At 38.7% G+C, this 261388-nt stretch overlaps 1 protein-coding gene and 2 long non-coding RNA genes across 12 annotated transcripts; 2 read left to right on the top strand and 1 right to left on the bottom strand.

Moving 5' to 3' along the window:
- Nucleotides 1-18531: 18531 nt before the first annotated feature.
- AGTR1 (angiotensin II receptor type 1) lies at nucleotides 18532-39022 on the bottom strand. The gene is made up of 3 exons (XM_040074782.2): nucleotides 38928-39022; nucleotides 34325-34442; nucleotides 18532-20215 (listed from the first exon to the last, which is right to left on the bottom strand). Exon 3 carries the CDS (start codon nucleotides 20160-20162, stop codon nucleotides 19083-19085), a length of 1080 nt encoding a protein of 359 aa, XP_039930716.1. The 5' UTR covers nucleotides 20163-20215; nucleotides 34325-34442; nucleotides 38928-39022; the 3' UTR covers nucleotides 18532-19082.
- On the top strand, nucleotides 29681-180048 carry LOC120757144 (uncharacterized). Of its 10 annotated transcripts, none has more exons than XR_009208191.1 (9): nucleotides 29686-29749; nucleotides 99277-99372; nucleotides 123732-123896; nucleotides 130359-130504; nucleotides 139667-139806; nucleotides 140192-140453; nucleotides 168740-168895; nucleotides 178421-178593; nucleotides 179863-180048. It is a non-coding gene; the product is annotated as an uncharacterized LOC120757144 (long non-coding RNA). The 10 variants fall into 10 exon arrangements; XR_005702378.2 differs by lacking the exon at nucleotides 179863-180048 and adding an exon at nucleotides 113688-113734 and having other exon boundaries at nucleotides 99290-99372; nucleotides 178421-179217; XR_009208193.1 differs by lacking the exon at nucleotides 179863-180048 and adding an exon at nucleotides 113688-113734 and having other exon boundaries at nucleotides 178421-179217.
- A 62491-nt stretch (nucleotides 180049-242539) lies between these two features.
- LOC120757328 (uncharacterized) lies at nucleotides 242540-247134 on the top strand. The gene is made up of 3 exons (XR_005702464.2): nucleotides 242540-242678; nucleotides 244014-244101; nucleotides 246945-247134. It is a non-coding gene; the product is annotated as an uncharacterized LOC120757328 (long non-coding RNA).
- The last annotated feature ends 14254 nt before the right edge of the window (nucleotides 247135-261388 follow it).

Below are 261388 nucleotides of genomic sequence, written 5' to 3'. Positions count from 1 at the left end.
AACTGTATAGCATAAATGTTTAATACTTGTATGATAAGGGAGCAGCATATGAATAAAGAAAATAGCAAATCAGTTTTGGTTAAGCCATCTGTTCTTTTTAGTATCTGATTACAAGCCAGCATCATCAGTTGGCCATGGTTGAGTAAACCTTGGCCTATCACAGAGAGCAGAGCATTACCTATATCTCTGAATAGATTCAGAAGGAAAAAATATTTTTTTTTGTAATCAAGGAAGTAACAAAATCCAAAAGGAGAATATGTTGTAATTTGTGATAATTTCCTTCAGGACAAGCGTTTTGTATTATACTTAACATAACTGAAGCTAAAATCAGTGTCAGCATTTGCAATTTTCTTGTAGTTGTTTGCTTTTTAGATGATAAAAATACAGCCTCCTATGATGCTGTCACTTACAAAGAATATTCCCTGTAAATAACTGGCTACATTCCAGCTGAAATTTATCTTTCTAGTAATTTCTTATTTCAGTTTTTGGAATAGAATTACTCTGATATTCCACTTTGAAAAGTGTATGAAGGCTAACCACAGACTGATAAAAGGAAAAAATACACATCAATGTTAGCATTTCAGAAGCATCCTTTATCCTAGGAAGCCTTTCATCCCATTTGTTATCAAACTGTGTCCAAAAGTCTGAGGATAAATAAGGTCTGTTTTCATAGAAGTTTCAGTAGATAGAGGTTTCCTGAATCTGATAGTTTGTTGATCTACATTTTTAAAAAGTCCACAATCTTTCAGTCACAAAATATTGTCAGTTCTTACGATCCCTGATAGACAAATTTATCTTCTTAATATTGTTTAATATTTATTATGTTCCAAAAGATCAGCAATGTGCATATCTTAACAGTGCTTATGTATGTTATATAGCAAAGTCCTAGCACGTGCCCCAGACCAGGCACATGTATTTGATGTATGGGCACCCTCTTAGGATAATTTATTTGTTAAGGTAATATATTCTAACCTTAGTTTTGAAGAGTAATACTATTGAATATGTTCTGAAGACCTTTGAGAGTACTTTGAAGAGGCCAGGAGCAGCAGAATCTGCTATCCAGCATATGATCCGAGCTTTCTTGGTGCTTTCTCTTTATTTATATATTATTAATATTGCATCTTTTAATTCATCAAAGGCTTTTTCAACTTTAGGGCACTGGGACATGGTCATATCCTTCTGTTTTGGAAGCTGTGTATAGGTATCTTCTCTTTTGATTTTTTTTTGTCCACATTTGAGGTGCTAATTAATAGGTGAACAGGTACTGGATAAGAAGATAAAAGAATGGAAGTGATGAGATCAAGGATATGGAGCAAATAAAGAGGGAGCTCTCCTGACTTTGGGATCTGCTTGTACTTTAATTATTGACTCATCAGGTGAGAAACAGCAGAACCTGTAGCTTGTTCTTTTTTAGAGTCAGTGAAATAACTATAATATTTTTTATTATTGACTTCTAGGAATCAGGATTGACTGTAGTATTGCAGCTTCATTGTATGATCCATGCACAGCTTGCTTGGGGCTTAGAAAGTATTTTATTATCATAGCTTGAAGTTGAATATATAATATGCATTCAAATTCATATGTGTTTGAAAAAAGGTATGAAATATACTAAAATAGAAGCAGTGAATAAAGATATTTGCAGTACCAGAATTCCCAGAAACCAAGCGGTGAGAATCTTTTTAGTGCCAAACAGAACAAAGTTGTTTAATGAAGCAATGAGGCATGACTTCACACCCATTGGTTATGGACATCTGTTTAATTAGCTGGTCCTTGGGCTGAGCTTTCTGTCACCTACGAGACTGTGGCCAGTTCTCGTACTCGAGCCTATGCCATGATCTCTGTGAGGTTGGCAGGGTCATGGCAGGACTCAGTGACGGCTCAAAGACACAAAAGCATAGGGCTCTTGCCCTTACAAGCTTAAGACACTGAAGTAAGATCATAACTACAGCAAGAAATTCCTACTCCAGAAAAGTGCAGCAGTAAGTAGACACTCAGTGCTCTTACTAATAGAAACCAGTTTCAATTTCCATCTTTGGTCAGGTTCTATCTGATGGGTCTAGGAGTTTCTCTTCTTGGGGGGGATCAGCACATCATTCACACCTATAAATATCTCCAACAATGCCAGAACCAGATGCTGCTGAGGTGGTGCTAGAAATATTCTGTAACAAGACACAGGAGTGTCTGCCCACTGCTGAGGCCTCTCCAGAGCATGTGATTCAGATTGTTAGCATGTTGTCTTCCTCGGTATTCCCCTAATTCCCATCCTGGGCCCTGCAGGGCTGAAGGTAAAACAGACTGTCAGTGTGCTCTCATCCAGCTCCAGTTTTAACAGAAGGATTTAGACAGATAGATGGTTCTCCATTTCATCCCACTAAATATGATCCAGATAGTGATGCTCTGCTGGTGTTAACTGAGCACAGCAGGATCACCACGAGTGGGAGCAGAGGCAGATGACAGTAAACAGGAGAGGCCAGGATGCATGAAAAAACATCAACAGGAAAGGTTCAAGGAAGGGAGTGGACAGAGCAGCTTGATTCCACCCTTAGGTCTGACTGAAATTTCTTTTTACAGATTGTTGGGTAATTTACTGTTCTGTTTTGCTTTTTGTCTGTGATGGCCTTCATGGATGATGGAAATGATGAACATTTTTCCCCTGCATAGCTTGTTTTTCATCTGCAAGCTTGATAAATCTGAAGCCTAGTGCTTAGATAGTTTCCTTCAGCTCTGGATGATTTTGAAATCTGGTCCCTTTGCTGAGAGAGGGGTTATATCAACTGGTGTTATACCTGAGCAAAGGTCAGGGAGTTCTACCATTTCAGAAAAACAAGACTATTTCGAAATTAATAAAGTTTTCTGTTCACATCTACAGAAATAACCCAAATTCACAAGCTACAGATGAAAGTAGAACTCTACTATAATCAAATAAAACTTTGCCTAATTCTCTGGCTTCCTTCCCAACAAAACATACATGAAAAGATCAATAAAATTAGTTCCCTTCTTACTTTCTAGAGGAGCATGGAGTTAGACTTCAAAAAATATACTGGGGGGGGAAAAAAAAAGAAAAAGAAAAAGAAAAAGAAAAAGAAAAAGAAAAAGAAAAAGAAAAAGAAAAAGAAAAAGAAAAAGAAAAAGAAAAAGAAAAAGAAAAAAGCGCGCATGTGAAAAATACCAAACAGAAAAAGTTCAAATAGATTCTGCATATCAATTTTTTTATTTAAAAATATATTCCTTCTTAAACAGACTGACAGTTATTGATCACAAGTATTCATAAAATTCTTCTCAAAGCAATTAATTGGACTAATAATTTCTACTTGGACAGCCTTATTAAAACACATTAATTGCAAAAACCAGTGAGAGCTCATTATTCATTACAAGAGTATGGGGTAGCAGATTGAGTGACTTAATCTTGGTACTCTTTGTTCCTCTGTGAACATGTAAATAAAAAACTCAAACCAAGCAGAGAACCTCTCTAACTTAAACAAGGGTATTAGTTATTTGTGAGATATGGGGAAAAAACAAACAACAAATAAAATGCATGTTACTGAAGGGTGTGGAACCAAATCTGACTGTGGTATGGATTTTTTTCTAGGTTCCTTTTATTCAAAGGAGTTCAACTACAAAAGATAAAAGTGGACTTTTCAAAAAACTAATAATTTGCCGTTTTTAATAAACACTAGGTTTCATGCAACAAAGGAAAACACAGAGTGCATCTTTAATCTTGTTACCATAGTCAAATCTCATTTCCATGAATTTATCTGAAAAATTCAGTTGGAGAAATGTCTGAAAAACTTGGATGGAAAGGGCCTCAATGAAGTAAAGGAGAAGCAAGCTTCAGAGCATAAAGTACCCCATACTTGGAAAATACTTCTGCCTGCACATATGGAAATATTAGGCATCACAGATGAGATAGCTGTTCAGTATCCATATTCTGTATCACACCCAGGCAACTCCAGATGTTTAAATTATTTCCTTTTTTTTGCTTGGTAAAGCACAATCGAGAGAAAATATTCCTTATACCATGTTGATTGGAAACAGTTTGTAAAACTAACTTGCAATACACAAATGCTGGCACTGAGCAGGTCCAGTTTTAGACACAGGCTTTTTGCTACTAATTTATCTCTGTTTCTTAGTTCTGTTTTGGTGCACTCCTCAGCTTCCAACCCTGAAATCAGATCTACTAGGAAGGGGTGAAGGAGGAGTAAAGAGAGAGATCATGCTTTGATCCACTGCCTTCTGAAACATCACAGCTTCCTGAAATCCTTACATTTTCTGTGAATTATTTAAAACATTTTCTGAAAAAAAAACAAAACAAAACAAAAAAAACACCAAACGTATTTTGATGTGGAAACGTTACTGTAGTAGTACTTCATAGAAAAGGTAGAAAAGGCATCCCATGGCCCAGTGCTCTATTCTGCATCCAGTATGTCATACCCATGATGGTCTGTGACTAAGGACTCCAACCATGGAGCAGTTCAGCTGCTGGTTGTGTGCAAATATCATCAGGAAATCTGGTTCAAGAGCCTGGCCAGATAAAATAATAATTAAAATATGGAATAGAGAATGTTTAGATATAGATATAAAAATACTATTTTCTCCCCCATAAAGCTCCATAATACTCCCACCTTACCTTGAGAAATTTCATAGTGAAAGGTGATGTTCCTTTCCTGCTGTGATTAGCTCATTTTTACTACTATGCAGCTTCTAGAAGGGTTGAGGAATCTTTTCCTCTTGGTTGGCTGCCATAGATTTTCCTACCTAAGCAAAGCCGCTTCTTTGTTTATTCAGTATGTTGCTCACATTTGGCTTTGTTTTCTCGCTGGAAGGGTTACAACAGAGTATGTGAAGTTTGGGATTTTGCTTGGGCTTGATTCATACAATTTAAAATATTTAAATATTTAAATATTTTGCTTCCTTAATGCTGCTTTTGTCCCAATGTATTTTCTGAATTAGGTAAATTGCTGAAACTTCTCTCATGTTTGAAGAAACTGGTAATTATTATCCAATGAGGAAAATGAGAAAGTCATGATGTTAAATACCTCCCTGTCACTGAATGACAAGCTTCTGGAACATGAACTAAGAGATTTTGTCATGAAACAAAAATGGCTACTTTGGCTTACTCTGAAAATAATTCTTGATTAAGTTAAGGATTTATACAAAATAAAAGGTGAGAGAATGCTTTCTTCATCAACTTTCTCCTTCATTATGCTCTAAGTTGTGACCCTAACATCCACAATAGTGAGATTTGTGGTCCATCTAACTTACATTTCACGAAATTCTGGTGGCTTGAGTGATAGGTGGGTGGAAGGTGGATCACTTTGCTCAAGGCAGATTTTTCATATTTTGCATGGGAATTGCTTGGAAGAAAAACATTAATTTTAAACCATTTTGTGTCACTTCTCCTTTGAAGTTCTTTCTTATCTCTTCATAGGCATGAAAGAAAGGAAGCACCTTCTTGTACCTTCTCCTCACACACCTACTAAGAAAGCAAATCCTGCTTTAGTCATCAATGCAACTTAAATCACTTTGCTGTAGTTGCACAGGAATGTGTAGTGAAGCCTTCCACTTAAATGGATGTTTTACTTCTACTGCTCCTTTGGGACCAAAGAGCCACAGGAAACAATTGGAATGCAGACTGGAAGTCAGAGGCATTCCAGACCTACTAACAAGAAACAGCATAATGAGAACTGAAGACCTTGAATGAAAATAAAATAACTGAGTTGGTAAAAACTCAACTGATGGAGCTCTCATGTGGAATATAATTGTGTCTATGTTACAGGTCGTTTCCTTTGCCTTTCTCTATAAACATGCTTTCCAAATTGGTTTCAAGTTGGTCCAGCTGCTTCAAGCCCAGTATAGTGAAAGCATATTCATATGACAGAAAACTAGCAGCTGTTGTTGGAAAATGGACAAAGCAAAGGGTAGGTGTTTCTTGGGAGGATGAGCTTGTGCTTCAAGGCAACACATCTTCCTCAATACTTTGCTCCTCTATGAGTTTTTCATTGCAAAGGCTGGGCCAGTGATGCTAAGAGGCCTCTTTTTTTTCTAGATACAACTCTAGGAAATGTAGCAAAGAAAGAAGAAAAGAGATCCTGGTTTACTCATTGGTCAATGCACTGAATGACAGAGAAAACCTGTTTCTAATCTCTCTGGAATTGTTCTCTCTGTTAAAGAAGATCCTGTCGTTTGTTAATCCTGACTCTGATATGTTCTTACCCATAGAAGTACTTTGTGTTGATGATTGGGCAATGGTGCATGTGGCAATACACATATCTCTGTTCCGGAGGCAATCTAATCCGTTTAACTGTGTCCTGTCTCCTATCTCTTCGATTCAGACTTTTTTTGCAACTTTTTTTCCCCTTCAAACACAGTTTACTTAAAATACAGGAAAGCTATGCTTTTAACGACTAAAAGAAATATAATTTTCCTTTCTTTTGATTCTTGTCTAAAACATTCCATGCTTGTCCTGAGGAGAGACCAGTTGTGGTTGAGCGGGCTTTGACACGACAGAATCACAACGAGCTCCCCGTGCTTGTGGCAGTGGATAAATGAAGTGAGCAGACGCTCTTCCTTCATGTTCTGCTGGTCAGTGTCCTGGTGAGAAGCAAACATGAGCTCTGTGAGCTGCACACCAGCAGGGAACGTGAGCGCTGCCAGCAGGGAAGTTACGCTGTGGCTGGGTTTGTCTGTGCATCTGTAAGAATTTATATAGCAAGGATTGTGCTTGTTGGGCCGGGAAATCACAGATGTGGCCAAATCCTGATCTCAATTGCACGTGCACAGCTCCCAAGGCAGCAAGGCTTCATCGTGGCTCAGCACTTGGCCTAATGAGGGCTTGCATGATTGCAAATAATGTGCGAGGCACACTGGAGAGTGAGCAAACAACTGTTCCCTGTGCTGCTGTGCTCTGCTCTGCAGCATCTGTTTTGCTTCATCATTTTTTAAGAGAAAACCACAAATATTTTTCACTAGGGAGCTGATAAATAACAGTGCTTACATTAAAAAAAAAATAAATTAGTGGGGATAAAAGTAAATCTTCTAGTGTATAAAATCCTTATGCTTTGATTTGAGTATTAATTCACAGATTGTCTTTTATTATGTTGTTCCTAGCTCAGTAATCCTCTGGGGTTTTCTCCCTCAGGAAATCACATGGGGTGATGTCTTAGTGTGATTTATTTTTATTTGTATGTCTAGGTTTGCACAGAATTGTCTTTCACAGCAGCATTTTTACATGAAAATTTGTATTCCTTGGAAAATTTGGCAGACTGGGGAGTATTCAATAATTTGTCAATGAAACTTTAAATGAAATTTGTTGCAACTTTGTGAGTACACATGATGAGTGTGATGTGGTAAACTAATCAGCTATTTTAAAGGGATGTGTTCAAAAGATTATATAACATTTTTTTCATTCTTTAACAACTTTCTGGGAGGAAATGTGTTCTAGAAAATGGCAGACTACACGTATGAACAGAAGCAGGGCTAGCCTAAAATCTAGTTTTAGTATTTCTCTAATGCTTTGTTGTCTTTCTTGTCTGCATAACATTTTATTTTAAGATCAGATATAATGAGGAGGTCAACAACAAAACAAGGGAAACAGTGTACACCTGTGAAAGGGAACAGAGAAGTCTGAGCTCTCTGCTATGGAAGGGTTCCCTCTCTGTCAACTCTGTGCTCTCACTTGGAAAAGCAGAACAGGTAAACCCGTCTTCTACAAGCTGGTGGCATAACCACAGGAAGATGTTCACTTCTTCTGGAGAGAGGAAATGGTCTGTAATAATTGCAGGTTTGATAGATGCATCTGCTTGCTTGGTTGGGATGGTGACTGCCATATTATAACCTTCTTTTATGGTTACAAGCTGATGGTGAGCTCTGCACTGGTGTGTGGAGTGAGCTGTTGTGTGCCTAAAGTTTGAGCCTTTTTTTTGAGTTATAGGGTAAGGAATGAGCCTTTCCAAGTTTACTGAAATAATGTGATTAGGTCAAAGACAATATTCAAATAACATTAGAGAACACCAAGAAATAGAACCTTGTTTGGGAAAAAAAAAGGAAGCAAAATAGAAAGGGCTATACCTAAATGAAGAGTATGTGAAATGAAGAAGAAAAACAGAAAAATTGTAGTAAATGCACCCCCTACATGCACAACCACTGCCCCAAACCCCCAAACCAAACAGACATGCAAAAATCAACAGAACACACAGACAACACATTCCCCTCCTACCATTTCACTGACAATTTCTCTATCTCTGTTCTGCATTAAGCAGTTAAGGCAGTATTGCAATGTAGTTGCTGCAGGGATATTTTCTTTGAACAGGTGACCGAAGAAGAACGTAACGTGGTCCCTGCTATGGAGAATTGTAGTTCTCTATTCCATCCAAACCTTGTTGTATGAACATGATAATGAAAACCATTTTGCATTTCATGACAGTGTAGAAGTAATTTAGAAGTAATTTTTAGCTACTAAGATAAAGGTGCACTGTGATACAAATATTGTTGAAGTGCCTGAATGACTTTGTGCAGGCGTGACTTTATTGTGATACTGATTTTTCTTTTTATAACATACATCTCTCTGACATTAATTCTTACTGAATTTACTAAAAATGTTTAACAGTAATTTATCTCCAATAATTCCTTCACTACATTTGATTGTATATTTTCTATTGTTGCACAGCATGATCTAAGTACCAGGTACTGAAGTGCATATTGCTACCTTAAAAACTCTGATTGGATGACAAGAATGAATCACAATTATAAATTAGTTCATAAATCTCCTCTTTGATAGTGGGAGCTTCAGCAAAATGCTGACACTGGGCGACTAGCTGATGTTAACCTATGTATTCAGTTTTGGATTGTCTAAAGTAGATTTGATGCTTCATTTCCTGAAATAAACAAAAGCAGCTTCTGAACTGTCAGAAAATAACAGTAGTTCTCAAGGGCTAATTACAGATCTTTGTCATGGGGTTGTTGTTGCTCCATGAATTCTGCTTCAATCAGGGAAAATACTCTTAAGTGCCAATAAAAGGTTTTATGCTGCTAGGGTTTTCTCCTGCCTCCCTCCTCTCAATTTATTACTTGATTCCACTGTCTCTGTTATTAAGTGACACGTTTCATGGTTTCAATGCAAATTACTTCAAACTCTGTTAGTGAAGCAGAATCACATCAGGTTAATATCCTGATTAGTATATGCTACAAAGAAGTACTAGGTACTGCACAAACCAAAGATGGCTAGGAAGCTGCTTCACAGCATAAGGAAATAGAGTGTTTAATTTTTTAGTGTTTTTTAGATTGGCTTGTCTGTGTTTAAAGCAGCCTTTCCAAGCAGATGGATCCAATGCTTGGCTCCATCATTTTGCCCTGCTCTGTTCTGTATTCATCCTCTCAGATGACAGCACAATGCATGTTATATTTTCATATCTGTCTTAGAGGAGATAAAATGATTTTTCGAATGCTGTTCTTTATCCATTTCTAGAGTGAACAGTATCGTGTGATATGTTTTAGAATATAATGTTGTCTCTTCATTGAAGCCAGTAACTAAGTTCCATCTGACACCAGTGTGAACAGGATTCAGTGTGTGTTTTGTGCTCATTTGACAAATTTCTTTTCCACACCAGCGCCACTCTGCATATTCTTAGAACTCTTCAATATTGTGCCCTAGAGATGATTACATAGTTTTCTCTTATCTTCCCATAATCTTAAAAATGCAAAGTCTCATTTACCAGACTAACAGTTAGAGTTTTGTCCATAGAGCAATACCATTTTAGGTGGGAATAAAACAGATTTTGGCACTGCCCAACAGAAACCTTACGAAGGATATTTAGACTGCACACAGGAACAGCTGTGACAGGTTTATGGCCAATGATTACAGACCTGTTTTGACTTCTCTACATCAATGTCAATGCTTGCTATTACAAGGTGAAATTTGAAGGTTGAAATGTAGAGTACCAAGGGGTTTAAAGTATACTTAAATGCATGTTTGCAACTTCAATTCCTATAATTCCTGAAGATTTATATCTTTACAAGAGCCTGAAATAATACTGAGCCTTCAGACCCCTTCTGCCTTCTAGAGAGGCTCTTAGTTTGAAATCATACCTTTTTCAATGTAATGAAATTAATAGTGGGTAATGCAGCTCTAGGAACCACAGCTGCATTTGACCTGTCTTCCAATATTGATTGTTCAGTGTATATTTTAATTTTTACCTTCTGTTAAAAGAATATTTTATGTCCTGTTACTCAGAGGCCCTCTGAAGGAGAGAGAGATACTGGAATGACTGCCAGCAAAGTCCTGTCAAATGTGCAGTCAGCAGTTTACATCTAAAATGCTGTCTGAATTGTGATTCAAAGCTTATGCAAAAGAATGTTTGTTGGTTTTCAAATTTGTTAGAGACCTCCAGGGAGTTGCTCTGTGCTTTCAGGAAATCAAATATTTCCCAAATTAAAAACATATAGGGAAAGTCCTAGATTCCTTTGTTTTCTGTGAAAACACATATTTAAAACAATGTGGGATTAACACAATGTGTGTTGCAGCAAATTGTTAGTATTGCCCATGTGTTTTTCTCCACTGTTACAGTGAACTTAACCCTGAGAGAGTATTTCATGCATAGCTGTTAGGGGAAAAACATAGAGTGGAAAGCCCAAAATTTAAGTGTAGACATGATCAATTAAATGCAAGGCTTTGCCAAACGAAAACAAGCCTTAGTGTTCGTTCTAGTCCGTACTTCCAGTGCAGCAGTGGCGTGTGCATGGTACGTGCTGGCGGGCCGTTATCAGTACATGAAATATTGTAGGCATTGAAGGTATTGCAGGGTAGGTGAAATTCAGGGATATCTCTACCCACGATAATTTTTGTTCAGGATGTCATTGCTTCCATGGCTGTATGGGAGTAAATTTTATTTTGCAATAAGTGAAACTGGATTCCACTGCTGTGCTCCATGCATACCAATCTTCTGTGCAAGTTTGAGTGCTGGGGTGACAATCTCCTTGTAGCTGGAAGTTCTGGAGGTTTGCAGTGTCAGTCAGCTTTTCTTGTGGTATAACCAGATCATCAATCAAATGATATGTCAGGAGAGATAAAGGCATGTTTTGTCATGGAATAACCTTGTCAAAATAATTGAACTAACTTGGCAGAAAATTTAGCCTTTGAACAGCTCCAAGATAAGCAGTGAAGTGTAAGGAAAATTTTATCTTGCATGAAAAGTTTGCAGTTGACTTTTGGGCTGGAACTGAGATAAAAATTGGAATATGCCTTTAGCTTTGGTGTTGGTTTTGGGTTTTGTTTGTTTGTTTGTTTTAATGTAGTGTGAACTTTTCTAGTGTCTTGACAATATTGTGATTCAGTTCAACATCTAAATCAAATGCATATTTCTGGGTCACAGTACTGAATATTGACATTTTGGTACTGATCTGTCCGCTCTTAAAACATATTTGATGTGCACATTAGTGGTAAACCCCTCACGAAAATAATTGTAGCAGCACATCCCTCGGTAGAATTATTAGTATTGGTTATCTAAGCTTAAGCAGTAAGTACAATGTATTTTTCCAATAGATGTTAAAAGTCTTCTTTAAAGAACAGGATATTGAATCACAAACATTGCTGATAAAAAAAACCAAAAATGATGAGCAACTTTAGAATTTCCAGGGTATAAGCTGTAAAGATAATGAACAATTTCTAGAATCAAGTGTTCGTGTCAGACTCTGTACATGGTTCTCCTCCATGTTGCTGAGTTGAAGACAAAAACAGAGTTACTTGTAGGGTTAATGAGAATAAAAACTTGAGAGAAACAGTCTAAACATATGGTGTGAAGAATAAGTTAAACTGACACTTAAAGTTATTTTATATTGTTTTAATATTTTCAGTATTTCAAAATCTAGCCAGTCTGATGTAGATGCCTCTGTGGAAAAGATTACTGGTTTTGCAGTTGTGTTACACAGAAAGCCATTGAAAATATGTTTTTTTTTTTTTTTTTTTTAAACAGAACAATGCATATTTGCTATGTACCCTCATGTAAAAATTACAGGTGACAGTAAAAAGAGCCATCATAGAGAAGCAGAGAAAATAAAAAATACCAGAAATATAATTCTTCAGATTTTAATGTGTAAAAATGTATAGTACAGTCTAGTGTGTAGAGTATGCCTTTCTACGGCTTCTTTCCATTTGTATCTAGAAAAATCGAATCACAAAAATCAGGTTCAACATTAGCAATGCCCTGGCAGGTGACATTACATCTCATGTGTAATTATTTATGTCCTGCCTTTGAAAGGCATCCAGCAAATCACACAAATGGCCTCACTTTATAGGTGCTGCTGTACGGAAAGAGGGCTTCGGATCTGGAATCTTGCTTCTCATGCTTGGAGATCTTTTTACAGTGCAAAACATAATCCTTATAAAAGCTTAAAAATTAGTCAGATGAATATAAAATTGTTAAAACAAAGTTATTTTAGATCCTTTAGTGTTTTATAGGTGATTTAAAGATTAAATATGCATAGCACTACTGTAATACATACTTTCACAAAATTAATTTATTTCTGTTTTGTTTTCCTTTTTAAAAAAGTTTTGGGGTATTTTTTGTTGTTTTGGGTGTTTTTTTGTTTTTGGGGGGGTGTTTGTTTTGGGTTTTTTGTTTGTTTGTTTGTTTAGGGGTTTTTTGTTTGTTTTTTGGGGTTTTTGTGTGTGCATGTGTACGATGTGATAAACTAAGCAGGAGGAGGATTCAGGATAGGTATGCAAAGCTCATTTCGACCCATAAGCTGTACATTGTTTCTCTTTCCTGGGCATATATTGAAATCTGATGGATTTCAAGTGCATAACTCAACTTTTTTCTGAAAGAAATGCCAGTAGTAGCAAAGTGGCTGCTAGTATCTTACACACATCTGTTAACTTCAACTTTTCCATTTATGCATTCAGTTTTACAGAAATGGCCAGGTTTGCATTTGTTTGAGAATATGAGTTGGAGATGCTTGAAATTCTCTGTAATTCTAAGTGGAACTGAAATTCTCTTTCAGCATTTTCTATTCTTTTTGCTTTATTATTTTTAATTATTTGGCTGACTTTGGTTAAAAAAAAAAATCAAAATTTTATTCAATAGGAGGGTTAATTATCTTTACAAATTTGTATTTCTTCAGCAACTGTCTTTGTTTCCACACTATTCTAAGAATTCTTCACCTCTGAATATGCTCCAAGGGGTGGCTCTGTCTCTCCTCCTGCCCCAGGGCCTTTGCTTAATTGTAGCCTAACAACACTACCAGTACATAAATCTGCCAATAGACAAAGCTGAGGAATAACTAATACACATGGAAATAAGTTATGCAGTAGATAAGCTATAAAAATGTTACAGACCCAACCTGTAACTGTTTTTCACTTTTTTCCAGTATGTGACACTGTAAGACACAGTATGAGGTGGGGTTTACTATGCAAGACTAAATTCTATTTTATTTTCATAAAAATTGGAAATGGCAAAATTCAATCTACTGTTCTTTTCACTGTCAGCCCCTCCTCCCTCCCCAATCCCTTTCCTTACTATGCTGGAACCTGATGCTGTTTCCACTGCCACCACAGTACAATGTGGCACTGCTTATAATCTAAGTGGATATATTTACATTGAACACTCAGCTACAGGCAGCACGAGTCTGGCTGTTCAAGGCCATTATTTATAATGTAATGTGATCCTGTATTTAACACAGTGTTATAAATAAATCTGTGAATAAAATTAAATTTTGTTTCTAAAAGGTTAAGCCTAAATTTGGCTTAAAACTCCAGGAAAATTACATAGGAAAATTAGCAATTTGCTAAGTCTCCACTCCAAGTAAAGTTTATTAGCTTAGTCTGTTCTGGGATACAGAAATGAATTACTGAACTGCTGTTCTACATGTGATTTTGGAGCTAACTGGGTATCCTCTCCAACATGAATTGCAGCCACAACCTGTTCATCTCAAAGATTTAAGGGAGAGCTGGGTTAGGATAGGGGTTAAAAAGTGATGAGGAATATTGATATAAAATGTTACAGCATTACACAGAAATACTTTAAGGATGATCTTGCCTAAGATATATATATATATGTGAGTAATTATACAGATAACAGTATAGTACTTACAGCAATACAGAAACAGATCTCTTTGCTTTGAGTGCTTAACACAGAAGTGAAGATGACTTTCACAAAGACATTTATTGATGACCTGTATGTTTTTGGCAATACTTCACACAATAAAAGTTGTTATGTAATCAAAGTAAACTACAATATAAAACTATCTCTATTGAAATAGAAAATATTTAACGTCCTCAAGTCACAAATTACAACTGCACTGAAATATTGAAAAGAAAATAACACCCAGTTTTTGTCATCTAACTTGCCAACTATAAAGCTGCAGCCCATGGCACCAGTCCACTGAAAAGATCACACAGAGTGCTGTTCTCAGACATGGTCTGATCTGTCCTCATCCCTTGAGCGTCCTGTCACCTCTGCAGAGCTCGCTGGCAACAATGAGCTTGACGGCTGGGCTGTAACACGGAGGATTTGTTAGTTCAGCCTTGGCTGGGAGGTCGCTGCTGTGGTGCGCTCAGTGATTGATAGAACAGCCCTCACTTTGCACCATGGTGGGATGAGGGTCTGGCCAAGCCTACAAGGCAATGCGGAAGAGCCCTGACCTTGGGAGTGGTGCAGGAACGGTTTGGCATGTTCCAAACTGAGCAGGATGTTTTTAAGGAACTTAAGAGTCCCTCAAAACCTTCTGGAAGATTTTACTAAGATGAAAGATTTATTCCTGTTTTGTGTATGTGTGTTTTTCCCCCCAGCCTGTTGCAAAACTAAAAGTAAATATCTACATTTAACCGTTAATATTTCCAAATTCAGCAAGTCCCTGTTTTAGGCCTTCAACCACCCTCTCCCAAGGATGTGTTTCTCCTTTCAGTGGAAAATATTTCCCTGGGAATATCTGCACTTTAGTGTACTTAAAAAGGAGGTCAGATTTATCAAAACAAACCTTTGCTGAAGCTATTAAAGCAAAACTAAACCAAACCTAGAAAACTTACTGTATTCTCTGCTGCTGTCACAGTTTCAAGTAGACAACGGAAACTATCACCTAAATCGTAATGCTGGTAAAATGAAGGACTTTTGGTCTTGTGCTTGCTCTGCAACTTCTTGATCAACAATGTAAACATGAGGAAATTGTTAGGCCAAGAAGCCAGATTAATCTCCACTGTATCTGTAATGGTTTTGTTGGAATTTGGGCTAACCAGTGTAGATTATACAGTATGATTTAGGATGGTCTTACAATGGGCAAACAAGTAGGGAGTAGAGCACAAAACATGAGTCATATAAGGTACTCTTGCACAATAAATAGAAATAAATATTATCCGAGTACATGTCAAATACGTAATTCAATAATTATTCAGCAGAAAACGTGTTCATTCAAATAGATGAAATTGCAGTGGAAGAGCAGTTATAATGCCTGTATTTGGGGTTATATGCTGTTCCCATTAGTACTGACTTGGGTTCCTCACAACAGGAGAGTACAAGGACAGACTGAAAGTTTGCAGTATTTTACTTTGATCATCACACGCATGAAAAGCTGTGTGAATACTGCTTTTAAAAATGACTGCATACTGTCACATACTAATTAACTTTGTGTCCTTTAAGGTAGTGGGAGTATGTTCTTAAACATCTACAGCCAGTTTCGTTTTGATATTAAGAGGGCTCAACCCAAAGTTCCCCAAAGATGGCAAAGTCATAGAAAGCCAAATCTTACGGCCTCCTTTGTTGGCACTGGGTAGGCCCTTGTACCAAACAATATTCTGGCCATCTCCAACCTGTCCCTCAGTAGGGTCCACACGGCCAAGGGTCCCCAGCAAAGGCCAGACTGTCCCCTCTGCCTCGTCTGTGCCCTGCCTGCCCCTTGCACAGGTCTCCAGCCTGCAGGTGGCCAGGGGAGTGTAAGGCTCAGCAATAACGTGGTATCTCGGCACCTGCCCTGGTTGCAGATACGTGATGGAAGTGGTGAGGGTGTCCCTGCTGTGGGCTCTTAGCTGTCAGTTTGGGGTGTTGTGAAACTGCAGAATCTGGCTGTACACAGTAACTGTGCTCCAAAAAGTTTACTTTCCGCTGCTACCTGGTTAGAGTTGCTGGAGCATTTTATCTCTAGACTCTTCTCAGTATCTGCCGATTTGCTGGGATTTTTTTTTTTTTTAATTGTTGTTGTTGTTGTTGTGGGGTTTTGGTTTTTTTTTGGTGTGGTGGTGTGTTGTTGTTGTTTTTTGTGTGTGTGTGTGTGTGTGTGTGTGTGTGTGTGTGTGTGGTTTTTTTGTTTTGTTTTCTTTTAAGGAGCTAGCATATTTGGCAGTTGATGATTGTTTTCTTACTCCTTAGGAAAACAAAAACTTCCCTGCATTATTTAGGAAAGCTTTCCCCTCCACTTTCTTTTCCTATCGATTCAAGATCAGTGCTTCCCTCAGAGCACACCAGGTGCAATCCCTCCCTACCTTTCCTCCGGTAACACAGCTAAATGTCCACGCTCCTGCTTTTTCACATGGCACAGACAGATGCAGGTGGCACCAGCAGCTCAGGATACACAGCCTTTTAAAACTGCAGGATCTAGCATGAAATGATCGAGATCAGTTACCAATGGTTTTGATTTTTATGTCCTCTCTTTGAGACGGCTCTTGTAGAAATGCAATCAATGTTTTGCAAATGAGCTCCCTATTGTGGTCACTGGGGACACTGGATTTCAGTGACCAAAGGGATGAGCAGGTGATGAAGAAATGTTTGCTTAGACCCTGCCAAGGAAGTTACTGGCCTCCCAGATGGACAAGTTTGTGTTTTATTCATACAGTTTTGCCACGGGTGAGGATCTCCAGATCCCTCAGGTGGCAGGGAAGAGTTGCTGTTTCTTCCTGTAACAACTTTTGAGATGTAAAGCAAATTTGTGGCTGCATCCAGCAGGTGGCAAGCACAGCACGCAGAATTATGGCTGGACAGCGATGCTTCTGCCAGGGGAAACGCTTGAGGCTGCTCAGCATGTGCATGTGTGTCCATGAACAAAAACACAGTTAAACAGCAATCTCTGCAGTCCTTTGTCAGCTTAGAGAGTGCTGGGGCACTGGTCCTGTTCTGGGTGGTATTGATAATGAAAGGGGTTATTGCCATGTTCAATTTAAGCAAATGGCTGTCTCACATGTAAGGATGTAAGCTAAATAGAAAGTATTCCATATAACAATTTAAATATGTCTTTAAAGGACATAATCAAATGACATTCAGGCTTCAAATGTCAAGATACTAGGTTGCAATTAAATTAACGTTTTAATGAAGGAGCTTTTTTTTAACATACAGCTTTAGAAGTTGTGACTTGTCATGGCGCCTTGCAATGTATATGAGTAGACACATTGTTCCCATTTTTGCAGCTGGAAGAACAAAGGCAAAACTAAAAAGAACTTTCCTTATTGTAAGTGAATGAAAGAGTAGGAAGATTTCTAGACCTGGTTGTTGACCCATTTTTTCCTTAAAAAGTATTGAACTACAGAAATAATTGTTTTGTTGTGTTTTGATTTTGATCATTAGAAAATATGGATAATCCATCCACTCACTACTTGAGAAAAAGACACATTATCGGTATGATTTTGAAGATTATAAATTCTCAAGGGGCATGTAATTTTCTACATGATATATGTTAAGTTTTGGGTTTTTTCTTAAGTTTTGTAATGTCAAAAATACTTATGAACTCATTTATCTTTGAGGACAATAAATGGGTGTGAATCAGACATAAATATTATCTGTAGCTCATTTTTAGGTAAAAAGGACACATATGAGGATAACATTGGTGGAAACTTCCCACAGTGCTTATCACCTTTCCTCTTGATTTGTGTTGAGAGTTTGAGCCAGACTTTAGTTCTGATTTATGCTAGTATAAATCTGAATTTGTTCCATATACACAAAAATACTCTACAGGGAGCAACTACCCTGGGCATAACTTTCTATAAATGGAGAGAAATTCCGTAAAAGCCAAGAGTGAAGTTTGATCTCGGATATTTTGTGATGAGACCAAAATTATTAGTTAAACTGATACATAAGCATTGTCACATTTTTTGCTTATCAGTATATGAGTTTACTAAATGTGCAGGAATTTGAAAAACTAAGTGGATTTGATTAGTTGGTAACTTCTCTCACTTAGTGCCCTGGTTATAACCAAAAAATAGTTTGAAGTTTTCTGATCATCTCTTTCCCAGAACTCATGTTTTGAAATACAAAATTTTACTTTTAGTCAGAAAGAGTATGGAGTCGATTCCCCCTGTATGTAAAATTTTTCAGAGTCAGGGTGGCTTATCATGAGGAAAGGCTGAATGAACCCCATTTCTGTGTGCCCGTATATGGTTATTTTTTTTTAACTAGTATAAAAATACCCACTGGGATATAAATGTACATTTCTGAAGCAATGTTTGAAATGTATGAGTAGGACTATAAATCTAAAAATATATATATTCTATATTTAATAAATAAATCTGCATTTTATTGCATATATTATGAAAAATTGCCATTAAAAAAAATAGTAGCATAAATCAGAATAAAACCAATTTCAAGGACCTTAATTTCCATTTGAGTTTAAAATTGGGCCCCTCTACATAGCATATATTTGAAAATATATTATAAATATGACTATAGGACATTTATGTAATTAAAAAAAACCAAAACAACAAAACAATAAACAAAGCTCCACTCCTCCAACAGAATAGCTCTCATATATGCAAATCAGGTTGGTTGTACTTCATGTTATTTATACAAGCTTTTCCTTTTGAAACACCTGTGAACTTAACTTAGAAGAGTTTTCTCTCCCCTTTTTGTAGCTCCAAGCAAACAGTGGGATGCTGGCAGGAACTCTGACACGCCTGTCCAACACTTACTCTGCTTTCAGTAAAGAAAAACAAAATAAGAATGAAGCAGTCCTCTTTGCAATGTAAGATGAAAGGCCACTGCTGACTCTCTACAGTATGATTTCTCTGAGGTGATCCAGTGTTGCTGTAATGAGCTGTGATGATCAGGACCGCAGATGAATCTTCTTGTTCTTGCTGCTTCGCCCTGCTGTTCAAAAGAAGAACTTTGCCAAACTCCTCAATCGGTATCGAAAGGCCCGGCAGTCTTTTTAGTGTGCAAGCGGATATTTTCTGGCGGCCGATAGGAGAGGGAGCTCATTTTGGTTGTTAGGCTTGGATGTGTGCTGACGTTTGGTGGGATGTATTTTATTAGCTGAAGGAAGTATTTTTTAAAGTTTTTTCCAAAAAAAACATAAAAAAAAGGATTCAGACAGTTATTAAAGTAAGCGATACAGATGGTGAAGGGCATAGCTGTATCCACAATATCGGTGATTTTGCAATCTGTTATCACATGCAATTGAATCAACACATCCAGAAAAGTGAACACTTGATGAGGAATCCAGGAAAAGAAAAAGAAAAAAACAATTGCCACAATCATCTTAAAAATATCATCGTTTCTAGTCTTATTTTTTTGAATTTGATATGCCTTCTTCAGAGTCTTCCAAATTAAGGTGTAGCTCGTTAATATGATCAGAAAAGGGATTAAAAAGCCCAGCAAATTTTTGGATAAACCTAACCCGACCCGGAGCGTGGTGTTATTGCTTTCGTAGCGAAACCCGCAGACCGTCATGTTCAAGTTCTCGGCAAAGAATATGTTGCGGTGGATGATGACGGGCAGGCTGGCCACGCCGGCCAGGAGCCAGATGGCGATGCAGGTGAGCCGGGCTACGAACATGGTGCGGCGGATGCGCGACTGCACCGGGTGCACGATGGCCAGGTAGCGGTCGATGCTCAGGCAGGTGAGCAGGAACACGCTGGCGTACAGGTTGAAGCTTATCCCCGCCGAGGCCAGCTTGCACAAACAGTTGCCAAAAGGCCACTGGTACTCCATGGCTGTGTAGGCTGCCCAGAGGGGCAGAGTTATCAGAAAACACAAGTCAGCCAGTGCCAGGTTGAGAAGAAAGATGCTGGCTACTGTTTTTAGTTTCATGTAGCAGTAAATGACAATAACCACCAGGCTGTTCCCGAATATGCCTATGATAAAGATGATGCTGTAAACGGTTGGGACCATAATGTAGATGTAGCTGTGCCTCCCTGACACAGGACAGTCCACGTGGATTCTTTTCACAGTTTCTTCAGTGGAGTAATTCGGAATCATCTTGAACTCTTTGGCTGTAACCTAGTTTCAGGGAGAAAATACGAAGCTCACACCTAGGAGGAGAAAAGAGGAAGAAAATAGTATTTGTGATAGGGATTTAATTTTTAACATTTCCCAACTAAATGTCAAATTTTTGTCAAGTCTAACACAATGTGTCGATGTCTTTGAATTGTAAAATCAGCCATCTACAAGTGTTTTATCAACCAATTCCTATTTTAATACAGACTTTGCAGAGTGAAACAAAGGTAAGAATGTTAGGAGTTGGCTGGACACTTTTAGATTCTTTTTAACATAAATGAAATATAAAAAGCCTCTCTCAATTAACAAAGTTCCAATTAAAAATAATACTTGTTAGTGAACATATGTCAAAAATAATAAGAGAGACTGAAAATAGCAGATAACTATAAATTCAGGGGAGTCTTTAGATTATTTTCTTTCCATAAATAGGTGACATATTTAATGAGGTAAGTTATAAAGATATCTCAGAAACTAAAGTACTCTGAATACTAATTAAGTATTTAAATACAAACTGTAATGAATTAAGAAAATAAGAGACTTTAGATTAGGTACTCATTTGTATCTCTGAGATTAATCACTAGAATTTTTTTCTATGCATTAAACTTAATTCTTTGAAAAAATGTTTACATCACAGACAAAGATGAAAACTCACAACCTAGTTTTCTGTTCTACCAAAAATACCTTAAATATTCAGAGGTTACTTAGCTCCCCATTTGGCTTGGAACTATGGTATTTAACTGCTAGTGAGGGAAGAAGAATCTGTGAAAAACCAGACACATCCTGAACTGTTGCACATTAATAACTCTACAAAGAGTTTTAGAAGGGTGCGAGGGGGAACATGTTACTTTTCCAGTTGCTGACAAAATTTATGTATCCAAGAATTGAAGTTGTATTTCTGGATCATATTAAATGTTCAGCAAGGGCATGAAATCTCCTTTAAAATGGCACCTCTTTGGTTTGGTTTGCCAGGACCTGTGTGTTCTGCAAGAATCATTTCCTTATTAATGACTGATTACTTAAAAAGCAGGTAATACAGTGTAAGAGACTCTGATACTCCTTACTTTACAGAGTCTAAAAACAGATAGTCTTCACTGAAAAATAATGGATGTTTTAAAAAAATAAATTATAGTTATTATTGCAGAGTAGTATTTATTGCTGTTTGCAGGACCCTGACAGCTATAAGCCAAACCCAACTTGTTCTGCTTAAAACAAAGATTAACTGAAATACTTTGGCTTCAAAAGCAAAACAAAGCAGACCCCAAACAGCAAAGAAACCCTTTAGAAATGTAAGACCCCACCCTAAGATCCCGGGCAGTAGAGATGCCCTCAGAAAGCAGATGCCCTTCACTACAGACGCACCAGCTCTGTTGTCACAGATGTGGCTGCTCGTTATTTGAGTGGTTCAGCACTGATGCTCCTTTTAAGTGTGGAACGCCAATGAGTTCAGTGCTTGACTTACTCTTGTTGGAAGACAAATCTTTTTACAAATTACTTTGTTTTAATAGGGAAGTAAGGCACGGATTTGTCTCAGCAAAGCCCACACAGGAAGTCTGAAGGAGCCAGGAACTGAACCCAGAATACAGGTTGCAGGCAGCATCTCGTGAGCAAGGACACCCTCTGGCTCTTAGTGTTTTGAAGACGTGTTATTTCTCTTTCTTAGCTCATGTTTGCATTAACAACATGATTCATTTCTACAAAGCTAGCAAGGTAATGTCAGGATTTAGGTTCTTGATAATTCTATCAAGTTTAGAGTATCTAGGAAAATGCATCTAATGGACACTTTGTCAAAATGTGTCATGCAACACTTCCCAGTCTCTTCAATTCAATCTGTGTATTAGTCCTGTTGCTTCAGTTGTATAGATGTCTCAAAATGACATCAGCCATTTTCGCCATGTTTCAGAAATAAAGAAGTCAAGCTAACAGAGGTAACACAAAGAAAGGTTCACCATTCTGATCACGTGTGGCACTCCAGTACATCCTGAGAAAACCTGGCTTTCAAACTGTGCCAAATCTCAAATACAAGGTGTTTGGCTCTGTGGAAGGTCAGCTCACCCTGGGACAGGGAAATCACAATAAAAATATTTCAAGATAAATCCTTTTATCTCATCCCTCGGTTATGAAAGTAACTTTGACAGTAACTGATATGTTCTGCAACATCAAGGTCTGGCAACATTTGCCCTGTCCCAGCTACAGGCTGGTGCTGCATGGTCACTTACAGTCTTTGCTCCCTTTTGTACCCACTAAAATCAGAGCCCAGAACTTTGCAGTAGGACTCTGTAGTGAAGTTTCTGTTCAGGAGATCACCTGTGCAAGTTTGACTGGCAATAATGCGCATCAGGCCTGGCTAAGGTGGGGCAAGCCCTTTCTCAGTGACAAGATTAACCAGCCCCTGGTACAATTTGGCTCTGTGTGTACTGAGTGACAGATTCAGTGTCAAAGGCAAATGCAGCTTAGGGAGAATATTCCCTTTTGGTGGGGTTGATTCTGGTAGATGCCAAGGCAATTTTCCCATGGTCTCCTCACACACTCCTTCAGTGTACTGTGTTGTGTTGTTTTGCTTCCAATTTCCCTTTTCTACCCACATGGTGACCTGTACTGTTTCATGTCAGTAGTAGCTTTAGCTGATGCTAATTAATAGCACATGTTCTTTCAAGAAAGAGTAACAGTGATTCTATTATGTTTTCAGAAATGTGTTAAAATAAAAAATAATTCAGTTGGGAATAATTGTCTGGTACTCTGAGGTATTGAATTCCCTGAGCATATTATGGAGTGCTTGGGAAATAAAAAAAGGCAGAACAATTCCCATGAAGAATCAGGAATTTTGGCAAGAAATAGTATTATACTTCAATCTACCTCTGTAGAACTGTGTAATCCTTCTGGATTTGAAAGGTTTTGGCGTGACACTGAAGTCAGTGGAATTGTGCAAATGATGTGTCTGGTATGCCATCAGCTTTGAATGATACTAAGGAATTACATCAATAAATAAATCCATCAATATTTTCAGTAAATGACAAGGAAGCAGAAATATGTATTGTGGTTGCTTTTGGATAAACACATATGGATTGCCATCTGGTTATCTGAAAACAGTTTGAATGTTGCTGTGAGAATGAACCTCATAGGAGCTGTACATATGAAGCACACTAAGGAAAACACTTCTAATCCCAAATGGAATTTTTAAATTTCCTGGAAATCCTAAAGTTTCAGAGCTAGCCTCAGGTGGATCTGCTTCCTTGAGCACAACTGTAACTTCATAGCATTAGGAAAAGCTTCAAAATTGGAGAAGGTAATTTTTTTTTTGAAGACATGAGCCCATGACTGTGCTGAGTAGTGAGAGAGGGCCACTGAAGCCATGTGAATTCCTTACAGGCAGTGATTTCTTTCCCATACAACCTTCGGCTTTTCCTGTTTTTCTCACTTGCCACAGTTCATCTGCTTGTCCCAGGATCAAGGCTGTACACATTCAAAGCAGATACTTCTACACAGGAGTAACTGCAGATTCTTTTAAAACACTACAGAAATAGATGGCAGATACAGGTTTATGCTGCCAGAATTCAACAAAGCAGGTAAAACCACTGGCCAGTTAAATGCAGCTATTGAAGTTGAGCACATTGACAATTCCATGTAAAGCATCTCAAATTATCTGTGCTAACAAAATGGTAATTGGATCATTTTAAGGCTTTTTCTAACAGGATTGAATTGTGACTGTGAATGCTGTGGTGGCATCAATCTCAAACAAATTATCTGGTGAGAAGCAAGCCCTTGTTCTGAGGTACTGTCCTGTTTGACCTTTTATCTTTTTTAATTACAATGATTACAATAAGTCACTGATAATGAAATGCTTCAGACTGCTCAACCAACTATTATTTACCACTCCATTCATTGCTTCTGTTGGGTGAACATGCATCCTAATTAAACTGCCTGTGGAAACAAGGAATGCTGGGCTCATGCAAGGTAAACAGCACTTTGCCTACTGAAAGATCAGATAGCAGTGGCTGTGGCTTTCTGTGAGAACTTCATCAGCTAAAAATAGGTAAGCAGGTGTCACAAGTCAGATTTTGAACAAAAATGTACTTAATATTTGCTTTGACAAAGACTAAATAAACTCAGGCTGACGAATCCTGCCACAGCTTAGCCACCTTATCACTAGGTAATGTGCACTTTCCTTCTTCTGACAGCGGGAAGGTTATTTGCTTTTCTTACAAATGAGAAGACAGTTCCATGTTTAAGAGGATACTGCATTCTACTTTTATGTAAAATTTTTGCACAGGGAGGAAAGAGAATGAAAACTGTTTGGAACAGTATGTTCAGTACAGCTATATTTATTTATTTATGGTGGCATAAACTTCCCTTTATCTTAAGAGTTTAGCCCCCCCTTTCTTAATTTATTCTAACTTCTGAGAAAGTAATAACACTTACACATGCTTTATTGCAAAGGCTTTTAGGTTTTTTTTCTATCTAACACAGTAACCATCCTCATGGCCTTAATGAACAGATCTACTTATATCTCACACACACACACTTCAGCACCTTCTCTGCTTTCCTGAAGTTCCTGAGCAGTACCATTGTGAACCTATAGATTTACCTTTCTCCTAGCTCTTATTCCTTCAGCTAGTTCTCACAGTCTGCATTTCCCACTGATGGCTTTCTTAAATATCTTTAATCCAGAGTTGATAGATGAATTGTGAAGGGAAAGAGAAATACAAACAAGGGTCCATAATACAAACTGTGGTGCCATTACAGTGGGCTCTTGTCATCACAGACATCAGCATCTGACTGTGGTAAATGACAATAAATCCAAAAAATACTGAAAAGGAACTGTGATAGGTAGTACAGCACCAGACACTGTACATCAGCTCACGAACACCAAGAACACCCTCAGCAGACCTGTGTTTGGCAGCTGTCAAGCTGGCTGTTGCTCTGCAATTTTGGATCAGGAGATAGTCTGGTATCTGAACAAGCAGAACTTGAAGGACCTTGTTCTGGCCTTTGCATTTTCTTTTAACTGAGGCAACTGCTACTCTATGGAAATGGCTATTAATTTTTTGATGTTTGCTTTATTTACTTAAAAGTATGTATCTTTTTAATGCTCTAACCTATATGTGGTTTCTTTGTGCCTTCCCCTTGCAAAAGCTCAAGCTGGTCTGCTTCACTTCTGCTGGCTCTATATAGCTGGAAAAAAAAACTGCCTGTGATCCTTTCAGGATCTATAACATCAAAACCTAAATTGATTATTACTTTTTTTTTTGTGCCACCAGAACAGTTCCAGTTACTTTGCAAATGTGAACTGTTTATGTTCTCTGACCTTCTCTGTAAGAACTTCTCTGTATTTATTTCCTCTGGCACACTTCAAAAGAGTCTGTCCTTCTGCAGAATGGCTTTATAGCTTATTCTGAGAAGAATTAACATCTATCTTCTGTTTGTTCTCATGGACTACTCTCATTAATTTTCTCTTCACTTCCCAAGTATCTTTCAACTACTCAGTTTCAGTCATAGAATTTATGTGAAAAAGGACAGATGAAGGGGCTTTTTTCCTCTGGGAAGAATTGATGGTTGTGGAATGTCTGAACAGTGGAACTGGGAGTGTGTATGATTTTGAATGATTATGGGGGAAGAAAATGCAATAGAAAGTAACACAGTTAAGCATAGTGACATTTAAATTGCTTTGATGTTTAACTCATATAGTATAGATTTTGACCACTAGAGGTCTGTATTTCCTATTTTAAAATAAGAGAATTGTTTTAGACTCAAGTGCTGTAACTTTCAAAATATCCCCTTTGTTCAAGGTAATTTAATATGAAAATATAAAGCAAAATATCTATCATTGTACCTGCACTTATTTAAATCTAACACACCAGAGGTAAGTACTTTCACTTTATTTTAGCATCTACCAGCGTCTATCTAATTTCCTGTATTCTGGCACATTCCTGCCTTTGCTAACCTTCAGTCCAGTTCTTGCATTTTTGAGACTTAGAATATCCGATATTTTATTTTTTCAAAGTCATATGCAGCTTAAACTCTCTGTGACCCAAATTTTGAAGGATATTTTAAAGAAACTTTACTTTAGCAATGCAGATGGAAAAATAGTGACACCTACTCATTCAACTAAGATTATTTTAGATCTAACTAGGCACATTATTAATCCCACAGCTCTTTTCCAAGTATCAGCCAATTTGGAAGGAAGATATTTTTACTGTTGAAAATGGCACTTCATAACTACCCTTTTTTTCTTTTTCAAGCAACTTACGGGACTTTTACAAATTGAAAGGTAACAAAAGTCTACACAGTGTTATCCAAATTGTGTGTACATTTTATTAATTTAAAGCAATTTAGTAATTTGAAAATAGAAATATATTTAGCACTTTTTACACCACCACCGCCACCAACCCCCAGTTTTACTAATACACTTGGACTTGTCATTATCTCTTTGGACAGTGTCAGTGCATGATGCTGCTATTCTGTTCCAACTACGTGTTTACCTGAATAGTTCCCTAAAGCTGGTAAGGGCAAACAGCTTTTCATTCAGATGAAGCAGAAGGGTTGTTGGTGTCACAATGAGATTTATTTTATTGAAAATAGTAGATGGGCAAGCTAGAACCAAAAAAATGCCATAAACTATACTGTCCTGTGCCAGATGAGTTGGAGTCATCAGTATCTTGTCCTGTATTTAAGTCCAATGGGTTATACAGTGTCAGTGTATCTCTGTGCACTTAAGGGATGTTTGGGTACAAGCATACAATGTTTATATCTCTAAGCTGCTAAAAATAGGAGCATTTAGTGAGAACAGAAGTGATATATAGAGATGGAAAACCAACAAGCAGTTGGCTAGATTTAAAGTGAAAAATAAAGAAATCCAATCTATTATTTACATACTTATACTTTGTGTTAGAAATCAATGTGGCAAAAATACGCACATGTGAAGGGCCATTTCCAAACACAACTTATGGGGCAGTGGAATGATGAATAAAACCTTTCAAGTATCTTTTTTGGACATTAAATGCTAATATACTACTATGTAAGATGTGACAGTTTTTCTGCTCTTTTTAGCAGTCTACAGCGTAATGATGTCACAGTTATAATGAGAGCAGCTGCAGTAGCAGGGAAAGTTTGGACTGTTGTTTGCATATACTCTCACTGTGCATACAGAGTCCAGAAACACTGGAAATATCTCTTCCTACTACATAGCTCTTTGGACAAAATTAACTGTCAATCCCCAACTCGTGTATATGTTTTTTGGGTTTTTTCCCCAGAATCTGGGAAGCCCTGATGTACATACTTCTATAAAATTTTACTTGTAGAAGTTAATGCCAAGAAAGGATTGCTCAACTTCACAAGTTTCTCAACCTCACCAGAACTTAGCGGTTCAGTGAGTGCTATCACAGCAAAGATTATGGGGATTTTTTTGTACAAAACTTGTTAACTGACAGATCAATAGGGCACTCATTAGAGCTAGCCAAAAGTTTTTCAGTTAAGAGTAAGTCTAATTCTTTTAGTTTATAGGTTTCATTTTTAGGATTCTCTATGTTTAAGTTTCAAAGTAAACACCGATTTCCTCTTATACACACATAATTTTGTTTTCTCTGCTGTTAAGGGTAAGGAAAACATTCTTGGGTTCAATCCATGTCGAACTGGACTCCAAAATACTGAAAGATTAACCACTGCCAACATGCTGTGTGTTTAATCTCTTGTGGAGGATCAGTGAGCTGGTGGTTTTAGACACTGCTGGCTCTGGCTTGACAGTGTATGCCAGATATTTTAGACTTTTCTACCTAATTTTCTGGACCTTTTTTCCCCATTTAACCATCAGAACAATCTCTGTTTTCTTTCTTTCACCAAGGCTGCATGAATGTGTTGCAAACTCTCTGGTGTTTAATATGTCTTAGGTATCATATAAAGGTAAGGATATGAATATAAAATTATCCCCAGAGCTGTAACTTAAAACTGAAAAGATAATTAAATAAAGTAAAATATATTTCTAAATTAATAGTTGTATTTCAGTACTTCTGAAACTAAATATCACAATGCTAAGCTTCAGAAAAGATGATGTTTGAAGGGGGGTTCTCATGGTGTCCTGTCACCTTGGTTGGTCTGTCTTGACAGAAATGAGGATCATCTTTTCTTTAACTAGGTTATTAAACCTATAGCCAAATTAGTTTTTAAATATGAAAATTAGTTGTTAAAGCAGAAAGCAATCACTGCTCTTGTTTATAACACAAGGTAAAGAATTGTCTCTTTCTGTAGAAGAGGCTTAAGACACTTAGGCATATCAAGACTTTGAAACGAGTGCATTAACAACCATCATCATTCCAGCATGGGTTTTTGTACCTCTGCTCTGGCCATTAGCTTTACCAAAAAGGAAGACTGGCACCCTTCTGGGAGATAAAAATGATCAATAATCAGCAGGCTAACCTAATGTCTGCTTCTCAGGATCATGTCATCTCCTCATACTGCTAACAATGTCATTTACTGCACGTTAGATGAAAGTAAATGAAAGACAAAATAAAGGTATTTTGGAACAATGTAAGACTAGAATTTCTAGGGTTTTCAGCACTGACATGAAAAGTTTTTTGAATAGCAGCACAATATAATATTTCAGCATGAATACACATTTTATTGCAGGTTTATAATTTCAAATTTGATGCTGGGTTATGAAGTATCTTCAGGGTATTTGGAAGTACCTGAAAGAATCAATAATTAACCAGAATTAAGCCATCAATCCCAGAAGGAATAAAAATTAGATTAGTTTGAGCTGTGAAAGGTTACATGCTGCATGGTTACTTTCTCTGAGTGATAGTAAATGAATGAATGAACACATTTCCTTTATTGCAGCTGGAATTGCCTATATAAAATATAGTGTGCCCCATGTGATTGTTTTTAATAAAAGACAGAAATCGAATTCAGGTTTGTTAAGCGCAAGTGAAATAATTTGATGAATTTTAAGTTTCTTTTCTGATAGCTTTGTTCCATGGAATATGAAGGTGTTTGGGTTTTTATTTGTTTGGTTTTTGTTTGTTTGTTTGTTTTGTGTTTAATTACATTGCATGGCACATCCTACACAAATGTAGTTTCTGGATACCTAACCCCACACCTGAAATTTCTCCATTGCTTCCATGTGTAATGCATCATAAGATTCCATTGTGAACACCTCTAATCTGAGAAATACGGGAATTTACATTAATTCTGGCCTTGAGCCAGATTTATATTTCAGTCCTATATTAAAAATGCTGTGGAGGGCAAGAGAGAACAAAACATACTTAAATAAAAAGCACTGCTGTGAGCACACTTTATTATGGCCAGTTCTAACAGCAGAGATCAGGTACAAGGAGTGAGGCATCTCAGCTCCTTTCAGACTGTAGGTGAAGGGAATGCAGGTGCCCTTGCCCCTGCTCAGTAACAGCTGTGTTAATTACCCAACACAGCCTCAGCCCTGATGAGTTACAGCTGTGGCCAGTAAAGGTGAGTGTGATAAAAGGGAGTGGGTTTGGTACCAAGGGGGAATCATGGAGGAGGGATCCTGAGGAAGAGGAGGCTCATGAAGAAGAATTCTGAGGAGAGAGAATCACTGCTCTGAGGTCAGTCTGGGTGTGCAGGTAGAGCTTGTTGTTGGAACCTGCGGTCACAGTCTAGCTGGGTAAAAGCCTGCAGTCAGAGGCTGCAAAGGAAAACTACAGCAGGAGCTTGCTACAGCCAGGGTCAGTGGTGAATGGCTGGAGTCAGGATGGCTGAGCTGCAAAGAGGAATAAGCCAGGACCCTTATCATGCTGTGATAAATGAGAAATCTGTGTCTTGGCTCATTTCTACTCTCTAACAAGAGGGCTGAGGAAGCATTAGATCATATACAATTCACAATTTGCTTACTGGGTGTTCCATACACCTATGAATCTGTCCTAAATTACATGGTCCTCTTCACTGAAGATTGAGGGTTCCTTCTTCAATATGCAAAAAAATAATAGTAACAACTCTTCTTCCTGCCCAGCTTGTAGGAGAAATGCTATTATGTTACTGTGATTTCAAGCAAGTAGAGATTAAGAAGGGGTTACAATACATTTTATGCGCTATTTTGAGTATCACGGGTCTCTGATCTCGCTTATTCTTGCTGGAAGGAATGTTAACTGGAATGCATCCAACACAGAAAGTGTTTTAAGTTTCATTGTCCAGGTCTTAGTCTGTGGTTGCACTTGTCCAGAAGAAGGGAGCTATCACAAGGAAAGTGGCCTTTTGTGGGATGGGGGGGAAGGCTACTTCCATAAACTGCTATAATTGCAAGACAGCTTGCTTACCAGCCTCTAGGTAAAAATAAGTGAGTTTTATGTAAGCTTAAACTGTTAATGGCTGTTAATAATTTAGCAGAAAAAGGTACTTTGTGCATCTAAATTAGAAGTGATAATTTCATAAAATGGTTTTTGCATGAGTGATATGCCTACAGCAATATGCAATCACTGGCAGAACCTTTTCTGTTGCTGGTAGAGATTCCAACAGAAAATGGAATGGAAAGGCCAAAACTTCAACTATTTCCTCAAGAACTAAATCCCCTAATTTTGGGAGAAAAGGATTTTTCTCCATCTTTGCTCTTTTTCCGTGTTACAGCTTTATTGTGAAAGACACAACTCAGTCAGTGGTGCTACTAGTATAAATGTACCAAAATTAATGTTTTAATTAGGTTTCTTTTGCTCCCTCTAGGCAAGGATGTTTCTAGGAAGAAGGGCAGGGGACACAGCTAATAATTTTGTAGACAAAGTTGGGAGGTGATAGCACTTTGTGGATTTTCCAGTTAGTTCAGATAGAGGCTACCCTGTTTTTTCCAGTAGTTTATTTTATTCAGAGACCACACTGTCACTTGCCCCTCTCCCGGAGTTGTGTAACTCTTCTGCTGAGCCAGGAGACACAGAGGCAAAAATGAACATTATGTATGCAGTTTGTTTATACTCCTGAACAACTTTCCTTAGTTAAAGGTGAGATACTAATGCAATCAGCAACAAACTCTCAAAAATAACTTTGCTTCTTCTTTTCTGGTACAAAGAACTGTCTTTCTGTATCTTCCTGTAAAACAGTAGACAGGTGCTACCAGAGAGCTTACAAAGATTTGCTTCAAGTTGTAAAGTAAATCAGTAACCTTCTGACATGCATGGCAACATGATGTGTGTTGAACCCTGACCTAGTATGCTAATCCTCAAAAAAACCCCATTCTCCTGCCATTGAGCTAAATCACCAGGCTGTGGCCATGATGCACCTGAGCTTTCCAGGCTCAGTATGCAGTCCCTTCTGCAGGATGGGCTTTTTATTTTTACATCCCTCTCCCCACCCACCCAAACCCCCTGCTTCCCCATCTAATATAGAAGGCAGATGTAAATTAATGAATAACTTCAGAAATGCATTGAGCAGAGCAATTACCTTCATCTGCAATGATGGCTAATCAGAAAGCAGGAGAGAAGAGAAACACTGAAAATTCTCTGCTTCCACTCCAGGAGTGGAGAGACCTCCTTCATACAGAGGTGTTCTGCTTTCTAATCTAATGGAAATGAATGAGTTGACTGAGAGTCGCTCGTGTTGTTACCTAAAAAGAATTTCCTTCTCTTAAGCCCTCTAATGAATCCCATTCCCGTTACCATTCACCAATGTGGTTCAAGTTAGTGACAGAATCTTTTGCTTTGAGTAATGAAGACATGAACTGAAATACAAACATGTGCAGATGCAGTACATGGACACAGACAAACCAGTATCACTAAAGTGTCTGCCATGGTAATGAAACCAGCTAATCTGAAAGCTTTATCACTACATTTCCAGTGTCATGGCTAGTGATTTCCATATAACTTCCCACCAGTCAGCGCTACATCTCTGAGGAGAGCAAACCTTGCATTGAACACATTTTTCTTTTGACTTTGTGCTGAAAAATAGTGTTTGTCTTATTGAAGAAGCAAAGGCAATGTATTGTGGATTTCTGGGCAAGGAAATGGATGTTAGACTTCAACACCTTAGTTCAGAGGAAGCTTTGTCTTGTAATTCAGCAATCTGTAATAGGATTTGGTTCACTGTGTCTGACTGAGACACTTGATTAGTTTTCCTATTATATAATTAATTTAGATGTCCTTACAGTGGGAAAATATCACACCACAGCAATACCCCTCAGAAGAGACTTTTCTTCCCTAAATGAGAATGTTAGGAACAGCCTGGAGGGAAAAGTTAAAAGATTAAAAGCAAAAGATCAGCATGGAGGCTTCTTAATGAATCGCTCATTAGGGTCAGAAAAGGGGAACGAAAGGCAGAAAGGAAAGAAAACAGTATGAGTAACTGGCAAAGTACAAGAGTTTATTCAGACAAAAAAAAATCTTTTAAAATGGTAATGTAGGTAAGCCCAAGAGAAGTTAGTATCCTTGTAGCTGTTGGTAGGTATAGCACTGAAAGCGTAGAGGCCCAATTGTGCTTTCAGTTGTACAAAACTCCTGTTAAAGGCAGATCATTATGAGGACTAGAAGAAAATTTGAGACTATATGAGTCAATTGAACTCGTGAGTTTCTAAGGGGTTAATCAAAGAGAAGGAAAGGTCAAACATAGACACCTTAATCCACGTCAGTGTGAAAGGCATTATCACCCATGGAAAAACAAGTTACTATGATCCTTAGTGCTTTGTCTGGAAGGCAGCACACTTAATAGAATGATCCCAAAATAGATGTTCTGCCAAATTTGTACAGCTTGTTTCCTGTTTTTTTTCCCCCAAAGTAAAATTTATTGCTCTATTTTGAAAATAAAATTAATTGGTGAACTCTTTGCTGTCCTGAGATGTTCCTTGTGGGTACTGAGGACCAGCCAGAGGTAGCAAAACAAAGGCAGCTGTTACAGCTGGAGTGAGCTAATCTATGATACTGTGAATCAGTGCATCCTCAAGCAGGTGCAGTCTCGGTTCTCAAGCAAACAGAAGTGCATAGAAGCCCAGAAGGGATAATGCTGTGCCTTCCCAGAGATGCTGAATGAGCTTCCCTTTAGTGCTAGGAAAATTACTGTGCAATTCCTTGGATGTGTGGCTGTCCTTCACTGACATAGCTGCCTTTTTTTTTTTTTCCTCCCTAATGGTATGTTCAAGAATATGGAAGCGCATCATAAAGCGTATTTGAAGGTAAAATGATTTTGAGTGCTTTTTCTTTGAAGCACTTGTTAGGAAGACCATGTGAAAAGAAATATTTTTACCTTATTTCAGAAAAACTGTAATTGTCTAATCATGGCAAGCTGCTAATAACAAAAGCAAGAGGAAAACAATAAAGACAGCACAACTAGAGGCCCAGTTTGATAACACATGTTGATTCTTGCCCCATGCTTTCCATTTCTGACTGTTGTACACCAAGTAGAGAGCCTGAGGATGGAGAAAACCAACCCTGAGCAACTCCAGTGGTAGCAGGCTTACCCTTTGGTATGGGAAGGAAGTAAAACTGTATAAGCATTTAGGCTTGGGCAACAAGAATGAGTGGAGAAAGGAGAAAAGATGAAAACCAATAGGAGTTTATAAAGAAAAAGATGAAAAGGCAATATCCATCCTGTAAATGTCAACTGGAAAGGGTGTGGATGGTTTCTCAATGAACAAGCTCAGGCTGCATCTTTGTACATCATGTGCTGCCTGCTTTGAGGAAAGGCTCTGGCCAGGCTGTGCTGATGTTAAAGCAGAGTTAAATGGAGGCCAGCTGCCAACTGAACATTTTTTAGAGAAGTCAACTTGTGCATTTTTCTCCTTGCGTAAGCCCCCCATCATGAAAGTACAGCTGTTCAGTGGTTTTCTGGAATGTTTTACTTATTTGCATGTGTCCCTCTCAGCTAGAAATGCTGAGGCATAGCACTCCTCTGTAGAGTCTCCTCTCAGTTTTCTGAAAACTGAGTGGATTCAGGGTTCCACGGAATTTTAATTTCTATTTCTGTTCCTATACTTAATCTACTGATTATTAGATCTTAACTAGCCAAGGATCTATCAGTAGCTCACAAAGTTGAATGACCTGGAAGTAAAGAAAGGAATAGGTGAATTAGCTGAAATTAGGAGTTTACTTAAATAATTCTTTGTTCTGGCTGTAACCCTAATTATAGCTTTCACCTCAAGCAGTGAAGTACTGTCTAAATATTGTCCTTGCCCAAATCCAGTACTAGTTTCTTTAGATATTGCCAGTTACCTTTTGCTGTAGCCTGCTTTTTGTCTTGTCTTCAATCATGCCACTCACTGCTGCATTGCCAATCTGATCTCACTTTCCTGCTGTGAGGCCGTCTTTGGTTATTACCCGTTTTCTGTGCCTACAAGAGAAATGCTATTCAGCTACAATAAAAGGAGATAAACACCACAAATCGTAACCAAGCATTCTAGCTAGCCTTGTTATACAGCGAATACCTGGACAGTTTTGCTATCAAACAAAACACAAATGGAATAAAAATTGTAAAAGACACCTGACCAAAGGCCAAAATCTGTAGTTCTTTCACATGATGGTGCAGCAGAGAAAACTAACAGCCTGTCATTTGGAACACTATTTTCCTATCCTTTGTTGCAATTCACTTGAAAGCTCAGAGTAATTTTAGTATAATCCATCATTTATCTGAAGAAAAGACCTAAAAATTATTAGGCCAGCAATTTTGTTTCATATGAGTTTTGTCTCAAACAATCACAGCTGTTAGGACTTAGAGTCAAGATAACCTCTCTTCATTTGTTACAGCTGAGGTAAAAAAATGTTAAGTATGAGTATCATAACTCCCCTTGTTTGTCAAATTTGTTAAATTCCCCAAAATGTTCCAAAGTGACAAAGATTCTTCCAGGGTACATCTGGCAATTTTAGGGGGGGGGGGGGTGGGGGTGTTTTCTTTTGTTGGCAAATGATACATTTTAGAAAATGATACGGAACACAGAATGAGTGCTCTGAGTAGAATGACTATTTGTGAAAGTGATCTTAAGAGACAAATTTGTTGATGGAAAGGGAATGGAAAGAAGTACTGTCATTAGCAAAAGATTACTGGCTTACTCTTTGCTGTAAGGGTGCTTGGGAGCAGAAGGAAGAGGCAAAAAATGACACTGTGATTAGTAACTTTCTTACATCCACAATACCACTGAAATATGGAGCCTTTTTGTTCTTCAGGCTGCAGTGTTTCAGCTTCATGACTGAGCTCCATGCATCTTGAAACTCAAAGCATACATAAGATCGCCAGCTACTCCAACTCTCCAACGCATTTGAACTCACCTTGTGCTTACATGCAGAAGTTTTAACTTTTATGCAAAGTTAGTTCCATGTAAGTAGGTGAGGTTCAACACTTAGCAATAGCAACCTCTTTATTCGTGTTGAGGAAACTAATCCTACAATAGTGAAAAGAATGATGTAATTCCTCCATCTATTTTCCTCTCTCTTCAAAAGTGATCCACATTTTTTATTCTGTTTTCAGAATTCTGTGAGATTTCTAAAAATGTTTCTTTTTTACATTCTGCCAATTTACCTTGTCAAATCTGATCCTAAAATGCAGAGGCTGACTTCTTAAAAACACCATAGTCAACTTTAGGACTAACTGTCCAAAAAATGTGAACTGCCATCTAAGAATACTGAAAAATTCCTAATTATTTTTTCAGAGGAACACGTGGTAAAACACAACATCTGTGTCCCTGCATTTCTGATGGAATTGTTGTACAGCTGAAAGCCAGAGGAACAAACAGCAGCAATAAACTAGATAAGGCTTGAAAACTGAGCCAGGATTACCCAAAGGCTAGAGATTTAGCTAAACGTGCAATAGAGCCTACAAGACAAGCGGGCTGCTGTGGGCCTGCAGTGGCCAGGCTTTACCCAATCCTCCCAATCTCACCATGCTTGCAGCTCTGAAAAGATCCTAAGTTTATGCCTCTCCTTCTGGAGAGAGATGATGGTGGCTGTGCTGCCAGCGTTACTATCAGAAATAGGTGAGGGGAATACTTTGCTGTCCACCATCCTTCCTGACCTGGCCATTTGTCCTCTTTTTTCATGTATCCAATATAAAGCCCAAGCAGATCTATTTGTAGATAAATCTTGCTAATCCAACTCCTCAGCTCAGCTTTAGATACGACATATCCAAATTCAATTTTAGTTGATCTTTCCTCTCATTGAGGAGGTCTCCTAGAAGATAACCACTAAATTCAGTTTAAAAATGCACAAGATTAACCACGTAATTTAAGTCAGATGTAGTATTTGATAAAGTAATGCATAAATATCCATGTTCTGTACCCGCATCAAGATGAATATCACCTTTTATGAAGTTACCAAGGTAGACTAGGATACTGAAGGTGCAGAGAACATGCCAACCACTCAAACAATTGCATGCTTCTTAGAATGAGATGAAGACCCTGAAAATCTGGGCAGTGATAGCCACAGGTAAGCCTATGAATACTACTGGTGACACTAATAACTTCTGGAACACAAGAAGTTCCAGAAAAAAAAAGAGGTAGTGAGCAAATAGGAGTAATTTGTGACTGCTTAAAATTATTTAAACTAATACTATGCCTTTGCATAAACAATATTTTAACTAGAACGGTGTAATGAGAGTTTGTAATTTATGTAACTTTAAATTAACATTAATGACTGTGCTCAATGATAGGCAATGCCAGGGAAAAACTACCTAAATATGCTCCTCTAACAAACATGGAGGATAAAATTATCACAAAGGAGAAAACTTAGTAGAAAAATGCAGTCAGTGCCCATTATGCAAAATATATATTTTTTTAAATGGGCATTAACACTACACTTATTTCCATGTCAGTCCATACATTTCTATAAAGTATAAATAAATCACCATGTTTACATGCTGCATCTGCCTCTGTTTTTATAGCATGACAGAGTGAAATTGAATATATTTTCCAATATTTAATACAATTAAAGATAATATTATTCAGGAAACACAAATACCATCATTCATCGTGCATCTTCTTGTTCCAAGAGGGCTGTAAAAAGCAGGTTGTTGAGTTGTGATATTTGAAAGTTAAAGGCAGCACTCTCCTCACTTCTGCAGCGCTGTGGGTACTGACACTTCAGGCTGGTATTTGCTGCCTTTTCAACAGTAACTTCCAGCTGCAGTTTGCACATGCTGTCCAGCCCAAGTGATAATGTCTCAAAGCAGGAAGGCAGGACACCTTACACCATAGCAAATGAGCACACTTCTGCTCTCCCCCAGTGCAGAATTCATCTGTTTCCATCTATTACTATGACAAAAGTAAGGGAAGAATGAAACCAGCTATATTCAAATGTAATGATCAATGTGACTTCTTTTAATGGTACAGGGCCACTGCTTTCTCAGTGCAACAACACAAACTAGGAAGCATGCAATGATCACAACTGATTTTTCTCTGCTTTGTAGTTCAAGTTTTAGAGAGGAAAATTGTGCAGCAATACCATGCTCCTGCTGGAAAGGCATATTTTTTACAACTCTTAATACATGAGCAAAAGCTGAATTTGTAGGCACTTAATATTTTTGAAAGATGTTGCAATTTAAAAGATTATAGTGGCAACAAGCAAAATGGACTGCCATAGTCAGGAGTACGAAACATTTGTCTGACACTAAAACAGACCTAGAAAAGCCTTTCTACATCATCATGGTAATCACCTGCTTCAGGCCATACTTAATCCTCCTATTCAGGCAAAAATCTAATCATGTTACTGCTGTGGGTTCATGCAAGTGACAAGAGGCTTCACTATGCAAAAAAAATCCTTCTTGATACCCTTATCCTGTGATTTTACTGAGCCAATTTACTACCTTGTCCCATGCTATGCAACACAATCCAAATGAGTGCTGCTACTTTTGGAAGTGATGGAAATTTACAGTGAACTGTAGCATGCTCTGGGCAGAATCCTGCTGTCCCTTGTTGCCATACATCTCATTATTTCTAGGGGTTTTGCAGAAGTGTAGAAATAGGTGTAACTGGATACTGCAATTTTACTGCTTGTATGCATCATGACCTAACTGACTTAATTATGATACACCAGATGACTTAGAATATAGGGCTTGGACTTGTAAGTAACTGGTAAAATTGTTTTGATGCATAGAAAGGAGAAGAACAGTAATTATATTACAGGACTTCATCTGAACTTGAGGAACTCTGGTTGGTCCAGTGAGAGTTTAAGAGAAGTTTAGAAACTGGCTGGGAAGAAAAAAAGGCATTTTAACTTTATAATTAAAATTAACCTCTGATTGTAGATCACTCCAATTCTTGCTCTGTAGAAAAAGGATAGATCGGGTCAATGGAGAGTGTATGCTACCAAATTCTGATTAAACCAATACTTGCTGCTGACTGGTGGAAGTTGCACTGCCTGCCAGACTGAGAAACTGAACTGTTTGCACAACTCCCAGAAATCATGAGCATCCCTTTTGGAGTTTGATTAATTTCTATCGTGAGCTTAGCACAGCGATTAAAATTAAATTGCTCATCTGACGGTGAGCAGAGGTGATGAGGCTGCATCTTGCAGGCTGTTGGGATGAGCCCCGAGTGCTGTGTCTCCCGCCCAAGGGTGCCCTCGCTTTCTCTTCAAACTGTTGACAAGACTCGAGAGCTCCAGCGCGGCAGGGCTGGAGTCTATGGGGCACTAAGTCCTCTCTAAAATATTTATGTGGAGCGGGCCTCGAGGGGCAAGCGCGGGGGATTAAGTGACCGCGCTTCGTCCAGGACTGAGCCCTCCTGTGCCAGCTCCGTCTAAGCCAAGTATAAATTCCGTACGAGGCTGTATCGCGCTCGCAAACGCTCTGGCTGTCCCTGGCCGAAGGTGCCCGCCGGGACGCGCTTACCTGGCTCCGGGCGGGGGTGGCCGAGCCCCGGCGGCGCTCGGAGCGGGCTGAGCCGGGCTGGACTAAGCCGGGCCGAGCCGGGCCGGGCTCCGGGCGCGCTCCTTGCCGGCAGCGCCGCTCCTCCCGCTCCGTGCGCGGCCCCTCCGTTTATAGCGAGGGGCGTTGCGGCACAGCCCAGCTCGCCCGCCGCCTCTCCCCACCCATCTCCCGGGACGGACCCCGCTGACCCGGCTCCCTCCCCCTTCCCTCCAGCCGCGGCTGCGGAGCCGGCCGGGCAGCACCGGGGTGCCCCGGGGAGCGGGCAATGGGCAGGGCAGCGCCGCGGAGTCGGGATCGCTGCGGGAAGTGCGGGCGCAGGCTGCGCCGTGGGGCGAGGGGTGCGCTTGAGGGGCTCCTTCCCTGCCTTTGCTGCCAGGGGAAGGGGCCGCGAGTGATGTACAAACATTCCCAGTTTCTCTGAGACTACCCCGGGACTCCGGGGAGCACAACTCCGATCGTCACGTTGAGTGTATACTTGCCATAGTAAATCTGGCAAACTATTCTCCGGGAGCAGAGGGGTGCAGAGGGAACCCCCCTTGGAATACATGTTCTAGGAGGACTTCTCCTGTCACCGGTAACTCATTTAAAGAAAGGATTTTGTGTATGAGGGATTTTGCTTATTTGCATCTCTCTCGTTTTGCTAAACAGGACAGGGAACGACTTTTCAGGCAGAATTTGTGACACTGTCATGCTCATTTCAGGATTTCAGAAGTTATGTTTCGTATTAGGGCCATAACACCATAGTTATGGAAAGAGCTGAAGATTCCAATGGGAGCTGCGCAACTTGGATTGCTTACTAACCTTTTTTTTTTAATACACCTAGTGTGTCTTTGGAGGCTCTCTAAAGAAACACGTGATCTAGGATGGCAATATCCTTTAAAGGTTGGCAGTATAACTTTATGGTTGCTAAGAATAATTACAGTCTATTTAGTCATAGTAACAGGAGAGGCAAATCAAGAGGAAACATTTGGATTCTGCAGTAATAACAACTGGTTTTTCAGTATCTGTACACGTACAATCAGTAATATCTTGTCTGGCTATAATTTGGTTTTGAAAATCTGCTAGCAAAATCAGAGATTCAGATAGAAATACAGAACTGCAGTGCCTTGCATAAATTCAGTTGTTCCAGTCTGTGTCTGATGGGCCGTGAGTGTGTTACATGGAAGCACTAATCCACCTGTGACATAATCTTTTGCCCTGATCTTATTTATGTTGCAACAAGAAAAATCATCTGCATTTTCATCATAACAGCAGCCAGGACTGAAGCAGTCTATACTGGCAGCACACTGCCCTCCTGGCACTTGGGGAGTTTTTAATTGGCTTCCTCTCTAAAGAGATTGTGCGGAGACCTTCTAATGATGAACCATGTGCATGTCCACAGATTTATCGTGACAGGGACTAGAAACCACTTGCTATAGGTACTATTCAGGTGTGTACAACACCTAAAGCTGGCTACAGCAGTGGGCTGTGTTATCCCCATTTATGTCTGTTTTATTATACAGAGCTATTGACATATGGGACATATTTTTTATATCCAAACCATTCTTTGTACTCTTTGTACAGACACTTTGTGATTCCCAAACTCTATTGAGTGACAATATATTTGGCAGCTATTTCCCACTTCTGCCTCAGTGTTCTGTGGTAGAACCCGCTGGGTGGAACTGGTGGGCAGGAGATCTCCATGGGGTGACATTTGCAGGGCTTTCTGTTCCCACAGAGCTGAAATCAAATCCTCGTGCCAGCATCAAACACTGGCTGCTTACAATGTCTCTGTATGTGTGAATTGCTGCCTAGGATCAGTTGTGCCCTTTATTGCATTCCATCATCTCTTCTCTTCAGGAAATGATGAAGAAAGTAGATGATAACTGCATTTTAAACCAGAATAAAATGAAAAAACCCCACAACTTCATTTTCAATTGGAGTCTTTCTTAAAAGATGCATGTAAAATTGAATTGTCTTCATCTGTGTCCCTGCATTTCTGATGGAATTGTTGTACAGCTGAAAGCCAGAGGAACAAACAGCAGTAATAAACTAGATAAGGCTTGAAAACTGAGCCAGGATTACCCAAAGGCTAGAGATTTAGCTAAACATGCAATAGAGCCTACAAGACAAGCGGGCTGCTTGTGGGCCCAGCAGTTTTGTGTCTGGAACCCAAATAACAGAATTGTAATGTGATGAGCGCTGTGACATGCACTCGCTATAGAAATGTGATTTACAGGAACATCCAGTGAATAATAGACTGGATGACTAGAATTGTTTTCATTGAGCTGCTGTAAATAAAAAGGCTTCTTCCCACCAGAAGTGATTGAGGTGTCTGTAATGTGTAAAGCGTTTCAGGGAGCAGGTTTCATTCTATTGCTTGTGTTAGAGCAAAGAGCTGTCATTAGGAAGGTGACTGGACTAGGCAATTTGATTGCTATGAAATTGAATAAATAGCTCTTCTAATAGCAATATTTATTAAAATTGCTAGTGGTCTAGTGAGAATAAATACTTTAAAACAAATTCTTTATTGGGAACTGAAAATAACATTGCCTTTAAAACCCCTTATTTTTCAGTAATGTGTTTGGAATGATTCACATCTGAACGTTCTGGCTGTAGGTTTTTTACATTTTCAGGACATTTTATTTCCTTTTGCTGAAACAAAAAGTACAGAGTTATTTTCTTTGTTGAAAGCTGATGCTTCTTACATAGATTCTCATGCTTCTGCATGTCAAGAGCCAGCCTTGAGGTAAATACCACAGGTTGTGAGATTTGTGGCATTCTGGTTCTCTTTTAATTTCTTTCTCTATTCTTTTAATTTCTGATGAATTTTCCCACTGTTGATACTTTCAGGAAATAGACTGGCCTGTTACACATAGATTCTATCTGTGGGTTTGCTTAGAAGCAACTGAGTAATTCAGGTGTAGAATTACTGGAAACCTGGATATGTCCTGGTTTGATGTGAGCAAAGCTGATGATTTTCCTGAAAATAAGACAACTTACAAAAGTTATTTTTTGAGAACACTTCTTGTCAAAATACTCCCCTGCTGCCATAAGGAGTATTTCAGTTCTATCCTGTTTATATATCCGTAAATGTTTTCTGAGAAAAGGGACCTAGAATCGATCCCAGGCCAATGCATCTGTGATTTAGAATTTTTAATCCACTTTCATCTATGATGAACTGTGGTTTTAGAGTGTGTTCCCTTCTGACAGGTCTACTAAAAACTGAAAGTTACTGGAAAATATTAAGGGAAGAAAATTTCAAAAAAAAAGATAATGTAATTCTCATTGTCTCTCTCTAGATCCCAAATCTTTTCAGTTGCAGGAAAAATGTTAGCCTCTGCTGTAGGAATAGGAATGTAAATTACTGTTGTCATCCACTTCTGTGTGAGACCAGAACATTCTGCTTGGGCCAGCAGAGTAATCTGTGTTTGTGTGTGAGAGAGGAGAAGAGAGCAGGAGAGGGTGAAATGTTGTTTGGAGCAAGTGAGGGAGGTAATTTGCAGACATTTGAGCAGCAGTGGTGCTAATGTCCACAAGGTCTGCCTCTCCAGAGTGATGAAAATTTACATTATTATTTTTTTCTGATGAGGTCTGTGAACAATTAGGGTGTTTAATTTCTTTCCAGGAAGCTATATGCTTTAACTTCTAGTCTTCCTTAAGTGGTGTGCTTTAACTGTATCCCTCATAATCATTGCACCATACAGCAAAAGGGAGGCTGGAAAATGTGAAGATTCCAAGGAAGCCAATGTTTCAAATATCAGCATTTTCGTAACTATGAAGCTTAACTGGTTTGATTTTGATAGATAAATAGCAGATTTTGTTGTTGTTGTTTGACTTCTGTGAATGCTGAGCTGAATGAGAAGTGTGTGACATCATTTACTGAAGTTTATAAAATAGAGCAATTATGTAGTTATTTTTATATGTAGACTTGCTTGTGCTTGATCATTAACAACACCTTATTTAACAACAAGTGGGTTGGGTTTGAGGTTTGGGCTGTTGGATTCAGTGGCACATATAACACATGTCAGGGGCTTGGAGTGCAGGAGGCAGCAAGGAGAGCCTGGTCTGGGCAGTGGGTGCACAATGAGCGCCCTGAACCCAGCCCAGTGTGGGCAGCTGCCTTTGCTAAGGGGGAGGTAAAATTGATGGTTCTGTGGGCAGGGGAGGGATGGAGATTTAGACTTTTATCTGTGGAGTAAATCCCTGCTTGGTGAAACTGTCCTGTCACCATTTAAATGCAGACCCCTGGCCCCTCTCCCAGAGCTCTTTCTGTGACAGATACCAGCCTGGTTTTGAGGCAGGGGTCTCCACAGCAGCAAGTGCTGGGTGTTGCACTGCTGGGAAGCGAGACCAGAGGCAGCCCAGGCACTGGCAAGGCAGCACCCAGGGGCTGGGCTGGGCTCCCTAAACTGTGTCCACACTGCTCTGCAGTCCACAGGGTCAGGGAATGATAGCTCTACTGAAAATAACTGGAAAGAAGTATAATTTGGGAGATATTTCCTCTTCTTCTGAAGACTTCCTAGGGCTTTTCAAACAAATGAGCTTAATGTCATGAACTCTTAGAAAAGTCTTTAAAAGAAGAGGCTGTATTTGCTGCACATGTGCTACCCCATCTGCATAGTTGCAGGAGCTGCTTCTGCACTGGCAATTCCAAAAAACAAATATCTCTGCTCCTGTGTAAGCAAAATCTGTGTCCAAACTGGATGCAAAGTAGACCCTGTTTTGCTGCACTCACTGTTCAGTTTACTATTATAGCAGGCAGCAACAGGGTTTCTTTTAACTACATGAGGTATTTCCTTCTAGTGTATCCTTCCTTTTCTTTACCTTCCTCATTTCTCTGTTGTACTTCTGTCAAAAAACTGCTGTTTTTTAAGTGAATGAAGGGCCTTCTTGATAAAGAACTTTTTACTCTGCTCATGATGCCCTTCCTCAGACTGGAGCAGGGAGAGCCAAGAAGAGCCATCTTTTGAATACTTCCAAGAAATGTCAGGCTGGGGTAAAAGTCTGCCACTTGTAAGCAGGCAGGTGTTTGAGGTCCTTTATTCATCAAACGTGTTGCTGTGCTTTTGAAAATCAGCCCTTTCGCCTCAGACTTAGATGCTTTACTTTCTCATAGTTTTGTTTTATCCCAGACACAGATACCAATTCACTTGGGTATGCCACTTAAATCTGACCTGTGAATCTTCACCCCTGCTGCATGATCATGGCCATGTTCCTTCTGGGAACTGGCAACAAAATTATATATTTAAAATGTGTTTTCTGAAATTATGCATGCCATTAAATATAATATTACACAGATTGTGCCATTCAAAAGATTATTTTTATGAAGTTCAGCACAGAACAGTGAGCGTGGTCATGATTCAGTCTGTGATGTTTGGCTCTCATTCCTAGCACTGACAGTCAGACTGTTTGAGATTCAGCTCTGATCTCCACACAATGCCAAACAAGTAGCATAATTTACGTTTCAGGTTTTATGAAAACAGAACTTAAACCAACAAATTATTCTTGTGGAAGGAATAGTGTTTAAATTCCTTGGAGCTGGAAGTAGTGATGATGACAGTGAGGTACATTTGGATAGGCTGTGTGATTTGTTCTCAATATGTGATGCTGTGTGTGAACTGAGTGCTGTTAGTGGGGAACACATTGTCGCCCTTCATTTACCCTTCCTTTGAGTAAATCCAGCTCAGTTGAAGCAACTTTTATGTAAAAACTATGTTCAAAGTAGAATTGAGTTAAAATTTGAAAGGAACCTGTTAAATACTGAAATAGAGAAATCTAAGTTATAAAATTTATGACTATTTTTATGTGGTTCTTTTATTGTGCAGCAGAAAAGGATAGTTTAGACACTTCCTCTTGACATGTTATTGATGTAAGGCTCTCATAGGTCAAAAGAACCATCCCATTTAATTTTTAATTGATCATAAAATTATCAGTTTCTGGGAAAGGCTGCAGTTATGGTAAAGTAAGATATTTGCATTGCTTAGTCACCTCAAAATGGGTGTGGACTAATGTGTAATTAGTAGTTTTTGAAATGTCTTTCTTCAAAACAACAAATAAGACTTCCCATTGTGGTAAACTTAAATACAGTATGTATTCATAAACCCACATTTATAATTTGGAAAAAGAAGAAAAGAAGAGAAACAGAAATTGGTGTTTGAGCTGGCCTCTATTTCTTGTTGACCCTAGTCGTTTTGATTAAAATTTGATGGAGAGTGTATTGTGCTATCAGTGATAATTACTATGTGAAAAACTCTCTTCTCCAGCCTAACCATGGAAAGATTTAGAGGTCAGTTTTTACCTCTGGAATTCTGTAAGTTTACCAAGAATTACAGCTAGAAGATCCTCCTGACAGCATTTACTGTGTTCTTTGAGCTAAATGAATGAGAAGCACGAATAAATGGGTTTTCCTCTCTGCAGATTGTTTGGAGAAAACACTGTTTTCTGTTTAGCAGGGAGTTTTTCTGTTTCTGAAAAAGAAATGTCAGGAACAGGAGAGTAAAATATGGTGTTTTTAACACAGAGTTACTGAGCAGCATCCTTTGATTCTCTACACAAAAACATAGTTTCTACCCCTTCTCATCAGAGCACTTCAGAGTGGAGATGAGAATTATTGGAACAATATGTACAATTATTGGAATAATAACACCCAGTGGTTCCGGGCACATATTGCTCATCAGCCTAGTCCTGCCCAATTGCTGTGGGATGAACAGACAGCACACAAGTATTATCATAACCTTACAGGGGAATTAGGCTGTTTAATCACGCAGTAACTTGATGGAGATGTTCAGAATGCTTATGGTAGAGTGAAAATTCAGTCTCCTTACTCCCTCAGCCCCACAGCAGTTCTATCTGCAAAGCACTGTGGTCTGAGAACCAGCACTTTCTAATTATTATAAATAGAGCAAGCATTTATACAGTAAGAGAAAAAGCAGCTAAATTCCAATACTCATCAGGCTGATAATGTTAAAAACAGGTGCAAGTTTCCAATATGGAGTATCTGACCTACGGGAGATGTAACTCTTCCTTGAAAATCTGTTACTTCCATCAAAAACTAATCAAAGTGCCCAGTATGTTCCTGAAAATGTGTGTGTGAGCTGCAGAACCAAAGAGCTCGAATCTTCATTGTCTTATGTCACCACTCACACTTCTAATGCAGATGAAGTGTAATATCCTGGCAGAGGAAAAATTGGAGGCAATTAATACCTAATGCAAACATGTATTAATAGCTAGAAGATGGGGGCTACTATTTTTCAGGAATTCCTCACATTTCAACATGTGTTTGTCCTGAACTGGAGCAAATAGTTGGCCTCTCTTGTGAAAGGGCAAGTTTGGAAAAGATGTGTCTAAGAATGACTGGGTTGATTTGAAAGGTGATAGTTTAAGTCTTATACGTGTGGTAAGTGTAATATATGTGTTTATGCGTGCTATGTTATTAGGACACCATGAAAACAAAGGAATGCGTTATAAAGACATCATTGCACAATTGAAGCGGCTTACCTGATCAGAATGATTCTATCATTGCATGAATAAAATTAATGAGGATTTCTCTTTCAACGTTCCCGTGCATGTGAAATATTTGTTTAAATAGAAGATGACTGGCATAAAAACGTGAACTTTTAATAATCACCTTGGATCTATAAAACTCTTTTTGAAGGTGTTTGTTCACTCTCCTGACTCCTATGGATAGCTTAACAGATATCTGTGCTCTATCACCATCTGAAATACAAAAGCCTAATTCCCAGTATGTAAGGCTGGTGTTTACAATTTTTTCCAAAGCTCTGAGTCTAGATTAGTTTGCAGTTTTCAGACACCACCAGTTTGGAGTGTTTGCATTGGAACCAGAACTTTGGTTTTGATCCAAATTTCATACATATAATCCCCCGGAGGCTGACAGTTTCACACATGGAGTGTGCCTTTGGAAGTCCCTCCACTGTGGAGCTGCTGGATAAATAGGCTGTGGCAGGAGCTGCCAGCTCGGTGCTGGCCCACACTTTAGTTCCCCTCACCTGCCAGAGCTCTGGGTTGCTGTGACTGGGTGAAATGATGCTTGTGGCTGCCCTTTTTCTCTCTGCCCCTCCACTCACTACGTGTCACAAAGGGTGGAGGGCTGAGAGAAACGTTGGGACTGCGTAAGAAACACGGGGAAAGCTGCTGGGGCAGGGTGGGGGGATGGCACTGATTAGTGGTGCTAACTGCCTGGTTGGAGTTGTTGTCTTTCACAATTAATGAATGCCTTGAAAGCCTAGTTATTTTTGCTTATTTTGGTTTCAATGGTGCTAAGGACATCTCTCTCCAATTACGTATGGTTTAGCAGTCTAATTTCAGTGGCTGGTATTTTGTTTAAATCTTGGCCAGCCCATGCTGTCATCCCTACTTGTAAGCCATTATCTCAGTGCTCTCAGGCAGCCTGGCCGGGCCAGGGTGTGCCTTTGGCCCTCTGCTTCGTAGCTTTCAGATGTTATCCGTTTTCACTGCTCATATTGGGCGCTGAATTGTTTATCCAGACATTGGCTGTTTTTCAAAAAAGTAAAAGTAGTTCCTAGGCAACCTTATTAACGGTAAGAACACGTTAGTTTGCTCATAATTGAGATGACTTTAGCTTGTTTACTGTGATGTTTGGTTTATTGCAAGGGGCTGGCTTAGCTTATTGACAGTGAACTGTGTAAATGTGAGGATAAGAACAACAGACCACCAGGGGTTCACATAAGGGTTATCAGGATTTGTTTTTAATCACTTCAAGTTTTTTTATTGAATAGGTTTATACTGTGAAGCTTTTAACACCAAAGAGTAACATTTAGAACGCTTTTCTCTTTAGAAAATATGAATTACATAAGGTGAATAACAGTTTCATAAAACCTTTCTTAGTGCAGCTACAAAGAAACAGAAAAATGTATAGATATGTTAATATATCCATATAAACTTACCTGGATTCTCTGTACACTTACATAAAAATTTCTAAAAAAAGCCGTGTTGTGTATTATAACTGCCATTCAATTCTTTTTTTCCTCTGAACTACAGTTTTGCATTTTTGCGGTGATCCTTTATTAGCAGGAGCTTGGACTGCTAGGCTTATGGGGGAAACACTAGTCATAATAACTGATGTTTTTGATTTTTTCCACTCTGAAAGGGTCAGGATCACTCTGTCAGATGGTGCAGTCAGCGGCCATTATATATTGAAGTCATCTAATGCATGATGGCAATGTGTTAAAATGTTACTAAAATAAAAAAAAACCTAGCAGGGACATATAAATCCTTTCAGAAAAGTATGAATTAAATACATGGGCTTCCTTCAGATAACCAGGGAGTGAGGCTTTATTTATGAACACAATCAGTAAACTTATTTTTTGTAAGAATCTGGGAAACAGAGTATGTTTCTGCCATTCCCAGTTTATATTCATTCCACAGTATGTTCTCCTGACCTATCTGCAAGTATGTGCATGCATTTTCTGAAGGCAGAGCTGACACAGCCCAGCTGGAACAGTGCTATAGCACTGAAGGAATGTAGAGTGCTTTGAATAATTGGTGAGGAACATACTTATTACCTCCCTGTTGTGGCATGTTAACTCTAAAACATAAGCACATATAAATCTTAGGGAGTAGACACTACCTTATAAACCTCTCTTTGGAAGTGCCAGGTACATGTCTTTGTTCATATTTCAACAAATTGTTTATAGGCATCAAGATTCCATGTGCTTTTCAAGAACTGTTATTTTTTTTTGCAGTATTTTAGTCTTTGTGCACAGGGCTATAACCACGAGAGATTTACTCCAGCATTAGGGCAAGTCGACTGGAAACCATGTCTGTTCTGGTTTAATTATGTTAAGCCAAAAAAAGAAAATCCATACAGGAAAGTGTAGCTATGTGAGATAATAACTCTTTATCAATTCACAGAATCAGCAACATTCTTGGTAATTTGCCTTGTATCTGAGCAACGTGCAATGGTAAACTATACTTTGTTCTGATTTTTTTTTTTTTTTAGTTAGAACTCAACATTCTTTCTCTCACAGAACTTACATTGTTTTCTAGTTTTCCTATTTATTTCTATAGGCCTGTTAAAAACAAACAAACAAAAAAAAGGGCAGTTCTAATTTGGATTCAAGTGGTACTTAGGAGGAAAAACTAGGCTTTTGCTTACCTGGAAGTTCCAACTGTAGTGAGGTCTCCGGAACTGCATGTGGAGAAACTGGCAGGACAAGGGTTATCTGACACATCTGGCAGGTCTCACTTTCACTGCAAGCTTGGATGGTTCACAGGATCCAGGATATAAGAAAGTCACGGAGATGGGAGGAGGAAGGTTTTTTGCCTTACTGGGTAGATTGTGTATAATGGGTTTCAAACGATGAAGTGGTGCTTTGCAATCCAAGGATGGAGTCTGCTTCAGTATACCAGAGCAGTAGCACACAAAGAGAGGTCTTTGTGGCTGGGGAAGGAATCTTGTCACATTCCCTGTGTTCATTGTGCTGTGTCTGAAGCAGGAATGGTAGTGCTTGGCTGTAGGTTGCTCCAGGAGCTGGAATCTTGTAGCGGTCAGCTGCTGGATGTTAGGACAACATTGCTCCTGGGCAAAGCAGGACCTGGTTGTGCATTCCTTAAACTTTTATCCCTAGGCATTGATTAGGAGATCTTCTGCAAGCAGCTGACCACTTTGTCTTTTCAAAGGGATTTTTCCACCTTTTAGCAGTGATCCCATCTGTTACCTGTGTTTGTCTGCTTTTTTTTTCTCATGATGCTGCTGCCTTTGCACCTGTGATCCTTTCTTCACTAAGGGAGTTCTTAGAGGATTTGTCTATTTCTGTGTTGTTTTGGTATCTCTCCTGCTTGTGTGCTCTGGATAAAGCAAAACATAGGGTTGGTTTATGTGTTTGTTTTTAAGAGCTATTTGGAAAGATCATTAGCATCCTAGAAAAGCCTACAATAATCAGGAAATGAAGGAGAAGGAAGAACAGCAATTTACAAGCAGGTATTTTTCCTGATCTTTTGCATTCTCAAGTTAAAAAGCCTCTTAATTTTATTTTATTATAATAGTGCCCCAGCATCCTAAAGCAGCATTAAGGTCTGTGACTCTTAAATTACTTTTTAAAGTGTTCAGCATTTTCTTCTGTATTGTTGGTGAGAAAAGAACGTAGCTTAATATAGGGTGGTTCAGGCTGAAAATTGGTAGTAAATACCAGTGTCAGCTATTTGTCTCCAGTTGTATTAAATTAAGATAAAACAAAATGGCTTGGTGTGTTTTAGCTTGGTGGCAATGTCCTTTCTTGGAGATACAGTCTCTTTACTATAAAGATGTCACTGAGGTAGCATTTGTAAAAATAAAGTGACAAATGTATTATTGGGCATTTTTCTTTCTGGCTTTAGTGATAAGCGTCTATAGCTTGTAGTAGGGAAACTCATAGTAAAAGCAAGAGTTCATTGAAGTAGAGTAGGATGTTATACTAGGAGCTCATAATTAAGAGTTTGGGATATCTTTTTGCTCATTGAGACAAAACAAACAGTTCTGATCCACAGGTTCAGCAAATCAGAAATTGTTATGATGTTTTTTTCTCCCCTTGACCATTTTTTCTTTTAACTTTGCTGGAATCTCGATGCTTACAATAGTCCAGCCCCATGATCTGAGGTTAATTTTGAGTCTTTCTTGGAAGTGTTTGGGATTTGTTCATTTATTTGATTTTGTTTGATTTTTTATTTTGGTGGAGTTGTGTAGTTTTGTTTTTTAAATTATGTTCCTTTATCACCCAAAATATGGCTTAGAAGAAAATCTGCTTTGAGGGAAGCCCTTAATTCTGTTTAGGTTAAGGGAAGGTGGTATGATGAGAGTTAATTTGCCTTACTACTGAAAGTTATAAGTCAATATTGAAGTGCTGCTGCAGGCAAAACTGAATTCAGTAGAACAAAATTGGCAGAGAAAAATAACAGGATTTTAAGTAAAAACATTATTTTATTAAAGAAGTGGTGGAATTGGTCAAGAATAAAATATAAATGTAAAAAGAATTAATCATAAAATATTGCTAGAAAGAATAATTGCATGTTCAGACACCCGAGTTCTGTCAATGTGTAATTCTCATGCTTTTAAATGCAAAGGTTATATGAAAATGTATATGCCCTGTTCCTTTTTCTTATGACGTGACCCCATGGAAAAAAGGTGTGGACTGCTATCTGATGTATTTCATGTTTTGTCTTTGGGATGACAGAACTACTTCCCAGAGCTCATGGATTTTAACATTTGTTTTTGTTCATTATAAATGCTGCTTTATGGAGGATGTGGGATGTTCCTGAAGTGTGATTTGTTGTTGTTCTTTGTTTGTTTGTTTTTTGTGTTCAGCTTACCAGTTTGCAGGTAACCATTTGGATTAGAGATCCATTATGCTAGAAACACACATTTAGCCCAATGGGGTAAGAGTGAACAAAGAACTGAGATGGTTCAATTACCACATCCAAAAGGGAATTAATATCTTAGTTTTGTCTGAAGATTTTCACAAGGTGAATTAATGCTTCCAAATCTAGAGTTCTGCTCAAATACAATGAGAGGACATAGAGATGGCCACTGAGGAACAAGAGTGCTTGAAATGTATGATATGAAAGGTTACAGGAAGGGTTTGGAAGATGTTCCCTAGAGGGAATCAACACCCTGCCCTTGGAGAGGACAGACTCACACTTCCAACCCCATGATTGTTGAGTAGACAAACAAAACCCAACAGTTTCCGAGATCCACGAGCAGGACTTGTCTGGTTTTTGAATCTGACTACTGGAACTCTCACCTGGGGGAGGTGAATGTGAAAGTTCTGTCATTGATTAGCTTGGATTGAGGTGTTTGTGAGGTCTGGTGAGCCGTGCCATGCTGCATGAAGAGTCCCAGCTGGTGGAACGTCTGGATGGATGGTTTTCTTTTGCAAGTGATAAAAGAGCATGTTCTGGAAGCTTAAAATGTAGCAGAGAAAATTGGTTCATGTTGTTTTGTTGAATAAGGAAGGGAAATCATAAGTTCCAGTGAGGTACTTCACATATGTAGCTGTAGAAAGGTGCGAGCTAAGTTGCAACGATCTCTCCAAGGGGCATCAAGAGGCCTCACTTTAGGAGAAAGACAGAAAGGAAAACAAGGGAGGAACTTGGTGGAGGCCTATTCTGATAGTGAAAATAAGAGGAAGTAGCAGTTAGTCATGACTAGGATTCATTAAAGAGAGTAACTTATCTGCAAAAAAATGGAAGGACCACTTCAGGGTTAAATTCTCTGGCTCATGAGTGGATTGAATGAGTGGAAATCCAGCTGGATGATTAGGAGATACAGCTGCAGAACTTGGGTATAGAGAGAAGCAATGGCTTGGAGGTCAAGCAGTTGAAGAGAAACAGGCTTTATAAGAGGCGAGGATGAAAAGCCTGTTCAAGAGTGGGGGAATAAATAAGTTAAGAAGTTAGGTGGCTGATGGAAATATAAACATGTATCTCACTTTAAAGAATTTTGATACGGCTTGTAGGATGTGTGAAAAATCATTCCCTCAGCAAGGCACACAGTCATTGAATTTTGTGGCTGACTTGCAGAAATGTAATGAAACTCTTTCCTTAAATACAATCAATAGAAGAGAAGCTCTCCCATGATGCACAAGCACTTGGAGAAAAAAATGGTGGTGATCCAGCTAAGAAATGTGGAAATTAATGTAATCTATAATAGTTACTACACTGTTTGTGTTTTTGAAGTAATTGCTGTAATAATTTTATGTGCCTGGAAACTTAAAATGTAGCTAGTGATAAAGAATATAAATTGCAGTTGTATTTCAAAATAGTGGCATAAAATAAGTGGCAAAAGCCGATTTGCTATGGCAATTTGCAAATTGATATGCATTTGAAAGAGAGTGATGTCAGGAAAATGACTGGTAACTTGTCAGGAGCGCTGAGAATGCGCTAGGTAGGTGATAAATTTTCCTATCAGCCCTATTAGACAGCTTGCACTGTACTTGTGCAGTGTTAACCAGGTGAGGTCTTGAGATGTGGGATTGTAGGAAGTGCAACTTGATAGCAAGTCCAGACCCTGCTATCAGAGGCAGCAGAGTTGTGTGTTTTTTACACAAACTAATTGTACTAGTTTGTAAAGGTCTGGAGGAATTGCCATACTGATGATTTGTGTTGGAAAATGCTTTCATAGAATGGTTTGGTTTGGAAGGAACCCTAAAGACCACCTAGTTCCACCCCCACCAGCCATGGACAGGGGCACCTTTCACTGGACCAGGTTGCTCAGAGTTCCCATGGAACCTGACCTCGAGCACTTCCAGAGATGGGGCATCCACAACTTCTCTGGGCAACTTGTTCTAGTGCTTTCTGCAGTGGCATTCTTCCCTGCAGAAATACCAGCTAGTGGTCTGTGTTTGGAATTTAGAAGAGAGGCCTGGGTCAGCATTTTTAGGTTTGTACTCTCTGTCTGGATTTAGGAGCTGTAGAAAGCTGCTGTGCTCTCTATGTGCTGAAGGTGGTTGCTGCCTGCTTGGAACGAAATATAAGCATTGCTGCTATAGCAGAGTCACTATCCCTTCAACTGCTGTCTGATTCTGCTTCCTAAAATTTATCAACTATTTGGACAGGTCCAGGAGTTGCCTCCTCCTGTTTTTAATATTTTCACCTGTTTTAGAGCCTGCTTTTCCCTGTATAGTAATGGCAGTCATCCACATTCAGATGGATATGAGTGTGGATCACAATGTTCAGCTGGTCTTTGGTTTGTCAGGATCCCTTATGTGCTACAAACAGCTCTTAAAGTAAGCCAGAGCTGATACATTATGCTTTCTTTCTAAACAAGTCTGCTCTATAGTGACTACTGGAAAGCCCTGAACAGGTCAGGGTTTGGTCAACAGAATTTTTTCCAAAACATTTATGATGTGAAGCTTGCTATAAGCCAGAAACTCCCGCAACTGGTGACCTCATTGCATTTTAAACGCAGTTGTTTTGCTAATTAACATTTACACAGTCAAGTTTATCTTCCTTGTATTCTCTCTCATTGATTATTGTTATGTAATCACCTATGCTTTTCTTGCTTGCCTCCCTGTTTCCCTTCATATACACACGGAACGAAATGTGTCTTCTGGTCTTCAGACTGTCTTTTTTTTTCACTTTAGTTAAAACAAAACCCAAAACCCAAAGGTTTAACATTTCTTTAATTAAAATTCTGTAGTTATCTGCGCAGGAGCTTGAGCTTGGTTTTGCATCCCTAGATGACATGATTATGATACTGATCCTGAAACCTTTCTGAGTTCCCCTTTTTAATTTTGTACATGAGAGCTTGGTAACCTCTGTCTCAAGACATCCAAGGTGTATTATTTTTTGTGAGGTCTTATCCACTGACATTAAAAAAAATGTTTCCTTCAGTTTTGGATTACATAAATCCTTGTGTCCTGAAAGGAAACATAAATAATTATAATGGATACAGCAATGGCTTGCAGAAATCATGTGAACTAATGTGAAAAGGGATTTTAACTACGATTAGCTACTGGGATCTGTGTTATCAGCCATTATTTCAGCAATGGGAAGTGGCAGATTAAAATCTCAGTGGAATTTTCCTTTCTTCTCAGGCAGCACTTGCAGCATGTTTGTCCCCTTTTTAAATGGTTTATTTCAGTGAATATGTCACAGCTCTTGGCAACAAAATGCTTATATTTTCAGATTTTATGCTATGTAATGTTTCTATTAGAAGGGAATGTGGAAAGAAATTGGTACAAGAAACCCCCTCCTATTCTTCCTAACAAAATCTACAATCAGTGATAAAAACCCCTTTCCTACTCTTACTTTGTCTGTGTCTTAGATATTGGAGCATTTTGCAGATGGTACTTAGGCTTCAAGACAGACCAGAAAGTAAGGAAAAACTGGTTTATTCAAAAACATTAGGTTCTGAGTGGAAAAACAATATCTGTTTTAATGCTAATTGTGATGCTATGAAATAATCTGAGGGAGGAAATCGCACATACAGTGACAGTCAAAATGTTTGATAAAATTAGGAAGGAAAGCAGTAATTAATTGGAAAAAAATTGCTGGGAGCCTGGAGCTAACGAATCTAAATTTCAGAGAAAGTACCACAAATTTCATAATGATTATGTGCAGAACTAGCCTTCCAAATTTTTCCTTGTACCAGTAACAATTTTGATGTGCTAAAAAATTGTTTTCTAGATTGAGTCTGAGATGTAATTATAAATGCGGTATCCAGCAACAGCAACCTGATGTTGCCTTATAGCGCTTTTGAAAGCAAACAACTGCCACATTCAAAAAACAGGAGCAAGATTAATCTATGCTGTTCCTACAAAGTCAAACGTTCTGTTGGCTTAAGGCAAAACCTTTTCCGTCCTTGCGCATCGCGCTGGTGGCTGATGGGGAGGTGCAGGAGCTGGGGGTTAGATGTTACACATTGCACACTTTAATGCTAATCCTAAAAGAAACAATCAATGCACCATCTGCTTTCGCCTCAGCATCTGTTTCCTCTCTTTGGGGCCGCAGCCGAGGTGGTGAGAGTTGGGAGAGGTGAGGGGCTCACACCTCCCTGCAGCAGTGGGAGTGCAGGACAGGGCGCACTCCCCAGCGGGGCCCCAGGTCACTCTCAGCCTCATCCTCACTGTGCAATCAGTGCATTAGTTTTACTTTCTAGGAGTCACGGGAGAGGTCTCCAGTGTTCAAAATGTTAGCTGAGTTTTGCCTTTAATTTTTAATATATTGAGGTACATTAAAATGTTATTACCTTCCCTGCGAATTAGATTTTATTTCCAAAAGGTGCTAATCCTTGCTGGAAGCTTTCTGGAATAACACTATTGGTTGAATGTTAATGGTACTTAAAATCCATGCAATTAATATACTTATGGACTTAGAATGATAGATATTGTCCATAAAATCTGAAATTGTGGGAGGGTTAGATACACTTTAGTCAGTGTTTAACTGCATGCATTTTAATAAGATTTTAAATGTCTAATTTGTGTTTTTATTTCAAATAGCAATAACATAACAATTGCATACAAAGGGGATTTATAAACTTTAAAAAAAGCCCAACCCACATAAATTTGATGATCTGCACTAATGCTTATTATCCTAATTACAGTGGTCCCTTTTGAGGCAAGCTTTGGTGTAAAATAATTAATTTTGATGCCTGCAGCTTAACATGTGTAAGTTGCTTCCGACAGTTGTTTTATTGTAGAGCCCACAAGGGTGCAAACGGATACTTAAGTATATTTTGTTATTCTAATCAGTCTTTTCATAGATTTATAAGCCTTATCTGCCTTAGGGGTATCAGAGCATACAGCGTTATTCAAGATTAATATGTTCCCAGGTAAAAAGAAGCATAGGAGTTCCCTAAAGCATACAGGAATACAGAATTGTATTAATTTTGCATCAAGTTGGCTGGCAGGTTTGCATTTGAGTGCATGGCTATCTTCTTTCCCCAAGCTGGAGTTGCTGGTGTTACATTTGGCTAATTTTGCACATTTGTTCTAACACAGGTTAGAAGTCAATCTTGGAAAGACATTATCAGTTTGAAAAGGACTCCAAGGCACTCCCCAGTGATTGTGATTGATGGGGAGAGCAGATGATTAAAACTGCTTGAATATTGGAAGCAGCTTTTAAATAATGAGAGCCCGCTGGGGGTTAGTGAGGTGCTATGAGCGCTGGTAGCTTCTGCCTGCCCTGCATTTGTAGAAAATGCCAAGCACTGGAGGTGGAGGTTTAACTGGGAAGGGGTGAGACAGACCAATTCGGTAGGCTTCCTTTTCCTGGTGTGGTGATTCATTTGGTTTCAGATCATTTGATTCCCAGTGACATAGGAGATTATGAATGGGTACAGGTTCAGTACTGGGACCCTTTCAGCATGCTGATAGGCTGAGAATTAAATTAAAGCAGCTTGCAGAAATGTTGGTATTGACCAACTACTTTGTTGAGGCAGTTCCCCAGTCCTTGGTACCTCCAGCCAGAAATCTGACTGACAACCTGTTGTCCAAGACTTTTAAACAGCAGAAAAGAGGCTCTGCCCCTCCTTAGTGAGGGAACGTGGCCCACTGTGATTAACCTTGCCTTAGGGAGCTCACACTTAGCTCAGCGCTGGCAAGTAGGAGAAAATAACATTGTCTAACACTGGCAGGAAAAGCAGCAAAACAAGGGAGCAAAAATAAAATCGAGAGATTATGTTTGAACCATTCATAGAAATGAATTTGAAGGAGATAATGCTGGGCACATATAAATTCTTCTTAATACAGTTTCTGTCAGAAAGCTGTGTATGGTTTTTCTGCTTTTTAGTAAGAAAATAGGCATTGTGACTTTAAAAAAACATTTCTATAATTTGATTTGGCTTATCTGTAAAGATGGACATCCATTCTAAATTATTCTTTGTCCAAGAGTGGATAGAGAAATGGGGATCTCTTTCTCAGAATATGTCCTTTGTCTTACACCTTTACACTTTATGAAACTTGGACCGAATAAGAGCTGGTGTATGTATCTGGGATGACAGATACTTTAGACTTGTTTTCATTTATTGTCCTTTTAGTTTCTTTTTTTTTCATTCTTAGTGAGTGCAATGTTACAGGAAAATCCCAATCTCATTTACCAAGACCAGCCGAACCCTAAATCTCTGTGAGATTACTGATGTGTATAAAATCAGATTACTCAGGAGGAAAAGCTACGAAAGCTAAGAGAGTTTAAAGGGAAGGTGGTGTTTATTTGTAACTTTGATGTCAGACTTGGGTAAGAATTCTGGCTCTTTGGAGAATTTTTTCTCTTTTGTATGCTTAAGAGCCATGTGGTAGCAAGCTGTAGAATTTCAGATGTTCTGCTTGAGGACCTCACCTCACTGGTGCCTCCTGAGTATAGTCACTGTTGATTCTGCAGAGGCAATAGCTAACTTTGACCTGAAGTGAAGCAATTCATTTCTTATTGCACACTTATTTGCACCCGTGAAAAGATATGAAGTGAAATTCCTTTTTCTTGTACTCTAAAGCAAAATGTGAAAGTTTTTATTCTAAAATTCCAAAGTAGTTAGCAGAGTCAGATGAGTCAGCTATCTGGAAGACCACCAACCCTTTGGCGCTTTCATGTGGCTAATAGAGAAATAATGCTTTTTCTCCCAATACTACTAAATGCTAATAGAATAATGCTATTGAAATGTCAGTTAAAGGTAGGGGTTTTTTCATTGTTTAGTGTAACATCTATATTGTATTAATGTCTTTATATGAACAGCTGGGTACTGAAGTTGCTGGCTTTGACTGTTCCTCCCAAAATTAAAGTCTCAGATTAGATAATGCAAAAAGACACTTTCCATTAATAGAAGGTGATATTTCTAATAGAAATGTCACTTATCTAACACCTTCAAGTTGTTTCTCTGTTGCTGGCACACACTTGACTTTGGGTGAGCAGCTTTTTATCTAATGTTGCTCATCAGTGAAGGCTGTAAAATTGAAAACAGAACTGCAGATGCCCATATGGCCACCTCTTCCAAAGCATGTGCGTAAATGGCCCCTGAACAGAATTAAGCACAAGGTCTGGTACTTTCTGTCACTTTTTGTTATAACTGAGAAATTGAGCAAGATATGATATCATGCAGGAGAGGGAGAGAAAGGATTTACTGCAGTGGTGAAAGCACAAACCCAATAACTACTTCATCCTTTTAGTAAATTCTGAAGTACTAGGAATGTGGGATGCTTAATGAAAATCTTGTCCCCAGTTGCCCTGTGATCAGTTTTCAGTGTTTCTGTCAAAGTGAACTTCATATATGTATCAAGAAAATGCTCATCTGTTTTGCTTAACACTTTGAAGAGATTTGAGGCAGGTTGGGGTATGGTCTTGCCATGTGTTTTTTTGTCCGTGAAAAAAACTCAGATATGGCAAAGTGCACACTTTTGTATTTTACAGCAAGTAATAAAATTCCTTGTCAGTATCTTTCTTGTTTATGACCTCCTACATATTTGTCAATTTGTTAATTAAAGTGAGTAAAAGGCACAAAGATATCTGGTTTTAATTCTGGTGTTTATTGGATAATATGTAGCAGATTCCTCTTATTCACAAGTGTTCTGTCAAAACAAGTGTTGCATTTTTCTCTGACTCTTAAAGTAGTGCAGTGGTCACATTGGCCACAGTATCAGATGTGTTTGCCAAAGTGGTCAGTGGCCGCACCAAAAAGAGTTAAGGGCAAAATAAGGGATCCACTTCTACAGATACTGCCAAATTCAGAGGGAGTAATGCTGATAAGGGAGAACTTGACTAAAGATTGGAAATGCACAGTGGCTGCTGTATTCTGTTCTTCAGCCTCAGAAAATGAATACTTCCCCTCAGTAAGTGAATGAATGTGATTCTTTACAGTGAATCTGTCTCCTGTGCAGAATGTGGGCTTGGATGCACACGTGGATGTGAAACTGAATCACTTCTGTGTAAAGGGGAATTTCACAGGCTATTGCTAAATCTTTTGCTGATGAGTCCTGATGGAATGATGAAATCAGTTTTAGGCAAAAATACTTCTCACTTATGGAACAAATTTTTGGAAGATGCACCTTTCACAATGTTCTCTTGAAAATCTGTTCCATATGGACTTTCTCAATATTTCGTTATTCTGCAACCCCTTGCACAGACAACATCTTGCAATTTATTAATGTTCTCCTGTGTTAGCCACCATGCATGGGTGTTAACTTTGGATACATACATATGTATTTTTTAATTCTGTCTTTTTTGTAGCTGCTGTGATGATTCATTCTTATCTGATGGCTTATTGGTTTTGATAATAAGTTCTCTGCAAATAGAAGACAAAATGTTTTTAAAATATAGGGCTGAGTACATGGTGTTAGCAAACAGCCACGTGTTCATTGCCTTGTAAAAAGTGAAAACTTCACTCCAGGTCACCTGAGTTCTTCTGAGCCTCGCAATTTCAGTGTTTTGTTGAAGGTCCCTCCCTCTGGACTCCCTTCTGCTCTCCAGCTGCAGTCTGTGCAATGTGACTCCCTTGATTAATTACCTGCCTGTCCTACCTTGTCTCGTTGTGACTTTACACCAAACCATGGTCTTCCTCCTTCAGTGCCAATGCAATCTCATTCTTTATGCCAGTGGGCCTTCAACTTGTGTGGTTCAAAAATAGACACACAAAACACAAACAGACCTCTGTGAGTCCTGACTTTGCCTGAGCTAACGTGGCTTGGGCAGCCTTACAATCCTTGGAGTCAAGGTAGAATTTGCTACTAAGTTTAGCATTAAGGTGGCTGCAGGAAAATGTATAGGCTTGGTTTCTGAAAGAACTGCATAACAGAGATGCTCCCACTGCAGATCTCTTTGACTTTGGCTTTTAATCCATTTTACACAGAGAGTTAGAGTCTCTTATATTCAGCAATCATAGAAATATACATTAAGTAGAATTTAGCTACATTTAATTCTTTCTCTTGTGATGCCTTTGTCCTGTTTCTCTGTCTGTTTTTTATTGTTTCTATTTGCATCAATAAATGCTGTCATATCTCTAGGCTAGGACTGTGCAGTGTTTACTGTTCTACATAGAGAAGGGCCTGACCTGAAAAGACATTTAATTTTCTTTGGCTGTGCTTGCTGTTAGGAATTAGCCTTCAGAAAATCAGTGTGTTGCGTGAGTTTCTAGAAAAATAAAATGTGCCTTCCTGACTGAATCTTGCCACATCCTGTGTGCTATATAATATTTTGTTTGTTTTTGTTAGCCTATACACATTTTTCTGCATTGACTGAGGGATGGTTCTCCTGAAGAATAAATGATGTAAATGTAACACAATGCACATACAAGTACTGTTGATAAATTCCACTTTTACTAGGTATTATTTTTATAGGTTGTTGAAATATGGCACTTGGCTTCAAAATGAAACAGGCTGACTGTGGGCAAACTGTTTATAAGATTACATATCCTTCAAAAAATATTTTAAACACTCTCTCCCTCATAAAATAATCAGCCTTTCAGCATTCTCTATCTTTTTCCTTCTTCCCATGCACATCCTCAAGCGTGTGTGCTGGAGACAACTTGCATCACTAACATCTGTTCCTTTCTTAAGAATCCATTCAGTCTCTCTGAAATGTCATGGCTGGCAGTTTATTTTTCCCTGTTGTTGGAGAAGCATAAAGCTGACATTTCCTAGCTAAAGAATAGGAAGTCCAAATTTTCAAAGAATGATTCTTACCTAAATTCTCATGACCATAAGAATAATTGAAATATCTTAATACCATGTAGATATCGTATAGGTACCCCAAAATCTCAAAAAGTCATCATGTTGCCTCATGAAAACTGTTTTTGGAAAGTAGAAAAAGTGCTTTAAAAAAGATATAAATTATTTTTGTCTGCCATTTAACCATGGCCTGGTTAAACACACAGTTGTTTTTTCTCCATCTTTTATTAATGTTACTGTTGAAGAGTGCATGACATTTTTACTATTAGAATAATTCTGGGTATTAATTTATTATTTTTGTGAGTGAGGAATGTGGGACTTGGTCTATGTGTAGTCCAATATGGACTTTGCATGAAATTCAGAATGTGTGCATGGCTAATAAGAAAAATATCTTGGCAATGCTGACCCTTCAGATACCTCTAGGTTGTTTATCTGCTGATAACTATGCATCATTCTGTTATTTTTTGTTTCCTGTGCTTCCAACTGAAAGTAAAACATTGTGAGCTGACAAATATCCTCCCCTGAGTTATGCAGGACAAACACCATTTTCTGTTTCAAACGCAAGCTCTGTTATTATTGATGTTTTCCTTCAAGTTATGTGTTATTGTACATTAAAGAATAGGTGATGATACAGAGCTGTAACCAACTCCCCAGTGGTTTTCCTAGGCAATGTGAATCACATGTATTTTGGTGCACTGTGTGCTCCACCTCTGGCACCTTGTGCATCATTTCCCCTCTCACAAGAGCAGAGACTCAGTGGCAGCTGAGTAAAGAGTCCTTGAAAAGGAGGCACAGCCCCTTCAGTGAGCGGTCCCTGTGGTGCCACGCACTGACAGAAGGGCCGTATGAAGCTCATACCCAAACTGAGCAGGGCTGCACATCCCCTGTTGCGTACCAGGCTGTGTCCTGGTGTGATGAACCATCCTGGTGCCTGTCCTGCTCTGACTGGTGTTCGTTTCCACAGAGCCTGTCCCGAGGAAAGCGTGCCTCCTCCTAAGAGAGCATTGTTACTTCTGTGGATTAATATTTCTTTATAGTGTCTCTTGGATTGTTTGCAGAAGAAGTTTGTCAGAGAGAAGGAACATAGAAATTTTAAAAAAAGGTTTCTTGACATTTGTTCCCCTACTGTGCTGGATGTGTCTTTTGGGTTTTCTGGCAATAGGTTCTATACATATGTCTTCTTCTCTCAGGCTCCCCTAGAAGATCTTAGTGGAATCTCTGCTGTAGATATCCCAGCTTTGTTGTGCTGCTCTGTTCCCTTGTCAGCAATGACAGCACCTTCTAGCTCATAAAAGAAAAAAGTTCTATTTTAATTTTTTTTTGTTTATTTACTTGCTAAAATATAGTCAATTATGCTGTTGCTCTAAAGGAGACAAGAAAGAGCTTCAGACCTCCATTTTAGTACCTAGGAGCAATGAGGAATAATATATCACTGCATCAGCTCTAGTGATTGGTCATGCTATTCTGGTAGTGATACAGATCAATACTGCTTCTCCACCTGGGTGTGGAAATTGCTGTTGCTGGCTGGAATTCCTGCTCCCTGGTTTCCTGCAGCCCAAAGTGATGCATCTCATGCACGCGGTGTCTGTCCTGGGGCTCGCGGAGCCGTGACGCATTTCTGCGCTCGTCGGGAAATGAGTCTCATTACCTCTGAGGACACTGTGTTGTCACTGCTGTCACATACACGTGCTGTACTGCCAAACAGCTGTTAGGAATGGGAGATTCATGTTCTGCTACATTTATTTCACACTTCACACATTTGTTCTCGCCTCTAAAGTATTACATGGTGCTGTGTCTAATCATATTTTCATTTGCAGAGCATCTCAGTGTGAATGGTTTACAGTAGCAATAAAACAATTTGGTATATTTGAGGAGGCTGATAAAGCAGATTCATGCTATACTAACAGACTTAATCCTGAATCAATAGATTCATACCTCTTGACAATCTGTTGAAAAATAACTGCTAATGAAAATGTTTAAGTGAGTTGTGTATATATTTGATTTTATACAGCCCTATATAAAGCCTTCTTATATGCCTTTGACAAACTGATTTTGAATGTGACCTGACAGCTACTGTTTGCATAAACAGCTGCTATGTATATAAATGAGACTAAAATAATAAAAGATCCGAAAGATAATTGGGAAAAGCCTGTTTACTTTCAATTGCAAAGCATTGTAAATACCAGTGACTAGAGTCTATTCTACTACATGCTGTGCTAGAATCTGATTTGTCTGATTTATTTAATGAATTGCTGAATAATTCAATTCTAAAACATGAGACATTGTACCAGTAATGCTTCAGAAAGCAAAAGATTTTAAATACATTGTAGTACAGCAGCATTAAACATATTGCGAAATAGATCCCAAACAGCAAAATCTTGTAATTGGACATTATTTAGGGGTGTAACTGGACACTTTTATTGTGTAATCTGCCTTTATCTGTGTGAACATATCTACTGGTAAATTAGGATTTAACTTCATTTAACACCCATAAAAATACTTATTGCTTCAAAGCTGAGCAAATTAATTCTTTTCCAGTGTGGTAAAAGAGGAAATTGGTTTTAGTTCTTTTTTCTTATTGCAGTGGACTCAAAGTACACCTTCCTCTTAATCAGAGTTGGATAGCAAAAGGAAAGTAATGGAGAGAGACTAAGAGGCTCCAAAATGGATTAAATGAACTTCCTTTGAAAATTAAAGAAGAGTCTTCTGTGGTTCTCCATGTTTTCCAGCATGGAGGGTGTGAGAGAGCAGCAGATGAGGGGATTTCTTCCTTCCTGAGTGCCCCCCCTGGAGCTCTCCTGGCTGCTCCCACTGGCAGTGTGGCTCTGCCTTTCCAAGGGCACAGCTGCTGCAGGGATGGAGCTATAAAACGCTGCCAAATCTCACACTGCAGGTCACGTTTTTCCTGCTTTATTTATTGTTTCTGTGGAGCGATATCATGGGACCTGTATTTGACCCTGTTGTGCTGTGCATGAGCTGCTGTCCAAGTTAACCTTAGGTGGTACAAGTGTGGCCAAAGTCAGAATGTAAGAACTGACCTGCCTGTGGTAGGTACTCACTGTGTGAGCAGCTGTAGAGACAGTGCTAGAATTCTTTTTTTAACAGAACCACATGGGGTTTGCAAAAGTGACCTGTACTTTCTCCCATACTAGCCAAATAAAGAGTATGAGAATATAGTAACAGTTGGCTTGCATCACTTTCTACACTAATGCCAACATCTCATTCCTGAGATTTCACGGACTGAAAGAAAAGTTTTCTAAGTTTTCTAGACACAGCAAACCTGATTTATTCCTTCAACTGCGCATCCTAATCACTTAGTGGAGGAAAGGAATGACTATTTTATTAAATTCCTTATTTACCAAGTCTAATAATAAAAGTTAGACCTAAGTCTAATAATAAAACAATAATTGCCTGCTATCGCTCTGAATATAATTCTCAGTTATAACAAGAACAACCCTGTGGATTTCCCTTTATCCATTTTTTCCACTCAGTTACCAGATATTTCTTAACCCGTCTGTTTTGTGAGCACAGTGCCCTGACTGGCTCTCAGAACACGTGGGGAGGGAACTCTGCATGACTGTGTGAGTAGACAAGAGGGCAGGAGATAAAGCTTCAGGGAGGGCAGCACAGGTAATACCAGCATGATTTTGGACTTGGGGCTGGCAGTTAAAACTCGGGAAAGAAGTCATTAAGCCATCATTTACAGTTCCCTAAAGTTGCTGTGTCAGTGTGTGGTGGTCAGAAAGCCAACAAAATATTGGACAGCCTCAAGAATATTATTGAGAGGGAGGCAGAGGCTACTCCCTGCATCTGCTCGGATGTTAAAGGGGAGAGGCAGAGGTGTGTCCTCTGGCATTCCTGATGGAGGTAAATCATGGATACTGGGCAAAGCAGAGGAGTTCTAGAGTGTGCTTATGTGCTCTTCCCAAGAGTTTCTCTCAGTGCTGCCATGTGGAATATGTTTGCAGTGTATGCACAGGGGCCTGGTTCCATTCCTCACACAATCAGTTTAACTCTTACTTTTTTCTTGAGTGTACATATTGGAGCAATCCCTCAGCTGTCAGGTAGAATAATTTTGGAGCTGTATGTCAACATTTGAAGATAAAAGTTCATACAAACAAACCAAGGTTAATATGTTGGCTTTTAGCGTATTTCCCACCATAAGACGGAAGCATATACTTAAGAGGAGATGCTTTTTATATTTAAGGAAAAATGGTTAACTTTTCTGTATCATCGTTAACATTCCTCTTGGATGAAATCCAGTGATGAACAACTTCCTCATGAAGGAGGTCAAGGCTTTTCCCTCTCCCATAAGTATTAAATGTCAGTAACATGTTTGAGAGTAATGATGCAGATAAAGATTTAGAGTTATGGGGCCGGGGGCATTAAGAGTAATGTAAATTGTCTGCTTTTAAAAGTGGTACAAAGCATGTTTATTATTAGGAGCAGGGGAAGAAATGAAAAATCTTTCAATTTCTCTTTGTACCTACATGGCAGACTTTCTACCCATGTATGGGAATGTGTTAGTGGAATTCTGTTTGTGCTTTGTAACTGGGCAGAACAGTGGCATATCAGACACAAGATGTTAAGGGGAAAAGAAAGCCTTTAGCAATTTCCAGGTTATTTGAAAGCTGTAGAAGTGTAGTCAATTTAAAGTCCTTGTGAATGTCCCATACTGATGGGTGGGATCTGTGTGGTGGCTATCAAGACCCTGCAGCTAGTGTCTGAGCGCTGCCTTACACACATAATGTGTTAATATAATCACAGAATTTTTAACCTTCCTCATATTCCACACTCTTCTTTCCAGAAGTATTCTTCACTTCAGTTACAGTGTGAATGGACATTTTAATTTAGATAAAGAAGTCATTTATTTTTGTGATTGTATAGTAAAGCAAAGTACTTGTTTTTGGCATTGGTCACCCAAAAAAAGTGTTTTCTGATTTTTTTTTTCTTGGTTGATATCAGGGAACTTTGATTCATTGAGGGAAAGCTGTTAATTCATACACTGAAGACAGCCTGATAGGATCTTTTTTCTTGCATTATTACTGGAAACACTGTCAGCATTTAATTAAGAGTTTAAACTAAAAAAAAAAAAAATCTAAATGAAACTTTAATAAAAGCCTTTAAAGGGAACACTTTGGTCTCAGAAACACCATAAAATTAAAGTGATGCTTTTTAGTTTGACAATCCATCTGACTTGTGTGGTCATTTCCTCTTGGTGTTGTGAGATTTAAGTCTAAATGTGTGAAAAATGAAGAAACGGATGGATGAGTCAGGACTCTTAATACCTTTGTCTGGGGCAGAAGGAAAATAGCTTTCAAGAAAAGTATTTGGATCAATTATTAAACTCAGTAAGGGAGATGAGATTTTATTTCAGAAAGTGTCCAAATTCAATTCAGAAGCTGATGTTTTAAGGCTTTCTTCTCTCCCCCACAACACAATAAAGCTGGTGTTTCCAGGGAAATCCACTTAGCTCCTGAATGGCGATATGGGGCAAATTTTTCTTATTTCATGTGATTAATATCAGGCATTTAGGAGAAACATAAATTTGTCCTACTGATGGATAGTAAAAGGCACATTTGGAATGTTCAAACCCTTTTTAGCAGAATATCCCCAAGCTAAACTGGGGCTAGAGAGCTACAGAAGAGCAGAGACTTGGGATTTGCACTACTGACTTGAACAGGATCAAGATTTTGGTCCAGTTAACTGCAAGTACCAAATGAATTATTAGAGAGCTGGAGCTGTGGGCTGCTCTCGAGTGTTGTGGAGTACAGAGCAGGAGCTGGATGTTTGTTTCCTGGGGCTCTTTCAGGTGGTTGCAGCTTTGCCATATTTTGGTGTGCTCTAGTGTGTCACTGTTTTCCATGATGGTTGCCTGTCTGAAACGGAAAAATCATGGAAGATTTTAACTAGAATTTTGTATTGAATTCTGAGGGAATCTGTTTTCATAATATTATTTTAAGAAAGGAAGATGTATTTTAGGGAACTTTTATGTTAGAGACCCTGTGATTTGGAGCAGGAGCTTCCTGTGTCTTAGTCATGGCCCATGGTCTTGGTCAATTTTTGCATGTGCTGTTTTGTGGAAAAAGGAAGAAGCGACTTCTACTTTCCTATGCCTGACACCTGGCCTTTCTGTGTTAGGCCTGAAGGCAGGGTGTGTGTGCTCCAATGTCTTGTTAGGACAGCAGGGAAGCCATGGATGCCATCAGCCAGCAGTGTGAGTGGTGGGGATTTCAGTATAGATCTGCAAATTCTAAGTCTTGTCTCTGTGAATTTTGTGTTCTCTATTCTGTGATGCAGGAGCTGATTTTTCTCCTACTTACAAATGCATCTGCAGGCTGGTGATGCCTATTAAAAAAACCCCCAAAATTGATGTATTTTCTGGGAAAAAGTTGTGGAAAGCTGTTGCTAGCAAATGTTGTTTAAAAAAAATGGCTCCAACTACTTTTATCTGTTATTTTGCTTGGTTTTTGTAAAGTCAGCCAAATGAATGCCTGGAAGAAGAGAGGCAGTTAAGTGCTTTACCTTCACTTCAACTAGTGTAAGACATGGCTTAAAGTTTCCCCTCTTTCTTTGTGGGAATATACACAGAAATAAAACTTCTCAAATGCTCAGTTCTGTAAGCATTCCGTTGGCCACAATCCATGTAACTAAAGGACTGCCCTAGCTGTACTCCTATTTGGAAGGCAAAGTGGTTTACACATGCAAAAGTGCATTCCAGCCCTGGAAACACGAGATCCTACTCAGGGTACAAGAAGGTGCTCTCTGTTCTGCAGTCCTGTGGTCTCATGATCTGCCCTCAATAGTGAGCAGCCAATGTAATTTCCTGGCTAAGAGGCCTTTTAAGAGGTGTTTGCATGTGCTAAAATAGTTTCTACAAGGCTTCAAACAGAGCTTAATTGTGGAGAGGCCTTTGACATACGTGTCTGACTTTATCAGTGCTGAATCATTAGAGCTCCTTGCCATGATGCATATCTTCATGTAGTGATCTGCCTTTTTTACTAGACTGTTCTAAACTAAAGACAATGTGGAAATGGTATAAAAGGATATATTTGGCCTTTTATGAAAGGGCTCTTGCTTCACATGTAGTCCTTGTTGCTGTGCAATAAAATCAACCAGTAAATTCTAAAATCAATAAAGTCAACTGAAACGTTTTAAAAGATGGAATTGCATCTGGTTCTCCTAGGCTTTGTGCTTTACTATCTTGTATTACCAACAAAATGTGTTTGTGCAAGTTTTGCTTTTAGTGGCAGAACTATAAAATAACCTAGGAGTTCTCCGTGGAAGTGTCATAAAGAGTTTATGATGTTCATAAGGAGACTGCCACTGCCACCCCATCTCTCATTTAAGAACAGCCTGCTTTGCAGACTGATGGAGTAGAGCACAGCAATCCCAAAAGGGTCTTCAAGATGGAGTTCTTATGGAGTCACGTGGCATGGATGTAATTTTGATGCCCTGCCAGCTCCTCTACTGAGCATGGAAGTAGGAGGGGATTTGGCACTGAACTGCTTGGGCCTCTTCAAGTGCTTCTTCCAGAAGTTTGTGAAATTATTTAGAACAGGATCTCCTAACTGTTAAGGAATACCTGATTTTTATAGTGAAGTTGTAACACTTGGAGAAAGGGAGAGACATAAACTTTTTTTAAAAAAGGAGGCAACCAATAGAAATTACACAGAAAATACATGACTTTTTTTTTTTTTTTCCCATTGCAAAATTTATCTGAAATAAATATACCAAAATATGTAAAGGGGATGGAAATATTTCATTATTTCTACACAGCCTATATATTTCCAAATGTGAATTCCATTGACCTGGCCAACTTTGAAATAATGTATTTTCCTTCTTGGCACAAGAGGATCTCTTAGTTATTTAGAAAAGATATTCTTGGTGAGTTACATTCTCTGAATTAATATAGCCAGTGTTTTTCTTTTTATGATGAGTTAATGGTGGCCTTCTATGACCACTGCTAGTTTTTTCAGGTAATTTCTTTTTTCTCTATGGGCAACTTCTACAGATTTTGTGCCATTTAGATGATCTGCTTTCATGGAAGAGATTGTGCCCATCCAGGAATATTGCAGGGCAGTAATCTTGAATCACAGGATGAGAGACTCAGCCTGAAGCAGGAGCTCCCAGAGTGAGGTACAAATCCTTGCATGGTTACAGCTGGTATCACTTGTGAAGACATTGTTTTCTTCTATGACATCATGTGCAAACCAAAATGCATTTGTTAATGTGTAGTGTTAGTCATATGTTAGTTAAAAGTGTTAGTCAATGGGCTCATGAACTCTTTTGTCTTATGATATCATGAAAACTTATTTTTGGACAAAATTTAGCAAATTCTAACCAAATTAATGATTTAGTTTCAGTTCCCATTAATTTTTCTCTTTTTTATTTGGTATAATAATTGTCTAATGTAAAATATGCCATGGCTGAGTGGTTTCTATGGAGTGTGTTTGGTCTGAGCACAAAAGATTGTTCTCTTCTACATGCATTTGGATGTGTCTGAGCACAAAAGATTGTTCTCTTCTATATGCATTTGGATGTTTTAGTGCCCAGCATTCACCCAGACTCTGTGAGATATAAATCTGCCTTTCTTTGAAGTAATAGAAAGTCTCCCTCCTCACTTCAAAAACTGGAGGAACTTAAAGAGTTAATGATTTAGCTCCTTACTTGAATTCAGTCAGAATGCTTTAGTTCCAGTATAGTTGTTTGTTTGTCTTCGTATCTTTAGCAAAGTGAAATAGACTTTGTTTCTTTCACTGGAAAGCTTCGCTATCCTCACTGCTTGGGGTAAATGCATGCTGGTTACTTCAGATGTAAAAATATTAGGAGACTGCAATGTCTGTGCCAATACTTTTATCTCTGGTCATTTAGCAAACATGCAGATTTCAACTAACCTAAAACCTGCGAGTTGTTGAGTTGTTCTGTCTTCCTTCTTAGATTTAAGGTCTTAATTTTTGCTTCTTAGAGAGCATATGTAATATCCTGTTCAGCTCCATGGAGCTTTAAGTATGCTTTGCCAATCTTAATCTGATTCAACCCTTATATTTATTGGTTTAAATCAGGAAAGTCAGGATGTGTTTCATCAGATGGAGTGATGTGAAAGGATGGCTGGACTCTCAGGTGCACTGCTGTACCATTAAATAAAAAACCCTTTTAGACCATGAAGGACAAAAATTGATATTTGGTTCCTTTATATGTTTAGAATAATGGAGACTTTATAGACCAGTTGCAGCTTCTAACCCCTCTCAAGGCTGGCTAAAATAAAATCATAAGCATTGATTCATGAAGGGAAAATGTAATATGGAAAAAAATCAGCTCTGCCAGCAGTCTTGCTGGCTCCTGGCAACATGGAAACATGAATGGTGGCAGGCATGTATGCCTTTGTAGACATTGAGCTCTATATACTCTCTATATAGTTCATCAATTTTCTGTTCTTGGGTCAGTTTCTAGTGTAATGCCCATTTTCATTGTTGTAAGAACTGAGTAAATACTTTAAAGGAAAAGAAATTGTTTACCACCAGCCATCCTTCCCTGCTTCATTATAAACAATAAAAGCCTGAAATGTGCATGATATCTCTTTTGTGGATTCTCTTCTGCATCTGAGCACCTTCTGAGCAATAAAACTGATGAAGCTTGGCCTCCCTCCATTATCTGTACGTTTCTGCCCCTGGACAGGAGGACACACCAGAGCTGTCCATGTGAAGTCTGACCTGCTGGTTTCTCCAGGCTTGCTGCTTTTTTGATGGCTTACAAAGTTTTGGGAAGCCCTGGCTCTCAGCTGCTGCGCATGACAGTTGTGTGAATGAATGAAGGAACATGAATATTTTCCTTCTGTAATGCCAATGAATTTTAGAGAAACTCACATGAAGGAACAGACAGTGACAGAAACAAAAGTAGAGCATGGATTTTCCAGTTTCCAGTGCTCTGCCTGCTAAGTCATGGATAATCATACCATCAGTGGAGCTGGTAAAGCTGGAACAAAGACAGGCTTTAACATTCAATGGAACCTCATTCTTCAGTTAAAAGGCATTCTATAAAACCTAAGCAAAAAATTGGTTCCTACTAGCTCAATTTATAATAGCTAAAAGAATTAAAATCCAGAAAAAGGAACAAGCCTTTATGCTCAATCTGTAGGCAAAAAATAGTAAATACTCCCTTCTTAAAATTTTAAAATATTTTTCTATTAATGGAATGTCTTTATTTTGGAAGTGCCTTTTTTTTTCTCTCCCAGGAGATTTCTTTTAACATGGGAAAAATTTAAAAAAAATCCTTTAAACAAAATACATGATAATTTCAAAGGATTCATGTCAAGGCAGTAAAAATAAATGGGGAGTTACAATTTAGATTTATTATAGAGTTGTGGAGGGGGAAGCCATCTGTGTTATCTGATTTAAACATAAACACAGCAAGCACTTCTTAAATACAAGATATATAAACAGTTCTCAGTATGCTAAATATTGTTGTGGTTTAGTGCATATAAACAGAAAATCCTATAGGAAAGTCAAGACATGGTTTAAAAATGTTACAATCTGTAACAAAGGGGTTGAACTCTTCCTTCACTGTGGATTGATCATGAATGGTACCAGGCACAAATTGCTTCTCTATTCATTTAGTTATTATTTTTTCTGTGCAACCAGGATAAAATTTCAAACAAAGCAAATATGAAACTAAGATATAGTTAGTATGAAGGAGTCAAACAGAAATAGATTTCATTGTAAACGCCAACGTCCTTACTAAACTTCAAATTGCACTGGATTTGGTCACAGTGAAAACCTTGAGGCCTCAAAGAGGAGTGAAACTTGCCCAAAGCAGATCTTCATATAGGAAAAGCATGACAGTAAAGCTGTATAGAGAAAATCCAAGTGTAGGTGTTAAGAAATAAGGATTTACAGGTCAAGTTTTTGCTAGCTGTTTTGTGGAAACATCTTCAGTACCAGCTTATTTGGAAGTAAGTAAATAAAGCTTTATTTAGTAGCCACTTTTCAAAGACATATACTACAACAGAATCAAATGGAAACCAAGATGGGGATCAGAATAAAAGATTTTTAAGACTTAAATTAAAAAAAAAAAATCCTAGCTGGAGGCATTAGTATCTCAGTAGGTAGGGAAAAAAAAAAAAAAAGATATTAAAGATTGTGCAGGTACATTTATGTTCTGATTCATATTTGAATATTTTTAAGGGGTAATAACCATTGTTTTTCCTTTGTGTCTGTGGAAGCCATGTGACATGTGAATACTTGGTTGTCATGCATTTGGTATTTAAAGTTTGTATCCTGCTGGGTGCTCTGAATCCCATATGGAAGAAAGTTCCTGTATACGATAAAATTGTTCCAACACCCTCACTCTTAATATTGATGCTTTTGAAGAAAAAAGGCATTCTTTCTTATGACTCTTATTCTCTCACCATTTTTATTTACATGTGGTATTTCCAACTTCTAGTGCATGTAGGCAGCTCATATCCCTGCACAGGGCTAGAAACCCACATTAAATATATTCACCTTCAGAAAGGTAATTGTCTGGTTTGGGTTTCTTTTAATAAAGTCAGATTGAGTGTTTGGAATCAGAAGAAGGGCATTGCCAGTATCTCTTAAGTTTTCATCTGGGAGGGATTTGAACTGAGGAAGATGAAATCCAGCCATGCTATTGCTTTGCTTAGAGTTGTGACATCACATATGCTTTATATACAGCTGAGTGAATAGAATTTTGGAACAGTGCTGGGATACTGAATTATGTTTCTAGATCTGCTACTGACTTGCTGTGGAATATGATTATATGCTCTAATTTCTTTCCTTGATTTCTCTACCTGCAGAAGTATTTTATTATAATATTATGATGATTTTTGCATAAAAGAAACTCTCTTGGTGGGAAGATATAATTCTTACTAGCTAGCAGTAAAATATCATCTGTTCCTCTTGCATAATTTTATTTTACAAAGATAAAAATATTGGATGGTGCTGGGGCAATATCAGTTCTATTAATTCTGATGTGCCACTTGTGGGTATGTTTGGATACTAAAATACAAAGGATGTAAATAGGCATACATGGACCACTGACTGCTGTTCTGGCTGTTTATGGAGTGAATGGATGCAGGAAGGGTGTTCATGTCTTCTGCTCAGGACTGACTAAAGTAACAGGCAGATTATTTCAGTCAGAGGTTGACCACAGCAATCTGAAGTGTCCTGCCAAAATCCACTCCAAACTTGTGAATGAAATCACAGTTTTTCATCAAGTTTGTTCCCTTGGAAGTAACTGAGAACATTACAGTAGCCAAGTGGTAAGCTCAGGGTAAAGTAAGCAATCACACAGCTTCCCGTTGTTCCAATTTCTGTTTAGTAAGTATTAATGATATAAGGCAGCCCACAGTTGAGTTCTTAAAATGTTTTGTTCAGCACATTTTTTTTCTTTCATGTGCAGTTGACAGTAGAAATGTTCTTGTTAACGTCTCTGCAGTACAGTTCACACAGTTGCTTCTAAATCCAGATGTGGAATTGTGGTCACTGCACTAATGAACTCCATATTTAAGCCAAATTGAGGGTATCTGTGAACTCTGACATACAATATAGAGAGATATGCCTTTTCATAAATATGTCTTGGAATATGCAATGCCTTTTCCTTGATGTGGGACAAAGTAATATCTCCCTTTCCTGTACCTTGCATTCTTTGGGAAGTGGCCACTAAAATTACTTATATGAAGCAGTATCTCCCTATGATAGAACAGTCTAGAAACAGTGTAAAAAGTTAATGTTCAGAATGTTACTTGTGCCATTAGGTGGTGCTTTCAAGCTTCTCTGGCATGAAGAAAAACAAAGGAGGGGGCTTTGTGTAGGGTGTGTTTTCACAGGGCTGAGGAGGGTGCAGTAATGAAGCCCAGCTGTGTTGGAACGGGATGCAGCCCAGGGGTTGTGGGAGAAGGAGGTGGGTGAGGCTGAGATTTGGCTTGTGAAAGGTTTGATGGAGGAAGTCACGTGTGGTCTGCGTGCTGTAAGCCTAGAAGATGATTCTGAGCCAAAGAAGTTAATGAAGATAGGGCTGGTTTGTATTAACTGAAGGTCTGGCTGATTGCTCGTTGACTTTGGATGTGCCCTGATGTCTTTAGCTCTCTCAGTTTGCTGTAGATTTCCTGCTATGCTGCCATGTTTGTTTAGAATGAGGTTAAGCCCTTTTCCCCAAGTCGCACTCGCTTCTGGTTTTAAGGAAGGATTTTTAAGTGTGTCCGGGCTTTAGTGGAATGGGTAGGAGTTTTCTGGGGACCAGTTTTACTGGGATTGGTCTTAATAAGGCCTATTTCCACCTCCTCAGAAGCTTTTTGCACTTGAGGAAAATAAATAAAATGTTGAATCTGAGCCTGTAAGTGCAGTTGGATGGTTGATATTTACTGGGTCACTCTCCCAAGAGCATTACTTGAGCATTATTGAGGACTGAGGGTAACTTACACAGGTTGCATATGATGTACTTAACGCTTGATCATTGTGTTAAAGGATGGGCTGCACGAATGATTTAGGTGCTTGGGTGGTCCAGATATGAGTATGAAGATGTCTTTGAGCTCCTTACTAAGGTGGTGTCCTTCTGCTCTGTAGGTCATCTGAGGTACCTGCTTAAGAACTCTTTCTATTGCTGCACCTACGATACACAAATGATGTGTTGTTGGAGCAAGCAGCCCCCGGCATGAAATAGGGGCCAAAGCCTCCTCTCATGGGTCTCTTACCTTTTGTGTTAACCATGTGGATGGAGGATGTGTGCAGTGATGAAAATGTTCTTGGGGCACATCTTCGGTTGTGGTGAAAATACAGCTATTGGAATCTAAGTTAAAATATGTTTGGGCAGAGTAATATATACTTGCAAATTTTGGGGATTATAGCTGCCTCTGGAGAATTGCTTGAAATCACTGTCAGGGCAAGAACATTTGTGTTGTTGAGTTACAGCTGCAGCCCAATATGGCAGGTCCAATTTTATGTAATAATGTTACTTTTATGTTATCTAGATCTCATCCTTGCCAGTCTGTGATTTGAGTTATTTTACACTAATTTTGTGGGTAAAATTTACTACTAATTGATTCCTTTTTCTGCTGTTGACCTTCACATATTTTTGTTTTCATTAATGTTCTAACTTTCAGAATAGCTAGTGGCCCTGTTAAGCACCAGCTCCTTAGTTTACAGAGATCTTGTGCTGACAAAATCCCACAATATTACAATGACCAGTACTCACATGTAACATCTACTGCCATGAGTTTCTTTCTCTACAGAAGTCTGTGCTTCTGCACCTTTCATTTTCTTTTTCAGTTTTTGTGAAAATCTTACCACTGGTATTTCTCTAATGGCTTTTGTGTGCTACTGATACTAGTTTTCTTTTCATGGTGAGATCTGACTTATGTGGCTAACACCACAGGATAAAGCAATATTATTCTTAAATCTAAGTTTAAATAAGACTGCTATTCATTTGTTCTGGGTTATTTTTAATCTGATATCCAACTTTCTATTTCTGTGGTTGCTTCTCAAACTGTTTTCCTGGTATTTTTGGCTGGGATCCCAGGGGATATACAAGAAGTCATTTCACTTACAGTACTTTATTAAGTGCTTAAGCTATTTTTTTTTGTTACATTTTTGCACCACCATTTATACTAAAATAGTGCTGAAATACTATATCCAACACTGAAATCCTTTTCTACAAGATACTGTAAATGTGTAGCTGGAGAGAGACGCTGTGGAACTCCTCAGAAATACACCCCATTGTGGGAATTACACCTACAGAGAACACGAGTGATAAAGTCCAGCTCCAGTGTTATAGATGAAGAAATAAAACAGAAGAAGTCTTGAGTATAAGAAAGCATGAGTGATCTAAAAATATTTATGTAATTTCATCATGAGTTGATGAGATTTTCTTACTTAATATGTGCATTAAATTTTAATGAGATTTCATTTGTAGACAAAGTCCACTGTGGTGTACAGTATTCTAGAAAGCTGGATAAGAGCAATAGCTTCCCAGTATTTTTTTAAATTGTGAAACCGTGACATTTGGAGCTGTAGTTTTATTAATAGCAAGAGAACTTATAAAAAGGAATTTTAGAAGGTCTTTGAAAGTGAATATAGAGGGTATAAGCTTTGGTAAGGGAAGTGAACGTGCTTCCTGGTGATGGGAGAGCCAAGGTAGTTTTGTGATAAAGGGAACAGTGGACCCCCGTCATTCCTGAGCAGGAATGGATTCCCATGGAAAGGCTATGTAGAAGGTTTGGTTTTTTTCTTTTTTTTTCTTGGGGCAGGGATGAACCTCTTTGAAAGACGCTTCACCCAGCTTCATACAGGGTGCTACTTTATATGAGCTAAATGTTTGTTTAGGAGTTTTTTCAAAGAGAATTCCTAAATGAAACATAGAAAAACAAAATTGCTCTCTGGATTTTATGCTGATAAAGTTTCAAAAATAAATTGAGAATATATAAATAGAACTGGCCATGGTAAGGTTTCATTAAGAACCTGTTTCAGACCCACTGACATTAAGAAATTGTTAATCGAAAATGGTATATTATGATTTTTAGGTCTCAGTAGTATATGTGGAGAAACCTAAGACTTAGTTCAGTATGATTTGACAAAAACACCTCCCCTTGTCAGAATATCCCAGCTGTGGTCAGCTCTCCTGGTATTTTTGGCACATTACTATCCAGGTTTGCATGGCTGCTAGGACTCGGGTCTAGAAGAGAAAGGAAAACAAAATGTTCATTTAGATTAGGAAACCGGGTAATTTCTGCCTTTTTTTTTTTTTTTTTTTTTCTTTTTTTTTTTTTTTTTTTTTTCCCTATTTATTCACTGCTGGCAATGCTTCAGTAGCTTGTGAATTTCAAAACACTTCCAAAATTTAGAGTGGTAAATGCACAGTGCTCCATGCATCGTGTTACATGTGTCAGTGGCATGGTGTTTATGCAAATTTCTATGCAGAAGAATTCTCTTTAGCAAAAGAATGTGACAGAATGTTTGTGTAGAATTTTAAAATGAGATTTTAATCACAGTACTAATAAGCAGCATACAGAAGACATTTTGAAGACTGTTTCAGTTTTCCTTGACATATTAAGATCACTTTCTGTCTGGGAAACCGTAGAGTCAAGAACCCAAATCAATGCAACTTGAGTTATCTAGGCAGCCTGTGTATTTCAAACTGGAGTCATGAAGTTTGAAACCATTCCATCCAGCTCAGAGGGGCACTCTGCCTTTCCTTTCCCAGCTCCCCCAGGAGAAACCATCCCCTTCAAACTGTGCAGCCTTAACATTGATATGTTTTAATTTCTTGGGAATCTCACTGTTGGGATGATATTTATGCCTTTTAGTTGAATGGGAATTTAACTGCCTTTGAAAGACCTTGGACTGGAGCTGTAAACCTGAAGTTTTTGATCATATTAATAACTATTCTTTGTGTCATTGAGGTATTTTGGCTTTATGGTTTCATTTTTCCTATGATCACTTCTTTTTTAACTGGGGACTGATAAGACATCAGGCTTCATTTTGTCAGCTGAGGAACTTCTAAGTATGTTATTGAGGAATGCATAGAGTAAAAAAATAAATAAACTTTGCAGGTAAGATAAGGTTCAGTTTTGTAGTCTGTGCTGTGGGCAGTAACATCTGCCTATCAGAAAGGGCAATACCAGCAGCTTACATAGCTGCAAGGTGTTATTCCAGGGCAGATCAGAAATGTCTTTCCCAAGATAAAATAAATGTTATAACCATTAACACCTAAACAGGGAGTTCAACCTCAGAACCAGCAACATCATGTTCTCTTTCTGGTACCACAGTGCTGATCTCTACCAGCAGCAATGCGTTGCAGACTCACATGGAAAGGTTATTATATTCTGACTTAGATTTCAGATGTGACCCTTGATAGGTTTTTCAGTTTCCTCTGCTTTGTTATTACTATGAGCCCATATTTCTATGTAATTTGATCAGTATTAATCTTAAACATATGTACCATTCTTCTTTTCCCATGGTTCATATAACAGATACAAGCTCTGTTTCTGCTCTATGCAGCATTATTTTACTATATTGTTGGAAACTACAAATGTCATGAAGATTTAATTTTTATGCAAATGGATATGGGGCCAGAAAATTACCATTTACAATTAGGTTGTTCCTTTGAAATTAGAAAACAATATATACTTGTTTTCTGTGCACATCAATATATAAGTAGAGAGTGCTGTGCACTGAACACATACAATTTGTGTGCCCTACAGAAGAATTACCAAGCAGAAAAAAAATCTCCTGCTATTTCATTGTGGAAAAGCAATAATTGCATTTGCTGTACTATTATTTCCTCTTAAATGCATCCTCATCTTTGCTGGATGATACACTCGTGGGACTGCAGGGCTGACTGCCCACTCCATACCATTTTCCATGCACAATCAAAAGGAAAGAGAATTGTTAGACAAAATTTTCTAGCTTGGATATCAATGGGTCCTATTTTTAGTAGGACTTCAATACTGCCAAATTAGTGCTATGTGCCTACAAAGTGAGATTAATGACAACTGTAGGAGATAATTCTCCTCAACATAAAACTCTTGTAGGAAAAATTCAGTCTGAATTTTATTTAAAATCAAGGAAGGTTTTGTTATCAATATACTTTCTGTACTTGTTAAGACATACATTTGTTTCACAAATAAGGGGTATATATGTTTTCGCCTCTTGAGGGTTAATTGTTGTGAATATAATAGACTTGTTTTCCTAAGACTGTATTGAAAATAAGGATTCAATTACTTTGTCTTCCTCTTCTTTTGTAAATATACAGTATAACAAGTTGCAATGTCACTGTGAGTGAAGCATTTCTGGCTTGTATTTGCCCTTTATCTCATTATAATGATGCCAGATATCCAATGTAAATATCCTTCTGTCCTGTCCAGCAACCCATACTTTAATTTGGTGTAATCAGAAAATAATAACCTCTGTAAAACAGCCTGTCGGGGAGAAATAATAGGGCTGTTAGACATTTGGCAAAACTCCATTGCATACTGCAGAAGTACAATATCCCAGTTTTACAGGACATTTGTCAAGACACTTGGTTGCTGTAATGTGCTGGGATGGTCTTCCTATCATCAGATAGTACCTGACAGAAGACCATGAACAGCCAACTCTTCACAATTTAATGAGCAAATCTGGAGCAGTAATCCTATCAGGAAGGGCATGCAGTGTACGTCTTATTACTGTATGTGCCACCAGTGCTGTGCTTACAGTTTTCATATGGTTTCCTTTTTCTCTTTTCCCTCTCAAGACATTATTTTTCATGGCAGTAACTGTGAATTAACTAGGCTCTGTGGAGAAAAAAAAAAAGTTTAAAGCATATCTAGATCTTTCAGCAATCTTTTTTTAAAATTTAAAAAGTATAATGTTTATTTTTTTGAGCAGGTTTTTTCTTCTTTATTTGCCATACTTCAGGAACACCGAATTGTCTTTTAAGTGGTTGTTGGAAGAGGGTAAAGATTTCTTTTAGCCATGCTGTAGTGACTGGCAGCAGTTCAGTTTGTTGCAGGCAGAGGACTCTTAGTACATCCAATATATGGACACGTGTAAAGTCTTGCATATGGAACACCATGTGTTGAGAAATGTACCACTGCCTTCTGTGCACTCCTGAACACAGCGTTCAGTTCTATAGGACTTAGAAATAAAAACTGGAGGGGAAAGGGAAGTCTATTCTAAACATTCAATAGAAGAAAGACAACTGAAGGAAAAAAAACCCGAAATATAAATATGTAAACAAAAGACATTCATTTAGGTTTACACAAGGGGCAAATTAAGGAAAAATGGGATGATGTTTTTCAAAACATAGTTCAAGACCACTTTTGTAAACTTCTTTTTCAGTGAAAAGCTGTTTGAGTTGCAAACTTTCCCAAATGGAACAAGTGTTGACATTTGGGGAGAAAGGATAAAAGGCAAACTTGTTTTTTGACTTGGAGGGAAAACATTCTTCATAGCATGCATAATATTGAGAGTTCTGTGAATGAAAAGGAGATCTGTGCTATTAGATATGGCTTTCTGCATTTTTTCCTCCAAAGTACATCCTATAATAAGTCCATATGTGCTGTCGTGGAACATTTGAACCACCAAATATAGGAGGTTTTTATGTTTTCTTTAAAAATTTTTATTTCTAGAGTAGTCAAGAAATTCAGCTGATTTAAAATTGGGATGGTTTGTAACTCAGTTGTGTACTCTGTGCTGTTGAAGATCTGTCTCATGGAGTGGGATCTGGGGAAATGTTGCTTTTTCTGCTTGTGGCAGGAGAGCAAGAAAAATCAATTCTATCCATCTCTTTCATCCTGTGCTGAGAACAGCACAGTGTGAGCTCTCTAACCTTACAGCACTGAACTCAGTCAGTCCTTGTCTGCTTGCCCAAAGGACTCCACTGTTGGTTGCAGAAAGGTAAACTCTACTTGGTGCTGTTATTTTGGACATCAGCACTGACTAATTTCCCCAATTTATGAAAGAGCTGTAATTGCTCTTGGGCTGGAGGTTAAGTTTCAGCTCTCTGGATGTTTGGCATATGAAGAAAACTCAACCTTCGCGTTCTTGAGTAGCATTTTTGAGAGTGGTGTGTAGTAGAAATTAACACAGATTTTGAGGACTGTAAGAGGTGTGAAAGAAGGCAGGAGTGGTCAGTGTGTGGACACTCATGCTGAGATGAAATCTAGGTCTTGCAATTTCTCTTGGGAAAAGCAAGCTGGAGCACAGGATGGGTCCCATGGTGCTTACAGCTTCCTTTACTTCATGCAGTTACAGGCATCTCTCTTTCTTTTCATTGGCTTGTTTGACTTTAGAGTGATCCTATGAACAACATGCCCCCCATTCTTATCTGTGCTAGAAGGGAGGTAATTGCCTTTGCCATATTGGGGGAGCATTGATCCCACACAGTCTGCGTTCTCCTCCAGCTCTGCAGTGTCTGTGTGTTGTCTGGGGTTGACCTGTGTGTGATAGACTCTGGAGATGCTTGTTAGTTCAGTCAGCCCTCACTGGTAAGGGCAAAGTTGATCAGAGAATTGATTCTGTCTGATCCAGACAGAAAATTTAATTCCAAGGAAAATGTGAAAGAAATATTAAAAGCTTGTCAATGCTATGGCAGCTCTGTTGGTTTTCTCAGCTTGTCCTTTTTATTAATTTAAAGGTATTTGAATTTTCTATCTATAATTTATTTCATTAGCAGAAAGGTTTTTTGCTGGTTGTGTGTACTTAATGTAAAAATCAGGATACAGGATTTTCCTTGTAGTGCTTACAGAAGTCATTCAATTGGAGAAGGTAAATGGATTGAATTTTCCAATCAGAGAAAGTAATGCATGTTCCTGTTTATAGATGCATATACGTAGATATAGATGTATGAAATGAGTTATTAGCATTATTAAGAATGTATATTGTTGGAATTTTTCAACTTAGTTATTAGTTACTACATGCTTATGGACTGTTTTGAACAAAAGAAATGCATCTAGGGAAAAGAATTGTGAAGTATCCATTTAGATTTACTTACAGTAATACCATCCTTCTACAGAGTCACCTTACAAAGAATAAATACAATTTTTTTTATCTCATTCATTTGGGGAATTAAATAAACACTGGCTGTGGAGTAACATATACTATGTGTTATATTAATATCTGTTTTGTTAAAATTACCAATAATTTATAACAAGGACAATTTAATTTGCTTCAAATGTAGATGCATTATTTATTACTTTATCAATCTGCAGATCCTATGACTTGTTCTCTCCCTGGTATTTTGCCCTTGCATTGTTGCTGCCCCATCATGCCTTATTTACTGGAGTTATTAGAATAATGTACTTTATTTCCATGGTTAGAACTGCCTTCTTGCTTAGTTACAGGCAGCTTGTGCAAGCAGCTTTCCCACCTGGCTTGTAAATCTCAGTCAACTGTGAAAAGTTCAGTAACCTTTGGGTATAAAAGGGAAGTATGATCTAGTAAAAACCCTGAAGATGATACCTTGAAGGGGTAATAGAAGTTATGATGTTTGGAAAATGGCAAAATTACCAACTATATTTTTTTGCAAATGAAGATAAAGTATTTAACTGAAAAAAGATTATTTGTATATTGAGTTTTTCATTCTGCTGCATCTGAAACTAGACTTTATTATAAAACCAGAGTTAAAAAACCATATGTGAAATATATAATTCACTTGAAAATTTTCCTTGATCTGAAGACCAGCTCTCACTGATTTTGAAAGACTGATTCTCTGATGTGGATTCACTTCTTCATGAGTACTTTTGATAAAATCAAGTTCTTTTACTATGGCTATTAATGTTCTTGTTCAAATAAAATAAAATAGATGAACTTTTTTTTTTTTTTCAGAATCCTATAAATAACTTACTGTATTTAATGTTCAGTTGTCATCTATATAATGCTTACAAATGTGAGGCCTCTGCTATTACAATGCCAAAGTCTGGATCTGTGCCCTCCTTGGGTACATTACTCTAACGTTTTGATAATTGATTCTGAGAGAATTTGAACTGAAGGACCTTTGCCAAAATGTCATTTGCCTTTCTTAGTTAAGAGAAGATGAATAAAAGAAAATGGCAGATCTTGATAAGACTAAAGCCCATCAGCCAGGTTTTATCCTCTATCAATTACCAAATATTAAAATTGTCCTTTATAATAAAAAATATATGGGCAAAAATACATAAACATATATAACAAAATTTATAATATTCAATGTTTTCTCAAGTTAGGAGTGAAGATGGCAATCACTTACAAGGAAAAGTGGGTGGAAAAAATAGGTGCATTTGTGTTGTCTAGCTAAAGCAAGATGCTCTCCAGCTTCAATTTTCTGTATCTGAAAGATTGAAAACCTCCTGTAAACTTTCTAGTACATTTGTGGTTGCCTTGGCTGCTTTTAAACTGAACTGTGAGATATTTTGTATAGCAGGACAGCACTGTGTGTGTGTTAAATCAGGTGATCATGTGAGATAAGGAGATAGGAAATGAGTGACTCCTGCATGAGGCTTTTCTGAGAGTGAGGTCCCGCTGGGAGATACAAAGGTTTTACAGTTTGGTCACTGCCTCTCCTGCAGAACAACCCCAGGCAAGTGGTAGTGAATTCCTCCTACTGCTGACTGATCTAAGAACTTTTTGAGCCCTTTAAAGAAGTAAAAGGAAAGGAAAAAAAATGCTGGCGCTCCTTTTCTTCCTTTAGACTTATAAATCAAAACTTTTTGCAAAAGAACCGCTATGTGAAGGTTTCTGGTGTCTGTTAAGTGTAACATCTTAGGGAGCTTTTTGGATACTTCCTATGGTGGCAGGATGAAGTTCATCTTAATGTTTGCCTGTGATAGGTGAGTTGTTATTAAATGCACTTCTCAGAACTGGAGATTCATCTGTGCACGCGGGCACTTTGAACTTCTCAAATACTTCTCACATTGTTTTCCCAGCCTTGTTCTCTGAAAACATTGGATGAAAGTGTTGAGTATGTTTTAGGATTATTGTATCCAAAAACTGAAGTGAAAAACTTTGTCAAGAGCATGATGCTATGTTATAGCCATCCTTTGCTGGACCCGTGCACATACACACTGCCAAAACAGCCCCACCACACCCATAATATTTCTTAGTAAAGCAAGGGATTTTCTTAGCCATTTGTTTCTATTATTTTTTTCAGGCTTTCACAATAGCCAGATGGTTGAGCTTTGTAGAAGATAAATTATCTTTCAGAAATTCATGCACCAAGTAAATAAGATTATTAATTTAAAAATATTTGTTGTGAAGGGTTTACATTCTTAAAAAAAAATAAATAGTGGTGCACATACATACCAGGTTCAGCACGTTTTTGCTCTTTGTTTAAGAGCAAGGACAGCTTTTATTCCAGAAAAATCTTTGGAGTGAGAGTCTTTGAATCTGTAGAATACTTAAAAAATAAGACAAAACTTGTTTCTATAATATCATCAGTGGGGTGAAGTTCCATGGAAGAAGGGATATTTTGGCTGTATCTTTATGAACTTGTCACAATTAAAGTAGTAAATAAAGTTGTTATTTTTGAATCCTTTGTAATAACTCATTGGGGATTTAGATTACCTTATAGAAGGAAATGGGTTCCTGGAAGCTGGTTTTCTTTGAAAAAAGAGTCATACTACTGTAGGTGCATGTATTATTTTATTAAAAATATCCAAATAATAACTAAAGAGGTAAACTGTGTACTGATGCTTGTAAAACCCCATTGTGAGGAATTTTACTAGCTGTGAATTACTACCTCACTTCATGGCTTGATTAACACTTCTAACTGTAGATTAATTAAAATGTCGATCAGCTCTGAAAAGAAGCAAAATTGCTTCTTTACTTGATTTATTGCTGGGAAGGATAAATGATGGAGCACATCAGACAGCCAGGGTTCGGCATGACTGGAGTGCAGCCTACCCAAAACTTCACAGAAATGCTTGTAGGTGGAGAATGGCCTGTCTCTGATGGGTTGGCATGTGCTGAGCTCATCTTGAACTAAAAAAAACCAACAAGATTGGGGGTTGTGGGGGACAGTTTCTCTACAAGGAATGGACTGGCTTAGAAGGCTTTAGCCATGCTTTGTGCATGAAGTTGTGTACTATGACTTGGCATAGTGAAATATTGCTGCTTTTTTTCACGCTAGGCCCAAACTGTAGAGATTTGAAAGTAGTGGGGAGAGTAGGCCTTGAAAGAAAGGCTATTTCTTTAATTTTTTTTTTCCACATTTTTGATTACTTTTTTTTTTTTTTTTTGTGAATAAAATTTAGGTTGCAGTCCAAACACTAAGTTATGTTACTTCAACAAAACCTCAAATTCTGGTAACTTCATGATCTCAGATTTTTGAAATGAGTTCTGAAAATAGTTCCTGATACTTTTTTCATCTGTTTGAAATTGATTATTAGTAAAACAGTTTGCTTTTCCTAAATACTTTTATATATTTTTATTCTGTCTATCCATTCCTTGCATTGACTGATCATATAAATGAAAAGAGAGCTCTGACTTATGGGGCAGTGCTGGTCCCAGCTGTGAACAAGGGTTTTTAAAGCCAGATGCATGGATGGGCAGATTTTATTACCGCTGAGAGATGCAATGTTCTTTGTTATTCTTAGCCTGTGACCATTGCTAAAGCTGAATGTTGTCCACAGTTGTCTGTTGTTTATCCTTTGAGTTGTGGAATCTGCTGTGCCTCTAGGGTACCAGGCAAGGGCTGGTAAATTTATGGGACTTCGTGTGAATGTCCTGTTCTCTTCTTGAGGACCATTTTGAGATTACATGTCTGCACATATTGGATTTTTATTCTGTAGCAAGATGTTCCTATAGCTTTCTAAAAAGTAATTTATGACACGAAGAACTTTGGTCTTGAACAAGTCCTTTTTTTTAAAAGTATGTCTTATATATTATAGCACTGTTATAATTCGGATCAACTAATTTGATTTTTGTTCTGTTTGTCTTTAAGTCTAGAGCTGAGTTCATTGCATACAGTAATATTTTTATGTAACTGACTGATATATTAATTTATTTTTAAAAACTTTGTTTGAAAATCCTAGATATTACCAGACACTGAAAGCGATCGCATCTGCTCGGGTAAATGTCTTCTCTCTGTACTATAGAGATGTATAGAGAAACTACATTCTGTAGTTTCTTAGCATTACACTGCAGACAGCATCCTCTTGGATGAACAAGAACGCAGATGTCATAGAGTCTAAACTTACCCGTTTCCTGGAAGTGATACATAGTACTGATTTGTTCCTCCTGAAGTTTGCTGTGTAGCAGATGTAACTGAGCATTTTTCAAATGGGTACTTGATACAGGGAAAGTAGTAAGATAGATTGTATTATGATTTTGTATTTGAATTAGCTAAAAATGAACATGACTTGTCTTCTTGAAACAAGGATATCCATGAGTTATGTGATTTGTTCAGACCTACTCCCCCCCAAATGCAAAGGAGACATGTCTTTCAGTGTTGTCCTCTCAAACAAGTCACTGGGATTGCCTGGCACTAATCTCATAACTTGCTTTGTTTTGAATTTAATAGCTGACTTGAAAAACAACATAATAAATTCCATACGCCTATCTATTTCACATTTCCAAACGTCAGCATAGCGGCCCAGTATTAGAAGTAGGTTGTCAGTGTGAAATGTGAGCATTTATGACATTATTTGATGCATCTAATTTTGTAAGTGCATAGAAGTGGCCATATAGGCCCATTCCACTGTCTGCCTAGTGCTGAAATGCTGTCCCTGTGGCCAGGAGAGGAGGCTTTGGCAGACAAGGGTGAACATGGTTTGTGTATGCTGACTGCCAGCTTCTTGCTGGTTTGGATGCCTCATTATCCAACCAAATGAAACTTTTGCCTCACAAGGTACAGCTCAGATGGGCTATCACTTAAAAAGTTCCCATCAGTTATGGGTATAATTTCAAGTCATTCCCATCATTTAAATGTTAACAAAAGGCCTGAATAAATAATGACTGTATGTAGTCAGATAAAACCATTAAAAAAAAAAAAATCTGCATTTTTAATCATTATGATTGTCATTAAAAAAATCAGGTGGAAATTAGGGCAGGACTGACTGCATAAGTTGTTCATATTTGATGTTTAAATGACCCTTGTTGGCCTTTTTGATGTTAAATAGTCTTTGTTTCAAAATTTATGTGGTCATCACTCATGTTCTGGGAAGACAGCATCTTTGTGCCAAGACTGTAATTCAGACTTCTCCAAAATTTATATGAATTATGTAAGGCAAGTGAAAAGAGTAATGCAGGAAAAAATAAAGGTCATGTTTCAATATACATTTCAAGAACAGTGTTTCCAAAAAATTTTATGCTTAATGCTAACAAGATTGAAGATTTGCGTGCTTCACGTGTGGAAGCATATTTCAATATTTTTCTTTATTCAGCTCTTCAAATGTAATGTTTTGCCTTTGTGAGTAAGTGGAATGAAGGAAATACTTGTAATTATTAATGTTACATAGGTTTAGGGTTTTTTTTTTATTATAAATTATGCTCAGACATGTCAGGGATTACTGGACTCTGCTGTGCTAGAAAAACGGAACATGCTGTGTTATTTGGATGTAGATTAAGTGTTTATTTAATTGCACTGTGATAATAGATGCCTGCTATAGCTTGTAGCTCTGTACAACAGAACTGGATTCTGTAGTGCCATAGACAATTATATCCAACTTAACTGAAGTTTTCATGTGACAAAAGGGAAGAATAAACATCCTGTGTTTAAATTGAGAGTGAATTATGAGTCAATACTTTTCTGCCAAAGGGTTGGCTGACAGAGTAAGCAATTAAGCCTTATGATTGTTGAACTAAACTTCACAGAAAAAGATTGGTGGGGTACAAGTGGTTGTGTTGCCTCAACTCTTATTTTGGTGCAAATAAAAAATTGCTTTTGAGAAGAGGGATTCAAGTAATAATAAGTATTTAGATCTGTATCTCTTAGTACTGTACCTCTGGGTTAAAATTGTCAAAAGATGAAGAACTGGACAATGTCTGCAGAAGACCTGGAAGGATTTGTGGGCTAGTGAAATGTATTGAGGGCTGTCAGAGTCAATTCAATTTTTTTATAGGACAATGATACAAAGAGGTGAATTTTTAATAGATAAAAGCAACATCAAAAGTCTTTGTAAATCACATGGAGAAGTTCAGAGCAGTGCTTGGAAGCTGGATCCTGAAAAATTCAATGGCGAGTAACGGAAGAGGGTCTTTTCTGAAACAAACGAGAGAACACTGCGGTGTTCATCGAAACCAGGAGGCGGTGAGAACGGTGTGCTCTTGCTTTGTCGTCAGACAGTGTGTATTGCATTGAGAGATGCACCAGCAGCTAACAAACAACGGGAGCAGGACAATAGGATAAAACGCACAACGTCACAGAGACTCTCGGGGGCCTCATTGCCTGAGAAGATTGGTGGGAGTTCGTTAGTGCTCGGTGCTGGGAATAAGCAGTGACTCGGAGGGAGTGTCGCCCTGGGGAGCAGATGACTTCCATTGCCTGTGGATTGCAGCTTTTGCCTCTGCATTTGGTTTGAGTTGATGTGCTTGTAAAAGGTACATATTTACCCTGGTAATTAGGTAGAAGAGAGCAGGCTCTTTGGAAGGGAACATGGTGTTTTCAGTCTTAAATGGAAAACCTCCATCCGTAAGATTACTCCAGATCCAGGAAGGCTTTCAGACAGGCATTTCTGAGATTTTTTTGCACAAGTTTGCAATGGCACTGCTCTTTTGTTGGTTCCATATGATGAAGTTTAGACTTCTGTTTTCACAGATGCGAATTTGAGAATATTTTCTTCTGTCAGGTCACATAACCGAAGTAGAAGCAGGAAGATGCTATTTCACACCTTTTTAATAAGATACTCCAATCCTTAGTTGATTGTACATGGAAATGGAGTGAGTCTGTTCCTGTTGAAGGTTAGTTAAAAAATACTGGCAAAACGCGGATCATTAATTTTTAAAGACGAATTATATTCATGAGATAAGGGGGAAAAAAGAGAAGAGCAAACTCTGGAAGTACTTAGAACCCTAGAGAATTTGACTTTGACTTTATATAAATGTAAGTAGGATTTGTGAAGAGAATGTTGACTATTTCCTCCCTTTTTCAATTATTTCAATTAATCTACAAGAATATGCAGTGGTTAAAACCCTTCTCTAGCTAGGAAATAGTGAGGAGCTCAGACGTCAGGCTGAAAATAGGCCAAATTTGTGATCAGGCAGGGGGAGACAGGTATAATTAGTAGTGAAACCTGTGGCAGCAAAGCACAACATCATGTTTGCAGTGAATTGCCAGGGTAGAAATGAAATTCTTCAGCAAAAGTACCCAAGTCTGATATCTAATTATACAAGTTTTATGTTAATGAGGGGAAAACTAATGATTCCTACAGCAAAATCAAGTGTTGTAGGAGGATTAGCATCTCCAAGGTGCTTTTACCTCCTGTCAGGACAAACAGAGAAAGAGGAGGAGACATCACAGTGTTCCTTACTCTCAAAGAATGAAACAGGTTTTGATGAGATTATCCCTATGTCATTTTCCCTGTGTTGTTTCTCTTGGTGTGAGGTTGTTTTGATGACGATGATGGCTAAAGATACAGAATATCAAACTGAATCTGAATTATTCATATAATTATTGAATTATATGGTTCCAACCTTGGAACCTACCTTAAGCCCTTGGTTTGAAAGGCTGAAAAAAGGTGTATTTCCCCAGAGATAAGTGGTTAGGAGTTCCTGTTGCTTGACTTACTGTTTCTCTCATTTCACCTGTTCCGGTCACACACAACATAAAACTTTTTTTCAGAGTTTTATAGCTCAGGTCCTAACCCTTATACAAGAATTGGACAGCAATGGCTTGAACAGCAAAAGAAGAAAAATATTAAGGGTAACACTGTGGATTTTAAAAATAAATAGTATCAGGAGTGCTCTGAGCAGTGTCAGCTGTCATGCCTTTATCAGAATTGCAAGCAAATACCTAATTTCTGTAAATACAACATAATCAATTGTAATTCTCAGTGTAGCCTCCTTATCTTAATACCTTTACACTGATGTTATCAGGATCATTTTGCATTTAGTTATCACTCTAGTAACATCATATTTTATTGGTGTGGGAAGGGGGTGTTTTGTGGGTATTTTTGGTTTGTTTGGGGGTTTTCTTGAGTGTGCACAAATGCTTTTTTACTTCAGGTTACAGTGTCATGACAGACTGTGATACTTTTAATCTTGGCACATAACAATGTTTTGAAAGACAATTCCTTAGAGAAAGACTCAAACACAGCACTGTGAAACACATACATTTGTGGCTTCAGCCATTTACTGTAAGGGACTGTGTGAAGCCTGTCCTCTTCTAGAAGATCAGAGACTTAGTTTTCTGTATAAGGAACACCTAAATAACAGAAAACCTAAAACTAAATAATGAAAATATTTCCGAGTCAAATTCTCCATTAACAGGAATGTTCTTCATCTGCTTTTACACTTAGCTCTTTTCTTGTAATAAATTAATGTACATTTTAGTAAGAAGGTTTTCAGAACTGTTTTATGTGGCAGTATTCCTGATGTCTAATGATAATTATTCATGGTCCTCTAGCAAAAGTACTCTGTTGAGTAAAAGAGTTCTAAAACGTTCCTTCCCTTCAAAGGATTGTGTTTGTGTAGTCTTGTTTTAAGTAGTTCTAGCTTTGTATTCATCAGAGCCCTATAAACATAACTGGAATTCACATTTGCGTAGGGCCAATCCACAAGCCTGCTACTTCTGCCAAAATTACTTTCAGTGAGAAGTAGTTATGTGCTCTAGAGACGTAAATGGTTGTCGCAAATATGTAATAGGAAACAGCTCAGCATTTGCATTCAATTCCTTGTCAAAATTTAGAGACATGAAGGGAAATAAAAAAAAAAAAAGAAAATGTTAACTGTATTACATATGATTTTCAAAATGTGATGAGGTAAACTTTCTGAAATCCAATTTTCATCATGGTATATTCTGCCCTTGAACAATTTAATGTAAGCAAAAAATACCTACTAATCAATGTAAAAAGCAGCAGTCATGCATGAAACCACTTACTGTATAATTGAAAATATATGTTTGGCAAAGGCTCTCATGTGAATTTGAAAGTTCATTTGGAGTTTCTGTTAGGGGTAATTTAGTTACCTTTAAGTATGATGGCAGTGAAATGAAATGTCTGCCCTAAATTAAAAAAGAAGTTTTTGGGTGTGGAAGGAGAGTTACTAGCTTGCCTAAACTTCTATGTGCAATTCTTGTATAAGGGTTAGGACCTTAGCTATAAAACTCTGAAAAAAAAAAATGCACTTGGGTTATAGAACAGGTAATTAATGGTTACAGGTAACACTGAGCCTGTTCAATCTGTAATTAGAGCAAATCAGACAGAAACACAATTATCAGCTGTGATATGCTATTGTACTACTTCATTTCTCCTTTTACACTTGAGATGGGACCTGACACCTTAATTGAATACATCTTGATGTTACTGTCCAATTTTAAAGCAGATACAAGTCTGTCTTCCTCCTACCAGATAGCGGTGAAGAGTTTCAGAGGAGGTGACACCATCCCCCAGTGAGGGAGAAGCTCACACAGACTGTGCTGCCCAGGGCATTGATTGGCATCACAGGTTAAGGCTGCTGCTGGTCAATATCCTTGTGAGACCTTCATTGGTCAGGCTTTTTTTGAGGTTTGTTAGCAGCTCTTGGCATTATGGGATATCAAATATTCACGGTGGCAGATCTTGGAGTCTGTCTGCAGCTGTCAACCCTTTTCACAGGCAGGCTCTTGAGAATGCTGCTGCCCTGTGAACTAGGAGCTGTCACACACAGTCTCCTCTTTCATCCTGGTTGGTCTGTGAAGCAGGAAGGGTGAGGGGTGGAGAGAGAAAAGGGCTGGGCTGCAGTGCTAGAAATGACATGAAATGGTACAGATACACCAAAATGTCTTTGTTTGGAAGACATGGCATATATTTTAGCATTGTGCTCAAATTTGATTCACAGGAGCTGGGGAAGAGATTAGTATGCTAGGCTACTGTCCTATATCCATGTTATCTCATTAGAAATAAATAATTTTCTACCATCAGTCTGAAAATGTCTTTCATCTTAATGCCACTTGGGGCAGCAACAATAAATGTGTTATAGTGCAAGTAATCTACAACATCACTGATTTTTATATCAAAGCTGTTCAAGTTTACCAAAACAGGTTTCAAACTGGCATGATTTTTTGTGTGTGTGTCTGTGTTTTGTCCAAATTATTTTTTTATAAAAGTTTGTATAAAAATTGGCAGGTAGTGTCTTGCAATGTGTTGAATTCTGCATTTGAAGGTATTTGCTGGCTGCTATTTTAGTCTAGTGCTGGATTTTCCCACAGCAACAAAATCCTTATATGTCTAAATTATAACATTTAATTACTTTCATGACTCTTCTGTTTGCAGTGGTCAATTACCATGCCAACAGCGTGGAGCAGAATGATAAAATGTGTGTACATGCCTCTGGGACATGCTTTGACCTGCTGAGTCAGAAGTGAAAACTGGTTTGGCTTAGGAGCCCTTGCCTTCTCTGTACCAAGCTCAAAATTCTGAAATTCTAGCCCAGATGTTTAATGTGCAGGGAAAGAGCCAAGTGTGTAAGCAGGGAACCTTCATTAGAGAAGGAGCTTCATGTTTCACTAAGCAATATCAGAAAAAAATAAGAGAAAAGTGGAAACTCCTTACCTTTTCCTAAGGCAGTTGGAAAAGAGACACTTCATCATGATCTGCCAACAAAGGGACATGCAAAAAAAAAAAAAAAAGGCTGTTTTCCGGGCTTTGTGGGTTTGCTTGTTTTGTAATGTAACCAGTTTTTTAAAACCAAGTAATGACAAAAAGGAATTGAATTATTCAGTACAGCAATTGTTGAAAAGTAACCACTGCAGGAACTTGACAACACCTGTCTAGTCAGAAATACTCTTTGTAAGCTGGTCCTGAAAATCAAGGAAAGGCCAGGGGAAAAACTGAAAAGGTGTGGGCTTGGAATGGGTCTGATCTATGAAATTTCCTATGATGCTATCTTCCACCATTGCATCAAGGATAAACCTAAGCTGATCAACTGAAGTGTTTAAAACACAAGGTGTTGCTAGCAACAAACAAAGATGAATAAATACATCCAGTGTGAGCTCTTTCTGTGGTTTGTTGCAGAAAGAGTCTTGCAGCAGCAGTTCCAATACTTCAGTATCACATGGCAAAATCCCTGAAATTAGAGGAAACAACCCTATGTTGGTCGTGCTGTGTGAAGATAAGGTGGGTATTTTTGAGGAATAGAAATATGCCATCCTATTTTTGTGAGATCCCTCAAGACCTCTCAGTTTGGTTTGATTTTTCAGACAGAACACACAATGTTTCTGCATTACAGTACTTCAGAATAGCCATTCCTTCTACAAAGAGCTGCAGGGTCTTAGAGAGAAGCAGTAGTTTCTCTTTGAAATACTGCCAGTAGAGAAATGCTATTGGTAACCTTTCAAAAAGAGATTAATTCCTCTTCAAGGCTAGCTATGTTATTCCTCAGCAATGATAGAAGAGAATACTTGGAAAATAATGGAGATCACCGGCAGAGGTGTTGCTCACCAGGTTATAAATGCTATTTATTAATTGTGGAGTAGGAAACCTGTGATAGAAACACCATCTAAGATCAGAGCCATGTTGTGCTAATTGATGATGAAATAGGCTCTGGTTCAGAGCCTTCTACTAGAGGAGTCTGGGTTTTTCCCAGTCTTATGGAAATAGTTTGGGTATGTCTGTTCCTGACCTTCAGTACCTAGCAATGTAAATAGCATTGCCTGAGTGTGTTCTCCTGGCAGAATGCAGTTTCTTTTTTGAACATTAGCATGCAGTTACAGTTACTTATTTAAACTCAAAATAGACAGTGAAGCATTTTTTATAATCACTTTTAAGATCCTGGACTATGCATGGGCCCTTATATCTTTCAGATGAATAACAAAAATATCAATCTTAGTGGAAAAAATATTTTCATCCCAGATCCTGTGAATATCTATGTAGCATCTTTAAAGCTTTTCTGATATTTGAGAAGTTTGATTATTTAATATTTGATTTTGTTATCACACATACTGTTAAATATTAACTTTGATTTGTATCTTCAAGCCAGGGGACATACAGGGTATTGACTTTTTTTTTCTTGAAGGAAAATGCTACTAAAACTTAAAGGAAAAAAATTTGAGAATTTATTTTTCTGCCTATTTCTAGAATGAGTAGGAATCTGTCACATATAACAATGAGCTCCCAGCAATCAGTTATTAATTGTTGTGGTTTAAGGTTCACTGTGTTCCAGTCAGGGTTCCACTGGGATACACCTGCTTCAGTTTGTAACCAAGGAGTTTCCCCAGCACAACTACACATATAATCATAAAATTTTTTACAGTAGAGTGTAGGGCAGAGGGAATGCGGCATACAAGAGAGTTAAAACATCCTAGTGCTTCCCTCCAGTCTGGATGTGCTCAAGTACATGGTGCTTAATTTGATGTGTTTCTTCCAATACAATGCTCCTGCCAAGTTACTAATAACCAAATCCACTGCGTGTGCTGGGGCTTGTTGCAGCACAGATGATGGATTTTCCCCATCACTTTTCTTGGGGAATGGCTGCTTGTCAACTCTTCATGCCTATTCTTCAAACCATTTCAAGGTGAATGTACAGGGAAAGGTGAATCCCCTCTCCAGTGGAGCTCATACCAAGATATTGTCATCTTTTGAAATTCCAAATCCAATTTGCCAGTGGTGAGTGTGAATGGACACTGGGAGTCAGAGTGCCTCATCTGTGTGGTTTAACAGGAAGGTTACTGTCCCCTTGGTCTGGCAGTGGCTTTCTTGCTTCTGTCACTTTCTGCTCTTGGAGAGAAACTCCCTGAATGCACCAGTCATTATTCTCTTGTTCTGCACAAAGCCTCCTGGTCTTAGAAGTCCCTTTTTACTAGGAGAAGAAAAGAGTGGCAAAAAAATTACTAAAAGCATTAACAAAAATGTGCATAGATATTGGGGTCAGTATTCATGAGGTTTATATTTTTAAGTGTTTTTTGGTGGTTAGACAAAAAACCAACCGTAGTGGAAATAAGATTGCTGTGTTCCTTATTTTTGAAAAGCTTCTTTCTTTCTTTTTCTACTCCTGTGAAAGAAACAATAAATCACTTTTTTTTTTATTATTATTATTATTTTTAAATTGAAACATGTAAAGAGATCATTGCTTATTTCATATATTTTTTGAGGGCATAACAGTTCTTTAGCAAGTAGTAGGGTACTTTTGAAGATAGTTCTTTTTACTGATGCTGGTCAGCAAAACAAGCTTGTGAATATTTTACTCCATTTTGAGAACCTTTGTGAGCGTGTACAGCTTGGTTATCTATCTATGTATCATCTATTTATCTGTAAGTTTTTTATTTAAATTTCACACAGATATCAAAAGAATCATAACGGTGGGTCTGCCTTCTTTCTGTCAGTATAGTCCTTTGCAAGTTGTATTGTGTAATGAGTTTTTAAGCAGAACTCCCCTCAGGATTAGTGGGGTATTCTACTTAAAATCAATGTCACAGGATAATTCTATGTATTTGCATACATTAATTATATAATTGAATTGTGAATCTTAATAATTATATGATTACATGCCTTAGATGTGTAATTACAACTACTTATGCTAAGTGCGTGACCAAAAGCATTGAATTAGAGGGTGTAATTACAGTATATACAGTATTTTAACTAGTGGCTTTTATTTAGCTTTATATATTTAACTTTTATTTAGCTTTATATTTATTTAGCTAAATATAAATTAAAAATAAATAACAAGTTCCACACTTTATATAATATTCTCTCTAAAGATTATTAGGAGGAAGCTGATAACAAAAAAGCCAAAAAAATGCTTCACTTTTTTGTTTATGTGGAACATGTGTCTTGACTTCTACCCTGAATACTCTGCCAAGGCAAAACTTGGTATCTGCTGTAAGACAGTGACCCCAAAGAGTGATCTTACATAAAGCAGTCATGTAAAATTAATGATAAATCTCTCGTGATCTTCACATAGTTTTTAAAATAATGAATTTTTGTGTCTATTTGTCATATGTTCTGATGCTGGAAGTTGGAGTGCTGGGATCATATGAAATAACAGTAGCATCAAGGTAAAATGAATCTTCTCATTGCAGATGAGTTGAAACTAATTGTGCAGATCAAATAAAGCTGGTATTTCCTACCCTTATATCTTAGGTAGAAGCTAAGATAGACTCCTTAAACCCATCTTCTGCTGCACAGTCACACCAAAGTAATGTGATATCTGCCCTGATGATTTAGAGATGCTGGAGGTCATGCCTTACAATTCCCTTAAGCCTCTAGTGACAATAAATTTTTTTTCAGACAGGGTTTCATTTGTAAGAATCTCATTTCCATCCTCTGCCTTCCCCATTTCAGACTGAGATACTGGTGTATTCACAGATTCGAGTCTCCAGAAAGCACTTTACATGCTGTGGCTTTACTGCCATGGAGCAAGTTGAAGCTGTAGAAGAGTTTTTTCCAGGAATTTTTGTACAGGAAGCTCAGTAATAAAGTCTAGCCTTGCTACCTGTCTGACCTATTGCAAGATGGCTGTCTGATTCTTCAGCTTGGTTTAAGTATTTTAAGGTGAAGACATAGAAAAGTGTGACAACTGGGTTGTTTTGTGGATCGATCAACTTTTTTGGAACTGAAAATTTTCTGGGGATTTTGTAAAAGTAAGCTTTTTTCTGTTTCTAAAGACTTTTTTTTTTTTTTCCTCCAAATACCGAATGTGTCTTCTGGACTATGAACTTTTTGTTACCTTGAGCTACTTTATTTTTCAATGCCTCAAGTTTTGATGTGCACAAAGATAGAATATGCTTTGCTGCAATGCGGGAGTGTTGTAAGGACACTGGAGACTGCATAGCTCAGTAGGAGCTGTGTGAATAACTTTTATAGGTAGGGTTGAAATAGGGGAGATTGCTGAGGGTGAAACAAGTGTTCCCTCTCTTTCCTCACACAATCGGAAGTGGCTGCCGTTCCTGCATGAAGCAGTAATAGGTTGATGTATTCTCTCTTCAGGCAGCTGCCACCAGCCTTACCTCCTGCTGTTGACCAAGAGAGCCACTCACAGCAGGGACAGACCTTCCCAGGGAGAAAGGAACAGGTCTGGAGCCCCCAGATGGCAAAAATCAGTTAAACGAAAAAGACTCAAATTGGTCATTTGTTCACCAGGGCCATTGCTTTGCTGCAAGGAAAAGGTCACCAGGAAAATGGTGCCTGCTGTGCTTTAGATCTGATATGTTCCTTCATTTCTCAGCCCTGTGTGAGTGGATCTATTTGTGTCTGCTGCCTTCTGATCGTGAGAATTGTTTCTTAAGAGTTATATAACAAACTTTCTGGTTTTCTCCAAACCCAAGATGATAACTGAGTAGCAAACAGCAGAGCCACTCCAAATCCCCCATCTTCAGAACTCAGTGATGTGGTTTATGTATCATGGTGAGCTTAGACACCAAAATTACTACAGAACAGATTGTGCCATATGTAGAAAGGCGACTGCTTAACTCCAAATAGAACTTTGGATTAAAAGATCTTTGGGTTGAAGATTCCTGATGATTTTTTCTCATTGTTGTCCTGAGAACTGATGTTTGCAGAGATGTGGTCTCCTGAATAGATGTTCTGATGGCATCTGCTATAATTCCTTGGCAACCCCAGGGAATGGTAAGCATGAGTTTTCTGAAAGAGTTCATAAGATGTTTCGCCAGTATTCCTGTGTTCGCTGTGCTTTAGAGGCAGGAAAACAGAAGCACAGGCAGCAGGGATGTCTAAAGTATCATAGGGAGCAAGGATTATGAATTTCTTAGACTTGATGAATTTTTATTTTGAGAAATTTGAATTTTTCCATTTGGAAAAATGGTTTTCCTCAAGTATTATAGTGGGGCTTGGGAAAACTAGGGTTGTTTTTTTTTTTTTTTTTTTAACTTTATAGAAAAAGTGTTGTTGGATGAAAATGTGGAGCTACTGTAAAACATCACTGGTCTTGTCACCACCCATGTATGTTTCAGGAGATTTTTTGCAAGTTCCATAGTCACATTTCATTTTCCGATAATCTCCACCAAGCTTCTCCTAAAACTCATCACATACATGGAAATAATGTGCCTTTGCAGTTTTTGAAACCTTGTTTAAGAGACTTTTAGTTAAAGGCTGTGCTTGTTTTGAGTTGGCAAAAATAAGGCCATATTGGGTTGGGGTTTTTCTGTTTAAAGAAAGCAGATTATCTAATCATCCTCAAACTTTAAAAGAAAAATGCTCTACATGGATTAATGGCCACATGTGGAAGACTTCTCATAAGCTGGAAATTTTTTCAACAAGGCCTGTGCCTTGAAAACAGGTGCCAGGGTTATAAAAGGAAACTGTTTTATAAAAGGAAACTTAGTTGCTTCACAGTTCCACTTTTCAATAATACACTTCCAGGAGCTTGTTCTTTGTTCCTATTTTGAGTTCTAAAAACATTTGCATATGAGTGTCAGTTAGCAGCTTCCTGACAAACATGCACAGAAGCTTTTTTTTTTCTCCTTCTGCATTTTTGTAAATATTTCCATGGTGATATTTAAATTCTCTCCATTATTATTCCTGTCATTCTTATGTTTACAAATAACTAGTAAACATTTTGAGGGGACTATGCTACACTCTCCTGGCACAGAATTTCTCCTTCTGCGGGTTCCCAGGATTGTTTACATACTTGATGGATAAAACCCCCACTGAAATGTAGGTGACATAGGCTCATAAGAGAATCTCTGCTTCATTTACACTGTAATTTTGTAGGAGACCATTAAGTCCTTTCCCATCCACAGTGAAGCTGACTTGTGACTAAAGTTACAAAATATGAAAAATTTAATATAAAAAGTAAGACATAAATGAAAACAAGAGCAATAAGCCAAACAAGAAGACTGGAAAATGTACTTCCCATATGCTAAGCCTTGCAGAAGGTATCTGAGTGGATTAAGACACTTCTAATTGCTCGACACTGGAAATCTCCAACTCAGCTTTATGGAAAAAAAAAAAAAAGAAAAGAAGATTTGGAAATTTTTATAACATTGAATTTATGCATTAATTAGGGTGTGAGCCATGTGGTGTAGTAGTTAAAGCCAAGGGCTTGGCTATAAGAAGATCAGGGTGTTCTAATTACGCAGTTTGGATAATTTTCCATTGTCGTTTAATTTATGTTTGATTTACTTGCACGTATGCAGTGGATGGCCTAAAATGTGAAAATCAGATTTAAACTTTGAGCTATATTTCCACATGCAAACTTTCTATGGAGAACTTGAGTAAATTTTGTTTGTATTTTTCATGATCCCATTTTGGGTGGGTTTAGCCCTCACCTACTCTGGTATTTCAATTATAATGGACACAATTGAGACTTCTGTCCTCAACCAAAGAGAGCTGATCTCTGTGTATATACAGAAAGAAATGTTCTTTCCTCTGATGGTTCTGAATTTCTGTTAAGATAAAGCATAAAGATTATTCTGATTTCTGTTGAAAGAAAAATTGATATTAGTGCGCACAGAATTGCGTCAATACTAACCCACTCCCTAAGGTCTTGAGCCTTGGTCACTTTTCACACGTTCTTTTTCAATGTGAGGCAGGAGTGGGGAAGATTTGTCTTTTCCTGTTTTGAGAGAACATCCTGTTTATGAAGACCCTTCTTCATGGAAATCAAAATTGATAATACATTCTGCTGTGAATCAGAGGAGAACTTTGCCTGAATTCACCTACACTTCAGTTTCCTTGTTCAGGATGTGCTGATGAACGCAGCAGGAGGTGTGAATCCAGGGCAGCCAGAAGACGAGGTGCAACCAGACCAGAGTAATTTAAAAGTGTAAGTACTGTGCTTGACTTCAAGAGTTGTGTAGGGATATTAATTACTATTATTATCATCAAATAATGCAGGTCAAATAACAGGTTGGAGAAGCAGTATGTCCACAGACACTCTGTACAGAGAGCCGCGGTTAGCTGCCTCCGAGAACACACAGTGCTGTTCCAATTAATTGAGAGAATAGCTAGATACTTCACAGGTTGGAGCAGCCAGATCATTCTAAAGCAGTGATTATCTTCCCTCCTACACAGAATGTTTAATTCAAACTTAATTGTATCCACATTTCCGTTTCTAATTAATCCAGATATAGAAATGCTATAGTAACCGAACAGCGTGTCCTTTGAGGAAATAAAGCATGGCACAATCCCGTGGCACCAGAGTAATCTGATTAAAGAGATGTTTATGAAACACAGGTCTTTATAAATTAACTAATTTCCCATATGCTTACTATTCTTGTGGTGCACTTCTAAGGAAGAGACGAGAAAATGTTTATCTTGCTTTTTTATGCTTTGGGATTTCCACTGTCTCTGGTTTGCCGTGAAATTTATGGAGGTGATGCAAAAGGTAGTCAGCCACTATGTAGCATACGCTTTTGCACAGGGCAAGGATGTAGTTCCTAATAGGAAATTTCCACCACTGGTGTCTGCTCGAGGATTAGATGCGCTGATTTTCGTATAGTTAACAAGGTGTACCTGTGTAATTTGTATCCTGCAGCTCTGAGAGGGCTCCCACAGATGGTCAGGATGACCTGTAAGAGACTGGGAATTAGTTTGTCACCTGTGATTTTGTTTTTACTGAGATAAAAGGCTGTGGCTGCTCCAAGGTGGTGCAAGGATCTCTACGGATCTGAACCACACCGAAACACAAAGAGTTATCAGAGTCCTGTATGTGGCTGACCTCCATTACTGGCATGTCAATTTTGTTGTTGCTAGACAGATATATAATCCTAAAAAATTCAAAACCTGGGCAAAACATATGGTTGAACTTGCTCTGAATATTAATTTTCATCTGAAAGAAAGCCTTCTGTAAAGAGCAAGTGGGATTACTTTGTTTGGCTCTGGCTTTTCATCTGGAAGTGCTGAATATGCACTTGTTTTGATGGACAGAAGTATGATTGATATTTTGGGAGCTGATTTGGAAGCTCTGGCAATGAAAGCCTACCAGTATTTTCCTAGGAGGGAAATGGAAAAGCTGAAATACTGATATGCATTATTAGTAACACAAATAGGAAACAAGCCACGGTTGGATCTTTAATATGGTGTCTGGGTTGGAGTTCATCTAGTGTTTAGGTTCTCATAGTGGAAGCTGAGTGTGCTGAGGAAACCTTGTTCATAAAGTTCTGAGGGATTATTTTGTTCTGAGGGATTATCTTTTATCACTTGATAAAAACCTAAGAAATAGATTTTGTTACGGTTTTTAGCAACCTCTGAGAAAAGAGCTTGTGTATCTCCTTTGAAAGCCTTAAGTCCTGCTGACATCCAGCTGGTGGCTGGATGAGAGAGACCAGCTACAGAGACTGGAAGATGAAATGGCATATCTGCAGGCAGACCTATGATAGGAGAACTGATAAATGCAGTGAGAAGTTTCACGTCATCCAGCAAAACATCTTTAAGGGAGAAAAAAAAAAATAAAGTGCTTAAGTACTTATTTAAATTTCTGACATCTGACATCCATGAAATTCTTCTTCTGGGGGAAAAATGCCTCTGAAAACTGGCCGGAGTTCTCAAAAACACACAAGCTGCAAAGCAGAGCTGTTTACTAAGAAGAGAGCACCACCTTGTGTTAGTAAGTCACTACACCTTGTAACACTGGACGTGGATGTTGTCATGTACAGATGAATTGGAGAATAAACACGTAATTTTGTTCTCGTGTAATGGTCTTGTGCTGTAGAAAACCAAGAAAGAAAAAGTTGGAAGTGCAGTGGTTAAGAGCTGGATATGTGGTGTGAGGGTCAGAGCGTACACTCAGCCCATGGCAGAGCTCTGGGCTTATTCTGAATGGAGATTCTTATACAGAATGGAGACTCTTATATGGAATTGCACTTGTGGGATCTGAAGCTCTTCAGGAAAACTTTTTCACTGAATTAAATAACATTATATGCAGTACCTTTTTTGAGAATTAACAAACTGAGTGCACATCTCTCATAAGTGTTAATGAGCAGGACTACTGTGCTACGAGACCACTGCTTGCTGCAGTAGTGAGATACAGAGATACAGAGCAGTATCTCCCAGGGTCTAAGTGCTTTGCCATGTCTGAACCAACCCAGACATAGAGAATTTATGTCAAATTCATCCCCAGGAATCAGGATGATTGTCTCTTCAGAAATGCAAATACTCATTTGAGATTATTTTACCATAAGTTTCTACTGGAGTTTTCTTTCCTTTTCTTTTTTCCCCCTTTGATTTCTGTTTCAGGTAGAATATGCTGGGAGAATCTCTTTCATAGATTGGCTGTTTGCAGTTAATATTTATTAACAGTCATATATTATGATTTGGGGCTTATGACAAGTAAAACTTGTAGATATTGGATTATATGTATTCTCATAAGGGTGAGATAGATTTTAGATGTTACTTAACATACAGATAAGTTTCAGGTTGTATAACTCAGAATTATAGTGTAGAAGGTTGTTTTGCATAAAAGGAAAGTTTCAAATATATCAGTAAATATGGGTTCTGTACTGAGTTCTGCAATCATCTTCAGTGATATTAAGAAAAATAAGTAGGAGGGAATTTTGTGGCACTGGAGCCAAAAACTAAGCAGATAGGAGCCACATTTAGTATCTTTTAAATACTCCTTAAAGATGGAGGATTTGGATGGAGCAACTTGATTGGTTACATAATAAACTCTGTAAGCATACAACCTGACTTTAATAATTCTAGTTTATTCCTTATTACAAAGAAAAATCTCTTATAATTATGTTTTATTGATTATTTGTTTGGTTGGTTTTGTGGTTGTTGTGTGGGTTTCTTGGTGTTTTTTTTGTTTGTTTGTTTGTTTGTTTGTTTGGGTTTTTTTGTGAAGCAAAATATTCTCATAGCCAAATTATCAGGGACAGTTGGCCTTTGGGTTTTTTTTGTTGTGTCTGTGCAATGATGAATATTTCAGTAACTTCATTCACAATTTACTATGTGGCCTTAATCCATAATATTCTCATTTTGTACAGATAGTCTTCACTTTTTTTAAGCCCTTTTACAGATGGTCTTGTGCTCTAATTAGAAGGTTTTTTCAGAGGAACTTAGCTCTTCCATCAGGGAAGTGAGCCTGAAGAAAAAGATTACCATATGATGGAGCTGGTGGAAAACAAAACAAACAAAATATCTCTGCATTTCTAAGTTTGAATACAAATGTTTGACTCTAAACTGAAATTGGCTTGTAAGCGGAAAAACCACAGAAAAATAGGACTTCAAAGAACTGGAAAAAAAAGCAAATATTTTAATCTCTTTGTATTAAAAACACCCCATTATCAATGAAACAAATATATGCGGTGCGAATGAAAACCACACAAACCTACTTCCAAGAATTATGCTAGGGCTGTAGATATTTAAGCTCTAACATACTTTTCAAATACTTTAAAAGAGCAGCTAAGCTTCAAAATTAATTGTTTGATCTCAGAAGCAGAGGCATGATCTCTAACATGGTGCCCAGCAGCGAGCGGTGCCTGCGCGTGGAGTCTGGAGCTGTGCGTGGTTACACAACTCTTGCTTTGAGTTTTGCCCTGAACCATACAAACTAACCACAGTGGTTGCCAATCTACATGTGTGTTCCCTGCTGTTCCCAGAATCCCAGCATGTGCTCCCAACATGTGTTCCCAGAATATCCCAGCTGTATGCTATCAGTTCTGCTCTGAATCCTTTGTAATACATCAGATACAGCCTGTTTTCCCACCATGGAGGCACGGTAGATTGATGTTTTTGGTGAAAAAAAAGTGGAGATTGATGCAGGTTTGAATGAGAATTCTTAGTTCTGGTGCCTGACTCAAAGCTACCATGGCTACATGTTTAAAAGTGCAGGAAATTTATGTGCTTTGTACTAAACATCCTCTCGGACAAGTGCATTTCAATTTCCTGATGCCTATTTTCAGAGAAGTAATTGAAGCAGGTAGAATTGAGTTAGTAACTCAATTTTAGGTGAAGGACTTCTGAAGAGCCATGTTGTAAGAAAACATTTCAATTCCAATATTGTAGAATCATTTCAGATCAAAATTAGTTGATTTCCATAGAAAGAGATATAATTTTACTTGTTTGCTTTGGTACTAGAGTACATTTAGTGCTCTAGAATTTGAATTTACTGATAAAGAAAGATGAGAAAATGGAAGAATAATCTTGATATATAGGGGGGATCTTTCTCATTTTCAAGAACGGTTCACAGGTTTACACTGAGTGGCATTAAAATCCCACCATAACTGTGTACTGTCTAAATGTTTGTTAGGATACTGAGATAGAATCCTGTTAGTAGGGAAACTAGAAGAGATGGATTCAAAAAAGTGATTAGCTTTGAATACTGTAAGAGAGCACTGTGTGAGTGTATATAGCAAAAAATTGCTGAACAAAGCTCTACTGCTTTGGATTTAAAATCCAAACCATAAAACCTTATCTTTATATATTTATGTACGTGCATTGAAATCAAAGTACTTTTTCTCCCAAGGAACAAAGTTGGTCTCTGTTTCCTGAAGTTTGTAATCAGCCATTCTTTCCAGTATGAGGAATGTGAATAGCATATATAGAAAACAAACTTTTCCAATTAGAGCATTTGAATAGTTATTGAAGGGCAAAAAAAAAAAAGGGGTTTTGTTAGATAAACCTGTCTCGAGGTTCCTTGGTAAAAGGCTTCTCAGGTCTGAGATGATCAGGGTCTGAATGAGTGTGTAGCAAAGGTGGCCACGGTATTTCTGTGTCATAGAGGAGAGAGGGATGTTCACAGGAGGAAGGAGCATTGAGTGTGCTGACCTGCAGCCTCCCTGGGGATTGCCTCCTCTGACATTACATCCTCTCACCTCCCACCCTGCTTTGCTGTGGTGGAACATCTGTTTCTTCAGCAAAAAGCACTGTGAAGACCCAGCATGGAGATATAAAATGTGTTAAGAAAAAAAAAAAAAAGCAAAATTTAAGGGGAGAAAATCTTCTAATGCAACTCTGTGTAGAACACCTTCCAGTACTCAATTTTGCCAAAAGTAAACCAGGTAAAGAAAGTAAATGATGGGTAAGGCCTTCCTTGTATAGAATTTAGTATCTGCTCTTCCTTGTAGAGACTTGCAAAACGGAACAGGAGACATGGAGCTGCTTCCCAGGGGTAGCTGCTGCCTTTTCACTGTTGTCCCAGCATGTGTTCATGATATAGCACAGTTAGGAAGATATCTGGAATTTCTGGGGTTTCTTTCTAATCAAAGCTGTGCACAGAGCTTAGTGAGCAAAGAGGAGGAAAATTACATTGTCTGGTGAACAATAGAACACTTGGAAGTGTATCCCCCGGGAAAGCTCGTGCTGACAGAGCACCTCGCCTGGGCTGCTGCCACAGCTTGGTGCACCTGGCATGTGGAGCTGAGGCTGGATCCCCCACGACACTGCTCCATGGAAGGAAGGAGGAGCTGCTCCTGGTGTCCCCAGGCTGCAGGGCACAGGAGAACTCAGCCTGCTCTCCCCTGGTCCCTTTGCCACAGATCCCTGCAGGGAGGGAGTTGCTGTGCCCCTCAGTGGCTCCTCCAGGGCTGCTCAGGGGGCTGTGACTGCAGCATGTTTGGTCTTTCCATCCTTTATCCTATGCCCATGTGTACATTTTTGAATAAAGCAGTTTAATTTTGTGCTCCTTGTGCCTTTACTGCAGTCACTGCCCTGGCACTCATCTCTCTCAACTCTCTAAGTTTGCATTAAGGGGGTTCCCTTTATGGCAGGGTTTCAGTTCCACGGGTCAGTCATTCCATGGGTTTTATCTAACTGGCTCCTTCCCAGAAGGATGATCTTTCCCATTTTAGCAGTATTTGTTTCCCTACCTGTCGTTGCTTCGCAGCACGGATGCTTCATTTTAACTGCAGTTGGTGCAGCAGAGCCCACGGTGAGCATCCACCGGGTAGGGAACAGCAGTAAATCCACAATTCTGAGTTTATGTCAAACAAGCACTGCATAGATCTTTCAGGGCTACCTAGTTCAGTTTGCCCTGCTAAACAAAGATCTCTTTTGAATCTCCCAGCTACTCAGAATTTCCAACTTGCTTTCAGAATTCTTTCTCCCTGTTTCTGTCTACTATTTTCTTTGGTCTTCTCTGCCTTTAACTTCCAGCCCTGGATCGATCCTGGCCTCATATTGTGCCCCAGAAATCAGAACTGTAGTGGATCTTTATTTTTTTCCACCAAGGCACAACAGATCCAGTTTTTATGACTTAAAGTGGATTTTAACTTCTGAAAGTTGCTGGAGTAAACAGCACCTGCTGCATTTTATGATAAAGGTGATTGGGATCCTTTTCTGTCTTGCCCACCATAGCATTTCAAAAACCAAAACCTGTTAGGTGTGGAAAAAGTGAGTGTTTGAGTGTTACTCTGTACTCCAACAGTTCAACACAAAAGCAGTTTATTAATGCTATTTACAGTGTTCAAAACCTTCCTGTGTTTTAGGCTCTTGCCCTGCCCTGCTTAACACTGCAACAGTTAAACATCTCAATGACCACTGTATCCTTTACCTTTGTAAAAATGAGTGTTTACCTGTAAAAGTGTATCTCTATTTGGCTGTTTACTTGCCTGAAAGGTGTAAATTAATCCTTAAGCATTTTCCTGCTGTTCCTGTTCAAAATTTTGTGATGAATCTGTTTTTATTCACTGCTTGCCTTCATAGGTTATGCACATTTTTGTATGACTTCAAGAGACACATGAGAAACAATAATTTGGAAATTCATTACAATGCCAGGGTTTATACGCTCTCATTAAGCATTAATTGGTAGTTGATGGCTATTGCTATTTTTAACACCATTAGTTCATAGCAATGTAATTAGTGATGCTAAGTACAGGATCCACATTAATAGCATTACTAATTGTAAATCTGGAGATAGAAACACAAGATGACTGGTTAATTTCTAGGCAATATCTCATGATAATTGGTTATAGGACATTTGTGCTGAAGTAGAAAGGTAAATAATTTAAAATCTTTTCTTATAGTTTGCGCTGTACTTTGCAATACTAATACAGTCTATGTTGCCCACATTTTAGTCTTTTGAAATACAATGCCATTAGCACCTCACAGCTTCTGCAGTTATTAATTTCCATGCTTCTTAACTCTTCTATGTATACTAGCAACTGTGAATTTAAAAAGGAGCAGAAGCAATAAACCAACAATTTTATGAACATTTTCCTGAAGAAGCTTCATTTTAACAAAGCAGTGTTGTGCACGCAGAAAAGAGAGATTTTAAATAGTTTTTTAACTATATAATATTTAGAGGGAAGATGCTTACCAACGTTGTCCTTTTTTTGTTTTGTTTTTGTAAATGAGATTCATATTAGTCAAGAAAAAAATCAGGCCTTGTTCTGGATATTAATAATACAGTGGTTGCAATATTTAAATTCTACTGATCTAGGGTTTAAGCAATTTTTGTTCTGGCAACTATGCGATAGGTCTTTAGAGGTAAAAGTTCTTGTGTGCAGATACCCAAGCTGCTTCGTTGCTTCTCAGTGTCTCTGTACAGGCTCTCACGGAGCCCATATCCACAGTGTAACTGGGTGCCTCCTAAATATTAAAAAATAAGTAACAAATCAGCGTGATCTTTTCAGCTCCCAGCAAGTAGGAGTACACGTCTTGATTAGATCCTGAGTTATATAAATAGTATAAGAACTGATATTAGAGAGGGAATGGATGTGTGTGAAAGCGAGGCTGAAAAAATTAATGATGCATCTTTACAGCCTTACTGAGACCTCATTGATTTCCATGGAAACCTTTTCATTGACTTCAGTGGGTCTCTTTAGTCTGATGCTAGAAAGGGTGGCTGACAGATAGCGAGGTGCAGGCTCTGGTCTCGGTTCCATTGTGCTCCCAGCACTGCCTGCTGCTCAGCGAGGCTTTGCTTTCAGCGGGCTTTAACTGCTTCCTGATTGAGGGAGGCTTTAATTTGGAGCCATTTTCTGTGGTGAGGAAATGCTGATAGATGCTTCCTAAACCACTGCCTTGAAGGTGGTGCTACTGCTGTAAGTACAGACGTGCTATAGGTAAACCAAGCAATTGAAAAATCGGGGAAAAGGTTAAGCTGTCAAGCTCTATCCAAGCAGTCTTTCCCAGAGGTATCTTTGCCCCTTCTGAGAGCATAGTGAAAACCAAGGAGAAAGATATAAGACCAACCTCTGGAGTCTGATTCATTCCCTCAGCTGAAAAAATTTGGTTTTCTGTGAATGGCAGAAATATTCTGTATTTCTGAATTTGTTTCGTACCTTTCACCCACCATCTTGTCTCACCTGATTTGGCAACTTACATAATGAAGTTCCGAGGAAAGGAGAGAAGCCATTTCATGGTGATTTAGCAGCAGAATTTCTGTCTGTAGGCATCAGAAAAATTGTTTGCTTTCTCTGAGCAGCATTATTTTCTGGAGAGAAAATTTTGAAAATACGAATTGTAAAGTAAAGTTCTTTTGTAAGCAGAGACGGTAGAAAATACTTCATTAGAGTTCCTGCTGCAGATGTGAATGGCATTGGAACTCTGGAAATCACAGTTGTTCTCGCTGTCACTTTTCTTACTTTATCTGTTTGTTTGGTGCGATCCGTTTAACGAGTGACTGTTACTGGTGTCACCTGTCAGGAATTATGGAAATAAATAACACTTCCCCTGTTGGATTTTTTTCCTGAAATCCTTGTCTGATAGCCAACTTAGTGCAAGAAAGTTCTTTTTTTCCTCATTGAAAATGTTCTACACTTGTATTCTGAGAGCCACCTATTTTCCTTTATCCACATACTTAAATATATTGCTTTATAATTCCTTTCAGGCTGCAAAGCCTACAGGTACTGGAAGGAGAGCTGGCTTCCCTTACTGATAATATCAGGATTGTCAGCCTTGTTTTCACTATGGTGACAGCAATCCCTGATGACTTTCAGACCTAGACAGAATTAGCAGAAAATATTCATTTCTCTGTAAAATGGAGGTTTGAGTCTGGATAATGCACAGACAGGAGCAAAAACCATCAGTGCCATTGCCACGATTCTTAATTGGTCTGAACTGTTTTTCTCTGGCAGCCAGGCACTGAGGCACTTGGGAGCTGGGAAGGCTCCACAACCTCATCCCATCGTGCCTGGGAGGGGTTTTATGTCCTGAGTGTGGCAGTTCCATTCAGCTGTGTGGGACTGCAGCAGACTTCTCTCGGACTCACCTGGGTTCTAACATCTCTAGACAACAACATCCGAACTGATATGCATAGAAAATTGTGTAATACATTTTTGCTTATCTCACTTTCAGTTATTGACCGTGATTGACTGGGAAACTTTGCTTTGTAGACTACAGCATAAATGGCTATTCTTTGTGTAATATAGGTCCTGTTTATTTTTTTTTCTTTTTTTTTTTTTTTTAGTACGAAAGAAGGATCAGAATGGAAAGTAATCTTTTTTCCATTATTTAAAAAAACAATTTGACAAACATACTAGTGAAGTTTCTTTTTCTGCTCCTTTTTTTTTTTCTTTTGTCTTTTTCCATGTTTTGTTTTGCTGGTTTTCTTAGAAGAGGAGAGCAGTCAACTGAAAGTGATGAGTTTTATTGGGTTCCAGTAAATGACTATTTGGAAAAGCAAAATTGTACCTTATGAGTTTAATGTGTTTCTGAAAGGGGGAGTTTAGATTGAACTCCTCCTTCCCTGCCACATCCCATGGGAAGGTTTGTGCTAGTGCTTGGGTTTGTATGTGAAAGAGAGTTATGGTGCAGCAGGGAGGCAGGAGAGTTTCTGCAGAAATCAGGTGACAGTGGAGGTCTCTGCTCACAGCTGCTGAGCCAAGGAAGTTCACCAGGCCTTGCTGAGCTCCTGGGTGTAGTAAATACTGATGTGGCCGGCTATAAACATTAATGCACACAGCTGCGTGTGTTTAAACTGATCGTTTTCTCAATAGGTATATTAGACACACATTCAACCAATGTTTCTGACTGAAAGGCAGATTTCCTTAAGCTGAATCATAAGTTGTATGATTATTCTAGTCTTTTCTTCCTAGGGAATATCTGCACTCTGCAAAGATTAATTGGCTTATGAGATTTCTTTTTGAGGAAAATCAAAGTTGATGCAAGATCCCTCTTATTCTTAGTTATCGTCTTCCAATTAAACAGGTGCATTCAAACACATTCCATGTTTTTGAGGCAGGCAGGGAAACCACCTGATTCGAGGCAGATCAGTGTAGAAAGCAGAGTAATTGTATTTCCTCAGGAAATTCTGCAGGTTTCAAATTAATCCGATTTCTTCCAAAAGCCAAAAGCTCCGGCCCGTGCCCACGGGGCCGGCGGGCGCTGCCCGGCACGGCCGGCAGGTGGCGCTGCAAGGCCGCAGTTGGGAGCGCGGCGATCCCGATCCCGATTCCATCGCGATCCGGATCCCGATCTGATCCAATCCGCGTCCCGATCCGGATCCCGATCTGATCCAATCCGCGTCCCGATCCGGATCCCGATCTGATCCAATCCGCGCCCCGATCGAGATACCGATCTGATCCAATCCGCGTCCCGATCCCGATCTGATCCAATCTGCGCCCCGATCCTGATCCCGATCTGATCCAATCTGCGTCCCGATCTGGATCCCGATCTGATCCAATCTGTGCCCCGATCCTGATCCCGATCTGATCCAATCTGCGTCCCAATCCCGATCTGATCCAATCCGCGTCCCGATCCACATCCCGATCTGATCCAATCCGCGTCCCGATCCGGATCCCGATCTGATCCAATCCGCGTCCCGATCCGGATCCTGATCTGATCCAATCCGCGTCTCGATCCGGATCTCGATCTGATCCAATCCGCATCCCTATCCCGATCTGATCCAATCCGCGTCCTGATCCAGATCCCGATCTGATCCAATCCGCATCCCGATCCCAATCTGATCCAATCCGCGTCCCGATCCAGATCCCAATCTGATCCAATCTGCGTCCCGATCCAGATCTGATCCAATCCGCGTCCCAATCCAGATCCCGATCTGATCCAATCTGCATCCTGATCCAGATCTCGATTGTGGTCCCGATCTCTTGTCCGAGGTCCCGCAGGCGGGCAGAGCGTGGCTCTCTGGGCTGTGACATCGCGGGTCGCTTTCCTGCTCGGTCCCTCGCCTCTTTAGGCTCCGTAGCCCCCTTCATTCCCGGCCGCGGAGGCGGCTGTCCAGATGTATGGATGGATGGATGGATGGATGGATGGATGGATGGATGGATGGAGTGGCTGCTGAGGGCTCTGGCTGTGCCGTGGCCGGTGTCTGAGGAGAGCCAGCGGCAGTGCCTTGCACTGGCCCTCCCGGCCCTGCTACCCAATCAAGTGGTCACTGTGGTCCTGGGGTATATTCCAAGGAAAATTAGGGTGAGGTGTATCCCTACGTATGCAGTCTTTAAACACTTAACATTGTATAAATTTCCTCTGTGGGGAAGATAGCTACCTTGAACCTGGCTCATCTAGGTAACCCAGGCATTGTGTTAAATCACTCTGGAAATGCCTTATTCCTCTTCAGAAGGAGCTGGAACAACTTGGAGTGGGCAAGTGAACAGCTCTAATTCATAATGTCCCGCAGCTGAAGCCAAGCTTGGCCCAGGCTGTAAGGTCTGTGGGCAGGGGCTCCTGCTTTGGTATCTGCACCATTTCCTGCAGGACCCTGATCCATGGCCAGGCTTACAAAATACTGTCAGGCTGCAAACAGCAGTTCGCTGACTTGGTGACACGTTTCCCAGTACACTGGCACGAGTTTCTGCATTTTCATGTTTCCATGTTACAAACCAATCTACAGAGCTTTTGGTTTCTCATGGCACTTGTAGTCTGATCCTAGTTCTTCAAGTCCTTTGCCATGGGATTTTGTGTTATTCAAACTTTTAGTACAGATTCCTAAATGAACTCCATTGCCTGATACTTATGAAGTCTCTTGGATATTCTGATGATGAATAACAAAGTTGTAAAATGTTCTTTTTAAAATTATTGTTGTTACTAATGTCCTTACAAGGTATTATCTTAATGAACAATTATCATTATTTTGTGATGCTTGTGCATTCTATGCATTTGTTTTGTGTGCCGAAAGTTAAAATAAATGTTTAATTACGAATGACAGCCCTTTAGCAATGTTTTCTATTTCTGACCTTTATGCCATTTCTGCTGAAGTAATTTTTGAATCTTAAAACAAAGATACCAACTTGATTCATACTCAAGTAGAGGTTACTGTGAAATATTCTAGAAACCTGAATTGAAGGCTAATCCTTTGAGGAAATCTGGCTTAGTTTAAAAAAAACCCCAAAACTGAAAGCCCTCCTAACCCACAGCAGGTATTTTTTGGGGAGTAGGTTGTGATGGGATTTTTTTTTTTCTCTGTGTTTTTTTTGGGATGCACTATGGTACCTTCTAAATGGTATTGCCTTAGAAGCTTCTCTATAGACAATATTGTAACAGGAGTAAAAGATACATGTGCAGTAGTTATTGCCATCTAGTGTTCCCATACCTTTATGGCATCAAACACAGTCACGTTATGGGAACAGATTTGCTACTTCCATCCACTTTTAATTTAGCTTTAGCAATGCTGATAGGATGCTTGTATTTATTTGAAATAGAAAAATTCATTTAAACTGAACTTTACTACATATTTTTCAGTGAGTGACTCTTAGTGAAACAGTAATTTCAGACAAAAAGTTATAAGCAGTTCATATGAGTATATCCTAATGCAAGATAATGTGGGCAAGGATGATAGATGAACAAGTTATATGTTTGAGAACTTAATCTGAAAATATATTACGGAAAATATATGTGAGAAGTACTGATGCTTATCAAAATAAATATTCCATGAGTGAATTAGTGAATTCTCTTAAGAGCTCCCAGGAGGGCTCTGCCATTAAATCAACTTTGAGAAGTCCAGTGGGACTGAGTGGTGAATATTTTGGTGTATAGGAAAGAACTGTAAACAAGTTAATGAAGGACTTTTTCAGTCCCTAGTTTCAGGAAGTATGTTTATGCATAAGCATATGTGTTTTAATTATGGTGTTACTGTAAGATGCTATTTATATTTCAGTAGCACTTAGCAGTCCCAGTGAGGACTTGAGCTCTGGAGCGTGGGGTGCGAGGTGGGAGTCAGGAGGCTGAGGGTGTTGCTGATGAATCTCAGTTCTTGTTTGAGCTGTCACCTGTTGCTTCTAGAGCAGGAGGGGGAAGAACATGAACGTGTTTTCTTGTTACTGATGTAGACTGAGGTAGAAAGCTATGCAATGTTTTTTTCTATGACAAGAGAAGCTTGTGTTCGGGAACCCAAACTAATCTCCTGGATCCAAGTCTTAAACCAAATGCGAAAGTCATTGCAGACCCTTCTTAATTTTAACTATTGTGTCAGACCCAAACAATCATGCAAATCTCAGTACTGCCTCAAAGATGTTTTAGTGAGTTGCATGTTCACTGACAAATTGAATTTGGGGAGTCCTGCCTATAGCACTATGTCTTAAATTATTCACAGTTCTTGAAGTCTTTATCTTTAAAGCCTGCCTTGCGGTATAGTCTCCATGTGGCTCAATTCACAGCTCTACCTGAACAGCTGTTAATGAGACCTGGGGTAATACTAGATGTATATAGAGCAACATTTATGCTAAAAATGGCCATAGGGGAGATAACTTCTGTGGCTACATTAATGATCTTACATACCTCCTCTTTTCCTTATCAATCTGTTTATTTCTGTTTAGGTTTTTGTTGTATTTTATTATAATATTAATTTTTTTTTTTTCAAAACAGCTTAGTTGGTGTGTAGGTAATAAAACAAGAACTTATTTTGTTGGAACTCCCGAGGTTTTTTTAAGGAATGTTGTTTTCTCCCACTTGGAATCTTTCTGTGATGGCCTTTTCTTATACTTTTGCACCTTCTCTTTCCCTTTGTTTTCCTCATCTTTAATTTTAATGTTTTTTCCTCTGCAAGAATCACTTTCTTTTTGTTGACTGGTATCTGTCCTAGTAGGAGTACCCCTGAGAGTTAGCTCTGCTTTTGTGGGATTTTTGGTCATAGTTTGTTGATTTTGGGGCCGTCAGTTCCTATAGATAAGAATGGCTTATAGCCCAGTTTGAAGAAGCAGCTCTTCCTGCCCTGAAGCTCAGGACAGTCAGTGTCCAGCTGCTTGTTCACATTGTGTCTGTGTGTCTGTTTGCGGCTCTCATTGATAAATTTTCCCGTCACAGATCCAGTGGACTGCCAGACACAAAAATGAGACCTGCACAGCATACCTGTAAGTGTTCCTTCCCTTGCGAAGAGAGCTTGGAGATACAAACACAAGGGCAGCTGGGGCTTGCAGCCTGCAAGTGGGCTGTGCTTGTACACTGTGGACGCCAGCAGCTGGAGGCACGGTTTTCCTGAAGCAGTCAATGGACATAGGAAGGTGGCAGACACATCAGCTCCAGCCCCAGCTTCCCCGGCCTGATCCGCTTAGGTTCACTGTTATTACCCATCCTTCCTTCTGAGCCCTTCGCCACCATGGCCATGGATGTTTTCAGCTTTGTTTATTCTATCCCACAAGTCTTGTGCCAGCCCTCTCCAACGAGAGCTGGTCTGTGATGACGTCAGTGTGAGACAATGTCGTGAATTCGTAGTTTCTGACAGCGTTATGACCTGCCAAAGGAGGCTACTTGTGTGACCCTAACAATAGGGCCTGGACTGAGTCACCCTAGGAAAATCTGAAATCCTTGTGCTGTGCTGCAGGTCAAGTTTTAACTTTTCTGAGGATTTTTTTACCTCTTCGGAGCACTAAGATGTATTCACCCAGAGCAGGATTGTTCAGGATGGAGACAGGCTCTTGTCTTATTTTGATGCATCACAGCTACTTCTTTGGGTTCTTTTTTCTGTAAGCCTGATTGTAGGCATGTAGTAAAAACAGGTCCTTTTTGCCACACCTAATGAAACAAGCACATTTCTTGTGCTTTGTGGTATAGGTTGGTGAAATTATAGTCTTAAAAATGACAAGCTCTTGACACATCTCCATTAATAGAAGGCTCGATTCTATACCCCTCTTGCATAAAGAAACACCAGTTGCTCTCTTACAAATAATGAACGTGGATTTCCAATACCGCTTTTGAGGTAGGCCATAAGCTAAACTGAGAGGAAAAAAAATGTGCTTTGTTCCATCTCTTCTGAATTCCTACTCAAGCACATCCTGCTCAGGCATCCTTAGTCAAGTGCTTTAGCATCCCCTGTGCAATTCTACTTGATATCCTAATTTCTGAAGTTCCATAGCTGTGATAATATGTTGAAACATTTCCAAGAGTATTGTAGGTACTGGGCTATGTCAGCATTCTCAGCCTCTTGCAAAAGTTGCAAGTGATTTGGGCTGAACAGATCCTTTAGAGGAGATGAGGAGAGTGCATGTTGATAGTATGCTGTCAATAAGAGCAGCTACCAAAAAAATTAACTCATCCTGCCCTTAGTCAATTTATAGCAATTTCTATTTATGCAAATCTCAGCTTTGTTCATACTGCAACCAATGGGAAAAAAGGTCCAAACACCAAAACCCAAAGCAAAACCACAGTGAGAAATATACCAGTATTGTAAAGGACTGTATTTTTGTCAACAATAAGAAGCATTAGTTTCTGTTTGAAGAATTATTTTTCCTCTCAAGGGTTTATTCTGCAGTGCTCAGCAGTTTCTCAGGCTGTTGATTTCAGAGAGTTAAGGGCACTTATGCTGCCCCAAAGTTAATAGAATAATTAACAGAATAAATTAATTTGGAGGCAAATCTATACTTGTCTACTAAGCATCATATACCAATTCACATGGCATGAAACACTCTGGTTTGAGTTACCTTCTTATTTTTTGTAAGATCAGGTGTGCAGGCATACAAATATTTATTTAAGAAATAGGCTTTTAAAAATAATAATATAAAACTAGATATTTAAGCCATCATTACTAGATAGTTGCAACTTCTCAAGTGAGACATAAACTGCCCATTTTGTGTACATTTGCCTGCACAAATTTTGTTAAGATGGGAATAAATTCCTTCGTGTATACACCAGTGTCTTCTGTTTTCCTGCAGCAAGTACTTTCTTTGATTGATGTACTTGGAAGCAATCCTTATCCTCATTCATTTTAATTGAGAGTAATGAATTTAGAGCTTTTATATGAACAGATTGGCTTCATTCCATTTCTAAACTTTCCTCACCTTTGCTAGGAACACAGCCTGCTCAAGGCTGCATTGGAAGAGGTTCAGAGCTTAGTGCAGCATTCCTGGAGAGGACAGTATCCCGTGAGGAGTAGCCATCTGTTTATAGACAGGCTGATATTTCCTAACAGCTATGATTTTTGTAGGCTGGTTCTTCCTCCCCACCACTACCACTGAGGAATTGCTAATCAGGAAATAAACTTCTTCCCTTCTCGGATTTGCACAATATTGAGCACAGTGTCCACAACAGTGGTTCGAGTTGCTTTGCATTCAGCGTGCTAACGGCACTTGGGAAAAACTTTAGACTAGAAGAAAAACTTGTCTTCCTGCTGGTTATGTCCTTTAAAGTGGATGCTTTTGGCATGAAAGAGAACTGCTAGACTGTGGTCAATTACAAATGCGGAAACATTGAAATTGTCTAAGGTTAGAAATATTTTAATTTCACATTTCCCTGTGTTCACTCAAATTTTTTATTTGCAAGAGCCTTATAAATAAGGGATGCATTTTTCCTGCTCCTTTTCAATTTTGAAAGTTACTCAAAACTGAACACCACACTCCCAGGCATTTATCTTTCTGTTATATGGAAACTTTTCACTTTGGTGTACACCTGCCATGGGAGAAGTCCCACTGCCATTTTATATTCGCAAGCCATGTGGCTGTTTGCACAGTGATGATGTAATGGCCTTGTACCTATGGAGACTGTGAGGCAGCATAGGGATAAACTGGCAAGCACTGGCAGTACTGTGCTTGCAAGGAGCTGCCAAGCTGTTCCTGTCTTAGTGATCTTCAACAAGAGAATGGCTCCTTTTTGTCACACTTCACCAGGTGTAAAGTAATCAGTAAAGTTATTGGCATCAGTCTAAGCAATTGGTGTGGCTGTGATGATTCATCCCAAATGAAGGTCACTTTGTTTCTGAAATGTGTAAAAATAAGGTGCTGAGTAATAGTCCCCTCTGCTATAAAAATTGTTTTTGTCTGAAATTCGTTGTCTGGAAAGGGGGGCATGGGGAATTGTGTTGGTTGCAGTGCCATGGACTTGTAGAAGACATACTGTGGTATGGAGTGTGCCTTCAGGGCAAATGCCTCTGCTTGGTCCTGTTTCAGCAAGGGTCTTGGTTGATTTGGGGAGGCTTTTGTGTTTGTCCTTAAGAGAAATGTAGTGACTGTGCCTAATCACAGGTATTTGGAATGGTTTCCTGCGTGCTCCTACACTGCACCTCTAGCAGAGGTCTGGGCTATGTGCCAATCATCTCTCCAGCACGGTGAGAAAAACTGGGATCCAGCCTTCCCTCCTGGAGCTGGATCAGAACTGCCATGCTATCAGTACTAATGAATTGTTTTGTCAGCAAGGTATCAGGAGTGTCTCAGAGAATGTAGAAGAAGCACCTTTTTTGAGTAGGAAGGTAGAAAGTGTTGCTTTTCTGATCATAACAGCACCTAAATGCAGGGTGAAGGCCAGCAGCTGTGATAAGGCTGAATTGTTTACTCAGTCCCAGAAACAGCATTGTCAGACCATTTATAACTATCCTTTAAAAACTGGACAGTCCTTTGAGTCTTCATCAGTAGTCCTACTATCATTACCGTTATTAATTCACATGTGGTTTCCTCATACACAGGACCACCCAAACAAAAAGGTTCCTGGCATTACTTCTTTAAATTCCTAGATTGCGTGGAAGGCAGAAGAGAGTTTTCTTCCATCCTGCAGTATGTTCTGCAGGCTGCTGGTTTTCATACTTAAATTCACAGTTAACTGTAGGGCTGATGGTCTCCTTTGCCTCTGCGGGGGAAGGGAGATGTTTTGTCGCTGAGGCACAATACCTCCCATGCTTACTCTTGGGTTCCTGCCGCTTAAGCACACACCCCATGTTCCTGGCTCTGCCTTAAGGTGCAATCCATCTCCAAATTAGTAGGAAAAAAAACCCCTGAAGTTGAGTGAAGTACAATCAAGCCTCTTGGAAATTAGTTAAACACTTAGAAGGGTGTATTTAAAAGCAAACTTTCTGCAATCAACAAAGTACATCTTTCATCATGTGCTCCTGGTTAGAGACTTCCTTTCCTCTTGATGGCCATTTAGCTTTTTTTCTGGGCAAGCTATCTCACATGAATTTCCCTCCTGTTAGTCTGTGCTTCAGCTGTGCTTTGATTTTGTTTACCCTGTCAAGGCTTACTGGCTTTTGTACATAGCTGCCATTCAGCTATTTCAGGTTTTGCAAATGCATATATGCAATGTTACATGCAATGTACAAATACATTCTTCAAAGAAGATGTCAAAACAAGTTTCAGCTCGTTTTCAGCAGTATCTAATTATAGATACATAATTAATGAGTCTGACATTTATCTTTCTTAACACAAAAGACCATACTTACAAATAAAAGCCTTTCCAACAGTAGATGTAATAGCTGGAGCATTAGTTGAGGAGAAATGAGAATTTAGAGCATGGTATATTTTGAGTAAATAGAAGTATTTCTTAGCAAATAAAATAGAGGCTGTTACTGTGGTTGCTTACAACTGTTACACTTTGATACTATAGAAGGAATTTCTGATACCCAGTTACTAAAAATAAATGGTAAATCTGTAGAAAGGATAAAAATTTCATTAATGTAAAGGGATCTTTCTCAGAAAGCATCTAGGTACTATGTCTGTAGCTGTTTTAGATGAAAGAGGTGGTATTTTCTTTCTTGTTTACTCAGTGAATTTGACATTAGGTATAGACAGAGTCAGTCTTTTTGTTGGTGTTGAAGAGTATCCATTTATACATTCCTTTATAACATTTCACATACTCAAAGCAACATATTAATCTAGTTATTAATAAGGCTAACGGTATAGGGCAAACTTTATTGGCCATTTGCATGAAAGAAAGGCCATATTGTGTTGCCACTGTGCTTCACCTACTTCAAGAGGTGAGTACTATTTCCCATATTTCTTACAGTGTAAAGCAGTTTCATTTGGGACAGTAGGATTCTCCAAAGTCTTTCAAGTGTATTTCTGGATATGATTTTGACTTTCTTCCGTGGGAAATTAGTCACAAGTAAACCACAGTCAGCCTTTTGTCTTATAGCAGTACCTAGTCTGTGATTAGACAAATAGAGATATTTTGTGATTTACAAAAAGGATTAATCATTATGTCTGTGGAGCCTTATGTTTTCTATACGTGTTTCTTCTCTTAAATACAAGCTGGTACACACAAAGTGCCAGTAACACAACATATTTCTTTATTATTATTATTCTATGAAGAAGAAAGGCAATAATGAACTGAGCAATATTTCAGTGGCTTAAGCTTTGAAACCACTTCGGTGAATTGGATGGGAGCTGAGGAGAGAGGTGAGTTCATATTTTTCTCTGCTATTGTCTAGGCAAGGACACTTTCCCTAATTGGAATGGTCTCAGCTTATGAGGCAATGGATATATCTTAATGCTTTTACTTACAGAAACCTAATTGTTCGTCCTTATTCCTTAGTAATACTTGAGTGAGTCATAGCAAAAGCAGATGGTGAACATTATTTGTCCTTTTACAGTGACAGTGTGAAAGTTCTAGGTTCTCTATTCCATACTTGGTAAATATAAATTAGTTTTTTAAATTGTTCTTCACATCCAAACATAGAAATAAATAAGCGTATTTTCTTTTTGCATGTTGGAATGACAATATATGTTTGGGTTAGAGTTAGAGACTTTGGTTATATAAATCTGTGACTCACATTTGCAAGTTTTCTGTAGTTTATAATAATGGACATTTAAATCCAGCTGTTTATAAAATAATACTCTTGAGGATTTCCTTCTGTGAAGGTGGAGGGAGGAATGACTCAGCATCCAGAAGAAAATACCTGTTCTGCACAGCATGTATGATGACAGTGTTTATGTGAGATACCCCTTGCTGAAGTGATATAGAAATTTATTCAGCTAGCATTTTTTCCTCATTGTGTGTGTGTTTGCATGTTCCAGGTATTTGGGCCTGAAGCTGTTTAAACAACATGCAAATTGGACTGTTATATTGAAATGGTATGAAAAGTCCTGAGCATGCCTGAGGGCCCATTTGGGAACCTTTTGTGGGAGCATGTCCTTGCCCAGAAGAGCTGGCCATCTGAGCAGCTATAACAGGCAACACAAAGAAAAAAGCAAAAATAGAAAATTGAAACAATTTTCTTGATTCTAAGCATGGATTGGCACAGTAATGCACCTTCCCTGAACTATTGTTTAAGAAGGGTCTAGACTCTCTCTTCACCTTGGCTTCCCGTCTGTGGCTCAGGTTTTAGTGTCCTGTTTCTTCAGCTGCTCGTAAAGCCTAAGCCCAAACCATGTTGTGGCACAAAGGAATGTACATATGGCAGCCTGGAAGGGGCTCTGGAAAAGGAAACCAAACAAAAATCTTCCACTTGGACTTCTCTCTGGCTGACTGTGAGTCATCAAGAATTTAACAGGTGCAGATTCTGTTCCCCTCATCATCACCTCTGCATATTGCTCCAGGTTTGGCTTCAAGGTTTTTGGTGTTTTCCCTCTGTCATCTCTTCATACTACAATACATCTAGTTTTCATTTTAAGAGTTGCTCTAAAGGAACAAATTTATCCATTTACTTTTAGCTGTAGGAATTATGGTACGGTTTGGGTTTTTTGCAAGTGCGGATTTCTAGCTTTTTCTACAAGATGACATTTAAGCTTTAACTTAGTCCTTATCTATCGTTCCTTTCAGTTGTAGGTGGCTTCCTCTTTCTTTTTGATTCTGGATGAAGGCTTAGTTAAATGCCTATTTAAGAACTGATGAGCAATTCAAGGGATTTAGGGGAACATTCTGTGCTATTATATGCAAATACATGCCATGCATGGCTCCCTGTGTTATTAACCTGGCAGTCATTTCGTGCATGACTCCCCATCTTATTAAGCTAGCAGTATGGGATATTTGATTTACTAAACTGCTATGAACTACCTAGTGTGCTAATACAGGAATATAACTTTTAAATTTCTCTGGAATATCTATCTTTGGAACATATTCAGGAATGCAACAACATTATTTTGACAGCTATGCTCCGTTTCTAAGGTCTATTTTAGTAAGCTTCACAGAACAGGTGGAGAAGTACCTGTGATTTGAATAAGCCATACAATGACTGAAAATGAAAGCCATCAGATTAATTAGGGCCCTTTAGAATTCTGCAGGCATTGCAAGCCCAGGTCTGTGGTGTACACTTAAGTGCTCAGTGTGCAGAGCTTGTGGGAGTTACCTACAGGTGCATGTAGTTCTCAATCTATAACTCTACTCCAACATTTTGGAAACTGTATATCCAAACTCTTCCTACGTCCTGGGCTTTTGTTTCCATAGCAGCAATCAATGGCCATGGGATTTCCTGGGGACATTGGGGAAGGAATGTATATTTGTTGACTTGGTTCAATGCCAAATGGAGTAGGAATTATATATGCAGGATGTTGGATTCTTCCTTTAGTGTCCATTTCAGCTGGCATCTAATGTCATCCAGATAATTGCATGCCACTCTGCCATCATTCAGCCAGCTGCATAAAACAAAACAAAGAGAAATTTAGGATTAAAAGGAAGGAATAGCAATTTAAAAGGCTTTTAAATGTTGTTTTCTCTCTTTTTCAATCAGTAATACTTAAAAGCCTTTAATTTACCCCACCCTTTATGCCCCTTCAGCGACGCACACATACACTCACATTTGTATGACTTTGAGTATGGCTGGCTTGATGATAATATGTGAGCATTGAGCTGCCCAAGAAAATGCCACAAGCAAGAAATGAGGTCAGATAATGACATCCAAACCAGAGCAGAGGGAATCATTCAGCATCCTCTGGTAGTTTGATTGCAGCTAAGAGTGTGAATCAGCTCCACTTTTGTACCTCCTTTATGTTGAAAGTTCTCTCAGTACTTTGTGTGTGTGCTTTGGATTTGGAGCAGGCATCTGAATCACAAATGCAGCATAATGCCATACATACAGTATGGGTCATCAGAGGCTTATTTACCTAGAAGGATGGTGATTTCAGAGGGCTGTGGAAGTCTCCCTTGAAATGTGCCTGTGCTTTGAGGTACTTTTATCATTGGCACAAGCCGTGAATATGCATTCAAGGGGGAGCTGTGAGGAAAGTGAGCCCGTTACATGCGGAGGAAGGAGGGTTTGGAAGCACTGCTAAGGCTGGCTGGAGAAGCGTGTGCACACAGCTGCCTTGTGCAGGGAGAGCTGAAGGGTGTGCCTGTGTGTCAGGGCTTGTGCTGATGACTTGGCTTAGCAGAACATACACAAAATATAGGTTCAGTAGCAGGTCCTCTTCAGCACATTGAATAACCTGCTCAGCAGAGACCATGAGAGCCTGGGAAACCAGCTCTGGATAGGCTGAGGAAGACTTGGCCAAACACTCTTGGTGTGGCCAAGAACCCAAGTGCAGATTGAGAAGTGGTCCAACTCCCTCCCATTTGAACTTTGGAGAAAAAAAAATCTCAAAATTTGGCAGGAAATTGGGTAAGTGTCCTGTGTGAAGCAGATCTGTCAAACATTCATTACACTCATCAAATTTTCTTTCTGCATTAATTTTTTTTTACAGTTTTTATAGATGCCTGCCTGCCTTCTCACCCACCCTCCCTTCCTCATGAGAACAAAACTGATTTCTCATTTGCTTTAAAGGATCAATGGATTTTTTTTCCTTTTGTTTGCTATGGTGGCAGGTTATCTCTCCTTACAAGAGCCTTTCATCAAAGTAGGACTCTGCTTACCTTGCTGATCTCTTCTGCTCTCTTTTATTTTCATTTGGATGATTAGGTCTTTGGTTTGTAAATGTTTTTCACTTCTCTCTTTGTGCAACAGAGAGTCCCTCATTTTTTCCTGTTGTTGGCTGACCCTAACCATGAGATGAAATAACCTCTGTAAGAGAAGTGGGCAGCCAGACTATGAGAGATTTTCAGTTAACCATTTGAGATCAAGCTAAGCCTCTTAATTCACTGGAAGAGAGGTTGTCTAAGTGTAATGGAATTATTCCATTCATAAGGAAGAAAATGAATGGTCCTGAGTAAAACAGGGTTGATACTTAGTCTTTGTCAGTCAGCTCTATGCCCAGACATTGATTATTCAGGTAAACCCAGACTGACTGTATAAACTAGGAAAAAAAAATTATCTTGCTTCTATACATAGGTAAGTCAAGTCCTGCCAAGTGTCAGTAATTATCAAGGCAAATTCAATCAATAAATGTATTTTGTTCATTAATCTGAGCAAATAAAATGATACGAAATTACCACTGCAGGTAAAATTCCTGTGTAAAGAACAAAGTCAAGTGTCTCCACTTATAGCCTGATTTTTTTTTTTTTTTGTTTTTTTTTTTTTTTTTTTGTTGTTTTTTTTTGTTTCCCCTGTGGGTAACTGAGGTGAAGAACAAAGTGCCCAAAGGTGAATAATATCCCTGACTAGAGGCACTGCTTACACTAAGAAAATAGGGACACGGTGTATGATGGAGTGACTGTGGGTGAGCAGAACAACATAGAAGAAGCAATGAGAACCTAAGTGTGGAAAGCCTTAATGGCAAGCTAAATGCTTCTAGCCTGGATCATATCCCCAACAACTGCAGTTTTACAGAGATTTTTATATTATTATTCTTTCCCCTTCTTTCTGCGTGAATCACTTACCCACCCTTACTGGCTACTGTGGTAACTAAGCATGACACAGAGCAGGTTCAGTCAGAAAACTTCGGATGGTAGGGCTGCTGATTCACACAAGCCCATGCAAATAGTTCAATTTGACAAATTTCTTTCTGGAAACATGTAAAGTTTCAGCCTGGTTTCCTGCTGCTTCACCCATGCAGCTCCTGGAAGCATGCCAGCTACAAAGTGAGCTGCACAGGAGGAGGAGGTTGTTTGGCTGTTCTGCCAGGTGGGCTACCCTGGCTCTGGGGCTCCCGGATTTCCAGGCTGCTGCCTGCAAGCCAGGGCAGGTGGGCAGCCAAAGGTGTGAGACAGCCCACCAGGCAACCCGGGATGGAGCTGCAGTCACCTCCTCTTTTGGAGAGTATTTCTGAGTTGATGAGCAGAATAAATTAATCTCAGGAGCAGCAAAATTCTCTTTAAATGCATTCTCCTTTCCTTCTTTAGGAGTGGATGAAACAGGGCAGGAAAACATACTGAAGGACAGAGAAGGAAGCAGTACTCCTTTCAATTAATGTATAATTTCCCTACATATTACCAAAAATTAAAGCTGAAGAAACATTTTTGAACAAAGCTGTGAAGCTCACTCATACAGAATTGCAGACTCAGAAGGTAAGTAAGATGAAGCTTAAGGTTTTTTCAGTCGTGAGAAGATTGCATGGCTCCAGTTAAATGTGTCCTTTTCAATCAGGTCAGTTAATCCAGAGGAAGAATTGTGCTGAACGTATTTTAATAGGTTTGAACTCTAATTTTGCCAACTTAAATCAAAGGGCTGAGACACGGAAATGTCTTCCCGGGAAGCCTCCTGCTGGCTGGCCGATTAGGCGGTGTGCAGTGGCCAGCCATCAGCGAGCAGCTGTCACACCCTTTGGCTGAACTGGGGCTGCTGCTGGCCATCCAGTGCAGCACACAGCTTGCTGTTTTATTCACTTGCTTGCATTTGCTAGGTTTTGTGGACTGAATTATTCATACGGTAGCAATTGTCAAATGATCTGGGCCAGAGAAACTCATTTTCTTGCAGGACCCAACCTGATGTGGCAGCAAGCTGTTATGTACCACACCAGAATTAGCAGCTGCTGCTTTTTAGGGAGGCAGCGCTTCACTGATGCACCACTAGAAGGGCAGCTGCCAAGAGAGGGCCCCGAATGTTTCAGAGGCAGCTGTTTGCCTGGAGAAGGTGCTGACATTGCTTTGCAGATACCAACCAGAGCTGATAACAAAAACAGAACCCTGCCAAATGAATGAGGAGATGGGGACGGTCTTAATTCTGAGTTTTGTAGCAGATTTGACATGTACTTTCCCATTTTCCTTTTTTCTGCTTATATGGACCACCAGCCCTGGACTAAGGTTATAGCTTTGTAAGGATGGATTCCTCTCTTTGAGTCTGGATGTGACAGCTGCAGTTTCCTCCTAACAGCAAAAACACATAGTTGTCTAGAGCCTGCCCTTCACCTCAATTAGTGGTTGCTTTGCAAGTAATCAGAGAAGCTGTAACTGTGGGAATGCTGCTCATGTGGCTGAGGAAGCCCTGCCTACTGTGCACGATAAAATATTCATGTGTGCTAACACTGTCCACATATCACTGGAGACATGAAAACATTCTAAATCATAGTCCTTTAAGTTCTCCGGAGCTGCTGCAGCATTTCCTCTCCTCTTCCCTTCCCTACCACCACAGACTTTCTTAGAAGTTTCTAAAACTCTGTCCAAGTCAAAAGTAGACTTTACTCTGAAATCAGTACTCTGTACTTTCTATATTCAGACTTGGGGACGCAGTCATGCTCACGTCAAGCTCTCATTCATCACAGGATAACCTGGCCCCTTGGTTGTGGAGGCTTTAAAGGCTGGAGAAAAACTTTAGGGCCTGTAGTCTGATCTTGCTCTTGCTAGTCTGATCTGTCCAGTAGGAAGCCTACAGGTAAAACCTAAGGTTGAACTGGAACTTGGATTTGGGATCAAACATAAGAGGAATGGTTCACTTAAACTGTGATGTATGTAACCTATTCCTGTAGAAGAAAAAAACTCTGTGAGAGTAGATGGACTCTTCAGTCTAGCAGAGAAAGGCATAATAAAAGCTATGCTGCTAGAAACTGAAGGCAGGCGTAATTGTTTTATACAGTGAGAGTAATTAATCACTGAAACTCAAGGTCATGAAGATATCTTCTATTGCTTGTAATCGGGGTGGAATATGTTCCTTTACCTCAGCCACAAGAAAGGAACTTGAGACAGAACTCATTGTGCTACACCTTTAGCCTGTGTCATGCTGGAAGCCCTGAACAACATGGTTTCTACTGAACAAGGAATCTGTGAATAAATGTTCTTAATTTTTGTCCCCCCTCCCATTTTATTTTTTTTCTTTTCACTAGTGGTTATTTTGAAAGCAAAATGGGAGTGAAATCCTACAGCTGAGTTTGACATCACAGATGAGATTTTAGTCTGTTAAAACACCTACATTTTCTTTTCTTTTCTTTTCCATTTTTTTTTTTTTTTTTGTAAATTCAGCTAATTGCAATATTGTTAAAAAATGGGATTTTTCGTTTCTCCACACATAATGGAACAAGTAGGTACAAGCCAGATGACAAAAACAACTATAATCAACAGTTTTGCTTTTTCTTCTATTGTAATAATAAATAGTAGAAACTAGCAATTCCATTTAAAATAGCTTTAAAGTGGCACTACAGATCAGACCAGACCAGTGATGAATTGTTTGCCTTACAGATTATGAACTCATGAAGGATTTCTTGATTATCCCTTTTCCTGGTAATATCATATAATTAACTTAGCAACATTCTGAGTTTTAATAAAGATTTTATTACTGTGTTATACAAACAAGTTTCATTTCTTCCAGGTCCGCATGTACAAGTATTAGCAAAAATAAATATTCTAATCACTTTTGTCAAAACAAATTACTAACAATGTCTTAACTAATCTGTATGTGAGAGCTACTTGTAATGTTCATTAATCTAGCAGTTTATGATTTTGATTTCCAGATGGAATGATTAGCATTTCTAAGCTTTTTATATTCAAACTGCAAAAATAAGCCTTTTTCAGGGGTCACTGGAGGTAAATAATTTAAGTCTAACACTTTGCCCAGTTAAACATGATGATTCCTAAGTAATTACTTCAACATATTTTTTCTGATGCCTTTATTTTGAATATGATTTTTAAAAAAATAATTATTGTATGAAAGAGTGAAGTCAACTGTTATTATCTCAAATAGCTACAAAGGTCACTTCTACAATTTCATTATTTTCTTTTGTTTTCCTACATCCCTTTCTGATCAAGAATACTACACCTCACCATACTGTGAACTAGAATAATAGAATCTGCGATTGTGAAAAAATTTAATATTTCTTCATTTTGTGTGTGTGAACAGAGCACCAACATATCGTGACTGATCAGAAACTGACATAATTTTGATCAGTTTCAAGCAGAGAGAGCAGTAGGCGAAGCTTAACGTATGCTATTATGTTTAAATTGTGTGTATTATTAAACGGGTCTAGTTGGTATCTCCTGGCACACCTGGTAAAAACTTACCTTAGTTTCACTCTTTTTAGCCTAATTCTTCTATGTATTATATATATTTTTCCTTCAAGTCATCTACCAGAGGGAATGGTGACACCTCTGTGAAGTATCTTGCTCTGCAATACTCTAGTGGCTTCACATTCTCCTGCAAATAATATCTAGTTCCTTTGATTGGAAAAGCTGAGATCTTTTAGCCACCTAAATGCAAAAGCATTTGATTACTTTTTATAATTTCAGAGTTTGTAAATTCCCAGCTTTATTCTGCCTAGAGAACTGGATGGTGATGCTAGTGACTATTGCCATGTCAGTTGTCTGAGAAAAGAAATTCCTTCCTCACCCAAAATATTTTCCTTGAGGAGGGAGTTGGGCTTGAAACCCCCATGAGATTCCAGCCACTGTTTGTTTTGCCATGAGAGATTTGTTTCTCTGGGATTTACAGCAGTTTACTCCAGTTTAAACTGAATTTAAGTGCTTCAAACTAAGTGACATATTATTACATCAAATCTGGCATAAACACTGAGCTGTTCCATGCTGTCTAGTGCTGCAAATGCTGTTGAACAATTGTTAAAATCCAGATACTTTGGTATTTTGGTTGCCTGAACAGCACTTTTTGATCTTGGTTGTGGCCTGAGGAATGACAACAAACCAGTCTAGGCAAAATGCTGAGTGATGTTGCTGGGGCAGTGGGAGTAGAAACCTCTCCCCTTTTGGGAGTCAGCAATAAATTTAGTAGCAAAGTTACAGCAAGTGGTCAATTTCACAACTGGAATACACTTTTGAAAGAGATGCAGAATTTTATTTTCCCTCTACAAAAGAGTTAGCTGTTCAAGGTGGTAAAAAGTATGAAACTTACACAGCCCTTTGGATGCTCTGGAGTTTCCAAAGGAAGGATGCTGACTTGGTGGCGCAAGACAGACTGGGAAGGAGAAGAGGCTGCTGCTACAGGTTTAATACAAAATTTTAAGCATCTGTGCCTTTCTTTTCCCACATTTTTAAGTGCATTTAACTCCTTTTCTTTAGGAATTTAAGAATTCAGCAAGTTCATGTGAGCAAAGTGCTTGTAGTCTTTGCTAGGTGGTTGAAAATAGCTGAGAGTACCTGAAAGGTTTTGAATGGAGACTGAGTAATGTTCCAAAGTGCATAATGCACAAAAGAAATGCAACAAGATAATGAGTCAAAAAGTTAAGAATGTGATTACCGCCTGTTATGGATTAATAAATATTTACTGCTTATCAGTGGGCTTATAGACATTTTTATAAGCATTAAATTTCTGCAGCAAAGAAGAGAATACAATCCCAGACCTCCCAGACCTCCACAATTTCTAAATTCTGCATAAATGGCATAGTCAAATAGTCTGCTAAATTCATCTAAATTCATTTTCTAGTGAAATTAATCTGGGAAGGAAGATTTTTTTTTTTTTTTCCCCCAGTCTTTAGAAGGGCATGGCAGCAATCACTGTTTTGTTCACACAAGCAAAATTCTGGAATAACTTTATTGATTTAAGCAGGTCAGTGCCTGATAAACACAGAAAGCTCCGAATCCATCCCAGCATGCTGTAGGCTGAAGGCTTACGTTTGCAAAACTATCCCACAGGCACAGATAAGTGATCTGCTCATATTTTGCTTTGCAAAAATTTTATTACTTAATTTTTATCTGCTTTCTCTTCCTTTTTATTGACTTTAATTAAGTTTTCCTTAGGGTTTGAAAGCCTGGCAAACTTTGACTACCTAAACAAGAAATTGTGTTTACTCATCCCATCATCCCAGCTCCACTTTTGGTCTGAAGTCCATATTTTCTTAAATTCTGTTGGAACAATTTCTGTCCAGCATTATAATGATATACTAAGAACTGCTTTTGTAAAAAAAAGGCAGCAGCTTTGTGTGGCCAATTTAAAGAACTAAATTTAAGATTTGATTGTTATGAAAGGAGTACCTTTACAGGGGAAACTTTGCAAATGGCATGAGATCCAACACTGTCTCTCCTAATGCTTTGCTTGGAAATTTTTAAGTTTTTAAAACATAAACTGGGTCACTCATATTGTAAATTGCATTAGATGTGTAGTTCTACATCCAAGCAGTGAAACAGCTAATGCAGCTAGTGTTTTAAATTTAATTTATGCCATTGAATGCTTTATGATATAAGCATAATTTTGGAAAATTTTTGTTAAATGATATTGATGGTGAAATTTTAGAAATCCTGGTATGGCACTTAGTTGCTCTTTTTTTTTCTTTTTTTTAAAATTAGTTTATGGAGGGAAAATTTAAAAATTCTTGCAAGTTTAAGGATTTTTATGTTGTGAAACCCTAAAAACCCAGGGAAAAGACAAATGAAATGAAGAGAAAAACTGTTAAAGTTATTAACTTTTCAGAGGGAACTCTAGTGGGGATAGAGTCTATGAAGAGCTAGCTCTGAATTCTCATATTCTGTAAAATTAGCATTCTAAATTAAAAATGGAGAGCACACCCTTCTGGCACAACAGATGAGCTTTATAGACAAAACATTTGTTTACATTTATCGGTGTTCACAATTATTGTGTAAAGTCCTAAGAAAGAGGAAAAAAGAAACTTATAACTGAATTTTAAAATAAAATCAAAATTTATTCATTGTTAGGACCAAAGGGAAAATACTTTTTTTTGGTGCACGGATTTACATCTGATTTGATTGTCTGGTTCTAACACAAGCAAATTCATTAAGTTAGGAGACAGGGAAGTAAAAATATATCTTTAATAAATGTATTTTCCCTTTGGAAATTAATTTTGTGACATTGAAATGAGTATGAGAATTAAATACAGATGTTGGTACCTCTATGTACAGTTGTAGCTAATTGAGAATGAAGTTCTCAAAAATAGCTTTCTGTTGAACAGGGAATAATTTTGTGATATGATGGCAGTTGCTTTGAGTTCTTGGCTATTATTTGTGTAAAAAAAAAGAAACTTTTAAATGCTTTATTTAGAAACCTTATGTTAATAACATTAGAGTTGTGGAGTTCAACAGTTAAGTTCTAGAAAATGTTTTAATCTTTACAGTCTAAATTTCTTTCATATTCTGTTGTGATTCCAAACATCTAGGTCTGTTCTAAAATTTTTGCTCCAGTCTCAATAACTGCCATAAGTTCACAGTGCATGAATGAACTACAGTTGTTCAGAAATCACTTGGTAATCGTGAGGAGTAGTGCAGGAAGGGGTGATGGATGTGAGTATGAAAACTGACAATGACTTAAGCACCTCTTCAAGTGAATGGAAAATTTTGGGAGTTATTTCTGTACTAGAGGAAGACCCATAAGAATTACTTATAGTGGCATAATCAAGCATATGTTTAAATGTTTGCAAAATTAGAAATAGAACTATGCAAACCTGGAATGTTATGGTAGCAATGGGGCCTGAGTCTCTCTGAACAGGACAGCTCTGGCCAGAAGCTTCAGTTCAGCTGGATTTGTCTTTGCTAGAGAATAAGTTAATTTTCACCATGGGTTTCTGTGTTGCATGTTTCCCTTCTGGAGTTGCTGCTGACAATTATCAACTAAACCAGGATTTTCATTCTACCCCGTTTCAGTCTTCCAAACTGTTAGTTCCAAACAGAGAACTTCAGGAAGCTGCTTCCCTGGAGAATACTCTGGATACCTGGACATGGGCATGAAACCTTACAGAGGAGTGAAGGGCTGTGAATCAGAGGTGTAATCATCTGAAAGATCCAGGCAAGTAAGCAACTAAGTTTCTATGCAATTTCAGTTTCTGTAGTTAGGTGTTCTGTTTTATTTGGAAGTTACAGATATAGGACCAACCACACTGCAATGTTTTTTCAGAATTTGGGACTCACTCTCAGATTAGAATGAGTTTTTTAGAATAGAACTTTCTGAACTTGGGTGATAGCAACAAATGACTGGAAAACATCAGTTCATGGGAACTGCATTCTTTTAGAGATACAGTGGAACATGGATGTTTTTACAAAGCTTTGTAGAAAAAATATTCCCCACCATAATCCTTTCCCATATGTGTCAAATGCCTTGTATTTGATGGAGCTTTTACTGATTTATTCTTCTCTTAGAAAATGGATCACTTGGTAAATGTTTCCTTGAACTTGAATCTAGTTGGTTTGCTTCAATATACGTTAAAGATATGTGTGGAAATTACACAATATCAGATTAAAAGAAATCAAATAAAAAATTTACTTTTTTCCAAATCAGATAAATAGAAAATCCTATTGAAATGACACCATTTTGGGATTGTCATGGTTAGATTTGTAGAAAGAAGCAAGATTACAACAGCAGCTTGTTTAATGCTGGCCTGTGTCATTTATGGGGCTTTGGTGAGATCTCCTGTCAGCTCACGTTAACCAGAAGTCATTGTTTCCACTAGAAACATTGACAACTAGAAGTGTTTGGTTGCAGTGGGCCTTGTTACTTACGTCTTGTTACCTTGTGATAATACTGTAATAGGTCATTACCGTTCTTGTTATAGAGAAAAGGATTTAGTTGGGTGATGCATAGTGGCCGTTTCTGTTCAAAATGTTTGCACCTTGAAGCTGCAGTGACTCGTCACATCATTAGAGTACAGTTGTAGGGAGAGGGAGACCGTATTTACTGGAAACAATCAGGGTGCAATGGCATATGTGTGTCTGTGAGTCAGTCTTTAATATGTTAATGGCAACATGAAAAATGGGCGGTTGCTGCTCTATCGATGGTGTTGAGGGTAACCCCGTCCAGCGTGGACCCCGCTATTTTTATGGAGAGCATGAATTTTCTGTTCCTGCAGTATTTGCAAAACCATGGAAGAGGCTGAGATGACAGCAGTGACTTGAATTTTGTTTATTTCCACCTCATTATTTAACAGTGCTTAAACACGTGCTTAATCTCTCTCTAGTTTTGAAATCATAGTTTAAAGAAGTCTCTCATAAAAGTGTCTGAATGAAACTACACACCATAAAATCTCTTTAGAAAAGAGATTTTTAATGGAAACACTGCTGCAAGATTTATTGCGCTGGTTCTGAAATTGCACTGTTGTAATAAGGGTTAAGGCTCAATTGTTCACTCTCCAGCAGCAATAACTTTCTCATTGGAATCTGAAAATAAACCCCTATGAATAAAATGACACCAAAGACTTAAGTTGTTTTCTCGAGACAGCTAGCCTTTTTGTACAGAAGCTATTCTGAGGTCTGGTACTGTAGTTCTGCTGAAAAATTACACTGGCTTGCCAAATATCTTAATGACTTTTCTCTCAGCGGTTGGTAATGGTGAAATGTTATTCTAGTAACCATAATGTCCCTCATAAAACAATTGCATACAATATGTACTGTACTTCTATTTTAGTGAGCACTTCCATCGGGCTTGTACTGCTAGTAGCCATTTAACATTTCATAGCAAACTGCTCACCAGTCCTTCAAGTGTAATATTGCAGAAACAGTGAAGAAATGCGTGATTAAAAGCATACACTGAGAGTGGACCATTTAGTTCTACCCTATCTTGCAAGATAAACCAGCCTTCACATTTGTAGGTGCTCATCATATAAATGACAGTTCTATGTGGTCATTTAATTTTACGATCTCAATTCTCGCATATATTGCTAACATAAATATAGCGTTCTCCTGCAGGGCGGTCTGCTGGGTATTATAAAATCAGTAAGACCTCAATGGGTTCAAATGGACATCTTTTATAATTATTGCTATAAAATTTCTTGACAATGCATTTTGTTGTCCAATGAGTAAAGAAAATGATTTTCTGAAAGAATGGGTTTTGACAAAGAGAGCAACGGAGCTTAGGGATTTGTTCCTGTACTCAAGCATATTTAAATTACCTCCGTTAGTCTTACCTTTTGGACAGAAGCCAATATCCTGAAATAACTTTTTACAATGAAGCTCCAGTCAGTGAGTGGCTATATTTCGTGTTGTTTTCTGGTGTGGAGAGACAATGTAGGATATCTAGAGGGAAAAGATTAATTTGCTATTTAATGCAATTAAATTCTATTTGCCAAGTAATTCTTTTTACAAGCTCTTGAAGAGATTGGGGAATCTGAGAGAGGATGGGGGCAGTAAATGTATTCCCAGAAGTGGTTTTAAGGGAAGAAACAGACTTGTCCATGCTTGATTCCTGGACAGTCCTATTCGCTGTAATTATCAGGGGCCATCCTGATATATCTTTCTTATAATTCTTTAAAATTCTTCTCTTTCACATATGTCTGGAAAGGAATTTTTTATGTCATTTGAGCGCCTTTACATAATAAAAAGGGTATTAAGTTCCCCTTGGAAGGCTGAATAGCAAAGTTTCCATGCTTGAATTGCCTTTGGAACGTGGGCTTTGCCTGCAGAGTGCCTGGGTTGGGCAGCAGCAGTGCCCTGGGGACCACCAGTGGACTGTGGAGAACACGGTCTGTGTGCTGCCAGCCAGGGGCTGGAGTTGGGAGGCTCAGTACTGTCTCCTTGGACATGGAAACACTCAGAAATTATTCAGCTACTCAGTGCCTCAATGCACCAGATATTGATTCAGTTTCATAGAAAACATCTGTAGCAGTTGTTTTGGACTATTAGTGAATTTTGCAACCATCAAAATACAGTGGTATCAATATCTGTATGGATAGACTGTATCAATATCCTATTACTGAGTTTCTAATTTGTATATGTATTATGAAATGTACATCAAATGTTATGGATGGAGTGGCAGTGTTCTCGTACTTCATGGATTTGATTGAAATTAGAGTGATTGATGTTAACTCATGATTGAGCTTCTCTTGTCCATCTTGGAATGAGCTGGTCTTATATTACATGAGGGTTCTCTGCCACTTTGTTTTACAACAAATGTATCTCTCACATACCAACAGCCCTTTCTTAAAGGTATGTATGCATTCTTACATTATTTGTTTGCTCAGTGTCAGCAGTGGTGGCATTCTGATCTCTAAACAGCCTTGGGGGTGCTGCAGTATCACATAGATAGTGACAACCGAAATGTAACACGAAATGTGTGTTGGAGTGGGAAGCGCAAGAGCAATATGCATTTACCCCAGAAGTCAATTGGCTGGTTACTACATAATTATAGTAATGAAGTTGTAGGTTCACAGTTGATAAATAACTGCACAGTAACCTTTGATAAGTTTAGGCAGCAAGTAAGTTAACTTGTTGCCACTACTGTATTAGTTGAAAAAAGGTGAAGGCAAAGGCAAAATAAACAGTATATTTATTAATGTATATGGGGGTTTTAAGTGTTGGCAGCTCATGTTTTTGATTTTTTTTTTTTTTCCTGTACTGTTCTAAAGCCATTATGTTAATTGTTTTTCTTACCTGGAATGAGAGCCAAGTGTCTTCAAATGCATTTACCTTTGAAGTAATTAAAATAAAATGTCTACTGACCATAGAAAATAAGCAAACACGCTCTGCATGAAAATAAGCAATGATAAGGAAAAAAATGTTATGCAAGAAAACAGTGAGGGAGAAGAAAAAAAGATATTGTAGCTGTAGTTTCTTTACTGGAACCTTAGCAAACCGAATTGATTATTCTGAGCCATCTCACACATAAATATGTGTTAGCTGCTATAGCCTGGAGATATCTGTTAAGAAGATCATCAGACTTTTGTGTGAAGAGTCGAAGCCAGCTTCTTGCATCCATGTTTCAGGAAGAAATAATTTATAGGAATTCCAAGCACTTTGGGAAGGTTCTCATTACATGAAAAGGTTTTCATGCTTCTTACAAGTATTACAGTTTATGCATATGAAGAAATGAGCCTGAGAAAGTGGCCAAATTCCTAAATAGATACAAAATAGAAAGGATTAGATAAGGAATGGGGAACTAAGACCTAGAACTAGGTGAGAAAATGTAACTAGTTTCACTAAGATCTAGGCTGATTTTTGTATTTCAAATGAGAAAAGTTCTTCTGCCCTTTAAAAGGGTACACCATGGGTGAAAGCTTTCTAAATATTTAATGCTGAGAATAGAACACCTAGGCTCAGCCTTCAAACTACAAACCCTGATTTTATTGTAAGGTAACATCTCAGCCTGTGCTGCTTGGGTGAGTTCTGCGCTGTAGACAACAGCCAGGACGGGAGTTCTCGAGCCTGGTTTGCTCAGAACATCTCAGCCACGCAGGCAGCAGCTTCCAGCAGTGAGCTTGTGCTTCACTCCTTCAGACTGTGTTCCCCTACCTCTGGTGCTGTGCCCAAGGGCACTGTGTGTCCTCCTGCTCCCCACTGTGAGATTCTCTGGTTTTAAATGAGGAGGATGTTTGGCCACTCTAAATATATCTTGGTCAGCCACTTGTGTTCAGTTGTAATATTCATGAATACTTGTACAGCTTTCCAAAATCCATCCTTCCTTTAGAAAATGTTGTGAATAAAATTGTGTATGCTTACTGTTTATAGAAGTCACTAATATATGAAGTAATTTATGGGTTTCTTTCAATTCATAGAGCAAGTTTCTTCAGCATTTGTCTGCACCCAAAATTTATGTAAGTGTAAAACGGAGTTAACCAAAACCCAAAATAGTAGATCAGTTTTCAGACCACGTGTTACTTCTACTTAATGCCTTCTGCTTTTTTCTTTTGAGATGTTTATGACACTGCCTGTATGAACAAGCTTAATTTAAATGATGTGAAAACATGCACCAGATTTTCCCTCTACAGATGAAATGTGTGTCAGATGCCATAATAGTTTCCACAACAAGCCATTTACACTTTCCTGACAGTGCTGACACTGCTTGGTACAAAAGTGGGGTTTGTTTCTTTGCTCTGAAGATAGAGGTCCAGGCTCCAGGGAAACAAAATACATTCTCCATGGATTTTTGAATTCATTTTAGTAATCATTTTATTTTTCATTTCAGTGAAAGCAATTCTGCAATTATTGCTCCTATGAATCTTAACTGTGGCCACTTGATTTCAGGTGCTGGATCCCAAACCTAGGACCCTTGGCCACCAGCCTTTTAATATTCTGGAGACATTCAGTGAAAATTCCCAAAATATTGCTGTCTGCCTTCCCTGTGTCAAATTCCAGTTAATATATACTCAGTTCTTCTGATTGTTGGCTTAATCTTGCTTTGGTGTTATTTCACTGCACAGCATCTCCTTTAGGAGTACTGGCTGCTCTCAGATCTTTGACTTGTCAGCACTCAACACTTCTCCCTCCCCGCAATTTATTCCAGTTGCTGCAGTGCATATGTATGGCAGCTCCCGTGGTCAGCAGCGTGGAAAGAAAATGGGATCGGACAGTCCATGGGGTAGTACAGCATCAATCTTTAGTGGTGTGTTGTTCCTGAATCTGTTAAAGGGCAGGCAGTAAGAGGGAGCTCTGGAAAGCCTAATGATTCTTTAGATTTAGAAAATGTGCATGGGGGACTATCGCTGAGACTCTCTGAAGTCAGCAGACAGACTCCAGTGGATTTTGAAGGGCTCAGATTGGTCCCACAGGGCATTCGGGTGATTTTCTTCATGCACACTGCTTTTCAAATGACTTGCCTTTTGGATCTCTGGGGACATAAGATATTCCCAAAATACTGAAGCATCCCAGCAGAGAAAAATTAACCATTTCTATTTGCATTTCTGAGACCTTTTTTTTTGATTTTAATGTGTTTTCTTAAAGAAATCTGACAATAATAAAGAGGAAGGATTCTTCTAAAATGTCACAAAAATGAAAAAAAAAGTATCAAGCGCATAAACTGTAATACAGTGACATCTTTTTTCGTGTATACTTTTATATATGAGGAAAATGAACTGCCTGTACATTGAGTTTATCTTGGAGTTTAAATTAAACCCACAGAAGCAAAAGCCAGAAGAGGTCCAATCAGGTTCCACAGGATTTCTGGGTATATTTTCACTCAGTTCAATGTCTCATCTGTAAAATGGATCTTAAGCCTGCCCAAGCTTATGAAATACTCAGGATTTAGGTCTCAGACTTCTGCAGTACAACTTGGAGTAATTGTACTGAAGTCAATGGCCCATATCTTGCCACCAGTTCTTAAATAGAACTTCTAGTGAATTTCAATAAAGACTTTTGCTTAAAAGTCAACAGCACAGCATGGTTCAGGGAAATTACAAGGCTGCAAGCAAAAATGTTAGTTTATTTTTCCTTTTCTTTTCAGAATACCTTGTGTTTGGTTCTATGAAATAAGATTATTGCCTTGCACTCATCTGAAGCAGTATGGCATCAGAATTGGATCCTGGAGCTCTCAGTAACCTGCCTAAGCCTCACTCACAGTAAAATTAAATAACTTTTAATTAACACAGATTGAGAGCATGTGAAAGATATATCCCTGTGTTTCTTTCAAAAAAAAAATCTTCCTTTTGACAGAATGGAGCTAAGCCACATTGCTGCCAGTGCACCCCTTACATTCATTATAAATTTCAAGCTCCTTTTCTCTTGTTCCAATGGATGAAGAAGTTACTTCACAGTGTAGAACTTGCCAAGTCATAATTGAACTCCATTCCCCAGTGCTGCTACCTATGTTCACAAGTAGAAAACAGAAGTGTTTTTTGAGGAGGAGGTCAGTGTTTCAAAGGAGATGGTCAGTCCCTGAGCTGGGAGATAGCATTGGGAGCAGACTTTGTCTAATGTGCTGAGGAAATGAAGTTGTTGCAAAGAAGCAAGTGAAACTAATAACAGGCTTATCTTTCAAGGACTAAAAAAACTCTAAGGAAAAAAAGTTCCTTTTATTCTTTGCCTAATTTTCAAGCTGTTTATGAAACGAGTGCCAGAAGCTTGCTAAACACTCCAAGACCTGAGTCACAATTTCTGGCGGGTGATGGAGGCAGAACTGCATGATGTGATCCAATCACCTGCTCCTGTTGTTGTGTGCACACTTGAGTGTGAAATTTGGGCATTTCTCTCATTTTTTATATCTCTCAGCTGCATGCCCTAATTGTGACTGGCAGCACCTAGGACAGAAAAGCTGCTACTCTTAGAGATCAGGTTTCTCCACCATCTTGTGATATGGACTAAAATACGATTTCCTCAGCGCAGGTGAGATAAAATGTAGAGAGCAGAGCTCCTTTACCTTGCTAGAAAAATGGTCCAATGGTAACCACAGTGCTGGAAAAAGTTGTTCTGTGCATGGAAGAAAGCTGAATGATGAGGTGGGGAGCAGCGTGTATGATCGGGAGCAGGTGGTCAATAGTCAATTCAAGGTACATAAAAATAATATCAATTTGTAATGTGTAGAAAACACTGTTTTCTCATTCCTTTTAGGCTGTAAACCTAATCCTGGTTTTGCTAATTTAATAGACCATATTCTTAGGGGACCCTGTAAGCAGTTTCCTGTGCTCATACTATGAAGAAGAGATGTAATCTAGCTGCAAATGCTCACTGAGGAGTCCTAGTGTGGTAAGAGAACTCTCTGCTGGCTATTGTCAAGCCAAATGTGGGTCTACACTTCTGGTACCTCCTGATAGCTCTGCAGAGACCACATAACAGTGATGTGAGAAGAAAGAAGGTCCCTGCCTACCACACTGCACTTATCATCTGTCAAAATGGGGCCAACTGAGGATGGTATATTCCAGAAGCAATGAGCACGGGCATGTGAGAGTAAATTACATGGTAATTTCAGTGTCCCAGCTGTCCTAGTGCAGCTGCCAGTGATGTACTTTTGTGCTGTGGTAGAAGTGGGGTAGCCTGAAGCTGTGAGCTGCCTTAGATAAACCATGTGGGAAGCTGGTGTCCCAACTTTTTCCCACAACGTGTTTTAGGAAGCTCGCACCTTAGCAGCTCCAAACTGTGCCAGGAATCCCACAGAACTGGAGGTTTCCCTCACAGCTCTTCCCACTTTCTATAGCAAAGAGGATTGGGGCTAGGGAGTTTTTTACTGCTTTTATGCCTGTCCCAGAATACTGTTTGGAAATGAAGGAAGAAACAGTGTGAAAAATATTCCCATTCTCCTATTTTGATGTTTGTTTGTTTCTCTCTTGCTCTGTAGGGCAGTTATTTGATAACAAAACTGTCCTGAATCCACCTAATGGAACTGCTTAAAGGTCAGCTACTTTAAATACTTGGTATAGGAAGAATGTACATTATACTATGTGAAATATCTATATCATCATCAGGTACTGTAAAATGCCACTCTTGGTGGCATAAGGCAAGATCTTAGCATCTCTGTATCAGTCAAATGTATTTTAGATTGTTAAGACACTTCATTTCTGAGAGAATTTTCTGTAGGTGTAGATGAACACTCCATAAACAAATCTGTTACATTCTAAAGGCTCTGGTAAGCACATTAAACAGAACAATGTACAGGAAAGTGCACTTCACAGAAAATAAGGTACAGATACACAGTGGTCCAGGATAAATATGGGTAAGCAAGCTCTGTGTGTACAATAGGTTTTGAAGCTACTCAAAATCACCCATTTTCAGATGTCACAAAGATACTTTTCCATTGCTGTCATGTAAGAGATTAATAGAATTTCTGTCTAAAAATATTAAAAAAATATATTGATGAAAATGTTTTCTATTATTATTATTCCTTCATTTTCTCTGAAGTTTGGAGTGCAAGTATGAATTTACACTTGCAGAGATGGTTCACTGCCCATGTTTCTAGCAGAACGGGAACTACTATCTGTTAAATGGAGCCCAGAAGCTGAGCATTTCTGTTAGCCTGAAAAGCAGCGTTTGTTAATTCAGGCACTGCCCCTTAGGAATGTGGCTGATAAAATGAAACTTCATTGGAGGCCACCAGATTGCCTTGCAGGTGGAGAAGCACCTGCTTTGCAAAAGACATAATTTCAAAACACCCTGTGAAACCCCTTTACAGTCAGCAGAAAATGGATGATCTGTTGTTCTCCACTGTCACATAGGTTGCCCTAATTCAGTGAAGCATCTCTGTTCCCATGTGGAGGCACTCTTACTCCTCCAAACTGTAATCTCGTTTTGTCCTGACTATTATTTATGTTCCCTCTCCAAAGGTTTGAGTCAGTAATAGGGACAGAGCGAGAGAGAGCCATCTTGTGGAAGATCCCTTCACTATCGTGCAGTTTTGGGTGCCAGGCACTCCAGAAGCTAATTCTGGAGACCTTATTTTTGCAACGAGAGACCTCAATCACAAGTGAGTGTCCTATAATATTTATACAGATGTGTCAGTTTCTGCACAAAGCAAGTTAAGTGAGCAGGGAATGATACTATTCCAACATTTGCCTGCTGGCACTTGATATGTGTGAACAGCATGTTTTTCGCCCCATCTTGAACTACATAATCAGCACTTTCTTCTCTTCTTTCCATATTGCTTCTGTGCACAATTTAGATATTAAATATATATCTTGATTTGCTTTGTAACAGACTGCAAATGAAGCTTCACTGCCTCATCTTGGAAATGTGCAGTGAAAGTAGAGTTGAAAATAATATTTTTCCCTTCATGCTTACTGCTTTCAGTTGAATAATTGCACAATTCTTACAGACTACAGGAAACATTAAAAAGCTGTTCTCATCTACAGGTTCCAGCCTGAGATGTGCAAAATGGTTGTAATGAAGCTGCAAACCATGTGAAAGCAGTGACAAAATCCTTTGTGTAGCAGAGAGGGGCTCCAGCTTCAAGCAGAAGAAAGAGAGCAGAGGGCATCTTTCTGATAAGAGCGGGTGATGTGGGTCTAGGAAGGTCTGAGCTCTTGATAAAGTGAAAATGAAAGTGATGCCTGATGTTCCAGCTTCCCCTCCTGAGTTAAGGGGATGAGCTACACTTTTCAACCCCTGTATGAGGTAAGGGTCAGCGATTAGCACGAGTCTATCTGGTACCTTAAATGCTGTAGTCAACAGGTGCTCTGAGGGTATCAAACTTCCAGTTAATCAAAGGTGTCAATCCTTTTAAACATGCTCGATTTCTTTATCAATAGGAAACTTAGCCTTGATTTAAATTCTTTAAAAACGTCACTTATTCTCCCCTGCCTTAAATTGCAAAGGATTTGTGAGATATGAAACAGAGAAGATAAAATTTAATCCAGTTTAATATGATATTTTCATAGATCAATAATAAATTATTGTATAGATTTTTTTTCTTTTTTTTTTTTTTTTTTTTTTTTTTTTTTTTTTTTTTTTTTTTTTAATCCATGAACACAGCATACCCTTATTCTGTTGAAGAAATGAGCAGAGTGTTTGGGATTTTCATCTCATTTGGTTTTCTCCATCAGCAGTCCTTGTTGTATTTCAGTATTTGTAATACTTGTGCCAAAGTCAATTATGTATGAAGGATGTATTGCTATGGTGTGTCACACTCAAGGTTTCAGAAACTAGAATAAATTGAAGGAAATGCTTATTATTATTATTACCAAGGATATATATTTGTGAAGTATGGGATCTGAAATAACTAACTCAATCGTTGTTGCATAAAGTTGGCAAACCTGTAACGATGTGATAATGTTGACTTAAAAATTAAATCAGCCATAACATTGGTAGACTATTATTTTTCTATCTCAAAACACAGATTAGCTTTTTTATTGAAAGAAACTTTCTCTACCAAATAATATAACATTTCCCTTTCTTAAAAGAGCCAGACTGAAAACAAAACCCATATTAAATGGAAAAGAGGTTTTAATTATCAGTATATGATAGAATCATAGAATTATGGTATATTCTGAGTTGGAAGAGACCCACAAGGATCATCAGCTCCAACTCCTGGCCCTGCTCAGCACCATCCCAAGAGTCACACCATGTGCCTGAGAGCATTGTCCCAGCACTTCCTGAGCTCTGCCAGGCTTGGTGCTGTGACCACTTCCCTGGGGAGCCTGTTCCAGTGCCCAAACACCCTCTGGGGGCAGAACCTTTTCCTAATATCCAACCTAAACCTCCCCTACACAAGCTCGGCCGCTCCCTGAGGCGCTGTCGCTGCTCGGCACAGAGCAGAGATCAGCGCCTGCCCCTCCTCTTCCCCTCCGCAGGGAGCCGGCGCTGCACTGAGCTCTCCCCTCAGCCTCCTCCAGGCTGAACGCACCCAGAGCCCTCAGCCGCTCCTCACACGGTTTCCCCTCAGGGCCCTTCACCATTCACAGCCCTCTTTGGATGCTCTCTCGTGGTTTGGTGTCTTTCTTACACTGCGGTGCCCGGAACTGCCCCCAGCACTGGAGGTGAGGCCGCCCCAGAGCAGAGCAGAGGGGACAATCCCCTCCCTTGCCCGGCTGTGGCTGAGGCACCCCAGGACAGGGTTGTCCCTCCTGGCTGCCAGGGCACTGCTGACTGACATTCAGCTCTCCAGCCATCAGGGCTCTTCCTGTGGCACTGCTCTCCAGCCTCTCACTCCCCAGCCTGTCCAAACACCCAGGGTTGCCCCACCCCAGGTGCAGGATCCGGCACTTCTCTTTGTTAAGTTTCATACAACTGGTGATTGTTCAGCCCTCTAAATTGTCAAAGTCTCCCGGCAGGGCCTCTCTGCCTTTAAAGAAATCAAAAGTTCCTCCCAATTTAGGTACCACTGGCAAATTTATTTTGTATCCCTTTGAGTCCTGTGTCCAAGTCATTTATGGTAATTGATGAGTCAGCCCTGAGCAGACCCGCTCCATCAGTAACTCTGGTTTAGGAAGCAGCATTCCCTTCAACTTGATGGGCTGCTGCTCTGTAGCAGCTGCTCAGCAATGCTAAAGGACCCCCTGTCCTTTAGCCACAGATCCTCTCCCAGACAATGATTGCTGCAACTGAAAATGCCCCAACTCTCCCAGCTGTTTTCCCACACAGACTGTCTTTCAAAATAGTTGAAAACAAAGGATAATGCTATATTGCACTCTGGCTTTTTATGAGCTTTCATTAGAACCTCAGAGTATGTATGTACGTGTTAAGCTGTAAATGTCATTACCTATTTCTCATGAATATTTCAGATTCCAAAATTTACAGGCTATTGTTCTCATAAGCTAAACATGTTGTTTCTGGATAGATGAGTAATGAGTGATACAGGAAGCCTCAGTAAGATGAAATAAATCTGTTCTGAGTGTGACACAGTACGTAGCCTGCTTTTGCCTTTTCCTCCCCCCCCTCACCCAGAATAGTCAGAGGTGAAAAATTATGTAACATTTGATTTAAGTTTGGTTATTTGCCTGTGTGATATACAGATGCCATAATATTTCTTTAGTTTTTTGTCAGATGTCAAGGTACCTGAACAGCTGGTAAATGTTAATGTCTTAAAAATAACTGGTTTACTGTGGCGTATATTTTCAGCTGATGTACTAGTAGGTGATCCAAACAGAACTACAGCAAAGCTGGGAGTAAGAGAGGTCTTTGTCCCATCTGCACATGAACAATAGAGCAATGCAGAGCAAACAGCATCCAACTCTGCCCCTTTTGCCATCTTAAAAGGGACTGCAGGTTTGTGATGCTGTGTTGAGCCAGTGGCTGTGGCTAAGGGAGCCCAGGGAGGTTGGAAGGAGGCTGAGGGTGGGGGGCTGGTGCTGGGTGGGCCAGGGGAAAGGAACTGGATGGATCCTGTTCTGCTCTGAATAAAGTCCAATAAATTGGCAGTGGCAAGTTTTGTCACCCAGAGAAGGCACTCAGGTGCTGTTCAGTGGTATCATGCAGTTCACAAATATAAAACTGCTTTCAGCGAATACAGAGGAAGTAAGAATGAGTCATGATGAGTGCTCTGCATTATTCTGATGTGTATTGTGGATTTCTTCAAACTTGTACATTGCTGCCTGAGTGAATGCAGCTTTATGCCACTTTAAAATGGTCTTTAAAGCTGGAAGAGGGACAAGGAAAGTGCTGGCATAGGTAAGATAACGTCAGATTCACAGCTTTAAATTGTCACAGTAACAGTCTGGAGCAGGATGGCTTACTTTATCAGGGCTCTCGTGATGGCCATGGATCATTTCTATTCTTCTGTCCTGAAGAGAGAGAGAGGGGTTTTAGAGAAATGTGGGAAGGGAATTGTGATGCAGACCCTGGGAAGAATCAGGGCACCAAGAAATTTCAGGGGTAGGGCTTGCTGTCCCAAGCTGGACAGGCAGCCAGGTTGTCTCGGGCATGGGAGAAAGAGGATATATGTATGTGTGTGTGTGTGTGTGTGTGGGGGGGGGGGTGTGAGTATATATATATATATATGGAACTCTCCTTTGGCTTTCTACCATGACACCGATGCATTCCATCATTGTGTGAAAGAATAGCAAATTCTTTCTTTTGTGAACTGCTTTAAATGTCTGCTGTCACGGTGCAGTGCAGGGTAAGTCCTGTGAGAGGCCCATCTGAGCTTGCTTGGGTAGGGAAACACTAACTGTGGCTGGTGGGCAGGGGTGGACAGTCTCTAGATACTGATATGAGAGGGGGTGAGTTGTCAGATTTTATTCCAGGAGAGGTAAAACCCCAGGCCATTGCTGTTGCCACATTGTAAATATCAGATCCTGAGAAAGGGCCTTGGAACAGAGCCACCTGGCCAAGTGATGGGGACATGAGCTATACCAGGAGGATGGGCAGGGCAAAGGCTGAGTTTTCAATGGTGTGGAATACACTGTTGGAGGAAGTACCTTTCAACAGCACAAAATATATTATAATATAACTTTTTTTTTTTTCTGTAGCATTTCAGTTGCATATTAAAAACAGTAAATTACTCTGATGGAGTGTGATGTTCAAGAGTCTAAGCGTTCTTTTTGAATCTCTGTTTCTAACTGGTACTTGGGAATGACACATCTGACACAGTGGGTACTGTTTTATTGTAAGATTATCTGAGTTATTTATGTCCTGAAAAAAATACTGAGGATTCATCTGCTTTTTGCTTCCATTCCAGTGCCTCTGTGCTTTGATTTTATGACTGGTGTGGCATTTGGTAATTAAAATTCTTCCTTTTTCTGTAATATTTGCAGAAATGGTGGTGCCTTCATCTACTGACAGAATTAGTATCAGCTGATATTTTTTTATTCACCTGTCAAATTGGCTTATTGTAACCAGATATTTGATAACCACAGAGCAAAGTATTATCTTTGTAATGCTCTTATTCCATAAAGGGAGCTGTAATTTTCCCAGGATAATTAGGAAAATAGATCACAAAATCTCAGATCTTTTGGCATCATGTTACTAAGCTTCTTGTGTGCCATTGGCTCACCACTTCTCTCTGATATCCTAACTGTGGAAGAAGTGGAAAAAAAAAATCCAATTGCCTTCCTAAGGTCAAGATTTCCAAATGGAAGTCTAGCACAAAATTGACTGCAGATGAACCTAGGATCCTTCCTGTATCTGTTGCCATACAAGATCATGTATGTCATCCAGAATGTCTCATGCTTTGAGTTATAGATTATTGTCTCAGAGTTCCCTATGCACACATGCAGCTGCTCCTTCCTGTGAAGCATCTATTTCCTCTTAAAGATTTGTCCAACAGAGGTTGCTGAGCCAAGGCAGAGGTGATGTCATTGCTGTGGATATATTTGGGGATTTTTGAGCACCTCCAGGATCCACTCTTGTCAAACTGAAGAGTAGCGGGAACACTTTTACCCCCACTCTGTCTCTCCAGATACTCCCAAGTCACTTCTAAAGAGCACCTGTGTGAGGGAAGTTCCCCAGATAGCAGGGTTTTTACACACATTTTGAGGGGAATGAGCTGGAAGAAAAGCTGCCACCTTACAGTGTCTCTTCTCCCAGTGGGGAAGACTGTGCCCACTGTCACCTTGCTAGTGTAACAAATGAAGCTCTAGAGACAGGGTATACCTGCCCAGTACCTAGATTTCAACCCAGTAGTTCAAAGCCACGCTGCCTCTCCCCTGCATATGATTGAAAGAATTGTTTTGCAATAAAATAATTTATTTCAATCCACCGATACTGGCTAATGACAATGTAAGGGCAAATGGTGTGTAGGACTGATCTGTGTAAATGCTGCTGTGAATTTTTTCAGTCCACCACATCTTGTGAGTGAGGAAAAGATGTTGCCTGGAGTAGGCAATTATTGCATCTTGGGTGTTATGGGATAGAGGTTTCTTTGGGTCCAAATGAGTGTGAACTGCAGTTTTCTGACAGTCTTAGAGCAGCCTTAACCCCAGCAATGTCCTCTCCAAAGAACTTTTTATGCAAGCTGAGATCAGCACTATCTTGTACTAATGACAGAGATTTTACAGTTTTAGGGAAGTTCTGTCAGCATGGACAAGGGAAAAAATCCTAAAATGTGTTATCAATATTTAAGCTGTTTGGCAGGTGTGTGGATGTGCTTTGCTGTATTCATACACACTTATCAATCAGCTCCAGGATTCTCAAAGCTGTCTAGCCAGAAACAACTGTGTGTTCTTGGAACTGGGGGAAGTTAATTACAGTGGTGATACTGAACATGTAACTTATGTAGTTTAATAGATAGATTTAATAAATCTCCAGCTTCTTACCTCTTCTGCTTTCGTAATTTAAATTCTTGAGCCTGGGCTACAAGTATTGCTTGATAAGTGCCAACAGCTAACATGTCTGTTAACCTTGTGAGTGTTAAAATATATTGTCAGGGGTCTTCTGACAGAGTCATGTGTAGTGCTGAGTAGCTGCCTACCACAGGAAAAAAAAACCCCAAAAGTTAGACAATCTTCAGACCTTTGGTACACTCTAATTATGGTATGAATTGTGTGAATTTCATTTGTACTTGGGTATTTATACATATCTCATTAATTTGTTACAAAGAGGGAAAAATCATTACTGTAGAGTCAAATTGCCTGTAAATGACTTAAGGAATATGTTAATGATCCTGCTCCAAATGAATAATAATAACACAGGTGCACTTGAGATGCGATCATTTAACTGACAGCACACAGCTTCTAATGTCTTGAATATCCATGATAATGGTGATGTCATAGCAGCCAGTTAAAATAATCGCTCACATCCTCCATTTAATACACAGGAGAACTGTGGGTATAATTCCCATATAGAGCTATTGCCTTGCTTATTTAAGGAATGGTTAATTTATAAACAGATCAAGAAGTCACTCTGCATTGATTTTAATGCAATATGTTTCCTGTAAAATGTCACACTATTGTCTCTGGTAGAAAATAAACATCGATGGCAGAAAGGCTTTACTGCATCAATTTGATGTTACAGTGTAAAGGAACTTAGCTCAAAATATCTGAGTTTAATAAATGTATGAATTATACTTCACCTGCTTTGCTGCTTACATCCAGCTAAACCTTTTGTGTTTGCTGTTCTAAAGGTGCTCGTAGTTCAGTTCCCTCTGAAGGTGATGCCTGTGGGAATCGGGATGTGGGCTCTGATGCGCACAAAACAGCCCCTGTCTACAGATGTGCTGCCTCATCAAGACAAGATTTGACCTCTGTAAAGGCCAGTCTTCTGCGCTTATGTCCCATTTCATTTCACACAGCTGTGCAATGCATTTCAATGCATACTTTTCAAATGTATTTGTGGCTAAGATCAGATTTTAAGTGTCTAACAGTCAAAAATTTAAATAGTCTACCTCAAACGTGCAGGAGTTCAGAAAAGGCAGCAGCATGCTGCCTAGGTGTTATCTCCATGATAATAGCAATGAAACTGGAGCAGTAGCTAAATATAGAACAGTTTTTCTGCATCTATTTCATGTGTTGTCATGTAATTACAAATAGAAGAAGAATTAAATCTCTAGCCTGTAATGAGGTTTATGAGGAAAACCTAGAGAATTCTTAATGTAAAAGGGGTTGTTTCCAGTTAAGGTTAGCACTGTATGCCTTGGGAAGAACGCTACCACCTTATTTAGAATAATAGTACTGTATTGATGCAGGTTATGTTAGCAGCAAGAGTGTGTGCTTGGAGGGGAGAACTCTTTTGAAGATGTCAGTTCCAAAGCATAATAAAACAGGTGCATCTTAATAGGTCTACCAGGAATGTTTTAGCTGTTAGCATCTTTTAAATGCTTCTGTTGAGAAACCCTGTTTTCATAACAAGGTTGGTGAGTATTAAACCTGTGATAGTTCTTTCTGGGATTACTATAATTTATAAAAACTATAAAAACCTGCTAAAAAACATTTGTGTATTTATAAACATTGTAATCCAGGGGTCCCACTGATATTTGTGGTGAAGGATACGCCTAAGGGCACATAACCCTGCTTGTACATTGCCAGGACTGCAATCTGGTTTATGACAAAACAGATTCATTTATCTCCAAATAAATAAATTACTTTTGTGAACATTTAGAAACATTTGCATAATTAGGCTGTAAGATCTTAGCAGCCTTTTCATAATAATTAAACTAATCTAATCTTGGACAGGGTAAACAGACTTACTAGGCTGAGAGCAGCCTTCAGGCAAGGAACTTACTACATTCTACAGGAACTGTAAGGCTGATGATGTTTGTTAATTATGCAGAGCTTTTACTCCCCAGTAATAGCAGCGTTTGTATTGCCTGAAGCTCAGATAGCTACTCCCAAGCACATAAAATCAGGCTCTGGGATTTTTTTTTTTTTTTTTTTTTTTTCTTTCTTTAAAAAAAAAACAACAAACAAAACAGAAAATAAAAAAAAGAAAACACAAAACAAAACAAAGAAGATACTTCAAAATGATTATACGCTTTCAACAAGGAGGCATCAACCTTACAGCATTGGATCCTGGAGCTGCACACAATTGGCTCCCTCTGCAGTCATGTGGTCTTCAGATTTGGAGTCTCTCATTCCATAGAGAGACAATGAGTTGTGAGGCTTGGTGAAAGAACAACAGAAGACACCACTTGATTTTCTGGGGACCTCAGGAAGAAAAGATTGAGAATATCAAATAGGTCTTACCCAGGACAGTTGTCAGTCAAGCAGTCAATCAAAATTTATAACCATAAATCAAAAAAGAAGATCAGAAACAGCACCTAGCAAATTCTGAATAGATGTTCTTTCTTTAAAGATTCTGTTATCTTTATCTAGTTTTATATGAGCTATCAGCCCATGAAGACTTCAACTGACAAGTAAACTCAAGAAGAAGGATTTTTCTGCTTACAAGCAGGGCATTGCATTAACAAGGATGATATTCAAGCTCTACAAGCTTATTTTTAAGAAACCATCTCTCAACAAAGCTGTTTTGTAGACAAAAAATTAATTTCTATTATTTTCCTCAAAACTGGCCATGCAAGAAAATTCTCATGATTTTTTTTTCTTTGTGCTTTGCTTAATTTAGAATATTTTTATAAAAACAAATTCATGTTATTAGACCTTAAAAGGATGATTTATAGTTTATTATTTTTTTCCTCAGAATCTGCATGCAAATTCATGATGCATTACCTTTTTCAGTAAAGATTTAATTATGTCTGGATAGGAGTAGTGATGCCTGACCCCTGCAAGGCAGGTGGTTATACTGTGTGAAGCATTGCCTCTAATAATCAGTGGCTGGATTTCACTGATACCAAGAAGTAGAATGCTTTAGGAATTTCTCCTGTTCATTTCAAAGGTTGTTCCCTGAGTAAATGATGTTAGATGAAGTTTTCAGAATCTGTCTCTTCAAACAAGTTACATCAGGATTTGCTTATGAAGAGGGACTTACAGATCTAAATAACCACCAATCTTTTAAAGCCTTGAGGGCCAGAAGATTTGGAACAGGTGATGCATCTATGGATTTTTTTTCCATAATAAATGAGTGGGTAGAGGCAAGAAATTGGCAGGAATTTGTTTTCAGTTTTTGCCTCTTCTGGCCTGTACAGCTGAGCTATCCAAAGATGGTGTAATGTATGGATAATAAGGAAGCAGCCCATTGCCAATTAATTCTGCACAAGAATGTTGCAAGATATCAACTCTCCCACTGCAGTTTGAACTTCCCTGCTTCAGGCCCTCTTCTTTTTTACTGTGCTTTTTGTTCCCAGGTACATTATTTCACCACATTTAGTGAGTCCAGCATGTCTGCCAGTCAGTGCTATAAGCTAGTGAATTGTTGCTGTTCCCGTTAATGTTTTGTGGTATTGCCAATGGCACAAATTCAAGTACTACGTGTTGTTCTTTATTAACCTTCATGAGGGATTAACAAAAGATTCTTGTATCAATGAAATTAATCAGAAAGAAAATTCCTGGTTTAAAGCCATGAATTGTGTAAACAAATAATGTTGCTCTCTAGTCTTCAGGTGGCCCTCCAAAAAGTTCGCTTTGACAATCCAGGCTAAAGACCTCTGAGCTAGAACAGTTTTTCCTAATGCTGCAAAAAGCCTGGAAATAAGGCTAGAAGCGACTGCTTTGGGTTTCCTGGTCACAGGAACAGCTCCTGGTTTCTGCGAGGTGCACACCTTCACCTGAAGCCCTATTCCCCCTCTCAGCAGTGCATTGCATAGCTATGCAGAATTTATTTGCCAGAAATACAGAATTCATTTAGGATAGAGGTGTTGCCAAGGTTGGACTAGCAGATTTACAGTGTGGAGATGTGGCACTGCTGCTGTTGGAACTTCCACCCTTAGCACCATTTCCCCCAGGGTCACTGCTCAGCCCCTGGACCAGCGCAGGTCAGAAGAGTGAGCAGGAGCAACTCCAAGCCTCTTGTTCCTTGGCCACAGCAGGAAAAGTCACATTGCCTATGCTCTTAGCAAATAACACAGATTTTGAGATTATGATATGGACAAATTACACTATGTATAATATTTAGTGTCTCTGGTTATTGATTGCTTTTGATAGTTTATATCTTTAACATGAAGCTAATGATCAGATTAGATTTAATAGGTACATAACTTGGAATTTTAGGATCTGCTTGTATGTTGTTGTTCAGTGTGTTTGACTACATACGGTGCAATGCAATATCCACCTTCATCTGCCTCACTTAGCAGTAGAGGTAAATGAGCCCCCTCTTTTTTTATCCTGCCCTCCTTAAGTTTTCAGTTAAATTATAAGGAGAACATGAGACTGACTGCTGTATTTCTCTGTGGAGACAAAGAATGCCGTTCTCTCTGCTCACCAGACTCTCTGTGTTAGAGTTAAATTTTCCCTCCCCTCACCCTTATCTCTTCAGAAGAATGAGAAAATGGTGCATAAAGCTGCTACTTTGAGATACAGTTGATTCCTGGGTGCTGTCTGAGTAGGTGCAGTTATGTCTGCTGCTCTTTCAGGACAGAATGTAAGATTTGGGACAAATTGGCCCATCAAACCCATGTACCACCTATTTGCAAAATGGCACAGCATGCTGAGGACATTAGAAGCATCTGAAGATGGTGTTATGTTGAATACCTGTATATGACCACAGATAATTAGAATAACAGGGTTTTTTATAATTATGGTTTTATGAGAAATTTGCATTGTTATCAGGCCATCTGTTATGGACCAGGAAAAAGCTTGGCTTATGAAGATAATCCACATTTTTCAATCCCTATATAGAAAGAAATGTCATTCATAGCTACAGCTTTTTCTCGTGTCTAGCTCTGTTAGAATTCCATTGGGTGAACAAATTTCAGGGTTTAAACCCTGAATAGTTGAAATACTGAATATTTTTGTTAGTATAAAGCTCACTTGTGATCAAGGAAGGTATTTTGCATTATTTTTACCCTGTGTACTCTTTGAAAATGGTATTTTAGGAAAGCCTGGTACATACAGGTATCATTTTCTTGAGAGTTTGAAAGGGGAAAAAATTAAAAATTGTCAGCTTTCTTATTTCCAACACTTCAAAGCATATTTACTAAAGATATGTTGACTGGATTTCTGTATAATTTTGTGTGAATGATTTATCTTGTCTGGTCCAGAATGTAAACTTGCTAAACATTGTAAATTAAGGAATTTTTTTTTTTTTTTTTGGGGGGGGGGGGAATGCTTACTAATTTGCATTATAAACAGCAGCCCAATTTCAGGCAAGCTATGCTTTTATTTCAGGAGTGTTAGAGACAGAACACTAATTACAGAGTGGGAACTTTCAAAGGTGGGTAGAGAACAAGAGCATAGGCCAATGACACACAAATTACTTAGATTGTTTTGAAAAGTCAATATGGTTTCATTCTCTTCTTATTCCTTTGCTATAATCTTTATAGATTATAATAATATCTTGATTACTCTTTCTCATTAAGTCACTAGTTATTTATTTTTTTTTCTTATTTTTTTTTTCTTAAATTCTATTATGTACTGAAAATTCATGCAATTTCATGATTGGTAAAAAAAAAAAAATTGTTTTTTCTTAAGAAAAAAAGTTTGAGCTTGAGAGTTAAGAGCTTGAGATCAGTTCAAAGTGAAGGGAAGCCAGACTTTAGTTAGTCCCTCAAAAGCAGTTGAATAATATTGTCAGAATAATAATCCCCAAATCCCAGAACTCAGTGGATGCAGATCTCAAAGCTTGATTTATGCTCCAGTTTTGAAGCATGTCACATTTCTTTCTCTTTGTATTTTATTTGTGTACCAATGACAAAAAATGCTAGAGATGCGTAGAAGACTTGGGAACAGTGTATCAAAATAACAGTTATCAAAGCTTATGATATTGACCAGAATAATGTCAAGGAAAAAGATTGAGTTGGAAGCAAAAATACCCAAGAAAAGGTGAGACTGGAATCATTTGACTAGCTTCTTAAGAAAAATAAGATACACAACTTTCATCTGTAAGTATCTGCATGTTTTTACTGGAGGTCATGACTAGTGACTATTTGAATTGTTAATGAATTCAATTTCAATCAGTTTAAAATTTTTGGAAGAAAATCTGCTGTTTAGAAAGAATGTATATAAACTCAGCCACCCCTAGGTGAAGTGAAAAATCTGTTAATCCAACAATACAGTAAGTGTCTGAAACGAAAAACGGTAGCACAGATGTGATTTTTGTAATCCTTGATCTCCTTATTTGGAATAGCTTTAGTCTAAATACATCTACTGAATGCACAGCAGAGGCAGGAGTCTGGTCTAAGTGAGAAGGTAAGAAGGGACCTGCCTACTAAGGGAACAGTGCAAATTATCCCATCAAGGGGGAAGGACAGGAAATAGAGTAGGAGCCTGAGCTGACTAAATCAAGAGCACTTCCCATACTTCAGACATGAGAAGGAGGATTGCACAAAGTGGAAACTAGGTCAGCTTGCTACGGCAAACTGCACATGTGTAAATCAGAGGATGTTCCTGAGAGGGAAGGCTGTCTGAGGGGACAGTGGAAGGGCTCAAGTGTCGAGCCTTTTCTGCTGGATTTCAGGATAGAGGTCAGCTGCAATAAGGTGGCCTAACACCAGCACCAACAGGAGAGAATAAGGAAGAAACAGGTTTGACAGCGTGTATAAAATGTAGATGTTTTCATGCCAGCTGGGCAGGTGAACTTTGTTCTTGTTGCTTAATGGGCAGGTAGGTGAACTCTCAGAGCCTATAACAGTTATCTGCAGGAACTTCTGAGAGGCAGACAAGTTACCTAGATACTAGAAAATGTAGATTTAGTGATTATGTAGAAAGAGTGGGGAAAGTGAGGAATTTATAAAATAGCCAGTTGCTAGAAAGATACTGAAATGTATAGAGACATGTACTGAGCAAGCATGTACGTGTTGTTCACACAAAAGATCTCTGTTGGGTGAATACCCAAAGGTTTCTGTTCTGGATCAGGTATTATTCCTGTTTTCATTAATGACCTAATTAATGGTCCTGAGAGTAGTCTACTGCATTTGCAGGGGCCACCAAACTAGAAGAAAGTGACACTCTAGGTTTACAAAAGGCATAGGAGAGCACAGGAGAAATAAGGGGTTTGTAGATAATGATGTAATAGTCCTGGTGGACCAGAGGTCAGAAGCAAGTAAGAACTGGTGAGCTCTTGCAAAGTTTTCAAGTGATGAATTGGGATATAAGCATGCAGAATAATGCTACTGTAAGCACCAGGAGGGTCTCATCAGGACTGTTTGTTCCAGTTTTGGTCTTGAAATAAATTGTGGACCAAACAGAGGTGGTCCAAAGGAGAGCAGTGAGAGATTGGGGCCTGGAAGAAATATGATGAAATAAAATGATACTGAACTCTGTGTGTGTATAAGCATGTGATAATAGGCAGTGCAAAAAGAAATATCTGCTAGAAAAAGAAAAGACATTTGTTCTCCATGTCTCTGAAGAATAAGCAGGGCAGGCCTAACGTGATGCAGGTTAGGTATTTGAAAAGCTTCCTAATAGTGGAGGGTGTTGCTGTTCTTTGAAAATCACCTGTCATATTAATAAGCTGTCAGAGGAGTCTATGGAATACCCATTTTTAAAGGTCTTTAGGAACAACTGAGTATCTAATATAGGTCCTTTAAGCACAGTTTTCTCAAGGTAGGATATAGGGCAGAGGAATTTTTTACTTTCATCACTATGTACAGCTTTTTTCAGCTGTTTGAATCTACTTTATCTCCTCTGTGAGTGTAAAATGAGTGACAAATTCCAATTTGAACTACCGCATGCAAACCTGGGCACACAGGAGCTGCTGCAAGTAGTTCCCTTTTTTGCCTACTGAGCTTACTCTGGGCACTACCTGAAAGTGTGATGGGAGTATTTTCTGGGATGGCAGTATTTCTCTTTCTTCTCTTACTCTCCAAGTACAACTCCTGTTGTGCATATAACCCCTGTGTATGAGACCTGAATAATTTGGTTATGTGTATGGTTTAAGGTTTTATTCTACTACTTGCGGGGCCAGACACTTTGCAATCTTACTTGCCACCTGGTCTCCTGACCAGAACCAGGGTTGTTACAGACAGTTCTGGGAAGGGGTCATGAGAGAATAATCCATTTGATCCCAGTGACAGAAAGAAGACAAACAGGGATGTGACTTGAAAGTGCTGTGTTTAGGAAAGTGGGGAAGCTTCTGGCAAGGATGGCTGACCACAGGCTGGCAAGCACATTTAAAATGGCTTGGATAACAGAGTCAATGAAAGGGACATTTGATTCAGAACTTCTTCCAGGGAAGACATCTGCTGCTTCTTTCACACAACCATAGTCTACCTTGAGTGTGTCGTCTGTTGAAATGGTTATCCCAGGCTCTCCGGGAATAAAGGAGCCTCTTACAGCTTCTAAAGTATCCAAGAGTGAACTGTAGGCATTCTTGTATTAGTCAGTTGCCCCCACTGCCCGCAGAAGAAAGAAGTGCTGCTCAAAGTCTAACACTGCACTGATCTATGCTTTTGGAGCAGTCTAAAAGTCAGTGAGCTGTCCTTATCTGTACTTGGCTATAGCAGGTAGGATTTTTTGATACCACATGCTGTTTCTGCCACAGCACCTCTTTACATCTGTCCAAGTGATCTTGAGCTCTACTTCCTTCTGCAGTATCTGCATCTTCTCCTGTGCTAAGCAGACAGAATGAGCCTTTGTGGCCCCTGGTCCCATTTCAATGGGGCAGAATTTTGGCTGCCTTTTGCAGCACCCCAGTTTGTCCCATCCCAGGCTTGATATCATTGGTGAGCAGGCGTGAACAGGCTCTTTTTGGTTAGGACTGGGCTTCATGTGCCATAACAACTGTTTAGGTAATTAAGAATTTAGAAAATGTGATGCCATGTTTAGGATATAACTCCTCTGTTCCATGAAAAAGAAGTGGGAAGATGTGATGACTGCTCTCTGAACACTGAGAGGTGTTTAAGAAAAGGTATCTTACATTTTGTACGTTCAAGCGTCATTTGTCATTTACAAAGAAAGCCGGTTTACACTAGATGCCTAGGTTTTAGGTAGCTAAAGTAAGGAGAGATGAATCTCATCATTATCAGAGAACAGTTTAATTCAGTACCCACAAGATCAAGGTTAGGCCTTTAGAAATCCACTATGAACTCCATAGATCACTTATGACTTCAAGTGAAATATAGAATCTTCTAAAAGCCTGGATATGTTGCCTTTATTACTTGTCTCACTTCACCTGCTGCTTGCTGTTTTATTGCAGCAGCCTGGAAGGCAGCTTTCCTTACACTGCCTGAAGAATGAGTGTGAATGTTTCTCAGTTATATTAATTCTTCATTACAGAGAATATCCTTAACAAAAGAATGTAATCCTCTGTAATTCCTTGCAATTTGCTAGGAGTATAAGTTCTTGCTGAAAATTTTCTTGTTTATGATTTGGATTTTTAATTAACTTTACATTTTAGCAAAAACCCATAGAATCATTCTTAGCTGTAAGCTGCCAATGTAGTTTGGGCATCCTATCTACCATCTCCACAGCAGTGTGTACTCGAGCATCATTGGCACTTCAATTTCTCTGTCTTACATAATGGAAAATTAGTAGCCCAGATACTTAATCTCCGCTTTGAATGGTTATGCTTTCATACCACTCAGCATTAAGGCAGAAAAACAACTACCAAGGTGTGAAAATCAAGATATCTTAGAGCTGGGAGATGTGTAGCTCTTTCAGTTTTGATACAGAACCTCCAGTCCTTATTTGTAGTGCACATTAGTTCATCCCTTGGTTTCCAAAAGTGTGGCAAAAATTGCCCAGCTCTTCTGTTGTGAATGTTTTACATACTCTGAAAGGTTTTAATCTCAGACCATTTTTCTAAGGGCTGAATATTGAAAGTAAGATTTTTCATTATATCTCTTTGACGGTTGATAAAATGTACTTACTAATGTTGTTAGTACTGATCTTCCCTTGAGCTGCCCCTTGAGTAGGGAGCAAAATTTATTCTTGGGATACCTGGACTGGGTAGCCTGAAGTGAACAGTCTTCTGTTGCAGTGGCTATTATTGCCAGTGTAGAAAATCATACTGCACAAGAAATCAAAGATTCAAGCAGAAATAGAGGGCTCATTTGTAAAAGAGCCAAGTTAAAAGGTAACTGCTCTAATAGTTTGTGGGATGTCTAATTATCCAAGTTATGCAAATAAAATCTTTTGATTTTTCCTTGTAATCCTACTACATTATTCCTTTGGGATCTGCCTTGACTTAATGTACTGAGAGTAAACAAAACTAGCAAACAGTAGTATCACATTACAAAGTAATTCTGTGCATGGACAGTGTGCTGGTGAGTGCATTTTTGAGGGGCTGTTTTCTGGTTTTGATGGGTTTGTGTGTTTGCTTTTAAGCATTTGTCCTAGCAGGTAAGACAAATAAATGTTCTCTTTCCCTTCTCAATATGGGATCTTGGAAGAGTTCATTTCCAGTCTCTTATACTGTTATGGGAAAAGCAGAGCGATATTCTTGGCTGACGACAGTGCAGTTTCCAAACGTTACCATGGTGATCACCTATGTAACATCACTACCACTTTTCACAACAGCTCAATTTGAGATTCAAGTTGAATATTTCCATGATTATGGGAGGGTAATTATTTCATTACTCAAGGGAAGAAGATTTAGGAGGTAAATAGCTCTTCATTAGTTCTTAAATGATTTCCCCAGTCTTTTTAGGCCACAGAAATGCCAAATATTAAAGTGACAGAAACAGAGGGTCAAATTCTGATCTCCCTCTTCATCTTGCCTACCTCTCAGCTCCCTCTCAGCAGCCAAGAAAGTAGAAATGTCTCTAACTACTAAACACTCTTGCAACTTCAGGCATTTGGTGTGAGGCTTTTTCTTTAAAGGTTGCCCTTTTTTCCCAAGGTGCTCAGTTTTTTCAAACATGCAATGCAGTGGAAGTCCAGCAAAATTGCAGGTTGGATTGCTGACCACTCCATGTAACTTTGAAAAGTCACAAAAGCAAGTTGAAAGGAAGTAGCACCCAAAATTCTGGCCTGTTACTCAAGAACTTCCTTGTTTTAATAGTAGATATTAATGTCTTTTGTGCCTAGGACAAGCCAGAGCCCATTAACTGCTTTCCTGCTTTTTTTTTTTTTTAATTCCTTCAGAATTTGAGCAACCAAGAACTTAGACTATAGAGTGATTAAGTGGGAACTATTGATACCTTCTATTATTGGTGGTGATATTTTGTGGAGTTTATGTGCACATTTTAATTGAACAAAGCCATCTATCTATAATTAGAAGTGGATGTAAAGAAACTTTGAAATGAAACGTTCAGTTCTACTGGGAATTTTATAAGAAGTTCACCTTTATTGTTAATTGCAAAGGGGACTGTCTTCTACTAATTAAATCAGCAATGGAACATCAAATAGGTTTTACAAATAACTTAATGGTTTATAAACAAATAATTGCCACAGCAAAATAAGCACACATAACAGAAAAAAAATTATATTGCTACACTGTTATTAATTTGTCCCTTCATGTTATAGAATATGCAGGTCACAGGAGACTGTCATTAAAGAAAGCTTGCAGATACCTCCCTTTGTATCATACTGTTTGTTAGGATCCAAGGGTGAAATGATTCATTATTTCCTTTGCCTGTATTTTCATGTTTTCCAGTGAAAATAAATGAGTAGATTTACATAATCACAATAAGACATTTCAAGAATAGTGGCGCAAAGTTTTTTAGATGTTATCACCAGCCTGCCAAGGTTTCAGGATACTACTTATACATCTAGACAAGCAGCTGTTTGTGTTGTTTTGGCTGACTGTCATTGTGTTCCTTTATTTTTTATGGCCCAGGGTTCAGCAATGATGCAACTCCGTAATCAAGTGATTGGGAATATAAAAGACACAGGAAAATACTGCAGTGTTATGCTAAATCAGACTGAGGTAGAACATGGCTAATCAACATTTTTCTGTTTTGTATGCTATTTCTCAGGGATATCTGCCAGAGAGAAGGTAAGACTAGGTCACGGTGGAATTAACTAGAAAACGGAAAACACTTTTTTCTTTTTTTTTTCCCCAGAAGAATCTCATTTATGGAAGGAGACTTTTCAGTACCAGTTTTGTTGATGCTTCCTCAGACTGAGAGTGAAACTGCACATTATGAAGCACCTGATTTAGAATGCTTGCCTGGAGACCTCAAATTCATGCCCTACCTTGGTCAAACTGCGGACTTTCAGGTGGTTGGCTTGTCAGTCTCACAGAGATTTCTGAATATAAAATTTCACTCTGTATAGCTATGGCTTATCCATTGGCTCAGAGGGATAGGCACTTGGCCAACATCTGCCTCTTGGACAGTTTAAGCATGGTTCCTGGGCTAGGGCTGTGCATGCTCTCTTCTGGAGTTATGGTGGCCTCAAAAATTCATAGTCGGAATGAGCCTGAAGGGTCCCTTACTGCTCAACAGTCAGCAAGAACTGTCTAGTTCTCCCCAGGGTGATGGATCCCCACCGGTGCTGTTGTCACACTTTGTTTTAGAACCCTCTGTGAAGTCCCTGATTTCTTTCACTTTTGATGACATCAGCGATTATTTAGCGCTCTTGACCCCTTGGTGTGTGTTACAAATGAAAAAGAGTAGCTTTAATTGAAACTTTTATGGACAAGTTCTAGCATAGAAGAGAGATGCTTCTCTATTAGAGAAGACAGATGCTGATATTTTAACTCTAATTTTCCATGTAAAAAAAAAGACACCTGGAACAGTGCCACCTTTGCCCTCAGATACTCACATTTCTCTTTGCTGGTTAACATTCACTCAAAGATGACGATACAAAGTTTGAATATAGCAGCAAGACACAATGTGCATTATAATGCAAAAATTCTATTTGAGTTCAAGACAAAATTAGGAAAGCTTATAAAAGCTAGATGCATAGCACAAAACAATTGATTCTTCATAGAATCAGAATTATTTAGGTTGGAAAGAACCCTTAACATAATCAAGTCCAACAATTAACCCAACACTATCAAATCCACCTCTAAACCATGACTCTAAATGTTCTATTTACACGTTTTTTACACACCTCCTGGGATGGTGGCTCAACGGCTTCCCTGGGCAGCCTCCAATGCTTGAAGAAACCTTCACTTTCCTGAGAGGAAATTATTCCTAATATACAATCTAAACTTCCCCTAGCTTAAGGCCATTTCCTCTTGACCTGTCTCTTGCATGGACAAGTAATGGTGTCATCTTTAGGGTGCCTGCAGTCACTACCAGCTGTGATTCACAGTTGGCCAGTTGCTAATTTCATTTTATGTTTTCCTAACAAGGCAACAAAGATTCTGCCACAGGAGTATGCAGTAAGATAGAAAAATACAGCTGGAACAGAGAGGTAATGCCTGGTAGGAAAGGAAATATTTCACTTGAAGTGCCTGCTAAACTGAATACTTTCTGTTCTCACTTCTGTGTAAAGTGGAATTTATGCTGTTATGCTTTTTTTGTTCTGAAGAAGAATGATTTAGCAGACTGCCAGGGGTGTAAACTGAACAAGGTGTGATGTCTGAAATTAAGGAAGGAAAATGAAAAAAATAGCTGTTCTTGAGTTTGAGCTTCCCGCGTCTACTTTATCTGACTTAGTTCAGGCAAGTAACCAGCTTGGACACGATTCAGCAAATGATTACTCACTTGCATAGTACAGAGTATTTTAATATACTCACTGAAGTAAAGCACGTAGGAGAGAAAATAGACTTCATTTAGCACAACATTTCTTTTTCAAATTAGTCTTCTTTTGATTTTCTCTTGAAAAAATATATTTTGAAGTAGCAGTGAAATCCTGCCCGATGTCACAAGAATGAAACTTGCATTAAATTCCTAGAACTGTGATGTGTCTCCAAAGTCTTCCTTCTTCTCTGTAGGTTGAGGTTTCTTCATGGCTGATCATGCAGTCTGGCTGGTATCTCCACCACATTTTACAGGGTCTTTTTCTCTCCCACCATGCTTTATAATGGTGTGGGGTTTTTTCAAGATGCTGTAAAGCCAGTCGCATGATTTTGCATTTTAGGGATAATTATGTCTTACTGCTTTTTCTGCTTTATACAGAAAAGAAATCATGACAGCATTCAGCCTAGATTTATCATACATAAGAATTCACAGTATTTAATTATCTAGCAATTTCCTCCATTGTTTTCAATAAGTTTTCCATTCTTTATTAAATATAAAACATTTAGTGTTCAATTGCAAGGATATTGGGGCATTTTGTCCCTTTCAGAAGGTTTCCTGACATTTGTCTGTATTATTAGTCTATGGCATATTTTATTGTATTCCAACCAAATTTCAAAGAGTTTGTAGAAAATATTCAACACAGTTGAAAAAGCTGCTCAGAAGAAGGTGGAGGAGGCACAAATTGCTTCTCATGTGGTTTTGAGTAGAAAAGGTCCCCAAATACCAGAGTGTGTGAAGACTCAAATGCATACTCTGGGCTCTACCTTCAGGATGAGGGTAGCTGTAGGAGTATTTAAATGCCTTCTGTATATTTGTATTCAAAAAAATATTTGGAATATTTTTGAAGTGAGATTCTTAACCTCAAAACTTTATCCAAAATGTTTGTGAAAGGGACTAAATTACATTTGTTCAAGGGACTAAATAACATTTGTTCAAGGGACTAAATAACATTTGTTCAAGGGAAATAAGCTTACAAAACATAGTATTTTTTAAGAGATTAGAGTTAATTGAAAGTTTTGATGAATCGCAGTGGATAATTTTTGTAGGGAAAAAAAGTGAATGGAAAAGATAATATTTATTTATTTTTTATAATATGCTAAAATATTTCATTTGAACATTTTTAAACAAAACAAATTTTTGTGAGACTCCTCTCCTGTTTAAAAATCAAACTCCAATTGGGGAAAAAGGTTTAAAATAGGTCATTTGAAAATGAAATGAAGCAATAAACTATAGGTTATTTGAGTTCTACAATATTTATTTCTTAAACTCTTTTTATAGCTTTATTTGGCCCAAGTTACCCATCAAAGCAAAAAAGAGGTATTACTTGTCTGTTTGCAAATTTCATTTAATTACTTGCAGTGGATGCTGATTTGAAGGTACTTCTCAATGCTCTGCTTTTTCTACAGAGAATTCAGAAGGCATTGTTTTCCAAAAACAAAAACAAAAAAAAAGACCTTTTTGACATTGGTGTAGCTGAATGAACACAGGACAGTCAAGGATTACCCTGCCTAATTCAAGGTTTGTGTGGCTCTTTAGCAGATGCCCATTGGTAAGGTATAATGAGTGGAATAATAGACACATGTGATTGTATGAAATTTTAAAAATTGTCACTCTTGCCTAAAAGAGAGTGAGGCTATAATGAGTTGATTGATTTGTAACTAATATTATTTCTGTTGAGATTCGTATGTTTGTTGCTCTGTAGTTAGAAAATAAATAATTAAGATGTAGGGTGGAAAGACATGGGAATTTGTTGCCATGTGCAATTAATTAGCTTATTTGCTCCAGTTTATTTTTGATCAAATAGAAGATGCTGAAAGAGTAAAAAATAAGGTCTTAATATACTCTAAGGTCCTGTTTCTGCCCCAGATGACATTAAAGGCGAATTCCCAATGATGTGGCTGATGCCCTAATTGCCTGGGTTGACATTGATGGTTTCTCATTTCTCAATTCCAATAGCTTTGCTCTAGATAGGATGTTGGGATGATGTCAGTTTTCTAAGCAGTGATCAGATGAAAAACAAATATTTTAAATGGAATATTAAAGAGCTGGAAGAAGAAAATGATGCAGCAAATGGTTGGTGACTATGAAGCCACCTTGTTACAGGTGAGAGCATACAGGAAGGAGGGGCCTTTCTGTGCCCATTTTTGATGTTGGGGAATGCATTTGCATTCCCTGGGTTCATTGCATTTACTTTCCTTGCTGGGAGTCACAGAATTTAAGTTAATAGTTTTAAAAGAACCATGTTGTCTAGAGGTGACTTGTCTCTGTCAAAACCCAGAGCCCACCATTACCAGGTTTTTTAACCTGGTAATTTTGCTTCATTTTCCACCTCTTTGTTATTCATTTTATTAGACTTGAGTGCAGCCTTGCTGCACTGTGATTCTTCCTCTCTTTTTTCCACATGGCTGCCTGGTTTGCAGAGGATGCCTCCTTACAGATGTGTTCCTTCCCCTGACAAACAATTACCCCTGTTCCCCTCTGCAGGAGGCCATTAGGACATCATCACGGGTTCTGCTAAGTCATCTCACAATCACAGTTTTGTGCAATCACCTCTCATCTGAGTCTATCTAGGCATATGCCATGCGGGGAAACTAGCAGCCACAAAATGCAGCACCTCCAGGCATATTATTTGTTATTTTGGTTCAGGAGTGTGACAGATAATGGCCACTGTCTGAAGGTCTCATTGGCTGCAGGGATTGGCATCATATGTGGAAAATGCAGAAAAGCCAGGATGGGTGAACACGTTTCTACTTAATAACAACAAAAGAAACAGTTTCGTATTTTTGCTGCAGATGAAAGCACTAAAAAGACCAACTCAAAAGGTAACGTTTGGAGAATTATCTCACCGAATAGAGCCACAAACCTAAATTTATGTCACATCTGTTCTTTATTACTTATTGTTTATGAGCTGTGTGTGCAAATGGCAAATATGTCAATAATTTGCTTCATATTTAGCCTAGTTATCATAGTGGAGCTAAACATTTAACATTATTAGACTAACAAAACACCATAAAACTGGACATTTTTAAGCTTAAGTGTGCCAATTGTTAGGAGATACTCCTTAAAATCCAGATGTACCAGGTAGGTCCTTTCATGCTAGACTAAGAAGAGCAGAGAGCTCCATTACTTAAAAACAATTTGAGAAACCTTTCACACTTCCCCCCTAGCTGTTCACACAATTCTAACTGGTGTTAAAAAAACCTCTTAATTAAATATTATGATTCCAAGGACTGTGTTAGACCTTGAAATAAATACGCCCAAAACCCTGGTTTTTTGATAGAAAGAAGCCAGCTGTTTTGTGGGAGACTCTTAGTCTGTGTAAATGTTACAAACTGCTGAATTACTAAAAGGTCCCTTGATATATGATCTCATGTTGCTTAATAGGCCTCAGATTACTTTGGGGAAAAATGGGTTTTATTGTGTTAATCATATGAAAACGAAGTTACTAATCCCTATCTAATTATGAGGGTTTTTTTAACTTGTAATAATATCCTAATTATTTCCTCTTATTGAAACAAGACTTGTTCTAAAAGTAATCCTCAAGAAAGCATATGGAAAACTATCCAATGAAATACCTTGGCTTTAATTTTAATTTATGTGGGTTTTGAACCATTATTTTTTTGTTATTGTTGTTTCAAATATTATCAACAAATATTGTTTTGCATTGTACTCTAACAAATTCGTCTTCTCTTTTGATAGCTCTCTGAGCAGAACCTTAATTCAGGTTCCATACAAAACGTTTAGTTTATGATATTAAATCAAGTGAGTATAGACTCAGGACAATCAACCCTGAAATAAATCACAGAACAATGCAATTTAAGATTATTTGACTGCTGACAGGCAGATGATTAGATAGCATAATCATTTCCTGTACTGTGTCTGCCTCTGAAAGTACTCTGGTTTGGGGTATTTTCAACTGCAAGGTGCAAGAGATTGGAAACCTTGGTGCAGAGGGGAATGATAAGACTATTGAGGATAAGAAAGGAATACAAGTTTATGAGTAATTGTGTAGATACCACTGAGCAACACCTTAACCTCATGCCCAAGTTAAAATGCCTTTGCAGCAAATGAGACTGAGAACTGCAAAGTGAACCTTGTAGTCAATGAAAGGCAAAAAAACCCCATGGTTTTCCTGCAATGAGCTCATCAGGGAGCTCCTCCCTAATTTAGGCTCTAGCTTGCAAAAAATTCTTTTTTTTTTTTTTTTTTTTTTTTTTTTTTTTTTTCTTTTTTTTTTTTTTTCCTCTGACACTATTAGATCAAAACAGTACCCAGGCATTAGACAGTATTTATTAGCTTGTAAGGCCAGAGATAATGATCCCATTCAATCAGAATTCATGAATAATTCAGCAGTCCCAACTCCACATAATTTCTGTCTTTACTTTTAAAACCAGTAAAGCACCATTTGCATTGCCTTTTTGAGGGGAGGGGAAATGACAGTAAGCAGGAAAATAAAGCAGATTTTTTTTCTTTTGGTTCTGCTTCTCAAACATACTCAGCTCTCTTAGAATGCTGTCTCCCTTCTTCCCCTTCTCCCCTTCTATCTCCCAGAACAAAAACAACATCAGAATAAATATTAATCATGATACTATTGAGAAGATGCTGTACACTAATTATTGTCAAGAATAGTGCTACCCATATTTATAGAGGATTTTGTAATCACTGCAATTTGTTCAGTATTGTTACTTATACTAGCTGCTATGAAGTAATTACAGGTTTTTCACCTTTTTTTGTGTACTTGTGTTTTTTGTTGTTGGGGGTTTTTTGTGGGGTTTTTTTTGGCTTTTGGGTTTTTGTTTTAAAAGAACGCCCACACTTTTTTTTTTTTTTTTTTCTTTTTTAGCTTTCAGGCAAGCTTGCAAGTAGTCTTTTCCCCATGAGCAGTTTCTGAGAAATGAAACATTCTTTCTGTGAAATTAATTTCCTGCTGCTGAGCTGAAGAAGCCCAGCCTGATGTGGTACCCATGAAGCTAAAGGAAAAGTGCTGGCCTACACATCCCACTGAATGGCAGGCACAGGATGAATCTGAGGTTTTCAGTATCTTGAAGCCTTTCCTTACCTCACTTGCCCAGCTTACTCACTATGTGTTACTTATTGTAACAGCATTTTTCTTATATTCATGGCAGATCCTACACTGCTTTAGATATTCCCCCTTTACTTAATGTCCTTTGCTTCTTCAAGTCATGCTGAGGAAGGTAATAATGATTTATTCTGTAGTATCTTGACGCTGCTCTATAAGCCCATTTTTGCATTTAATGTGTGCTAAATTGTGACAGCAGTGAAGTGAGTATTATGTGGTTTGGTCCCTTTCTTGGGCATCACAGCAGGGACCTGTTCCCCTTAGTCCACGGAGCAGATCTGGGTGAGCCTACCTGAGGGAGTAGGTTGCCACTTGCAGTGATGCTCCCACTGCACTCCTGAGTGGGATCCCTGTAAACAAGCAGCATGTTCCAAACCCTAACTACACCATATTAAAATATTCATTACCTAGCTTACCAATGTAAGCTTCTGTAAAGAAAAAGGGATTAGAGTTCTCATAAATTGATTTTTTTTTTTTTTGTTATAAACACAAACAGCTTTGCTGAACCGTGGGAAGGAAGAAGAAGCGCTAGCAATGACATTATGATCCTGTCAACAGCACTCTACAAGAATGCATTTCTCTGACATCTCTGTTAGCGCAACTAATGCAGATGTCAAGAAAGTCATCACGTGCATGCGTAATGATGCGGCAGAGTGGCTGTACACACTGAATTCACATCTAGGATGCAGTGGGAAATATATAAATTATCTTTCCATTTTTGTATGAGTCATTGGCCTGACTTTCCATATCTGGGATTATATATTCTTGGAAGAAGGGTTTTCCTGATAAAGCATTTTAAGAGCTGGAGATTGAGTTCTAAACATACTGGAGAGTACATGTCCTTACTGTGGATGTACTTGGTGTGCTTCTTTATCAAGTAGAACAGAAAACAAGTGAACTAAAACATAATTGTTCTCCTTCATGGAGTTATGTCAATGTTTGAAGAAGGAGAAGGCATTCTGACCACATTTGAACCAAAATATTTAGAGGGCAAAAAAGCAGCAGCTCAGCAAGCTGCAGCTTAAGAAAAGACTGTCAATAAATCCTGAGGGACTGCAGATATATTTGTTAACTGCCAGCGTCAGACTGAGTGAGAATGTTTGTGTATTCATGTCAGTCATTAATTAGAGGCCTCTTGGGAGATTTTAAGGTCTTCATCTTGGATTAGGGAAACTGAGCAAAAGGACAAGTTGGGCTTTGCAAATTGTCAGAAAGATGGAGAGTAGTGAGTGAAAAGGGTGTTCTGATTCAGATATCATTGAATTCCTCATAGGTATCCTGGTATGAGAACTGCTGGTTTAAGGGACATTGTCAACCAAACTTTTACTCTGCTGGTAGAAAGGCTGCAATGGTACTTGTATTAACGGTGCTAAACAGTAAGAAACCCCAGAAATTTAGGGCCAAGCTGTGTTCAGTTTAGCACAAATGAATGTAGTGATCATGAACTTTTCCACCAGTTTTTAGCTATGTCTTTGCAGAGGACTTTGAAATTGAAGTATGAAAGAAATAATACCTATACAACCAAATGTTTAGGCTCATCCTTTTGTACCCTCTGACCAGCCTTCATATTTAGAGGAAACATCAATACAAGTCCTGGTAGAGAGGAAAATGAATGTGGTAGGGAACATGAAAACATAAACATGAATGCCTGAGTGTTCTGGTGAGCTCTGAAAGTAAAATTGAATCTGTAGAGTTATACAGGTAAGGCCCAATGTTATTTGCATGTGCTGGGTATTTCAGTTAGGCTGCCTGTCTCTCCAGCTCCTATGGGCTGAATGCCCTTTAGCAGCAGGTGCACAGGTGATGCCTCAGTTTTCATCCTGAAGACTGTGCAGCCTGAGAATGCCTGGCAGTATGAGGCAAAATGTGGTGAATGGGGATGACAAGGTAGAAAAATGAATTCTGGATTTGAAACAGAATGCTGATGTAGATATACCCTCTGATATTCTGTAGTGCAGGTAGTTATCTCTAAGTGATACAAGGCTTAGGTAGTTTCCACCAAACTCAGAGGGATTTTACTTGTATTGGTGTTTGTGGGAAAGAGGATCAGATACTGGGTTTTGCCAAAAAGGGAGAGTCTGGCTTAAGCCTGTGTAAATTTACATGTCAGCATATGTGACTCTGATTGCCAAACAGGAATCTAAATGTGCAGCAACCAGATATAATTCAAACCATATGAAATAGATCTATAAAGTAAATCAAGTCTCACATGTTTCACCCAGGGACAAATTTAAGCAGTTGAGTAATGTGGGAAGTCCTTATAGTTTAAAAATAAACACAGCAATGATAATATGTGAACAGAATCCATGTTCTTCATTGGGATGCGTGTGGCACAGCATCACCAGCCGGGTAAGGGAGGGGATTGTCCCCTCTGCTCTGCTCTGCTCTGGGGCGGCCTCACCTCCAGTGCTGGGGGCAGTTCCGGGCACCGCAGTGTAAGAAAGACACCAAACCACGAGAGAGCATCCAAAGAGGGCTGTGAATGGTGAAGGGCCCTGAGGGGAAACCGTGTGAGGAGCGGCTGAGGGCTCTGGGTGCGTTCAGCCTGGAGGAGGCTGAGGGGAGAGCTCAGTGCAGCGCCGGCTCCCTGCGGAGGGGAAGAGGAGGGGCAGGCGCTGATCTCTGCTCTGTGCCGAGCAGCGACAGCGCCTCAGGGAGCGGCCGAGCTTGTGTAGGGGAGGTTCAGGTTGGATATTAGGAAAAGGTTCTGCCCCCAGAGGGTGTTTGGGCACTGAACAGGCTCCCCAGGGAAGCGGTCACAGCACCAAGCCTGGCAGAGCTCAGGAAGTGCTGGGACAATGCTCTCAGGCACATGGTGTGAATCTTGGGATGGTGCTGTGCAGGACCAGGAGCTGGAGTTGATGATCCTTGTGGGTCTCTTCCAACTCAGAATTTGTGATTCTATGATTTTCCTTATCATGAGCTGTATAATTCAGCACACAACTGTCACAACTTTACTTGCTACTACAGACTCCACTTTGTAATGGATAACGATGTATACACAGCCTGGCCCAGGGGGCTTAAAGTCAAAGTGTTAATCCTAAACATAGTTATACGTATACCTAACTTCACATTTGAATTCAGTGGGGCACAGAGGTGCACACAGTTGAACAACCATGTGAGTAATGATTTTCCAAAATGGAACACAGATCTTCATGGTGTAAAGGTTGATTATAGTATGCCCTGAATGTTTGTATATGAAGCATTTCCCTCTTCATTTGGTAGGGGAGTAATGATGTTTTTATTGTATTGCCTTGCTTGTGATGGTTTCTACAGAACAAGCAAAAGTTTAAGAAGGCATTTAGAGTCTTGCTTCAGACTCATGTAATGCCAAAAATTTCTACCCTACCACCCCATTTCCTCCTTCATTCTTAGATTAATCAGGTTGTCTTGCAGTGTTTATGAGAAACCCTGCCCAGTACCAAGCTGTGCATCAGGAGTTACCTGTAGCAGTTTTATTTTCAGCACCCTCTGCAGCAGTTGTACTGACACATACCAGAGCTGCTGAAATAAAATAACCTTCAACTTTCTCCTAATGCCAAGTGTCTCAGCATCGGAGTTCAGCATTTGAATGTTCTGGTCTCTGAGTTAAGTAAAAATATGCTGTAAAGTCCATTCAAACTCTGCTAATGATGTATTTAAGCCTTTGGAAATTAAAACCTGATCCTACTTTTCTCTGAAGGTGATTGGAGTCCTGCAATTGACTTCAGCAGGGACAGGATCAGGTCCTAAGTCACTAAATAACATTTTCCATGGTAATAATTAATAACAGCAGTTTTTGAAGCTAAAGATATTTTTTTTTTTTTTTTTTTTTTTTAACGCAAGTATCCAAAATTGCAGGTGGATTTAGGAAGAGAATCAAACAATTATCTGAGGTATGTCCAGGGATGACAAGCTCTGAAATCAGGATACATCCAATGCTGCAGGCTGAGCAAGATACTGTAGGATGGATTAAGAACTATCAAATGCTGTAAGAGAAAGGTAAGTATTATTGATTGGGGGTGGGCTAGGAAAATAATATGCTAATAAGGTGCATTACAGAGGTCTTAAAATCTGGCAGATGCATTTTTCTAGGGAGATGTTTGTAGTGTGAGGGGTTCCAGAAGATATGTCTGAAAGGAGACCCAAGGGGAAGTTTAGTCAATCTTGGATGCTTTTTAAAAATATTGTCTTGCCTTGTGGTTAAATAATGAATGCAAATCTCCTTTCATGGATTTAAAGCTCTGATTGCTGACATGGGAAAACCAGAAAGGGTTTGTTGTTTTTTCTTTTTTTCTCTCTCTTTTGTAAAATAACACCAAATGACATGGATATCTCTTTGTTCTCACATATGAATTTATCTTTGTTTTAAGATAAAAGGAGCACCAGATGTGACTGGGACTGCATTAGCAGAAAAGAGCTGTGCAGAGTATTGTGGTTTTCATTTGTCAGGGTTGTTGGAAACATTTCTGTAAGTGTCTTTCAGAGGACAGTAGTGTAGCTTGCAGCTTGGGGTTCAAGGAAATTGAAAAATACAATCAAGTCTCTCCGATTTAGGAACAGAACTGTGATGTGATGTGTGCAACAGTGCACCCTGGCTATTATCCAATTGGGTTTCATTAATTCTAGTAGTCCTTCCATGTGCAAATTTATAACATCACATGATGTCCATCACACTTTGAATGGTGCCATCATAGCCAGTTGCAAACTTTGCAACAGTCCTGAGGCAGAATTTTTATTTTGATCGTATACGATACTATGCTAAATTGTGTGGTGTTTTGTTCCGTTCCCAGCATGGTGATTTGGCCTTTCCCAAAGCCTACGACGGAATGCATCTTTCTGAGATTGTGGCCAATCTTCTCCCTATCTCGTTCCCATTTTGAATAAAATGAATACACAGTATGGCCATGTAAACAAGAAATGGGGAATCAGCCCTTCTGTTGTTATGGACAGAGTATACCAGAGACAATTTACACTTCTTTTTAAGAAATAATCTCAAATTGTATTCTGTTTACTGTGGAGTTAAAAGCAGTAACTGTGCAGGCAGTGATTCTGCAAGTTATCACTCATCAGCTGGCATTAGTAATTACTTGTGTTCCCAAACTTGTAGAAATCATGAGACAATTTAGGTGATGTCCTCAGTTGATGAAGATGATCTGTTATTTCATAGTAACCTTGCTTTCCATCAAAAGAGACACTATCTCCCCAAGGAACTTGGAAATGTAATACAATAATACTTAACCTGATTAAACTAAGTAACTGAGTGGGAAGTAACTTATATTGCATGACTTTAAAGAATCTGTCTATTAGCTGCTCCATTATATTGCAGCCCTCATTAGCAAGATAATTCATCATACTGGAAAATGTGAATTGTGCTTTATGAATTAGTATAATAATATTCTGCACCTGGTAGTTATTAATTCCAGTTCAGTCTGATTTATCATAACATTAAACTATTCAGCATTTGAATAGAAAATAAGTTAGTTTTCAGGTTGTTCTACAGTGTGTAGAATGTTTCAGAATAATAAGTAGATATTGGATACTACTATATTTTCTGAGGCAGAGATAGAGATTGCTTTAAAATTATATTGAAATGACCCTACTCTGTTTAGAAACCATATAGCCTAAATTGTGCCATCCATTGCTGCTGGATGGACCTCTACAAGAACATTTCTTTCAATGAGAAATGACACTATTTTTGTGCTGACAGTTTCTGTGTAATAATAGTGTTAGGTTTTGCCAATGAGCTACAATTGTTTCTAATATGACAGTTTGTTGAATTGTTGAATTTTGAATGGAGAATAATTGAAAATGTACATTACTGTGGACTTCACTGGGTGAGGTAGGGGAGGGTCGAATAGGAATTTGCTTCTGGCTCTAGTCTTGTTTAAAATGCACATGATGCAGTTCTGATTGTGTGAACAATTTTTTAAACCAGTCTTAGAATGCAGTCATTTACCAGCAGTTAGCAGGGCGATTATGCTGGGGAGATGATACAAAAATGTGTATATTGACTTAAATTGAGATATATTGCTTTAGCTTATTCTACATGCTATTTCTAATAATATTGAATGTCGGTAACGATTTCCCTCAGAGAACCCCAGAATTCTTTATAAGCATTTAATGAATTTTCTTTTGAAAAACAAGACATATCAGTGGTGAAAGTACAGGAACACACAGTAAAGTAGTTAGTAGTGAGAAGGGAGTCTAGGTTTGTTGAGTCCCTGCTTTAGGCTCTCTGTTGGGACACCTTTCCCTGGGGCTGCAACTGAGTCAAGGCAAAGTTTGATCTGAGATATTGTTAGAACAACCTGGCACACTTTCAGCAAGGAGCTGGCAAAATTGATTGTGAAGGTGTCAGGTGGTAGCTGAGGACTTAGATCGTGTTAGTGATAGAGGGGCTTGATTCTTGCTGTCAGGGACTGGAGGCAAGATCTCTAGTGAGTCGCACCAGGTTTCATATGGATCTACAGCTCTGGGTGTCAATGGTATTGCTCACCATGCTCACCAGGGGGCTTGAGAAGAGAAGTACTGTATAGAACACAGAAAATACACTTGTCTCATTCTGTGCTGCTGGCCTTCTTCCTCTCAGGAAAGCTAGTGTCCATATTTTTATTCTCACACAATTTCTCTACTGTCTAAAACTCCTTTCTGTGTCCAGATGAGTCTCTTGCACAGTTTTGTATTTCAGACTCTAAGGGAACAGCAGTTTAGAATCCTATGCTTGCCCTGTATTAGGTAATTGCTGTGTTTTGGAGAAGCTTGTCAAAATCTTTAGGTAAGTACCTATGGAAAGCCATGGCCAGCTTTAATTCCGTTCTTGTTTGAAGCCTTTGAATAAAATTAAGTCTTCCACTCTGGTAGTGTTGCCAATTAGAAAAGACATTCCTTAACTGAATTACTATGTGGTATGATGTAAGTAATAAATTCAAAAATTCAAATAAATTCATAAGTGATATCATGTCAATTTTGTGCTTTATAATTTGCAAAATACTTTTCAGTAATAATTTTGTCTACATTTCTAAGTATCTCAATATGTAGAGGTATCTTATGCTAAGTTTATTCATGGTTCACATCAGAAAATCTTTCATTTGTTTAAGAACTCAAGTTCCTGAAATAAATACACATCTTTGCTGGAGTAAGGTTTTCCATTTATGCATATTGCATTGTTTAAAGGGTAATCATTTGTACACACTGGAAATATATAGGTTTTGATGGTATTTTAGATGCTTCTGAGATTAGAGCAAATATGAGTCCTTATAAATAGTCTAAGCTACAGCGCTGTGAAAAGAATGGATTTTCAATTTTCTGAACAAAATGAACTCCCCCAAATTATTTTAGCTCAAGTGAAACATTTTTCCAACCTGAAATAGATTTTTAACATCTTTCTGATATTAATTTTTGTCAGTATTTTAAACTGTATAAATTGTATGAAAAACTCAATAATGCTTTCAGAAACACTGAAATAAAATGTTTCAGAATTGCACGTGTTCTGGATTTAATTTTTTTGACCAGTGTTGCCTGGTGAGTTAGGTCCAAGTTGGCAGATAGGTATGGCAGACCTGACTGCTTTTCTGAGTGAATAAATTATTTGTCTGAAAAGTTTTAGCATGCTGTACTTCTGGCAGAGTTTCATCTGGGCGACTGCCACTTTTTCTTTCTTCCAGTTCAGGTCCAGGAGTGAGAGGTGAGGTTTTTCTGTTTAAAGACAGCACATAGACACCACTTTAGCTGGTCTAAATCAGCATAGCTCTGGTGGATTTCTACCTGCTCAGGAGTTGTCCCTTCTCTTCATTACTAATGCCTTAAAATCATTCTGGCTTGATTTTCAGTTAGTTCACCTTGACTTATTGTCCTTCATTATTTTAATATTCATTTACGTTTTTGATCACCAGCTGACTCAATCATTTTTGAGCCCTTGTATTTCATTGCAATAATTAATTTCTAATACTAACAACTTTGACTTTTCTAATAATTGTTTATTTTCTTATTTTCTCCTTTTTCTTTTGTTGTTCTCATTAATCTTCTGTTACAGATTTTTTTCTGACACTTCAACTTTTTTCATGATGATGATGATTAATATTGTACATTTTACTTATTTAAACTCATATAATTTCTTCCCCTTAAACAGTGAAAATTGCTGTAGAGTCCATTTAAATCCCTTAGCTAATTCCTGGTGGGCTCTCCCAATCTATGCAAGTTCTTCTTGCTAGAGTAGCATTTCTTGAGGATAAGTAATCCTGATTATCTTTCTTTGGCTTGGAACTGGCAGCATACAGGAACCAGTAGAAAACAATTTTAAATTTTGAACAGGAATTCCAAATAGAAAAAGCATTCTGTTTCCACTGTTTTAGCTGTTTATTGATGTTATCTCAGCTGCTGCTATTCTGCTTCTGATGGGGACCTTGCTGGCAAACCTCTGACTTCTGCCAGTGCACAGGAAACGTAGGGCAATATTTTTGGTCAAATCCTGCATCAAAGGTAGTCCCATGTGTAAGATGAATCTTTGCTTTACACAGCGACTCATTTTCTGTGCGTGGATGCTCTGAAGAAGAGAAAAAGCTGCTACTTCAAGATAAGGTTTGGCTGTGAATAATTTACTAACACTGATATTCTTCTAGTTCTGTGAATATTTTATGATAAGCTTTGGGAAGAATCTGTAAATTCAAGTGTGAGATCAGCATGAAGTATAGCTTCCATTTAGATTTCCCTGAGTGTATTCACTATTTTGTAACTGTCCTCTTGCTCATTTGACGCAGTACACATGACTAGGTATAAATTAAGAGCTAGGTTAATTGTTACAGTACAGATTTTATGTGTTGCACTGAAGAAAGACCTTTTAGCAGTAGATCAACAGACATCCTTCCTAATTTTGGCCCAGTCATTTAATTGTCCTTTATTTTAGTTTATCTGTAGTGACATGAAAATTATGTGATGGAGAAAAACTTTTGTCGTACTTCACCTGAGAATGTCATTGTGCTTTAACTGCAGCATTTAAACAGCTCCACAAGAAAGATCAAATTGTTTTAGTTCTGAGGTTATCATTCTTGTTCTCCTTTTGCAAGTGCTGATTGTTAGAACTTCAAATGTATCTGCAGGTTATAGATGTCTTAAGAACACAAAGCATAGCACATGTAAAATCTGACTTTGATGCTTTTATTGCAGAGTATTTCTCTATGAGTCTGATGTCTCATTGTGAAGCTCTCCAATGTAAAGAGGAATCAAAATCAGATATTGTGTATTGGTTTGGGATGAAGGAGATTCATAGAGGCTCAGGGAAATATGTGCAGAGGTACTATTCCCTAGCTGTACAAACTGAGCTCCTGCTGGCGTTCACCCACGGGAGCTGTGGAATGTACTAATCCTTAGGGCTGGGTACACTGTGCTAATAGAAAAATCAGCCCTGCAAAGTATTTTCAGAATGTTTCCTTTTCTGTTCAGAGCACCTCTGTTGTGAAAGGTTTTGAGAAAATGAACCACTGCTTGAAGTAGAGGGGGAAAAATCAGGTATGGTTTTGATCTCAGCAGGAGCCAGGAGTCAGGAGCTGCTGATTCTGACAGAGGTGCAATCCTGATTTTTGTATGAAATGGGGGCTGTGGGGGTCCCAGCTCATGGTAATAGGTTGTTCTTGCATGTCAGCCCTGCTGGAGCTGCAGCAGTCCCCCTCAAGCTCACAAAGGGGAATGTGCCACTCTGAAAAGCCCAAGTCTGTTGTCTGGGGATCTCCTGGCTCCAATTAAACCTGAACTCACCTGGGGATGCTGTTTTCCAGCAGTCTGAATCTTGCAACCACCTCTCTCAGTCGACTGGTGGGATCTTCTCCTTCCAGCCAGCAGCCCTGGCTTGGCAGGGCTGGGCGGCACTGAGCAGCAGGCTCAGTGGCAGTCTGGGTTTTGCAGGGACTAGAGCAAGTAAGATTTCCTCTCTCCCCGAGATTCCTAAGACAGCCTAGGAGCTGCGGAGCCTCTTGTGGACTTGTGAGAGGCAGTAGCTCTGGAGTCAGGCCACTCTGCTGTGCTTTTGAAGACCTACAGAGAACAGTGTCTCTTCCCAGGTAGCTGCAGGCACAGCCCTCTCTCCCAAGAACTGGCAGCTTTCCTGCCTTCCATCTCAGCGAGCGACGGTGCAGCACACGGAGTGCTGAGTGCCGCCTTCTCCAGAGAGCATGAGCACCTCAACAAGTAATGATGAAAACTGATCTTTCTAATAAGCTGAATGCCATTATCAGCTCTCATTTTCAGGGTCTCTGGTGCTGTGTAAAAGCCTGAATAATATTTAAACATATTTTAATGATGGTAAAAAAAAATATTTCCAAGTATTTTAGCATGCAACTCTGTGTGTGTGTGAAGGACTAAAATAAACCTTGAGCAGTGTGCCATGACAGTGCATGTCTTTCCTAGTATTGAAGAAAAGATGTATGCTAGGGAGGTGTTTGGTAGTTGGATATTTATTCTCGTAAGCCAGAGCAGAAACCTTTCTAATTAGGACATGCTGTTCTGCAGTGGAAGTTGCAACCAACAGTTTTTGAATGTCTTTGTGGCATCTCCATGATGTCTGAAGATTTATTAAAAAGCTTCTCCTTGGTCAGGCAAGGGACTGAGTGTGATCTTTCAAAAATTCTGGTGAAATGCAAATAAATCCATTAATTCAGAATTACTAGACTTCGAAGCAGTTTTCTTGTATTCCCAGCCCAGAGAAAGTGATTGTAACTTTAAGCAATGCTTGAAAGGACCAAAATGGAATCTCAGAAGTAATTTGGCTTTGCTGATCCAGTGGCAGGAGAGGCTGTTTGAGGGAAGACAAAGCACCACCAATACTGGAACATCACGAAGGCCAGATACAGTATTTCTATTTGAGTGCCATTTACTCACCTGCAGGAATCCCAATTAACTGGAATTACCACCCCAATTAAGCAGCAGTCCTTGCCATTAAGTATCATTAGGCTTAATTTGGTTCCTTGGGAAATGTCCCGATTAAGCGGATTTCATGATTAAGCACCTGTAATAAATGTTTTAACTTACATGTAAAAATCTTTTTTATTTCATAGAATCTGATCACCAGCACCCAAATAGCAACCAGTATGCCAACAACTACTTTTGTAATTTTGTTTTATTAACTGGCTTGTATATGCTAACTTCTTATCTTGGCTTTGCAAAGTTTTGACAAGGAAATCCTTATATTTTTATGTAGTGATTCTGTAATGCAAACAGATCCCTGCATATCTGTCTGACAGCCTGCTTACTTAATCTTTTGTCACTTTTTCTTAAGAGATCAGCAAACCTCATGTGAACATCAGTCATCTTTTGAGTAAACACCTCATTTGCTATACTTTGGCTAGCTGCTGTTTTCAACTTGATGGAAAAATAATATTTCACAGCCAGAAACAGTTATAGAAAACATCTCCAGTACCAAAATGTTCAAATGACCATGCATTAGATCTCATTTTTTCTAAATCTAGGTGGTAACAGGTAAGATCTTTTATAGGAAAGATCTCTTGCATGAATCTATGGCCTAAAGTAGGGCCCATGTTGCAGATTCCAGGAAAATGTGGAGGTACCCCAGCCAGCTGTCAATCAGGAACCACATCACCCCAGCCACAGCATTCCAATGCTTTGTTGGGGCTAATTTACTCTACAGCTCATGAAATAAAGCCCCGCTTGAGGGACTAAATAATACAGTGAGAAATGGAACAGAGAATTGTGGCGTTTGGCACTGCAAATGCATAAAAACCTAATACCAGCTGGTGGTCTGAGTGTGGGCTGGTTAGATGTGGTTTACAGATGGAGAAGAGAACCAAGGTCCCTTGCAGTACTGAAAACTCACATATAATCGTGGTCTCAGATTTGCAAGTCTTGTCTCAAATAACAGCAAGTGCATTTTTTTCAAAGAAACGTGGTATCATTGAAAAACATTTACTTGTAAATCCCAGAATATTTTCTTAAAGCACCTCTGTTCACTGACCCTATTAATCCAAAGCTGGGATTGAAAAGATTCTCACCAGGGATTTTTGGCCCTATGGCCAAGAATAAATTTAATATGAATTCATTATAAAAGTTGTTAAATGGTCACAGAAGCACCTTACTCCTCTAAAGGAAGAGCTGAAGTTTACTTTTTTTGCTGAATTTAAATTTACACATCAGATAAAAGAGAATATGTATGGGCAAAATCTATTAAAAATAACCAAGGAAGAAGCAAGGAAAAGGAAGTGGTTATTTCTGTAAGATATTAAACTGGAAAGGCATAGAATGGATCAGAATAAGGGACTCCTTTAATCAGCCCTCTCGAGCAGGAAAGTTTGACCAAGGAATCCCTTTGTGCATGTAAAGATCAAGGGGGTTTAATCACAAAATAGTGATGGGAACACACATTAATTTGTTGGATCAGAAGACACTGAAAAAGGGAGGGAGTACAAGTTACTTCATGGCATTATGTAGAAAGGGTTTAAACATTGTGAACTTGTGCCATGTACACATTCCTTAAATGAGGAAAAAAAATGAAAATATCTTGTAGGGAAGGGAAACACTTCTACATACAGTTCTAAATATATGCAAATATGTTTTGGGTCCCTCAAAGGCTAAGGAAAACATACCAAGAAGAATGGAAACTGTTCTAAATAGTTTTCAAATCTCAGAGGTGTGTTTCCCTTTCTCCTCCTTCTCACCCTCTTTCTGCCCCCCTCTCTCTCTCCTTCTGGCTCTCTAGCTCCTCTCTTTCCCCCACCATACAGATACTCAGCAGCAGAAATAACATGAGAAATTTTTGCAGTTTCCTTTAGATAAATCTTGCAATTGCACCGGTCAGAGAAAAAATATTCAGATTATAAATTGCTTAATGTAGTTTTTTCTTTTGATGTGTGTATAACTCCTATAAATGTTAATGCTAGGTCTGGGCTTCAAAGGGAGAATACGTCCCTGGCTGTACTGTAGGGTTAAGACATAAGAAAATCTAGAGAACTGAAAAACCCATCTGCCTTGGCACTTCTGCTATTTATTTGGTTTTGGACAATGAAGAAACAAAATAATCAAATCTCTCTACATAATATTTTCTAGGTTTTCTCAATGCTAAAATATCAGTGTATTAATGTCAGTTTATCAATTTCTATCAAGTTATCAAATATCATATAAAAACATCAAATAATTTCTGTGTTTTTCTCCTTGGTTGCCTTGATTTCTGTATTAACTTCTTCTTTTCCCTCCAGAATTTACATATAAAATAAAACTTTGCCAACTGAGCCACTCACATTGCTTTGTGTGACAGGATCGAGGGATCAATCACTGACAAAAAGGCCATCTGACCTTAAATCTTCTAGTGCACTGTGTGATTGGAGCATGCCAATGTAAGACTTGAAAAGAATTCATTGTAAAGATTGGAAAGAGGTCTAGGTAATATGAATATCAATAGTTACAGCCCTACCTGTAAACCTGGAAATTATCATCTGCCACAGCTCTGGGTTTCAGCGAAGAAAATGTGAGTGCTGTTCTATTAGACTAAAACTTTTAACCTGAGTAGTATGGCTTTCCTCCTAGAGCCCAAGTCACCTAAAGATGATGAGCCAAATGCCATGTCAGCCCGAGCTATGGAAATGCGCCGCTGGTTGGGGAGCACACCCACTCACATGGAGCACACCCTCCACAGGACGGCCTTTTCTGAGGACCAGAAGATACGAGGAGAGAAGAAGCAGTCTGCTACCTGAGATGATGTACCCAAAGATAAGACTTTTTTACTCTTCTGTAATGTAAATATTAACTGGGGTGGAGTGGCTGTGTTGCCAAAGTGCCCATTTTAGTGACTGTGTGCTTTCTTCTTTTTGGCCACCTTTATGGAAAATGGAGCTGTAAGAGGGCAGTGGACAGCTGCACATGATGAGAGAGATCATGGAGGGCAGGTTGAGACCAAGAAGGAAATCATTAGGAGCATTTCATACAGTGCTATTGGATGTTCTGGTATGGGAGGTGATTTTGGGAGAATGATGGAAGTCTCAGCCACTGTAAATGTGTTTCATGCAGTCTTGAGTAAAAAAATGTGGAGCAGAACTCCTCTGATTTTGTAGTTCAAAATGACAGAGGGTATTTCCACTTGTTCCCTGCAAGGGTGCCTTTTCTAGACTAGAAACAATTATTCATGTACTTTCTTCCAAAGAGGAGTCTGGTCTTTTCTAAAATCTGTGGTATTTTGTGGTGTTTATCCACAGTAACTCCAAGATACATCAGTGAATTTGAAACAGTCTCAGAGACAGTACCTTGGTTTTGACTGCAGATGTGTATTACTGCTTCCTACTGCCTGAATCCCTTCAAGCACAGTGAAATTCTCAGCACAATAAAAAGTGATGCTTCAAAAATAATTTCCTTAGCTGAGGCCTGTATCTTCCATTGATGTGAGAGATATTTTGTCCATATGGGAAAAAGCAGAGACAGGACCTCTAACTCAAACATTACTCTCTTTAAAAAGCAGTGCTGCAAACCTCCCTATAATCACTGAAAATAATCAGGAGAATATTTTGCATGGAATAACTTAGTACTAATTAGTAAAAATAAAGTAATTCAGCTAGCATGGTAAGCAATATTCTATTTTTCTTGTAGAATAACTTATGAGGGACTTCAGGTATACTAGAGAGCACTATTAAACAGAAAATTCTGCATATTTCTGCCTTCAATTATAAAGTCAGGTTTATTTTTGAGACCTCTATATGCTCATCCTATGAGAGTTTGTTGTTATTCAATACTGGGTGAAAAAAAAATTCACTTGAAAACAGAAGGCTTAGTGATCAAAAGTAACATGTTGGGGAAGAAATACTTCTGCTAACAGTTATGTATTGCGCTCTTTATTTCCTATTTTATTTTTATTGGCCTGAACAACATGATGTTAAAATGCTGGCATGTGTCTTCCCCCCTTCTGATCATCTGATCTCAAACAATTGTTTGAATCCTGAAAAAGAGGTCCTTTTATTATTATTTTTGTTCTTTCACAGGATGAGAAATCCTCCTGAGGAGAGAGCTGGTATCTGTGGAAAGCATCTGACTTTTGAACAGATTGTGGGTTAAAGGAGTCAAAGGAGTCACTTGGACAATACAAATAAGTAGTCATTTATTATATGCAAATATAACAGGTTGACATAAAACCCATGACTTCACTCAACTAGAAAATAATGCTATAACTGAGATATGTTTTTGAAGTTGCTGTTTAGCTTCATATAAGGGGAGAAAATCTCCTGTAGCTCAGATGGGCTTATTTGAAACCAAAGCTTTTGATGTTATAATGTGCAGTCTAAATTCATTAATCCCTCTGTTTAAAAAAAAAAAAAAAAAAAAAAAAAAAAAAAAAAAAAAAAAAAAAAAAAAAAAAGTCTCTTAAATGAGTAATAAAGATAATGATGAAAATAACTGCCAGGACGAACATGAGTTACATCACACTTAGTGTTCCAGCTAAAGATGAAAATTAACTTTGGAAACAAGTTACGCTAAATGAATTTAATTTGTGTTTTGATACAGAATGTTTAAACATGTTGTTATTTCTGGCACCAGGGCTGATAGCTATTAAATGAGAACATCTAAGAACATCAAAGGAACTGGACCTTTTATACTCTTCAGCACCCCCTTGGAGATGTTTATCTGGGCTGTTATCTGGATCCCATACAAGCATCGAACAATGTGCCAGTTTCACCAAGTTACTCTCTTTTTCCAAAAGTTCTGACGCATGCATTTCCTGCACAAATGTTCCATATTTTAGAGTTCACTACAAGTGCACAAATAGAAGTAGTTTGTACTAACAGACTTGATTGTAGATACTTGAAGTTTTCTTTCTATAAAGTATTTGAAATAGAAAAGAAAACTTCCTTCTGTTTGACTCAAACTAAGTTTCCAGATGTCGGGGTCAAAGGTCGGAGATAAAAGTATCAGGTTTTGGCCTACTCTAACTAGACTCCAGACCCAAATGTGTGAGATCTTCCCTAGAGGGGGTTCCTTTTGTGCTGGTTCATTTTTCTTCTTTAGCTTCTCCCAGTAAGAGGTCCCATTCCATGCTGCTGAATTATGATACTTCATCTCAATCGTTAAGACACTTAAAACTTGTATTTACTGTTTAACATTTGGCTGCAAGTCAAACCTTTTAAATATCTCTTTTTAAAACTTTTCCACTTTTGAAGGCTGTTAATTCTTTTCTTCCTGGGGCTTCGGTGACTGTGTGTGAGTCTTCTTGGCTGACATTACAAGACTCCTGCTTCGGCTATGCCAACAGTGTGCAGTAAAACAAGAGGCCTTACAATTTACACAGAGCCTCAGTAGATGTATAAAAGCTACAGGATATTAGCCCTGCTCTCCCCTTGGCATGTTCACTGGCTTTTTGGTTTGTTTCTTTCTACCAGCAGCTGAAACTCCTTAACTACCTGAGAGAAAAATCTAAAATTGGTGCACAAATGAACAGAAGAGCGTGCAAAGTGGTTGAGTCAAATACAAATGTAAATATTAGGGTTTAATACAATAAAATGAAGGCTGTGAGGGCTAATTGTAGGAGTTACAGTTCAGGTCTAACCCATTTCTGGTCACAGGGTGAGTACTTCAGCTAAACCCTGAAGGTTTGCATGTGTGAAGAAAGCACCCATCTGGTCAAAGAGGGGCTGTGGAGCCAAGAGACCCTGGAGGCATTCCTCCTGCACTCCGGCTCCGTGGGGAAAAAAGGTACTGCTTGGTTACGGATCTTGACTTTGCTCATTCTCCTCCTCTGCGTTTCCTTAGGCATCTACGTTCCCATGTGGTACACAAATGTGCACGCTCCCCGTGCCTTCCCCACAGTGCTGTCCTGTCTCCACTCATGGAGGCGTGCCAACTCTTCGGCATTTGGCAAAGAAGGCAGAACACAGACCGAGAGGTGACCAGCACTGTGACATTCAGTGCATAGTTTGGAGAGACCAGTTTCTTAAAGGTGGCCTCAGAGATGGGATTTTACTCTGTTAAATCACTCCCCTGAGCAGGAAACAAAAGAAGATCTTTCACAGGTAGTAGAGGAATAACTAATAAAATCACTAAGGATAATTGAACTGGCACTTGCAGATGCAGACCTAAGGCAAGGAAGTAAAGTTGCATGAAGGAACCTAGAGCCATTATTTATACTGGAAGAAAGGTTCACCTCTAAGTGCCAATTTCTACCTTAGTGCAGGAAAGCACTTCAGGATATCACAAAAAGTGGAGACAGAAAACACCTTTTAGGTTGCCAGGTTTAGTCCCTTGTGAATATTGGGTTTTCCCCATGTGTGTGGCGTGATGCTTTGTACTGTCTGGTTTAAACAATTCAGACAATAGGAACTTGACTACTTCCCTCGATGGTAATGTTATGAGCAGTTTGAAAAGCGTTCGCTTTTTCTTTTTCTATGACAGGGCAATTAGGGAAGTCAGATGCCTGCTATGTTTGGAAGTCCCTCGAGGAATGAGGTAGTAGGAGAGTCTGCAAGTTATGGTGGTGTGGAAAAAAGGCCTCTCTTTGTAAGCTGTCAAGGGGTTCTGTGCATGAGGGCAGTGGCACAGAAAGTCAAATGAACGGTGAAATCAGTGGAGGAAATGGATGCTGACAGAACAAAACATTGAGGGAAACTTCACAAATGGCAGATCTAGTCTGAGTTCAGGTCAGTAATCACTAACAAGTTGGTGTAGTTGTAGAAATTGGACTTCCTGTAGATAGGGGACTGTCACAGTGGGACTATGATAAAGATGAGCTCAAAGAGACAAGGAAACGCCAGACAGATAGGAATGAGAAAAATTTCCATAGTAAAATCCTGGGGTCAGGATGTGCCGGAGCCTTGCTGGTAGTAAAGCAGCAGTAGTTGTGGGCTAGGGCAGAGAAGAAAGTCTGGGCTGGATGAGACGCAGGAAGAAGGAAGGGTAGACAGTCTCACAATGAGACAGAGCAATATTTGATATACTGTGCATGCATTAAGGTTGGTAAACATGATTATTATAAGTAATTATTTTAATGTTGCTGAAGCAGGGAAAAGAAAGTTCCCATCTGTTTTGCTCTACTGCAAATGCACAAATTGTTCCTGTCTGTTACATATATATTAGCATCATGATAGTAATCATTTTCATGAAGGAGTCCACACTGTAGTGATTTTTGCAGCTGCTATTTTATTCTTTGCTTCTTTACACATAGGCATTTTTTGCTTCAGATTATTTGATTGGTTTGGTTCCAAGTATATAGACACTAAATAATTACCCTTGTTCACCTGTGGTCTTTTGACAAAATTCTGTTTCTCTTCACTTAGTCCAGTTATTCTGACTTATTTTATCCCCTACCTACTCTGAAATTACAGAACTTCTTTTCAGGTATTTTTGTTTGTCAACTACTTACAGGCCAACTCTTTTGGGCAAATTTCTCCCTTGACCCTTGCAAGCCTCTGAACTCAAATCCAGTGGAAGCTCTCTGAAGTCAGGAATTATGTGAGGTCCAACAAAAATCCACATGTCTCCCTCCTTTTTACTGGTCCACCAGTAAACTCAGGCAGGAATTAGAGAAAGCTCAGGAGAAACTCAGGAATTAAGGCACAGTCCTTCTTGGCTCCCAGCTGCAGAGCAGCTCAGTGAAATGCTGCCACTGGTGCCTTTTAACAAGATTAAATAAACTGCCTTTTAAGTAAGTTAAGCCATATTTTATACCCTTCCAGTTAAGAGGTCAAAAATCATATATGTTTCCACTAGTATTTTAAAAATTAAAATTTGGAGCCTTTGAAAATGTTAGCACTTGATTCTTTCTGAGGCCCATGGCACAAAACATTTTAAAATGCAGGTTTGTTTTTTTAATTAGATTTCATAAACTCTGTCCTTTTACATATTTTTCTGTCCTAAGATCTGCTTTCAGTCTGTTACTAAACACACCTGCAAGGAGTTTTATTCTTCTCATGCACCACTGTTTGAACAGTGATTTTAAAGAAAGCAGCCTCTGACAGCTACCTGACAATGAAGAGTGAATAGAAGATATAAGAAAAGTCACATTTAGAGTAAAAGCACCCTGAATTTATTGGGGATGCAAAAGCAAAGCCACACAGCAGGTCAGAGAGAAGCTTAGTTATTTGTATGGAAGGATTTTTCTGGGCAGTTTGACAGGACCATGCCTGTGAGTAGCTGGGCCATGGGCAGCGAGAGACAAGAATGAAAACCCATATTGTTTTCTGCAGAATCACTGCTGGTGCTGCTCTGGGAGAGAGCAAAGAGAGTGAAGGAGAAAGCAGAGCGATGTGAGATGAGCAGTGGCGAGGAAGCATTTGGGTCTGTGAACAAAGAAGCCTCTTGCTGTTTGCTTCCTGCTCTGCTTGCTCTCTGATTGTCAGGGGCTGGAGGTGATTTACTGAACAGTCTGGACTTTGCATTTGGTATTTTGCAGTTACATTTAAAAAACCTGGCTTCAAGTGAGGTGTAGTGTTGGGCTTTTTTTCTAGCTAAGTTTGCATATTGCAAAGAAAATATGTTACTGTTTCCTCTACTCTATCTTTTCCTTTTTGTCTCCACTGTTTTTAATGGAAGTTGCATCTGTAAGAACTTTATAGGAACTGGGGTAGAGTCACACCCTGAAAACAAGGCAAGCAAAATATATCATTAGTTGATATCAAGAATTTATTTATTGATATCACTAAATTCCATCTCATACATATATATGATATCCATACACATGATTCATCTCAAATATACATATGTCCCTGTGTGTGTGAGTGCACGTGTGCTTCTGTTAATAACTACTTTTATTTTCCTTAAAGGGCCATCAAAGAATTCAAGTTGTAAACTTCTCTGGGCAGCAAAATTAATTTTGACCCATCTGCAGTGGGGTAATGACCTTTCTCTTCCTTTCATTCTTCTGTTCCATGTTGTTAATGTATCTTTAAAGTACACTAAATATAATCAAATATAGTAGCTATAAGAGAGCCACTGAGCACTTTCAAAGAAAAACTGCTGTTTGATCATCTCAAATGGAATGAACGAGAAATACACTCAGTAAAGTCTTTCTGTAGATTTTGTTATTAAAGCTACATTTTTTTTTTTTTCAGTTTGTTTTCAAAGGAAAAGAACAGACTGCTCCAGATTTGGAAATAAATCATGAGGTCACCTGAAACAACAACAGAAAAATCCAACACAAAACCCCTCTCAACTTATCTCCTAAAATGTTTTTCACAAACTGCACAAAATCAATTACATTTGAGAGACCATGATCGTTCTGACTGTATGTTTTAATAGTGCTGTAATTGACCAGGAGTGCTCATTTGATTACATTTGAAGAGGTTGTAGAGGGTACATCCAGACCTCTGAAGCATATTCTTTAAAATAATATGTCAGGTACATCTGGACTCTGGCTGTAGTTTTGCTGTTCTAACATTGCAATACCTCCATTGAGGTCACCAAGCTAATTCAAATTTTATATGTTTATTGACTTTATCATCTGATTTTTGGGGTCTTAGTAATTTGTTGTAACTGTGGAATGATTCTGGAGATGGCCAGGATGTTGTCACTGCCAGCAAATACTGTAATTGATGTGCAGTACACGAAGGCATTATTTACCCTAGCGTTGTCATTGGACTGATTTTATAAAAACCCCTGAAGGGTATGATCTTTTCAACCCCTTTGCTGCCACCTTCAGTTCTCCCACACTTATTCTGGTGCTTGGGACACATAGGAAATACACTGGGCAACAACATAAACTTAATTAGGGAAGAGGTGGGCCATTAGGGAAGAAGGTAGATCTACTTGTAGCATTTCCAGGATTTAAAATGTGTCAGTGCCATGTCTGTGAAGCAAAATATTATTTAAGTATTGGAGTTAGACTCTAACAGAAAGGATTGAAAACTAACTACTCAGACTTTCTGCATAAGCACAGCCTAGAATTTGGTCTGCATTCTCCATTATTGACACTGGCTTTGGTTGAACTGGAGGAGCTGAGTGAAGACACACAAACTTGATTGATAGGCTTCAAGTGGCTTAAAATCCTCCAGTGGCTGTGTAAAGAAAAGCTTTTGTAGCTTCAACTATTCAGCGACTCTTATCAAATAACTGGTGCTACTTCTGTCTATAAGCTATTCTTCCCATAAACTGTGGGTAAAATCCAGGGTTCTTCTCTCCACTGAACATCAGCAGAATACAGTAGAATTGTATTTGTATCTTTTTTTGTATTGTAACTATATTTAAAAGTAAATGGAACTAAGCAATTTCTTTTAATAATTTTCTGCTCAATAATATAGCGTGAGTATCAACGCATATAAACTCACTGGTGACTCAAGGCTTGTGTAAATGGGTATTTTCCAGTCAGAGCTTTATAATAATTTTCATAATTTAAATATTTTCCCTTGACACTTAGTAATTTTAAATGTAGCCTTTAACTGAATTTTTAAATTAGTAAGGGTTATATTTAATTTCATTAATGATCCTAATAGTTTCAGTGATCCCATTATATTAATTCTTCTTTAACGCTGAATTATTTACTCTTTATGTCAGTAATTTTCTCTAGATAATATTGTTCCTTAGTAATTTGCAGCATCTAACTGATTCTGCTGATACGTTAAAGAAGCAAAAAGAAAATTAAATTGCTGCCCATTTCAGTCAGACAAAACGCTCTTACAGATTAGGCTGTGGCTAAAAGAAATGTGGAGGGAAAATTGTTGTGAAAACATCACAAAAAAAAAATTGTTGTTTTCAACAATTGTGAAAAAAAATCCTTTTTGTGATGAGTAAAGTCTACAACTATGCATGAAAACAAAGTGCTATAGCTATAGTTTTACATCTCACAAATACTAAAATAAATTAATAATGTCTTCAATGTATAATATCTTAATGGCTTTTAAACTCTTTATAAAAAGGTCTTGACAGGTTTTATCCATGTTTACAATTTACCACCAGCTTGAATGTATTAAATAATGAAAATTTTAGATTAAACATCGTATAAGGAGATTTTACATTTAAATTTGGTGCAGTTTCAATGAGTCTGTAAATGCAGTTATAGTTTTAAGCCCCTGTGATTCGTAATGTGTATTCCTTTCCAAAATAATTTATGCAAAACAACTCAAGATGCTAAATCTTTATACATTAAGAAAAAAAGTGTATTTTAGACAGAAAAAGGCTTAACAGCAGGAAATAATTATTTATAGTAATTTTACTAATTGAAAGAACAATTTCATCACTGTATGATGCTGCTTTCACTAACACACATTACAAGCAGTAGACTGTGGGCTACGCAGAGAATAAGAACCTTCTCTTTGCTTTTTGTGGAAAGGATGGGGTGGTTTATATGGGGAAGATTCATAAGGACTGGGTCAAAGAGAAATTGATCCTGTGGGCTTTTTGGGGCAGATACAGTTTAGTTACACAGCTTTGCCAGCTCCAGCATCAGGTCTCCCCTGGGATTTGCTCCCCCAAGCATTTCCTCACTCCACCCAAGCAGTGGCTCTGTTTGTGTGGCTGCCCCACTGGCCACCTACATATTCTCATTTTTACTGTCACCCCTGTTCCACATGAAAATGCAGCTGTTCTGGGACAGAGAGCAGGCAGTAACTGCAGTCCAGTGTTGCTGTGGGGTGGAAAATGCTGGCTTTTGAACGATGAGTGTTTAGCTACTCCAGGAGTCTGTCTTGTCCTTCACAGTCCGATTGCTGTGATGCTGCTTAAAGTATTGGGCTGCAGGCTGAGAGGATGCCCAATATGTAGCTGATAACATCTTAACTTACATGATCTTCCAAAGATACATGTAGCTGTAAAAATACAGCAGTAAAGGAGCATCCAGGGGTACACTGCTAGCTTGCTGGCTTCTCCACTTGCAAAGAGTTTTGAAGTTTGTTAATGATAATAGAAGTGAAAATTACTCCATCTGTTAAGAGAAATGTTTACTCCTCTGTACCAGGAAGCTTGCATCTCTCTGCAGCTTATTGTCAGTTTTACTTTGTCAGTTTTACATCAAGCAGCGGGAAAAAGAAAGCATAAAAATCAAAATGAGCTGAAAAATACCTTTCAAGCTGATTTACGGAATAAGATATATTACTGGAAAAGATCTGCTTCCTTTGATGTTATCCAGCTCACCATACTATGCATAGTTTATGGATATGAGAGGTAGGTGATTCTTGGAAAAATGCATGTTCTTCAAACAATAACAATTTGAACAGGTTAATTCTAAATCCTCTAAAAGTTAGACTCTGAATATATTATATTATAATATTGACAGTAAAACACACAAAAAAGCAAACAGTCTGGGACATATCTAAATTTTGTGCTTGGGAATTTAGGCTGATACTGCCACAGAAATTGAAATAACAGTTTGCAAAAGAGCTGAGAAAAAATGACCTTGAAAATCAGTCAAGGTCAAAGACCCACATACTTCAGGTTCTAACTTCTGCTAGAGGACTCTAGCTAGATGCCCAGCTTTCCTGTAACACAGCAAAACTCTGTTATTCTTGAGGAATCTAGATCTTATAGAAAATCAGTCTTCTGCTCCCTTATTGCCTTCCTTTTCACCTGTGGCTTTTTGGTCCATGTGGTTTCTTTTTAGAAAAAATATATATATATAGCGGAGAAGAGAGTTGATGCAGCCATCCTTCCTCTAGGATGAGGCTCACCTCTTCCCCTCCTGTTCTGTATCCTGCTATCCTTCAAAGTGAAGGAGTGGTGTCTCTGAAGTCTTTGTCATTTAGCAGCTGTGGGAATTGAATTCATTTTGCCTGGTGTCATAGACAACCCTTCTCATCCCAGCAGCTACAACCTCCTAATTATTTGGGTCTGTTCCCACCCCGACGTGCCTGAGGAAGGGCAGTTGTCACCATTGCTGACACACAGTGTGCCCATAATAAGTTCACCTGAGCTGTGTGATATAAATGCACACCCAGGCTGTGATCTGACTCATTCAGGGTGTGGGATTCATGCTTTTGTCATGCAGTGGCTGAATCCTGGTTTTGGAGGAAAGGGCGGCCCTTCAGGCAGAGAGAAATGAGTCTGACTGAGCAGTGGACCGGACACTCAGGGAGCAGCACAGCTGAATGTCCTGGATACTGTGGTCCCTGGCCCCTTTCCATAAAAGCACATTAAATATAGTTAGAAATATGTAAGTGGGTAATCACTTAAATCCTAAATAATCCCAGTAGCTAGGGGGCTTCAGTGGGCATCACTTCCGTTCAGAAAGCAGTGTTTCTGTCCTCCAAATCCTGAATAAACACAGTGGGACTACAAGTGACAGTGGCCTTTACTGTTCAAGTCTTTGAGGGAACTTTTAGCATCTGCTATGTTTAGTGAAATTGGCATGTTGAATTTGTTCCCCAGTATATTCTGTAATCTGTACATTCCTAAATCAATGCACTCACCTGTCCAGAGTGAACAGACAAGTCTTAGGGTGCTCATTGGAAACCTGCAGACAAAACACATTAGTGCTTACAGGGACTTGGAGGAATTTTCTGGGTTGTACTTCAGAGCTGAGTCCCCATGTGCCATGAGCTGCAGAAGCATTCACTTGCCTCCATACAACAGTTTAGCTCCGTTTAAGAAGCCATGTTCTGTGACCGGCTGCTATTCCAGAAAATTCCAGCATCTGTCTGTCCCATATCGTAGCTGACATATCTTGCTTTCTTTTCACTGCTAAATAGTTTGAATATCCATTTAATACTTAATGCCTGAATAGCCATAGAAATCTTGATGCTGTGGTCTTTGAAGTCTTACTCTTGTCCACTGCTTTTCATTTCAAACACTTGTCTTGGACAGGGGACACACAGATTAGAGCCAGAAACAGCAAAAGTTCTGAAAAAGGTGCAACTAAACTAACATTTTCTGTTCCATGGTGACTTTTATCTTCTCTTTTCTGTTCTATTTCATGTGTTAAGTCAATCCTGCTAAGAAGTTAATATTCAATTGTAGATTTAATGAATAGTGATAAAATCAGTTTCACAATTACTGTTTTTGGATTTTACACACACATCACCTTTTGCAGGATAAGACCATAACATGATGCACTTGTTAGAGCAAGGGATTCTCTCCTGTTTGTGATTTGGTGAATAAAATGTCTCACCCATGTCCTTCTTTCTTAGCAATATTTTTTTAAAGAACTTATTATGGGACCTGTATATTGGTGTTACCTGATAGAATTAAATACATTCAATGACTCTGTATTGGAGAAGTTTTATACTGTCTGCTTGTTACAGATTTACTGTCAGCTGTTAACACACAATTTCAATATTTCATTGTGTGCAGCTCCTGTATATTTGGAAAAAGCTATCTTATGAAGTAAGCAATGTATTCTGACTGATATTTGAAAAAAAAGGAAAAGTCTGTGTTTTGGTTTTGATTGTTTGTTATTTTTGTGAGACCTCTCTAGAATCTGAAGTACATTTTGGAGCTTGAAAGGTGCCTGAAATGCAGTGGGTATAAGAAGAATTACTGACTTCTCAGCATTAGTCCTGTCTCAGGTTAGTTTATTATATTTGAAGTTTGGAATTTAAACAATATATTATCATATTTTGATGATTCCCACAGTAGAATAAAAATAAAAAGTGCTTAGAAACAAACATATACTTAAATTTTGGCAGATAAGTCCTTCTTAGTTAACACTTCACAGAAATTACTTGTATGTACTTGACAACAGCATACATTTTTCATAAATCTGATTCTTGTGTTCTCAGGGAAAATATAAAGAAAGAACAGCAAAAAGGAATATGACAAAGATGACATCTTGGCAAACTCACCAAACTTATTATCATCTACAGTAAAAACCAGGAATATCAACCAGGAATGTAACTTTAGGTCATTCTGTGCTAATTTTTTTTTTTCTCTTGATTTTTAGACCGTGGCCAAATTTGACATTTTTTTCCTTCTAAATACATGAATAATGTAGTGGCTCCTATCTTCCCACTGAGACTATTAAGTTCCTGTTACCTGTGACACAAATGATAGCAACTCCCTGCCCTGGAAATGAGCCTGGAGGTTTTTCCATTTGACAGAAATACTGGTGGTATTGCAAACTCTGTCTTCTGAATCATAGCACTCTCTGCTCTTAGCTTATGTTATTAAATTCAAGGTGGTTTTTGTTCCTATTTTTAAGACCTCTCCATCTCCTTCCTCAGTGGATGATCACTCAGATCCCTTTCTTACAATACAGAATGTCCCTGTGTGTAATTTGTGCACTCAACATAATTTTGTTTTTCTCTGGCCTTATTTACAATTAGAACATTACCCCAAAGGCTGTGGTGGTACAATGACCTCTGGTACTGTGCTGTTGTCCAAGGGGCACTGCTGCTACCATTGAAATCATCAGCAGTCACTGTGTCCTCATTCTGCCCAAGGGAAAACCTGCTGCTCTTAGTAACCTGTGCGCTGCCAAACTGACCACAGAAATATCCTAGAATCCAGGATGTGAGAGAGAGAAATCTCTTGTATGTGACTCCAGAAGGAGCTCAGTAACAGGGACAGAAGAAAAGACAGGAATCTGAAAGGATCCTGCCATGTTGTGTCTCGTGCCAGTGCACACAGAACGTGGCACTGCTACGCAGGCAGAAGGCTCATCATTCAGCAGCCGTGAAGAGCACATCCCTCCTTCTCAGTTGGAAAAGCTCTTTATGTTTGCACCCTCCTCTTTCAATGATGTCCAGCTGTGGATTTAGGGGGCTTATTATGTGGAAGTGTTGGCATTCAACAGCTGTAGTATAAACAGCACTGTGTACCTTGCTTCAGAATGGTCTGAATCTTATCATGCACATTACACAGATAGCAAATACTTCACATCAGAAGACAATTTCCACTTATCTGTTGCATTTGGGTAATACAGTTTTTGCTGAGTTTATCCTGTCTGTTGCCTAACTTTTTGCAGCACAAAATTTACATGTTATGTAGGCACTTTAAAACATCTCAATTTGTTTTAGTTTTCTTTTATTTAAAAGCTATTTCAGATTGCCCAGGCATATTTTTGTCCCATATCACCAGCAGGACTCTTAAGCTGAGAATATATTATTGTTTTCTTGATGTGTTATGTGTTATCTGACATCTGCTTTCTTTGTCATGCCAAATCCTCCAAGCAAAATTTTGAAAGACCTGAAAGATATTTTTAGTAAACATCTTCTGGCAATAATGCTTAATTTCATCACTACTCTTAAAAATTTTGTCTGCATGATAATTGCTTCTGAGTTTCCATACGGTCTCTCCATTGGCATTTATGATTTTTTTTTCCTTTTTACTACACACCTCATGTAGCTGATGCCATAACTTTTAGAAAGATAGTTATAAAAAGGTAATAATCTCTGTGATTTCCATTCCCTTCGGGCCAACCTCCTGAACAGAAGAAAAACTAAATTGTTGATGCATGAGAAAACAAATACAGTGCTTTTATATGTACTGTAGTTTGAGTTTTTCTCTATAGCACTCCCTTAGAAACACTATTGCATAGTTATCCTAATTACATGGTTGCTGTCTGGCCAGCAAAAGAATTCAACAAAATAAGCTTCAGCAATTCTCTGAAGGCTCCGTTGGACTTTGGTATTATTTTCTCCAGTTCTGACCTTAACCTGGGACTGGAAGTCATGTGAAGACAAAAATAGACTCAATGCTGAATACTCCAAATTTCCTGCATTAATAAATGTTGGTATGTTTGTGCTAAGATTTCATTTTCTACAAAGCTAGCCTGAATTTCTTTCCAGTGCCTCAGTTTTTCCATTCATAAACTGGGTTACTCACTGGTTTGAAATCTGGGGATGTCACGTGTATGTAAAAGTAAACAAGCATCGTTCTTCATGCGTTTATTTCAGGGTTTAAAGGGTGTCATCTTCTACCAGCCTTTGCTTGGAAGTTCTTAGCTATGCAAGACTCTGGGAGCTGATGTCTGCTTTTTTATAGCTCACTTCCTTCTAGCCAAGGGACTGTATGGATTTGACACTCACAGGTGGAGCTCTAGGTCATTGAGGAAGAGCATTTGCTGGTGTCCTCCTTACACCAGGACAGAGGAATACAGACCTCGTGACTGCAGTCCCGTTTCAGCCCACTGTGAGCAGTCCTGCTTCCAGATTCTGGTCTTAACAAGAAAGAACAGATGAGTTCAAAAAGGTGACAATGCCTGCTGATTCATTTGCTTGTCTTTCATTCCATCTTCCCAGGAAATCTTCACTCAGATACTGATTTTTATTTTTTATTTTTTTTTTATTTTTATTTTTTGCTAAATTTTTAACATGTCACAGACAGGAAAATAACTAAAAATGAATATTTGGGATGCAGCTGTATGATCTTTGGGGTATAAGGAAGAGACCTGACCCTGTGCTTTAGGAGAACCTGGATCTGTGAATGTATGAAAGGCAGCGACAAGTGTGAGCTGTTTCCTCTGTCTCTCAGCTGGGCACACAAGTAGGAGCTCAATACTCAATACCATGCTGAAATGACTTTGCTCTCAGAGTGTGGGCAGACCCTGCTCCAAAGACACAGCAGAGACTTGCCTTGTAGTCTGAGGGGGAGGCAAAAATCTATTAATGCAAATTAAACTTTAACGTTTTCCGTTTCAAGCACACAAGAATTCAAAGAACTCCAGAATCCAGACAGTTCCGCTTTCTTCCAGAATATAATTTTTCACTTCTTTGGATTTCTGTATCACTTTATCAAGAAATAACCAGGAACCAGGGAGAAGACGGAAGCAAAAATTTCAGGAGTGATATACTCATGAAAACCATATAGATAAATATAAGTAAAGCTGGACTGCCTTGCTTTAGGTCAGCTTCTGAGCCAATGGACGTGACAAGCCTCACTCCCTCCTCAGGGGAACAGTGGGCTGCAAAGTGAGAAGGGGCTGTGTGGGTACGTGTGTGCTGGAATCTGAAGCAGTGAGAAAAGAGAGATGCCTTGTTTAATAAACATGTGCCAGAAGTGTGAAAGCTGCAGTAATTTGGTTTCTAAGCCCTACCCACATCTCCAATTCACAAATTGTCTCTTTCATATGGATATAGGCTTGACCTTGCAGGCTTTTAGGCTTCAAGTGAACAGGGTCACTCAGGGCCCAAGCCACTGCTCAGCCTCCCCCACACATACCCCAGTTATATCTTTTTACTATCTCTGCTGGACACCGCACCTTTCTGTAATTATAAATGTCTGCTTTCTGTCACTTCAAAGGTTTCCCAGCACTGGGAGTCCTTCTTCAAAGACTTTACATTGCTGAAGAACCTCTGTCATTGACAGGAGGTCCGTCTTTGAAGTTTTTCATGCCATTTATTGATTTCCCCTTTTTAGGATGTTCATATTAGAAAATATTTCACTGTGTTTGAAAATCTGTATATTTTTATGTTGTTGAGGGGTTATCACTTTGAAGAAACAACACTGTTGCAGCAGTGCCTCCATATGAAGAAATTTCATAGTGTATCTGCTGTATACTTTATGTCCCTTCAAGCTTTCATTTTAAGAAACATCCTCTCTTTGTTTCTCTTCTAGTTGTAGATCTCTTTTAAGTACTTAAGTCAGTGGGAAAGAGTAGTACCTATGTGAACAGGCCTAATCTAATGGTCCTATCCATGTGCTAAAGACTTTTTGTGTGCTTAATAACCTATCGATTTAACAATGGAAAAAGTGAAAATATTAACTTTAGTTTTAATAAATGAAAACAATGTATTTCTATTTAAGCAACAGCTGTTTGGTAGTGTTGTTACACTGTTGTTTGCTGAATTTTCTTTTGTTTGTATATAAAAGTACAAAATTCTACAATTTAAAACAGAAGGATGTTTTGATTTCTTTCAGGTAGCCGTCAATAACTCTTTCCTAAATTGCTAAAAGGATTTGTGTGCACACCCGCTGTCAGCTCAGTGTAGACTTACCCTCTCAGCATAAACTGCTTGGAGAGTGATGTGGGCAGGCTGGGCAGTGGCAAGTTCATGGAAGCTGCTCTGGAAATTCAGCTGAGGCAAATAATGAACACCTGATGGGTAGGAAGATCTTCAATCCTTCAGCTCTTTCTAAAGCACTCTCTGTGTTCTAAAGGGCAATTTTGATAGCTCACATTTTTGGATATACAAGTCACACTAATTTTTCAGAAGTATCTGTCCACGGGGCTTTTTTTTTTTTTTTTTTTTTTTTTTTTCCTTTTCTTTTTTCTTTTCTTTAATTTTTTCTTCTTTTATTTGTGGGAGTGGTGGAGAGGGTTTTTCTGGTATTTCTTTTCCTTTTGGTTTATCTTGTATCCTTTTCTTTATTTCAAGGGTGTAGATTTTTTTTTTTTTAATATACCTAGGGAACTGTTGTCATTAGGTGCCAAATGTCTCAGAAAATTAAGGAAGTTTGGAAATTTCAAAGGAGAAATGCCTTAAACCAGCTGCCACTTTGCTCATTTCAACCTTTGACACTATGAAGAGTTTCAAGACTTGTCTTCTGAAAGTGTTTACCTTGTGAGGTGGCTTCCTGGGTATGGTAAGTTCACATTGCTCATATAGTCATAAGGGGAAACTTTTGACCTTGGATTACTTCAAAGATCTGCCTGATTCTCTCTCTCCCCCATTCCCACCTTCCCATTTTGTCAGCTCTTCTGTCTTTGCACATAGGTTAATGCTGGACTTTTGTTCTTTAGGATCAAAAGCTGGTATCGCCTTATTCCTTGTATGCCCTAAAATACAATCATCTGTTCTGATCCATGGAAAAACGATGAAAATAAATGCCTGGGGTATACACCCAACTGAATAGAACATTCTTGATAAGCCACAGTGTGTTTTAGAACAGAAAACTGTTTTCCCACAGTGATGTAGTTGGCTCTAACTATGTTTAAAGGCTGTGTTCCAGTGTCTCACTGGGCAGGATTGCAGTGGCTCATTTTGCCTCAGAGATGTGCTGTTCACACTGAGCTGATCTCTGTGTGCACGAGAGATCTGATGGTTCTGTACTCACCACACACTTGTGGACTGGCCCTGTATCATCACATGCACTGTGAACCTTTTGTGTGAGGGCATCAGCTCTGTCACGCCTGTGCAGAGAACACGCTGGCAGTGCCACGGATGCGTGGGTTACGTACATGATTTGTGTTTACCATACTGCCTACCTGATGTTCCGTATTTCTGTGCTGTAGAGGCAAGCCATGCAGAGCAGACATTGCCCTTGCCCCTGGACTTGTATCCATGTTTCCAGAAAACTACAGGCTTAGCCGGGCTGTGTGACACAGAAACTGATGAGTGAATAACTGAAGTTGTAAATTTATCCAGAACTCACTGCAAAAGTGTATGTGTTGCCAAAACACTTGGAGCTGTCAGGTATGTTTAAAAGAATACACTGCTTTGAAAATGCAGAAAGATATGTTTTATGGTATGTACAATACCTGGGCAAAGAGCCAGATATTTCTGGCTTTTTTTTTTTTTTTTTTTTTTTTTTTTTTTTTTTTTTTTTTTTTTTTTTTTTTTTTTCTTTCTTTCTTTCTTTCTTTCTCACAGTTTAAAAACGTCCATTTAAAGCTTGAATATGGATAAAACCTCAGGGAAACTGGTTGATGTGATAAGTGGCATAGAGCACCCACATAGAAGCATGTCACAAGGATAATAGAAACAAGCTTCAGTCAGAAACCCTCAAGCTAATGTCCTCATACTGCAGTAATATGGTCCAAGTCTGTATTCCATGGCTGCAACACTCTTATTTGGAGTCATGATATCACAGTGTCCTATTCCTTTTGTGATACAAAAAAATTATAAAGTTACCAATGGATTTTCAGTTATGTGCAAGTCACGGTCCTTTACAGTAATTAAAGAAAGAAATTCTAAAGGTACTCTAGTTAGTAAAATAAAAATCCAGCTCCTCCCCTGGAGACAGGAAATCTACAACAGGAGCCATGTATCATCATTGTATTAGGGTATATTAATTCAGTCTAAGAACCTAATTTTGCCTAGACTAAATAAATTTTACTTTTTATTTGGGTCGCACCAAGAGAATATCCAAACTTCTTGCTCAGATACAGGAGGGTACTGATCACCACAGCTGCTTTATGTGCTTAGTATCTCTACAAGATTAATTCAGAAACCTCTGCTGAAACTACCTGCAAAGTTGCTGTTCATGAAGCTTTCCTGATTTCCAGCTCTGCCCTACTAAGATAACAGACTGACTTCTTTTGTAGCCGTCTGGAGCTGACTTCTGCCGTTCATATACCAAGTTGAGCTGGTGCTGTGGCAGACAGGCAAAGAGTAAGTTCTCATCTTCTTGTACATGTTTGTCATGTTCCAGCTGAGACTTCCCTAACTACATTTTCTGACTATTATCCAAAAGAGTTTGACAATTTAGGGAATTGTTACTGCTTTACTACCACTCTTCCTAATTAAAGTTATCCATAATACTTGATAAGACTTCTACTCCTTTAGTGTCTCCATATGGATCCAAAAGGACTCTTCCCCTTTCAGTTAATGATCTGGGCTTGTGTAGTGCACAAGTACTTGGTACTGCTCTACAAAAGAAATTATCAACTTTTTTATGTCATCAATTTTTTAATAAGCTTTGATTACAATAACTTCTAACAATGAAGGAAATTTATGTAAATTAAATAATATATTTTTCTTTCTAATGAGTTGCCATTGATATTTCTTTAATATTAAGGAATGAGGAAGAAAAAAAGTTTGGGATCTAATATCAATCCCATATGTTTACAGCTTCCATAGAGTAATTATATAAAGGATGGCTGCTTGTAGTGCTCTTCTCTGTGCATTATTAATGTGATATTTCTTGTCACTAGATTTAAACTGTAGCATTGTAAGACAAACATCCCCCTTCAGCTGCTTCCATTCTACTGCATACTATTATAAAATGAAAGGGGGATGTTTTACTTTATCTCTTTATATATTATAAAAATAATGAAGAGGATAATTATCAAGGCTGCAGTGCAATTTCATGGAATTGCTGTCAGTTACAAACTGCTTGAGCTGCATTCCTTTGGTACAAAATGTCAAGAAAACCCCATGATTGAAATGTAGTCATCTAATTAATTTCCCTCTATTATTACTTTCATGGGCTATGTCTGTGCAGAACAGTTGCTGGTGATTAATAAAAAGAGAATGAAATGTAGACAGTCCAGTTTTAGCTTTTAAGTTCTGAGAAGCTTTCCATGCCCAACCTTTCATTGTGATGATAAACACAAATTAGCAGACTTAAAAAAAATATCTGAAACTTTGTCTGGCATTCTGTGAAGAGCCTTTGTTGAGTGTCTGGTTTATCATCTGTTTCTTCACTGGTTCAGTTCAAAGCTGAGTGTTTGTATTTGAAACCTTCCCTGTCTCACCAGTTTCTCAGTTTGAACAGTTTCTGCCATAGGGCACCATGTAGACTGAAACCTGCTTCCTTCTTTACACCGCTGACCTTAACGTTTTTCAACGTTTTTATAATCCTAGAGATGTCTCTGGGCCTATATACACCAATAGGAACAATGCTCTTTGTATGACTGCCAGCTACTTTCTTGATTTTTACTCACTGAAATTGCATTAAGGAAAAATACAGAGAGATATCTCCATCTGGATTTATCACCTTATTTTGTTTTTAACATTCAAAAGCAGGCAGATTAAATGCTGCCAGTGAGTGGTAGCTAGCTCCAGCCTGAAGGTGAGCACTGGCTTCTACTTAAATATCTTGCTATTAAGAAACTCCAGAGCAGTCTATGCAAATTTATGCAAAGAACTGAGAACATGGACACCATAAAAGTAGAAACTAAAAGATAGGTTGCAGATTTTATTTGGAGGGGAAAAAAATTGAGGGTAAACCCTCGTGTTTTAAACTGGTGGTACCGTTCCCAATTTTGCCCTAGAGCAGATACTCTTACTAAACTTGTTGTATTTTGAATTTCTTGGTTTTAAGAGAAATCATGGTCTTTAAAAACCCTGAAAAAGTTCATTAGCATTGATAAGTTTTGCTTTGCACAGATGACACTGCCTCCTGCAGGCTAAGCTAGAAGTACCAAAGATAATTATGGAAGACCATAAATAATGAATATACCTATCAAGGCTTTGCAGGATTGCTTGGGATGTGAACATAAAACATTCTGAGAATGGGAGAGGCAGTTGCTTGGTATCAGCTGTTTAATTATCTGATTTATAGAGAGGGAGTCGAACCTGGGCTTGGGTCATGCAGGACATTACTTAATTCAGAAGGTTTGTGCCTGGGTGGGTATGAGTTGTCTGGGATTGACCTCTGTGAAAAGAAATCAAATGCTGGTTTTGTTCCTCCACTGCTGTTGCTGCTGTGCTGTAAATCCTCTGAGTTCTTCTGAAATCACTGAAAGAGCCAGCTGTGTACCTAGAATGGCTGCCAGTGTGGCAGGGAGCTGCTGCCAGGTATTCCTGGTATGTTTGGCAGCTCAAATGAGGAATGAGTTAATATCTTTTTCCAGGGCTCAGTGTTGCATTTAAGCAGAACCCCGCTCTGGAGGGAGCTGCATCCCTTCAGTCATATTGCCTCAAGGACTCATGTCTCGAAATGCAGAAGCCCTACTAGGTGTCCTGGCAGCCCAAAGTAGTTGTCATTCTGCTGCTCCACTTCAGGGGATAAAAAATCTTTCTGTTTATATTGTCAGCCTGTTTTGGTAGCCAAAACACTGGGTGAATTTCAGCCACTGTCCTGCTTTTCCACCCTTCTGTCCTGCATTGATCTACCACAGTAGAAGGACATAACAATGGGTCCTGTTCCCTTGCTATTCTTTGATGGTATGTATATAAATCTGTGGGACATCCGGATGTCAGCAGGTCTTCAATTTGGACTGTGCAAAGAATAGTAAGAAGTATTAGATATCAATTGGAAGAACATAATTTTACAAAGACATTTTCTTGCTAGGTCCATAAATGAAAATGGAAGTGTGTAAATATGTAAATATCCATGTTATTTCCTTTTATTTCACATGTGGTCCACTTAGTCCAATGACTGGAAGGAACCAGAGGAATGTGGTTCAGAGGAAAGTAAAATTGCTCTATCATCAATAGCTAGAGAATAAACTGAACTCAGAGAATTTTTTCTCTGACATTCAGGAGACAGAACAGATTCTCATAAGAAGCTGGTTTCTTTCTCAAACTTCCTATTGTCACAGTCCAAAGGTGTCTTCATGTTGCATTTCAAAATAGATTGTGAGAGGGTTACTAATTCTCTACAGGCCAAATGTTTGTCTTGGTTAAACTATTGGTTATCTGGAGTCACCCCACTGTAGCTGCTTGAGTTACTGTGTTTGAAGACACTGCTTATACCTGAGTGACGGGGGAAAAAAAATTAAAAGCCCCTAATTGCAAAAGGGAAAACGAAAGCCCTTTTAAATCTCAGGCAGGGAGCTGGGATTCAGTAAGAAACTCCAAAAGGAAAGGAGTCCAGCATGTAAATGGAGATTAGGGTCTGATTTGACAGTGCATTTGGAAATTCACTGTATAGCCCATCATAAAACAAATCCCCAAATCAGTGAGGTTATATGGAATGATTCCCTGATTTGAGCATAGTATGGTGTTTGCAAATGGCTGTTCTGTGTATTGTGCTTTGCCAAGCTCATTTTGTATGATCTTCAGTGTGTTAAAGGCTTAAAGTGCTTGGTCATTATTTTTATCTCAGGGAGTCTGTGGATTTTACAATCTGCATTCCCCTTATGAACCCTCCAAGTCTAATTTCTTTGCTTACCTTCAAGTGAGGCATTTCATAGTTATACAAATATGTGTTTGTCTCTTTCTCTGCTTGAGGCTGTTCTAAACTGCCAGGATCTCATGGAGGGCTAGTTTCAGTAATGTGAATGCATCTGCAAAGGTGGCAAGGGATGGAACAGGGGAAGCATTCTGTAATGCTTTTGGGAATGAAGAGAATACCAGTGAAAAACAGGCACAGGAATGTCACAAAAGCCAAAGATGTCATGCACCTCTGACAAATTCAGCATAAATTTCTATACAGACTCCCTGTTGTCCTGGCATGGAAAGCTGGTTATTTGCAGGACTTGCTCTGTGTATGTAATTTATAATAAAAATCGCTGTCTAAACAGCTCTCTTGAAACTACTTCAGTTTCTTCTGATCTCAACTCACACAGTGATTCTCTCTGTGGATTTGCTTTGCAGTTGTCTATTTCATTGATTCTATTTTCCTTTTCTTTTCCCCCTGAAATTGGGTGGTTTTTATTTCAGATATCATTAAATGTCTTTCCTTGAGAATATTGGCTGCTTCCAATGTGCCGTTGGATCCAATTGCTGATACCCTGGCTCACCATCTGGCACTTGATTTTTTTCCTGCCCTTGTGTCCATGAAAGAATAGTTTGTCAAAAATGAAAATAAAAAGAAAGAATTTGATGTGTTATGGAAAGCTTTTCTGGAATCTTTATGTGAGCAACTGGCAAGACAGCTGATCTGGTTTTGTTTATATTGTTTTGGAACAATCTCTAAGTATCATTTAGTTCTCTTACTTACTTAGGACCAGTTTAGACAAGTAAATAATCTCTTTAAACTCACAGATACAATTTGAATAGGTGAAAAATATTTGGCTTTAGATTACTAGGTGCTCAAATGAGTAAGTACTAAGGAGTAGCAGGTAGGAGCAGGTTTTCCCTCTCTTCCAGTCATATATACAGTAAGGACTGCAAAGATTAAATAGAAAAAAAATGCTTCCTCTTGGTGCACCAGAAGGGTCCAATGGAGTTATTCATAGTGTAAACCAAGTCAGTACTTCTTCACTCTGGAACCTTTGCTACTTTGGATTTTTTGTCTTTGTTGTTTGGGATGCAGTGGTGTGTAAACAAGCTAAAACTTGGAGTTTCCATGACCTATGTTAAGGAAGCAATTTAAAAGATTGAGGCAAAAATTGAATACAAAGATCAGTATAGATATAAGGAAGAAAGAGTATCATCACACAGCTTTCATTTGGAAATTATTGGTGTGTTGGAAAGGAAATAAGAATGATCCAGTATTAAAGCAACAGGATGGTGAAATTGTCCAAACATTTGAAATTTTGCCATACCTTCATGGAGTGATAGAGCCCATATCCATGGCCTGTATTCTTTCTTTAATCATTATGACAGACCAAGAAACTTGATACAAAACTTCCTCAAAAGAATGACTTTAAAAGCACAGCACTAGGTGAAGGATAGCTGCAGATGAGGAAGGATGTCTCTCCAAGTTCAGCATCATTCTAATGCTAAACATGTTGCTTCTCTCACCGACCTTGCTTGGCTGTATTGCCTGTGCTGCTGTGCTAGAGTTGCCCTTAATAAGAAAAAATAAAATTAGACCCTTGCCTGTAAAATCTGAGATTGCTGTAAAACTTCTTTGCTATTTCTTCATAGCATTTCCATTCTGATTATAATAAAAACCTTGAAGATAGAAGAATGTTGAGGATGTTTTTTCATCCCAGATGGTTTGAAACCTTACAAAATACAAGGCTTGAGTCTGGTATTGCTGCAGTCCAGGTAAAACAGCAGGAGCTATTGTAATACGGTGAGAAGGATTCAATAAATCTGAAACTGTTACAGCAGCAGTGGGGTACTTTCAACATCATTCCTATTTCTTTGGGAACAATTTTGTAATTGAAAGTATTTATTTACAAAGTAACAGAGAAGTAAAAAGTGGTAGTGCTTTCAGTTCTTAACTAGTAATCATAATCTAGTTCAATTCAGGGTAAAACAGCTACAGTAGCACATGAGAAACACAAGATAATAAGTTTGAGCTGAGAATGCTGAACATCTTGTATTTCTAATTGCCTCTATCTTGTAAATGAACAGAAACTTTAATTGACAAAAAACTTATTACAAGAATCACAAAAAGCTGTCTTATGAGCCTTAAACAGACAAATGTTATTTGTAATAAATCAAATTCATACTATTAGATTGGTGAAGTGAAAAGAAATCCATCAACAGAGCTTTCTGTAGCTACAGATGTTGAATATGTCAATATTTTCTTCTAAGGAGCCTTTTAATTACAATTTTCCTATGCCAAATTCTGTTTATGATAGAAATCAATAGACTTGATGTGATATAATCAACATCAGTGCATTCTTAGAATGTTACAGAAAGAAATTTTAGTAGTAAATTTTGATGAATTATTGGTTAACAATATATGTTGGCTTAAATAAACTTCAATATCAAAGGCTGAGGGATTTATACCAAAATAATACTGTGAGCAGGGGCTGGATGCTTCAAGACAATGAAGGTATTTTGATAAATATTAGAAATATTAGTTCCCAGACCCTAGCCAGACACAGGAGAGATTGGTGAATGCTATGCAAATCATATCCCATGACCATTACAAATATCACTGAAAATACATGCTAAGCAATAATGCCACTTATTTTGAAAAATATCCCAAATTGATTTTGATTTCTCTCTAGAGCAAAAAAGGTAGAGGTTGAGTGGTGGGACAGTGCCACCCATATGAAATATGGAAGTGGAAAAGAAGTGGAAAATTTATATTTGTTACATATAAATACCTTGTATGCAGTTTCACACAAAGTAGGGTATTACACAACCTTGCTATCTGATCATTACAGTTCTCAAATATTGGGTCAAATCACATGTGGGGTAGGATATGGGAGAATGTATTTCACTGTTTTATCCTGCCGTTTTCTGGGCAAAAAGGAGGGAGAAGGCTTTTCTGATAAGGGTATACTTCCCTTGAGAAAACTGGAGGATTTAAAAAAAACTCACCAAACAAAAAGTATCTGAGAAACAAGCGGAAATAGAGGTTTGGTTCTGTCTGAAAGGAGGGCAGTAGTAGACTAAAGCATTGGTAGTCTCATTCCAGTTTAGGAAGGCCTGACACTGCCAATTCCATCCTTCAGTTTAAAAGGTTTTTAACAGTGCTGTAGTGTCACTGTCTGGGCATAACAGTCTTTAATTGCAATTCATCACAAAAAACTGTGAGATCAGTGGTGTTTCTAAACAGACTGGATAAAGCCACCCCAACAAATTAGCTAATTATGATATGTGCTTATCCAATTTCAGCATTTCACACTTAGCAAAAGAGTAGGCAAAGTCTCATCTACCATGTCAGCCTTTACTCACTACAGGCCTTATATCCAATCTGATAAACTTGGATGCAAATGTGACTAAAAAAAAATTTATAAAGGAAAAGCTCTTAAAAAAAGAGTTTACTCATTGCCATTCAGCTGAATCCTGTTTACACAACAACTCTATGTGTTCAGTTACTTTAAGAAGACTATCCTGAGCAATGTGAGAATTGGAACTTGTCTGTAGTTTGATTTGCTCCTGGAGTCTGGGGTACAGCTATTCCTACCCCACGGATTACGGCCTTTTTACACATGGAAATCGAGCAGAGGAGATTTCACAATAGCTCCCCTTGTGGACAAATTGTTTCGGAATAAAAAGATACTTTAGTCTGGAATAATTAGTGCAGCAATTATTCTAGAACAGAATAAGTGCACTAATTATTCCTACAGTGTCTACACAGGGACAAACAGAAAGCTATTGAAGAATGGCTTATTCTGCAATAGCTATTTTGGCCCATTTCCTCATATAGGCAAATCCTGTTGGTGTTGTCAGCAGGTAATGAGCGTGTAGATGGAGAATGTGGATGGATTGCATTAATGATCTCTTCCCATTAGTGTTTCTTTGTGCTTCACTTTTGTGTGTTCGCAGAGTTAATTGCTTAAAACTCCCTCTTAAGTCAGACACATTTCTAATCCTAACTTCCTAGTTCTTAACAGAGATCCTTCAAACTCTTTTGTGGGTGATCCACCACCAGCCAGCTGAGTAAATCCATGCACATATCTGACTGCAAAGTTGTTGATTTTCACTGAAATATATTTGTTTTTCTGGTAAGTGTAAAAGTTTGTGCTGCATTAAATACCATTTTTGCATTTTCCCCTAGGATTGCTTTCCAAAATAGTTTTGCAATCGTTTGAAAAGCCACTGGAAAATTCACCCTTGTGATTACTGCTTCAAGGAGAAGGAATATCCACCTGTGTGGAGAGCTGAGGGAATTACTTGCTGGTGGGAGGGTAAGAGAAATGTCCTTTAGATTTCAAACTATATTTCTCCCTTATAATGAAACAACACTTAACATTCCTGCTACACTTCATAATCTTAATTTCTGAATGAAACATGTTTTCACACAGGTCACATAGCCATCGGTATTGATATTAGTGTCTTTAGCTTAATCTGCATGAGCCCTGTTGTGTTTGGAAGTACACATTTTCCTGGGAGAAAGAATTGTTCCTCCACTGACATGTGGCATTCAAGGCACAGCTCTCACTTGTTCTCTCTCCAAAGGGTAGAGAAATGCCCTGGTGAGACAGGGAGGAGATTCACCTACTCAGGGACTCTCCAGGCACACAGAGAAACCAGTATTCACTTTCAAACTGAGAATAAAGACAGTTTCAGGGAAATTTGTCAAAAATCTCACCTATTTAAGCACATAGTTTGAGCCTTTCTAAAATGACCTCAAATTCTACCTGTAGGAAAGGAGAGACAAATAATCCATGTCCATTTAAAAAGGAATCACCAGGCAAATGCACCAGACTTTGTCTAAGCTCTGCATCAGTTCTGTTTATGTTATTGTAGAAACTGAAGCCTAAGTGTGGAACTGGAAGGAAAATAAACTTCATCTTTCCATTCTCATGCTAACTTACTGTGTAAACTTAGGCAGCTCATTCAGCATTTTGGGGCCCTCATAGCTGAAACATTGCATTATAAAGAGTTTAACAGATTTACAATAGATTTACAATCAAATCTGTTATGGGAAGTCTAGCCCTTTAAAAGCAGGAAAAATTGCAATATGAGATGAGTGAGAAGCAGACTGGGATTGTGCTATAGCAACTGAGACCTGTGTGCAATCTATGCATGTGCTTATTTCATTACAAAAAGCTGTTTGAAAAGTACTACTATTAAGACCCATGAGAAGTTTGTTTGAAAGATAGGGATGTATCTGCTCCTCCAGACAATATGGCTTTTAAAAACACTTCCCTCAATGACCAAATTTCCCTACTAAATTGCGTACTACATTCCCGGTAAAAATCAGGTTCTCTGTTCATAACCTTTTTTTTTTCAATACTGTGTCGTAAAACTGTAATTTAGGTGATGCTAGCTTGCAAGCATGAGTTTAGCAATGTGCCCATACTATGATTTCAATGGAGAAAATTCATCACTGGTGAAGTGCAGCCTCTCAAATGAGATGGTAGGTGATAATATTTAGAAATCTGTTTTCATGTTAGAAGAGGGAGGCATATAAGGAGAAATTTCTTTGTGCCTCTGTTATGCAGTTCTGCTTCTCTTTCCTTTGTGCAATAAGAGTGGAATAGGATGCAGATGGGTCCATAACTGGAAACATTCTAAAAATACCCTAAAATTCCAGTGCCAAGCACAGGAAAACATACCTTATTTCTCTTCATTGGGAAGTAGAGAAGAGAGGCAGCAATTCAGGCAAGAGAAGACTATTCTATCATTACTCTGATGATCTGAATGAAACTATAGGAATACATGCTCTACTATAGGAATAAAATGCCACTTTGTCACTAAAGCCTCTAGATACTCCATATGTTTGCAGCTGCAAAAATGCTTACCAGTTTGTCCAGCTGAAGTGACATTCTGAAATACAGCAAACCAACAGGTTCTCTGATGAAATGCCTCTTCTGATTTGCAACAGCAAACAAAATCCAAACAACTGAAGAGTGGTTTATATTGCACCCACAATTTAAGGACCTGATCTGACCTTTTGTACTCTATTTCCATCCAAATCTTTTATGATGCTCAAGGAACACTATCTTTATTTTTGTCATTACATGACCCAAACTGAATCTAGGCAAGTGCATAGGTTTAGACTTTCTCTGTAGAATCTCACTGAGTCAGATGGAAAAATTTTGCAGTTCTCTGTGCAGAGTCAGATATATCAGGAATTTTCAAGGCTGGGATCCTCTCTGTGCTGAGGGACAGCTCTGACAGAGGAGGGAGTTCATTATACTCTTTTCCTATAAGAGTTTACCATATGCAATTTTATGTCCCAAAGTGTTCTAGATGCTATATGTTAATCCAGGTACTTAAAAGATTAAAGATAGGAGGTTTTAGATGGCAGTACAGCAGAAACAAGGGAACAGAAGGTGGCTGACAGGAGGAGGAAGGAAAAAATGCATCCTCATTATTTATAACGAAAAGAAAAGCTGCAAATTTAACCAAGTGTTTCCTATCCCATGTGTTCTTTTTTTATTGCTCTCTAAGTGCAAAAAATGTTTATAGTTGGGTCCCCAGCTGGAACATCATTTAAGATCTCAGAGAAGAGATGAGAGTTGGACTCGAGGATATTCATAGGTGTGAAGCTCTCTTCACACATGCCTCAAAGCGAGAAGCCCTACCAAGCAGTCATGGGAATGTTTTCCCACTCCCCTTTCTGGTAAGGTTACACATTTTTATACAATCAGGCCTTAGGGTGCCACAGATTCCCCCTTCGTGATGCTGCTGAGCTCAGCAGTGCTGCTTTGTTCTGTATGAGTTTTAACTTGGAGAGAGGGAAGCTGCAGAACAGAAAAAAAAAAAAGTGACTTAGAGCATCATGAGCCTTGTGGGAAACTTCTTTCCAAAGAGTTGTGAATGATCAAAAGATCAGAAGTTGCTTTACCTACCTAATGATCTGTAGAGTCTGGAACAACAGAAGAGAGGGGATTTTTCTCCTTGCAGAACAGAATTTTTTATTTGAAGTGATAAAATCCCTGGATGTGTTTTCTTTACCGTGGGCAGCACTGGTGGGCATTCCAGTGTTGCCTTTCTTTGAATTTATAAGGTTTGTACTACCTTTTAAAATAACTACTCTATCACTTATGGAAATAAAGCAATGGAGAGGCTGTTTTTTTCTGTTTGAAGGGGGTTTTGTTTGTTTTTTTTTTTGTGTGTTTGTGTATGTGTGTGTGTTTAGGAAGAAAAGAAAAGGAAAAGGAGAAATCTGTTCTGGAATGAGCAGAGACAAGTCATTTATGCAGCTCAGGAAATGTGGGCCTTATCCAATTTATGTAAAGAACTCAAAAGCTGTTTTGGTTTTGACAGATCCACAAATTTAAAGCAATGCAAACATTTCATAAATGCATAAATTTCATAAATTATTTTTTTATTTGCACAGAGATTCTCAAGATTTTTGTGTAAAACTTATCCCAGTTATTAGACACCATCCTGGCTGAAAGATTGTACAGACCTGGCCAGTTTTTAATATGGCTTCACTAGAGATCCCACTACCTGAACCTAGTATCAAAATAAGGGAGAAAAAAAAAATTATTGAACATATTTAGTGTGAGATGGTGAGTATAATTTGAATCCTCACAGCCTTTGAACTTGGTTGGCTGCTGTGCCACTGTGGGTCCATCTCTGGTGAAATGAACCTGCCCTGCTGAGTTCCCGTGTAGCAGACTGGCAGCAGTGCTGCAAGTTAATCCCTCTGACTCTGCCCTACTATGGTCTGGGAAGTACCACAGCTCGGATGACAACCTGGTAGGGGATATTTTTTCTCATAACTGTTTGCACTGTACAGAAATGTGCTCTGGGAGTATTTATATGCATGTCACTGAAACTTGTCATAAAACAAGGTGAGACGTATCAGGAAGGCTGAGAAAACCTGACCTAATGTAAACTGCTGGTCCTAATGCATCCCAGTACTTTACTAAATTTTTCCTAATGCAAAGATCAGGTCTTTTTGAGTTACATTTGGATCATTTAAATTCATAGCTTTGGGTCAGACCTATGAACAATTCTCTTTGTGTTCAGGCAAAATTCTTTGTTTCTGTATCCTTAGGGCAGCATTTCTAGATCATTATCCAAAGCAAAGGGACAGATTCTGCTTTATATTGCATTGGTTTAGACTTAGAAGGAGTCTGTCGAAGATAGTGCAGTTGCTCCAGTTTTACACTAGTGCAAATGTGCTGAAGTCAGCTGATAAAAAACTTAGATTTCTGTCATATTCTCTGAAGAATTTGTTGGTATAATAGTCTACATGTACACTAGGAGCCTGGGAGCCTGTCCTTGGCCACTTCCCAGCTTCTCACTGGAGCAAGACCTTGGTACTTGCTGTCCTTTCTCCCCTCCTTTTCCTTGGACAGGAAAGCTGGGGAATGTGTGCTGGATGGAGCTGAGGCACATTTCGACAGCTGCTTGGTTTGATGAAGAAGCACTGAAGACCTCAGGGCACAGGATGGCACACAATGGCACACACTCAGAAATGTAGCCATACAATGACAGCTTGTGGTAAAACTTTGTGTGAAGTGTCTGGTTATGAAGTGCAGACAGCTTGGCCATTGTGTTTCTTGTAAAGCCTCTGTAGCACGTGCAGCCAGAGGAAAACATCAGCTCTGGAAAGAGTGAAGGTGGGAAAGGAAATGGCCCACCCAAGTTCTGACCTTCCTTTCTGAGCTTTGCATCTGGCAACAATTCCTTGGTGACGGATAATTTCCTACAGAAGGTTCCTCACCTGCTGTCACCTTAGCCAGGGAACAAGTAGTGCCTTTAGGTATAACTGACCATGCCAAGCAGTGCAGACTCAGTGCAATTACAGACAAAACTTGTAAATAGACATTCAGAAAGCTACTAATTAAATGCATAACCTTATGTAGAGTGTAGAACTGTTGATGTGTGCGTAACAATGTATTTTAGGTTGCCTGACTTGTCCAGAGGTGAAGGACCAGTTGAATACAGATTGTACAGCTGGTGGGAGCAAGATTACTTTGGCAAGTTATGGGGAAAAAAAAATGAACACATAATGGTGAAAAGCTAACAAAGAGTTTGGCTGTGATACAGTAGGAGGCTGCTCCTCCTGACTTGGAAAATAAAAGTGAGGCTAACTCGACTTCTGCAGTCCCAAGGTTGGAAAATGGATGAGTCTGTATCACAAATTATCTTCCCCATGATGTCATGCCTTGATTTCTCTTCTCAGCACTTAAATATATTTTAGAGAGAATATAACTGCTCTGGTGTGTTTAATTTGCCCAGTATTGAATAATCTTCCAAAGACTTTTAACTTTGTTAATATTTCCTCGAAACATCTCCTGATTTAGAAGACCTGATAAGTCCAGATCAGTGCAGGGTAAGCTGAGATAGGAATGAGTTTCACACTAAGGGCAAAATGTTTGTCCTAAGTGCAGATGCTTCCTCTTAAACTTCATGAAAACCTTAAGTAAACCATGTTTTATTCCACAGGCATGAACAAAAGCTCACTGGAGCTTCATTTGTGGGAAACCATTTGTTTATTGAAAATGGAGATATTCTGTTTTTGAAAGAGGGAACAATGCTGCACCAACCTGGGAGAGTAACTTGCTCTCTCACTTTCATGCTCATTTAGAGAAGTGAGGTGTTTCTTGTGTGAGTGTAATAACCTGACTGGAGGTGACAGATTCTTATTCTTCTGATGCTCACATTCTTCTGTCTCTGAGGGGTCACCTGAAGTGCTTAGGAAATGTGATTGTTTCAGCAGAGAGGGAGACTTTCGTAAATGTGAGAAAAGGGAAGACATTTATTGTATTTACCTATTAAACAGTTCTCTGTTGTACATAAGATAAAGCTTTGTAAATGTAGGGACTACATAATTTCAATAGCAAAATGTCCTAATTATTTTGGCATCCTCAAGGTGCATTTTATGAAGGTGGATATTGTTCCAGGTCTTAACTGTCTTTGGTTTAATTCCAGGAGACACATAGTCTGTGTCTTTTTGAATTTCAGTGTTACTTTTTCCTTTTCATAGCCAACTTTTTTTCTCTTTCTGAAATGTGGAGCTTGGAAACGAGGTCTTTTTAATGAAGCTTTTGAGTCTCACAAAATATGATTAATCTGATTAGTGGTTCAGACTCTTTTTATGCTTACATTAACTAACACAAAGAGCCCCCCTACAGGTTAAAGTTTAAATGTGGATTACCAGATAAAGCTAGTCCTGACGAGGTTTCTATGGTGCAAGGAAAAATTGAATTTGCCTTTCACCTCATTTCAGCCTTTGTCATCTTGGTTTTTGCCCTTCTCCCTCATTCAGAGGGAAGATATTAATTTTGCAGTAAAATCTTTAAGCAATTATGCAGATAGCTTGGAAAAAGCAACATACAAACACACTATGAAAAGCTTAACTGAAAAATGGACCCCAGATATTCATTAAAACCAGATGGTAACATTCCTAGCAGCATAACTTTGGATGTTTGGATTAAATTCGTACTGTATTACAACCAGACAACAAAAATGAGCCAGTGTCATGACTGTATGCATGTTTGTATGGTGCTTTATATTTACAAAGTAGTGAGGTATGGTACCTACTCTGTGAATGTCCTTTTTGATAAACAGCTAAGAAAGGCTATCCTTTCACACACAAACACATCCATCTTTAGATAGCATTCCTCTGTGGGAGGCTTGCCTTCAATTTAACAGATAATGAACTTCTTCAGATGAATCAGAAAATTGATAGTGAAATGAAGTTTAGTATTTTGCAGTGCAGCATCTACCAATACAAGGATGTTTATAGTTTCAAAATGTGGTTTATTAAAAATGCTCATTTTTAGAAAAAATTCTCATAATTCTAGTAACCCTAGCTTATTTTTATCCCTAATCACTTTATTTTGTAGATTATTTGTGTTATTGCTCTTTCAGAAGTGGCTATAAGGAATTGGAGACAAACAGCACCTGCAAATAGCACTTAATTAGAAGCATGATTGTGTACAGGGGCTTTCTATATATTTCTCTCTCAACAATGAAGATGGAAAGATGTTTTTTTCTTTTCTTATATGGCATGCTCCATATGATGCAATAAAGCACAACTAACATAGCACACCAGCCAGGGTAGACTACAGTTTCCCCTCAGTGCACACACATAATTCCCATTACTGCTAATGGGAGATGCATGTCCCCACACAGAGGCAAGAGGGATCTTATATGTACATGTCATACATATGAAAATATCTGGCATGAAAAGAGGTGTCTGGTCCTGACAAATTGCCAGGAGGCTCTTTTTTTTTTTTTTTTTTTTTTTTTTCCCCTGTTAATTATAGTAATTATTTATCATGCATTAAAATAGTGCCCCGAATTTGCATGGCACTATGTGCAACACAAATAAGCTGCATTCATTGCTGAAAAGAACGTACAATTAAAAGCTGACAAACGTGCACAATGCAAGGCACCAGTGCATCATCTGGAGTTGCAGGAGGCACTGATCCCCTTCCCGGAGATGGGGATTTTGGAGGCTGGAAGGGCCTGTCTTGGGACAGGGGGCAGTGTGAGCCCAGCTGAAGAGTGCTCATTGCCAGGAGGGAGGTGAGGGGCTGGTGGAAAGGCCCGTGGGGCCGGGCAGGGTGCCCTGCCAGGAGCCGTGGGCTGGGAATGCTGCGGCTGCCGGGAATTAGCGAAGGGAGCGGAGCGGGCGCTGTGCCTGCGGTGCGGGGAGAAGGTGAGCTCAGCAGCTGAAGGGCAGGCCTCAAAGAGAGAAGGCAGCAGTACGAAAGGTAAAAGATGAAAGAGCTTTGGCTAAACCAGATGGAAAGGCACGCAAGTTTGATGGAGGGCAGCTTAGCCAGCAGCCAGAGAAAAGGGTGTTTTCTGTGGCAAAGAGATGGGGACACTGCTGATTCACTGCTTGTGTCGGTCCTTGTGTGTGTAGCCTTGGCCTTTTCTTATTGGTTTTGTCTAGACCCAAGGAAATCTAGTTTGTGCCCTGTTTGTAAATAATGCTTTACACCATCACATATCTCTGCACCTGTTTTATGTCTGTGTCAGTCTGTTCCCTATGGGAAATGAATCTGCCGACCAGTTGCTATAGGTTTTATGGAAATTGGTAGCAAGGGAAGATGTGCATCATTTCTGATGAGGGAAAGGTATCAGGAGTCCTTGCAGAACAGAAAGTGTTCCACCTGGAGCAACATTTTCCGTTGGAGACTTGCACCCCCTGAGGTCTCAGGAAATCTAACTATGAGCACAAAGCCAGGGGAGAACAGGCATCTTTCATTCTGCAGCTCATAGAAGTACTTGTATTGTAATTGAAATTTAATCTGAGTTCATGAAATGTTTATGAACCTGAAACAATTGTATAAAGTTTCAGTCAGTTGCACTGCAATTTTATTTGCATATTTGTTTTTGGAAAGGATCATGGGCCTTCAAATACTGCGAAGAACAACTTTTTTTTTTTTAATCTTGAGTTGGTCTAAGGTAGAGTACTGGAATCTCTTGAGTAATCCCCCGGATTAGGAGCTTCTTTGGATTCCATTTTCTCAAAAGAAGTTGCTACAAGCCTTCAGCTCTTGTGTTATCTTTTAATCAGTTGAGAAATAACTGATGGCAATAAACAGTGGCAGGCCTCCCAAATTGTCAGCCGAGGGCTTCCTTACGTATTCTTTCGCCCAGAAGGATTACCCAGGAGAGTGCAAGGGGGAGTGCAATTGCCTGAGTGCTGCTCTAGAGACGCTGGAATGTGTTTAATTCAGCAGAAGCTGAAGGCAGTTAGAACACATTCGTTTCCATAAGGGGAAAAAAAAAAAAAAAAGTCAGAGAGATACTATCTGAGGACTTTAGATTATGTGGCTTCTTGAGCTACTCCGGAGGTGTAGGTAGTTTAGAAAAATCTCTTGACCTTTTCAGGCTTCCTCCACCATGATGGTTCGATGTAGCTGTGTAAAATGATAGGTAGTTTACAGCTTGCCTTCCCTGGAGTGAAGCTGATTTACAACATGCTTTGTGTGCAGTTTGGCTGTGGAGAGAGAGTTTTACACCCGGCTTTTGCATTTTGGCTATGATGAGGACTGCAAAAATGCTGTGATCCTGGAATGTGTGTGTTCTTAAATCGTTTCATCTTGGAGATGCAGAACTCGCTGAGACTAGTGGTGGACTGAGGTAACCCACTGACCTAATATCTAGATCTAGACTGATTAGATAATCTTCTGAATGAATGGATATTTATTTTCCTGAGTCAATGGAGTTATTGTGCCTGAGCCAGACTTGACTTCCCCTCAATGGAAAGATTGGGCAGCTGCTTCCCTTTCTGCTTCTCCTCCTCCTCCTTCTCCTTCCTTTAGGTCACTAATCCTTCAGCTTAATCATGCATTGAACAATCCTGAAGTAGCAGGCCATGCAGAGGTCTTAACAATTTTCTGGAAAGCAGAGAGGCACACATCTATATTGATGTGCATCAACAAACCAACAGATTCGGTGCCGGGAGTCCCCCACTCTCCCCAGCTCAGCCACAGCAGAGGTGCTGTTGGTTCTGGGTTCCCTCTGCTTGTCCTCTGCTGGTTGCTCTCCCTCTTGGCCCATGGCCCTCAGCTGAGGCCTGCTCACATAGCTTTGGCAGCTGCTCACCCCACTGATGGCAGCATGTCATATTCTGGGGACTGAAGCCATGTGGTAGCTCCTGGCAGCCACTTGTAATCAATAGCCATTATCCTCTCCCCGTGTAGGAGGACACAGTGCTGGTGCCGAGCTGACAACTCATATTTTTGACCATTTGGTCATCAAGGTTGGGTGGCATTGGGGATAAAGTCCCACATCTCACAAGCTCAGGGTTGTAGGCAGGGGTTTGGTGTTGCATGGGCTGAGTATAGGACAGCTTGACTTGTAGGAGGGCTTGGAATAGAGCACCATGGACCAAGAAGGCTGAACTGCTTCTCCTTGCTCCACACATACCTTCCATTCACCTAAACTTCTAAATCTCTGCCCAGAGAATTGACATGCTGGAGTCCTCCTGGACTACGCCTAAGAATCCCAGATGGCAACAGTAATTACAGCATATGTTATTACTGTGCTTAAATTTTAATATCTGTTTAACAAAAAAAGGTAATAGCAAGGGTCAGCTTCTTAACAGGTACTGTCAGAACAGTAAAAGCTATTTTGGAAAACAGCCCTAGCATAACATTGATGCTGACATAAGTATACTTTCAAAAGCCTAAACCTACTACATTAAATGTTCGTTAAATTATTGCCTTATGCATAATAGACATTTGAAGAGTAATTTTTTTACTTGAAATAGAACAGAAACTGCTATATCAGCTATTTTTTTCTTTCTATTTCATATATACACACACACATATTTTATTTTTTTTCACATACATTTTGCATGTGTAATGACAAAAAATTGTACCTATACATGGAGAATGCATGAGTTTGTCTCACTGTTGCAGAAAAGAAAACTGTCTGTAGGTTAATTCATCCTTTCTTGATTCTTAATTTAATAGAAAAGTCAGCCTGGCCTTTACAAAAATAATTTGCAATACAATTGTTTTTTTTGAAAGAATGACTTTGGAAAAAAGCTGTTTAAACCTCTTTGAATCTGTCATAGTTAGTCAGGATAATTGATGTTGATATTACTTGTAATATTTTCAGTAATGTTTTATAGAAAAATGGACACATTTTATAATTGTGACTGCATATATTTACAGTTAAAGAGGTGGGGAGCAGAGTTTGAACCTCTCTTTTGGTATTAGAAGTGAAAAAATTAACCTCAGCTGTGGGAAAGTTTGTCCAAAGAAGCTTTACTGCGGGCAATTTAGCAGTGTATCTTTCCTTCCCCTCCCCCAAACTGTTGATTTTATTTTTTCCCCTTCTTGCCTTCTTTTTATCAGGTTATATATTCATATTTCTCAGCTGATGTTTCTTATTAAATTACAGACACATGTTGCGTCGAATCATTTAATCTCTCAAACTGGAGTCCAGTTTTCTTGCGTAAGAAAAATTTCTTTAGATTCTTTAGGACAAAAAGCATCATGTATTTGAGTTCTCCAAAAGCATTTAATAAAGCATGAAAAGATATGACATCAATCCCACTAAAACACAAGGGAAAATGAATGATGTTACTGTAAATCTTTACATCAATCACGCCCAGGACTTTCGAAACAATATAGTTTTGTTTGCATTTCAGAAGTGACAAACAACTCTTCTGACTGGCTTAACATAGTCACTTTCCATTAGTCAAGACCAGAAGCAAGTCAGAATTAAAATGTGGCCCTTGGTTGCCAGGCAGCCGAGTTGTCTTGACATGGTGGTTAGTTTCCTTTTCATCCAGTGACAACAGTGAAATGAAAGAAGTTTTGAAAAACTTGATAATGGTTTTCAAAGGAGGAGGATAATTGGTGGGGCTAGCTTGTGCAGCTCTGTGTGGAAACTTTCGTCTGTGCTAAGGGAAGACTGTCACTAAAAATTTAAACTCTTGTACACAAACTTGACCTGGAATCTTCTCCAGGTTTTCACTGGTTCATTTGTAGAACACTTCTCTCAGCCCAAGGGGTGCTGGGATGAAAGCGTTAGGACAGATGGGTAAAGCCCCAAAGGAAGAAAAGAATCAATAGTTGTGATTTAATCCATCAGTGAAAGGGAGGAATTAAGTAAAATCCTTAAAATGGGGAATTTGTAAAAGATCTTTCGGTAGTACCTATAGCTGAAAATAATTTATCATCTGATCGCTGTTGAAAGTTAATGGCATTTGGACTAAGAAAAGCATATTTTTGACTCATTCTGCCAGATACTAAGCTATTTTCCTGCTGTTATTTTTGATATTCTCTAGACAATAGATAATTTAATTCAAACAAATTTTCCCAAGATGACAAAAACCTAAAGCATAACAGGATGATCGCAGGATAAGCTTTTGCTGCTGCTGTTAATAATGCAAAGGCTAATGGGACATTAATATTAATAATAATATAAGTTGATATGAAGTAATATTTGTGGTAAACTGTTATAAAAGTCAAATGTATGCATAGCTGTCCGTATCATTCATTTGTTAAAAGAAAAAGGCGGGGGGGTGAGGGGGTGGGGGGAAAGCTCAGCAAAATGCACCCATAATGAAAGAAGGGACCAATTAGGGTTGGATTAACATTCATGGTTATTTACAGTTGTTTTTGTACTTGTTCTTGTGCTCTGACTTCCTAAAATTTCACAACCCAAAGATTTAGAAAAATGGGGTTGTTTAGACGCGAGGTGCAATGAAGTGGCTGCAGCCATTGTGCAGACACCACCTCTCTCATTATACCCTCTCAATCAACACTCGGCACACAGGAAACCGCAATAAAGCCCATCTGCCACGGTTAATCTGCAGGCAAACCCACACCCATGTCTGTGCCCGTTACTCTCCAGCCTTATTATTCTCAGATCCAAAGCTTCATAAGGGATCAGCCAAAGTCCATTAAAGTAAATAATAGCTAGAAATGACAGGCTTAGCAAGGATTGGGAGGAAGTTGAAGACCAATCTGAGCTGTGAGCTCTGATTAATAGAGAAAAGCATTAGGAGAAAAGGGGAGAAAAATGACCTCAGCCTGCTCCAAAGAATTCCTGAACCTTGGTTGTTAGGGCAAGTGCTACCATCTGAGACGTTAGTGATCCTTGAATTTCCTTCACTTTGATGCAGCTCAAATGGGAAAATTTTGAAGGTTCAGCAAGGCCCCAGACCTCAGCTGGAAAGCCGTCTGGAGTCAACCCTGTCAAAATTCTCTTGTGGAAAAGAAAGCCTTTATTAGCTAGATTGCAACAAAAAACCCCATAGCCTCTAATAAGAAGAGAATGCATGCTATAGATTGCATATACATTAATTATTAGAGGGCATTTAACTGTTCTCATCTGTATCCAAATGTGTGCAAAAGTTCTTTTAAAATATCAGTCAGTGTGTTTAAAAAAACAAAAAGTCATGAAACTAAAAAAACCAAACACTTCTCAGACTGTTTTTCTTCATTCAACTTAATTTTTAATATAAGATTCAGTTCACTGCCAGGTGAGGAGGTACCCTGCTTGGGAGGACTGGTACATAAAGTTGATGCTTGTGAGGATGTTGCATGTAATGTTTACTCTCCATTATCTCAGCTGTGTGTTGTACATGAACAGAATATACAGAAACCAGCACCAAGTCAACCCTGCACAAGGATTCCCTTTTCTAGTGCTAAAGAAAATCATTGCTCTATAAACAGAAACTTGGGCAGTTTTAAAAATATTTTCTGCTGATATATATCATCTACCTTTTTTCCAGCTATATCCTTGGAATAAGTTTTATTTTGATTACTGGGAAGAATGAACAGACATTTACCATTCATCAGAATGTTTGTTTTTACTGCTTTTAAAAAATCCATTGTGCAGTTAAGGAAGTACATGTGCCACTGCACCTTTGCAACTTTAGCTGAGCAAAGTGCTGACCACAAGGAGTTTGTAAGTGATTTTAGATCCAGCTAAGGGATAGTGTCAAATTGATCAATCTCAGACAGCAACCCAAGCAGAACTATTTCAGAAGCATCTGGTACAGCTGTACAGGTGTTTCTCTGTCCCTGATGATTTTGGGGGGAAGATATTAATGATCTGAATGAGGGGCTCTTGTCAGGGCAGCTTTTATGATGATACATTCCTTCTGAAAGTTTATGTTACAGAATGTGGTTTTCATAAACAAGATGAAGAGGATGCTGTTTAAAATGATGATTCTGCCGTGAAATTGCTGATAACTTGGCTAAAGCCCTGCTCATGTTCATGTGATGCAATTTTCATATTTTAATCCTAAGTAGAACCAAAAATGACAATTATGAAAAGACAAAATATATACCACCAACAGCTGTAATTGCTATCTACACTGCTCAAGGATGGGCAAAAGACACAGTAAATCAATATTAAGATCTCTACATATGCAGGTATCGCAAGGACATCATATAACATCATTATAAGAAAATCCTAATAAAATTTGGACAGTTATTCCAAAGAATACAGGATGAACATGGAGTGTGTGTGTGCAGCTAACTAGTTCTTTGCAGTTTCAGCTGATGTCTTAAGAGAAAAGAAACATCTGCCTTTACAAAAACATAAGTGCCTTTCTGTAGGAAAAAAACACCCAAACATATTTTAGGACAAAACCTTCTTTATTTTAATTGATGAATACTAGTGACAGTTTCAACACTTTTCTGTTGTTCATGCAGGAACTACTGTGAAGGACGAAGTGGCACTAGCATTCTTTTCAAATACGTAAGATACAATATATGTCTTTTTTTTGTCCTGAAACATAGGTGATGTGTTTCATTTGGAACATTGGGCCTCGCTGCTGAAACTGTGTCTTCTCAGATAATTCCATATTAAAAATTATAAATATTTCCATGATCAAGGAATTAAACATGATTTTCAGTGGAGTGGAAGCAAATAATATTACGATGCAGCTTATGCATAAGGTTTTGTAGTAATTAAAATACAATGAAATACAAAAATGTTTAATGTGAGAAAGATCTGTGCGCCACTAAATATTCAAGACACTAAAATAAGAATGAAAGCAATAAACAAAGTGTGTATGAACAGAAAAAGCAAGCTAAATGCTCTTTGTAGTGGCTTCCTGTTAAAAGGAACAAATAACCTACTTTGCTTTCTTGATTTATGCTAAAAGAAGAACTATGATATTGTATGGAAAGCGTGTAAAGCCTGACTTTAGCTACAGCCTTTTAGTGTTTTTATACCACTGCCAACTTTTCTGCTTAATGTAAAACAGAGATAACCTATCATCTATCTCTTGTCATACCTGTGATGTTGTCCAAGATATGTTTTCTCCTGAAGATAACTCTGAGCTATCAAACAACATTTTCTGTATTCATCTTCCCACAGCATTGAAAGCAAGTCACGTAGCACATCATGGATACCTTGGTGAGTTTTCTGTACTTTACTTCACTGACACAATGCACTTTTACATCTATTTTTTTTTCTCTTGTTCCCAAGGACAAGACTGGCTAATAGTAATGATGAGTACAGTAACTTCCTCTCAGAGCTCAGCTTCACACTGGAGATACATTTGGTTTTGAATATAGAACTTGTCCAAAGGATCAGGAGGAGCTGAACTGTTTAGCAGTGATGTTTGCTGTTTGTTTAAGGTATTAATAACACTACAAATATGAGCAGGTTTTGGAATTCATTAGCTTACACAGGAATAGAAATAATCATATCTCAGCAACATTTGATCAAAAAATCTATCAATCAAAGGAGTCCATAGCTGCAACCAAACACCTTTCTGTCTTTGAGGACTAAAAAAAAAAAAAAAAAAAAACCCACAGGAAAACAGATTGTGGCACTGAATCCATATTGCTCCATACTGTTTATTATAAAGGAATATCCTCTACAGCTTCCTCTTATGTTATTGGTTAGCCTCCCTTGGATATTTTTTTGCTGGCTATACTCTTAAATCTATCTGCAGCTCACAGATATTCCTATAAATTTTGTTTTACTCTAAGCTCTTTATTGCTCACTAGAAAGAATATTTTTAATGACAAATTTAGTGTCAGTTTTCTGCTTATAAACATGAATCTGTGAATGCAGAGACACATTTGCCCAATTTCAAAATATAAAGCCAATAACAACCTGTGCTCTTCAGTTGTTTTCTTTTAAGTTCACCAAAAAGCAGTGAGTTTTTCCCCTGTAGATCACCAGGAGATTGTATTTTCTATAGCCCAGTCTGCAGAATGATGTCACCTCATGTTTTGTTTAACACCTGACATGTTGCACAGTCCCATACACGTTACACATAACTGGACAGCTTTAATGAGCGATTGCCTGGATGCGTTTCAGTGTGGTACAAATGTACAAACTGCAATTCTGGTTAAAGCTTTCTTCTTTAGTGAATTTCTACAGGAAAAAAATCCAGCCTATGATGGTAAGATGACAAGGCTGTGTATTTTTAATAGAAACTGCAGTGACTAGAAAGGGAAATCTATCCATTCCAATCAAAAGCTAATGACTGTAAAATTTTCTGGTCAACTTTTGGCATAATTTGGGGAAGTTAGGGCCAATTCACTCGCCATGAGGCATCTCTGGCCTTTAGGTCTGCTAGTATTTTTGACACCCATCACCTCAGGGAGCCAGTTCTCCCTTTGCCCTATTTACTGGCTGCAAAAGCTCCATTTCTTATTCTGTTACACTGCAAGGGGTAAGCACAAAGCCCTCCTCTTCCTCTTTTGCTCCCATTCATCCTTACATCCAATAGCAGACAGCTTGTACAGGGCACTATTGCTAGAACCATCAGGAACTTTTGCATCTGCTGCCTTCCTGAAATAGAAGGAAAATATAAATATTTGGCCCCGAGATAATTTATTTATATGGGAACAGAAATTCATTTCAGAGAATCCACGTCAAGGACTCCCATGAGTCTTTTAGACACCCCAGGATTACCTCCAAGAGAGCAGGGACCTCATTTCTACTGTAAACACGCTTGCAGTTCACCACAAACACGTCAATAATGGTAACAAATGGCCCCACTATGTGTCGTACATCGAGAGCCAGGGGAAGCGTGTGTGAAAGCTATTTTTAGAGATGAGGCAGGAAGACAAATTTTACTACATGAGTAACACAAAGATTAAAACAACTGATTTTAAAAAAAATTGTACCCAGTTTGGGAGGGTGATGTATCAAAATTTTTTGGGAGTAAAGGGGGAGAAAAGGGAGCAATGAAGTGTTGTTTATCCTGCCATTATCTTATCAGTCTGTGTTTCTTTGGACAGTAATCACGGGACCCAGATGCTAAGGGTAAGTGATATTTTCCCACAAGCAGTTTCTGGCTCGTTGGCAGCTTTTGTAGGCAGTTGTGTTGGCAGCCTTGGAGCTGCCTCTGGCTCTGTTTTGTGGCTTTGCTCTTGATGGGCTGCCCGGGCTGCCCTGTGCTGCTGGATGCCATTTCCCTCTGTCAGCCCATGGGCTTTCGGAAGCTTTGCACTGTGCAAATCCCCTGTGAAACAGATAAATGGGCTCTTCTAGGGCAGAGAGGGAATCTACTTCCGGGCTCTTGTAGACATTAGGTGAATTACTGCTTCAGGTACTCGGGGAAACTTTGGCCATTTTGCAATTTTTGGCTTCCCTAAGCTGTAATATTTATCACAAAGGCAGAGCCAGGTACATCCCCAGGTGTTAGTCTTAGTCCTCTCCCCCCAACCCCTGTGGGGTTTTTTTTTGACTTTTATCTCTGCTACTCTATCTGGGTTTTTTTGCAAACTCTTTAATTGTACTCTATTTATGATTATTAAAACACCACACCATCAGAAGTAAACACAGTATCTCAAATATAATGATAAGACTTAAAAAAAATGAGTTCTGTACTTCACACAGAAATGGCAAATTTTTTTCTCCCAGTTTACCTGTAATTCAATCATGCTTTAAAATATAAAGAAACTGTATAAAATTCAGTTTTAAGTCTTTCTGCATATTGTGTTGAACATATGAATGCAACTATCTTAAAATCTTTTCAGACATTATTTCTTCTATTAGATACATACGTTGCCATGCAGCCGATATAAAATACTTCTTTTACAAATATATTATTGAACAAAATTAGATGAATTATATTTATAAAAGGTACTTACAAGTAAGACTCTTGGGCTTTTTATTAAATCAGCTAATAATATCATACATTTTTTGCATTGTTTCCCTGGTATTTTGCCTAGCTGATTTGAAAAAAAAAATACATTTCTTGAGTGGTGATTAACTTTTAATTTGTGGGTTTCTAACTTCCAGTTTATTAATTCTGGATTGTTTTTTATAATTAGTAAATTGCATATTTGTGAATTATTATAATAAAAATGCAGAAAATTTGATTGCATTCTACTGCAGCTTCACCTGCAAAAGCAGATCTGTAGAGGGGATTTTTCCCCCTGGGTGCTTCTATGCCCTTTCTAGTGTGCTAGCTCCCAAAAAGCTGTCAGATCACTTGTTAGATTTGACTGGAATTGTGTATCATTTTGAGATCCCTTTTGTTCACAGAATTTCCTGGAAATTCATGTACTGAAAATGTTCATTAATTGGTATTTCATATGCTGTTTGTTTGGATTTTTAAACAGTAATAATGAACTCAGTAGAAATAAGAAAACAAAAATGCTCTCAATCAATTTGTGTGAACTCTTTTACACTTTGATGTCACCAAATCTGTGTAATTCTATCTCTGTCAGGAAATAACCACATGCCAAAGATTACTCGATGAAACGCTGACAGTCCATACTCCTAAAAATGTATGAATCTTAAAATTTATTTTTATTAGACTGACAACAAAGACCACGGTGGATAACTTGGCCATTGTCAACTGATTGGTAATAATCTTATCCAATATTAGTTCTGTTAGAACCTAAATTGCAAAGAGGTGGTCTTGGGTTAAATTTGTATTTTTTTTCTCTGTTTTAATTCAAATGCAAGTAAAGGATATGCTAAATCTAGGCATGCTTACAGAATGTTTTTCCTCCAACCCAGTTTTATCAATTTTTTTTCAGGACACTGTGGCTTGTGACAAAATCTCTTTGTGATGAACAGTCCTTACTGGGATCCTGCTGTTGGAAGATTTGTGCCTGTTACCTAGAGTTTGCAGAACTGGACTCGCAGACTCTAAGCTACTTGTCCCATCGTTTCTAAAAGTTAGGTATGAAACGCTGTGAGACCATGGAAACTGACATTTAAAATGTTTCCAGCTTTTCTGCATAGGTGAGCTCATGCTACACAAAACCAAACCAAGAAACAAAGAAACCACAAACAAAACAAACAAACAAAACCCCCAAAACAACAACCCCCACCAAACCAAACAAACAAAACCCACTAAAAGCAAGAAAGTCTAATGTCAGCCCTGCACTGCGGGCATAGTTGTTGGACGTACCCCTAAACTATTTCTGGAACACTGCTTTCCAAGCCGAATCCCCCTTTTTTAAGGAAATACCTGAAGGATAACATTAGTGTTTCACACTGTCCGTCCACATGGCCGCTGGCTCCTGTGCTTTCCTCACTAAACTGATGTAATTAAACGGGATTGTTCATTTTCCTCCCTGCAGTGCTGAAAAGTTTCTGCAGAGAAGCCCTGGGCCTGTGCGCGCAGCGGCTCGGCGGGCCGAGCGGGGCCTGTGCCGGGCCGAGCGGGGCCTGTGCCGGGCCGAGCGGGTCCTGTGCCGGGCCGAGGGGGACCTGCTGCCGGGCCGAGCGGGGCCTGTGCCGGGCCGAGCGGGTCCTGTGCCGGGCCGAGCGGGACCTGGTGCCGGGCCGAGGGGGACCTGGTGCCGGGCCGAGCGGGGCCGGTGCCGGGCCGAGCGGGACCGGTGCCGGGCCGAGCGGGGCTGTGCCGGGCCGAGGGGGACCTGTGCCGGGCCGAGCGGGTCCTGTGCCGGGCCGAGGGGGACCTGGTGCCGGGCCGAGCGGGGCCTGTGCCGGGCCGAGCGGGGCCGGTGCCGGACCGAGCGGGACCTGGTGCCGGGCCGAGCGGGGCCTGTGCCGGGCCGAGGGGGACCTGGTGCCGGGCCGAGCGGGGCTGTGCCGGGCCGAGGGGGGCCGTGCCGGGCCGAGGGGGACCTGGTGCCGGGCCGAGCGGGGCCGGTGCCGGGCCGAGCGGGACCTGGTGCCGGGCCGAGCGGGGCCGGTGCCGGGCCGAACGGGGCTGTGCCGGGCCGAGGGGGACCTGGTGCCGGGCCGAGGGGGACCTGGTGCCGGGCCGAGCGGGACCTGGTGCCGGGCCGAGGGGGACCTGGTGCCGGGCCGAGCGGGACCTGGTGCCGGGCCGAGCGGGACCTGGTGCCGGGCCGAGCGGGGCCTGTGCCGGGCCGAGCGGGACCTGGTGCCGGGCCGAGCGGGACCTGGTGCCGGGCCGAGCGGGACCTGGTGCCGGGCCGAGCGGGACCTGGTGCCGGGCCGAGCGGGGCTGTGCCGGGCGGCGTGCGGCGGCGGCCCCAGGAGGTGTCACTGTTGGGACCGGCAGCGCACAGCGCCTCGCGGGGCCGCGCCGACCGTGCGCCAGGAGCGGACCTGGGCTGCGCCTCCCTCCCTGCCCCCAGCCCTTCCGGGAAAAGGTAACCGCAGGGAAAATTACCTGGTGCCTTCGACGGTGTTACGGGCAAATAAGAACTTTACAAAAAAAGATGTTCAGCGCTGGGTACTGTGAGAAATACAAAGTAATTCAAGCTTGTTAAAATAAGGGGGTTTGGGTGGGTTTGTTGTTTTTTTTTTTCCCCTGTTTGTTAGGTGTTCGTAAAAAATCATATTGGATCAGGGAGAAATTATCTTGATATAATTCCTTTTTAATTTTAATACTTTTCCAGTTGAAGGGCAGAAGAATTTGTGAGATTTATTTTTGGTGATGTGAGATTGATTTTTTAAATGTTAAAATTTTACTAGGTAATGCTCTCAAGATATTTGATATTTATTAAATCCTCTTCTATTAAGGAAAAAAAAAAAAAGTATAGTTACAGATCACCCATGGGTTGGAAATTTTTTAACCCTAAGTGTAATACAAATAACCTGTGTGACTTCCTAAGGATTCCTAAGGATTTACTAAAGACTGTAGACTTGAAAATATATATACATATATATATATACACACACACACATATATATAAAAAATTATGAGTTACCACGGTGTGTATTCTACATAGGAAAAAAAAAAACAAACTCACCCCAAAACACACACACACACACACACACACACACAAAACAAACAAACAAACAAACAAACAAACAAAAAAAAACTAACCCAAACAAACAAACAAAAACCCACCTCCTAGTAAGTTAGCCCAAGATTTTGGAGCAGCCTACCACAATCCAAGGTAAGCAGGTTCCCCTGTAATTGGAATTTCCATCAACATTTTGCACTTTGTTTTTAGAATCAGTGTCTTCTTTCAGCCTTCAGCTTTGGGATTTATTTTCACTAGATCTGTCAGTTTGTCCATTCTCCACGCACCTTGGTGTTTAGAACTTTCTCATCTTCACAGCAGTAATTTAAAACCTAGTGAGTTGCATTCTCTGCCTAGTACTTTTTATTCCCCTGGTTTGTGGTTGATAAGTAGAATTAAAAAAAAAGTCAATTTAGTTTTAGGTGTCTTCAAACTCACACTGCGTATTCTTGTTTAAAGGATACAAGAGAAACTAGTTTATTTTCTGAAAAAAAAAAAAAAAGCTGATATTAGGACAAAGCATGCTGACCATTGCCTGAAACATTAAATTTTACCTAAAAGGGGTTTTTAAGACTTCTTTGTCTTTATGCTGTCACTGTGGAAAGCCTACAGGAGCAGGGATCCTCTATCATTCAATAAGTTCCTTTTCTTGTGCTCTTGATTTCATTTCTCTGAGCTTTGATGCATGTTTTACTCCAGTTGTAAGGAATGTATATATAAAATGCCACATGCATATGAGAATTTCAAATGTAAATGGATTTAAGCCCAAACTTTAAGGAGAGCCCTGTCCACAAAGAAAAATGATTCCCCATTAACTTTTAGACCTTTAATCTTAAAATGTCTCAAAATATCATAGAGGCAAACACATCACAGCCAGGATAAATCTTTCTAGTCTTCTTACTTTTTTAAAACAGCAAAGTTACACCTTCCATGGTAGCTTTAAAAAAGCACAATTATCCTGTGTTTTGCACCATATCAGTAATCCGTTCTGTGTGCAACTTTCAGATAAAAGCTTGTGGCTACTCCACTGCTCTCTTTTCCAAGTCACTTAAAAATGGAAAAATTGCAGCTGGAGAGGCTGGCCAGTAGAGGCCTCTCTAGATTTGCCTTATGATTAAGAACTCTGACTGCCTGGAATCAGTCGCAGTGAGCAAAAGTACTTGAAAAGATTCTGTGGCATGGAGGGGGAAAGATCACTTTTTAATGCCCTTTTAAGTTGTAAGATGTTGATTAATGTTGCCCTTTACATTAATGATGTTTCAAGTAAAAGAAAACAAATTTAAAATGGATAAATTCTATTGAGGATGCATTAATTAAACAGAGACTTTACCATATGCTGTGGCTGGAGTGCTTGCTGGCCTTTCTGTTGTTGTTACCTGTGTAAAATCCACCCCATCCTCTACATGAATGCCCAAGCTGAATAGCCATTTGAATGCAAGCTTTAGTTTGATTCGCCATACAAGGGGTACTGTGTCACTGTGTTTTCTTTCTAGGAGTCACTAAGTGATTTCTATATCTGTTGTCATGGTGATATAGCAAAGCAGGGGAAAATGGGGGCAACTCCAGGCTTTCTCTACACCCTCTGCACTAAGAACTAAGATGTTGTTAGCAGGCCTATAAAACATTGGGCTTTATCTGGGCCTTCTTTTTGTTCTCTGATTGTCAATAAAACTCATTTTAAGGGTAACAAGGACATCTAAATGTCATCTGTCACAGTGTTAGAGAGATTAAGTTTGTTTAGGAACTTGTGCTGGACAAAAGGCCACTATTTGTTCGGCAGATACAAAGCGGTGTTGGCCATCAGGAATCGTGATTTAGAAGGAGGCTGCATGGAGCATCCAGGGAAGATCAGCTCAGTTGCAGGTGATAGTAAGAGGCTCCTTGACATGACAGCATTTAAAACACTACCAAAACAAATATGGTTTTGAGTTAGCAGCGGGTTTATCAGGGTTTTGTTCTCTTGGGCTGTTGTTTTTGGGGTTTTTTTTTTGTTACTTATCAGCTTTGTAGACCGCAAGTTACTGGAGTAGCTGCATAGACCTGAGGGAAGAAAACAGCCATTGACAGTGGATGGCCTGTTTAAAAACATGACACACACACCTGATAGTCCTTGAATGAATAAAAAAAGAAGAGGGAAAGGAGGTTTTTCATGGAAAATCCAACAATAATAGGTGCTGCATTAACTCAGCATTTACTTAATAATGAGGCTAAATGGAAAGTACAGATTAATGAAGACATTGGTGTTATTAAAATCAAATCCTGCGGTTCATATGCTTTTCTTAATAATGAACATTGTGGCTATTGGAGAGGAAGAACAGGATTTTTTCTATTAATTTGGCACACATCCCAGATCTCATTCAACCAGAACCTATCCTGTGCAAAATGCAACCCATGGCCTTTATGTTCCACAGTCTTGCTGTTTAATATTTTTGTTAATCCAAAAAAAGGCTTTTCTTTTTTTCCAATTAAAGAAAAGGAAAGGGTGATCTTTGAGCCCAGATAATAACTAAATAATACAGACCAGCCACATTGATTTTAGCAGAAAGGTTGGTTGAAAAATGTCCCTAGAAGGGAGATGTGATGGTGTTTATTGCACTACAACTACATTTAATTCTGACATTTGTGTTTTGCTAATACAGTGAATGTATAATGCTGATTGATATATTTTGTGGCTTCTTGTGTATTTAGTGAGATCTAAAATGAAATATTCACGATGTGTATCTTGACAGGTAAAAAATATTTTATACTCATTTGGTAAGGTTGCTGTCGTTCCAACATCCAGCAAGCAGGATTAGAGATGCACCTGAACAATGGAGTTGGCAGAGTTGAGTGCTCATTTTGCCGTATGCTCAATGTGAAACATTTGTTTGACGTGGAAGGAAGATGGATAACCTGGTAGTGGGGTTTGTGCATGGCAGTACCCATTCCTCACTCAAGTGTTTCCAGTTATTGACCCAGCCATGTTCCCTGAGAGTCTGCAGAGTGAATGGAGGAGGCAAACATCGTGGTATAGGAGAGGAGATACAACCCATGGAAAGGCGTCCTGGTCCTGTCAGGTAGGCCAGAAGGGAGGAGCATGACGATGTTGTTTTTCCATGAATTAGGTCTTTCCCTCTAACAGTTTCCCCAGGTCGAGCCATCAGCTTGGTTGTGCGCATGGATGAGAATAACTCTGGCTGAAGAAGTAAGAGTTCCCAGAGCATGCTCTGTTAGCGTCTGTTTTCCTCATATCACAAGGCGGCATTAGTAGTGAAATTAAATGCAAACACTGCAGTAAATCCTCTAGGAGTAAACCTTGTCCAATACGGGAAGTAAATCCCCTGCTCTGTGTGACAGTAAAAATTAAATATGTGCTACTAGGTGTATGGTAAAACTCACTATAACATTTTCAGCCTTTGGACACTGTTTAAAACAGCCCAACCTCTAAAAGATATGTTGAGGTTGTTGCCATAAAGGACACCAACCACCATCACTATTTACTTGTCCCTGCCACAGAGGTAAGCAGAGGGTGCCTGATGGTAGAAGATCAGTATTGCTCTGTTGTCTCTTTCTATATCACTATGTCCAGGGAATGTAAAATTGTGGCAGGGAGCCTCTCCACCACCTACAGCTCCCTCCTGTGAAAGAGGCTTTCCCATCCAAGCAATTTACATGGTTTTCTGACGTCTCTGTGACCAGGCTCTTGCAAATTACTTATTACCAGGAGGCCAGAACTCAGGCTTTAGTGTTCAGTATTGAAATCAGTTGGCAGGAAAAAAAACATACTGTAAGGATGTTGTGAGAAAAAGAGGGTTTTTTTTTCCTTTGCAGACTGTTTTATGAACATGACCTGCCGCTTTTCTGTTTTCTATTATTTTAGCTATGTAGTCTGCTATTCATTCAGCTCCTCTCCACATTTTGCACTGAGCTACAAGACCAGAGCTGGTCCAGAAGTCAGGAGATCCTGTCTCTCTCCTCCCTGCTCTATTTGCTATGAAGGACATGTGTCAGTTTCTTTCTCTCTAGGGTGATGTTAGGGTTTATGAAGTGTTCATGGGACCTTGTTGGACCCTTGTGCTAAGGGCAGTTTGATGATGTGAAATGTCTTCTTACTGTGGAGTAATCTAAGACAAAGGAAAGAGTGACTTGATCCTTGCTCAGGTAGTCTGCGATTAAAACTAGTTTTTACATTTTCCTTCTCTGCCTCTGCAGTGACAAGTACATACAAGCTGTCACCTTGGCATCATTGGGACAGTTAAGTGCTACTCAGTGTAAGAAAGGGCTGCAGAATTGGGCCTCATTTAGGAAACGTTTTCGGGCCATCAAAAGCCTCACCCCTTCTCTGACTTCAAAGAAGATATTGCTTAGTATTATTAGAGCATTCAAACTGGGACACTCGTAGTAGTGCCAGGAGCAGAAAATGCTCCAGCTTCAATGGGCACTTTGCATCAGTGAGGTCTCCAGGAGCAGGCTGGCAGCCTTTGAGCTGCCCTTGTGCTGTTGGGAATAAGTGGGAAAAGGTGCCTGCAAGTCTTCAGGTGCACAGAACTCCTCCATTGGGGCCTGGATGTAGATTCCCTTCCCTGCACTGAGAAGCACCTCGTGTTGTGTAATGTATGTTTTTGATGTGACGTAAAGCCCAGAGGTAGAGCCAGTATTGTGGCTTGGTGGATGGCATCAGCATCTGCTGACATGAGCGGGAGCAGAGGGTGTTCGCCCACAGTGGGCAAGCTCAGACCTTTAGTGTTAAGTAGTGAAATTGCTGTTTGTACACCAACGACTTGAATGTTGTGGGAATATTTTAGAAGTTATTATAGCAACTGCTGAGAAATTGAAAGGGCAATAATAAAATTGTGTTCTTACCTGACACAGATGTTGTATATGGTCATAATTGGTAAGATGATTTTTTTGGTAATACTTGTTTTAGTGTCATTCCTGCTTGTGGTTTAAATAGTGAAAGAGCAATGAATTAAATGTCTACACTGCAAGTGTGTCACCTTCTGTTGGAATAGCAGGGAGTCAGAATATATTTTATTTTTATTAGTATTATGTCTAATGATTATATGGGGGATGCAACTGTTAAAATTCCCTTAGTAATGAGTTTCATGTGACATTTGCAAAACTAGTCCAATGAAAGAAGTTATTGCTATGTAAAGTTGATTCTTAAAAATAATATGAAAAAATTAACAAGACAGCAAAAATGAGTTTTAGTATACTTTTATAACTGTTCAGTTACTGTGAATTGCTAAGATTTGTAAAGATCTTTGAAGATGAAAAGCTCTGTGTAATATTATTATACTGGCTTTGAGAAAGTAAAAGGAAAAAAAACAGTTCATCCTGTTATAATCCTTTTAGAAATTTTAACAAATCCAACGGCTTTCAAGTAGTGGAAATATTTCAGAAAGTGTTACCACCACTACTGCTGTTGCTCCAGGCTATGTTATCATATACCATAGTGTGCATGGAAGCAAAGCTTAACTAAGGTCATTCTAATGAATTTTGAACAGTTACATGGACCTAATTTGGCTTTCTGTCCTGTATGAAAGGCAACCTCTTCATGCTGCAGCACCCAGCAGAAACCCCTGAGTCGTCTTATCAGCCTCATGTGCATTTTTCATCATCTGAAAGAGCTGCAAATAATGCTCAGCCTATGAACTCAGGGCATGTGTGTGCTTTTTCCATCTTCAGCGTAGCAGGCAGACAATAGGTTTTTTCAACCTCTAAAAAACTGAAAATGTATTTTTATTCTGCTATCTCCACTTCTGGCTCCAGTTTCAGTCTCTCATTTTTGTTACCAGATTTGAGTCCTTGGGTACTAAAGGACAGTGTTTGGCCAAATTCCTTTGGTGTCAGCTTCCTTCTCCATTCCCACGAGAGCTGTAGGGCTCCAGCATCATTCTAGGGAGCTGTGTCCCACTTGTTGACAGAAAAGAACAAGTTGAAATCCTGAACTGATGGGTTCCCATCAGCACTGCATGTCTGGGGAGCTGCTCGAGCTGAGTCCATCACGCTCAGTGCTCCTTCCAGCCCTACAACCTTCCTCCTACAGGTGCTATGGAAGAAACAGTTTTAGTGGGGAAAAACAGTAAACCACCCCAGGAACCAAGTCAGAGTGCCTGAAAGTAAGGGAGGTCTCAGAGATTTAATGTTCTTTACAAAATATTATTTCCCATTCTCTCCTAGGACTGTGGATATTCTTTCCTTTTTTAAAGTTCAACCGTGGTAAATTCTTGTACTCAAAGGAATCCAGTGTTGGTGAGCTCCAAAGTAATTGGAAACGAGAATTTCCATTTTGCAAAATATAAAATACAAAAATTGAAAGGAAAAAAATCTCAAAAGTTCCCCATTCCCATTACTGGTGAGAAATATTAATTGCTGATCACTGAGATAATTTGCTTCAATAGCATTTGATTGTTTCTTTTTAACATTTATCTCATAGAGGATACAATGAAAGATGCTGTATCAACACAGTAAAGTTTAAATGCAATGTTTTACTTTCTCTGAAAAGTGCTTGTTAGATTTATAACATTTGTAAATATTGTTATGGATACTTTGTTTAAAATGCTTCTCTTTTTAATACGGTGCACCATACAACAAAAAACTGAAAAATATTTTATTCAGCTCTCTACCATAGTTGAATTATGGAATGAAGATACTAAGTTTCTTTTTATCATTTTTGTATTTGCCATCTTTTCATTTCAGTGAATCCCTTGTTCTAAGGTGAAGTTTCTAATGTTTTCCAGCTATTCTGTTTTCATACTTGGATCATGTCCTTATGTGTCTCCTTTCTAATGTAACTAACCATGTGCTTTTAACTTTTCTTCAGGTGAGGGTTGATTTGGGGTTTTTTTTAGATTCTTGACTATTCTTAGCTATCTGGTTTTTTAATCAGCTTCCCATTTACCTCTGCATTACACCTTTTCTCAAAAGCGATTAGAAATAATGATGTATTTCTGAAAGAGCTTTATTGTTGTTAAAGTAATTTAATTATATTTTAATTTTTGCAAACATATTTGCTGGGTTTTTTCACTGTAATTCAATACTTTCACTAATAATGTTTATGTCATTTGTCTTTCTGAATGAAACATGAAAACATTTTAAAAATCACTAGATTAAAAAAAAAATCTGAAAATACCCATATATTTGCACATTAAAATATATTTATTATCATGGTAGCTCTTCACCCCTCTGACTTACATCTCTCCAAGGGTGAATGATAGTCATCTTTGGCTGTTTATGGTTTGTCTAATGAAACCAGGTGTGCTCTACATTGCTTTTGATTCTACAGCAGGAGTCTCACGTAGCTGTAATCTTGCTCAAATCCCCAGCACCAATATGCTTAAATTGCTCTGCATTTGTGTGCTAGCTTTTTACATTTCACATACCTGCATGTTCTTCACAGTGTTCTGAACATTGCCAAGCTGCTAAGATGCTTAATGGACTCTTACCTAAATGCCTCTGTCTCTTCCGCAGACTCATAGAAAGTTGAAGGAGTGAAAGCAGGGTGTTTGAAGGCATCTGAATGGGAGGCTTGGAATCATTTTGCTCAGCTTTAGGCACCCAGCGCTATCAGGAGGCTGATCTCTTGGGGTTTCCTCTCCTCCACAAGGAATGTTCAAGGGCTGCCAGTTTGCAGAGAGACAATATTGCAGGTTCCTGTGAGTAAATCTCAGTGCTACAGGTATGGGCAATTGTAAATATTCAGTCTTGGTTTGTTTCACTGAGTATATTTCAGTGGACTTTATCACATATGTATCACAAATATTGCATGATGTTTTGGCTTCCTTGTCTGTACTGCCATTGCAAGATCAAGACGTATTCATCTCAAGGCAGAGCTGTTGTTTCCAAGTACCAAGCATGACTGGATACGTGATTATTTTGGTTCTTGGAGCCCTTGCCTACTTTATATTTTTTTATCCAATTTACTCAACATGGTAGTTCTTAATTTTAATCATCTGCTACCTAAGTCAGCCTGATTTTTGCCTAAACATTCCATGGCTTTTTGTTTGTGATGCCTTTTCTCTGTATAGTGAACCCAAAGGGTCTGTTCCTAGATTTCCTCTCTCTGGTGGCAGCTCAGGAACTTGCTTGAGATTAAATACAATGTGAGTCCAGTGTCTTAAAAGTCTACTGTTTATTACTAAGTCCTCAGATCTGTCCAAAGAATTACATGGCAGCACATACCCTCAACTTCTAAATGGCAACAAATGTTGAGCAAGAAAGATTTCAGAGAGCTGAATTATCTCGTTAAATTAACTGGAACATTTTAATTTTTACTAGAGTTGAGTGAGCTTGAGTAAATATGACGAATTGGACGCTCACTTCATTTAGCAGACATCAAACACACACAGAACGTTGCCCAATTTAATTTAGCCCTGCCAAGCTGGGAAAATGCTTGTAAAACATCAGTGAAGAAGAAAAGGGCTAAAATTTACTCTCGGTTGAGAGTGCATGCATAAATTCCCTTGACATAAACTAGTGTTGTATATGTATGTATGTATATATACCATGAACCTTCCCTTAGGGAAAATCCTCCAAACACCTGCAAGCAGAATTTGTGCTACCATGAGTTATTCCCAGTAAAGTCAATAATAGCCTTCCTTTTTGTTCTAAATGGAATACGTAACTCCTGTCTTACACCAAAGGTTTATCTCCTTTTCCTCTGCTGTCTCTTATCAAACACATACCAGCACAGTCATTTGTTCAGTCATGCTCAGTAGAGTGGTTAGCTTTTTTTTTTTTGCTTTATCCCCTGAGCTTAATGGGCACATTTTGTGAAGAGTGAGCCAACCAGGTAAATAGCTGCTACTATGGAGCTTAAGAGCTACAGCTCTCAAATTAGGAGGTGCTTTTTGTCAAATAGGCCTCTGTAGCTCTAATATTAGTAACAAAACAAGGGCTTTTCAGACAAGAAAAAAATCTTTTGTCTGACTCTGTATCACACTTAACTCTGTTGCCTTGTCAAATATGTCAATGTTCATATTATGCAGCAGCATTCATCTGTGGATGCAAAAGTGCTTTGCAAATATTACCTCTTGAATACTTTTAATTTATATTTAACAACCAGGTTTGTGAGATGGTACTCAAAAAGCATCAGAGTGAACTATTTAAAAAGTTAGTATAAATAAATTATAGTTATTTATTTGCTTCCTGTTGCTCTATAGAAAGTTGTTGGCTTGAGCTCCAGGGCTATGTTACCTAAGCATGCTTTCAACAGCTTTTTTTCCTCCTTTTGTTTTAACACCTTGTCCACACATCTCTACATGCTTCTTGAATTCTAGTTTCAGCTTTTCTGTTGCTGTAATTGACAAACGTCTTCTGGTAGACCACCAGGAATGAGGTACACAGGAGGCAGAATACAGCCCTTAGTAGAGGTGTTATGGTCTCAAATGTATCCAACACACAAAAATAGTCTGTTTTTTCCATCTTTTAAACAAAATTTTATTAGGTTTTTTCATGCTTCAGAAGCATTAGCTGGAAACACTACTGAAGGAGTTCCTTGCCTTTGGGCTATGCAACTTGTCCCAGTGTTTTAAGGCATTTTTATTGATTTTTTAAGCAAATTTGCTTTGAGCACAGTCTTTCATCCTATGTCTTCTGACAACAAGGCTGCCTGTTTGCAGAAGGCAAATGTCACAGGCACATTATGAGTTTTAAACTGGTCTGTGAAACACTGCAGTAGGATGGCTTTTACTATTACACGTCTGAAACCGCAATAATAGTGAGCTACTTACCTGCTCACTGAAAACACACTGGATATTAGGCATTCCTTATCTCAATTTGTCAGCTAGTTTATTAGTTTAAAATTATTAAGATTTTTTAGTAGTCCATTTGCCCATTATGTCTGTAAGAAATGTTAGCTTTATGTCAAAGGAATGCATTAAGGCAAAGGGAAGTGGGGGGAAGCTGCAGGCAGGTTGTCTGGTGCTCTACTTCTTGGCTTCCCTATTGGTCTCGAGTATCAGAGCTAGTACGTGCTCGCAACACTGCCTTGAGTTTTCTGACAACTGCAGGTGATTTTTCCCTTTGAAAGCCAGGATTTTGGTACCCAAAGCTGGGTTGCCAGACTGACACATTTAAAGTCTCTGTTTTGAAGATCTTTGTTTTCGTCAGAGATGTGCACAGACAGTGAGTGAGTGAAATTGCATTTGGACTGTGTTATCAAGGAGCGGCTGATGCTGAATCCAGATGATTCTTGATGCCAGTTTGATGAGGAATGAGAGGTCCTGTTCATCCTTGGAGCACAATGCTGCTTTGGGCTGGTTTGTTTTAGGATATTTTCCAAACAGCTGTATTGTGTAAGAAACTCCCATTCAGGTATATGGGGCTAAAATAATTTGATGTGTTCCTAGGGCAGAGGAACACATCTAATTATAGCTTTTCTATTTTTTGAAAGCTAGGCCCACCCTAATGCTCTGGAGTTTTTGAACTTGCTAGGCCCACCCTAATGCTCTGGAGTTGTCTCCTGCCTGATGGGCTGCCACCAAAGCTCTAAAACCCTCTCACACAAAGGCACCACGGGACTCCCACCCTCGACATGAGCTCTCTGCCTGCCTCTGGCGCTGCCTGTCAGACCCGCTTCAGCTGGAATCAAGGCAAAGAATCAGCAGCACTAAATACTGCAGGACAAAGGCATAAACCAGCTTTGTAACCCTGGGCAACCTGGGTGTTTGCTGACTGACACTGTGAATGACAGCCCAGTTGTCACTCTAAAATATCGTCTTCTAATCATTCCAGATGTCACGCGACAAGATGATGGCTACTAAAAAGGGAATAATTTGGGAAAAGTCATAAAGCCTATTATCTCCTGCTGAAACCATTTCTCTTTTCAATTTCTGAAGTCACTGCAAAATAGATCCAGAATATCCCAAATGTAACATCTCACTGGTTTATTAGGAGAGGGTGTCCACTTAGAACTGCACTGGGCACCCCGTAACATTCCCAGAGAATGGCACCCCTGAGCTATGTCACTCCTTCATGTCTTGGCAGGTGACTCCAATCTGGCCATCCAGGAGCTGAAATGTTTCACCTGTTCCAAAATACAGCAGGCGGCAAAAGGCTGTCATAGTAGCTGCTCACACAGACAGCCTGACAAATCAGCGAGAGGGTGGAGATGATCACAACAGCAGCAGAGTGCAGTTTCTGGGTGGAATTCTTATTCTCCTAAACAAAGGAAGAAACATCTGAAAACATTGTTAGGGTATTTTCATTTTACTTAATTTATTCAATTGCATTTTAATTTCAGTATGAAGAGAGGACTTTATTCTGAACTTCAGGCTGAATGAAGGGCTGCACATAAAGGAAATGTAATTAATAAAAAAAGAAAATCTCTTTTGAGAAGGACAGCAAAACATAGTGGATGAAGTGGAGGAGAAAGAGAGGACAGAAAAGATGGAAAATGATAATATCTGAAACTTAAGCTTTAAATTCTGAAAGCATAGCCTGAACTGCTGAAGCTGGAATATATTTTGTCATCCAGACAAAACTAAAAATGAACTCCTAGACTGTTTCATTATAGCAGGTTGTTTTAAGGGCATAAACTGCAACTGGAAAATTTTCATCGTGTCAATTCCTTCCAAAATTTAGTGGAGGAGATTGCAGACTGTGAGCCAGAAAATTCTGTATGTCATTCTTGTAAAATATCTCAATGAAATACACTGAAAGGTTGTTGCCGAACTTGGTAGAGAAGACCAAAGTATGTTTAGGGCAACTATTCAAAGTCTCTCTCCTGTCAGCTGCACTTGGCCTTGTTATGCCATTGTCGCTCACACTGGCTGGGAACTGACTCTAATCAATTGCAATGAAAGTAGTGGAATAATTTACGTAGTAAGGCGTTAAATTTGCATGAATTTAGGCAGAAGATTGTAGTAATTTGTCTTAATGAATAATTTCATATTGCTTGCTATCTGCCTGAGAAATTCTAAAACGGTCAGATTGGTCACACTGAAGCATGGAAGAAACCCACGTAGAAAAAAAAAAATGTTTTCTGACTTGCATTTCTATTGGTGTGTCATGCAAGTACAGTTTCTTCTTAACTCATCAGTTACCCTTGCCAAAATATTTAATTTTATCATTTGGTAGTTGTGAAATTTTAGCATATCCAAAGAGCAGCTTGAATATAGCTGCAAAGGCTTGAACATCCAAACAGTGACTTGAGAAGTTTTGTGTCACAAGTTATGTTAAAAAATCATTCTGAATTCCCCTCCCATGCCACTTAGATAATATTGTTTTCTGCTTTTAATAATATTTTGGCCATGAATTCTCTTTGTCATGGAGCAAACATCAGAGCATCACAAAATGTGTTTATTTCAGATTTGTGTTCTTAACTCTCCCTTGAAAGTTTATCAAATTAGGTATTGGTTGTCAGTATCTGTGAATCTTAATTTTAGCATGGTTGTGTCTCACTATCTCTGTGTATACATATGTGGGGGTTTTTGTTTGCACATTCTGGATTCCTTCTAAATCTATAGAGGACATATATTTTTATACATACCTATTCATTATTAAGATCCCCCTTTTTAACTGAAATACAATTATTCTTTAATGTAACTACTCCATGTCTTGTGAAGCTTAGCTAAAAGGCACAATAATCAGCTGGTAACCAGTAAGTTTTTCTCAAGCTAAAGCTGAGCTATGTGCTCAGACTGTAGGAATTTAAAATCAAGGGGCTGTAAATGCTGCCCTTGCTTGGTAATCAAATCCTGTCTGAGAGCAGAACTGTTGCAGTGATTCCACTGTGGCAGGCTAAAGTTAGGAACCAGTAGGAAATAGAAATGTACAAGTGTGCACATCCATCTATCCATATATCCATCCATGTGCCTATAAACACTGGTTTTCTGCAGACAATTCAAGTGAATCTACCTATTTATGTATATTATAGCAAAGGACTTTGATATTCTACAAAACTGTACATGGATTTTTTTATTTGTAAACAGTTTTGTCATGTAAACAATAAAAATCCAATAAAAGGCTGAAAAAGTGCTTCAAATTAATTCTTTAAATATACCAGACATAACCTGTCATTTCATAATATTGGAGGGCAGGTTTTTCTGTTTCAGAAACTTCAGTAATTTTATGTGTTCTGATGACATTTTCTCTGGAGTTTTGCTGTTGTTTAAAAACCTTAAATGCAATCAGATACTTCAGTTTGTTAAATCACTTCGGTTGGAACTTAGATCAGTGTTTGCATAGTCCTTCTAAACCAGTGGGTCTTAGAGAGCTCTGATGTGGATGGAAAGTGTGGAATGAAACACTGGGCCTGTAAGAAGTAATAGCGAACAGCAGATATTGAAAAAATGTCTGTGAGGAACCAAAGGCAGTCAGTTAGTAAATTTATTACTGGATACTGCTAGCAGCAATTAAAAAAAAAAAACAACAACACCAACTTCTCCTCCCTCTGATATTTCAGCCATCCATTTCATATTGTTCCATTCTTTGGGTTGTATCACTAACACCACAACTCCAGAGAAGATCAAGAAACTCTAGGGTTGACTTGTATTTGTTACTGATTTTCTTTTATGAAATGATAAAGAAATGATAAAAAATGCTGTTTGTTATCTTTTTTCTAGCAATGTCACGCCCCCAAATACAGTTTAATTTGTCATTACTATGCTTTAGTGACTTGTTTTGAGCTCCCCATTTTACGTTTTGCTCAGTTTTCTATGGAAATTGCATCTGTCTATGCTTCCTCAAGACCAATAACTCACTAGGCATCTGGATTCAAAGAAGTGATATTACCAAAATAATGATTTTTTTTTTTTTTTTTTTTTTTTTTTTTTTTTTTTTTTTTAATCACAGCTTATTTTTTTTATTATTTGAACTGCATTGCAGTGCTTTAGAAACTGGTGGTTGGAAAAGTACAACCAAGCAAAGGAATCTCAACATACAAGCCTGGTTCCTCGCCTTTTCCTTACGCCTTTGCACTGGCTGCTGCAGGAAATAGGACCCTGCCAGAGACACCTTTGCTCTCATCCAGTTGTTCTTATGCTTAAATTTTCCACTTTGACTTCTCTGTTTTGCAGATAGCTGGATTACTGAAGGATAAAAGGACCAAAAGAAAGTTCCCTATTTTTTTTTTTTCCCCACACTTGTCTACTTCTCAGTTTACAATCTCTTCACTGCCCAGAAGGAGGAAAGAAAATGAAGAGAACAAATATTATGGCATCTTTGCTTTCCTGAGGCTGGTAATCCAGCCAGTTGCAGTCTCAGCCTCTTAGAGCTAAGTTTTCCCAGTAGCTTTAGGAATATTTCCTGCAGGCTTGGCTCTCCCATGTCAAAGCTGACAGAGGACCATGAGAGATTAGTTGGTAGCTAGCAATCTCTCATAATTTATTCCAGGATCTTTAAAGTTTTGTGTGATTTTCCCATAAAAGACCATTTTTCTAGAGCATGTTAGATGGAAAATATTTTGCAAGTTCATTAGAAGAATTTCCATTAAAAATCTGTTTGAGGGAGTTCCTTCCTGATTCTGAAAATGAAGTTATAAAAGAGCAGTCTTTTTTTAAGTTGTATTTGTACTGGGAATTCTCAGAAATCCCAGCCAAGAATTATTGTAGCATTGTACAAGGCTGAAATTCCCTGTAGCTCTGTGTTTAGCACTTGCTAATATCCCATGGCACCATATGCTTTTCCAGTCACATATTTACTCTATGTGACTGAAATGAATGCAAAATTTGCTACCTAGTTGAGTGAAATTAACTGTCTTTACTCATCTTGGTCAAACTTGAAAAACTGATTTATTTTTTATCTATAAAAATACTTCTGTTTACTCTTGATTTTTTTTAATTTTTGCTTGCTTGATTAAGTACCGTGTCCTCATGTGAAGCTTGGATAGGAATATTCTTGAATGTTTTGCTAATGTAAGTTACAGGCTTGGATCCATTTTTAGAATTTTTGGGTTCTTTTGAAAAATGTGAGATTTTAATTGATTTTAATTTTTCAGCATAGGAGTCCAACACTGTAATCCACACTTGAAGAATGATCGAGTGCTTTAACCTCATGGTAGTTCCCCTTGGAACTGTATTGTATTTAAAGGTTAAAGTAAGCCTTGATGAAAGTGTTTGCCTTTAGCTGTTCGTTGCTACTTTATCTATTGTTTCAGCTGTGAAAAGCTTTTTTTTTTTTTTGGTTGAGGTTTGTTTGTTTCTCTCTGCTTAACTTTTTCAACGTTTTAAAATTCTGCATTACATAAAGGTTTGAATTTTGGCTTCTCTTTGGAGTACTTTACAAGGACAGATATTACATGCTAAAATGCTTTCTATAAAACAGCTGTAAAAAAAAAAGTGAAGTAAGTCTATACTTTATGTCTTCTTGAAACTTTATTCTCTTTAAAAAGGGTTTATGTAATTTTACATAATTCTTTTGGCAGGAATGTTTATTGCCCAGCTGGGTGAAATTATTAATATACCCCTCAAGCTGCATTTTCAAAGATCAGTAATATATATATAAACCTCTTTGAGGGTCCTTGATATGTAGGATTTTTATTGGATACTCTTGTTCCACTTCAGTAAAAGGATGACACAATATGTTTACTTTTAAAAGTCTCTGACATCCTCCTGAGAATGTTTTGATAGAATGGCATACATTTGGTTACAATTAGTAAGCCAAACTATTTTCCATTGTTATCTCACTGTGTTTGTCTAGACCCTGTAAGGAGCTTTCAGAAAATACCCATCTCCATGTTTCATTTAATTGATTGCATGTCCAGTAGGATTATTCTATTTTATAAAGCTCCTTGTCCTTTTAGTTTTATCAGAGATTTTACACAAAGGCATGTGGTAGAAAGCAAAAGGGAAATGCTGGCATGGTTAAGCATAAAGAGATATTGTCCTTGTATCAGGGCTAATATTCCTCTGTGTGGGAAAAAATATCCATGTGTTCCTGCTTCTTCTGTGTGCAAGATGTTATACCCGAGGGCTGAAAGTAATAGTAGCTGGTGCGAAAGTATTCACCAATATCAAGTGCAGATGAAAGCTTTTGGAGCCAACTGAAAGCTGAGTTAATAATTCTTCAGCTTAATAGTTGAACTTGCACTCTGTCTGGCATAATAAATGATGGGTGACTTAATTTTATTTGAATTCTATTAGCAGTGTGATTAAAAGACTCAAATCCCTATCTGACACCTTCACTTTGTTGTTTTGGTTTTTTGCCATTTTATATATAATCTAGAGTCTCATCTTTCCTTTTGTATGATAGCTGAAATACATCTTTCTGTTGAGTATCTTACTTTCTATTTGGAAACTGATAAGTCTCAGCCAAGATGATTGTCCATCTGTTTGGGTGGTAGACATTGGTACCTTGCTATGTACATCCCATATTGCTTGCAGTTGTTTGGAGGTTACATGATTAAGCTGGCTGTAATGTGAATTAGTGTCTATGTCGCAGAAATTCCCCATGCAATTATCACCCCTTGGAAATGCTGCAGTGCCAGATTTAGGCCTGATAACAAGAACTGGTCTTCTGTGCCTCCTTTAATCATCCTCTTTTGTTTACGCTGTTTTTGGAGAAGCCACTGATCACAACTCCTGTAACAGTAGGTACACTGTTACAGGTACACACTGGCAGCAGAGGAATGCAGAGCTTGTAGTGCTATTCTTCTTCATAAACCTGTGTCCCTGAAGTCAGTCTCCTGCATCCCTACCTTGTCAGACTGGTAAAATCGTGCTGCTTTTATGAATTCTTGGTGGGAGCAGTCAGTACCGAATTGAATAATTCCCTTTTGAATTGCATCTTTAACAAAACAATTCTTGAAAAGATCTGCTGGGTTTCAGATGGGTGCACAGGAAGAAAAGTGTGAGAAAGAAAATTGTCCTCCAGAGGAGGGAGAAGCAGCTGCCTGTGAAGCACTTTCTGCAGTTGTCGCCTCTGCTCCATTGGCAGGGTGGGAAAGGACAGACCTGCCCCGAGCTGTCCCCTGTCCTGTGCTGCCCTCCCAGCAGCATGTCAAGGGAAGGTCTCAGTCGTGGGTCTCTGCAGCACAGCGCACAGCTTACACCTCAGCCACCTCTGCACCAACATCTCTGTGCAATGAAATCGCAGGACTGGTGTCTCCAAAGCTGGAACCAAGGGTATGGGCCCCTCAGTGCATTTCTGCAGCAGTGTCAGTCCTTTCATTTCCTTGTCATCGCAGCTGAGGGAGTTGTGTCAGTTCATGTTCTCTAGAGCAGTTTGAATTCAATTTAGCGAGTGATTAAGTTACTTTGTGTGAATTGGATGCTGGTAGGAATGTTTGTTCAAAGGGTTAACTTAACCTTCCCCAAGGTTGTAACAGACACTAGAAGATCAAAAGCTCCTTCAGACTCTCAAAGAGAGAGGAAAAAAAGGAATGCTTGCTGTTACAGTTTTCAGTCAATGTCTTCCTTCTGGGAAGCAGGTTTGTGTTCAACATACTTAAACTCATGATACAAACAACTCATTTTGTCTCTAATCTTAAACATAATTTGTCTGGTTTTTCTGTTCTTCAGATTTATGCAGTAGCCATGTTTGTCAAAGTATTTGGCACCAGTGACATCATCTCTGTTGAAATGCCAGATAGCGTGATGAGTCCCAGATGTTAACACACAGCAAAAGTTGAGAAATAATGAAATATAAAGATCAACTGTAACAGCTAAGAAGGTAATAAAAAGTGATTCTCTCTTCTTCTAGCATTTAAAAACAATATTTTATGTATTTTTGAGGTTTGTTTTGCATACATGATCGGTTAGGGACTGTGCTCACTCTTAGGTGTGTACATGAGGACAGGCTGAGATGTGAATTTGGATGAATGCTGAATAAAGCATGATTTACTTCATAATTGCACTATTTCTTTTGTGGTTTTTCCAGTCTTTTACACTTTGGTTGTGCAGATTATGGTATATGCAGAATGTGTGTACTGAGATCTAAATGTGCCTCTTAACTGCCAGGATTTAATTTGTCATTTGGATAAGGGTCTTGCATGGTTATGTCAGCACATCATGTTTTCTAATGCAACATGACATTCCAATCTATCCAAGAGTCGCACCACTTCCTAATGATATGTCATCTCTGTGAAATGTAGAAAGGATGTGACTTGCTGTGAATCAGGCTTGAATTTTTTATTTTAATTTTAAAATACAATCCCTCTCTATGCTCCAAAAGTAGCCTTCAAAGAAGTATGGTTTAGTTTCTTAAGGGTAAAAAACATGAAGGTTCTTGGTTTCATAGTGACCACATATCTACCCAGGAGCCTTGTACTGCCTGGTAAAGGAAGTATTAACAAATAATACATTCTAAGCATCCTCAGATGGATAAAGCTGACCTGACTAATATTTACATGCAAATATTAGGCGGCAGAGATGCTGCTTAATTTTCTGCCAATAGTGAATACTTTGTTTAGATCATTCTGTTGTCTAGATAGTGTTCACTATCTTGAAATTCCCATATCTGCAGTTAAAAAATTGACTTGGAAAAGATGTTTCCTTAATTTATTGCAGCAGTTCTCCAGTTCTTATAGGCATAACAAAAGTTTTATTAAAATCACAGAGAGGAAAAAGGAAATTTAGACTTTCGATATTGGGGTATTGCATCCTATAAAGATGATTAATGAGTTGGATGCATAACTCATATGTCATTGTCTTCTGTTACAAGTCTTCATATTAGAAAAAAATATAGAAATACATCAAAATATAACGCTGTTTTAGTTCTTCTTAGCAGATTATCCTTAATTTCTTTGTTTGGAGTGAATGTTTTGGCATTAGTCTCAATACAAGTTTTCTCAAACCTGAAAGCAGCAGTGATGAAGTTTGTGGAGTTGGTTGTGGTGCAGTTTTCACTGTGCTGCTGAGTTCTGAGTCAGCCATATGACATTGACATCCCTGAGTATGTGGGAATTATTCTGAAATTATTTGGATTTCTCTTTTCTTTCAGACTGCATGCTAATTTGGGAATAAACATTAAAACCCAAATAACTCATATTGTTCTTTCTGTTAATAGGACTGTACTCAGTTCACATCTGGTGATGAATGATACAGGAAGAATATGGGGTTTTTTCAAGGGTTCCTAAAGCTATTGAGACTTACAGGTGAGGCTTTCTGACACCTTTACTGAACCCAGCGTGTCCACAGGACTCTGCTAGATCTCATTTTCAAAATTACTTATGTTAGGGGTATAATTCCCAGTTCTGAAAGCAGCTTGGATGCTTAGTACATTAGATCTCACTGACCTTCAAAGGGACAGCTAAGCATCTATGGTCAAATACTGAATGTAAGAGGAGCCTGGTAGGATTCTTCTTACAGTGTTTCGTCACCTCATTCCTTTGAAATCACTTTAAACATTTTCCTTCAATTTAAAAAATGGTGTATGGATTTCTAAATCATATGTGTACTTAAGAAGATATTACCTGTAATTTATTTAAACTTTGTGAATACTCCAGGAAAAAGGTGTGTTGTGGATGCATTGTGTTAGCAGGAAATGTATGCTATGAATTTTGGGACAAATCTCGGGGTTTTGCCACTGATGTGTCATTTTTAGTCATTATTTGCTGAGCTATATCATTAGAAATCTGAGTCACATAGACCATGCTTAAATTACATATCAGATAACCCAAGTTTTTAAGGCAAGCTGATGTAATATAGCATCACTTTAAGCAATTTATGCCACTGAAGATCAACCCCCTCAAAGTCCTGCATCCTCCTGAGTGGAATTATTTCACCTTCTCAAGTCTTTTCTTACTTCTCATTTTAGTCAGGACCCCCTACCTCCCTATCCCTGGTTCAGCTGACTGGCTTGTGGCACTGATGCAATTATTGTCTCCATATACACTCTACTGTTAGTCTTAAAAAATGTAAAAATTTCACCTGAAACACAAACATACCTGTTTTAGATATTGTGTGAAAATGCTGAAGAAGAAAATCTTAAGGGGCAAGACAGAGAGAAGTTTGCTGTGGGGTGAACAAAATGTTAGTTACATACAATATTTTTTCTCTGCTTTAGTGTCATTTTTATTTGCTGAACAATTAACAGGTTTTCAAACAGCTTTGCCGGTTTTACTTTTTTTTTTTTTTTCATACCTCCATCCATTTTCCAGCAGTCATTCCCTTTCCCTTCCATTCTTATGTCCAAAGAACTATGCTATGACATGCTGAAAAATATTTACTAAGGTGATTAAAAGTCACGTTCACAGTTATTGATTACACACCCACTGACTTCTTGTCAGGCCACTGTATTTATGCCAAACTGTGTTATCAGACTCTCTGCCAGCATAGCTTTACTGCAGTGGCTTTTCATCAGTTCTGCTTAAAATACATTGAAAAACATTTTCCAGAAGACATGCATGTAATGTCTAGTACAGGCTTTGCAGCTGTCTCTATAATTCTTAGAAAGGTGAAAAAGCAACGACTTAACACTCTGTACCACCCAAGTCTGATTTTTTTTTTTTTTTTTTGGTCTAAGGTCACCTTATCTTTGTAGAACTTGGAAAATGATCATGAATATTTATGATGGCATCAAAAAATCAAGCAGCTGCAAATTGTTTACAACATTTTTAAGAATACGAAACTAGCTTCTACTATAAATGAAGTACATCTATAAGAACTGGATGAAAACTGAAAGCTCTTTGGTTCCATCCTAGCCTCTTATGTACCTGAGAGCTGAAAAATCTTTAGTAGCATGGTTCCAAAACACTAATGTGGTCTGTATAGATAAAAGGTAAAACCTGAAGTAAAACATCAAATTAATCATTCTAAAGATAGCATATGAAAATAGTTTAATGAAATATTAATCTGAAATAGATGCCATAAAACTTTATGGAAACTTTCAAAATATTGAATCACAGTCTGTCTAAAATTTTATTTTCATTATATTTGTTTCCTGCCTTTAGAAAAATACATTTTTCCATTACGCAGCAGTTCAGAAGTGCATATTTGAAAAAAGTACACATTAAAAAACTACACAATATTGTCTTCAAATATTTGTTGGATTTTTCTCTTACAGAACCATGATTTACAATCTGCTACAAATTTAATAACTAGCTGGAGAAATAGGCAGAAGTAAACAATTTTAAATCTTGGCACTGCTGCCAAATTGCTATTTAGATGACATTTATTGTATGAAAACATCAAAATATTTGGTTTAGTTCAAACTGGAGGAATAATGTGTGTGCTTTAGATGAGGCACACTATTTGCCTAAAAATTATCTTGAATGAAAAGGAAAACTGTTCAATCCCCAGGACTACAATGTTCCAACTTTTTCTTGCCAAGTGCTGCCACCAGAGCCGTGGTGACAGCCGCCTCAGCCTGCAGCTCTGCACGGGCTCACATGTCAGGGGGCAGATCCTTGCATATCACTTGTGGTATGTGGATTACAACTTGGGAGTGCTGTATTGAAGCTCTTAATCCATTAAAATGCAACCATGCGAATAAACAAACTATCTTATTTAGAGATTACAGTGTCATTTTACCTCTCTTTGGGAGGTTTCGCATTTTCTGTATTGGGTTTCTCCATTTCTCCCTACCCATTAAATGCCACTTGCACTGTCACTAGGGTTTTTCACTGAAATACTTCTGACTTGGAAAGCATGTTGGATTTTAGGGTGTTCCCTGTTTCATGTTTAAAGAATAATTCAAGGACCTGTATGCTCAGAGGTGCCTGTCCACTTTGCAAGAGGATCATTGTCTATCAGATAGTTCAGTCCGTTCAATATGCAGAACAATAAACTCCATTTCTTTACCTGCTGCCCAGCATTACAGACTGTCACAGACCATCCACCCCTGAGCAGCATTGCATTACAATTCAAGTAAACCTCCTTCAACCAGCATGCAAGCCTTCATCAGAAGGCAAAACGCTAGTCTGAGAGGATAATAACTGAGACATTCTTTTAATAAGGACCATTTTTAAATGTTAAGAATGACTTGTTTTAATTGCAGGAGAGGAAAGGAACTCCTACCAAGAGTCAAAGAGATCCCCCAGAGCTCTCTGAAGTCTTCAAATTGTCTTGTATAGAAATGCCTGAGTATCAGAAATGAACAAAGGTTATAAAATCTTTCCAGCCGTCTCACTGTAAAGTTCATCTGAGGAGGTTATTCTCTTCTACAGTTAAAAATTTGGTTTTAGTTTAAAATGAGATGCCTGACCACTCTATTTACTAAACCATGAGACACATTTTATAGACCCAACTTTTGCTGAGTTTGTGTAAGCAGGGATGCAGAACAATTACCATTCATCCATTCTTTTCAATCTCCTATACAATATCCACCTGTTCTGTCAGACAGCAGGAATGTTTGCCACAAATACAGACTACTGCAGTGACAGCAGCAGGTGTATGGCAGCAACAACTAATCAAATCAGCTGAATGGAGGTGTGAACCACATTGCACTTCTGTGCAGTGAAAATGAGCAGAAAGGACAGAGCTAAACGGTGGGGAATTTTTGTTTTGTTTTATTTTTAAGATCTTGCTTTTAAATTATAGGCAGTGCAACTGGTAAGTGCAAGAAAAAATAATGAGGACTTGAAAAGAAAATGACACTTCATCCTTCCTGCAAAGGACAGGCAGTGTGACATAGGTATAAGAGACACCCATTGTAATCACTCTCAAAAAGCAAGGCATGGGTTTTGATTTTCCTAAAGAAGCAAATGCAAAAGAACTCTTGTCTGTACCATATGACTCATGATGCTTCTTTACCAGGCTTAAAGAGAATTGAACTTGAGTAATAGCACCATTAGAGCTCTTTACCAGGAGCTAGTTCCTGTGGTTTCACTGGGTCCAGCTGCTGATGACTCACAGAGGAAGTGGCAGAGATTAGGTGCACAGGGAAAAAATCAGAACAGCTCAGAAATAAAGCAAATCAACCAAGCATTACCTTTTGTGCACAACAGAACAATGGCTTAACAACTAAGGTTCAAAATGATCTGTCTTATTCCCCTCATTTGTGCTATTCCTGTTGGAAAGACCACCAGGAAACATGTGAACCACTGTGGAATACACACTGTAATCCATGGAACATCTCAATTAATATTCCCTCTTGACTACAGCTAGAACAATAGATAGCATCAAGCAGTTTAATCTCCAGCAATAATGCCTTTTGTAAGATCAAGAGGTCTTTCCCTTGAATTAAGGTTTAAGTGAGGATTTTGAAAATTAGTTAGATATTCTGCACAGTGTCTAGTGGTGGCTACAGGTTCCATAACTAGGTAAAATGCAAAGGCACTGGTTTTCATTAGAAATATTGTTGTTAATAGTTTCTCCTCTGTGAATTGACACTGATTCCCTGTAGAAGAGAATTAATTCCTCCAAGAGGCTTTGTTACAAACTAATATATACAAGGTTGTATAAAATTTAAACATTGTCTCCTATACTCAGTCTTGTGCTTCAAAAAAAGTATGTCCCCAGCAGCAAAAATTTAAAATACCTAACTTAAAAGGGAAGATACAGGAGGAAATATTCTGGCTCTTGTTTAAATTACTATTGTACAATAGTAGTGCTACTGTTAGATCATATCACTACAGCCTTAGACACATAGTTAAGGGGATATGTTCTTGGAAATTGCAAACAGTTTAAGCTCTAAACTGCTCGGGGGTGGAGATCTATCTGATTGACATAGATGGATTGATAAAGTTGCTTATTAGAAAAACATACAACTATTTTGACTAGATTATACCAGTTCTTAAAAAAAAAGAAAAAAAAAAACTTTTGGAAAAATAATATTATGTACTAAAACACCCTAGAAAAAAAATTGCTGATTTTTCTAGGTCAATGATTTATCCTTGTTTTTAAAAATAAATTGGACTAGACAATTTCACCCACGTTCCACTTCTTATTTTCCATGAGAATTTCAGAGGCAAGATCAGTTAGTAATTATTCAGAGATGCATTTTATAAACATTTGCTGTAGTGATTAATGTGTGACAATTCACAACCACCTCTTTAGATTATCAAGCAATGCACTTTACTTTACGTGTTTACCATCGGCTGGCATTTCGAACCCCACAAGGTGACTCCGTGACATTGGTGCATGGCCTCTGCCACACAGAGTTTCCAAAAGGCCCACGCTACCCTGAGCTTCAGGTGTGCTCCAGCTTATGCAATAAGCACTGGAAAAAATATTGCCAATAAAACAGATGCTTCTCCTGGTGTTTTCCTGTGTGGAAACCAACTATGAATTCACTCCATGGCGTCTGTTCTCCCCAGCGCCACGGCTGCATTGTGTGCAGTGAGCAATAAGGGCTGCATTTGGGATAATGAAGGTTGTGCTGTGCAGGGGAGGTGCCAAATCTGTGGCACGTGGGGTGCCTGGGGCTGTGTGGGGTGCTGCTGCCCTGGGCCACCAGGGACCCTGGGGAGAGCTGCGCACCAGCTGTCCTGGAAGGCATGGAATTCTTCTCTGAATGCAGCCACATGGCCTTCATGCACTCCGGAGCACGTGGATGGATCAGGTCAGTTCATTTACTTTTCCCTCTTAAAAGTCCTTTATTTCTGTTTAAATATTTTCAATCATCTCGTCCACGCTGACTTTTCGGCACATAGGTGAAGATAAAAGGGATGAAACCTTATTCCTATCAATGCCATCAATATCGATTGAGGGGGGAACGGAGGTGAAATGGAGTTAATATGCATTAGAAATTGTTTATTTGATACTGGTATACTATCCCTTTAAGATATGCTAATATGAACTGCTGTCAATACAACATCACTTAGTTGGTTTTCATCTGGACCTCAGAGCACAACAAAATTATTACTACATAAATCTCTACTAATTTACTCTAGATTATGATTCTTTCATCAACATGCACATATAAATTATATCATTAATCATAATGATTTCTTTCAGTATTCATATGTAGTTTCTTGGGAATCCCACTGTAATTCAGCATGAATTAATGTCCACTTATTGGAAAGCACTACCTACGCTGATATTTCTAAGGGACAAAACCAACAACTGTGATGCATCTTAAACTACAGCCTAAATGACCGGGGTGCTGGTAAACAACCGCCAAAGGAGCGCCGCTGCAGGTAAAGGAAAGTTGTCTTAAAAGCAGTTTGTTCCAAAGCTCATTAGGCCAGATGGCAGCCTGTCTTCCAGGAGCACGTAAAGCACTTCTAAGGGAATGGGGAGACTTCTCTCTCCTTCACCCTGCCCTAGGGAAGAGCAGTGTGAATACGCAGAGTGAGGGGAGAGCTGAAGCAGGGGGGCATTGCTAAGCACTGGAGGAGGCAGTGTAAAACCATCTGCTGCACTTTTTTGACAGGGCAGAAGCAATAATGACTCCATCATTCTTAACAGGTAACACTTTCTAATTGGCCTCAACAATAAATTTTGCTGAGAGAAACAGCAGTATTCATCCACATTTCTGCAGAGTGGATTTTAGCCATGAATTTCGTGCTTTGAAGTGGCTGGCCCAATAGAGTATATAGGTCAAGGACCTGTGGGTGAGATGCCTTGGCCTCAGTTTCCCTCACCTAAGAAATGCAGCTGCCTCCTTGAGAAGTGCTGTGCCCTTTCTGGAGGTGAAGTAGGATACTACTTAATCTAGCTATCAAATATATAAATGGAACATACATATATACATATGCATGCTTCATAAGTGAGACAGTGAGGGGGAAAAAAAGGAACTTCTGACTATAACGAAAGATTCATTAGGAAAAATGAACTAATCAGTGCTCTCCAAGGAGAAATTCATTCTGTTTAGGAGGCCGTACCCTCTGCTGCTGCACATACTTAATATAATTTATATTATTATTTAAATCACTGCGTAAATTTTAGATACTTTTAAAAATCAAGTTAATGGACCATACTTTACTGCTTAGCATCATTTATATCAAGAATTAGTGTCTGTGGAGATAATATACGCTAACACAGAGGAGAAAACACAAACAAGCAAATATCATAAAATTCATCTGTAGCATGGGCTTAAAATACAACTGCAGAAATGAGCCCTTGGAAGAGTTGTGTGTTGTGTGGTACAGCCTTTCCTTTGAGCTGTGTGCATCCCTGTGTGCACAAGGTACTCTTGAACCACTTAACCACCACACAAGGGGCACAGCCTTGCACCCAGCTGCCATGGCAGAATATTTATCCTACTGGGAAATGTCTCCCTCCCCTCACTTGGTTTGCAATGGAAGACAAGAATCCAGCATGGCTTTCCCATAGCCACAAGACAAAGTGGAGATGGCAAATTCGGGAATTCTTGGGGAGAGCACAGCCACCTGCAAAAACTGCTTAGAAGCTGAAGAGAAAGGATGAGGCCCTTTAAATAGGCACAGCTTAGAAACAGAAAAAGTTGTGGAAATAGAGAAATATAATGGGAACCTGAAAGAGTGAGAGGATCCTGGCATCTGAGATAAATCTAGGACCTTCTGCTGTGGGCTCATTAAAAGACAGAATATATTCCCTAAAATGTCTTACCTTTACAAGGCAATAAAACATCTGTGCATCATTGCTTCCTTCAGGGTAGCTGTGCTGTATTTCATTCTTCTTTTTTTTTTTTTTTTTTTTTTTTTATTTTTTTTTAACAAGGAACCCAGTTTCTCAAGCTTTGACCTAAAGTCTTTCAGAGCCCTGGATCCATGTCAATGTCATGCTGAAGCTCAAGTCACTGAAGCGATCCATCGTGCTGCCTCCAGAGAGTGGTGCAGAGATGGCACAGCCACGGGGGTGCAGGGGGCACAGGGGAGGAGAGGGACAGACCCTGGGAAGTGGGCAGCAGCTGCAGCAGCAAGTACCAGGAGGATGCAGGCGCTGCAAAGAGCTGCAGTTAACACATCTTGTTTCATAGAATCATAAATAGCTTGGGTTAGAAAGAATCTTGAAGATCATCTACTCCCAACCATTTAGCCAGGGACTGGGCCACCATCCACTTCTCTAACTTATTTTATATTGCTTCTGAAAAATAGAAACCTAGGTAAAGAGAAAAAAAACCTTTCATAGCTGAGTCCAGGAGGTGTGAGTAGGGGAATCTGGAAGGTAAAGGGTGAAGCAGAGACAGCCCCTCTTGTCTTGCTGGAGAAAGTGTCACCCCATCAATGAAGCTTCCCTTTCTGTGGGGAGAGTAGATTTCTTCAGATTTGAGCATTGCTTTCTGATTAAGTAATTATGTACAATTTTATTAAATATGGTCTTCCAATAAAACACAGTTTGGAGCTGATGATGTCTGGCTTTTGCACCTCGTAACTCTGTCCTAAATTCATCCATATTTCATATTCCCTCATTTTCAGTCTGCTTTTTTCCTGCCTGATTTGTAAACTTTCTACTCAGTAAAAGTTGTGAGGTTAATCCATCTAGCAAATGAAGCTCAAGGCTTCAAGTCTTTGTTGTAGCCACAGACAAAAGAAAGTAAGCTTTTATTAACAGAGATGAACTTAGGCTTCTGACGTCTTAGAGCAGGCCCTGACAAAGTAGACGTAGTCAAAATCTAATTTTAAACACAGAGATCAAAATTCATGGGCTGCACATCGTCACATCCTCTTTGCACTGACTAGAATTATGTTCTGCCAAGGGGACAGTGAGAAAAGCTGTTTACCATTGTGATTCCTACTTAAGGTTGGTTTCTTTGAGAAGTGCAAGTAATTTTTTACAAAGATTTTACAAAACATTACCTTGCATTTGGAGCATCAAAAGCCTCCTAATTCTTGCATGTGATGTTGGACAGGTTTTTTTTTTCTTTCAGAAAAACTCCTAACAGTTATGTTTTGGTCAGCCCATTTTATATAACAGTAATTGTTTAAACAAGTGCTGTACCTAAATGATTAGTTGCTGCCCCAGTGACTGCACTGCTGGGTCACCTGTCAGTTTTGCATGAGCATTTCCATTGCCTGTACATAAATAATTTTCTTTCCTGATGAATTCACAAGCTGCTGCCTGAGAGTCTCCCTATGTATCGTCTGTGTGTTACCGGTGTCTGAAGCTAAGTGGGTAGATTGCTCACAGCAACGTATTTCATCCATGTCCTTTGGTTTCAGTGCAGCGCGCGCTTCCAGCTGTCCCGGAGCACCTCCATTACCCAGGCTCGTGGTAGAGCAAATAGCATTCTGGCCTCAGTTCTTCAGCAGTAGATTAGTGACAGCAGTAGGCAGACAACTTTTGTCCCCAGGGAATATTAGAAATCTAGAGCTAGAAATAGATGGATTAACTGAAATGCAACCCAACCTCTGATCTACATTATTGTCTCTCTTCTTTATCTCACAGGGGAAGCAGAGATAAAGAGGGATAGACACTGATAATGATGGAAGTCCGCGATAATACACCGAAGTGATAAACTTCTTTGTGGCCCTCATTGTGCCCAGTTGTCTTCAGCTGGTTATGAGCTCTAGCCTCAAGCTATTTACACCATGATCAGGCTAGTAATTAGCAAAATGTTTAATATAATATAGAAGCAATTAGGAGGTGATAACATGCAATTAAGATGTGTTTTCAGATTAAAGATTTTATCGTGCTCTCTTTCTTGAAAAGATAAAGTGCCTATCTCAAAATGTCAAACTGCAGTGATTTAATCTGAGTTATTTTCAATTAATATGCATGTATTCTTGCGATGTGTTCACCGTTGTTATTGACATTGATAAATTAAGCTCATCCCAGCAGAATTTATCCTTGAGTCGCTCTATATTTCCTGAATGTCAGTTCTTTATTCGTATTTTTTTTATGCCTACAAGCTGTGCACGATCTAACTCTAAGTCCCTTGATTCATCCCTGGGATTACAGTAATGTGTCAGTCTGAGTGGAACAATAATCTGAAAGGGCATTGTTATAAATAGTGTGTTAGAATATAATTGTTTGTCATGTCGTTTCTCCCCTTTAAATCCCTCTGAGTCCTGTTTAAGTAATTTAGACAGCTAGAATGACAAGAGTCTTGAGACTTCACTTATAGAGTTGTCCAACCAGTCTTCAGCCTACCCAGTCTTTTGAGACTGTCTCATCTGCAAAGTAGGAAGTGCAAAGAACAGATGAGTTCCGACTACACTGCAGATTTGTTATGAGATTTTGCTCAGGCCATTTATAGAAAAATGTAAATGCTACTGATACTAATTTTTCCCTGGCTAGTCAATGAAAATGCTTAGACAATAGAAATTAGGGTGTTTCCTATCATCATTGGGAAGTTAAAATCCCAAGGATGCTTTTTGACTGAATTCCTAATTATAAAAATAAAATAAAAATACAAACCATGACACAGGAATGACAGGTTTTTATTATTGTTTTTAATGGCACAGGCTTTTTAGCAAAAGTAGTAATGCTTCCAAGGAAGCATTGGATCATCCTGTCCAGTTCCTGAATCATGCAGGATTATTCTTTGTAATGCATTTTTCTTCTGTTTGATCATCTCTAGACTTTTCAGACATGCAATGAGGCACACAAACATCAGAGGATTTGCACACAGCATGTATCAGAAAGGTTTTTCTCAATTTAACAAGTATTTCCTATCCTGTTTCTGCTAAGTATTTTCCCTGCAGGTAATGCTAACAGTTTTCAAATATTTGTGTTTATGTCTCTTCTCTTGCTCTTTCTAGAGTCCACTTAATGATATTTTGTTCATATGTGATTGCAAAAAGGCAAATTAGCTGACAGTCATTGCAAATCATTGGCTTTGTGTCATGCAACTGTGATTAAACTCTTTTGAGACCATGGATTTAGCAAAGATGATATAACTCATCACAGCTTATGCTGACTGGCCAGTCACTGTTATCGTTTAGTGAGCTGACCCAGTTCTTCAAGGGCTGCTTGAGCACGTTGAAATGCTGCTGTTTGATAATCCCTGAGTCACTGTTGGTCAAAACAGGCCTATTTGATTCTTGCCTATAAATAAGCACCTGCAACACTCTTCATTAATTCTACAGGCCAACTTCCAGCCTCTCAGCGTCTCTCAGGTAAGTCACAGGGGATGTAGAACAAAATGCAGCTCTTTAATGCTGTCTTTGAATGCCTGGGTGTCATGTCCTTCAGCTCACCTTCACAGAATTTTTAAAAGACAAGCAAAGAAAAAACAATACAATTAAAGGAAGGTGCCTAAAATGCTGTAGAGGTGTCATCTGGCACCACTGCTCACTATACAGAAAAAGATATTGATTTTACATATACAAATGATCTGAGAAAAAGCTAGGGGGAGATTTGAAAAAAAACCCAAATTTTCTATTGCCAAAAGGAAAGTAGTAAGAACCTCTGCTGAAATTTATTTGTGAGTAGGTAAACATCTAACTGTACCTGAGTCAATGGGGACAAGGTTAGCTTTTCTCAGCTGATTTACCTTATCAGTACATAAACAAATATCAAAGCCACAAAAATGTGTTAATGACATTGGGATATGAACAGAGAGAGGTTTTTCTGTGCTGAATTTGCCTTCAGCTACAATTATAAGAACATTTGTACAGTATATTTTTGTTTAATATTTTTCTTTACAGGCAATCTATCAATGTCATATACAAAGCTTACTAAATTATGCCACTTACATGTTTAATAATATATAATCTTTCCGGGAGCTATTATGGGTCTAAGTATGTTATAGTAAGGATATCCAATAGTTACTTTAACTTGCACAAAGATCCATTTTGCAAACTTGCAGACTTGATTATAATGTAACCTAGCTATGTATCAGTTTTAATTATGCTTCTAAAAAGTTCTTTTCCATTTTACTAAAAACAGTGTGCATTACAAAGTATTCTCAAATTGTGTTTGTGGTCCTTATATTATTCCCTCACAGAAGAGAAAGTGGCATTTAAAATAATGTTGAAAATGGTGCTAAAGTGAATTTTGATTGCCGTTTCTCTGGGTTAATTTCTACATTATTCAGAGTTTACTATAGAGATTGCTAGATTTCTACACTCCTCTGAATTCAGAATCAGCCCAGTATTCCATGCAAATGGTCTTTCTTGTGTGATACAACGGGAAAGTGAAAAATTTTCACTAGATCAACAGTGTCAGCCAGTAAACAAAACGGTACTGTTCTTTTTTCCTGTGTTTGTTTCTCTGTTTCCACATTTATATAATACACATTTAAGAAAATATAGGAAAACAGATTTTAGCAGCGCTACCTTTGAACCTTAGAGTTGCTTTCCAACACTTATTGCAGTACTAACAAGCCACAGGTGTACACTACAGGAGCGGGTGAAAATGTAATTGAGGGGTATGATGACAGTTAATTGTCCATAATGTATTTATCCCAAGATGCACTTATGCATCTGTTATATATTTAGGTATTTGTTACTAGTAGCTTTGGTGATACTTAAGCAGAGGGGCATCTATATCTAAAAGACAATAAAAAAGGAAAATGCTATCAAGGGGCTCTAAAGTGGCGAGGCAAAGAAAGTTCGTCTCTTTTTCACTGTCTCTGAAATGAATAGGTCTATTTATTTCAATGGGATTTTTTTTTTTTTTTTTTTCCCCACATATGCCATATTAAGGTTTGAGTGCAAAAAACTTGACTCCTGTTTCTGGATATACTACAGAACTACTTGCTTACCTGCAGGCATTTTAGTAGTGATGTATTTTGATACTTGCTTTTCTAGTATAGTTTCTTTGTTTCAGCTTACTGTTGCTATAAACCAGCTTTGCACAATAGACTAAAGTAGTGTCTATTCACCCATTGACACCCAGAGGATTTATGTGTGGGAGTAACCCACAAACTTCCCCTCATCTTTATTGCCTCCCTCCATGCATGCCTTGAGAATACATGTGATAATTAGTATCTACTTTTATCTATATTTGTATTCCGTCCAGACATTTAAAATGATAACAAGTCACTGTATTGAAGCGGTGTCCCGAATTCAAAATGCAGAGATACAGCTTGGATGACTTTGGAGGATCATACATTTTTGGGGCCTACTTCTGCTCTCTGTGAAGTCAACAGCAAAACTCTCACAAGGGTCAGCAGTCAGGGGAACTGGGACACAAAAAATGAGATTATTCTTTTGGGGATTTTTCATCAGGAGTCAAATAGCTCAAACCAAAATGCATATCTTTAAAATTCAGTGTAGATTGGACTAATAAAAAAATAATTTTAGGGCAGTGGATAGTATCAGGATACTCAGTGAGAGGCTGATTCTTGCAAAGGTTTTGAGGTAAAGGGGGAAGTTGTACAAGGGGGCAGCTTGTCCCACATCAGGCAATGGGAGCACCGAGATCCCAACCCAGCTGTGCAGCATGTAGTGGCCTTTGGAAAATTAGCCTTTAAATCAGTCTGTATTTCTTGCCATGAAACTAGTCCTGCATTTGAGGCTGTTTGCACAGGGTCCCGTCAATTTTAACAGTATTTTATAAGGGGGACAGTAGTCCTACTACTTATAAGATTAGGGCCTATATAACCACATTATCTTAAAAGACCAGAGCTCAGTTCATATCAGAAGCTGTTTGCTCATTTGAAACTGCCTAACATTAGCATCTTAGAAATATTATCTGAAGTTGCTGAAAACTGATATTAACCTGCTGCATGCTTGGAGTGCTCTGATAAAATGCAGTTGCTGTGGTAATTGTTATATTATGTTCAGAAAAGTGCCAAGAATATAATTGCTTGCAAAATGACTGTGCAGCTCAGCTTTAATCTACATAGCAAAATTGTTTACTAAAATAAAATAAAAAAATCCAAGTCTTTGCATAAACAAGTATATTCAGAAGTAGACTCTTTATTAAACTTTTAACACCAAAATTACGCTCACAGTTTTTTAACCAGATGCTACTTGTAACATTTCCTGTTTGTTAAAAACAAAACCAAAAAAGCATAGAGAAAACCCAACAAAAAACAAAACCCCCAAAACACAACAAACCCAAACCACCATAGGATGATTTCCTTAAGAATGTTCTCTCAGGTATGTCCAGAATATTAATTAGGCCCATCTATTTCTGTCGGATAATAACAATGTCCAAGAACTGAATAGAATCTGTGACCTGTGAAAGGGCCATTCATATGCTTTAGTCTGCCTTAGCGCATTCCTTAACAACTGAACATAGACCTTTTTCATAGTCATCCTAAATGTTTCAACTGTGTGTTTCATGGTTTGGTTCTTGTGTCTCCAAAACACATAGCTCCCCCCCTCCACCACCCTTTCTTTCTTTCTTTTCTTTTCTTTTCTTTCTCTTTACACTCTTTTTTTTTTTTTTTTTTTTTTTTTTTTTTTTTTTCCTAGTGGGAAGTATTCCATGCTCTCCTCATTTAAATGCTTATGCCTTTATGGTTATTTTTACTGCCATACCTATGGGGCTTCTTACTTTATTGCCTGTAGCTGAAGGATATTTTAAAGGAATTAAATTTATTCAGTTTAAATCTTCAGGGGGATACAACAATATCTTAAACAATTAGCAATAATTAAAAAGCATCTATTCGAACTGTACAAAAAGCAAATAGATTTAATTTAAATACAGTAGTCAGGACTAAAGGTTTTTTTCATTAAAACAAGGGAGGGTCTTGTCTCCTCCCAAACCTTTTTTTTATTTTAGGCGACTTTTCAACAGTTACTTTTTTAAAGTATGTTGTTAGTTGTTGGTTCAGAGCATTTTCCAAAGCCTTTCCATCAGGCATTACCAGTCTCCACAGGACTGACCTGGGTACACTTCCATTGCCTAAACTGAGGGTAGAGGTTGAGCTGTTTTGGAGCCTTAAAGAGCCTGTTCTGATTGATGTGGCTCTTTCTGTTTTCCTCACTGTCTGTACACATTTATCAGCAGAACAGTAATCTAGTGGAGATCAGATCAAATATATGTAATTGCTGTGTATCCCAGTAACTATAATAATTAGAATAAATAGCAAAATGACATCAGAAATATTTTACAAAGAAATCTCTGCTCAGTGCGCAATTGTTGGATTCGGTTGGACTCTGCTTTGACACAGTGATATGGGTGGGTAGAACAATGTCCACAAGTGGTGTGAGTGCCAGAAGCAGTTTCTGCTGTGACTGCTCACCAGACATGGTGGAAGCACCTTGGGACTGCAGAAGCTACCTGTGGTTAGAGCTCAGAGCTCCTTCCAAAGGCAGCTCCAGGCCTTTCTACCTGGCTATAATGCATGCTTGGGAATGCAAAGTCAAATCTGGGACATTTTAATTTGTGCTGATGTGCTTTAGCACCTATGAATTAGGGTGCTCATGCCATCCCTTGTTGTGTCTGCTCTTCTCCGTCCCTCTCTGTTCAAAACTATGTTCACAAGTGTTTTGAGGGTTGTAGCACGACAGTAAAAGGTTACTGTGTCACTTAAGTACTTTTGGTAGCAGTTCTGAGTTAAAGATGCTTGTCCCTACCTGATCACTCAGTTTCACAGCACAGCTCATTGATCAGAAAAGAAACACGTTCTGGCCCATGATGGAGGCCAGTGCCTGGCAGTCAGGGAAAGGCAGCATTTGATAGGGCTGAAGCTGAGCAGCAACTGCTTGTGCCAGTGGAGAATAATGTCTGCAGAACTGCACCTTCCCTGGGTTGTAATCAAAATAACAGATTCAAACTGAGAAAGTTGTGTTTGCATAGTTTGTCAAGGTGCTTAAGAACACATGGATTCAGATCACCTTTTTTTTAATTAACCAAAAATGTATATACTCAGCTAATGTGGTTTGGGTTTTTTTCAGAGTCTGAGTCTCAGCTGAGAGTCTGAGGATATATTCATAAGGAGATGAAAGGCAGGGATAAATTCTAGACAGTGTGTTGTAAGTGCCAAAGAAAGTGACAGCTATCTACATGAGCAAAATTTTTAACAGTGCCTCACATCCACTGGAAAATGCTTAAGAGTCTACAAATAGAAAAAGGTTAAAAACTACTGACCTAAGTAATTGGTTCAATTTTCAAGACTGCTGAGCATCCAGCTGTTCTCATTGATTATAAACAGATGATGATAACGAATAACAGCTCCCATAGTTGATGAAAGGCATCTTTTCTGGGGAACTTGTCCACAGATGCTCAGAAGAAGGATACATCTAAGACAAGGCTTTGATAAGGAGGAACATTTCTCCCTTGGTTTCTATTCTGTATGCATAGTGTACATAAATATTTTTGCTTTCACACTATCTTATGTTTCTTAGAACTCAGTTTAGGCTTGAACTGTAGCTGATAAGAGGAAGTAAGACAGGATCTTATTTTCATTGTGGATTGTATGCTGCCTCATGCTTCAGTCCTGAAGCAGCTTTCATATTTACTGTGTTGTTTGACCTCTTTTTTAAAACATCCTATAATACAGAGGAGTTAGAAAAATTTATGAGTAATGTGTTACATTTTATACCAGCTTTAAATATTTTTTTTTGTTTCTGCTTCGAACAGATTTTGTGTTTTGATTCCATATTGTTGTGGTAAATACAGAAGAGCTGTGTTGTTTACTGGGAGGAAAATTGTACCAAGTGGTACCAGGAGAAAATTGGAGCTTGCACTTTAATTTAAAATTCTGAACACTCTCCTTAAAGTTTTTCTTTTTGATGTTGTGATTCATATACTTCAGATCTCTTGGGGTTTAGAGCTTTGTTTTAATTAATCTTTTGAAAGTTCTTGCAAGATTGATGTGGGCAGTGAATTTTGTCAGTCTTGTCTTGCAGTACTAATGCTTGTGGCTGAGAAGAATCTGAGCTGAAAATGTGTGAAGGTCTTTGGTCTAGGAGGATTGGGTTAGAGAACATCTAGGCAGACTTGAGATCCAAAAGCCCATGGGCCCTGACAGGCTGTACCCATGCATAGTGAGGCCCCTCACAATCATCTTTGAAAGGTCGTGGTGATCAGGAGAGGTGCCTGAGGACTGAAAGAAAGCAAGTGTCACCCTGGAGGTCAAAAAGGGCAAGAAGGAGGAGCCAGGGAACTACTGGCAAGTAGTACTTCACATCAATCCCTGGAAAGTTTATGGAGTGTTTCATCCTGGAGGCCGTCTCTATCCACATGGAAAACAAGATGGTGATGGGGAGTGGTCAGCATGGAGTCACTGAAGGTAAATCCTGCTTGTCCAGCTTGATTGCCTTCTATGATAGAACAGCTTCCAGGGTGGATGAGGGGAGAGTAGAGGATGTTGTCTACCTTGAATTCAGCAGGGCTTTAGACACTGTCTCTCACGATGTCATCGTAGGCAAACTCAGTGGAAGTGTGGACTGGTTGAGTGGACAGTGAGGTGGATTGAGACCTGGCTGAGTGGCAGATCCCTGAAGATTTTAATCACTGCCATAGGATCTAGCTGGATGCCTGTAAATAGTGGTGTCCCCCAAGGTTCAATACTGGGCCCAGTACTGTTTAACTTACTCATCAATGACTTGGATGAAGGTCCAGATGTCTTCTCAGCAAGTTTGCTGATGACACAAAGCTTGGAGGAGTGGCCAATACCCCAGAAGGCTGTGAAGCCCTTCAGAGGGAGCCTGAGAGGCTGGACAGATGGGCAGAGGGAAAGCATCTGAAACTCAACAAGGGTAAATACAGAATCCTACACCTGGATAATAAGAA

Source organism: Hirundo rustica, chromosome 10, assembly GCF_015227805.2.
Source record: "Hirundo rustica isolate bHirRus1 chromosome 10, bHirRus1.pri.v3, whole genome shotgun sequence".
Classification (NCBI taxonomy): domain Eukaryota; kingdom Metazoa; phylum Chordata; class Aves; order Passeriformes; family Hirundinidae; genus Hirundo; species Hirundo rustica.
This window is presented reverse-complemented; position numbering and strand designations above follow the sequence as displayed.

Excerpts from the sequence above, each read along its gene's own strand:
- AGTR1 (XM_040074782.2), bottom strand. The coding sequence starts at position 20,162 with ATGATTCCGAATTACTCCACTGAAGAAACTGTGAAAAGAATCCACGTG.